General features: G+C 44.1%; 1 protein-coding gene across 1 annotated transcript; it reads left to right on the plus strand.

Annotated features, from left to right (window-relative positions):
- The first annotated feature begins 69735 nt into the window (after positions 1-69735).
- CRABP1 (cellular retinoic acid binding protein 1) lies at positions 69736-233508 on the plus strand. Its single transcript, XM_078684642.1, has 4 exons — positions 69736-69902; positions 70675-70853; positions 81649-81762; positions 233371-233508. The coding sequence occupies exons 1-4, from the start codon at positions 69830-69832 to the stop codon at positions 233419-233421; spliced, it is 417 nt and encodes a 138-aa protein (XP_078540768.1). The 5' UTR covers positions 69736-69829; the 3' UTR covers positions 233422-233508.
- Positions 233509-261204: the final 27696 nt, after the last annotated feature.

Here is a 261204-nt window from a genome sequence, read left to right on the forward strand (position 1 = left end):
AGCGCGGCACAGAGTGACGTCAGAGCAGCTTCGCGACTGACTCCCTCCTTTACAAGGTAACGGAAACTTTCTTTCTTTCTAAAGTGCTTAGTGCTTGGTTATTTCACAACGAATACACATTCGCCACTGTACTCAAGTGTCTAGACAGAAAGAATTTCACTGCAAGTAAACTACTTCCATTTACTTTTCACACACTACGGATAGATCTCTTCCGCCTATCCTTCACTCTAGCATTAGGGAACCTGTTACTTCCTCAGACTCATCCACTTTCTGGGATATTTGCTAAGTCTAAAGTTTCACCCGCGAACCCCTTTGCTATCACACAAGCTCCGACGAACCTGCTACTCTTCCGATGTGACCCTTACAAGGTTATGCCACAATAGGAATTTTGCCAATGAACTTCGTTGCTAACATTTATTCAAACATGCATTCAGAAAAACCCTAGTTAGTGCTTCCAGTTCTGCCTAACCTGCACCAACTTTCCTTGACAGCCAGTGACCTCAGAGCAAATGGATTCTAATCACCATTCGCTATTCCATTCCCTGGGGATTCCGACAACACAAATAACGTTTAACAAACGAATGGATTAATACATATAACAGTATAATAATAAGGATAACGATTTTAAAACATTTCATAATTTTACAAAACAAGCATTTCAAGTGAGTGATCAGATCACCTGAACTACCTATTCTCGTAGCAGCAAATAAGGTTTCCTATCTAGCAGTATCCAACTTAGTTAGTCTAACTAATCCTACCTAACCATTAACTATTCCCTAACCATCCTCGATGCTACCAGAAAATTACTGATAGAGATCGCAGGTCACCCGACCAATATTTTCACCACTTCGGTCTCGGGCCCATATACTTCAATTCACCATTTGCATTGATCTGAATGACCTTACAACCTACTACCAATAATCATGAGTCCCTTTCTACTATTTCCAGTGTACCCGACTTACCAACCACTGTTACGAGTACCTATGACCACGATGGGTCAGGGAGCTAGCTGTAAAAGGAAAGGAAGAAGAAATTGTTTGAAGAAGAAATACAAACCCAACATATACATTTTGATTTTCTATAAAATGACCACGGACAACTGGAAGTTTTAAAAGATTTATCTAGATTTCATTGTCATAAAGCAATAGACTTACAGCTAGGAGACAATCAATAATCAGGATAACGAAAAGCATATAACTATAAAAGAACAGTGTAAGGGCAATCATTTAAGGTTTTCTAAGTAATAGTGAAACAGGGAACACGCTAAGGGGAGTAAAAATGGTAATGCAAGAATAAACTTTTATAAATGGGCAAACTTATGCACAAATAGAATTAAGCTATTGGGTATACTTCATAAACCTAACTAAGAACTCTGGAAATCTTAAACAGCTTTATAGAATGAGCAAAAGTGAAATACGCTATAAATCAAAGTTCAGCTTTATGAAAGTCTGCAATGGAGAAAATGATTTCTAAAAGGTAGGGTAACATAGGAACACGCTATGAAATCAAATGCAAATGACTTTTGTGATATGAAATAGTTGCGGAAAAGCATGGAAAATTATCATATGCAAAGGTATGTCTTTATTGAAGCAAAGGCAGAAAAATAGGAAAGGTGCAGTTTTAAAGGTTTCGGTACGATATTTACCTAGACTGGTGTGAAAACCAACCCTGGCCACGGGTTAGTTAAGGACAGGAAAACCCTCAAGGACGGATAACCCTCAATGGGACACCAGGTGCAGAATGGACACCCCAGGACAGGACAGGAAAACCAGATTAGGATCAGGACAGGACCACCAGGATACAACCAATACCCACAGTTTGGAAGCAACGCCTGCGCTCCACCCTCTCTGCAGCTATCAGTTAGGACCCCGATTGGGTCAGCGAATTCCCCAGCAAAGTGCTCCGCCAGCACTTAAGGTTTAGTAAAACCTTCAGAGTCTATGGTCAAATTCGGACAGAGTGCTCCGCAGCACCACTGTATCAGGTCACCTATTGAGTGCGTTGGGTCAGTGACAGGTCAGCTATTCGGACAAGTCGGACAACTTCTCTAGCTGAACCCAGGCTAGATATACTGTTTTTGGGCCAGTGTACCACCCCCAAATGTTGCAAAGTGTCAGAATCCCAAATTTCGATTGGTCCTAAGGTAGGATGGGTTAACACACCAATCAGAACAGACTTTTCTAAGGCACAATTTGCATTTTATGGGTCCGCCTAGCAGATTTGGGGTTCCCATGACCTATTCTACAGAATACAATAGCAAGTTAAACAATGTATCTCATGTGGAACATTTTGATTTCTCTTGCTGGGTGAAGGTGCATCTTCCCAGGCGCATTTTGGCTGCTGCTTCTGGTTGGCAATCATTCAATGCCATCTTCCACACATCGGACATGCGCAACAGGGACCTTCAAGATTGTTCTCGCTTCACTCCGACCCCCCCAGTCATCGTGATACATGAAAAGTAAGCGAAAACAAATTAAAACATAGAAATAAATGCATGTATTACATTTTATGATTTCGTACTTCAGAGTTATCATTATAAAAATATGCTATGCTGTTAAGGGTAAGTGCAACAGACAATATCACAAGAGCAGCGGTGCAAGCTTCACCTCGTTATTACAAAGCGCAGCCATTTTGTGGCTATTACGCATGCGCACCCTTTCCCTCCACAATGCAACTACGTCAGGTCACGTGAGTGTGCCTAACGCATGGGCAGAAGCAAATGTCAAGCAGCGGCCATTTTATTCACAAGGATTACTCGTATTAGTAAACCACATAGGCAAGCATCACTATGATACACACGCATATTCAAAATACATAAAATTAGTAAAAAACGAAACAATTGGGATTATAAGATTATAACAGATTTCGAGGTTCTTGAGTCGAGCAAGTCGCGATGCGAAATCTTGCTCTATCAATCCCCTCTTTGATGATATTTACTATCATCACAAAATAACGGAACCAGATGCCAACTTTTCTTTCACACTTTGTACAACTCTATCTCTTCTAACAGGCGATTCAGTTTCTCTTTCTCGTTTTTAGTAGGGTGAGAATCTTTCACCTTTTTGTAAATCTTATTATTCATTTCTTCCAATTCAAGCTCATCCGCACCCCGTTTCACAACTCTCGCATTCACTTGGTACTTTTTTGTGTGTGTTCGACATTTGCAACTGACGAATATGAGAAATATGATAAAACCTATCACTCCAATTGGCATCAGTACCTTAAAAAATAAACTTTTACCTAAATTAGCAAACCAATGACCTACATTTGAGAGACCATCAACTAGTCTCTTCCAGGCACTATCAACCTCGAGTGGTTTGAGTTCCTTTTCCAAATTAGTAATGTTTTTCACATATCTTTTGAGCTGCACACTTTTGTCCGGAATGTAAGTGCAACAATGTTGCGCCTTCAACATCCGGCAGACTCCGCCCTCTTTTGCTAATAAGGTGTCAAGAGCAAGTCTGTTCTGCAAAACCATTGATCTGATCGCAACCATTTCGGTATTGACCAACAGAAATCCATGAGCTGTGTCAGTAGACAGCACATCCACTATTGTGGATAATTTGCAAATTCTGTGAGTGTTCAGAACCACTCCCACTCCAGGTATCAGTGCACTAAAAATACTACCCATTATTTCACCTACGCTTTCTCTTTTACTACGCACTAAGCCATTAGTATTTTCATTGCTTCCAGCAATTTCATTCACATGGTATATTTTCGGGAAGACAATGCCAAAGTAGCAGCTTCCATACCAGTGATCCGGCAATTTCAAATAAGCCTTGTCTCCACATATATAATAAATTCCAGGAAACACAGGCTCTGACCCATTTTTGAATCCCCAACCTCCAATTACCTTGTAATTGTGCTCATATTGACTGGAACCAATGAAAATGTTATTATAATAACTAGTTCTTTCGCGGTGAAGACAGAGTTTCCCTTTCCTTTCGAAATCCAGCAACAAGGCAGGACCCGCCCCACCACTTGAGGTGCTCTCCATGTTCTCAGCCCATTTAGGAGTTTTCTGTCTTTTGTCATTAGCCTTTCTTTGGAAACTCTCCCTTCTTTTTTCTGCCCTGATTAGAAATACTTTCTCTTGTTCATGTAATGAACAGGTCAAGTTGTCTCTGTGTGCTTCATTTAAGTCTATGGTACCTATAGTCAGGAAGTATTCTCCCATATAACGTGTAACGTCACTTTTAGTATGTACAGGATTTAGATTTCCACGTATAGGAAGTTCAGAAAATATTACATCTGCGTTAGAGTAATAGTACTGTAACTTTCCTCTTTTGTAAAATAAGCTTGCTAAAATGCTACAGGAAATGCCATAGGTCAAAGGTAGGTGATGATAAGTCACGCCTTCAGCTACAGAAGTAGGTAGCTTCATGCAGACATAGCAGTCTTCTATTTCCATAGTTTCAACGTAATGCACTAACAGATTTGCGAAAATGTTTAAATTAGTCTGGTTCTTAACTCCGTGGTAATGTAGTCCTTCCTCATCTGATGCTTCTAAGTCTCGTTTTGTCTGTCTGAGTGCTTTTTCACGTCTTTCTACACTTCGTGTTGTCAATTCTTCAGTGTCAGTAGTCTGAGTAGGGTCAATGTTAGTATTTTTGCTTACCATAAAAGGAATGAAAACTGTTAATCCTATCCAAACTATTATCACTATAGCTATACTACATATACACACTTTGCAGCATGTTTTGCAACAACTGCGACTAGGCCTTCCATTCACTCTTGAATCAGACATTTTGGCTCAGAAGAAGTTTTCCAACCCCTCTTTGTAACTTTACACAGGTAGCTTACTCTGTGCAATTTCAGGTGAGCTCGTCTTCTTCAGTAGACAAATCAGCAATCTGTTCTTCGTCACTTTCGTCAGTTATATCAAGATCCTCAAAGTTTTCCAAGATTAAGTAGGTCCACTCAGGATCCTGGTATTTTCCGTTCAGTCTTTTTATTCGATCACTCCTTCTTTTGGAGCTTTCTCCAATTTGCTCTGCAATCCGTGGACTTCTCCTTTTGTCTGCAAGTTTCTCTTCTACTGTTTTTATTCTCAGCCTTAGTCTCTTAATATATCTTGGTTCGATGTTTTTCTTTTTCTTGAGTCTCTTGGTTGGTACTGTAATTTGGCTTTCTTCTAACGTTCTTTTATTTTCATTTGTTTGTGGCACTTCTTCTGTTTCTTCCCTTCCTGTCTGACTAGTCCCAGGTCTTGTATCTACTTCTTCTGCCTGGTTACTAAGCTGGCCTGGTTCAGGTGAATTTTGATTTTGGCTTTCAAATGTCTCTGTTTCTGTGTCCTGAACACGTTCTTCTAATTCTATCTGATCCTGTTCGAGCACTTCGATCCCTTGATTTTCTTCTGCTCGAACCTTTACACTAGTACTATTCTGTCCCTTTTCGATTTCAGGAGTTAGTGGAGGTGTGTCAATCACTTGTTCTGTCCCTATCTGACCTTCCTCTTCGTCCTCAGATTTGATGTGAATCTCAATGATCTGAGGGTCTTCGCCTCTGCCTGACTCGACCTCTCTATTCCACTCTCTATCTTCATAAATTCTCTCTCTTGTTCTGATTGGGTCTCCAATGAGATCAATTAAGGGTATCCAATCGTCTTGGCTGGTGCTCGGTTGCTCGTCATCAGCTACTTCCGGACCAACGTCTACAGGACCTCAGCTGGACTGGTGCTCGGCTGTGCGTCATCAGCTACTTCAGGACCAACATCTGTAGACCCCTCAGCTGGACAACCTTCAGCTCCAGGCTCCTCGTCTGGTATCACCTTCTGGGTATGGCTGGCATGGATCCACTTGGGAACGCCTGCACATTTCACCGCTGTCGTGGTTACCAGGATTACTTGGCGTTTTTGCCCCCACCTTGGTTCAAGGCAACTCGAACGAGTGTGTTTCTTTATTTTAACCCAGTCACCAGGAACCAATTTGTGAACTGGAGTTGTCGGGTTGGCGACGGTGTCTGCCCCAATCTGGCGAGAGATAGAACGCACTTGGTCACCCAGTTGCTTGCAGTACTCAAGTACCAAATCATCAGAAATGCTTAACAGTTTGTATCCTGGTACCCATGCTTGTCTCATCACTCTTCCCATCAAGATCTCATGGGGACTCAGGCCTGTTTTTCGGTCTGGAATGCTTCTGAGTCCCATCAGAACAAGAGGTAAGGCATTTACCCAGTTCATGCCAGTAGAGTCACACATCTTTGCTAATCTGTTTTTTATGGTGCCATTGATTTGCTCTGCTACTCCAGAAGCCTCTGGACGATGTGCACAGTGCAGCTTTTGTGTGATCCCAAATGCTTTGCAGAGTTGAGCCAATATTTCATTCTGAAAATGTCCGCCTCTATCTGATTCAATAATGACTGGAACCCCGAACCTAGGTATCAATTCTTTCAATAACAATTTGGCAACTGTTATGGCATCATTCTGTGTGGCAGGGTAAGCTTCCACCCACTTTGAAAATAGGCAGACAATGACAAGGACATATCTTTTTCCCTCACAACGAGGCATGGTGATGAAGTCAATCTGTATTCTCACGAAGGGACCCCCTGATTTCCCAATCTTTCCAAGCTCCACTACTGTTCTTTTGCCAGCGTTGAATTGCTGACACGTCAAGCACCTCTGGCAAAGGGATTCTGCTACCTTCCTAAACTTTGTGTTATACCAGGTCTGTTGAAATACCAGAACCATGGCATCCCTACCAATGTGTGATCCTTCATGTATTAATCTGGCCATAGGGGCAAGCAGGTGTCTAGGTAACACAGGCATACCATCTGGGCCCACAATGACACCATCCTCACGCCTTGGTCGACAACCAAGTTCCTTCCACTTCTCTTTCTCTTCCCAGGGCACAGCATGCTGCCATTCTCTCACTTCATCCCAAGTAGGCACTTCTTCAAACACCATAAGTTGGCAGCTGTTTCCAGTCCCTCCCAGTCTGATATTTATTGACATGCGATCCATAGCACATTGTTTTGCCACTCGATCAGCAAAATCATTTCCCAAAGATACAGGGTCAAGGCCCTTTTTATGAGCAACACATTTGACCACTGCCAATTCTTTCGGTAATTGGATTGCCTCTAGAAGGTCTTGTACAACCTTCCCATTTCGAATGGGGGTACCTGATGAAGTCAGGAATTCTCTTTGTAGCCATAATTGGCCAAAGTCATGCACAACCCCATAACAGTACTGGCTATCAGTATACACTGTTATTTTTTTGTCTTTTCCCAATTTGCAAGCTCTTATCAGGGCAATCAATTCGGCTACTTGTGCAGACTTTACTCCAAATAAACAGGATGCTTCTTCAATTTTGTTTAACGTAACCACAGCGTAAGCAGCACTTAGGCCTACAAGTTCGTGCCTCATGCATGAACCATCCACAAACCATTCCTCATCATGTTTAGGCAAAGGTGTTTCTTTAATGTCTGGGCGGGGTTTCGTGCTGAATTCTGTCAGGTCAATGCAGTCATGTTCGTTTTCTCCCTTATCTTCCATTATCATTGAGTCAGGGAGTAGAGTGGCTGGGTTCAAAATATTACACCGGGTAATGACTATATTTGCAGCACCCATGAGAATTCTCTCATATTTAGTCAGCCGACTAGGGGTGAGATACTGAGTTTTTGTGCGGGTCAAAAGAATCACAACTGCATGTGGAACATACACAGTTACAGGATGTCCCATGACAATGGACTCACTCTGGTCTAAACTTGTGCAAGTTGCAGCTACTGCTTTCAGACACCCAGGTAATCCAGCAGCCACTGGATCCAAAGTGGCAGAAAAATATGCCACAGGCCTTCGGGTCAAGCCATGCTCCTGAGTCAGGACTGACAATGCACAATTATCACGAGTGTCACAGAATAGGCCAAACTCCTTGGAATAGTCAGGCATCCCTAGAGCAGGGGCTGTACACAGACAATCTCGCAACTGTGTGAAGGCTGTTAAGCTCTCATCATCCCATTCCACTGGGTCCTTTGCTCCTTTCTTTGTCATATTTATCAAAGGCTTTGCCAGGACTGCAAATCCCACAATCCATTGCCTGCAGTAACCTACAACTCCAAGGAACATTCTGACTTCTTTCTGAGTATGGGGTAACTGCATCTTTTGAATAATTCTGACTCTCTCGGAGGTGACCTTTCTGATGCCTTTTTCTATCTGGTGCCCCAGATATTTCACTGACTTCGTACAGAACTGTAGTTTTTCAGGGGCCACTTTATGTCCCTTTTCACTTAGGTGATTCAGTAGGGCAATGGTGTTAATCACGCAATCCCTATGACTTTTGGACGCCACCAATAGGTCGTCAATGTATTGCACCAAAACAGACTTTCCAGGTAAGACTAAAGATTCAAGAAATTTTTTCAAGATCTGATTAAAGATAGAGGGGCTTTCTGTATACCCTTGGGGAACCCTATTCCAGACATACACCTATCTGTTGAAAGCAAATGAGAAAATAAATTTGCTATCTGGATGCAATGGGATCGAAAAGAATGCGTGACATAGATCTATCACGGTGAACCATTCAGCATCCCAGGGGATCTGGTACAGGATCACTGCTGGGTTCGGGACAATAGGGCAACAAGGAACCACAATTTTATTTACCTTTCTCAGGTCCTGCACTACTCTGTATTTGCCGCTAGGCTTTTTGATGCCCATAATTGGTGAATTACACGGGCTACTCATTACTTCCTGTATGATATTTGCTTCTAACAATTTCTGTATTTCAATGGCAACACCTGCTCTCACTTCGGCACTCATTTTGTAAGGCTTAGTGTTGGGGTAAACTGCATTTTCTTTCATCGTTATTTGTACGGGGTCTACGTTTTTCATTAATCCTACATCCTTTCCAGTAAAGTCCCATACTTCTTGTTTCACTGTCTGTTGAAGTTCTGTAGGTATGTCCTGTATAGTCATTCGCTTTATTTCCGAGTCAGGTCTGACTAACATTAATTTGTAAATACCATCTTCATCTGGGGTCTGAATGTCGACGCCCTTTGGTGTGCAAAAGATAGTGCAGTTCATTTTGCACAGCAAATCACGTCCCAGTAAGTTCACTGGACTGGTATCGCAAACGACAAATCTGTGCATTTCTTTAAAGTTCCCTATTGAGATCTCCATTGGTTCTGTAACGGGGGTACTAATCAATTGATTAGATACTCCCACTACTTGGATTGCTTCTCCCGAGAGGGGTAGGTTTGGAACGTCCGCTGTTCTCACAGTAGAACGGGTAGCACCAGTGTCCAACAGAAAAGTGACATTGTTTCCGTCAACCTTTCCTTCAATGTATGGCCCTGACTGGTCTACCGGCAAGGAGGCGCCAAGTACGCACTCCTTGTCCTCCCCTCTCAGGCCCCGTCAGTACTGGTCGTCACAGAAAAAAGTATCACTTAAAAAATACTGCAAAGTTGCTGCATTTCTGTTTTCATTGCCTCCCCAGATCTCTACGTCATCACCCTGCGGTGATTTTCCCTTGAAACTAGGCTTTGGCGCTCGGGGTACTTGAATCGTTTTTACCTGTTGCTGGTTCTTTCTTGGCTTTTCATTCTGCGTCTGTGGAATTAAATCAGGGGTTTGGGCATTATCATGCTGTAAATAGGGACACTCGTCTCGCCAATGTCCAATTTCTCCGCACTGGTGGCAGGGAAATTTCTTTTTAGCTTCCTCTCTGCTCATTTTTGCTCGGGGCTTTCCTCCACCCCCACCCCCAGGGCTTAAGTTCTGAGTATTTTTATTTAATTTACTCAGTTGCTTTTCTTGCTGTTCTGCGAGCTTAACTTGTGCCCACATCACTTTCTCCTTCAAAGCCTTTTTCTTTTCTGCCATCTCATCCTCACAGTACTTTGCGTACCGTAGGACCTCATCCATTTTCTTGGACTGCCAACAAATTTTATTATCTTTTATCCACTGACAGATTTCGGGCCTTAAACCGTTTACAAACCTGTAAATGAAGTGGGTCATGTCCTTCATCTCGATGTTATCTATACCACTGTATGTTTTGAACACTTGTAGCAACCTTTCATAAAAGGAGTGCACAGTCTCATCCCTTTCCTGCGTTGTTCTATCTATCTTGGTCCAATCAGTTTCCTTTGCAGGCACCTTTTGTTTCAGGTGTTGAATTACTTGTTCATATTTTTTCATCACTTCTTTAGAGGGTTCTCCTGTTGTGGAGTCCCTCGGGTATTCCTCACTAGGCCAAGCTATGGCTATTTTACACTCGGTCCATAGATCTACCGGTACCACAATGTCAAAGAACCCATCCAAATCTTTCCACAGGCATTTTTGAACTTTTACAAATCTTTCCACTTGCCTGTACCAATCCACAGGCTTCTCTCGTAATTTTGGGAAATCATTAGTAAAGGACACAATATCCTGTCTGGACCAAGGAACATGCACATATTTTCCACCTGGCACTTCGCGCATGGGGAGTAACTGTTCTGGTTTGTCAGCTTCCCTTACAACAAATTCAGAAGTTACTTGTTTTGATCTGGCCTCATCTTTCTTTCTGGCCCATCTAGCTTTCCACTTTTCCACATCTCCCCATTTCTGTAACACGGATAATAATTCTTTGACCTGTGCCTTTTTCCCGGACACATTCAGGTTTTCCAAATCTTTGTCTGAGAAATCTGCTCTATACGGCTTCTGTAAAGGTTTCGATTTTGAGATATCTATTCCCATGCTAGCAGCGGTGTCTGTCAATTTTTCATGAAGTACTCGGGTATTTCGGGTGAGACTTTTGCAAATAAACAGCATCTCTTCTTCAGAGTAGGTATTTAATCTGTCTAATCCTACGTTTCCTGCCATTAATTCTTCTATTTCTACTCTCAATTTGTAGAGATCTAAAGGTTTCGTTGGTGGAGTTTGTTTATCTAATTCTTGACTCCATCTTTCGATTTCTTCAGGAGTCACCAACGTGACACTCCTGGTACCCGAAGTCGATTCCATCTGAATCTCCCTCGTGTTGAAAGGGTTATGCCTTTTCTGCATCCTCTTTCCTGTGTTTCTAATAGGTAGATCCAGTAGCGAGACCTCGGACTCGCATTCACTTGTCTGGTCATCTACAATTAAGGGTTCTGGTCTCGGTGGTGCTATAACTGGAGTAATGACTGGAGTTTTCGGACTCCCTTGACGGTCCCCATACAACGGAACCACTGGTCCGATAGTTACTGGGATCGTCAAGGCTTCAGGACTCGTATTTAACTGGGAGATTTTCTGAATTATTTCAGCTCTCTGTTTAGCTAGAGCATCTCGTTCCTTGTCCTCCAATATCCTTTCAACTGAATTGTCATGTAATATATGAGGAGTTAAAATTGGAGCATAATTCGGGGCAGTGGGATGTGTCTCTCTTGGTCCTTCACCATAATTGGGCTTGGGAAATAAACTTCCCGTGCTTAGGGATCTTGGTTCTTCCTCATAAAGAGGATTTAAAATTGGCATTCCTGAACTTAGTGATCTCTCCTCACCTTCATAGGGAAGTCTAGCGCAAGACCCCCTTTCTCGCGAGTATCTTGTCTCCCCACTATTGGGTCTCTTTGGGTAAATCTCTCTGGGTTCTATGGGTCGTAGACTTTCAGTATAGGGAGGTATTTGGTAACCCCCTCCTACACTTGCGGACCTAGCCTCTTCCTGGGGTGGAGGTCTTCGGGAAATTTCCCCCTCACTAGAAGGTCGGTGCCCTTCATTATAAGGTGGTGGACTTCTCATACACATGTCATCTAACAATTCATCATCCGACTCTCCAATAGGCACCCAATGTTTGCATTTTTCTGTCCTCTTCTTCCCCCCGGGAGGACCACCCGCTGGCATCATTGGAAACAGTCCCTCAACAATCATATTCTGTCTCCACTGTTTCATCTGTTTATCTCGGGTTTCTTGTTTCAGTTTGGGATAAAATTTTGTTAATCCTTTATCCATTCGTGGCTTATCCCTTTCAAAAGCTTCAATCTCCCATAATTCTAGTGCTTCATACTGCGTTAATCTTGTTGCAGGGTTTCTGTACTCACACAGAACTGTGCACAGAGGAGTGGAACCTCGGCAAATTAGGGTGTCCCAAAACTTACCTTAGCAACCAACTCACCCCTTACCGAGCTAGCTACAGTGTCTCATTGGACATATCAAACTCCCAATGTTTAGACAAACCAGAACATGAACTTACAGTACCTCAGGGTACGTGGGACTCATGAACACTCTTTCGTTATATTATCATTACAAACCAGAACATGGAGTAAAGAAGACACATGTGCATTTGAAATGTTTATTTACTAATGCCGTCTTCTCAGGCGCAGTATCTTAGATAATACAAGTATACTTATTATCAGTATCAAAATTATCAGCATAGTTACTAAGACATAAAAAGCGAATGGTGACAGCATGTTAACATGCTGTAATGAATAAGAGTTAACAACACTTATATCTCACCCTCCCTAACACATATATTATATTATTAGCTAAGAAGGTCTCTTTGGGTTGTTTTAGGGCGGGCCCATACCTTAGTGTCCTAGCATGAAGGAATCACATCAGCATACACCAGCTCTCTCTGCATGTGCACCGCATCAAGTGTGTTAACAATTCTCGTGCAAAGCAATATCAATCCCGCCTCAAGCCCAAGTTGGCAAAGGCTGCACTTGTGTTATGACTATGAAGGCGTGGAGATCAGACCTCATAACAATTCCATATCGTGTTGTTCCTGAAACTTCAGCACTCTCCGTGCAGACATGGTTTAACAAACAAAACTGATATCAGAGCAATAACATATTATTCTCACATACACCACGGCAAACCACTAGGTTGAAAGCTAAGTCAACAATTAAGGGCCGTGTGCAGAAGTTGCAAGAAAGGAAAAAATGGCGTTTAAATCTCAAATGTACCTATGCTAACTTAACACGATATAAGGATATATAGGAGCTATACAACACCCCCCCATGATCCGAGAACGGACTAAATAAGATAACAGAAGTGCCATCACATGAGAGCAGAATCCAATTATAAACGAGCATGAATAAAAATTCAATTATAAAAACTAATGCTAAAAAATAGCCCACAAGTATAATGTGGCTCAAGCCAATAGGCAAGAAAAAAAAAATGTCTTGACTAAAAGTCAATAAAATCAAGGAAATGCTATCAATCAGCATGTCAATTTGAGGCAGTGTCTATGATAAGACTGTATATGAAAAGTAAGCTGCAACAGCCTCCAGGAGGAAGTCACTGTCCTCATCCGAAAACAGTTCAGCCATCCAATTTAAAAGATGAAAGGAACATACGTGATCTTCCAGCACCGGATCCTCTATAACCATCAGAGGACAGCTCGGTGGGTTTTCAAGAAAACTTCGTTCCAAGAAATTTCGCGCTGCCGACAACACATCCCAGGGACCCATTAGTCCATGTGCCACCGCCAAGGCCATAATCCTTTCGTCAGAACAAACCAACTCGTGAGCAATGATAGGACTCATCAGTTGATCAAAATCGACGTCAGAAGATATTGGTCCGCAGAGACACAAATCAATGGCCCAAAGGAAATCACAGGTCAGGCAGCGAAAGACAGGCTGGACACAGGTGAAATAGGAGAACCGAAAAGATAATCCAAACGCCGTGCTTAGAGTCGCCAACGGCAGTGTGCCATAATAATCAAGCATGCGGTTGCGAAACCGCGTCAGTAGCAGCTGAGCGTGGTCTTGCACAGTAAGGGCATCCATATTTAAAAAGGCAGAAAACCACCAATGCGCCAGCCGCTAATGCAAGTAAAAACGGGAACCCTCCAAATAAGGATGAAAAAATAGAATGGAAGAAGGCAGGGATGACTCCAAAAATCTTCTCAAAGGAAGTCACGAGACCACCGCTAACAACTTTAAAAAAATGCGCTAGGCCCGTTGTGGAGGATGCGTTAAAGATAGAACGGACCATGGCTCCGAAATGCAAAGGCAAATCAGTGTTTAAAAGAGCCTGAACCTCCGTACGGGTGTTAGCAATGTGAAGCACGAAAGTTTCACGGGCCGAGCTCAAGGCCACCTCTTTCTGGGACAATAGAGCTCTTATTCTAGCCATGCCGCTGAATTCTGCTCCCAAGGTCGGTATCTGTGGCCAAATGGAAGACTCCCTATGTTCACGTGTGGGAGGATAAAGAACATTTCTGCAGCAAATAACTCGCTCACTAACTGTTACTATGAAAGCTATACCTTTAATTAAACCACAACAGTTTTCATTATTGAGCATTAAATAACTACCATTCTCTAACAATTTAAACGTGGGGATGATAGCAGGAACTGGCGTGCCCTGTAAAACGCAAGCCATATTCGGTCGGTCCTTGTTACATGAACCGTGTAACTGTATGTGTCTGCACATTAAAGAATGATCTGGCGTCTCAGTACACTCATCCCCCGTTAGATAAACTTCTTGTTCATCCTTGAAACATCTGTATGTGTATGGGAGTGACCAGACCTCATGAAGAAAACCGCTACCTAAGGGTTCAAAACGACCTATTGGCACATATTTCATACAATTTGAAAACTTATATAAAGCAAAAGGCAGTGTTATTAAACCGTGGATAAGCCACGTAGCAGTAGTGGCTTCTGCCACAGAAAAAGGTAAAGATTCCAACCTTTCAATATGGAGCATAGAAAAGGAAGCATCACGCATTGAAAGCAAGCGTTCTTTGTCTGTCAAATTAAACGGTGAAAATAAAGAGGAAACGTTCATGTATCCCCAGGGAACTTTACCCATTTTCAGAGTCTGAAGTGTCCATGCAAACTGCATGATTGACCGTAATTGATTTTGACCATGGTATAATACTGACACTTCATCATGCACAATATCAACAACGGACGACACAATATTATCTAATGTGTAAATTCTAGAGGAAAGCACGTTAATGCTATTGTCAACAACTGCAAGCACTTTCTCAAGATTCGCCTGATCAATAGCCCTAAGGCGTGAAGCAGCCTCAATCTGTGAGAGTTTCCAAATTTCATTGTAAACCCCATATAACCACCGTTTCGACCTGCCACTAGCTGGGCCTTTAATGAAATCATTCAAATCCACGTCTGCATTCAGTTTGGAAAGGTGATACTTAACCGCAGGTAAAGTTGAATGTTTCAGCCAAGCTTGACACAACTTGCCCACAGAGTAAGAGGTGACAGTATGACTCAAATCAAACCGGGGATCAGATCTAACAGTCTTAAAACCGTCAGTTATATTTAAAAATCTTTTTTGGCAAGAATCAGCACTACGGTGCCAAAGCAGCCAACCCTTGGGATTCATACTGGAAATGTTAAAGGAGGAATTAAGAAGCAGAGCCTGTATCTCTTTAATGGACAATCGAGTAAAATTACTCCAATCCTCATATTCCTCCAACTCCGGGAAAGACGGGGTGTTTAACCTTTTAGATGTAGCCAATCCAAAGCATGTGGTCTGGGAAATGGTTTCATTTAAAAACAACATATGATTCGGGATGAGACATGCACGGTGCAAAGCCTCAGTGCCTCGTACCTGCCAGGCCCTTGAACCCCAAACCGATTTAAGGTCTATTGTTTCCTTCCATAACTCATAGCCCCCAGTAACTAATTGATCTAGGAAGGCCTTCGAATACAACAATTTTGTATCGGTAAGTCTAACCTTGGACAGTGGCTGTTTGTGAAATTTAAAATAAAAGGACTCGGGATTGGACTGGTTAAAGTCAGTGAAATAAGTATACTTTTTAAGAAACGTTTCTGAACTCCCTTGTGTAGGTGCTGGGCAATGTTCCCACTGAGTAAAATTAACAGCATCCCTTCGGGAAGATGTTTTGTGTAAGAAGTGATTGCCATAATGTTGGTAACAGAACAATTCACCATAATTAGCAGATTCTAAATATAAATCCTCAGCATCAAAAGCAGCATAGTATTTCAAATCAGAAAACAAACTTTCCACAGCATTAACATCCCAATCATCAGAACAAATGTTTTGTTTCACCACATCCCCCATATTAACTCTTAGTACATTAGGAACATTAACGACTTCCGTTGGGCCATGAATCTGAAAACGAACTGCATCCCACGCGATTCCATCCAGAACAGGCCATGCTGTGATGTTAACCAAAGTCAAGTCTCTTTTTAATCTGTGTGTAGAATGTGAAGAGGAAAGTGGGGCCAATGTTCCATTTAAATGAGTAATGCAAGTTCTCTCCTCGACATAGTGTCCATTCATAATCCGAAAAAAATAAAACACAAAACCAATTGACATAAAAAGGTAAACCGAAAAAAGGACCAGCCAAATGTATATCCAAGGAGGAATCAAAAAATGTTTTTTAAACAGGCTAGCATATACCGCAATTTGAGAGGGTTTTTTCGAGGCAAGGGAAGCAGAGTCAAATGAAAATCTGGATTCCGTGGCTAAACGAGCTTGCAGGTCAGGCATGGACAAATCAGTGGGGTATGTATAGTCTGTCTCATCAATGTTAGTTCCGGGTAAATTATTTAATAATGGACTGGAAACAGCAGGTAATTCGATGGCCACCTCAGGTTCATTATTAGAAGCAGTGGGCATAATTGAATTTCTCACAATGGAAGGACAGGAAACAGCTGGTGTCATGCTAAGAAGAATCGGCCACTCTGTGTATCTTGACATTGTCAATAGAAATAAACCTGTTTTCCTTACGACCTGGAAGTGGTGGTAAAATGACTGTTCTTGTGCCCTTCACTCCAAGCACTGGGACTGGAGCTCGATAGGAGGGACCAAACTCTTTCTTGTTGTCGATCTTCTCTCGAACCAGTTCTCCAACTTGGGGTAGCCAGCCAACTACCGGGATCTGCAACGCATCATCCGATGTGGAGGGCAAATGTTCCTTTGCAAGACTGTCTCTGGTCTTTTGTAGATTCTGTAAAACATTGCAATGTTCATCTGCGTCAAAGGAAGTGGCGCGAACCACAGAGTCTAGACCGTCAAGGTCAGGGACGTACATCTTGATGCCAAAGAGCATTTCGTATGGGGTCCGCCCACCCAGAGACCTTCTAGGGAGATTATTAAGAGCACGCTGCACGCCATAGAGGTGAGCCAGCCAGTTTCTGCCAGTGCCTATAACTCGGGCTGTCAAAGATTGCTTTAAATCACGGTTCATTCGTTCAACTACACTATTACCCTCAGGTCTGTAGGGTGACGAAAACTTGACTTGGACCCCCATCGAAGTCATGGCATCCTTATACGCCTTAGAGGCGAAAGCCGGACCCTGATCCGAATGTAAGGTACCACAGGCAAAAATCCCTATAAAGATACGCAAATCTCTAATGACAGTCCGTGAATCAGCGCTGCGATGTGGCCATACCCACACAAAGCGTGTGCATGAGTCAACTGCTACTAAGATGTACTTATACGCAGTATCAGATGAAAAAGGACCGCAGTGATCTAAATAAACACAGCCTAGTGGTTTATTAGAAATGTACAACTGAGTCTGTGGCGGACGCGTAGCAGTTGAAGGTTTAATCTGCTGGCATATGTCACAAAGAAGGACATAATCACGCGTCTGTTTGTACAGTCCCTGCCACCAGAAACGTTGTTGTAGTTGCGTTACAGTGGCCGAGACGCCCGCATGCGCAGACGCCACACCTTCATGAGCCGCTGTAATCAAGTCTGTTCTGCGATCCGAGTTGGGAATCAGCCGTTCCCCAACAGCAGGAATTGTCACAAAAGGAACCTTTTCGGGACTTAAGTGGTATTTATACTTCGAAGGGAATCCCGCAGGATGTTTACTTCCCTTCTCAGAGGCAGCAATCGCTGCCAAGATGTCGCTATCAATCTTGGTTTTAGACCTAGTAACTGCTGCAACTAAGTATGTAGATACTGCTGATTTCGCTGCTTCATCAGCAAGCGAGTTGCCAACAGCGTGAACTCCTACGCGCTGATGACCGAGAGTATGAATCACATAAACGAGTGGCAACATAGCCTTAAGCTCTGCCACTCGAACCCAGATCATTTTATGTTTTATTGTGCTACCCTTGGAATCATGAAAATCATTTTGAATCCAAAAGAACAAGTTTTCATTGTAAGATTGGACACAGTAGTAAGAATCACTTACAATTAGAGTAGTAACACTTGGATCTGCGTACTCCAAAGCTAGTAAGAGAGCACGAAGCTCTGCCAATTGTGCGGTGCAATCGCCCAGGGGCAACGTGTGCACTTCCCTGGAAACGAACTCATCATTCAACATAGCACCGACCACAATGGCGCATGCGGAAACGTAGGCATGTTTAGAGCCATGCGCAACCTGCGCCGACCCATCAGTGTAAATGATGCAATGGAAGTCCTCCAAAGGTCGCATAGCCAGAGGAGCAGGATGAACGAATTCATACTGCAAGTACTCCTGCGACCGTAAGGAAGCGTAAAAAATAAACATGACATCCGTGGATGACAATGACGCTGCCCACTGAATCCACCGAGGGTGCAAAGCCTTTGAATTCGGTACACTGGCTTTCGTGACCGCCTCCAAGTGAGGACAGGGTGTTACCACTAGCATGCGTTTCCCCTGAGACAGTGCTCGTTCCTTTAGAATAGCCATCTGTACAGCAGTTAAAACCTTTTCCACTGTGGGAAACCGCATCTCAGCCGAAGTGTACAAGTGTGACTTGTAAGCAATAGGTACTGTGTCACCTTCATTAAAAGTGAGGTATGTGAAACCCACCGTCCCAGGAATTATTCTTATTACCAGGTTGGTGTGGTTATCACGAGTCAGTAAATATTTAGAAGCGAGCAGATCAGCCTGCAAGGATTGCAAAATGGCTGAATGCTCAGGCAGCCAGCATGATTTTGAGAAAGTTGGTTGTATCAAAGCATACAAAGGCTTGATACGCTGGGCATAATCCGGAATGTAAGTTCTGCCGAAATTCAAAAAGCCCAGTAAAGATTGTAATTTTTTCAGTGTTGTTGGAGCGCGCAATTGTGCGCACTTCTCTAAGAAGTGAGGAGCCAAACCTCTACCTTCATTGTTGAGCTCATAGCCCAAAAACAACACTGTGTGTTCTGCAATGTGCGATTTTGCAAAATTAAATTTGTAAACCATATCAGCAAAGGTACAAATTATGGAATTCACTCGACACAGATGCATCCAAATCTCGTCGTCTGTGAGATAAATATCATCCACATAAGAACATGCATCCGGATCGATTCCCTCCAATAGTGTGACTATTCTGGAGGTGAAGACCCCAGGACTATTTTTGTAGCCCATTGGGAGTCGCCGGAAGCATTTTTGCACACCAGCGGACGTAAAACTTGTCCATTGGGAGCTAAAGCCATCCAGTCTGTGGGCATAAAAACCATTGGAAATGTCAAGCGTTGTCTTGAAACGCTTACGCACTAGACTATCCACTAGGGCAGAGCCGTGAGTATTCTGTACTGCACAGTTACGGCAATGCAAGTTCAAATGCCGGTAATCCAATACCAAACGATATGAACCGTCAGGTTTGGTCACAGTAAAAAGGGGATTATTCATTGGTGAAACACACGTTTCAATAACTCCCTGATATTCCAATTGTTCAAGGATTTCTGCGACGGCCGCTTTAGCTTCACGCCGTATGGGATATTGAGGCTGAGGCTGCGGCTCAGACCGCAAAGGAATTTCGTGGCATGGGGACAATTTGTCCCAACCACATTGGTTGCGGTAGAGAGCCGGTGCAAGAGCACGAGCCCACTCTTCTGCAAAATGCTGCGCATGCTCAGTTGAGACAGTGTGCGCGAAACTGGGAAGGATTACCTCCTCCCCTCGCAGCGCTGCGAGCACAAAAGGTGGGGGCCAGTCAGCCTCGGAAAGCAAAATGTCGTACGTAGACGAAAGGTTCTCCCAAAATACCCCTCTGACAGTACGCTGTATGTCACCTTCAATTAACAGGACAATTTCAAAAAGTCTTTCAGGGGGAGCCAATCTCGTATCGGCTGTTTCTATAACAACAAAAACTTCAGTCGCTGTCACCCTCAGTAGTGGACGGAGCGCCTCTCTGACTATGGTAATCTCCGCCGCGCTGTCCAGCAAGGTCAGAGCCCACGTCAGATTCCGAAGCCGCGTTCTCACTATCTGTGGCATATCTATGCGCTGTTAAGGCCGCGACTTTCTTCTTCGCAAACTGCGGACGCTTAGGCGTAGAATCCTCCTGCTTCACTGCGCCGTCTGTCTGGCGGGACTGACCACGTCCTTGCTGGCCACCACGTCCACGTCCACCCCCTCCTCCACCACCGGTCTTCTGGGCCGATGTTTCCTGAAAGGAACGAGGAGAGCGTTGATCAGAACCCTGAAAACGATCAGGTGATTTAATCATCGCGCGATCGCGCAAATCATAAACTCTGTCTGCCGGCGCAGGAGCTTGTATTGCAGGAACAGAATCCTGAGTTTGCCTAGTCTGCTTCCCCTGTGTCTGTTTTTTAGGCCAATTCTGTTTTTTGGACTTGGGCTGGACATCTGTCACTGCAGATTGTCCCTGAGGTTGTTTTTTATCCTTCACTGGAAAATATTTCAGACCTCTACTTGTGCGGCCAATTGTCTTATAAGCGGCCACCACAATCTTTGCTAACTGGCGGGGTTTGTCGGCATCGGGCAGAGCAGCCAAAGCATTCGACACCTGAAAGTTAACTGCATCTCCTTTAACATTGGAGAGAATGAGATCACTTACAATCTCAAAAGAACCACACAGGCGCATACCCAATTCAACCGCTGCCTCTGGACCGTGATCATTCTGAACACGTCTAATGATTTCAGGCAGAGCATTCATAGACGGGGTGCCGAAGCACCTCGTATAAACTGCCGCAAAAGTTTTTCCCCAGCTTTCACAGTCAGCAAGTTCAGGAGTAATATCCTTCGGTAGAATAATCGTTAACATTCTATGTTTATCAGCAGGAGTAGAATTCGGAAAAACCGCCTCCAGTTGATCAAACTTCTCTGCTAGCCAGAATGGGAAGTCATCGTTGTCAACAGGACGCGCACCAAAAACCGAATTAACCATCACTGGATTGAGACGCATTCCGCCTCGTTCCATGGGAGCGGCCGCACCCCCCTGGGGACCACCAGGAAGATGTCGACCGATGTATTGCACTAAAGCACGAATCACGGAAATGGAAACAACATGTAGCCTGCGAATTTCTGCCAGGGTACAAGCCCCGTGATTCGGGTGCGGGGTAAAGCCACCCAACGCAGGCCAATTTGTACCTGGAATTGAGAGTGGACCTAACCTCGCAGCGGACAAAGAGTGGGGGAGGGCGCCATCAAACCAAACTCGATGCTGCCAATGATCAATAGGTATTTCCAATGCCCTGTACGGCGTATATTCAGCCGGGACATCCGAGGCGGTGTAGGAGTGGAACAAACCAGAATTAGCGTCCACAGCCGGAAACGTAACCCAAGAGTAAAACAACTCGTAAGGAAACGCCGGATCTGCACATACCACGAAAATCACAGCCATCCCATCTACTGGGACTTGGTACGTCTGAAGATGATTGCGTACCGCTACGCGACTATGCTGCGCAATAGCCACCGCCGCCATGACAACACTGGAAACAAGAACACACAAAGAATACTTTGTAGCACAACTGGGTAGTAATTCAAAGAAACCGTTTAAGAAAGAATCAAGCTTGAATAAAGACCTATTTCAAAAAATAGGTAGGTTTCACCGACACCCCGTTTTCCGGAAACGGATGTGAAGGGGTTAAGGCATGAACGATAAACTACTCGAGTGTCATGATATAAGACCACCGAAACCGTTGGGCGCCATGTTGCAGGGTTTCTGTACTCACACAGAACTGTGCACAGAGGAGTGGAACCTCGGCAAATTAGGGTGTCCCAAAACTTACCTTAGCAACCAACTCACCCCTTACCGAGCTAGCTACAGTGTCTCATTGGACATATCAAACTCCCAATGTTTAGACAAACCAGAACATGAACTTACAGTACCTCAGGGTACGTGGGACTCATGAACACTCTTTCGTTATATTATCATTACAAACCAGAACATGGAGTAAAGAAGACACATGTGCATTTGAAATGTTTATTTACTAATGCCGTCTTCTCAGGCGCAGTATCTTAGATAATACAAGTATACTTATTATCAGTATCAAAATTATGAGCATAGTTACTAAGACATAAAAAGCGAATGGTGACAGCATGTTAACATGCTGTAATGAATAAGAGTTAACAACACTTATATCTCACCCTCCCTAACACATATATTATATTATTAGCTAAGAAGGTCTCTTTGGGTTGTTTTAGGGCGGGCCCATACCTTAGTGTCCTAGCATGAAGGAATCACATCAGCATACACCAGCTCTCTCTGCATGTGCACCGCATCAAGTGTGTTAACAATTCTCGTGCAAAGCAATATCAATCCCGCCTCAAGCCCAAGTTGGCAAAGGCTGCACTTGTGTTATGACTATGAAGGCGTGGAGATCAGACCTCATAACAATTCCATATCGTGTTGTTCCTGAAACTTCAGCACTCTCCGTGCAGACATGGTTTAACAAACAAAACTGATATCAGAGCAATAACATATTATTCTCACATACACCACGGCAAACCACTAGGTTGAAAGCTAAGTCAACAATTAAGGGCCGTGTGCAGAAGTTGCAAGAAAGGAAAAAATGGCGTTTAAATCTCAAATGTACCTATGCTAACTTAACACGATATAAGGATATATAGGAGCTATACAACAATCTAGGTCTGGGATGTAAGTCATTCATTCTGGTTCTCAAATTAAATAAAATTCTGCCATTAAATGTACCGTCTAACGGAAAAGCCAATACTCCGTCATCCTTGGTGTACTCCACCCAATTTTCCAACCATACGCAGGTATGGTACCCTTTGTCAAACAACATGAAAGATGCGGGAGTATTTGGTGGTGGAATGACAATACCTTCTCGAGTCCTAATTGGTTTGTCCTTTTTGAAATAATTCTTTACTTTGTTCACAAGTGACAACTTCCTCTTATTTCCGTACATAATGTCGGTGTTATGTCCTTTCCACTGATCGTTCTCAAACCCTAAATGCCTAGGATCTGGTCTAGTATGCGGTCTGTACGTATGCCACATATAATTTCCTTCAAGCGACTCTCTATTTACAAAATCACTTCCAATCTAAATTTGTTTCTTATTTTCAACCAATGAAATGCACGAATTCAAATAATCTCGACCAATGGGTGCGCGGCCTTTTTCGCAAGACAGTTCTCACGCTTCGGCACTCACCCCTCCTTCACAATTTCAGCTCCGCTACCAGCCCGCTGCGTCTACCAATCCCAGCGCGGCACAGAGTGACGTCAGAGCAGCTTCGCGACTGACTCCCTCCTTTACAAGGTAACGGAAACTTTCTTTCTTTCTAAAGTGCTTAGTGCTTGGTTATTTCACAACGAATACACATTCGCCACTGTACTCAAGTGTCTAGACAGAAAGAATTTCACTGCAAGTAAACTACTTCCATTTACTTTTCACACACTACGGATAGATCTCTTCCGCCTATCCTTCACTCTAGCATTAGGGAACCTGTTACTTCCTCAGACTCATCCACTTTCTGGGATATTTGCTAAGTCTAAAGTTTCACCCGCGAACCCCTTTGCTATCACACAAGCTCCGACGAACCTGCTACTCTTCCGATGTGACCCTTACTAGGTTATGCCACAATAGGAATTTTGCCAATGAACTTCGTTGCTAACATTTATTCAAACATGCATTCAGAAAAACCCTAGTTAGTGCTTCCAGTTCTGCCTAACCTGCACCAACTTTCCTTGACAGCCAGTGACCTCAGAGCGAATGGATTCTAATCACCATTCGCTATTCCATTCCCCGGGGATTCCGACAACACAAATAACGTTTAACAAACGAATGGATTAATACATGTAACAGTATAATAATAAGGATAACGATTTTAAAACATTTCATAATTTTACAAAACAAGCATTTCAAGTGAGTGATCAGATCACCTGAACTACCTATTCTCGTAGCAGCAAATAAGGTTTCCTATCTAGCAGTATCCAACTTAGTTAGTCTAACTAATCCTACCTAACCTTTAACTATTCCCTAACCATCCTCGATGCTACCAGAAAATTACTGATAGAGATCGCAGGTCACCCGACCAATATTTTCACCACTTCGGTCTCGGGCCCATATACTTCAATTCACCATTTGCATTGATCTGAATGACCTTACAACCTACTACCAATAATCATGAGTCCCTTTCTACTATTTCCAGTGTACCCGACTTACCAACCACTGTTACGAGTACCTGTGACCACGATGGGTCAGGGAGCTAGCTGTAAAAGGAAAGGCAGAAGAAATTGTTTGAAGAAGAAATACAAACCCAACATATAAATTTTGATTTTCTATAAAATGACCACGGACAACTGGAAGTTTTAAAAGATTTATCTAGATTTCATTGTCATAAAGCAATAGACTTACAGCTAGGAGACATCAATAATCAGGATAACGAAAAGCATATAACTATAAAAGAACAGTGTAAGGGCAATCATTTAAGGTTTTCTAAGTAATAGTGAAACAGGGAACACGCTAAGGGGAGTAAAAATGGTAATGCAAGAATAAACTTTTATAAATGGGCAAACTTATGCACAAATAGAATTAAGCTATTGGGTATACTTCATAAACCTAACTAAGAACTCTGGAAATCTTAAACAGCTTTATAGAATGAGCAAAAGTGAAATACGCTATAAATCAAAGTTCAGCTTTATGAAAGTCTGCAATGGAGAAAATGATTTCTAAAAGGTAGGGTAACATAGGAACACGCTATGAAATCAAATGCAAATGACTTTTGTGATATGAAATAGTTGCGGAAAAGCATGGAAAATTCTCATATGCAAAGGTATGTCTTTATTGAAGCAAAGACAGAAAAATAGGAAAGCTGCAGTTTTAAAGGTTTCGGTACGATATTTACCTAGACTGGTGTGAAAACCAACCCTGGCCACGGGTTAGTTAAGGACAGGAAAACCCTCAAGGACGGATAACCCTCAATGGGACACCAGGTGCAGAATGGACACCCCAGGACAGGACAGGAAAACCAGATTAGGATCAGGACAGGACCACCAGGATACAACCAATACCCACAGTTTGGAAGCAACACGTGCGCTCCACCCTCTCTGCAGCTATCAGTTAGGACCCCGATTGGGTCAGCGAATTCCCCAGCAAAGTGCTCCGCCAGCACTTAAGGTTTAGTAAAACCTTCAGAGTCTATGGTCAAATTCGGACAGAGTGCTCCGCAGCACCACTGTATCAGGTCACCTATTGAGTGCGTTGGGTCAGTGACAGGTCAGCTATTCGGACAAGTCGGACAACTTCTCTAGCTGAACCCAGGCTAGATATACTGTTTTTGGGCCAGTGTACCACCCCCAAATGTTGCAAAGTGTCAGAATCCCAAATTTCGATTGGTCCTAAGGTAGGATGGGTTAACACACCAATCAGAACAGACTTTTCTAAGGCACAATTTGCATTTTATGGGTCCGCCTAGCAGATTTGGGGTTCCCATGACCTATTCTACAGAATACAATAGCAAGTTAAACAATGTATCTCATGTGGAACATTTTGATTTCTCTTGCTGGGTGAAGGTGCATCGTCCCAGGCGCATTTTGGCTGCTGCTTCTGGTTGGCAATCATTCAATGCCACCTTCCACACATCGGACATGCGCAACAGGGACCTTCAAGATGGTTCTCGCTTCATTCCGACCCCCCCCAATCATCGTGATACATGAAAAGTACGCGAAAACAAATTAAAACATAGAAATAAATGCATGTATTACATTTTATGATTTCGTACTTCAGATTTATCATTATAAAAATATGCTATGCTGTTAAGGGTAAGTGCAACAGACAATATCACAAGAGCAGCGGTGCAAGCTTCACCTCGTTATTACAAAGCGCAGCCATTTTGTGGCTATTACGCATGCGCACCCTTTCCCTCCACAATGCAACTACGTCAGGTCACGTGAGTGTGCCTAACGCATGCGCAGAAGCAAATGTCAAGCAGCGGCCATTTTATTCACAAGGATTACTCGTATTAGTAAACCACATAGGCAAGCATCACTATGATACACACGCCTATTCAAAATACATAAAATTAGTAAAAAACGAAACAATTGGGATTATAAGATTATAACAGATTTCGAGGTTCTTGAGTCGAGCAAGTCGCGATGCGAAATCTTGCTCTATCAGTTTCACAGGTATTGATTTCCTCCCCGACCTTCCTATTTTGTTCTGCAATTAGGCTAATTAATATACCTCTTAAGAACACCTTATACGTATCCCAAACGATATTCAGGAGGGCTGACTCAAGATTAGAAAGGAAGAACTCAATCGTGGCAGCTTTCAGCTTCTCCACCACTTGTGAATCTAAGAGCAATGTATGATTTAAAGTTCATCTCCGCAGAGTGGTTCTATTTCTAAAAGTGATCTTGAGAATGATCAGATAGGTATTCAGTAGCATGTGTGACTTTACAAATATTTTTGTGGTAGCTGTATCCACAATAAAAAAGTTGGTTTTAAATGTATTTTGTATGCGTGCTTGCAGGTAAGAATGTGTTTATATGAGAGTAGGTGTGAGTATGTGTGTCTGTATGTGTATGTGGAAGCATATGTGTATGAGTGAAAGTGAGTGACAGTGAGTGGTGACTGGTATCGTGAGATTGAGTGTCTGTTAGTAAGAGTGAGTAAGATTAAGAATGAATGCAAGTGTGTGAGAATAAATAAGAATGAGTGTAAGGGGTTTGAGTGTGTAAGTAATAGAATGAGTGTGAGGGAGAGAATGACTGTAAATGAAGGACAGAGAGTGAATGAGAATATGATGTGAAACTTGCAAGGTTGTTGTTGGCCCAGGCATATTGAAGGTAATTTTCGTCTTATAGAGACAAAAGTTAACTTCAGTACACTTGGGCCAATTACTTGTCCTGGCAAGTTACTGGTTCTGGCTACTTCAGGCAATTCTTAGCATGAGTGACAACTATGACACAATACTGGCACTGGCACACTTGGCATAAAAAGCACCAATGGTGAAATGCTTATACTGGCAAACTAGAGGCAAGTCATTGCTTATGGGGCACAGGTGGAAAAATACTACTAAATGTGATGAAATTATTGACATGTGGATACAAGTGGTGAAATGATGGCATTAGAACACTAGGGGCTAGATGAAGGTAAATCTTTTTTACCGATTCTAAAATACCGAATTTTACCGATTCGGTATTTTAGAATCGGTAAATTAGATGTAGGTAATAATTCGGTATTTTTTACCGAATTACTAAGATTCTGTAATTACCGAATCGGTATTTACCAATTCGGTATTTGCCATTGATTCCTATGGGCCTGGAGGTCCATAGGAATGAATGTCAATTACCAAATCGGTAATTACCGATTCGGTAAATACCGAAAAATTCAAGGGTGGCAGGGTGTCACTTTGACACCCTGTTGCACCCCTGATTAGTGCTTGTGTGCCATGTGGTACACATACATGCCCTTAGGGCACAGGTGTAAATGCACATATTTGCATTTACATAGGAATTCGTTATTTACCACCAAGTAATAGTTGATGGCAAATAACGAATCCTTAAAGCCCTGTAGCACTGTTTACAGTGCTACCTACATCTCAAAACACAGATTCAGTAATTTTACCGAATCGGTAAATTTACAGATTCTGTAAAATTACAGATTCGATAAAATTACCGATTCGGTAAATTTACCGAATCTGTGTTTTTAATGCCCTACATCTCAGTATCCAAATACCGGTCGGTAAAGGCCGAAAATCTGTATTTTTGGCCGTCACCGACCGGTATTTGGATACCTACATCTGGCCCTGGGTTCTTATCATAAAAGCGGACAACCAGGCATATGGGAGGGTGGCAACAATGCCAAAATTCTGGCCCTGACATACTAAGGTAGTTTTTGATGCAAGGGTCAACTATTTTCTATTAACTGTATGCATTGCAAAATCCATACATTGCAAAATTCTGGTACTGGTATATTTTATATCATTGTTGACATAAAGGGCACCCATGGCATAAGGGACCATCTATGAGAAAATGCTAGCTATGGCATTGTGGTGATAATTTCTGACTTATTGGCACACATTTTGAAAAAGAATGGGGCCACCTGCTAGTGAACTTCAGGTTACATTGGCATGACTTACTGTAATATTTACATTTGAATAATTAATGAGTGTACTTTGGGCACCTATGGCATTATAGCAAATTTATTTGAAAATTGTGCTTTAAAATGTACTATTTCACCTCATTCTTTTCAAAATATTCTCAGATTGAGGAATCCATTAGAAGAGGTTTGGCATACTCGCTCACTGAAAATTCAGAACTTCCAAAGAGCAAGTCAGCAGCATAACATAGCTGGTATCTAAAGTAGGCATTAGTCTGTGTTGTGTTTTTATAATAATCTTGCAGGTATTATAGAATGTCAGCAATGTCAATTATAATATTAGGGTCATGTGACATGCATTACAGGAAAAAAGCAGGATCATATGATGTCACTTTTTGTGTTTTCATTACGGTCAATGGGTATTTGATTACAATTTCGCTACCCCTGGAATTTTGGTGAACCAATGCCCATGCTGTAGGTTACAATGCAGGTAAGGATTAGACTAATAGTTTAGGGATGTATGATGAAATCTTATTGGAGCTCATGTAACCTTTGCCTTAAAGTGTATAATATTTGTTGAGGTCATTCATAATAATTGCAACTATTTTAATTCACATAAGGCGTAGATGAATAGTGTATAATAAATATTGATATGGTATTGTCGTGTAGTTTCTACCAATCCGTAGGACCTGCATATTGTTTGGACAACATAAACGAAGGGCTTCGTGTCATGACTTATTATTTCAGACACCCCTGCAGGGTATGTTGTCCTATAGACCAGTTAGCTCACATTGCCACCGTAAGACCCTCTAACCTAACAGGGAGTGAATGGTTTCTGGCAACTACTGAACATGACACCCCGTCCCCTCAGGGATCGTGGAAACAGTACAGAACCTTTCGCTCAGTCACTTGTGCTCACTTGTTCTCAGAGAAATATACATCTACCATGGTGCTAAAACAATGTATATATGCAGGCAAATATAACAAGGCAGTAAACTGGCATACTCCTATGGTGCAGACCCTACTCTAAGTGTATCTAGAGTGTGTGTAGGTGTAAAGCCAAGAATCCCCCCAAGGGACTATCCAACCCAATTACCTGATGGGAAAGAGTGAGGTACCCTGTCTTGGTCACAACCTGGACAACCCTCATGAGATGTCAGACCGCTGCACGGTATTTGAGTCACTGACAGTGCCCTCACTATGTACCAACGAGACAGAGCAGTGTTCCCTCTTTCAACATTATTTTCAACATTTGTTGAACAGATGACATTTTTTAACATAGACCTATGCCAAGTTGCCTTCCGAATTGACCTCATATTATGCAACTGTTATTTAGTGGACAGGAACAGAAAGGTGTTTTAATTCAGGAATGCACATTCTCGGTCCAAGAGGGCAGGCCCCATGTCAGATATTCGGAATATCCATACGGATAAATGTGCATACACTTACAGCTCGGGCATGAATACGAGTATAGGGGCTATTTATCGCACCTAATCAATAATGATACGGTCTGGTATGTTATTTAATGGGTGTGATAAATAGCGATTGTGGGGAATAGCAGCATGCAGATTTTGATATTTAATTACCAAAATTTGCATGATACAGTAAATACCTTATACTTTCCACCTGTTAAATTTAGCAGGTTTGACAGCAGCGGCTGCTACCAAAACTATGTGGTGGGCCAGCATGGCGGCAAATACAATAATGCATGCCGTTCTGTCTGCCAGACGCCTCGGTGCTCCTCTTCCGGATCTCCTGGGACAGCACAGGCTCAAACACTCCCCACCCAATCAAGATGGTGCTCTTATACTGTGAGAGCAGCACCTGGATTGGCTGAGCGGCCTGCTTAGGCACTCACAAAGGGATCAGAGCCTATGCCATTTCTCCCACCAGCTGTCCAATACAGTTGGGTGGATAAATTCTAAGTGCACATGTCCGTTTGGCTGGCCGAAGACATCCGGCCTAACAGACAACCACTCTTACAAGTGCCCCCCGCTCCTCCTCCCAGTCCCTCGCCAGTGTCGAGACGATTGCCGGGCCCCACCCTACACTCAACAGCATCGCTGCTAGTGAAAAATAAAACGACAATAAAATAGTTTTATTGTCGTTTTATTTTTAATTCTCAGTGGGGTGACGCTCCTCTGCCATTACGGAGGAGCTGCCGCTGAAGTTTGACCTGCTAAAATTTAATGAAGGTTGAGGTATTTAAAGCATCCAATTATAGTTGGATACGTTAAATACCTTCCAACTCATAATTCTGATCTGAAAGTAAACAGGTTTAGGCACAGGTCGGAATACACCAATGGTTAGAGCGGCAAACCCTGATGCAGAGGTCTAGCCCGGGACCAGGGTTCAATTCCCCGCCTCGGCGGGTCTTGGGCTCAAAATTCCACGGACCTGATAATTCTCGCCTCGGTGCCTATTCCAATCATGGAGTCCCACTCTGCAACTCTGAGCAATAGCTTGTTTAATCTCCACAACGGCCCCCACAACGCTAAGGATGCCTGGCCTCCACCTTGGGGGTGCCTAGGAGTGGACACCTCACAGGGAAAGCCAGGATGGGTTCCACAGCGGTATTCGTACAAGCGCCTTGAGACCCAAGCGGGTGAGTAGTGCGCTATACAAGTATCAATTAAAAAAATTCATCAGGCCCCTATTGTATTATATCACCTTTCCCTCGTTTTGTTAGCACAGTTGAGGATAGCCAACTGAAATACATTTTAGTATTTAAATACCGTTTGAATTGTGCATAACATGTTTTTTTAATGAACTTTTTTGACAAAAATAAAAAATGAGGATTTTTGGATGGTACTTTAACAAATTGAGAGTGTCTAAAATATAGATAAATGCATAAAGCTTCCAAACCTTTCTATGGGAAAAGCATTGGTTACACCATTTAGCTGATTTTAAGGTTGCAGAATAATAAAAAAAGAGACACGTGATGAAGTATCATTGTTAAATTGCCTTGATCTGCTTCCTGTTTCTCCTCCTGTGTCGTCCACCTTGCTTCCCAGTGTATACATTTTGTATTATCTCATTTTCTGATTGTGCTAGTAGCAAAAGAAAGCAAGTAGAATAAAATAAAGTGTTCCTACGAACACTAAGCGCTAAACATGAGTTTATTCGCCTTTACTCCACGCAGGAGAGGTTCTACATTGTATGTATATATGCATGTATGTAGTATATCTGGCAGTCTATAGAGTGCTGAACACAGGCCAATGCCTGCGGAGCAACACAAACATACACAGGCAGTAGGTACCAGGTAAAGTCACTGCGTCCGTGTAGAATGTTTTTTAAGAGCTGTTTCTTTAGCTTCTCCCTAAATTTGAGGATGGATGGAGCAGTTCTGATGTCAAAAGTGATGCTGATTCAGATCCTGCGAGCATACACGGAGAAGGGCTGCCTACTGTTTTTTTTCTTCTTCAGCATTTTGGGGGCACATCAACAAGGCGTCGTGATACAATTATCACCGCTTTAGCGCCGATTTCAGGTGTAAAGTGGCGATCATTTCATCGCACTATTAGGAAGGTCATGGTATTGGGTGAATCCATGCTTCATCGCCCTTTCCCTTAATGCCCAGTTTTGCTTCTCTAATGAGATGCAAAGTGGGCATTCCTCCCCGAAATACCATGGGAAATGTCGCTAACAGACATTTGTCCTATCAGCAAGCTGCTTGCTAACGTGCGTAGCGATAAGAAAAGTAGAGCTAACCGTGGTTATCGCTACTTTCCTTAAGCCTGCTATCAGTCTGACCTAGCCATTATATCCAATGGAAGTGGAGATAATGGCTAAGTCTGCCATGTCCTATCCACAAGCTATCGCCAAACGTTGTGCGATTATTTTTCCAGCGATAATCGCACATTTGGCAGCTTGAGCATAGAATTTTATCGCTTTTATCGCTTTGGAGATAACCGTTGCTGATAGCACGCTATATCAGCGATAAAATCCAGCGATAGCCAGCGATAATTATCCTCGGGCTAAGCGCGCTTAGCGATAATTATCGCCAGCCCTTGCTGATATGCCCCTTGGTTTCCAGTCTGGTGATGTTCTAGCTCCTTGTGCAACACTGCCTCTCATAAGTGGTTTGTTTCTAGGCCATGTATAATGTGGAGTAATTCTTGTTACCTTTGTTGTGATTGTGAACTTTGTTGCAATTCAGTTGGTCTTGAAGGTAATACAGGCCTGAAGGGGCGCCAGTGAAGCTCCTTCAAAAAAGGGGTTACATGGTTAGATATTGTCATCTGTGTGAGAGAGGACCAGTGTTTGCACTGTTGTTCTTGGAGAAAGGGCTTCACTTTCTTCAGGAGGGAATTAGTTGTGTGCTGGTTCGATCTTCCTGGCAATGTGTTCTTTGTATGTGAGGCATGTGCAAAGGCTGAATCTAAGAGATTTAGAACTGTCTGTTAGCTGCAAGGAAATGTTTTAGGTTGATATCAAAGATACATGCTTGGATTTATGGTTATTTGGAGCTGTTGGGTGAACAGGATGATTTCTGACCTTGCGTGGTTGAGCTAGATGTTGGTCGTCTATGTCTATGTTAATTCAAAGCAGGATTTAAGTCACGGTATGTTGTTGCTAGAGATTTTGATAGAGAGTTTGTTTCATTGTCGTATTTGTGATGTTGGTATTGGTAAATATGGTTGAGAAGTTTTATGTAGAGGATAAAGATGATGGAAGTGAGGATGGAACCTTGGGCACTCTGAACAAGAATCGATGAAGAATGTCCGAGATCTTGCGGTTACTATTGGTAGTGATTGGTGAAGTAGAAGCAGAACCATTGTAGAGCTGTGTCTGAGAAACCCAAACTTGTATCCAGTGTGTGGATCAAAGCTTTAAGGTCCACTGTGCCAATGGCTATGAACAGGGCAAGCACTATCTAGATACAGGTCTGGCTTTCGTTCTTATGCAGAGGACGTCACTGACTACTTAAAGGGTAGTTGTCTCGGTGCTACAGCATGGTCAGAAAGATTGGTGATCTTGTAGAACGGTACTCCTGGTGAAATGGGCCTGTATCTGGTAGGCAACTGTTTTTTTTCAATTATTTTTCTCGGTATTGGTAGGTCTGGTGATTGGGCAGAAGATGGCAACATTAATCGGAATAAAACAAGATCAAAACCACAAAAATACAACATACACAAGTAAACATAACACTTTTAAAAGATTCAAAATTGTTCAGTCTTTAGGAACTTGGTTGCATCTAATTCAAAGATGAAACCCGGTGCAGGGAAGGGTGAGGCACCGGAAAAGCAGAGCAATGCATTGGTTCCTTACTCCCAGGGAAGGTGATGCATTGATTCCTTACTCCCAGGGGAGGTGATGCATCGGTTCCTTACTGCGAGGGGAGGTGATACATCAGATAACATGGATGAAATGCTGCAACCATCTGTACTGGACTTGGCCTTGAAGCCCAACTCCTCCAAGCCCACTTCCTGAGCTAGCATAATTTTTCTCTCCTCTACTGCCAATTTATCCTTATGGAGCTCTCTTTCATGCTCCATCCTGAACCTTTTCAGCTCAAATTGATGCCTCTTGGTCTTCTGTCTGTCCTCCAGCTCCTTTGAGGACAGACCTCTGGAAGAAACTCTGCTGTTTGCCCTGGAAGGTGCCTTCCTCTCAGGCGGATCCTGATCTACAATATCCCCTGCCGGCTCTGCTCATCAACTTCCACATCATCAATCTTATCCTCTGTGCGACATCCACCCTCTTTTGCTTTCCATCAGGCCCTCAGCACCGTTTGAAGCTCTTCCTTTTTAGTGACAACCCTTATAGGACATTTGAGTTCCTTGCAGAACTTTTTGAGTTGAGGTACCGTGTAGTATTTTGTGTAAATAACATAGCATGAAATTCCCAAATTACGCAGGATTACTCCAACGTAACAGAAATTTTGCCCAAACCTGCTTCAGACCTTCATAGCATGTGTGTGTGGTATACCTCCTCTCCCTTACTTTAGATCCACTATTGTAGCTTGCGCTGTCACTTTGATCTGCAGTGCACTTCTTGCACTGGGCATTCTCTAGAGATGTAAAGATAGATTTACTAATCTGTGGCACAGTTCAGCAACCAAAGTTGTTGTGCTTTGTTGTCTCAAATGACAGAGAAAAAGAGTGTTATAACTACTACTAAGATAATGGTGCTGTTTTACTCTCTCTATTGGCACTTTTGGCAGCCTTTTGCCAAAAGAAACACACACCCTTGCAAAGTAGTGCAAGTGTTATTCTTCTGTCAAGCAAAGGATTTGTACTGGAAGGGTACTCTACCAGTCAAAAATCTATGCTTTAATACTTTTCCCACTTCGTATGTGTAGTGTACAATGCAGCACACGTGGTAGGAAAAATGTAGAGTTTTAAAACGTGGTCAACAGTTATGCCTTCCTCGAGGAGGCATGTATTTTTGGTGCTAATACATGTCTGTCAATGTTAGTAGAAAGCCATTTATGTCAAAATCGACTGGTGGCTGCATGGAACACCCTTGTACCACACATGGAACGCTCCCTTATTGCAAAGTAGCCCAACTTTGCAACGCAAAGTAAATCCCAACATGCCATTTGTGCTGGGTTTGTGTCATTTGTGTGGTGGAAGCCTAGAACAAAATGTTAGTAAATCCAGACTATAGTGTGCCTGCACACTCGAACGTTAAGAGACCGTGGAGGTAATGCAGAATGAGTCATCCTTTCGAATGCCTCACTCCCTGGTCGCTGTCTCCGCTGCACTGCTATGAAAATATGGATTAAAACAAGGAATAAAGAGTCAAGTTTTGATGAACTAAGTTCTACAATGAAATATTGAAAGGGAAAAGGTCCCATTCAAAGCAGTGCTCTAACATGGTGCGTTCGCAATGTGCCTTTCGAGTTTTTTAAGTTGATAGAGTGACCGGGGATGGGTCACTGTGTGATGTGCACGCAAGCCAAGCCATGTTGGAAGAAGTGGTTGACATTCAAGGGAAGGAGTGCACTCCAATTTAACTTTATTGTTGCTTAATCCCTGGTCGGCCATCTTGCCATAAATGGTCACAGCTTAGTATAAGTTAAAGCAGCATCATGCCCATCTCTCCCCTCATCAGCTTTATTTTGATGTGAAGAACTGCTTTTGTTTCCTACAGCGGATCTTGCTGGCATAGATTCACTTGCCTAAGGTTTCTTCAGGAATGTTCAACACACACAGGGTGGGACACACAACAGTATCTACAACATGGAGCTACAGGGGTTCTTGCAGTCAGGTCAAGCCCCCATTCATTAATTCAACACAACTAGATGGCCTGTTGCTATTAGTAGAACAGTTCTATATGGATTACAATGTCAGTTATGGCACCCTGTCTTTGGTGTGCTACTGGGGCAATATGTTTCCTGGGTCCCTCATCTTGAATCCTTGTTCAATTTAAAATATTATTTTCCCACTACATACATCCTTTTCTATGGTGTAGTGTATCCGTAGGAAGAAGAAAGAATCACCACAGATATGTGAAAAATGTGAGGAAAAGATGTGGGATGCCTCACGAGAGCAACACCATGGGAATCCACTGGTTGATTCTCACCAGTGGACTCTGGTTCTCATCATCAGCATCCCACATCAAGCGAAAAGAAAAAGTATAGAGTGATGGTGAAACAAAAATTTTAAATTGTGCACCTCTACTAGGTTTACTGGTGCTACAGGGGGGTGTCTCCTTAGTGCAATTGTATAATGACCCGAAATAAAGTGGACCGATGACTCAGGGCCACTTTATTTAAAATTAAAAATGAGCTAAGCCACCACTGGCTATACCTCTTTATTCCTTGCTGTGGTGCTGCTCCCTTTAAAAGACACTGTGTTGCCTTCTATCTCCTTAGAGGGCCAACATGTTTCATTGCCTTTAAATTTCGGCAATTTCGGCAGGGCGAGGGTCAATATTCATCATACTGCTCGTGTTTCATATGTATGTAACCATTAGGATGCCCGACTGTGGCATACCGGTGATCCTCTTTCTTTGTCACTCATACAGTCATACTCCCCTTGCTGCTTTCTGTCAGCCGGAACCATGAGCGCGTGTTACTTCCAATCGTCCTCTCCGATTGGAAGTTCGTGAAACACGAGCAGTATGGTGAATATTGACCAGCAAAAACCATAGAGTACACACTGTAGAAGGTAGCCTGAAGTTGTGGTTACTTACACTGTGTTACCATGTCCCTACAACCACTCTATAAGAGGAATGTTTGACACATCAAAATATGTGAAGGGCTGTTCTCACACACCATCAGGTGTCATGCGTCAACATAGGCAGTCCTTGCTCTCTAAAAACCCGGTTTGATAGAGAGCGGGCCTACACCTGAAGATAGGGAGGCACTTCTAATCATTGGAGTGGGGGCCCGTGAAAGTAGTGAATTAAAAACTAGTGTAGTACCCCAAATCACATTTAATTGTAGGGTGTATTATCTGGTATTAAAATGCTGGAATGTGAGGATTAGGGGAGCTATTACCTTATCACCACTGTTTCAGTTCTTTTATTTTTGCATAGTTACTAAAAACCATTGCAATACGTTAAAACACTCGATAAAACCATTGGTACACATCGTTAAAAATCATATACACACCGTGAATTGTAGTGCCGCACTTACTATTCGGATGTCGGGTTAGTAAAAATTGGTGCATCCTTAAGCGATCTTTTGTTTGCGCTTCAAATAATAATAAGAAGTAGCAGCATTGTCAGGTAATAAGACAGTTACTTCGCAGGCCGCTGATTCATATTTTGAAAGCATGACCTGGCAGGCATAGGGCGGCCAGGATATGGCTCACTCTAGCACATTTTATTATCCCACCAAAGTGGTTTTAAAAGGACGTTTACATGTAAACCTGGATCAGACTCTTCCGCCTGATGCCAGATCATTTGCCAGATGCTCATAGCTCAGGAGAGCAGAGAGTGGAAGCAGAGAAAGAAGAGCAAAGGGGGGGGGGGGGAGAAAGGTAGAAGGTCTCCCAGGTATGCATCCCTGACACGTTGTGCTGTAGAGGCTGCTAACGCGGGATTTCTGGTTACTAGTTACCTTACCAGATCCCAAACCAAGTCGACTGAATCGTTGGTACCTGTCATTGAGTAAAAGGTAATCTAACAATAAGTCAATCAATTTAAGAACTTACACCACTCTAAATGATCACTGACCAAATTTAAGTTTCAAAGATTTAATATAAAGTCAAAGATAACTGAAGATACAAACTTCTCAAAATGAGATTCAGAAGATAAATTGGTATCACTATGAACATGAACTTTTTGAATAGTCTGAGTCTGAAAAACAGAATAATGAGTACAATTTCAAAAAGCATGAGCGTTGCCAAAATGGATACAAGTTGCAACCTCAAAGTCATTACAGAAAAGAAAAATTCAGGTTAGTCTGTCCCTACACTACACTAAGTGACATCCCTACTTAACAAGATCTTTACCCTTCTAGGTGTCAGCCGTGGTGACTTCCTAAGAAGATCACGCACTTCTCTTTGTCTCTTCTCTGATAATGGGTCTCTCCTGATCAGCCTATCTGCCTACCCATCCGCTTCCTTAGGCTCCCAAAATCATCTGCTCTACTCTCCTCCCGGGTCGCTTTCCCTAATACCAAATCACATTTCCAATAGAAACGCCCCTTGGGACGCCCCTCACGTGGTACATCTTTGCGCGGTAAACTCCATGATGGTACTCTTCAAGACCCTCGTTATAGTTGACCTTGGTTCCCGGGCTTCTTCTCCAGTGCGCTGATACCCCCTGAAATTCCTGGAAACTCCTACAGGCCTGCACCAAGCGCCACTGAACAAAGCCCCTTTCATTCTAGCTGATTAGGACCCTCGTACCTGCATACAGTCCGTCCTGCAGTGGGCCTCAAATTCCAGACTCCACCATATCTATAGGTCATAAAGCACGCTCGAAGCTCTGTGCTGGACACCTCTCGACTTCTCCTCTAACGAGCACATGGCACATCAAAGGAGATGACATTATCAGCACAGGCCTCCTTGATTTACATGAAGCGAGTCCCTGCACTCTAAAACATTAACTTGATTTAAACAACATTCTTAACTAGCATACGTTTCTAAAACAACACATCTATAAAACATATATTTCAACTTAATTTGATAATACAATTTTTGGAAGAACCATGTTAACCCCATCTCACATTATTTTAGCAGCACGTTTAGATTTGCTGTGAATTGCCCTAAGGCCTACACAATATACTGGATTTTCAGAGTTCTATTCAACTCTAACATGATTCCTTTAACATGAGAACATGAGGTTTTCATTTTCATTCCAACATTTCTACATTAATCTCACACAGTTATGATTATTGTTACTCTACTTAAACATTCTATGCATTTCACTACTGAATATAAACCACTCTGTGTATTCCACTTCTAAATATAAAACACTCGTGTGCAGTGCATGTATAAACTAACTACGTGCTTGTAAATATGGTGCACTTATACATTTTTCAGACTTGTGCTCTCTCAATCCCCCCTTTGATGACCTTCAGGGGTCATCACCATCAGGACATCATCACAAAATGTAGAACCCTTCAAAGTGAAGTCGTGGCAGTGCCACCTCTTTTCATTGTCTCTAATGCCTTTAGACTCCTGTATTGAGTGTCCTGCATCGCTGTCAACTTTTCCTCCTGTTTCCTCATAGATCTCTGCAACCTATTTGCTCTATACCACTGATACAAACGCACCAATCCCCACAAAGTGATTACACAAATCACAATTATGATGATGGGTTTCAATATGTACCAAACGATACCCTTTCCTAAGTTGGCAAACCAACCTCCAACTTTACCCATTCCATGACCTACTTTTTCCCACACATTTATCTTTGTCAGATCCTCAATTTCGTAGTGTATGGCAGTGATGTTTCGTATATACTTCTCTAGAGGTTTTGAATTGTCTGGAATGTAAGTGCAACATTCCTGGACCTTCAAAGCCTTACAGACTCCTCCCTCTTTAGCTAACAGAACATCTAAAGCAAGTCGGTTCTGAAGAACCATTGCCCTAATCGATTGCATCTCACCTTCCACCAGCATCAATGATCTAGCAGTACTGGCAGATAGCCTATCTACGACTGTAGCTAACCTCCTAATCTTAATGTCATTCAGTATCACTCCTAGGATAGGGAATGCAGCACCGAATACATCCCCAATTACTTCTGCTGCACCCAGCCCTCTCTTCCCTCTAGTTGGTATTTCTTTCTTCGTCGTTTCTAAATTCTCAACATGATATATTTTAGGGAAGACAATAGCCAGATAGCATGATCCGTACCAATTATCTGGTAGCTTTACATAGGCATTTCTTCCACATACAAAATATACATTTGGAATTGCTTGCATCTCTTTCAGAAAATCCTTAGAGTAATACTCCAGTTGAAAGGCATGTTCACAATTGACTTGACCTACATACAAATTCTCATAATAGGAGTAACTCCTGTGAATGCACAGTTTCCCCCATTTCTCCTTGTCTAAAGCAATTGGACCAAAGCTACCCTTTCTCTGATGTATCCTTTCCTCTTTGGTCCAATCTGTTTCCCATTGTCCTGAGGCCTTTAGAATCTTCTGCCTCCTGTATCTAGTATCTACTTGCCCTATAAACTTTTTCTTAATTTCTGACACTTGACAAGTCAGATTGTTTCTTCGAGCATGTGAAGTATCTAACGTTTTCCATGGAATAAACCATTTATGTAATCTGTCTTCGCTTTTGTAATAATCCCACTTATTCAAATGCTTGTAATTTGGGACCTCTGGCAATGTCGAGTCGAAATTCGAGAAATAATACTCAAATCCTTCTCGTCCATAAAATATGCTCAACAACAAACTGCATGTGATTCCATATGTCAATGGAAGATGATGGTATCTGATACCCTCCTCTACCGAAGCTGGTAATTGCATACAAACGTAGCAATTCTTCGCCTCCATGACATCAATGTACTCATAAAGCAATTTAGCATAAGCATTTGACCTGAAATTTCCCTGTGACTCATCTGTGTGTAACCTTTTTATTTCAGCATCTAACAACGCTTTGTCTTTATCATTGATGTTTCCCTTATCATTAACAATAGTGGTTCTCGGTGTTGACACTCCCTTGACCTCCTTGACTGTAGCTGCATCTCTCTCATGTCCCACTATGTATGAAACAGTAACCACTAAAACTATCAGGGAAATCACCACTCCCAATAATGTGCCAACTATACATTTTGCCCTGCGGTTCAGGTTGCCAGCCTCCATGTTCTCAAACAGTGTAGTTCTTGACTTTCTTCCAGCATTCGCTTCTTCTTCTTTCTGAGCAAAAAGTCTTTCTTTCTCGCAATGTCTCTCTTTTGAACACTTGGAAGCTTGACAATTTATTTCCGCAAAACAGTTCAAAGTTCGGTAGAAACAGACAACCCTAGCCCTTCTCCGTCCGCTAAAAGGAAACCCCTACCACTTTTCTTCTTCCACTCGGCGCTAGGTTATCTTGCAGTAATTTTACAAAGTCTTTTCAAGAGTCTTATATCCGTCTGAAGTTATGTATGGCTCAAGGAGTGACACTACGTCTTCATAAATGTCCATCCGAAGAAACATTCCCTCAAGTTCTGGGCAATTCTTGCAACAACATGGAAAGTCAACTGTTTCTAGGATTATTCTCCGTATTTCGCTCTGGACAAGTGGACGGACGAAATTGAGAGTTAACGTTTTTTCAATTTCTACTCCTGGTACTATCAGTTCTACATCCACGGTTACAAAGGGGTCCGTTCTAATCAGGATCACTTTCTTCACCTTTCCAGTTCTGCGCCCCTTTGAAGACATTCGCAATGTGGTGTTAGTCCAACACAATGAGCATTCCAAGAGCTTCCACTACTCGCTCAAGCATTTCTAACCGAAGGAGAGTTCCCTCCAACACTGGATATCGGGAGCAGCAAACTGGAAATTCAACTGTTTCTAAAATCAATTTTCTTATTCCGCTTAGGAGAGGAGGATAGACGATGTTGAGTGTCAGCAACCTTTCAGTCTCCGCCCCCGGTAGCAGGAACAGAATTTGTACAGTGATGATTGGGTCAGTTCTGATCAGGTTCACTTCCCTGACCCTCCCGGTTCTGTGCCCCACTGACATCTGCAACGAGGTAGGTCCAATCAGGAGTAGAGTATCTTCTACTAGGCACTCGTACCCTCCTTGATCTTCTAGGGCCCTCCTCGGTTCCCTCCTGGGTATCTTCTTCCTGATCTGAGTCTTCAGATATAGGAACAAGTGTTTCTTCCTGGGCCGACCTCAAACTTAGCCTCCTGTCTCTTCCCGGCCAAGTGGCAGCCTCACACCTTGTTCTCCTATATCTCGTCCTCACACTCGGTTCTTGATCACTTTGGTACTGATCTGTGTCTGTTTCGTATTCACTGCTGCTCTCTCCTTCAGTTGCGTCTTCAGTCTCACTGCCGTCCTGCCTTTGCTCTTCTTCTGAATCCGATGCGTTCCCAACTACTTCCGACACCCCCTCAGCTGCTTCGATCCCTTCTTGCGACTCTTCTTTCACTTCCGGGTTTTCGTCTGGGATAGGAGCTGTTTCTTCTAGAGGTGCTGGAACTCTTCGAGTATGGGATGCATGGATCCAATTTGGTAGCCCCCCGCACTTCACCGCGGTGTTCGTGATCAGGATTACCTGAAAGGGCCCACGCCAGCAAACATCTAGGCAGTTCTTCCGGACGTGCTTTTTAACCAACACCCAGTCCCCTGGGTTCAGGTCATGACACAGGTTCCTCGATGCTGGAACTTCAGCCGCATGCACCTGAAGGGACACAGAATGCATGGCGTCAGACAATCCTTTACAATAATCCAAGATCAGATCATCTGTAATATTCAATAGGGCAGCAGTTGGAACTGTGGGAAGTCTCATGGCCCTCCCCATCAGAATCTCGTGTGGAGAGAGACCTGTCCTCCTGTCAGGGGTGCTGCGCATGCTCATAAGCACTAAAGGAAGAGCATCTGGCCAACTCAAAGATGTGGATGCCACTACTTTAGCCAATCTATTCTTCAAAGTGCCGTTCACTTGTTCCACAATTCCTGAAGCTTCTGGTCGATAGCTACAATGCAGTTTTTGATCGATATTCAGTGTGGAGCACAACATCTTCACTATTTCGCTGTTAAAATGTTTTCCTCTGTCCGATTCCAGAGAGGCAGGCACCCCGAAGCGCGGTATCAACTCCCTGAGCAACAATTTTGCCACTGTGAGTGTATCGCACCTACGTGTAGGGTACGCTTCAACCCATCTGGAAAATACGCATACTATCACCAACACATACCGAAGGCGATTAACTCTTGGCATTTCGATGAAATCTAGTTGCATTCTATTGAAAGGCCCCCCCGACCTCCCAATGTGACTCAGTGTGACTGGTGTTCGTTTGCCTACGTTCAGTTGTTGGCAGGTAACACATCGCTTACATACTGATTCTGCTGCTATTCTAAATTTAGGGCAATACCAAGTTTGCCTAAACACTCTCATCATAGCATCCCTTCCTAGATGTACTGGACCATGTATTTCTCTCGCCATGGGATTAGCTAATTCTTCAGGTAACACAGCCCTCCCATCTGCTGAAACCCAAAAATCCATTTCACTTCGCACGCAACCTGCTATTTCCCATGCCTTTTTCTCTGTTTCAGGTGCGTTCTCCTGCATCATTCTTAAATCCTCCCAAGTGTCTACAGTTTCCAACATCATGCTTAATTCAGTCTTTTCTTCAGCACCATCTATTTCCACTTTTGAGAAAGAATAATTTTGTTCTGCACAATAACGTGCGACTTCATCAGCGTATCTGTTGCCTTGTGACACAAAATCTGTATTTTTAGTATGTGCTACACACTTTACTATTGCGATGTCAACTGGACCTTGTAATGCTTCTAACAACAGTCTCACAAATTCTCCATTTCGAATGGGCGAACCAGAGGAGGTCATGTAACCTCTCTGAGACCACAACTGCCCGAAATCATGAACCACACCGAAACCATATTGGCTGTCAGTGTATATGGTGACTCTCTTTCCATTTCCTGCTATGCAGGCACGAGTTAGGGCAATAATTTCTGCTACCTGTGCGGAATGTACTCCTTCCAGGCAAGCGGCTTCCACAACTCCAGTAATGGTACAAACAGCATAAGCTGCTCTCAATCGACCAGTATCGTCTCTTAAACATGAGCCATCAACAAAATAAATTTCATCGGGGTCAGACAACGGCTCATCCACAATATCTGGTCTGGGTTTCGTGCATAGTTCAGTCACATCAAGGCAATCGTGGTCTTCACATCCTTCGCCTTCTATTACAGTAGGTAATGGCATTAAAGTAGCAGGATTCAAGACAGAGCATCTCCTGAGGGTCACGTTCTCCGCGGCAAGAATAACTTGCTCGTAGCGCGTGAGCCTACTATTGGTCAGATGCTGCGTCTTCGTCCTGGTCATTAGCAATTCAACTGAATGTGGTACATACACCACCACTGGATGTCCCATCACAATACTCTCGCTCCTTTCAATGCTGACACCCGTTGCAGCAACGGATTTGAGACATCCGGGCAACGCTGCGGCTACTGGATCTAATGTAGCCGAAAAATATGCAACTGGTCTACGGGCATTTCCGTGGGTCTGTGCCAAGACTGACAAAGCACATCCCTCTCTCTCACAGCAATAGAGTGAAAATGATTTCTCGTAATCGGGCATTCCCAGAGCCGGAGCACGACATAAATCGTCCCTCAGCTGCAAGAACGCCACCAAGCATTCTTCGTCCCATGGTACCGGATCACTCACCTCCTTGTGCGTCAGTTTCTGTAAGGGCTTTGCTTTCAGTGAAAAGTTAACTATCCACTGTCGGCAGTAACCCACCATTCCTAGGAACATTCTAACTTCCCTCTGTGTTGTAGGCACATTCATCTTCATTATCGCCTCAATCCTCTCTGGGGACACCTTACGTTTCCCTTTTTCTAACCGGTGCCCTAAATACTGTACTTCTGTCAGACAATACTGCAACTTGCTCGGAGATACCTTATGTCCATTTTCGGCTAAATGGTTCAGTAAGGCAATTGAGTCTATTTTACAGGCTTCCTCTGTCTCTGACGCAACAAGTAGGTCATCTATGTACTGGACCAGAACCGAATTCTGCGGCAGTACTAGATTTTCGAGATTCTTCTTCAACAACTGGTTGAAGATGGATGGACTGTCTGTGAATCCTTGTGGGATTCGACACCATGTTAAAACGCGATCTTCCATTTTAAAAGCAAAAAGATATCTGCTCTCTTCATCCAATGGGATGGAAAAGAAAGCCTGGCAAAGGTCTATCACTGTGAACCATTCTGCTTGACATGGTATTTGAAACAGTATCACTGAAGGATTCGGTACCACGGGACAACATGAAACGACTATGTTGTTAATTTTTCGTAAATCCTGCACTATCCTGAATTTCCCGCTAGGTTTCTGCAAACCCATAATCGGGGAGTTACAAGGACTGCCCACGATTTCTTTCAGTATTCCATGTTGTATCATTGACTCGATCACAGGTTTTATCCCCGCAATCGTTTCCTGGGACAATTTGTATTGAGGCGTTCTTGGAAACTCGGCATTTGGTTTTACCAGTATTTTTACCGGTTCTACCCCTTTAATCAATCCTATTTCTTCTCCTGTGAAATCCCATACCTCTGACGCCACTGCATCTCGTAAGTCTTGGGGAAGATCTTCTACTGTCAGAGTAGGATATAGTTCTACACAGGATTTTGAATTGGCCACCTTAAAGGTAGCATCATCGTCGGTAGTCTGTACCTCCACTCCTTGCGGGGTGCAGTATATGGTGCAGTTCAATTTGCACAACAAATCCCTTCCTAACAGACATACCGGACTCGAGTCACAAACCACAAACTGATGCTCGTTCATGTGGTTTCCTATCTTCACAGACACTGGTTCTGTCAAGGGACTAGTCAGCCTTTTGTTCGCGACTCCTACCACCTGAATTGTTTCCCCTGACATCGGCAAGTCTGGAACCACCGCCGATCTCAGTGTTGATCGGGTAGCCCCAGTATCCACCAAGAACGTAGTGGGACACCCTGCCACCTCTGCCTCAACAAATGGCCCTCTCTGATCCACCTCTAGGACTGCCCCGAGGGTACAGTCCTCTTCACTGCTCACACGTTGTCCTGTCAATGGATCAATGTAATAACACTTTTCTTCCTCGATGAATAGAGGCATTTGTTTAAAGACTTTTCCCCCTGTCGCTACCTTCGGTGGCTGTGGGAACTGGGCCCGTGGAGCCGAAGTCCCCCCTTTGGCCACCTTGCTGCCTGAAACTGTCACCTTTGGAGTTGGGACTTCTTGAACCTGCTCTTCTACTTCTAGCTCTCCATTTTCAGGGTTAAAGGGACACTCGCGTCGCCAATGCCCCACCTGGTGACACTGATGGCACTTTGTCGTTTTCTTTAAAGTGGCAAAGTCTATCCTAGGTCTCTGCCCTTCTTCATTATCTTTGTTCTGACCGTTTGGTTTTCGTCCCATCCCCTGCATCTGCTGGCCCCCCTTCCCAGCGGACTGCATTTGCACCACCATTAATTTCTCCTTTAAATTCTTAGCTTTAGAATCTATTTCGTCACTACAGTATCTCGCATAACGTAGAATCTCATCTAGTGGTTTGTTCTGCCAACAGATTAAATGTTGCTGTATCATCAAACAAATATCAGGTCTCAACCCCAAGACAAACTTTGACACAAACTGCCCTATATCTTTGGGATCCATTACATCTAGTCCACTGTATTGCTTGAATGTTTTCAATAATCTTTCATAAAACTCGTGAACTGTCTCCTTGGGTTCCTGCCTCGTTCGGTCTATTTTCACCCAATCTATATCCTGTGGTGGTACCTTATCTTTCAACCAAGCTATTACCCTTTCATACTTTCGCATGACAATCTCGGACGGTCCCTTAGTCCGAGCATCCCTCACTGGTTCAGTATTTGGCCATTCAACACTAGTCTTGCACGGGGTCCACAAATCAGATGGGACCACGATGTCAAACAACGTGTTCAAATCAATCCACAATACTTTCGAGATCTTGACAAACCTTTCTACCTGCTTATACCACTCAACTGGATTGTCCCTTAACTTCGGAAATGAGTTAGTAAATGCAGCTAAATCTCCTCTACTCCAGGGAACATGTACATAATTTCCGTTTGATATTTCCCGCAAAGGGAAGGCCTCCATGTGCATTACCCTTCCCTCGGGGGTCATCACATTTGCACTTCGTCTAACTGTGCCCTTTTTCGACCACCTTTCTTCCCATTTGTCCAATTCTCTCCACACTCTTATCCCTGATACCAGCTCTCTTATGTGTGTTTTTAGTCCAGTAGTTCTCTTCTCATCTAGATCTTGGTCTGCGTACTGTAATCTATGGTTACTCTGCAATGCCCTTGTCCTAGATAAATCCACGGCATACCTGTCTGCCAAATCAGTCAGTTTCTCATGAAACGCTCTAGCTTTCCTAGTAATATCCTTTGCCATGAACAATAACTCATCCTGTTCATACAATTCTATCCTTTCCAAAGGCAATGTTCCATCTATTATCTCGTCAACATCTGATTTTAAACTAGTAACATCGAGCCTCTTTGCCTTAATTTCAGCTTTCAAGACACTAAATTTAGTTCCTCCATCCGCATCTCTCCCATCCCAGCTCCGAGATCTACGTTTAGGTACTGGTGAGTTATAGGGAGTCCTCCCCTGTTCCCATCTCTCTAGGTCCCATGCCTTTCCATCTTCTCGAGGTGGGTGGTGAAACACTCCTTCACGCCTCATAGCCCCTCTCTCCCCATCCTGGCTAGTTTCACGGGATGCAGGGTAAGATGTTCCATTACTCCCTCTTTCTTCACTACTTCCCTGTGATTCCTGATTATTCGAGGCGCTGTTCTCCTTTCTCCAATGTTGAACATCTTCTCCGAGTACATGATGAAGGCACCTAAATCTATTCTGAAAAGCCTGTACCATTTGGTCTCCTCCTTTCTCCCAGAGACGGGACATCTCCTCACACTCTACACTCCTACTATTTTGCTCCTGCTGTTCCCTCTCCTCCGTAGGACGTGTAACTCCTCTATTCTCTTGACTTTGGCCTTCCCGCCCCTGACTACTTTCGCTGGCCCCACAATGAGATACAGTCCCGTTACCTCTACTTTCCCATTCTGGTTCTGTTCTTGACCTATTACTCGGGGTTACTGCGGACCCATCCCATTCCCTCAAATCAGCTCTTAATTCTGTATAGGACTTTGGCCGCGGTCCCCGTAGGTCCATCGGTCCTCTCAGACCTCCCTGTCCTGTGTTGGGACCCACAGATGTATCTAATGGGGTGTTCCACGTTACCGAACCTGGCAATTGCTTCCATGCATTTGTCACGTTATTCCTCCTTTCCATCTCGATCCTTTCTCTATCCAATTGCCTCTGTTCTTCCTCTCTATCTCTCTCTGGGTTATAGATCGATACTATAGGTCCTATGGTAACAGGCACTTGAAGAGCATCTGGCAATCCAAAGGACTCAACCCTTTCGGTGGCTGGCGTTTTCTGCACCACAAACCTTCCCACTACACTCTGTACTGTGTTGGGTTGAGGTGTCTCCCCACCTTTGGTAGGTGTCCATTCCGATATAGGGAGTGGTGTATACCCCTCTATGGCATTTCCATCTTCCCTTGCGAGCCCTCTATCTTCTATCACCCCCACTCTCGGAGGTGGTCTATCCATTAACAATCTGTTTATCAGATTGTCCTCCGACTCGCTTTCCTCGTCTTCTTCCATGAGGTTTCCTCCTCCTCCTGCCACCTCCCTCATCGGATACATTTTTTCCACCTCAATAGCCTGTACCCTCCACCGCTTTGCTTCCTCATCCCATTTAGAATCTCGCACTGCTCTTACCGATCGCGTCAGTCTTTGTTGACGCCTGTTCAAATTTCTGTCGTGTGCAGCCCTAATCCATGCATTAAGGGCCTCAAACTGTGTTGGTCTGGGCGAGGGTTTCAATGAGGACATGGTTGCTTTTAGCCGATGTAACACCTCTAACTTAAACGTCCCGTACCTCGGGAACTGCATTTCCTCATTCCCTTCCGTAAGCTTATTCCAAGCCCCAATCCATAATATCGTATGCAGCCCAACATTCGTTGCCATATAATGAGCTGGTGTACCCTCCGGCGGTGCCTCTTCCCCGTAATAATGTTCACTTCTTTTTCTTTTAAAAATCCCTTTCAAACACTTAAAACACTTCATGATTTCGCTCTTTCTCCGCGTTCGTATACTTCCTGATGATATTCCACCAATCTCAGCCCCGTTCTCACTAACTGGCCTATCCGTACGCGACTTTCCTCCGACGTCACTCTAGCCGCCCAACCAGAGCGCGGCTCTAGCTAACGTCACACCAACCGCTCAATCACAGCGCGGCTCTAGCCGACGTCACCCGTCCCCCTTCGCAGCAGTTCCCCTCCTTTCTCAGCTCGTCTCCTCGGTCATGCACGCGTCCCATTCATACTCTGAAAAAAATGATTACTTCCGTCCAAGCGATCACCTTTCTTGACTGTACGCCCACAGTCTTTCTGTAGTTGTCACCTTAACTTGGCGAAATGTCTTTCCGTTTACTTCCAGACAATCGCCTTCTCCGATAGGTTACTCACACGCAGTAACTTTTGACCAGCGTCCGTTACTCATACACTCACTCTTACACTCCCCCTATCATGGATCCACGGCGGTCAATGGTACCTCGTGACCTCCGTACTATGGTCGACAACTACCCTGGATGTTCGATACACCCAAAACCACTTAAGCTCTGGCCTGAACTTAAGATTTCACCAGTTCACCCGTTTACCAGGTAACCAGCTTACCAGGTTGCGCGCGCTCACAACCTTCTCTCATTCACACTACAGGCATTCAACTCCGCAAGACATTACAATACAAATACAACACAAAACACCGCAATCTGTTCACGCATGACCCTTTTTATACTCACTCTCCTCCGATACTGCTGCTTTTCTCGCACCGTCTGCACCTTTCGGCACACGATTCTTCCGCTGCTCGTCTCTCGACGTCTAGGGGCCTTGGGGTAAACTAACCTCTCTAGATTACCTTCCTCAAGAAGATAACCATCCTCACTCTGCTACCAGCTGCTAACGCGGGATTTCTGGTTACTAGTTACCTTACCAGATCCCAAACCAAGTCGACTGAATCGTTGGTACCTGTCATTGAGTAAAAGGTAATCTAACAATAAGTCAATCAATTTAAGAACTTACACCACTCTAAATGATCACTGACCAAATTTAAGTTTCAAAGATTTAATATAAAGTCAAAGATAACTGAAGATACAAACTTCTCAAAATGAGATTCAGAAGATAAATTGGTATCACTATGAACATGAACTTTTTGAATAGTCTGAGTCTGAAAAACAGAATAATGAGTACAATTTCAAAAAGCATGAGCGTTGCCAAAATGGATACAAGTTGCAACCTCAAAGTCATTACAGAAAAGAAAAATTCAGGTTAGTCTGTCCCTACACTACACTAAGTGACATCCCTACTTAACAAGATCTTTACCCTTCTAGGTGTCAGCCATGGTGACTTCCTAAGAAGATCACGCACTTCTCTTTGTCTCTTCTCTGATAATGGGTCTCTCCTGATCAGCCTATCTGCCTACCCATCCGCTTCCTTAGGCTCCCAAAATCATCTGCTCTACTCTCCTCCCGGGTCACTTTCCCTAATACCAAATCACATTTCCAATAGAAACGCCCCTTGGGACGCCCCTCACGTGGTACATCTTTGCGCGGTAAACTCCATGATGGTACTCTTCAAGACCCTCGTTATAGTTGACCTTGGTTCCCGGGCTTCTTCTCCAGTGCGCTGATACCCCCTGAAATTCCTGGAAACTCCTACAGGCCTGCGCCAAGCGCCACTGAACAAAGCCCCTTTCATTCTAGCTGATTAGGACCCTCGCACCTGCATACAGTCCGTCCTGCAGTGGGCCTCAAATTCCAGACTCCACCATATCTATAGGTCATAAAGCACGCTCGAAGCTCTGTGCTGGACACCTCTCGACTTCTCCTCTAACGAGCACATGGCACATCAAAGGAGATGACATTATCAGCACAGGCCTCCTTGATTTACATGAAGCGAGTCCCTGCACTCTAAAACATTAACTTGATTTAAACAACATTCTTAACTAGCATACGTTTCTAAAACAACACATCTATAAAACATATATTTCAACTTAATTCGATAATACAGTTTTTGGAAGAACCATGTTAACCCCATCTCACATTATTTTAGCAGCACGTTTAGATTTGCTGTGAATTGCCCTAAGGCCTACACAATATACTGGATTTTCAGAGTTCTATTCAACTCTAACATGATTCCTTTAACATGAGAACATGAGGTTTTCATTTTCATTCCAACATTTCTACATTAATCTCACACAGTTATGATTATTGTTACTCTACTTAAACATTCTATGCATTTCACTACTGAATATAAACCACTCTGTGTATTCCACTTCTAAATATAAAACACTCGTGTGCAGTGCATGTATAAACTAACTACGTGCTTGTAAATATGGTGCACTTATACATTTTTCAGACTTGTGCTCTCTCAAGACAATAAGGCCGGTTCTTGCTTTAATGCTATTGCAAACGTGACTGTATAATTGTAAAGTAAGGGTTTAGGCAGGAGGGCCTTGTGCCCAGTTCTTTGCCTGTGCGCACAATGTGGTGATCTTCCATGGGCGTCTTCAGCTGATAGCCCGACTGTTTATATAGTCGGGAGCTTGGGCATTTTTTGTTCGGTCAGCATGAGATATTTTGCCACTCTGCAGTTCAATATTGTGTCCCCCAGGTCGAAACATGCCAGTACCGCTTGACTGCTAGAATTAATTCCTCTCTGTTTGAAGGGCGCCTTTAACAGCTGTTTCCTTTCTTGCAGTAGCTCCTTGCAGGTACAGATTAAGTGCAGAATGTCTCCTGTTCCTGTGTCGTACAAATTGCTAGCAGTTTGGTTCAGTGCCCTCAGCCAAGGTGGGAGGTTCTGGGTACATGGGAGGAGGCCCAGACGATGCCTAAGGAATTTCATTTTTATTGTTTTGGGGAAGCCCTGGTTGAAGTATTTTTGAGGTTCATGCTTTTTGCAAGTGCTAAGGGTCATCTAGGCATGCGATCTGGCTGAAAAAGTAGCCTTGTCCTCTATCAGTGAGAGTCGTTTTACAGACTTCCAAAACAGTTTTTTGAAAGTTGGGTGAGGGAGCTGTGTATTCCAAAGGTCGGTGAGCCCAACAGTCTCCAGAGATTCCTACAGGTGGGTTCTTGCAGGGGAAGGTATCCCTCTGCTGGAGTTCTGGCCATAAAAGTTGGTTTAAAGTATTTGGAGTGGAGGATCTGATCTTGTGCCAGCAGATGATATAAGCGCCATGCCTGGACAGAGATTGATTTATTAATCTAAACTCCAGCCCAACTTGGGCTGGCGAGGTGTATTTTGGGAGAACAAACATAGTTCTATAAGCTTTGACTATGGTGCTGTCCAGTAGTTTGGCATCGCGGCCCCGCATTGCTTCGCTGCCGTAGGTTATCGTGGGCAATAGTTTGGCCAGTGCTACCTTTAGGAGGGGACTTAGTGTGTGCCTCATCAGTTTTGAAGCATGATTTTTTCATTGTTATTGTTATAACCACTCCTTTCCTTCTGATTTCTTCTTTCTGGGGTGTGAAAGACCCTTCCTTGTCGATGATGACGCCTAGCTACTTATAGTCTGCTGTTGGTTCAATTTCTGTTCCGCTTAGGTGCCATCTCCTCTGCCGACTCCTTTTGTTGTTGATTGTCATGGTCCTTGTTTTCCTAAAGTTAATGTTTAGGTTGCTCTCTATGGTGTAATTCTGCAGTTCATTGAAAAGGTGTTGCAGGCCGCCCTGTGTGTGGCTCAGCAGAACTACGTCATCGGCACACATGAGGTTGGTCAGAATTTTGCCTCCTAACCTTGGCGCATGCGAGTTGCAGATGTTAAGTGCTTGCGGGAGATCAGCCATGAATAAGATGAAAAGGGTGGGCCTGAGCATGCTACCCTGCTTCAGGCCTTTAGTTATGGGCACTCTTCTGGAAAGGTGAGTTTCACCTGGACCCAGGTGTCTGTGTGGAGAAGTGCCAGGATGTTTAGGACAGTTTGTGGAATTCCCCAGCATACCAGCTTGCCTCACACTCTTCCCCTCTCAACATTATCAAAAGCAGCACTGAAGTCGATGAAGCATAAATGTTATGGATGGCTGGCAGTTTTGGCTGTGTCGATTAGTAGTGAAATTGCAAGGATATTCGTTGTTGTACCTGATGTTTTACAGAAACCAGTCTGATTTTAAGGTATTATCTTGTTTGTGTCTGCCCAGGCAGTCAGGTCCTCTAGTACGGTGCCCGCAAAGTATTTTGCCTCATTATCGAGCAGTGCCACTGGGCGGTAATTGCCCAGCAAGTCCTTTTCACCACTCTTATGGATCGGTACAATCATTGAGCTCTTCCATGACTCTGGTATTCTGGTTAATAATCTGACTTCAGAGTAGAGGGGTTGCAAGATATTTGCTCAATCAGCCGCCTTCTGTTTGAACAGTGCCGGTGGAATGCCATTCAGCCCAGGTGTCCCTTCTCTTCACCATTTGGAAATCTGCTTCTTTATTGAGACTGTCATCAAGACACAGGCCTCGTGCTCGGAAGTGTGATCGGTAGCAGGTATGGGTAACTCGGCTGCCTCCTTTAGTTCTACACCTTGGTGATCCCGTGAAGAAAGACTGTTTAGATTGATTGTTTGGTCACTCCCAATTTGATGGTTGAAATGCTTGGTTAAAAATATTGCCCAGGTTTCTTCTAAAATGTGTGATGAGATGCCCTCATGATGAGGGTGAATTAAGGCATTCACCATTTTCCAAAAGTGGGCGCTGCCATTGTGGTTTATGTTGTGCAGGAGCCTTGCCCAAGATCCTTCTTTTTGCTCTTTCTTGATTGCCCATTTCAGTTGTTTTAGTGTGGTTTTTTTTGTCACAGGAGTCGAAGGCTAGAGGAGACCCCTGTCTGTCGTCTCAGAGATCTTAGAGTGCAGTTTACAGATTTTTTGAGGAGTTTTAGTTAGACCCTTTGAGTTTTCGGGATCCTGTTTCCCGACTGAGTGCCTGGTGGTGATGTTTTTCAGATGGCGAGGCATAGAGATTAAGAAGTGTAGCAGTAAAGTGTTCCCAGTTGGTTAAGTGGTCCTTTGTGTCTATTGTTTGTGACTGAGAGGTATATTGCTGCTGTTCATAGGGACTTTACATTTGACACCGCACATTTGATCCTCCTAAGGTTTGAGGTATAACTAGTGCGTAGTGCCACTTCTCTGTGGATGGAAAAGGGTGTTGTTGTTATTAACAGAGTTTCTTGCGGTCAGTGATCACTATTTCCTTTTTTTTTTAATTGAGAATTTAAAAGGTATCAAAAAAGAAGTACAAATAGTTATACAATGATTAATGCAGCACAGTTCATAAAAGAGATCATAGCAATACATAGATACATAAATACAATTCGATATTATTACAAAAAACGGGGTGGAGGACCAAGATAGACATAAATATATAAATATATAAATATATGTCATAAAATAAATTTTTTACCAACAATTGATAGTTTATGTCTAGACAGATTTATATATAGCAATCTATCCCGGCTGGTTAAAAAAAAAAAAATTTTTTTTTTACATACTATGCCCTCCCTCCATACCTTCAACGGGGCCCACATTTTATATTCGAAATCCCACGATTTTCTGCCTTTATGTAGATAAGTGTATAGTAGGGGGGGTTTACCCAAAAGAAGTCAGTGGGACCTGGGTTGCTAAGTAATACGAGGAAGGGGTCCCAATGAGATTGCGAAAACAAAGTAAAACTGGATAAAGACAATAATCACGGAAACAATAAATTCAACCTCATTGTTTTAATCACAATGGGTACAACATAATCAATAACATTAATCGTTAAATAATTAGTGAAGGTGGAGCAAAGCCCCGGAGGGAGGGAAGAAGGGAGGTGCGTGATGTAGTGAGGATACAGTGATAAGGAAGGGTTGATAGGTGACAGAATAATCAGTATTTCAACCAAGTGGTTTCGGTGGGTACATATTATGTACAAAACGAAAACTGGAAAAAATCCTCAATAAAATCAAATGACATCATACTCCAGACAGTACACTATATGAACAGTTGGGGCGTGGAGTCGATGATTAGGGCAGGTAGTTGTCGACGTTTCGACCCTCTTAAATGGGCAGGTATAGTTATATCCTTGCGGCGGGGTCTTCTTCAGGACAGGAGAAAGGGGGACAGACCACCTAATTAATGTATAGAAATACTAGTATTAATTGGAATATTTTAACTGGTGGAAATAAATTACCATCATTCGATAAAGAGAGCACAGGGGCCTATTAAGATGGACAGGGAAGGCATGCATGATTTGAAGACAATTTACTGGCTCGATCTAATCGAGAACCCCGTCGGGCGGGGGGTACCATTAATCAAAATAGGTTCCACCGTGGTTAATGGAGTCCAGTTCAAAAAGCGCGAAGAAAGTCAGTGATCCGCCACCAGGTGATGTATAATTGGCACAGAGTTTCTAACGAGGTATCAAATATTTAATGCTTTAGATATTGTGGGAGTCAGTTCAGGGACTTTGACAGTCGATATCATCAACTTACAATACACTCCCCCGTGATTAAAGGAATATGATTAGGGGGAAGCGTGCAGAAAAACAGTGATCGGCCACCAAGCGGTGTGTGGTTGGCATGGTGTGTCTATTAAGGGACACGGTTGAAGATCAAACATTACCTTATCGGAGTTAGTTCAGGTATATTACCAGTATAGAACACCAAATTAATATTCCTAAGAAGGAAAATGGACCAACATTTGGTTAGATGTCATAACTAATATATTATGAACTGATTACGATTGCGAAGCGGAGTGCAAACTTACCCCGTCAAATTATTCTTTCCACGAGGAAATGGGAACCGGAATAGATGCCGGGTAAATCCTCAAGTTAATCTGGGCGGGGATCAAGGAGAACGGAAAGGTTACGAGGGAAGTTGCCTGTAGCGATCAAACACTGTGACTAACGAGGATGCGTGAGCCCAGAGAGCCCGCATGTGAGGCTTACCGGAGGCCGAGTAAATCAGGTGATGAATCCGCTTGAGTTCGCATTAGCGAGACTCAGTTCCTGATTCGTTTTGTTGCCTGAGTGACGGAGTCACGTGGTACCCAGCTTCAAAGTGAAGCTAGACAACAGACTGTACAATTACTAGAGGGGTGTGTCTGTCTAACGCGGTATGATATTATACTCTCTACACTCGGCGGTCTAGATAAAAATAAAAATAAAAATAAAAAAATAAACAGGGACACATTAGTTTAAGACGCAAAAAACGGGGGTGGATTATGTGGTGATATATCTCTACATACAAAATAATTGCTGCGGATCAACAGATGCATAGAAAGTTGTGCACTTGCAAAAAATGGTTACAAATATTGCCCCAGGCATTCTGATGATCAGTATAAAAGATGGTACACGTACTTAATAGAGTATTACTGATACCTTGATCGCGTACCATTATATGCGGGTAATACACAATTAATATCATGATAAATACTGAGTATGACCCACACGTGCGTGATGAAATATTACATAGGGGCGTACCTCTCACATGAGGGTAAAGGCCAAAATAGCTACCTAGTTGCCCACACACACCGTACATAGTAAGACTGGTATCCATCGTGATTCAACCGCCTAATGGCGTACCTCTTACACAAGGGTAAAGGCCATGGCGTTACATGTTGGATGTAGTACATACTACAAGGTGGCCAGCTGGGAGAAAGGACTGTCTTGCTCATTAAGACCTTTGTCAATAGAGTTAAAGAAAAACATCCATTTCAGTTCACGTGTGTTTAGAATGCTTGCAATATTCCCGCCCCTGGGGCCCAAGACAGCCTTTTCTATCACCACCCATCTTAGACTATCAGGTGGATGCGTGGCTGTGGTGAAGTGTTCAACCAAGGGAGCTCCCTGTACAACACACCTAATTCTACTCATGTGTTGGAGGATGCGCACTTTGATTTTCTGTTGTGTTTGCCCTATGTATATCAGTTGGCAAGGGCACAGTATCGCATAGATCACGTTTGAGGAATTACAGTTGGTGTGCGCCTTTAACTGAATTTTCAGATGACAGTGTTGGAATTCCTTTCCTTGGATGGTGGTGTCACAGGCTTTGCAGTTGCCGCATTTGGAGTGGCCGGTCACCGGAGGTAAGTTCCATAGAGTGGTAATGGTCGAATCAGGTGGTGTGGGTAGGAGTGATCTCACCACGAAGTCTTTTACGCTTTTGGCCTTTTTGAAAGCGTGTAGAGGTTTAGCAGAATGGTTGATATCATCTGAGATCAATTTCCAATGGCGATTTATGATCCGTTTGATCTCGTTGCTTCTGGTATTGAATGTAGTGACACAGACAATCCTTGTTTCTTGTTGGCTCATGTTGGTCTTGGGCGACAGTAGTTCCTCGCGAGGATAGAACCATGCTCGTTTTCTTGATTTTTTGACTAACCGTCTAGGATACCCTCTCATCAGCAGGCGGTTAGTGAGCTCATCAGGTTCCGTGAGATAATGTTCTTTGTTTGAACAATTTCTGCGGATTCGAAGAAACTGCCCAAAGGGCAGATTGTCCCGGAGGGCTCTGGGATGATGGCTATCGTAGTATAACAGGGAATTCCTCTCTGCTGGTTTTCGATAGAGTGTTGTCAAAAGGATTCCTGCATTCTCGTAAATAGTGCGATCTAAAAAATTGATCGTGTAATTGTCCGATTGTATCGTAAACTTCAAAAAGTCGGATTGAAGGTTCAGCCAAGTAAAGAAGGAAAGAAGTTCAGCTGGGTTGCCGTTCCAGATGATGAGGACATCGTCAATATAACGCATCCAGAGACCTAGCTGGTCTCTGAATGGATTGACTGGATTAAGTATGGTATCCTCCTCAAAAGCGGCCATGTACAAAATGGCTACATCTGGAGCAAAGGGGGCCCCCATTGCTACACCAGACGTTTGAATGTAGAATTTGTTTTTAAAAATGAAAAAGTTCTTCGTCATAGCAATCCGGAGTAAGGACACGATGAACTCCGTTGGTACTTGCACCGGTGCCGGACGGCGTCGTAGGCAGCGTGTTATAACATTCAGGGCTTCTTGTTGCGGAATGCATGTGTAGAGCGACATCACGTCGCATGTCGCCAATCTTTGGAGCTCAGGATTGAAGGAGCAGCTCTCAACAATGTTGATCGTGTCCATGGTGTCACGTAAATAAGTGGCAGTGGACTCAGCCAGCGGTTTCAGAAAGAAATCGATATATTTGCCTAGGGGCTCGAGTATGGAGCCACACCCAGACACGATCGGTCTACCTGGTGGGTTGTCCATACTTTTGTGGATCTTGGGAATTGTATAGATAGTGGCCAGTCGAGGGTGTTTTTGGTTCAAGAAATTGAATTCGGATTCAGAGAGGAAACCCATGTCCAAGCCGGCTTGCGTTATTTCCAGGATTTCTTGAGCAATCGCTTTGGATGGGTCAGCTCGCAGCTGTTGGTAGCTAACTCCGTCGTTCAATTGCCGAAAGATTTCAGATTCATATGAAGAGATGTCCTGAACGACGATTGCTGCCCCTTTGTCCGCAGGTTTGATTACCACTTGATCCTTTTGGGCAAGTGATTGCAGGGCCGCCTTTTCTCCCTTGCTGGTGTTATAACGGACAAATGTTTTAGTCTGTAGGAGTTGTTGGACATCACGCCAAACTACCTCCTCAAAGGCCAGAATCTTATGTGACATAGTACTGTTGTAGGGAACAAAAGTGGACGGGGGTCTGAGGCCGGTTACTGATGGTTGTGTTCTTGGTTCAGAATTTCGAAAGAAGTACTTGAGCCTAATCTTGCGAAAAAACTGATAAAGTTCTGCCCGGACAGTGAAGTTATCAGGGTTATTGGTTGGAACATATGATAGCCCTTTTTCCAATACTTTGGTTTCATTCTTACTCAGAGTTTGTTTAGATATATTGACAACAGGGCTACTTGGCAACGAAGGTGCTCCCCCCAGTAGTTTCATTCCGAACTGATCCTGGTAAACATTTACCATCTGTATGTTTTGTTGCGAGTTACTCGCTCTCCGTGTTGTTCTGGCTGGAACTGAACCTGTTTTTGAGGTTGACCACGACCTCCATCCCAATTGCTTGTGTTTGGTTGAAACCCACGTTGGTTGCCTCTGGGCCAGTTGTTTCCCCTGCCACGCGGTGGTCACCATGACCATTGGCGCTGGCCTAAAAAAGGATTGTATTGGTATTGTTGTTGCTGCTGTCCGTAGTCGGGGCCGTAGAATTGGTTACTGGATCCGGGCTGTTCCTGTTCTCCTTCAGAACTATACGAGGAATCCGAGAATGTCTGGTAGTTACGTCTAGCCCTGTAGGACCCTCGCCCCCGGTTTGTAAAGCGACCCTGATTGTCCTGGCGGAAGTAATCTTCCTGCAAATACGGATACGTTTTTTTCTTATCGTATAGTCTTATGTCCCGGGCTAGTTTCTCTAATTTACGATTTTGGGTTGCAAGATCGAAATCCTTAAGAGTAGCTTCAAGGTTGTTGAGGGTCTCCTTTGCGTTTGCAAAGTTGGCATCAGCCGCTATCTCCGCTTTGAGGGTCTTGATCTCAGCGCTGATGACTTTGACTTGGTCGGCGGCCGTCTCCACTCCTAAGACCATCCAATGCCGAGAGCAGTTGTTGGCGACGTGGCTGAACCCTTCTTTAAACTTGGGGACCTCTATGAAGATGGCTGGTTCAATCTTGATCTGTAGCCCTACCGGAATTATATTCTCTTTCAGATACCTTGTCAAAAGATGACCATGCCATCTGGTGCGGACAAGCTTCTTTTCAAGGCGCTCTAGGCGAGAGATCTTCTCCTTGAGTGTAAAGTCAATGGTTGGAATATCGTTGGAAACAAAGAAATTGTTTGGATTTTCCAATAGTTTGTCAATGTAGTCCTCGGAATATGACAAAAGTTCCCTTTCGACCATGGTGTGCTAAGTCCAACTTAATTGGACATGAAAAAACCTCGCAGACCAGTGTCTGCTCGAAGTAGTGTATAGTAGGGGGGGTTTACCCAAAAGAAGTCAGTGGGACCTGGGTTGCTAAGTAATACGAGGAAGGGGTCCCAATGAGATTGAGAAAACAAAGTAAAACTGGATAAAGACAATAATCACGGAAACAATAAATTCAACCTCATTGTTTTAATCACAATGGGTACAACATAATCAATAACATTAATCGTTAAATAATTAGTGAAGGTGGAGCAAAGCCCCGGAGGGAGGGAAGAAGGGAGGTGCGTGATGTAGTGAGGATACAGTGATAAGGAAGGGTTGATAGGTGACAGAATAATCAGTATTTCAACCAAGTGGTTTCGGTGGTTACATATTATGTACAAAACGAAAACTGGAAAAAATCCTCAATAAAATCAAATTACATCATACTCCAGACAGTACAGTATATGAACAGTTGGGGCGTGGAGTCGATGATTAGGGCAGGTAGTTGTCGACGTTTCGACCCTCTTAAATGGGCAGGTATAGTTATATCCTTGCGGCGGGGTCTTCTTCAGGACAGGAGAAAGGGGGGCAGACCACCTAATTAATGTATAGAAATACTAGTATTAATTGGAATATTTTAACTGGTGGAAATAAATTACCATCATTCGATAAAGAGAGCACAGGGGCCTATTAAGATGGACAGGGAAGGCATGCATGATTTGAAGACAATTTACTGGCTCGATCTAATCGAGAACCCCGTCGGGCGGGGGGTACCATTAATCAAAATAGGTTCCACCGTGGTTAATGGAGTCCAGTTCAAAAAGCGCGAAGAAAGTCAGTGATCCGCCACCAATTTGACGGGGTAAGTTTGGAAGTGCACTCCGCTTCGCAATCGTAATCAGTTCATAATATATTAGTTATGACATCTAACCAAATTTTGGTCCATTTTCCTTCTTAGGAATATTAATTTGGTGTTCTATACTGGCAATATACCTGAACTAACTCCGATAAGGTAATGTTTGATCTTCAACCGTGTCCCTTAATAGACACACCATGCCAACCACACACCGCTTGGTGGCCGATCACTGTTTTTCTGCACGCTCTCCCCTAATCATATTCCTTTAATCACGGGGGAGTGTATTGTAAGTTGATGATATCGACTGTCAAAGTCCCTGAACTGACTCCCACAATATCTAAAGCATTAAATATTTGATACCTTGTTAGAAACTCCGTGCCAATTATACATCACCTGGTGGCGGATCACTGACTTTCTTCGCGCTTTTTGAACTGGACTCCATTAACCACGGTGGAACCTATTTTGATTAATGGTACCCCCCGCCCGACGGGGTTCTCGATTAGATCGAGCCAGTAAATTGTCTTCAAATCATGCATGCCTTCCCTGTCCATCTTAATAGGCCCCTGTGCTCTCTTTATCGAATGATGGTAATTTATTTCCACCAGTTAAAATATTCCAATTAATACTAGTATTTCTATACATTAATTAGGTGGTCTGCCCCCCTTTCTTCTGTCCTGAAGAAGACCCCGCCGCAAGGATATAACTATACCTGCCCATTTAAGAGGGTCGAAACGTCGACAACTACCTGCCCTAATCATCGACTCCACGCCCCAACTGTTCATATAGTGTACTGTCTGGAGTATGATGTCATTTGATTTTATTGAGGATTTTTTCCAGTTTTCGTTTTGTACATAATATGTAACCACCGAAACCACTTGGTTGAAATACTGATTATTCTGTCACCTATCAACCCTTCCTTATCACTGTATCCTCACTACATCACGCACCTCCCTTCTTCCCTCCCTCCGGGGCTTTGCTCCACCATCACTAATTATTTAACGATTAATGTTATTGATTATGTTGTACCCATTGTGATTAAAACAATGAGGTTGAATTTATTGTTTCCGTGATTATTGTCTTTATCCAGTTTTACTTTGTTTTCTCAATCTCATTGGGACCCCTTCCTCGTATTATTTATGTAGATAAAGCAAAGATTCTATATTATGGATAGCGAGGAGCCTGGCCAACCACATTGAGAAGGTCAGGGGAGAGGGGTCCTTCCATGCAGCTGAGAGCAGGATCCGTAAGACGGCCACAACCAAAAAGATAAATGCCTCGGTTTCTCTGCTACTACTAAGACCCAGCTTACAGTCAGTCCCGAGGATCATCACTGTTGGGGATAGACTGATCTTCGAGCCTAGCAGCCCCTCTAGGAATTTCTCAATCTCAGTTTTAATTGTAGTAAGTTTTTCACAAAAAAAGAACATATGTAACAGATCAGCCGAGCCTTGCTGACATCTCGGGCAATTACTATCTGTCCTCATACCCCAGTCGTATAATTTAGAAGGAGTATAATATAAATTGAAAAGGGTTTTAAAATGTTGAGCCTTCAAATTAGAGGACCTAAGCACCTGCTTATCCAAAGATAGGGCTTTATCAAGATCTACATCTGGATCTTGTAATTTTGCTGCCCATGCTACCTCGTGTTTCTCCAAATCATCTGGTAGCTTTTCAATTAACTCCTGATAAATAACCCTAATTCTATCTTCGCCCTTCAATAGATATTCAAGTATGAAACTACGAGCTGAAAAAGCAGTGGCCGATACATCAGCTTTGAGTGTTCGTGAGATCTGAAGGTACTTAAAACTATGGCCCGTAGGCAGATCATATTTCTGCTGAATGGCATCAAGTGACATAATCTTGCCATTACATATTACATCCCCCACTGTCTGGATGCCCTGTTGTTCCCATAATTTCCAGGCCCCGTCTACACTCAGGTTCGGGAAGAAAACCTGATTTCCACAAAGGTGTATATCTGTTGATTCTGGGAATCTGTTGTAAAAAAAAAATTTAAAAAACAATCACGGCTTTTTCATTTAGGACTTTATTATTGGTTGTAATAAGTTTCTGAATTATTTTTGTTATATTTCCAGATAAAACGTGGCTACTCTTGAAGAAGGCGCTGGTCGCCGATACGCGCGTCGAGATAATTATATTGTGCCACCTGTTTCCCCCCCTTTTTTAAAAACTTTTTTCTTTGATAGAACTGTATGAATTTGTGAATTTTATTGTTTATTGACCTGATTTTTTCAATAGGTTACTATTTTAATAATGTATAATCATTTTTAATGTTTAAATTTGTTTGGCAATTCCACGGAACGAATAAAATCGCAATTATTTTTTATGTCATTGGATTTATTACCTCTCACTTGAACTTACAAGCTTACTGTTAATGGCCTAGGTGGTTATTCTCAAATGTTATTTTCCTGACCTAGGAATTTTCTGAAATTGGTCAATCAGGGAGTCCTTGTTGTTCTCATGCATTTTCCAAAGATCCCAGGCTCAAAGAGGGACCTTAAGCCTGGTTTTCTTAAAAAATCTACGCCCAGTTTTTCTTAGTAGTGCACCTACAGCTTCCTTCCCCATTAAGAGCTCGTATATTGAAGGGAGGGTATATAAATCTAAGATCGGATCCAGAATGTGTCTCTCCCTACTTGCAGCTTCAAATAAGACAGACATCTTGGTCAATAAACAGGCCCAATGATAAAATCCTATATTTGGAGCTCCCAAACCTCCATGTTCCTGGGGGAGAGACATATATTTGGCTGCCCTCCTTATCTTGCCATATTGCCACAGGAAACTATTGAAGATAGACTCAGTCTTTTTTAACACCCCCTCCTCGATTAGATAGGGAATGGATCTATATAGATAAAGGAGTTTGGGCAGCATGGTCATTTTTAAAACATTTGTTCTGCCTATAAGGGACAAATGTAATGCATCCATACGCTTTAAATCTATCTCTATTTTTTTAAGGAGTGGATTAAAATTATCTTGTATGATTGAGCCTGTATCTGCATTAATAATAACTCCAAGATAGATAGCAGAGTTAACATATTGCTGATCCATTTTTGCTATATTCTTTGAACATATCACCTGCGTTTTTGCCTCGTTTAATCGGTACCCAGAATAATATCCAAATTGCTTGGTAACCTCAACTAAAATTTGCATGGTCTCTGCCGGATCTGGTGTAATAACTGCCAGATCGTCAGCTTATGCTAATATTTTGCTCTCAAACCCGTTGGTTATTACCGGTTTGATGCTGTTATTCACCAATATCTGCCTGATCAACAGGTCGATATATAGTGCGAATAGAATAGGTGAACAGGGACACCCCTGACGGGTGCCCCTGTTTATCATAATTCTATCCGAGCTCAGACCCATCATCTGAATGCGAGCCGCCAGATCACAATGCATGGCCCTAATAGCCGTCAGAATCTTAGGGCTGAAACCTCTCTCCAAAAGTACATCCCAGAGATATTGCCACCTAACGCGATCAAACGCTTTTTATGCGTCGAGGAGGATCATAGCAACTCCCCTCCCCCCCCCAGCATGGGCCTCAAATAACGATATAGCTCTTCTAAGATGGTCCGTCGTACCGCGACCCGGAATGAACCCATGCTGCCAGGGGAAGACGAGTCCACCAATGATCCTCCCCAAGCTCATGGCCAAGATCTTCGCATACAACTTATTATCAGAATTTATGAGAGAGATCGGTCTATATGATCCAATACTTTCTTTTGGCTTTCCCTTTTTATGAAAGATGACTATATTAGTATCCTTCCAAGTTACGGGGATTTTGCCCGTACAGATAATTCCGTTAAACAGATCTAATAATAATGGAGCGACTTCAACCGACAGGCATTTGTAGAGCTCCAGAGGTATGCTGTCAGGGCCAGCAGCTTTGCCTGCAGCCAGATTAGATAATGCTTCCCGTACCTCTTCAATTGTTATAGGTTTGCCGCCTCATGTGGCTCCAGCTTGGGACCTAAGTCCGGGTAGTGACCATCTAGAGCATCCAGACATGTAGCCCCTGCTTCTTCCCTATATAGATTTTGATAAAATTTAGCAAATACCGATATCATGTCTTGAGATTCGACATAGTCCTGCCCCTCATCATGTATGCTGGTTATAACATTTTTGACACTATCTTGCCTGATTCTTAGAGCCAGTGCCCTCCCAGCCTGATCCCCTGTCTCGTACATTTTCTTCCTGTACGTCCAATATTCTGTTGATACCTTTTCCGCCATCTGTTTCTGTAATTCAGCTTTAATCAAACAGATTTTGGTTTGACTCACGCTACTTTCCTTCCTTTGTGACAAGTCAAGACAGTGCTGCTCTTCTGCCTTAACCAAATCATCCAGGAGTTTATTCTTCCCATCCTGTTGTTTTTTCCTTGCCTGGGAGGTGTAACTAATAACTTCCCCTCTTAATGCTGCTTTGAAAGAGTCCCAGACCGAGTTTCTTGAGGCACTGTATTGGTTTGCATCAAAGAACTCGCGAGCCCATGTTCGTAGATGTTCCACAAATTAAACATCAGCCAGTAGTTTACGGTTGAATGTCCAAGGCCTTCTCTTTCTAGCCGAACCTAGGCCGTTGTATCTAATTGCCAGAGGGCTATGGTCCGAGAGGACTTTGGGGAGCTTCTTAATATTGACCTTCCCAATTTCTCCCGAAGAGATTAAAACATAATCTAATTTACAATATTTCTCGTGAGGGCATGAAAAATACGTGAAACTTGGGTCGTCCGGATGTTTTGTCCCCCATATATCAGCTAAGCCATGTGATAGCATCATAGATAAGAGTGCCCTGGAAACTCTTGGCTTCCTGCCAGTATACAGTACATTATTAGTCAGCTCTATTGAGATATTAAAATCACCACAAACCAGGATAGGTACAGGCCAAGTTGACAATTCCCCCTCCAGTATTTCAAACACTGCTGGGTCATCCTGGTTTGATCCATAGATCCCACAAATCGTTAAACCACACCCTAATTTTGCTATAGCCCATCTTCCCAATGAACCGATTTAACCCGTTTAGCCCCCCCCCCCCGGGTTGTTTTACCTAAAATTACCACCCCCCTTATTGTTGAAGTCTGAGAAGAACACGACAATATCTCAAAGCCACCAAACCTTAACAGCTTTCTTTTCGCCCAAGAAAGATGTGTTTCCTGCATACACAAGATGTCAATGGGTTCGGATTTAACAAATTCTGCCAGTCTGGCTCTTTTTCGCCAATCATTCAACCCCCCTATGTTGATCGAATATATACTAAGACTTAACATCTTCATTTTTTAATCGTCTCCTAGTTTTTGAAAACAGAGATTGATTGCAAGCAATAACCATTCTATGCAGATAATACCACACAAATCTGAATTTTATACCGTCAATTCTCAATTTTTTTTATGCTTTTCCCCCCCACCCCCCACCACCTGTGACCCCTTTACCCACCCTTAGAGCCCACCCCGACCTCCCTCCCCTTCCACCCCTCCTTCTCCCTCTAGAAGTGCTCAGACCGAGGTCTGTGCGTTGATGGATGGATGCAGCAGTGTGGTGCATGGGTGCAACTGTAATTTTCCAAAATCATACAGTTAACATAACATATCCTACCCCCAGAAACCCCCTACCCCCTTGCAAAGCTCAACACAAAAGAAGGAAAAGAAGAGGCTAATGTCATTTCTAACCGTACATCCCACCTCAATCTCTCAACTGCTTTTTCTCAATGTTAATAGTTCACAAAGAGTCCAAAAACTCCTTTGCCTTCACCTCAGATGAAAAATATTGAGTCTTGCCCTCCCTCACAACTTTGAGCTGTGCTGGATTTACTAAATAAACCTGCATATGTTTATCCTGGAGGGGCTTAATCAGCTGCCGAAGTCTCCAACGCCTCTCAACCGTTGCGTGGCAGAAGTCTGGTCGGACGAAAAAGGATATACCCTCACTCGTTCTTTTTACGTCGGGTCTAGCCTTATCAGATATAATTTGTCTGAGGACAAAACTTCCGAAAAAAATTTATACTGCCCTTGGTTTGTCACTAGCAGCCCCTGGACGGACTTTAAACGGAGCGCGGTGGGCTCTCTGGATTTCAGATGACCAGTTCCAGTCTGACAACTCCGGGAATACATTTTTGAATAAGGTGATCATATAAGCCCTGGTGTCTGACCCCCCGACCCCCTCCGGAACCCCCAGGACGCGTAGGTTATTACGTCTTAGTCTATTTTCCATATCTTCCGCCTTCCACTGGATATCGACAACCTGCGCTGCCTGGGAGTCAACTTTAAGTGAGGCAGAGGCAGCTTCTGACTCAGTCGCCACAATCCGTTCCTCTAGGTTAGTGACCCTATCCCCAACATTGGCATGAGCTTTCGACAGTTTTCTAACAACACCTTGTAGTTTACGCATTGCTGACTGTGATTTCCTCGTGTCCTGTCTAGATTCTTCTCTGTGCGTAAGAATGGTCTGGTATATAACGTCCAATAGAGGAGGATGAGAGGCAGGTGCCTCAACATCCTGGGTACCCTGAAGTGGCGTAGCTGAGGAATGATCCCAGGTCAAATCATTGTGCGATTGAGTGTGGATCTTATCCTTACCAGTAGGTCTTTTAGCCGTGTTAGGGGGGGTCTTATCCAGGTCGCTATCCGACTCTATATTGCTACCCTCTTGAGAAGAGCTCCTCTCATCATCAGACCACTCTGCCTCTTCAGTCAGGGAATAGAAACATTTGCTACTGTCCTTCTCCTTTTCCTGCTCACTCTCCATACCTTCCACCAGGGTCATTAGAGCGAGAGGGGGACATAAAAGTGTGATATCTTTTTCACTGCAATCAACCTCTTTCACCCACTTCTGACCCACAGTAGCATCTAAGAGCTCATCGTTCATCAGATCCACTATGCATATTGTTTTGGATAGAGTACAGACATTAGCATCTTCGCTAGTTGCAGACCCGCCAGCTTGTTCCTGTTCCTGTTCAACCGTCTCTGTACCAATAGGCTCGGGGGTCACCTGGGATACATCTTCACCCCTTACATCAGGCAGAACGACAACACTCTCAGCAGCCAATTCAAGTGATGCACTTCCGACACCCCCCAGCAGTGGAGCACACGCAGCGCTGGTACCTGAATCTTGTGCTGCTTCTTTAACTGGTGTGTGAGGTGCTGCAGTTACTGCACTTTTCTGACTTTTGCCATTGCGAGCAAGGAGTTCTGATATTGAGGGAGTCTGCTTTGACCGCACCGACGTTTGTTTGCCTTTCTTGATCTGTTCAGGGGTTTCCGACTGCTCCGTTAGTGTCTCAGCCTCCAAAACAGCTTCTTGTAACTGTGCTGTATTAACTATATTAACTGCTGTTTGGGAAGTGACCTGAGCAGCCTGTGCTTTCTTCTTTGCGGCGGCCGCCGCTTTAGCTGCCGCCCCGGAGTTTGATTTCGGGGCCATTGCTACCGCCGTCTGCTCCCGGTATCGTCCACACCAGCAGAATCCGTTCCCAAGCCCTGCCTTCGCTCGGGGCTGAAACGCTGCCGGGGACCACCCAACACGCCCAGCGCTTTGCCGACGCCGAACCCAGATCGACAGCGCCGCCGTCAGCAACCAAAGGATCCTGACTGCTCCAGCTGCTCCTGGTAATTGTTTCACCTGCAGGCTCCTGCAAGGCGCGTTGTTTCACCACGGCAGCAGTAATCCAACATGGGTGAGCGGGTTTTGTCCTGTATAAAGGCCGGTAGTGATTTAATGGCTGTTCCCGTGCGAGGGTGAGGAATCTGGGGGATAAGTTGCACCACAACGTGCTGCTGCTCCGCGGCTCCTCTCACTCAGCCGCCATCTTGCCCCCTCCAGTGATCACTATTTCCTTTGTCCCCCATTCTAGATCCATGGATGCATGGGAACAGTGATAGGCTCACAAACATATAGTCTAATATGGAGCAAGTTGAAAAGGAGTAGTGTGAAGACACAGGGGGAGTCTCATGGGAATCTTCAGTTAAGAGCCCTAAGGTTGAGATGCTCCAGGTCTTCCAGGAGGCAATTGTTCTTACGGCTCTTACTTCTGTGTAGCGGTGCGCATTGAGTCGGGATGTTACAGAGTGAGGTTTGGGTGCTGGCCTCTTTGCCTGCTGTCGAGCCAAAAAGGTACTGGTTTAAGTCCCCGGAAAGAATGAAATTTGGGGTTTCCATCTCAGTTATGAAACTCGTTACTTGGCCTATTAGCCTTTCTGAGTGCTTGACTTTATGTTTTGGATGGATATATGTGTTGACTAGCACCACCTTATCTAGCCCTCCCCAATGAGTTATGGTGATCTTGACTGCTATGGTGCCTGACGAAGAAGAGCCAACAACCATTGCTGATGTTATGTTGGTCGTGGAAACGTAGGTTGCCAGTCCACCTGATCGGTGGCCAAATTTGCCGCACTTTGTGGCCGGTGTGGAAAAGCACATAAAAGTTTTGTAAGTTGTGTGGGTCAGCAAGCCATGTTTCCTGCAAATGATTATGCCAAATGTATTTAGATACAGTACGATTTCTTGGTCCGAGATTTTTGTTGAGAGGCTGTTAATGTTCCAAGAGCATAGGCGTAGTGTGAGGTCCTTGACTCTCGTGACACCCTCGTTCTCTAGGCACCGTCATTGCGTTTCCGAAATGGTGGTTATGGTTCGAGTGATTAGCCCAAGGCCTGGCTGTCTATTTCGACGTGCTGGTAATGCCCAGGGTCTATCTTGTGGATCCCACTGTGAGCGTCAGCGACATGTTTCTGCCTATGGCTCTATTGAGTCCGCGGCATTCTTCGGGATGAAAGATTGGCTCCTGTATTTTTCAATATAACACCAGATATTGTCCCTTTATTAGGGCGACCTGTGTCTGCCTCTAATCTAACGTTGCAGTTCTGAGATACCCCAACGTAGGGTCTTTAGTGCCCCATGGGAGGAGGGCTCAGGGACCCCTGTAGTCACACTTGCCTCAAGGTGCATGTGTGTGTGTGTGGTGTTATGTATGAAGTCATGGGTACCTTGTGTGTTGACTCTGCCTGTCAGCATGTATGTTTCCGTGGCATGTTACAGTAGTAATGTGCTAACAGACGAGTAATGAGCCCAGCATTACCATAAAAAGAAGTAAAACCTCATTCGGGCACAAGGAAACAGCCCACACATGCCTGTGGCTAGCCCTTGTCATAACTAACCCTTATTTAGCGCTTCGAAGTTCAGGTTTTGCTCCACTCATGTAACTTTTTTTGTCTTTGCTGCTGTCAGGATCAAATGAGGAGACATTTGAAAGATTGAATCTACCTGTCTTTTCCTGAAGCCCGGACAGCAGCAGGGGTGCGTATGCAGGCACTGCAGATCTCCGTGCATTATATGAAGGGAATGGAGAGAGCAGAGTCTGTCTATTTAATCAGATCGCGTGCAGGGGCGTGGCTTCCACTGGTGCAGCAGGTGCAGTCACACCGGCACCCAGAGGCCTGAGTGCGCCATTGAACTCGGATAACTGGGGGACCTTTTCCTTCCTTGAACCAGGGCCCATGACACACTGATGACGCCGCTGCACACTTTCTGTTGAGGTATAATTTGAAGATCACAGTACGGTCCCTGTCATTCCTTTGGGGGAGGGGCTGTCCTTTTTTTGACGAAAGCCCTCCGTGTGGCGGGGACGAGTTGGAGCGAATCCAAGTGAGGCCGGTGGGACTGGGTGAGGGAGGGACAGGGGTGACCGACGCGCTCTCTGATGTGACTCACAGGGGAGGGCGAGCAGCGAACGGGAGATCAGTCTGGCTGTGTCACTCAGCCAAGAGGAGGCTCTGCCTGAAGCCCGCGAGCCCCGTGCCTGACAGAGCCCTCTGCAGCCTCCGCACCTCCGCAACCAAGATGATGCCCGACTTTGCTGGCACCTGGAGGATGAAATCCAGTGAACATTTCGACGACCTCTTGAAAGCTCTAGGTAAGAACCTTTCTTAAGATATCCATAGATATTTCATCTGGTCACATAAAATGCATTTTTTTTATCTGTGAGGTATGGTCTTCTTTATCGGAGAATTGGCAATTGTTGGTCTTGTTCTCATTGAATAACTCGAATGCAAGTATGACTCACAGGAAACTATATTTTAATACATTAAATATAATTACACTAAATAAAATACATTTTAAATATTTACTTTCTTTCTGACTTTTTAAAGTAAATTGGTGGTTTTTCGACATGCACCATAAACCCGAATGTTTTATCATATCACTGTAGCAGTATCACAGGTCAATTTCAGACAGGTAGGGACATTTTGGAATATAGGGTTACAATTTGCGTTCACAGTTCTAGAAACATACATTCTAATGTATAGATAATAACGAGAGAGAGTGGTAGTCATGTAAAGGCACAGCAAGTCTTTATTATACACTTAGTTCCATTCTAAACTGTGAGCTTTATGGGTGAATTTGCAAACTTGGAACAAAGAACAAGAAAATATAAATTTGAAGCAGACATCTCTGGCCTGTGACAGCCTTCAAGTCACCACAAGATAAATAGTACATATATATAACTAATGCATTTCCAAATGAATAGAAAACACGTACATATAAAATGTACTAAATACAAATCTGCAAGAGGTAAATAAATATAAAATGCATCCACATATACTAGATGCATAAAATAGGAGAAAAGAAAGCAGTCCCTTCTAGATCCACCTTCTGCAGGCGCCTCATTAATGTTTTTCCTTGTGTAGGCGTCAATGCCATGCTCCGGAAGGTAGCAGGGGCCGCTGCGTCCAAACCACACGTAGAAATCCGACAGGATGGGGACCGGTTCTACATCAAAACCTCCACCACCGTCCGGACCACAGAGATCAACTTCAAAATCGGGGAGGAATTCAGCGAGGAGACGGTGGATGGGAGAAAGTGCAAGGTAAGACGTCACGTGAAGCACAGTTGTGTCTTGAACATCTTTTTCGGATGATTATTTATTTGGTCTGGTTTTGATAATCTGCACCAGACTTTTTGCCTCACTCATTTCTGATATTCAAATGTGTTTTCTTTTTGCTACATTTTGGTTCAAACCCAGCTTTATTTTCAAGAGGCCCCTTTATTTCTAATCTCCCCTGGTGCATTCTTTTCAAATCCCCTTATGCACCCTCCTCTGAAATCAAGAAGCGCCTTGAAGCGGATCAGTTTCTAGAGCTGTGCTACGTAAAACCTTCATTTTCATCCTTCTATGTGAAACGAATCACAGGGTGAGCCCATGACCACACATTTCAGCTACGGCTCTCAGTACCACAGCGTGATAACCCCGTTTGAAATGATGGCACCTACAGCCAGGTACAAAGGTCTGTGGCCCCGGTATGACCCAGTCACAAACGCCAGACCCGATCATTCCAGGCATAAACTCCGGACCTGTCTGTGCTGCTACAAAGACTGCACAGCAGCACAGCTCATCCGTACTACCCCTAATGCAGCACAGGGGGTTAGATAATGCTCCCCATGGACAGGCTGAGGTCTGCCCTGAGCCCTATGCCCCCACCACACTCTCCCACGCCCACTGGCTGTCCCGCTGAAACTTTCTTCCAGCTCTTTCATTGGATTTGTACCGTGAATTGAGAAAACTGCACATAAAAGGACCCAGTATTTATACTTCTGTTAAGTTATTCCCCATTCTGGGGAAAAAACTTAGAATTGCCAATATATGGGGCGGGGATACTACCCAGAACTAGAGATATTGGACCCCACTCTCCTTGCACCAAAATCCGGCAATCTCTTGGCCTGGGCGTGAAATTCCGCTCAGCTTGCGGAGTTTGCACAGTTTTTCCCACTCCCCGTAGCGCATGGACTTTGCAGAGCCGAGATTTTCCTTGCTTGCTCTTGCCAAGGTCAATTTGGCGAGCATGGGAAATCTTACCCCAGACTACCTCCCTGTGAGATTTCTCAACGCGGACGGTCGTGGATGGTCACTACTGCTCGCATCGAGAAACCTTCAGTTCGCGTTGAGGAAGCTACCGCTTAACTAGAACATCTACTTGAGTAACAGAAAGAAGCAGCGCCCTCTTGCGCAGCGCATGGTGCCATTCACGCTGATTTTACATTGTGGTACAAACACATGGCGTTGAAAATCAAAATGGATGGTGCAACTTAATGCACTCTACCGCTTGCGGAACTCCACGTAGTGCAGCAGAGTTTTTTGGTCACAACGTGGAACTCTGCCCAGGCCTGGGAATCTTATAGCAAGGGCCTAAGTACAGGCGCGGGAAGGGCGGGGTTAGCCAAAAACATGAGTACATCCACATGCTGAGGTTTACAATCTCACATGGGTACAGAGTTATTCATTTTGTGAATTCACAAGGGTTTCAAAGGCTCTTCCTGGAAACCTGAAACAGTCACAGGTTCCATGTAGTCTCCCATTAACAATTTCTGAATATGCAATCGTAACAAAGCAGAGGCATTTCTACATATGCGATTGCACACAATGCACAAAGGTGCACAGACGACCGCCATTGCATTTGGCCAGTTGTATTTCGTTACTCTATGAGACAAATATTTTTCCTAGTGGCAAAGCCCTGTCCACTAAATCCACGCCAATTATGGGATTGTTCTGTTCCCTTCTTCGCCATGACAAGGGAATTACTTTTTCACTTGACAAGTGTATATCTCTGACCATTTCTAGGGCCGGAAACGGCCAGAGAAAAGTTTGAGAATGTCTACAAACTTTTGAGTCTTTAGGTGTTCCTCCAAACTCACCAAATGATCCTCTCTTTGGGAGGCCCACTACTTACCAAAATGGCATTAGCACTCTCTACACTGAACTGTATTAGGATATATATATATATATATATATATATATATATATTACCTACTGGCGGTCGCCAGTAGGTAGTTATAGTTAGGATAGTTTTCCATAGGAAATCCGCAACATTCTATTGAGAATAACTTTGGCGCCGAATGAGGGATCTGCCTGTAATTTTCCTTAACTTTTCCTCGCTGCGCTCCGCTCCTTCCCTGAAAGTTTCGGGGGGGCCGAGATAAAAGGGGGGTCCCAAAATGTGTTTTCCCCATGTTAATTTCCATAGGGCGGTTGGACTCACTTTTAGCCCGAACGGCTGAATGGATTTCCACCAAACTTGGCAAAATTGTAGGGACTGGTACCCCGATGTGCCTTTGCTATGTCTCAAGATATATGCTCCAGTGGTTTTTACGAAAATTAACTTTGAAAAAATATATATTGGGCTACATTGGGCTATATATAGCCCAATGTAGCCCAGTGTAGCCCAAAGATGGCCACTAGAGACAAAAAAAACAAATGTAGCCCAAATATCAGCCAGATGTAGCCCAACTATAGCCCAATGACATAATGTCCCAGAGTGTTCTAAAGAACAACTAGAGCGCTAACAGTCTTACTTATGACAAAAATATGGCACACCTGAAGTCATCTTGATTGGAATAAAGTGGTAACACTTAATACATTGAATTTGAAAAGGAACAAAATGCGGGGTTTCATTTTGCCATAGAAATTTTATATATATATATATATTCACTGAAAAAACCATAGGTTACACACCAGTTATAGTTAGGAATTAGCATTTAAAAAACCTTTGAAATTCACTGAAAAAACCATAGGTTTCACACCAGTTATACTTAGCTGGAAATTTCACACCAGTTATAGTTAGCTGGAAATTTCACTCGCATAAAACCATTGAAATTCCCACGTTATAGTTAGTTGGACTCACTATAACTTGCAAGTCTGCAATGCACTGCTGATGACGTCACATATTACATCACTCATGACAGTGTTTTTAAAAAAAAAATTGATTGGTTAACTGGCTTATTAAGTGTATCTTAGTGAATACATATATTAGCGAGTAATGTTTAAATATTTAAATATATGCATGAGTGATGTAATATGTGACGTCATCAGCAGTCCATTGCAGACGTGCAAGTTATAGTGAGTCCAACTAACTATAACGTGGGGATTTAAATGGTTTTATGCGAGTAAAATTTCCAGCTAACTATAACTGGTGTGAAACCTATGGTTTTTTCACTGAATATATATATATATATGTGTGTTTGATGTGGAGCGGCGAGCCCAGCCGCGATGAGAGCCCCGCTGCTGTGACGGACCCTGGTGGTGCCAAACCGGTCATCACCATTTTGGGACGAGTGCTGTGATTGAGACTACTGATGGCAGCTTCGCAATGTTTTCCAAGCGCAAGCCACCCACTTGGGACCTTATTTTATGATTTATTACAGTGCACACGCCAAACTCACTTGAGAAATACTTTCTGAGCCAAGACTACGAAGACCATGAGGCTGCGGGGCAGCCACGCCCACTGAGGCAGGTACTGTTTAAATGTAGAGCTCACTATTGGCGTGTTTGCATAACTGTTCAGAAGTCAGCCTAAGACAAAGGGCAGGAGCCCGAAACGCGTCGGCAATAGACTTTGATGAGACGGTGTTGTTTGCTTCGAACCTGTGTAGCTGCAGCCTCAATTAAATTGCAAACAGAAATTCACACTCGTGTTGGGCTCCATCATTCGAGGCAACTCTGTGTGTTTGGTATATATATATATATATATATATATATATATATATATATATATATATATATATGTATGTATGTATGTATGTATGTATGTATGTATATATATATATATATATATATATATATATATATATATATATATATATATATATATATATATATATATATATATATATCCAAGAAAGAAGTGACTCAAACAGATATATTCACCAAAGAACAAAAATATATTTCCACTACAATGTTTCAGCTTCCGCCTTCCTCAGGTAGTTTCAAGATGGTAAGCTCAGTGGCTGCACAGATGACACAGCTGAATTTTTAAAAAGCATCATGAGTGAAGATTCCATTTGGAATGTGGAATCAATGCAGTCCTGAGAGTTCTTGAGATATGCAGTAATCAGGATGTATTGTCAGTAATGTTCAGTCCATCTGGATGCAATGATTTTAAACGGTACATCCAGAAGTTTTCCCTGGAGTCCAGTAGTTCTTCCTTTGAGACATGTTCCACGGGGAAAATCTTCAAATCTGATAGTGAATGATCCACAAGGTTAAAATGATTGGCTACAGACTGGTCAATTTTCGTATTAATTATTGCTGATTTGTGGTTCCTGAATCGTGTGCGGAGGTCATTCATTGTTTGGCCTACATATTGTTTTTTACAGCTTTGCCGTTGGCACTGAATCACATAAATAATGCATGTTGAGCGGCATGTAAGATGCTGCCTTATTGCATAGGTCCTTCTGGTAACATAACTAGTAACCGATGATGTTTGTAAAAGGTATTCACACGTGATGCACCTTTTAGAGTCACAGTAATGAACCCCTTCATTTGTTACAGCTTGCTTGAGTTCAGCTCTCACAATAAGAGATCGTAAATTTGGAGCTCTGCGGTAAGCAATGACTGGCGGTTTTGGAAAAACCTTTTGTAATTTTTCACAAGTGACAGTAAGGGAAATGTTTTTTGCATTATATTTCTGTAGTTGGGAGCTGATGGATGATAGTCAACTACAAATAGAGTTCTGTCACTTTTGTTTCTGACATTGGTATTCCAAATAAGTGCTTCTCTGGGTAACTCCAAAGACTTTTCAATTTGTTGCTGTATGATATGCAGAGGATAGCCTCGCCTTCTAAATAATGTAGCAAGATCCTGTAGATGGTCTTTACAGGTTTCCTATTGCATCCAGATGGACTGAACATTACTGACAATACATCCTGATTACTGCATATCTCAAGAACTCTCAGGACTGCATTGATTCCACATTCCAAATGGAATCTTCACTCATGATGCTTTTTGAAAATTCAGCTGTGTCATCTGTGCAGCCACTGAGCTTACCATCTTGAAACTACCTGAGGAAGGCGGAAGCTGAAACATTGTAGTGGAAATATATTTTTGTTCTTTGGTGAATATATCTGTTTGAGTCACTTCTTTCTTGGATATTTTATTTCTTTGTGACTCATTGTATCCTTTGGGATCCAGATTTTTGCCCTGGCTTACTGTTGTTTTCTTGTGATCCTTCATCTTCAAGTCTTATATATATATATATGTATATATATATATATATACTTGCTACCCAATGAACAATATGGAGTTTTCATTGAAAAACTATGACAAGTGTGGGAAAGATAAAGCAGAGCAAAAATGATACAGACAAACATACAAGCTTCATGTTCAGATGAAGGCTGAAGAGAGGTAAATCCCCCTGAGTGGAATTTCCTCACATCCATTATTATATCACAGTGGCGTAGTAATATTGCACAATTAAAGGTATTTTTGAGTGCAAGACACATTTTGTAGATAATTTTTGCATGAAAGTTGCACTTGAACACAAGCATATCTTTGGGCATAGCGCTCAGTGACTTGTGCTCTGTTCTGAAGGTCCTACATACAACCTTAAATTTAACCACTAATCCACAATTCCAACAGCCAATAGTTTACACCCTCTGCCTTCCTTTCAGTCTCTTCCATAATATGTCTGCACCTTCCCCTCTGACGTTTATATTTTTGCTGTGACGTGACAAATGCTGGTAGTGCTTATGTTTGACACAGCTCTGACTCTTCTAATTTCATCCCTCTGCCTGCCCCGTCTGTTCCTCAGCAAGAGCTCCACAAGGACTTGTGCAAAAAAGCAAAGATGCAGCCTGCAGTCAAAAGAGTGACAGCTTGAATGGTCATCCCCTTACCCTCGTCCCCCCAAAAAGCTTCAATCCCCGGTCTCTTACCGATTCGTATGAATGAACATGGTTGCGATCGTGTAGAATACAAGTGGAACTTAAGTGCAACATTAAACTTGTCAATGACAGCCAAGCGCAATTCCCTTTCACAAATAGGCACCACTCATCTGTGGTAACAAGCACAGCAACTCCTGCCGTCCTATGAGGAGCTAGAACACTGCAAGAAAGATAACATACGGCCATAAATGACGGCTTCTGCTGACAACTATTGATTTCAATAAAGCAATTCCTAAGAGCGAGAAGAGAATTCTTGTGTTCATTCTTTCAACAGCAGCTGCCTACTGGCTTGAGCAGAGCAATTGTGATGTCACAAATCACCTGTGCTTATTTATTACACCTGCAAAAAACATAGTTGATGGACAGAATGTAGAGCAATGTCATACATTCACCCCAGTACAAAGATCTGGGCCTAAATCCATCGTTTTTTTGCACTCCACACCACCCTGGATTAGACACTGGCTATATGCAAATCAGCTCTGACCCTGTGCCTCATGGGAACAGTCCAGTCCGAACTACCAAGCCATGTCTTTCCCAGACCGGAATGTATGACATTGTTCTACATTCTGTCCATCAACTGTGTGTTTTGCAATTTTCACCCCAAGTGGGCTGGGTATGCTCAGACGTGAGTCCCAGGCTCTCCACACCACTGGAGTCAGGCTATTCAGGCTGATGAAGGCTGATAGCCAGAAACCGGTCCTTGGATGCTTGATTCCGGTCTGGGAAAGACATGGCTTGGTAGTTCGGACTGGACTGTTCCCATGAGGCACAGGGTCAGAGCTGATTTGCATATAGCCAGTGTCTAACCCAGGGTGGTGTGGAGTGCAACAAAACGATGGATTTAGGCCCAGATCCTTGTACTGGGGTGAATGTATGACATTGTTCTACATTCTGTCCATCAACTGTGTGTTTTGCTATTTATTACACCTGGGCAGCTATGTATTGTCTTATTATGGGACTAGTGATGTCACAACTAGATAGCATAAGAAAAAGTTTTTGGACAGGGATTTCAGGCTCCTATGTGTTATGACACAGTATTACGAGTGATTTTGACAAGGACAAGAATATGTGACCAACGGTAGGGAACAGAGGCTCAGGTTCTAATTCCAGAATGCCCAATTGACAAGAAAAACAGGATGGTTCTAGGCACTCCAAAAGTGTAAATAAATATGTGTAAGGCAACTATGTACAACACCATTCTATGCTGCACTGCTCCAATTCGATGCCCCCACCTCCAAGATGTGCTAGATTCTGTAATCTGACCTCACCTGAAGTCCACTGACCTCATTCGCTGTCTTCTGGCTAGGTAGGTTGTCAGTATACGAATCCCCCATATGTACTACATACATATTTGTGACTGTTGTATATGTAGCGCCTCATGTCAAAGTTACTCCTGCTACCATGGAAATTATCTATCTGTTGTTTCTTGGCGCGAGGTCCTAACTGTAATATGTCTAAAAAGTTAACGATGCAATGGAAAGCAACATGTACTCCAAGAAGGACTGCCTATTTGGAGTATTCTTTTTTATATCAGTTAATTAATTAGCACTCATCCCTTCAATGTATTTCATATGCTATAATAATATAGATGATGAGCTATTTATGACTTAGTAAGAGCTTCGAAGCTCTATAAGTAGAGTTTTGTGAGCCTTGTGCAATGATTCACATTGCATTGGCCTAGAGAGGATGGTGGTTGGAGTAGGCACAATTAAAGATAGTCACAATCAAAAGCACCATTTGCTGAATTTCTGTGTGCAGCCTTTCCTCCATACAAGGAGTGCCTTGAGGTGATTTAGACTCAAGAGCTGCAGCAACTTGTGTTACTTCTTCTGGTAATTCTGGGGTCAGACATTTTTGCAAAGATTATTATATATTATTTAAAGAGTGACTAGCTGACTCGATGTCACCGGAACAGAAAGGTTCCAGGTATGAGATTTAAGTTGAACAATCAGTGCATTCTGGGAGTTGTAGTGTTCATTTGCCTCAACTGGGCTGCCACAACTGGGGCTTTATTACAGATATGGCGCACAATCCCGTTCTTCCATGTGGCATACACTTACGTATGTGAACTAGGTGCAGAGTAGGACAGTAGTACACCCAGCTCCAGAGGGATTTCTGTGGGGGTCGCTGAAGCCCCCATATCCCCCACAAATAGGTGCTGGCTCTGATTGTACATCACCTCTATGTGGCCCGTAGACTGCGTGCATTCTGATGGCCTCTTTGCCTGCATCCTTAATATGTGCAGGACTAAAGAATTTTCGCATTTGCATTTGGCCACAGCGCAGCGCCAGCTGTATTGCACAAAGCATTTGTGTCCCCTTCTGTAATACCAAAGTGCCCCAGGTGGTGCAAAGGTGCACACACTCATTGCACCCCTGGCTCTCTCAGTAACACATCCCCTGATAGCAATAATGCAAAAAAAGCAATGGCCTGAGCAGGTAGTCTTAAATTCCCCTAATCAGCTACAGTACAAACCTGCAGACATGGCTGGTGGCCATCCCTCATGGTGCACGATCACGTCCATTTCCACGGTGCTTTTGGACAGACCGTCAATAAAAACAGATGCGGCCTGCAAGAGGGGACATAAGCGGATACTGCACTTCCTGCTCAGAGAGGCCTGGGCGGTAATAGCCAACTCCCAAGGCAAGAATTAAAGACCACGACAAATGAGCATATTGATTCTAGGCCGACAATGGGCTCTACAACATCCGACTCCCGGCCTCAGTTCATCTTTTGTTGCCGCAAACAAAGAGGGGCCCGCCTGAGAATAGGAGCCGTCTGCAGAGAACGCCTTCTGGGAAACCGCACTTTCATTAATTTCTGCTTAATGACGATTACACGTGCGCACACTGTCTGCATACTAACGCGTGGGGCACAAGTTTTCTTATGAATCGTCTGCCTTCTTTTCTCAGATTAATGGACCGTGCCAGGGCTGTAAAGAGAGGCGCTCAGATTCCTCACAGAGCATCCGTGCACCCAGCCGTACCCCCCCCCCCCCCCCCCCCGGGTTCACTCACGCACTCCCACAGCATCCTCGCAGCGCTACTCCTCAAAGGCTTCAGCTGTGTACATTCTTCACACACTCTCTCAGTCGCAATTACAATTAATACGTATGTGGCCATCGCTCTGCGCAATCTGCAAAGAGGCCAAATACTGGAAGTTTGTGTAGTCAGAACACTCTTAAACCTGACAGGCCATGTGTGAATCTTGCACTCCCCACAGTAGCAGTTCCAGAGCTCTAAATAGTGCCTGTCACACCCACAACGTCACACCCACCCGCAATCTGAACTAGCAATGCCCACCAGTGCCCAATAAAACGATCAGCATAACCCACAATAGAAGACCATATATGATCTATTTAACATTAACAGACAAAAAACAGGGATCGATTTCTCAACAATGACTGCAAAAACGCTCTATGTAAGCCATGTCAGCGGTACCGTTTTAATGTCACGTTTTACTTCACCTTGCATGAGTTAAGAATATTTAAATTTTCAGATATTGTTCCTGAAGTTTTTTTTTTGATGCAACACAGGACTCCTGTAGAGTGCGTACTGTGGACTGAGTTGTTGTTGAGAAATCGATCCCTGTTTTTGTTTTTTTCTCTGTTAATGTTAAATAGATCATATATGGTCTTCTATTGTGGGTTATGCTGATCGTTTTATTGGGCACTGGTGGGCATGTACGTGTTCTCCCTCAAGTTGGCTGATGTACGGATGTCGGATCTGTATTGTTATACAGTTATTTTTCTTTTTTGCAAAAAACTTAATACAATGACCCCCTCCCCCCCCCCCCCCCCCCCCCCACACACACAAAGAAAAAGTTAAGGAGATCAATATTGGTCCCTACAGGGACTCATTTCAGAGTCAATTTGTAATGAGCAGGCAGGACCCGTCCCGTTTCGAACCCCATGTTTGTCTATGAGGATATCTATGGGACAGAATGGGGGCAGGAGGGATTCAACATTGGACAGGAAGTCATGAACAACATCAAGTTGTACATTGGAAAGGATATTTTCCAACATGGCTTTCAAGTCATAAATGACTCAAGCCTTGCTCTCTATGTGTATGATTTAAGTTGTCACCCCAATGCTGCTGACCGGTCCCACTGTTGATATTAACCCAGGGACTTCAATCAATAAAACCATAACAGCAGATACACCTAAGGGTCTCAGTCCGAGTGCCCCTCCAAAATCATGCAGTAACTCTGCACGGGGAATTACCAGTTTTTGGGGTACGGTTTCCTCCGGGTGTGGTATTACCTCAACATTAAGATTCGAGGATGATGCACTAAAACAGCATGCTTCCTCGATTCCAAGTTGCAAAACTCTTAATATCGCAACGTTTTTAAACCATAAAAGCAATACATAACTGTGCCAACAAATTAATAAATAGATGCATGGACGAATTAGTAACAATTCGGCATTTGGCTAACAGTAGTAAAAATATTGTAAGGCAAGCTCAACCTTTCATCCTTCCTCTGTTAATGAAATGAGCGCAATTGCACTGCTTAAAATTGACAACGACTTCTGAGCACCTGGATGTCTCTAAATCATGCCTGGCATAAAATGAACTATAAGGGGTCAGCATTACTATTATGAATTACATTATTAGAATTTGAGCTGAGGTAAAAATCTAGTCATTTGTTTAACTCATTTAGCTCATTTCAACTGTGTTTATGGTGTAAGCAGTCTTTAGGGCTGATTTACAGAAGCACTTATGAACAAGGGAAATAGGACGACGGAGGACTCTCTTCCACACTCCCTGCGCCTTTGTGCTTCCCCGCGAGGATGTCTGGCTTGCATGGCACTCAGTGCATGTCTGTCTCGTGCTCCCTCTCCCCTGCGCTGGTGCTTTACTGCAGCCATCCTTCTCGGCCGCGTGCATTGTTGTCTGCCTCCAGCTGCCAGGCGGCTTCATTAATGTTACTAATGGTTTTCTTGCCTGCAGAGTTTAGCCACTTGGGAGACTGAAAACAAAATCTATTGCAAGCAAACCCTAGTCGAAGGAAGCGGGCCTAAGACCTTCTGGAGTCGAGAATTAGTCAACGACGAGCTGATTTTGGTAAGATGTTTTCAACTCCATTAGTAAAATGTCTCCTTGCAGACCCCATCTGTGTCCCCTCATGTTGAAAGAATGCTCTGATATATAGGGCTTGCAGTGCAGCAACATGGTCTTCAGGGCACCCCTCTCAAGGATGCTGGGCACTTGAGACATGGTACAAGTTCTGGGGAGGGAAAGTGGTCCATAAATAAGGGGTGTGTTTACTTAGCTAAAGGCTGTCTATAGGTCAGTGAACCTGGCCCTGGGCAGTGTCTGATTCACAATGCTGCAATGTGATGCTCACAGCACCAGGTTCGTTTACGTAAAATACAGAGTAATGATTTGGATACAGGAAGAAGGTACACCAGAGTCTTCAATAAAAAAACATACAGAAGCAGAAAGATGGGAAAGCGCACAAAGATGGTCCCTGCAATGTTAAATTAGGGTTTTGTGTCTCACAGCACCATTACTAACAGAAATGTATATCTTGCACACCCAGCAGCTGCACAATAAGACTACTGCTGCATACTGCTGGTTTCTTCATTTCGATTTGTGTATGGATAGTCACTTTTGAGGGTAAAAGTGCTCAGTCTGGAATTCCTGATATTTAATATTATGCAGCGTGTGCCTGTTTAATATAACTATGCAGATGTACTTTGATAGTGATTATAGCGCTTTACACTAATGAGTGGCTGAAGCTTAAAGAGCCCTTAATTAACAACTACAGGGATATAACAAGTATTGACAAAGCCAAAAGGTCTGACTTTAAAGCTGCTGATGCATGCCCATACAGGCACACACAAAACACTGTTATTATGCATTAAGTGAATTAAATGGCATATGTTCCATAAAGGAGATTTCAGCTTGATAGATTGAGAGCTAATCAATAATGTGTTCATACTTGATAGTAGGTCATAGCTGTTCGACCTGGCCCTCTGCAGTCACCCCCAAAAATGTTGCCGTGACCCTCCGTTTTTTGCTGATTTTTGTTTGATGGCCTTATGACTGTGCACTGCTAACTAGTGCAAAAGTGCTTGTGCTCTCTCCCTAAAACATGGTAGAACTGGCTTACTTCCAATTGGCATATTGAATTTAAGTATAAGTCCCTACTAAAGTGGTACTACTTCTTGCCTGCAGCACTGAATGTGCCATCCACTTTAATAGCCCTTTACACATGCCCCAGGCCTGCCATTGCTGCCTATATGTGTGCAGTTTTAAACTGTCATTTCAACCTGGCAAAATACTAACACTGTGAGACCCAAACCGTATGTTTTTAATACATATAAGTCACCCCCAGGGTAGTCACTGCACAGTCCAGTGGGCAGGGTGCAATGTATTTAGAACGTAGAGCGTGTACTTTAAAGTTTTACATGTCCTGGTAGTAAAAAACCCTTCAATTTGTTTTTCACTACTACAAGGCCTGGCTCTCCCATAGGATAACTTTGGAGTTAACTAATTACATTTTATAAGTGTCATTTCCAAATGGGAACAGGTAACCAGTTCATGTTTGGTGTGTCTGGTATTGGAATTTAAAATCCTTTCTTATGGTGAAGTCGGATTTTAAATTAAAATTTTGAAAATGCCACTTTTAGTAAACATGCATTTTCCTGCCTTAGCCATTTAGTGTCTGTAGCTTGTCTCTTGTCACATGACTGGGTGTAGCTGACAGTTGGGCTTTGTGTATTCCTCCTAGACAGCTACACACAATAGAGAGCTTAGGTGTCCCTAGATGGACCATTATTGGTAGTATGGGAGGGCGGAATCAAGCACAGCCCTACTTACACTTGAATAGACTGTGTCCTGCTTCCACAAAAAGGGTGGCATACTCCCTATAGTTAGTTTGGAGCCAGGACAGGAAAGGCAGGATGCCTGAGGACTTAAAATAGAAACTTCTAGAAACATCCCCCCACTTCAAAGGCACAACTGGGTATAAAGACTGGAGCTCGGACACCAACTCTTCCGTACACCTCTGGACTCATGGATACTCTGCCAGGAAGAAGGACTGTTGTGCTGCTGATCTGCACTCTGCTTAATTGCACTCTGCTGGACTACTGCCTTGCTGTGCTGCTGCTGTGCTCACCTGCTGCCCTCCTGCCCGGATGAGAAGGACTGGACCCACATCTCTTGAACACAGAACCCCAGAGTGACTTTAAGGGCTAGATGGCTTGCCTCTTGACTTCAGCCTCAGGGAAAGAAGGCTCCAGAAACCCTGCACCTCGACTCTGCCATCTGTGAGTCTACCCTGCCAAGTAGTGAAACCCCAGTCCTGAACCCTTGGCCGTAGGCTTAAGGTACTTTGCCAGCCTCTACTGATCCAGCTAAACGTCGGTTTAGCTTTATCAAAGAACGAATAACCAAAATAAATAAATAATAATAATAACTACTAAACCATTCACATTTAAAACTAACAGGTTACAAAAGGGAATCCACTACTAATAATAATTAGAAGAAACGGCAAACAATAAATTCTGCTGCACATCTACCGTTGTTGAATGTAGAGGATTAAAATGCCTGACAGAAGCACCAATAAACTAAGCAGAAATAAATGCACATTTGTTTATTGCCAGTAGGTAGTTATAGTTAGGACCACTTTTTCCCATAGACAGAGCATTTTTTTGTTTTGGCACAGTTTGATGAATCTTCACAACATTTTCTAAAGAAAGTACAACACTTTGCCTAGTTATGCATGGAAAGTTTCGGGGTGATTCGTAAAGTAGGGGCAAAGAAAAGGAGGTGTCGCAAAACGATTTTCCCCATGCATTTCTATGGGGATTTTGCAACTTTTAGACACAGCTACTGGCCAAGCCACTGAAATAGATAAAATGTGTTCAGTAGTTTTGGAGTTATTAAATAAATAAAAATTTGTATATCTAGGGCCACTGATCCTCCTTGTTATACTTATTTGAAGAACCTATAACTCATGCTATTAAGTAACTTTAAGTCATGAGTTTTAGTTTCTTAATATAAGTATTACTATAAGTATAACTATAACTGTTGACATTCTATGGTTTTCAGTGGACAGAACGTAAACCTAACTATAACGTCCTTTTAACCGTTGGGTCTTTTCAATGAATTTGCATGTTTTTTAAACGTATATATATATATATGTATATATATATATATATATATCAGCACGCTTCTTTTGTGAAAAAGAAAACAGAAGCCACCATGGGGAAATCCGAAGGAGCAGCTTTATTCTCAGTAACAACAGGCAAATGCATTTCGGCCGTGAGGCCTTTCTCAATGCCCTCAGTTGCAGAAATGAACACGCCTCCTCCCCTTGGATTAATTTGAATGTCCTGCCCAGTCTTGATTGGCTGTTCTCCCTATTCCTCCCACTCCAGCCGGAGTGGGCTGCCCAACGTGCAGTGGCCACCAGGTGACTGGACTGCATGTCCCAGAATGCCATGTTCCAGCGAAGGGGTCTGCAGGTTAGGGATGACATCCCATGCAAATGTGTGACTGGCAGGTAAGTCCAAAGAAAGAGCGTGCCTCCATTCCATTAAACTTATAGAGTTAAGCAGGCTCCCTCGAGTCCCCAAGCCGCAGCTACCTTAAACGCCCAGGTTGCGTTCTTTACGAGGCTCCATCCCCGCCTTCTGGGGTCACCAGGTGTCCACCGGAAAAACTGCTACCGCAAAAACACTCCCACACCAGCCGAAGCTGCCGATGCCAATGGTTCCGGTGGAACTTGCGCTGCGGGTTGCTTCTGGACCGTGTCACTGGCTCACACGGTAATGAATATCAGCACGCTTCTTTTGTGAAAAAGAAAACAGAAGCCACCATGGGGAAATCCGAAGGAGCAGCTTTATTCTCAGTAACAACAGGCAAATGCATTTCGGCCGTGAGGCCTTTCTCAATGCCCTCAGTTGCAGAAATGAACACGCCTCCTCCCCTTGGATTAATTTGAATGTCCTGCCCAGTCTTGATTGGCTGTTCTCCCTATTCCTCCCACTCCAGCCGGAGTGGGCTGCCCAACGTGCAGTGGCCACCAGGTGACCGGACTGCATGTCCCAGAATGCCATGTTCCAGCGAAGGGGTCTGCAGGTTAGGGATGACATCCCATGCAAATGTGTGACTGGCAGGTAAGTCCAAAGAAAGAGCGTGCCTCCATTCCATTAAACTTATAGAGTTAAGCAGGCTCCCTCGAGTCCCCAAGCCGCAGCTACCTTAAACGCCCAGGTTGCGTTCTTTACGAGGCTCCATCCCCGCCTTCTGGGGTCACCAGGTGTCCACCGGAAAAACTGCTACCGCAGAAACACTCCCACACCAGCCGAAGCTGCCGATGCCAATGGTTCTGGTGGAACTTGCGCTGCGGGTTGCTTCTGGACCGTGTCACTGGCTCACACGGTAATGAATATCAGCACGCTTCTTTTGTGAAAAAGAAAACAGAAGCCACCATGGGGAAATCCGAAGGAGCAGCTTTATTCTCAGTAACAACAGGCAAATGCATTTCGGCCGTGAGGCCTTTCTCAATGCCCTCAGTTGCAGAAATGAACACGCCTCCTCCCCTTGGATTAATTTGAATGTCCTGCCCAGTCTTGATTGGCTGTTCTCCCTATTCCTCCCACTCCAGCCGGAGTGGGCTGCCCAACGTGCAGTGGCCACCAGGTGACCGGACTGCATGTCCCAGAATGCCATGTTCCAGCGAAGGGGTCTGCAGGTTAGGGATGACATCCCATGCAAATGTGTGACTGGCAGGTAAGTCCAAAGAAAGAGCGTGCCTCCATTCCATTAAACTTATAGAGTTAAGCAGGCTCCCTCGAGTCCCCAAGCCGCAGCTACCTTAAACGCCCAGGTTGCGTTCTTTACGAGGCTCCATCCCCGCCTTCTGGGGTCACCAGGTGTCCATATATAGCCAGCAGCGCTAATTATAACTTGTGACCCCTCCATGCACTGCTTATGGCCTCACATATAATATCCCTCATGACATGTTCTATGACATTGTTTATGACATCTCAAATGACGTCATCCAGTGGAGGACGGCATGGCTCCCGCCTGCAGGGAGCAGCTAATAATGCTGCTTCCTGCTTGCAGGAGCAATATTTAGATCTGTTTCCCTGCCCGCATCACTGCAGGCAGGGAAACAGATTTAAAGTCCACCTCCACCTGGCAGGAGCATTTTTTAAGCTCACACCAGCTTGGGGAGGACTTGGTGTTTGCTACCTTGCTGCGTGATATTTAAAGATGCTCCCACCAAGCGAGAGCACACACAGGTTTCCCTACCCGCGCTGCCCTATGGGTGGGTACCATGAGAATTGCCCGTGAGCTTGTTCTGGGAATGGGGTCTCCAGGGCCATTAATGACCCTCTGCCCCTTCACCCCTTCATAAACACAGTCCCGTGGTTAGGCTCCCCAGGGCTTATAATCAGGGAATGCCCTGGCACTGGCCACTATTTTTTTTTTTGCAATCCAGCAAGAGTCTCGCAGGATAATGCAATTTTTTCCCTTTTTTTCTTTTTGGACCAGGAGGGCCCCTCTGGGTGCTCCCCATGAGCCGTGGGGGGGGGACCAGGATATCTTTTATTTTAAGAACTTCAGGACAGGGGACTAAGTCCCTGAGTCCTGTAATGGCTGCCAGCAACATTTTTCTCCTGCTGCTGGTAGCCAATCAGTGCGCTCGCTCTCACAGGAGTCTGACTCTCACATGAGTGAGATGGCCCAAGGGAATTAAAGCTCCCTGGGCCAATCAGAATGCAACATTTTTAAACTAATTTAAACCAAATCATAAAAAGAGCACTCTTTGGACCCAAATCTAGCTTCCTGCCAAATGTGGTGTAAATATGTTCAGCTGTTTTTGCTGTAATCTGTCTCAAAGAAGTCTATGAAAAATGCATAAGGATTTTGTGTTTTGGGACCCCACTTTTTCTTAGCCTCCACTTAACAGATCACCCCAAAATTTCCATAAAGGGGCTGAGGTGGATGTAGCTTGCTTTTGGAAAGTTTTGTGAAGGTTTGTCAAACAGGGCCAAAGTTATAAGCAAATCAAAAAACGCTCTGTCCACGATAAAGCAGACCTGACTATAACTACCTAGTGGTGACTATATATATATATATAAACCTTAGAAATTCACTGAAAACACCAAAGGTTACAAGGACGCTCTAGTTAGGAAATACAATTTAAAAAAACCTTAGAAATTCACTGAAAAAACCAAAGGTTACAGAGACATTATAGTTAGGCTTCACTAGTAAAAAAACAGCGAATTTCAGAAGTTATAGTTACCTTAGTTAACTATAACTTACATGCCGGCAATGCACTGGTTCTAACCTCTCATATCGCATCATTCATGACATGATTTGTGACATCACAGATGACATCTGAAATGACTTCATGATGATATCATCCAAAATACTACTCACACACCCACTCACACCCCCATACAACCACTCACACACCCACTTACTCATCCACAGAGCCACTCACACACTCGCTCATTTGCACACACAGCCACTCTCTTACCCATACACCAACTCACTCAGCCACTCACTCACCCATACAGTCACTCACACAGCCACTCAATCCTCCATACGGCCACTCACACACCCACTAACTCACCAATATAGATACTCAAACACCCAGTCACTCAACCATACAGCCTCTCAACAGAGTCACTCACGCCCCCACAGAACCACTTACTTATCTATTATCACATCACTACAAGTACTCACATGTCTATTCATCCACCCATACAGTCACTCATACAGGCACTCTCCAATAGGGAAACTCCCACTCCATCAATCAAACACCCACTCAAACAGCCATTCACTCACCCATAGAGGCACTCACATTACCACTCACTCACCCATATAGCCACTCACACAGCCACTAATTCACCCATATAACCACTCACGCAACCACTCACTCACCCTTACAGCCACTCACACTGCCACTTGCTCACTCATATAGCTACTCTCACACCCACTTATTCAACCAGATAGCTACTCACACACCCACTTATTCACCCATACAACCACTCAAACATCCACTCACACACTCATTCAGCCACTCAGACACCCACTCCCACAGCCACTCACTCACCAATACAGCTACTTAAACAGCCATCCACTCACCCATACAGCTACTCGCACACCCACTTATTCACCCATACAGCTACTTACACATCCACTTATTCACCTATACAGCCACTCATGCATTCACTCACACACTCCTACAGCCACTCAGACACTGACTCAGCCACTCACATAATATATGTTAAAAATGGAATAACTCATTAGTAGCACACAAAATATGCTAATTTCTTTTGTAGTACCTTAGTATATACGTTTAACACTCAGAAATATTTAGAAAACACTCACAATCACTGGATGGCATCATCAATGATTCCATCAGTCATGTCATTTGAGATGTCATCAGTCATGTCACTGACCATGCCATGATTGATGTAATATATGAGGTCCTTAGCAGTGCTTTGTGGGTGAGTACGTTCTAGTTAGCTCAGTAACTATAACTGCTAAATTTCACTCTCCTTGTATGAGTGAAGCCTAACTATAACATCCCTGTAACCTTTGTTTTTTTTCAGTGAATATACATATACATATAAACATATATATACTGCATGGGAGGAGCACGCTTTTAACACGACAGAAACACCTCTTCAAGAACTAAGGCATTTGAAAAAGGCTTGATGCCGAAACCGGTCATAACGATTTTTCTGAATAAATGTCCAAATGAACCCCGCTGTGTCCCTTCCTTTTTTTCAATGGAGAGGAGAATTCTTGGCCTACTTCAACTCCGTCGATCCAAGGTCGTGAACTATTCAAGTACATGGCGAAAAGTAATTTTACTGCCACCACCGGATTAGTCCTGGGTTTTAAACTGAGGCTTGGCGAGGGGACTTAATGCATGGCGCTATGGTGGTAAGTACATCGTAAACGCTTGGAATAACAGCAGGTCTGCCGCATTAGCAATAATTTTAACTTTCTGCAAAACAAAATCTACCATGTAATGAAGTCGATATGGCCATGGTTATTTGACATTGGGATATTGTTTTGCTAAGCGAGCAGCCCAGGGAGGTGCACTTCATTTGAGTCCTTCCTTTGTTACCACCATCTGAAAGTGCCAATCACGAGAGACTATGAGTGTTCAAAAAGACGCACCATGCATTTGGACATTGCTATATCTTTTAAGAAGCACTGAGGAAAGCTGTTGCTGAAACACGTCTGCTATATATTAAAAGGTTATGAGTTCCCATTAGTGCCTAAGCGTGCATTATCTTTGCAAGCGTCGGAGCTGATATATATATATACATATATATTACAAATATTGTCCTTACCTATATTTCCGCTGCAGTAACACTACCTGTCAAACCATATTTATAGGCTACTAGGCTTCAGCATGGGGATTGGTGTCATCTATCTCTGTTGTCCTGGGGTCCATCCTACTATGGCTCGGGAGGGAGGGCTGTGTCAACAATTACCCAGTAGGGTAATAACTGATTATCCAAATCCGGTGCTTGAATTTAAAAAAAACATACCATATCACACACTCTTATTAAAGAATATTGCACAGCAAATACTAAAAGGCATACCTAAAAAAAATGGATGCAGGGGCTACTGTGACTTGGGATACCACTTGCTGCTTCCCTTTACTCCCATGATAAGACTAGATTTCCCTAGAGTTACATTGCAGTTTATGCAGAATCAAAGATCAGGTGCAGATTACCCCAGTTCAGCATAAGCAGCTACCAGTTCAGTATAGACCGCCTTAGAGTCCCAGCAATTGTAGATCTCCCCGTTCCAGTCGTAGCTGGTAGGGAACTGGCAACACACATTTGTACCCACTCCCGCTTCTGAGATGAGATGCACGGTCAGCCACAGTCCTCTTCTTGGCACAAAGGCGGGGTCAATTTTAGTCACCCTTCTTGATACAGTGATAAGTCGGCTGCAAATCTGTGATTCCAGTCTGGAATGCATTACAGAAGAGATTAGATCCCACCAATCTTGGGGCTTGCAGATTTCTCTGCCCCATCTTCCTTTACATGGCAGACCCCAACAGCACCAGGGTCTCATTGCTGCTGGCACTCTCAAGACAATCACACCTCCTGCAGAGTTGGCAGGCTCCTTCTCTCACTGGCTGGCTTATAGATGTTCAGGTGCTTCAGAGAACATGAAACTGGAACAACAAATGGTTCCATGGCTCACACTACTATACAGTCAAAGCAAGCAGAAAATGTGGATTCTCTGCCTGCTGGAAACTGGTTTGGAGTGGCTCTTCTTTCAAGTGTTTTTCCAGGCTGCTCTCCAGAGACAGACTTTATGCAGAGTAATGTACCTCATTGCAGACTAGTAACCAGCCTGGAGTTCAACTGAGGCAAACAGAGGTTTTAGCTAGCAGTCTGCACCTGGCTATCTTCAGCTTCACTGAACAGTGATGAGAGGAAAGGCAAAACGCTGACCTCACCTATTTCTATTTATTGGATTTATAGAGCGCATGGCTGCCCAAGGCCTTCCCAGCGCTAAAAAGAGTTCCAACCATAAGCAAGCTAGGCCAATGACTAATTATTGTGGGAAAAGCCAGGTTTTCAAATTCTCCCTGAAAGCTAGTTTGTTTGGGGAAGCTCGAATTTCCAGTGGGAGGGCATTCCACAACTTAGGTATCAGATGGGTAAAAGATCTGCCTCCCCATCTGGCTCTTTTAACTCTGGTAGTTTTGAGGAGATGTTGCTGGGCGGATCTGAGATGTCTAGAAGGGATGTACCTGGATGTACCAGGATGTCAGGTTCCTCAGTTTTTCCAGACCTGAATTGTTATTAGCTTTACAAGCTATGGAAAGAGTTTAAAACTTAACTCTAGCCTCAATGGGTAGCCAGTGAAGCTGTATTAGTGCTTCCCTAGCAGAGATGCGGTTAGGGATCTTTAGCAAAAGTCTAGCGCCCGCATTCTGTCCCACTTGCAGCTTCCTAGTGACCCAGATACAGGGAGTTTCCATTGTCCAAACGTGAGATGAGGATGGATTGTATCACCATTTCCCTCAACTGCTCAGGGATTACATTAATGATTTTCCTTACTATTTTGAGCAGGGAAAACCATATCACTGAAAGTTTCCTTGATTGACAGTCCAGTATTAGGGAGTCTTCCACCCAAATACCAAGGTTTTTTATAGCGGATTTGGCGACAGGAGTATCTCCCATACATTTGGGCCACTGTATCAGAGGTGAGTGGATGCCCGGATCTCTGAGCAACATGAGCTCCATTTTCCCCCGTTCAGCTGTAGATAGCTGTTGGAAATACAACTCACCAATCTCTCCAGACAGATGGGTAGTTGATTATTAATAGATTCAGAGCCATTAGAAAAGGACACCAATAATTGGGTGTCATCGGCATATGACACCACTGATATTTCAAATTCCTGTACCACCTCAGCCAACTGGCGGACATAAACATAAAACAAAGTCGGACTGAGGGACGAGCCCTGCGGGACGCCACATTTGGTAGGGAGATGCACTGAAGCGCAGTTCCCTTCCATCACCTGGAAAGATCTCTTATCCAGGAATGAGGCAAGCCACTCCATGGCTTTTCCCTGAATTCCCACTTCCCCAATCTCACTTTTGAAATAGCATGATCCACAGTGTCAAAAGCGGCACTAAGATCTAGCAAGAGGATGGCGGCAGACCGACCCTCATCAAGTGTGGATTTTAACTCTTCAGTAACTGTCAGTAAGGCTGTTTCAGCACTGTATGTGGCTCGGAAGCCCATCTGGGTAGGGTGGAAGATATTATTAGACTCCAGGAAGTTATCCAAAGAATGGTTTACCCAGGTATGGTAAAAGAGAAGTTGGATGGAAATTATTCAAAATTGTTGGATCTAGATTGCCTTTCTTTTGGAGTGGCTTGATGATAGCATGTTTCCAGGCTTTTGTAACTAGCGCCGAATCTAGGGAGAGATTGAGAATTTCAGTCACCGAGGGTGAAACAATATCAAGTGCATCCAGTAGCAGACGAGGGGGCATTGAGTCCAATGGAGAACCCGATTTAATTGTCCTGATAAGCGGGAAAACAGGCCAGGAAAGATGTAGGGGTTGATTTAGCTGTTATAACAGTGATAGGTTCCCTGTTTTTAGGGAATTGGTCATATAGTTCTGTCACCTTATTAGAAAAATAGGCTGCAATGTCATTGCATCTTTTTAATGAACGTAAGAGGAGCATTTGTGTTTTCATGTGGGTTGGACATGGTTTTTACTACCTTAAACAATTCCTTAGGAGAATTTACTGCCTGGACTATTTTTTCTCCATAGAATTTGGATTGGGCTAACTTCATTTCATTATTCTATGATCTGATTAGCAACTTGTAGTCAGATTTGAGGGAGGGGTCATAATTTTTCCTCCAACCTCTCTCTAATGTTTTGCATTGTTTTTTAGTATGAGAAGCTGCTCATTAAACCATGGGGTGATTCCAGAGGAAGGTTTGCTGTTAGAGGTTTTTTTTCGGTGCACAGGTATTGGCGGATTGAGTAATCCAGTGTTCCCACTGCTGGCATTTTTTGTCTATGTTCCCCAAAAGAATACGGGAAGTTTCCTTGAGGGTGGTTTGCCATGTTTTAAAGTCCACTTTAGTACAACTCCTCTTAGTGATACTTTGAACTACAGATGAGTGCACTTGCAGTGGCCTAGGAAAGGTAAAGGTGATTAAGCAATGATCTGACCAAGGTACTGGCAAGGGTTTAGAGACTGTAATTTGCGGATCATTAGAGAAAATAAGATCCAGAGTATGGTCCTTCCCATGGGTAGGTAGAGTTACAAATTGGTTAAATTGCAATGCTTCCATGTCCCCTTGAAGCTGTCTAATATAATTGGAATCGTTCTTATCTATATGAAGATTAAAATCACAGAGAATTGTCAATCGAGTCTTTTCTATAGTTTATTTTAGGAGATTTGTACAGCGCTAGCTGGACCCAGGGGTATCAGAACGCTTCACAGCAGATACAATAATGTACAAACAGATAATACAGGAGAATGGTAGAACATGGGGGTTCGAGCAGGGAAGGGAACAAGCATATGGGTGAAGGGGGAGAGGAGAAGAGGGTGCAAGTTAAATCTGATGATCATCCGAGCGTATTAGACATTCAAGCCGTTTATACACAAAAAGTTTTCTTGATCCGAGTCAGTGTGGTCATTCTAGAAATTTAAGGAAAGATGGAGTGTTGGCTAGGGAGCTACCTGGGCTCTATCAGTTTGCTCGAGAGCGGCCGAGGAAGAGGGCTTTGAGTAGGCTCTTGAATTTTGGAAACAAGAGTGTTGTTCTGATGTGGGGTGGGATGGAGTTCCAGATTTTTGGGGCGTTTCAGGTAAAAAATGTGGCTGTGGTTTTATGCTTGCGAGTTTTTGGCGGGATGAGTAGTAGAGAGTTGGAGCTCCTGAGGTTTCTGGACTGGCCTGCCCTTTTGAGTTTGGCGGCCAGGTATTCCGGTTTGCCTGTATGCAGGACTTTGTGCGTGAGGCAGGCAGTTCTAAAGCTGGCTCGCAACTCAACTGGGAGCCATCTGAATTTTCTGAGAGCTGGAGAGATGTGTCTGTATTTCTTAATTTCGGTGACCATTCTGGCTGCTGCGCTGAGGGCTGTCTTCAGGGGGGCGAGGTGGGCTTTTGCTGTCCCAGTCAAGGTAGCGATCCCGTAGTCTATTCTGGAGAGGATCAGTGCTTGGGTGGCTTGTTGAAGGTCCTTGGGTGGGAGGAACGGTTTTATTTTGTATAGTAGTTTTAAATTGAGAAAGGCACTTTTTGCGGATCTTGTGATGTGTTTCTGCAGGTCCAGTTTTGGGTCTAGGGTGATCCCTAGAAATTTTACTGAATCCACCAAGGTGAGGTCACCATTGAGGTCATCAATGGCTTTGAGCCATTCTTCGATTTGTGGGTTATCGTCTTTGTTGTAAATGAGTAGTATTTCCATTTTTTTTCGGTTGAGTTTCAGGTGATTGGTTGTGAGCCAGTGTTGAACCTCCTTGAGCGTGTTGTTAAGTCTCTGGATGTCATCAATTGAGGTGGTTTCCAGATAAAGCTGTGTGTCATCTGCACATAAATGAAAGGGGATGTTGGATTTCCTAAGTAGAGAAGTAAGGGGTTCAATGTAGATGTTGAAGAGCTGAGGGGAGAGGACTGACCCTTCTGGAACACCTCTGATGACTGGGTGGAGGTCGGACTCGAAGTTTTTGATTTTTATTCTTTGTGATCGGTTGTGGAGAAAGGAAGAGAACCAGTGGAGGACCGTCTCTTGGAGACCAGCCCTTTCTTGTAGAACCTTTATGAGCAATTTGTGGTCAACTGTATCGAATGCGACCAATAAGTGTAGGAGGATGAGAAGGCAGCATTGATCCGAGTCGAGTGACTCGAGTAGGTCGTCTATGACATTGAGGATTGCTGATTTGGTGCTGCATCCCTTTCTAAAGCCCGATTCATGGGGATCTAGTAGATTGGTGTTATCCAGGTGTTGGGTCAACTGTGGGAGTACACATCTTTCCATGATTTTGGACAAAAAAGGTAGGTTTAAAACAGGTCTGAAATTATTCAGATCCTCCATGTCTAGACCTGGGTTTTTTTAGCAGTGGGGTGACTTGTCCTACTTTGATTGTTTTAGATGAGACAAATTCTTGCCCCAACCAAACGCACAGCTCTATGCCGCTGTTGCGACATTCCAATATATTTCAATTAAATTCAAGTTTTCATTTTTATACATTCAACTCTGTTCCACTTTTGACCTTTCTTCCTTGTTTATTATGCAAGTCCACATGCGGAATATATTGCCTTTTTTCAAATGTCTTCTATTTAAACTGTGCCCATCCGGACCTCTTGAATAAATACGATAGATGCAGAGGTTCTTCACAAGCAGTATTTATTCCATTAAAAACCCAATGAATTTCGGGCGACAAAGCGCCCTTCTTTGGGGGTCACTAGAAACAATAAAACATTTGCCAATTACTCATCTAATTCAAAGCACACTTTTATTTAAAGGAATTAGAAATCATCACACAAGTAATTAGAAATAATTGCACATGCAACTATTAATATTTTCACAGGGTTCCGTATTTTCAGTATGGCACTGACTAATCGAGAAGCATTAACATTAAGCACTGTTAACCTAATCAGCCAATCATTACACCTTCGTGCTAAAAAATGTGGATGCATTTCCCTACGTTTCCCATTATTATCCTCTACACCTTTCTCCTCAACCCACTTTATCCTGACCTTTAATTGCCGACCTTCTGCGAAAACTATCTGAACCCGACGGGCTGTTGTTATAATGACCATAGTGTTAGTGAAACATCTTATGTGTCCCGCATATTTTTATATAAAAAAAATCCCACATTTTTCGCTGAACACACATTCACCCCATTCTCATCGAGTCATCTTGCCCAGAAGATTCTAGGTTTACGCATACCTGCCGTGAAAGTTAATAGCCTCTCGTCCTCACCGACGCTCCCAACATTGTGTTCACCCACTTCACCTTCCCACTTTAAACCTAGAATCTTCTGGGCAAGATGACTGTGAAGGTCAGGATAAAGTGGGTTGAGGAGAAAGGTGTAGAGGATGATAATGGAAAACGTAGGGAATTGCATCCACATTGTTTAGCGCGAAGGTGTAATGATTGGCTGATTAAGTTAACAGTGCTTAATGTTAATGCTTCTCGATTAGTCAGTGCCATACTGAAAATACGGAACCCTGTGAAAATATTAATAGTTACTTGTGTGATGATTTCTAATTCCTTATAAAAAAAAGTGTGCTTTGAATTAGATGAGTAATTGGCAAATGTTTTATTGTTTCTAGTGACCCCCGAAGAAGGGCGCTTTGTCGCCCGAAATGCATTGGGTTTTTATGGAATAAATACTGCTTGTGAAGAACCTCTGCATCTATCGTATTTATTCAAGAGGTCCGGATGGGCACAGTTTAAATAGAAGAAATTTGAAAAAAAGGCAATATATTCCGCATGTGGACTTTCATAATAAACAAGGAAGAAAGGTCAAAAGTGGAACAGAGTTGAATGTATAAAAATGAAGACTTGGATTTAATTTAAATGTATTGGAATGTCGCAACAGCGGCATAGAGCTGTGCGTTTGGTTGGGGCAAGAATTTGTCCCATCTAAAACAATAATTTCTTAACTTGGTGGCTTTTGGGCGTGCCACTTCACCATTCAGCACGCATATAGTAAAACGATTAAAGGACGAAATTGGTAAAAGTTTTGCAAACATGGTGTGCATCCCACCCCTAACAATGTATTGTCCTACTTTGAGGCAGTCAGGTATGATTCCGGAGCTCAGTGAGCTGTTTATGATCTTGCACCATAGTGGGGCTAGGACTCGCTTCAGGTCTTTCGCCAGGTGAGGAGGTAGCTGATCCAGGGCGTGAGAAGAGGGCTTAGCATTGAAGATTAGATTGACCAGCTCTGCTTCCTGGATTGGAATGAAGGAAGACCACTGTTTTGGAGAGTTCACAGAGGCCCTGACAAGCGTTTTGGACGCTATGCTCTCGTTGGAGGAGATGGGATTTGTGCCAAGTGCGAGGTCAATCTTGGCGATTTTGTCATTGAAAAAGATTGCGAAGTTGTCAAATCGATCTTTGGATGCCTGTGTTGAGGAAGGTATGGGTTTGGAGGTTTGATTCCTTATGATATTGAAAAGCTCTTTGGGTCGTTTTTTTGCGTTATCTAGCGCCGAACAGAAGAAAGCTGACTTTTGTTCTTAATGTGATTTTTGTACACCCTGCGGGCTGCTTGGAGTTGATCGCGGAGGAGGGCTGAAGGATTATTCCTCCAGATTCTTATATTTATGGCATTGTCATATCCAAAAATAGGGATTCCAAAATCCATTTTGGGCAGACTGACTAGATTGGAGGGATAGATTGCAAAGCTAGGAAGACCAGATGCAACACAGCAGGACAAAACTGTATTGTGAGGAATACACTCCAAACTGACAGCATTTCAACAACAGGCAAGTCAAGTCAAGTCAAGTCAAGTCAAACATTTGTATAGCCCGCTACTCACCCAGAGGGTCTCAAGGCGCTTAAGGGGGATGAGTTCGCTACTGATCGAACAGCCAGGTTTTGAGTTGCTTCCTGAAGGAGAGGTGGTCCTGTGTGAGACGGAGGTGGGTGGGGAGGGAGTTCCCGGTCTTGGCCGCCAGGTAAGTGAAGGATTTTCCTCCCATGGTGGCTCTTCGGATGCGTGGAATCGTGGCGAGGGCATGGTTGGACGATCGAAGATGGCGGGTGGGGGTGTAGAAGGTCAGGCGAGTGTTGAGGTATCTGGGACCTAGGTCGTGGAGTGCCTTGTGTGCGTGGGTGAGGAGACGGAACGTGATTCTTTTGTTGACAGGGAGCCTGTGCAGGTCTCTTAGGTGACCGGATATATGGTTGTGACGGGGTATGTCTAGGATGAGTCTAGCGGAGGCGTTCTGGATACGTTGAAGTCTTTTCTGCAATTTGGCTGTGGTTCCGGCGTAAAGGGTGTTTCCGTAGTCCAGACGGCTGGTGACAAGTGCTTGGTTGACTGTCTTCCTTGTTTCGGTGGGGATCCATCGGAAGATTTTTCGGAGCATGCGTAGGATGTTAAAACATGATGAAGAGACGGCGTTGACTTGTCTGGTCATCGAGAGGGAGGAGTCTAGGATGAATCCCAAGTTGCGAGCATGGTCCGTTGGTTTGGGTGCGCTGCCTAGGGCCGGGGGCCACCATGAGTCGTCCCAGGCAGAGGGGGATGAGCCTAGGATGGAGACTTCCGTCTTGTCTGAGTTCAGTTTTAGGCGGCTATTCTTCATCCATTCGGCTACGTCTTTCATCCCTTCGTGTAGGTTGGTTTTGGCGGTGGTTGGGTCTTTGGTGAGGGAGAGGATCAGCTGGGTGTCGTCTGCGTAGGAGATGATGTTGAGGTTGTGTTGTCGTGCGATGGATGCGAGGGGGCTCATGTAGACGTTGAAGAGGGTGGGGCTGAGCGATGATCCTTGTGGAACGCCGCATGTGACTTCGGTGGCCTCTGATCTGAAAGGGGGAGGTGGACTCCCTGGGTTCTTCCGGCGAGGAACGAGATGATCCAAGCCAATGCCTTATCTTGTATCCCGACGTTCCTGAGGCGTTCTACAAGGGTGCGGTGGCAGACCGTGTCGAACGCTGCAGAGAGGACCAGGAGGATGAGGGCCGCTGTTTCACCGTTGTCGAGTAGAGTCCGTATGTGGTCTGTGGCTGCGATGAGGGCGGTTTCGGTGCTGTGGTTGGCTCGGAAGCCGGACGGAAGGCAAACACAGAGATCAATCACATGTATACAGTAGGTGGATATGCTTCCAGATATGCACATCTGTAAGTCTGTTATATTGTATTCTAACATTCAATATAGAACATATAATAGTACAAGGGTGCTCTCATGGTGCCATATCACCCACCCACCCTGGGTAAAAATCTCCTAGACCTAACCACAGTCCGGACCAAAATTCAAGATAAATGCACCGAAGCACACCAAATTCCTGTTGCTTTTATTCTCATACAGTCAAGAGACAAGAAGAACACAATCAGTTAAATAAACTTCTATTTTCAACTTCCCAAGAAGTGATTCACAGTCGTAGGCGTATCAGATCATTTTAGTTTAATCCATAGTAGACTAAACAAAGGCAGCTGACACATGTTACGTCCTCCTGGACTTTCTCAAGGCTTATTTCAAGATTGACAATAAGCAGTCCTTTCTGGTCTAATGTATTCAAGACTCAAAAAAATGAAAGAGTACAATCTTTTTCCTTCCAAACGAGTGGTGTAACTGCCAGCCTGAAGTTATTCTAACCACCCATAGATAACGTTCTTGGTGTCTTGGCAATGTAAACTTTTGCATATATTAAATCCCAGTTAGTCAGTCGCAAACGGTTCTTCAATTGCAAAAGACGCAACGTTGTAATGTGATAAGGGCGCTTAAACCATAGTAAGTGAGCAAATTTTACATTCTGGGGCAAAGCATCCACCATATTCCCGAACTGACAAAATACAAAACTGTATTGAGAGGAATACACTCCAAACTGACAGAATTTTAACAACAGGCAAACACAGAGATCAATCACATAGGCAAATAAGTAATTGCAGTTTGGTATGGTGAGGGAAAGAGACCAGCTCCAGTATTGGCGACTTTGCGATGCCTCAAATATTCAGATGATACAATAGCACCAATGTATACTAAACATAACGACATACTACACACTAGAACAAATCGCAGACAGATTCCGGAGTTAATATCAAGAACTCTATGACTCACAACATGCCCATACCCCACAAGACATACAAGGCTACCAAGAAAACATAACAGCTGGAAGGCTTGAAAACGAGCATAGAGAGAGGCTGATGACCCACTTGTGTCATCTGAAATTGTAAATGTCGATTAGGGGATGCCGAGAGGCAAGGCACCAGGCTCGGAAGGCCTGACAGTAGCTTTTTACAGTGAACACCTCACAAAATTAATTCAGCATATAACAACATTGTTTGAAAACTTGACACAGGCAGGCTGCCTTCTACCCACCCATGGAGAAGCACTGATAGTCACTGTACTAAAACCAGGCAAACCGGCGGATCACTGCTCATCACACAGACAGCTATCCCTCTGAACACGAACTCATGAGATTTCATAGTTTGATTTTTTTCTGGTCACATCTGGAAAGCCGGGTTGCAGAATAATAACCTAGGGATATCTTTGCAATAATGGAATACCACAAGAGTATGTTTTAGATGTTCAGCTTTCGTAGTATATCCTGCCCGGGGGGGGGGGGGGGGAGCGGGGGGGGGGTAGCATGTTCAGATATTTTCATGTATGTTGGATCAGTAATCAGTGAGGAGTGGGGATACTGTGAGTTGAGCTGGGGTAAAATAGTGGATTGCGGAATTTATTGAACTTTTAGACATTATGCTTAATAATGTTATCACCATTGTGATGTTTATTGTTATGAGTTTGTATTTGGGTGATAGCAGATAGGATAATTGATGGTATTACATTAAACTGGAGTGTTAGGACCTGGATTGTTTGCTGTCTCGTAATCGTGCGAAATTACCACAAAATGAGGTGGATGCGTAATTACGCAAAATGCACCTCACACTCAGAAAAATAACCAAGGGCTGTTTAAGGTAAAAATTCAACTCAAACTTATAATTTCGAGTTGACGTCTGTTCGCTCGCTTTCAAAACACTTCCACTCAGGGTCAGATTAGTCGTTTCTGCTCAAGAATTACCGAAACGGTCTGCTCAGGTGAAAAATCTACCTGAAATGTTTGATAACCACCGACACTAAAGGAATGACTGTCTGTGTACAAAACACTGCAGTTCACATTCGGATTTGTACTTTTAACGTTCAGAAATTACCCGAACAGTCCGCTCGGGTAGGAAATCTTCCTGATAGGCTGCTCCCGTTAAAAATTTATCTGAACAGTATATCTCACGTTAAAATTTCTCGCCGACATAACGCAATTTCTGGATAATGGCATAATCTCAGTAATTTCACATGAATTCTATTATGCAAAATTATCAAAATTACGCCACAAAATTACAATTTTACCCATACCTAACCAAGACAATGACTAGACGCCGCCAGATGCAACTATAGTGACAGAGAGCTTGGATTTTTGACATATCATTCTGTTATGATGTTTACAGCCTATACGCAGGCTCATATCTCAGCTTTGATGCATTTGTGCAGCCTTCTGACAGGCAATCCGGACTCCAGGACTGTTTACGTTCGATACTATTGACATTATGAATGTGGTCAAAGATAGGTTGATTGTTCATGTACATATAGGTGGTGGTCCTCCAGTTCAGCATCATTTGACTGATATTTCTAGGGGATGGATGGTACTTGAATATGATGGGAAATGCTTACTTTATTTGGGGCCCATGGTACTTCCTCTAGAATAAACTACCTAGTCATACTTTGTGGCATTAATTTCCTTATTTTAAAAATTTCAAATCTGTATTTAGGCACATTATTCGCTGTTACTCTAGTCCATTGAATTCCAATGTAAAACGGCGGCAATGTCTGGAAATTAAACCTTTCAGGTTTAGATGGTAGTGGACCATCTACACAAAAAGTCCACCTTTTGCTTTAAGAAGAGGTCGGTCTGGTAAAATCTTAGATGAATACAAACCCTTGTAGCAGGCAAAATCATTCCCTGCCCACAAAAACTGACACTACAATTTGAGATGGAAATGGACATGAGCATTCTACCCATGGAAGCAGCATTTTCTGTGGTTGTGACATTCCAAGATCAGTGGGCCTTAGAGACGTTTTGGTTGGAATTTAAGGAAGCAGAGAAAGTTCCTGCTATACTTCATTCTTTTGGAGACAGAGCTTACAAGACAGTGAGAAAGAATATGGGAATGACAGCATGGCTTAGCCACTAGGAGGAGAACTCTAACTGGATATGCACTATCAACGTCGTGGAGGGTGCAATAGTCAATGATGGCCCCGATACTATGGAATGCTATAGATCTCTACGCAACTTCCACCTGTCGCAAAACAACTCTGTTATTTGGCAATTACTTAGCCGCTTTTCCCCTCTCACAGCTCCTTGAGCAGGAGCAATTGAAGACATCTAACAATTGTAGAGATTAAGACAGCGATTGGACAGTTGAAATCTGGAAAGGTGCTAGTACCCAGGGGTGTCCTGGTAGGCTTGGTCAAGAATGTGTTCATCCAACTTAAGGCAGTTAAGTAGATAAGAATCTACGAGTGGTGAGCACTGTTCCTGGAGGAAACGTACCAGTTCCCAAAATAACTAAACCATAAACAATTTTTAGTGATCAATAAAGTTTTTAGTTTTCACTTTTAGAAAATTTACAAAATGTACAAGTTCAACACAAAAAACTGTGAATATTTCAATCCTATTCACCTATTTGACAACTAATTCATTGTCATGCCTGATACTGTTTGCGAAATATTCATACAAACATTGTCACAGTATTATCCGCAATAAACCACAACCTAGATATAAAACTTAGCTGTATATATCATGTTACAGACAATTGTAATTTTGACACGACATTGCCCAATGCATTTCGGGACCATCAGGTACCCTTCTTCAGGGGAGAATTCCTAAAAACAAAAAAACCTGTTCAAGATGATGTTAACAAAACATATAGCACTACATAATAAAACATACTGACAGTCAAAGGGGGAACCAATATACAGAACTGATCTCTTCCATAACCTTGGTTAAATTACAGATATAAAGTATTCAATGTCCATCAATCCATATCAATATTAATCATGCAAAACTGACATATAATGATAACAGATGTCTACAGGATTAAATCTCACCCAATGCGCTACAATATACCCATTAAACACCCTTTGGGTAGGTGCTTCAGTGTTAAAAAAGGGATTACTGATGTCATTCAATCTCAATTGACCGTTCTAGAACCATAAATGAGTGGTGGGTGTAAAGAGAACTAACTTACTTGCTGGTGGGCGGTATAATAGAAGTAGTGCGGATAAAATGTTAAGGGTTGTCAATCATTGCTAAAGAAATAGAAATGAATGGGAGTCAGCTTAATGGGAGATAAACATTGCTAGCACTAAGTTATAAACAGAAAAGTTTGCAAGGTACCTTGTCAGCAGATACTGCGAACAGACCAAACGAATAACTCAATGCTTCTGGGTAAACGGTGCCGCCATTATATCCTCCAATATGGAATTAAACACTGTGTAAATAGAGAGGGGGGGCTGTATTTACTAAGTATAAAGCATCATGTGTACGTGCCTCAAGACCATGCAAGTGAAATGTTTACCATACCTATTGTGCGATAAAAACGGCTGATTTTCCACTTATACTTCGTTCAAACACCACTGTGGACGAAGATCTTCTTACTGGTATGTATTAGAACTAAAAATAATAATACAAAATCATAAAGTTCTGTGGGTGATCCTCACTGTGAGAATGATCGTAAATACAATGTGGGACAGAACATGAACCCTCACCTGCCTTCCATAGCAAACTGATCACATCATGGTGCTTTACTTCAGCAATAAAAACGTTCACTCGATAAGGTTAAATCCAAAAGGAAAGGTGGCCGCTAGAAGAGGCTAAATTCACGAGCATCTGCAACTTGAGAGAACAAGCTGTCACTCCTATGATATCGCAACTATGCGAAAAAAGAGTTGTTAGAAATAAAAACGAGGGTTTGTTATTGTAAACATAGTACCTGTTGCCAGAATGGCTGGTATCTTCATCACTGTCTGACTGTTTGACTGGAAGTGTAGCGCGGAAGGATACCATACAGAAATAAAAGAGTTCTGGAGGACTCTGAGAGTAATAAGAATTGTGGGAGTTGTAGTGCACAAAAAATCGGTGTCCCAATAAATACAATGCTCTGAATTAAAAGCATGGTATGTAAAGTGTTGCCTGAGTCGGTGATATGTATACACTGAACGCTCAACAACTGCTGTGCAAAAAAAAAATATATATATTTATGTAAAAGACTGATGACGTTTACTGGCTGAACAGTAATATAGATCATGATTGACATCGTAATCATACCTCGAATGGACAATAGAGACAACTTTAGAATAGCCCCAAGTTTAAAGATAACATGTGCTGCCTGTAGGTGTGCAGAGTAAATCATCACATAGATAATAAACAAAAATTGAGCATGCTAAACATACACTGACAGAAATGTAATCGCAGGGCTATTTTTGAACACATGTGGCGATTATTACATGAATTGCAGTCATGGTACAGTGAAAAAATGTTGTTTTATATCTAAGAAGAGAACAGTTCAAAATAAGACTAATCTGCCCACTGATACTTATAAAACTTAAGACTGTAGAGTGACAGAAACTAGATAATTCATAAGAGCAGGACTACTGCATTCGATACGACAATTATACTGTTGATGCAGATTATAGTACTACTGTGCCGCTAAAGCTGCGGTGTCAACAAATGTGTCTACTGATCCCTTCATAATGATCCTATAGATACTCATAAGAAACAACTGAGATCTACACGGTCATTGAGACCATGCGGAATGCTAGAACTAAGATGGTCTATCCAATAAATTTCGCGTTGCAACAACCTAGAAGAGTTATCTTGTCCTTCTTTTTTTTGCACTACTTCTATAATTTGCGCTCTTAATTGTGCAATCGTGTGTCTAGCTTCTTGCCAGTGTTTAGCTATAGGGGTGGTTTTGTTGGCGGATCGAATGTTACTCTTATGCTCTGTGAGCCTAATTTTGAATTTGCGCTCTGTTTTCCCAACGTATAATTTACTGCATGGGCACTTCAAACAATATACTAGATTGGTGGTATTGCAATCTGCCGAATGGCGCAACCTGATTTTCCGCCCTGTCATGGGGTGAATCAAACTTTCGCCGGTTATTATATTGTTACAGTGTATGCAGTTCAAGCACTTCATTGTTCCTTTCTGTGGAACACAGGAATCTTTTATTGTAGGTGTTCGAATAATGTCCATCAAATTACGTCCCCTAGTATACGCGAAGATGGATTTCTCGACAAATATTCCTTTGAATTCACTTTCATTGGTTAATGCATCCCATCTCTTAAGAATGATCTTTTTAATTTGCGCTGATGCTGTCGAGAATTTGGAGACAAAGGTAAACGATTCACTAGATGTCTTAGTAGTCTGAACCAGAAGAGACTCTCTGCTCCGAATAGTGAGTCTGTCAATGCTTTGATCTAAAACACTTTGGGGATAACCTCTTTGTTCAAATTTACCGCGATGTTCCAGCAAACGCTGTTCAAAAATATCTGGAGTTGCACAGATTCTCTTAATTCTTAAAAAATGAGAGTACGGTAAATTGGTTATTAGACTCTTCGGGTGGAAACTGTTGTACATTAGTGTGTTATTCCTGTCTGTGGCTTTTGTTAAAATGTCCGTAATTAGTTGTTGGCTATTAGAATCTTTCTTGATAAGGACATCTAGATAATTGACTGAATAATCACTGATGGAATGCGTGAATTTTATCCTGGGGTTTCTATTGTTGAGCCCAACAATAAGTTCCTCAAGTTCTGTTGCTGTTCTTGACCATATTAGAAATATGTCATCAATGTAACGACCATATGTAACAAGCCCTTGGTTCCACTGGTGTTCAGTGAGAATATATTCATGCTCGAACTGGGCCATAAAAATATTCGCATAGGCCGGAGCCCCGGAAAAACCCATGCTGGTTCCTGTCATCTGACCATAATAGTTGCCTTGCCATTGGAAATAACTATTATGTAGGCAAAAATTTAACAATTTGAGAATAAAAATACTCTTGTCTTGGTCTAAATCCATTTGTAACAAAGCCCACTCTACTGCATCCAGACCTTCTTGATGGTTAATAGATGTGTACAAAGCAGTGACATCAATTGTACATAAAATCCACTGGTCTCGGTAATAATCTCGAATGCTTTCCAATTTATTCAAAAAATGCGTGGTGTCTTTGATGTATGTACACCAATTTTGGACACATTTTTGCAAAAAGTGGTCTAGGTATTTTCCAATGGGGTCAAACAAAGAATTGAATCCTGAAACAATTTGTCTGAACGGAGGATCCGTAGGATGCTTATGAATCTTGGGTGTCATGTATAATGATGGTCTTCTAGGATTCTGCGTCATGAGAAACATTTTTTGTGATTCTGAAATAATGCCGGATGTAACAGCTTCAAGAAGCATTGTGGTTAAAGTCTTTTGTAGAAAAGATGTAGGATCATTCTCTAGCAATAGATATGTATTCACATCTTGTACGTGATCATCCACCTTCCTGCAATAGTAGTCTGTATCCATGATGACAAGGGCGCCACCCTTGTCGGCAGGCTTCAGCGTTAATTTATTGTTCTGTGCAATGGATTTTAGAATGTTGTAGTCATGCACACTGAAGTTCTTCTTTTTCATGGACATATATCTAATTTTGGAAAGATCTCTTCTGACACTTTCTTCAAAAAAATCTAAGATCTTATGAGACACAGGTGGAATGAATTTACTTTTCGGTTTGAATTTGATGTCATCAGATGAATTGCCATTATCGAGATGAGTGTCCATGACATTGGAGAAATAGTGGCGTAATCTCAACTTTCGCATAAATTTAAAGAAAGCCACATTGGTGTCCAAAAGTGTGGTGTCGTTAGTTGGCACAAACGACATTCCTTTATTGAGAGTCGTAATCTGCTGTTTGGTGAGTTCTACTGAAGATATGTTTATGATGAGGGTAGATTCTTTCCACTTAGCAGCAGTCTTCCCATGTCCTCTCCTTGTGGGACGTGTGCCGACCCTGGTGTTGATTCTATTGTCTGTGGGGGAGGTTGCCCATCTGTCTGGGCCTGTAACAAAAAAGTACCCGTAGGGGTGATGGTGTTCGCTGATGTGGTCGGTTTGGTGGATGCATGTGATACTGTTGATGAGCCAACTTTCGCTAGGGGTACTCGAGAGGCTGCAATGTCTTGATCAGTCGCAATACTCTCTTCACTAGAAGTCATCGTTTTGTGTGGAGTGAATCGTCTCTTGGCGTATATTTCTGCCCAAGTATAAACCTCATTGAGTTTATAATCTATTGTGTCACGCCGGTATTTGCGTATCTTCCCTTCCTGCAGTTCTTTATTGTATCTATCTAATTTTTTATTCAAATCTTCCAGAGTGGTATTCCAAATTTCTGGGTCAATGACAATTTGTAGATCTTGTTTTAAGTCGAAGATTTCAGCGTCTAAATCCTTGATGGTGCGAGATAATTCTTCTATAATCAAAAGGATAAGATCTAGTGAGCATTTGTTAAGAATGGAAAACCACTTGTCCATAAATGTGGGGTTGAGATGGAATCTAAATAGCATGGGTCTTAATGCTATCCTTAGCCCTCTTGGTATTCTTTTTGCTCGATGGTACTGGACAAGGGTCGATGCATGAAGACGTTGATTGAGCTGTCGTCTTGTAAGGTATTCTAATTGTTTTAATCGCTGGGTCGTGGATCCCCTTTAGTGTCTATCAATTTAATTTCATTGATCAATGCGTATATGTCAGCTGCTTCATCATTAGTGTAGGCTAGAGTGCTAGCTCTATTCTCAGTTATATGGGTAATGCTATCAAACGATGCCATGTTCTACATAGTGGTTCTCTTAAGGTAAATCAATTACGACTAGGTGCAACCCCTAGGTAGCCAAAGTGAAATGTTAATTAAAGAGTTGAAAGGGGTGCACACTAAAATAATCCAAATTTTAAACTGCTACACTATATAGTAATAAAGGGTGCTCACTACTGGATTATGTTGGCTAACATAATATGTGAAAAGGCAGTTAAGTAGATAAGAATCTACGAGTGGTGAGCACTGTTCCTGGAGGAAACGTACCAGTTCCCAAAATAATTAAACCATAAACAATTTTTAGTGATCAATAAAGTTTTTAGTTTTCACTTTTAGAAAATTTACAAAATGTACAAGTTCAACACAAAAAACAGTGAATATTTCAATCCTATTCACCTATTTGACAACTAATTCATTGTCATGCCTGATACTGTTTGCGAAATATTCATACAAACATTGTCACAGTATTATCCGCAATAAACCACAAATGTGGTAACAACCTAGATATAAAACTTAGCTGTATATATCATGTTACAGACAATTGTAATTTTGACACGACATTGCCCAATGCATTTCGGGACCATCAGGTACCCTTCTTCAGGGGCGAATTCCTAAAAACAAAAAAACCTGTTCAAGATGATGTTAACAAAACATATAGCACTACATAATAAAACATACTGACAGTCAAAGGGGGAACCAATATACATAACTGATCTCTTCCATGACCTTGGTTAAATTACAGATATAAAGTATTCAATGTCCATCAATCCATATCAATATTAATCATGCAAAACTGACATATAATGATAACAGATGTCTACAGGATTAAATCTCACCCAATGCGCTACAATATACCCATTAAACACCCTTTGGGTAGGTGCTTCGGTGTTAAAAAAAGGGATTACTGATGTCATTCAATCTCAATTGACCGTTCTAGAACCATAAATGAGTGGTGGGTGCAAAGAGAACTAACTTACTTGCTGGTGGGCGGTATAATAGAAGTAGTGCGGATAAAATGTTAAGGGTTGCCAATCATTGCTAAAGAAATAGAAATGAATGGGAGTCAGCTAAATGGGAGATAAACATTGCTAGCACTAAGTTATAAACAGAAAAGTTTGCAAGGTACCTTGTCAGCAGATACTGCGAACAGACCAAACGAATAACTCAATGCTTCTGGGTAAACGGTGCCGCCATTATATCCTCCAATATGGAATTAAACACTGTGTAAATAGAGAGGGGGGGCTGTATTTACTAAGTATAAAGCATCATGTGTACGTGCCTCAAGACCATGCAAGTGAAATGTTTACCATACTTATTGTGCGATAAAAACGGCTGATTTTCCACTTATACTTCGTTCAAACACCACTGTGGACGAAGATCTTCTTACTGGTATGTATTAGAACTAAAAATAATAATACAAAATCATAAAGTTCTGTGGGTGATCCTCACTGTGAGAATGATCGTAAATACAATGTGGGACAGAACATGAACCCTCACCTGCCTTCCATAGCAAACTGATCACATCATGGTGCTTTACTTCAGCAATATAATGGCGGCACCGTTTACCCAGAAGCATTGAGTTATTCGTTTGGTCTGTTCGCAGTATCTGCTGACAAGGTACCTTGCAAACTTTTCTGTTTATAACTTAGTGCTAGTAATGTTTATCTCCCATTTAGCTGACTCCCATTCATTTCTATTTCTTTAGCAATGATTGACAACCCTTAACATTTTATCCGCACTACTTCTATTATACCGCCCACCAGCAAGTAAGTTAGTTCTCTTTACACCCACCACTCATTTATGGTTCTAGAACGGTCAATTGAGATTGAATTACATCAGTAATCCCTTTTTTTAATACCGAAGCACCTACCCAAAGGGTGTTTAATGGGTATATTGTAGCGCATTGGGTGAGATTTAATCCTGTATACATCTGTTATCATTATATGTCAGTTTTGCATGATTAATATTGATATGGATTGATGGACATTGAATACTTTATATCTGTAATTTAACCAAGGTCATGGAAGAGATCAGTTATGTATATTGGTTCCCCCTTTGACTGTCAGTATGTTTTATTATGTAGTGCTATATGTTTTGTTAACATCATCTTGAACAGGTTTTTTTGTTTTTAGGAATTCGCCCCTGAAGAAGGGTACCTGATGGTCCCGAAATGCATTGGGCAATGTCGTGTCAAAATTACAATTGTCTGTAACATGATATATACAGCTAAGTTTTATATCTAGGTTGTTACCACATTTGTGGTTTATTGCGGATAATACTGTGACAATGTTTGTATGAATATTTCGCAAACAGTATCAGGCATGACAATGAATTAGTTGTCAAATAGGTGAATAGGATTGAAATATTCACTGTTTTTGTGTTGAACTTGTACATTTTGTAAATTTTCTAAAAGTGAAAACTAAAAACTTTATTGATCACTAAAAATTGTTTATGGTTTAGTTATTTTGGGAACTGGTACGTTTCCTCCAGGAACAGTGCTCACCACTCGTAGATTCTTATCTACTTAATTGCCTTTTCACATATTATGTTAGCCAACATAATCCAGTAGTGAGCACCCTTTATTACTATATAGTGTAGCAGTTTAAAATTTGGATTATTTTAGTGTGCACCCCTTTCAACTCTTTAATTAACATCCAACTTAAGGCCAGATGTAGGTAAATACTATTTACCTATTCTTAAATACCGAATCATACCGATTCAGTATTTAACCACTTGGATGCTAAGGTACATCCACCTCTTCCCATTGAATTTCCATTGAAACCAATGGAAACTCCATGACGAGCTGGGCTCGTCATGAGCGTCGAAGGGGTTAAGAATAGGTAAATAGTATGTAGGTAATTTTTCGGTAAATTTTACCGAATCTGTAAAATTCGGTATTTACCGAATCAGTATTTACCGATTCGGGAATTGCCCTTCATTCCTATGGGCCTCCTGGCCCATAGGAATGAATGGCAATTACCGAATCGGTAAATACCGATTCGTTAAAATGGGGAAAACATTGAAGGGTGCAGGGTGTCACTTTGACACCCTGTTGCACCCCTCAGTTGTGTACGGGGAAACATGTTGCAGACATACATGCCCTAAGGGCATGTATGTCTGCAACATGGCACTGTTGGAAAAGCAAAAAAAATGCTTTTTCAAAGGTTTTCATTATTTACCACCAACTTGTAGTTGGTGGTAGATAACGAATCCTTAACTGAGGAATGCACTAACTTGAGTGCTCCCTACATCCTGGATTCGGTAATTTACCGAATCGGTATGTTAAGAATTCGGTATTTTAGCGAATCCTTAAATTACCAATTCGGTAAAATACCGAAGCCTACAAAAATGCCATCTACATCTAAAAAGCCCAATACCGGTCGGTAACGGCCGAAATTCGGTAATTTCGTCCGTTATCGACCGGTATTGGGCGACCTACATCTGGCCCTAAGTGTGGAGGCTTCTGTGTTTGTGTCAGTGGATAAGACAAGAATGCATTTTGACAGCTGACTTTATCATCTGGCCTTGCATTAAGTTATAGGCACGGTAAAACTACCAATTCCTGACAGCACCAACCATCCCCCTTTCTCCTCAATGTGAAGACTTAGGGTCTGATTCAGAGTTTGGTAAGTGAAGTTTCACCCGTCAGGATGGTGTAGGTCATTAACTCTGCCATCCCGAACGACCTCAGCCTAACAAATTTAGAGATGTCTTCTGGCCCACAGACATCTCTCTGCATTGACAGGAACCACTGTAATGGTGGGTGGGAGTTTGTTTTTGAAAAACCAAAAACTAATGACCCCCACAACCTGGGTTTCAAGTTTTACCTGGTGGTGATGGATATGAAAAAAGCCATTATACCGCTCTCCCTAAATAGGGTGGATGGTGTAATGCCCTTCCTCTGACTGATTGAGAAAGTAGCCAACAGGGGCTCCATTAATGGAGTACTTAAGGACCACCCATCTCTAAATGAGGCGGGCAGACTGAAGTTTTGGTGGCCAGGGTACTCTGTTGTGTTTGCGACGGACTACCCTGTCCACTAAACTCTATATTTGGCCCTAAGAACGCAACCAATGTTTTAGCTAAACATATTTTGTTTAATCAAACTATCTTTATTGCTATTTTTTTTTAACTCACATATATGTTACTGATCATCCAAGGATGAGTACAGAGAATCAACTACAGATTAAGGAGTGGTATGGCTTAACAGTATAACAACGTTTAAAAGCATAGGAGTTAATGCAAGGGACTACAAAGGAACAGTGGTAGTAAATTATTTATTGCTACACAAGTAGTTTATATAAACTTCAGAGTTTAACACATCAAGAAAAAAGGGATCCCAAAGTCTAGATGTTGTGGCCGCATACTTTAACTTCAAACCAGGAAACTTAACTGTGGTTGTAAAGCACTTGGGGATGGAAGCAATTAGGACTGCACCACATCCTCTGAATAGAGAGGATTACATATAGATAAGGGGCTGGCTTGGAGTGTCGATTGCCGGGTGAAGGGCACTGCCTTGGTGTTGGAGTATATAGAAGGATTTGTTATTTCACTGTGGTTGGTGTCAGGGAAGAAATTGACTGGGCAGTCAGGTATTACTAACTAATTTCATTACTAGTATCCGCGCAGTGATGTTGTTGTTGCAGGAGCCATGGGTCAAGTGAGCCACAAGGGCTAAAAAGAAGGCATTTATGGAGGTGGTACACAATCTTTGGATTACTCCCTAAAACTTATTAACATGGTGACCTAATCCCTAGCAATTAGGCATATACTCATAGCTCTAACTTCCTCCCTGTGCAGAGCCTTTTGTTTAGCTTCTGCTCATTTTATGACCACTTGGCACTAAGCCTTGCATGTTTAGAGAATCTTGGCTTTTCAGTTTATGGTGATTGCTCACTTAGCTAGGTCAGGCAGGGTGAGGTTAAAGAAACTGGCAGATACTTTTTGTTCCTTTGGATCTTCTATAAATACCTAAGGCACAGTTTTCCCACTCATTGAAAATGGGTAATCCAGTAGTGGAGACAAGATAACTCAGCATGGACCATAGCATGTGATGGAAATCTGCAGAATCTGCATTGCAGTGCTCCCAGAATGCATTTGCATTTATTATGTGGCTTATTTATAAAGCGCATTGCCACCTAACATGTATCCTGGCACTGTAGTACTCAATGGTGGAGAGACTAGGGATACCATACAATTTGACATCACTCAGTTGCATAGTACTGGGTTAATTAAACCTAAAACATGCTCTAGCACTTTGGAAAATGCCAAGTTTTAAGCCCTGTTCTAAAATGTAAAAGATCAGCAGAGAGCCTCAAACAGCTGAAAGATTATTCCATAGTTTAGCTGCTTCAATTGTAAATGCTCGTCCCCCTAGCCAAGTGTTTCTAAACCTGGCCGCCCTGCCATCTTGGCTGAGGAGGAGCGTAAGCACCTGTTGGGGCCATACCATTTTAGTCTCTTCTGCATGGGGATCGGTCCAGTGCCGTAGAGGTATTTAAAACAATGCAAAGAGACTTAAACATTATTCTTTGTGTTAATGGTAGCCAATATAAGTCTTTCAGAGACCGGGCTACAGAGAATCGTCTTGGCCTATTCAGGGCCAATTTAGCTGCCACTGCTTGAACTCTCTAGAGCTGCTTGATTAGATAGTTCGGGGCTCTTAGCAATAGGGCACTGCAATAGTCGAGTCTGCTTAGAATCACACTTCGTACCCAATGCTCTAGAAGAGGTAAAAAGCAATGGGACAATCTACCAAAGTACTCTGATAAAGGAAAAGCAGGTCCCTGTCCTCTTGTTGACATGATCTCCCAAGCTAAGCTACATGTCAAAAATAACTCTCAGGTTTTTGACCTCCTCTGAGGGTGCCAAGAACTTATTGCAAGATGCTGGCCAAAAATTAGGTGGGAGCGAGACCAGAACCTTAGACGCTGGGCAGCATATGATTTATTTCTTGCCTGCATTAAACTGTAGTGAATTGGATTCAAGCCAGAGTGTAATCTGATTCATGCAATCATGGTACGTGTCTAATGGCATTGATTGTTCTCCTTCCAGTGATAAAATTAATTGAGTGTCATCGGCGTAATTAACCACATTAACTTTATATTATTTGATAAGTGAGATCAGAGGGCTCATATAAATATTAAAAAGTGTGAGATTGATTGAAGACCTTTGCGGGACACCATGTTTAATGGCCATGAATGCTGAGCAAAAAGGAGGGAGGGACACAGCCTGCTGTCTGTCAGACATACAGATAGGAGTGCAACCACTTTGCCATCAAGCCCTTAACTCCAATTGATGTATATATATATATATATATGAACGCTCCCTGTTTACACCAAAAGAAACGAGTCACTCTCACAGCGGGTGCTTCAAACCGCGTTGGTGTCCGCGGTGAAATATGGCAGCTCCAAAATCCCAAAGAATACCCAGCCGGGTTAGTCGGGATAAAAAAGCACTCACAAGCTCGACAGTCGCTTTCAGCAGGGGGTAGGTTTAATTAAATAGACGCGTTTCTGGAGATAAACTCCCTTCGTCAGTATTTACATCTGTGCAACCAGATACTGTGTCCTTATCTATGTTTATCATACATCATGGAAATAAACGAGGGACCACATAAAGCGCCACATGCGCGCCATCTTTAAGTGTACAAATACATTGTTTAACCAAACATTGCTGGTGAGTATGCTACATCATAAATAAAGCCGTCAATCGGCATTGCCATCATCACAATAATTCCCGCATCAATTATCTACAGACAACTATTCATATCTGGATTGCGTGGCTAAGATGGCATAAGCTTCAACCCGTGTTTCTAGTCATAATCGGACACAGAAGCATCAGGAAAATCTTGCCGTGGATCGGCAATGGCAGCCCATATGGACTGCCCGGTTAAGGTGCAACCAAGCACACAGCAATGTATAATATCAATCTTAACAGAGAGTTAAAAAAGAGAAGGCATCTTTCACCCCAAGTTTTCACCTGATTAGAACAACAACAAAATACAACTTATTTAATACGGAATTAATAAATGTTACACATTCATAGTTATTCATACATCATCATCAACCCAAGTGCGAGGCCATTTCCTCTCCCATATTCAATCCCTTGGGTGCTCTGGTCTCTAGGTCTATAATATAACGAGACTCTAGTCTCCTTAGTGTGAGCAACCTGTTGCCCCCTCTTGGGTTTGCTTCTACTCTATCCAAACAAAAATATCTCAAAAGGTTCCTGTCACTGTTGTGTTTTATAGAGAAATGGCGTGCCACGGGATAACTAAAATCCCTGTTGGCTATGGCCCGCATATGCTCTAGTATCCTCAGTTTAACAGGATTGATCGTACTCCCCACGTATCTCAATGAACAAGGACATACAAGACAGTAAACCGCATGGTCAGAGTGGCAAGACATGAATTTCCTGATCTTCTTACCACCACTATGCCCAGGGACCTCGTAGCTCAAAGTTCTTTTACTCGCGGAGCAAGCCTTGCATCTTCCGCAAGGAAAGAAGCCTTTGGCCTCTTTTAATGTGCCCTCTTGTTTCACAATGGGTCGTAGGTAGCTATGGACTACTTGGTCACGAAGTGATCGTGCCTTTCTGTATGTAATTAGTGGCATTCTCGGTATGTCAGAGCCAATGATCGGATCTGCTTTCAAAATATGCCAATGTTTTGACAATACTTTTCGCAATTTGTGGGAATCCGCAGAATAGGAAGTAATCATGCGGAATTTACCTTCTGTAGTAGTGGCAGGTTTTTTAGTGAAAAGGCTAGAGCGGGAACGCTTCTAACTTTATTCAGGGTCTCTCTTAGAATATGGGGACTATATCCTCTTATCACGAATCTCTCCACACATTCCAACGCTGCTTTTTCGAAGCTCTCATCCTGGCTACAATTGCGTTTAATACGCAAAAGTTCCCCGTACGGAATGTTGTTAATTAATTTACGGGGATGGCTGCTGGACGCGTGTAAGACGCTATTCCCAGCCGTAGGTTTGCGGTATAAGTCAGTGCAAAAATGTCCATCCCTGATGCTCACCTCCAGGTCTAAGTACTTGACTTTTTCCCTGTTGATATCCCCAGTGAATCTCAAATGAAATTCATTGTCATTGAGCATATCAATGTACTGATTTGCTTCCTCAATAGAACCATTCCATACTAGGAACAGGTCGTCAATGTACCTGCTCCATAGTACCACCTTGGAGTTCCAGGAAGAGAGTCTGGGGGGCCAGGCTACCTGCTCCTCCCACCAGCCCACGAATAAATTCGCGTAACTGGGGGCGAAGCAGGAGCCCATGGCTGTGCCAGTCAGTTGGCGGTACATGGTGCTCTGAAAGAGAAAAATGTTGTTACACAAGCAAAATGCAATTAGTTCTAATAACATCTTATTATGCATTGCATATTTAAGCTCTCTCTTATTGAGGAAGTACTCTATGGCATGGAGACCCTGGTCATGGTCTATACAAGTATACAAACTCGTTATGTCCAGGGTGATCAGTACATAGGATGGTTGCCAGTGGAGAAGTTCCATCTTCTCTATGAAGTCCGTGGTGTCTCTGATATAAGATCTCAGAGACAGCACGGAGCTGAATAGGTGGTGGTCTAGGAATTTGGAGAGGTTCTCCGTTAATCCTCCCATGGAGGAGATTATGGGTCTCCCAGGGGGGTCATTGATGTCCTTATGGACCTTGGGAAGATGGTAAAAACAAGGTAACACTGAATCCTCTAATTGCCTAATTCCACAAACTGGAAAAACTGTACGAACGTGAACTTCGTAAGTGGTGGGAGGGAACTTCATTACAGGGATACATTGAGGTACAGAGAGTGCCTCGAGGATTGAGAATTTTTACAGTCCCTGCTTATGAGAACCCGGACCCCCTATTACTGGAAACTTGGGCTACGCACATAGCCAACTCATGTAAAGGCATGTTGGAAATCCTAGTCCAATTCGCATGGAGCGATCATGATAAAACCATCAAGGAAATTGAGGAATTGGAGGGTTTAATCTTACAGAATACTAACAAGGAGGAGCAAGATCTCCTCAGAACAAACATGAAGAAGAGACTCCAGAAATACGAAACTAAGATCAAACTAAGGAAACAAGAAAAGTTCGACCGCGACGAACGAGATTACGCTATGGGAAGAGTGTTGACATTTTCAAAAAAATATGATCAACCACGAAAAGAGGTTGCTAGGAAAGACCAGATGCCTGACGGAACCGGAGATGCAAGAGTGGAAACTTCGGATTCCGATGTCACTGCCAGCGAGTTATCTGGGGATGAAACAACAGGAACAACAATTGCCCCTGAACGCCCAGTGAAAAAGACCCCTTTTCAGCAGGAGTTCAAGGTCATCCGAGAATCCTGGCTGAGAGATGGCAAAAACAAACCCCCAGAAGCAGGAGACAAACCCGACGAGGGGGCTGGAAGGGGAAGAGGAAAAGGCAGAGGCAACACTCAGAACAAACCAACCGCGAGAGTAACCAGGAGCCAGAGGAGGGGCAGATGGTAGACTCCGCAGAACAGCTCACCATCTTGAATCTATCCGAAAGACATCTAACTCCAGCAGAAGAGTCTGTTCTCAAGTTAGGACTGACATTCTGTCCGAATAAAAACATGGAGTACACACAGACACGGATCGACCTGTTCAAGTTCGTCCGGAAGATTAAATTACACAAGTTTCACAAAACGAAACCAACAGCTCAAGAAGCGAAGCATCTGAGACAGAGTAAAAAGGATACGGATCTCCTAACAGTTAATGACCTCACAGCCTGTGAAGTATTAAACAATTTGAGACAAGAATGCAACATGGAAATGGAAACTAGTGGCAGTACCCTCACCCAAAGACTGGCCAATGTTGATATCGAACAGACTGCACCCAAAAGCAATTTTAAGCTGGCCTTTAAGTTTGTCCCGCAAACTGCGGTGGACTCGATTGACATTTTTTCCGAAATAGTCATCAGGGACCTGATGGCCATGAGAACCACACAAGATAATCGGATAAAACATTTCAATACCACCAAGGAACAACAGTTAGCCATTAAAACCATCATGGATGACGAATCTATTGTGTGCAAACCCTCCGACAAGGGAGGTAACATTGTTATCATGTCCAGGACTAAATATGTGGCAGAGGCTTTACGTCAACTACAGGATGCCTCCTGTTATGCCATAATAAAAAAACAAGATTACTTATCCAGCATTAACGATCTCCATGTTTTACTCAAGAAATGGCATGATAAACAGATGCTAGATCTGGATGAATATCTCTTTCTCAAAACCACCAACCCTGTGTTACCTTGTTTTTACCATCTTCCCAAGGTCCATAAGGACATCAATGACCCCCCTGGGAGACCCATAATCTCCTCCATGGGAGGATTAACGGAGAACCTCTCCAAATTCCTAGACCACCACCTATTCAGCTCCGTGCTGTCTCTGAGATCTTATATCAGAGACACCACGGACTTCATAGAGAAGGTGGAACTTCTCCACTGGCAACCATCCTATGTACTGATCACCCTGGACATAACAAGTTTGTATACTTGTATAGACCATGACCAGGGTCTCCATGCCATAGAGTACTTCCTCAATAAGAGAGAGCTTAAATATGCAATGCATAATAAGATGTTATTAGAACTAATTGCATTTTGCTTGTGTAACAACATTTTTCTCTTTCAGAGCACCATGTACCGCCAACTGACTGGCACAGCCATGGGCTCCTGCTTCGCCCCCAGTTACGCGAATTTATTCGTGGGCTGGTGGGAGCAGCAGGTAGCCTGGGCCCCCAGACTCTCTTCCTGGAACTCCAAGGTGGTACTATGGAGCAGGTACATTGACGACCTGTTCCTAGTATGGAATGGTTCTATTGAGGAAGCAAATCAGTACATTGATATGCTCAATGACAATGAATTTCATTTGAGATTCACTGGGGATATCAACAGGGAAAAAGTCAAGTACTTAGACCTGGAGGTGAGCATCAGGGATGGACATTTTTGCACTGACTTATACCGCAAACCTACGGCTGGGAATAGCGTCTTACACGCGTCCAGCAGCCATCCCCGTAAATTAATTAACAACATTCCGTACGGGGAACTTTTGCGTATTAAACGCAATTGTTGCCAGGATGAGAGCTTCGAAAAAGCAGCGTTGGAATGTGTTGAGAGATTCGTGATAAGAGGATATAGTCCCCATATTCTAAGAGAGACCCTGAATAAAGTTAGAAGCGTTCCCCGCTCTAGCCTTTTCACTAAAAAACCTGCCACTACTACAGAAGGTAAATTCCGCATGATTACTTCCTATTCTGCGGATTCCCACAAATTGTGAAAAGTATTGTCAAAACATTGGCATATTTTGAAAGCAGATCCGATCATTGGCTCTGACATACCGAGAATGCCACTAATTACATACAGAAAGGCACGATCACTTCGTGACTAAGTAGTCCATAGCTACCTACGACCCATTGTGAAACAAGAGGGCACATTAAAAGAAGATGCAAGGCTTGCTCCGCGAGTAAAAGAACTTTGAGCTACGAGGTCCCTGGGCATAGTGGTGGTAAGAAGATCAGGAAATTCATGTCTTGCCACTCTGACCATGCGGTTTACTGTCTTGTATGTCCTTGTTCATTGAGATACGTGGGGAGTACGATCAATCCTGTTAAACTGAGGATACTAGAGCATATGCGGGCCATAGCCAACAGGGATTTTAGTTATCCCGTGGCACGCCATTTCTCTATAAAACACAACAGTGACAGGAACCTTTTGAGATATTTTTGTTTGGATAGAGTAGAAGCAAACCCAAGAGGGGGCAACAGGTTGCTCACACTAAGGAGACTAGAGTCTCGTTATATTATAGACCTAGAGACCAGAGCACCCAAGGGATTGAATATGGGAGAGGAAATGGCCTCGCACTTGGGTTGATGATGATGTGGAGTGGTGTGGCTCACTGGTTAGAGGCGGCAGACCCGAGAGCAGAGAATGGGCTGGGACCAGGGTTCGATTCCCGAGGTGGCAGGGTCTTGGACCAAGGATCAGCGGACTCGATAATTCTCGCCTTGGTGCCTACTCAATCCAGGGACCACACTCGGTAACTCTGGGCATTAAGCTTGCCTCATCTCCACAATGGCCCCCCACAAACGTCAGGGATGCCTGGTTTCACCTTGGAGACTCCCAGGAGGAACTATCTCACAGGGAAAGCCAGGACGGGTTCCCCAGCGGTCTATAGCGCTACGAGGCCTGCGGTGCGGGTAGCAGTGCGCTTTACAAGACACACTTTCATTTCATTTCATTTCATGTATGAATAACTATGAATGTGTAACATTTATTAATTCTGTATTAAATAAGTTGTATTTTGTTGTTGTTCTAATCAGGTGAAAACTTGGGGTGAAAGATGCCTTCTCTTTTTTAACTCTCTGTTAAGATTGATATTATACATTGCTGTGTGCTTGGTTGCACCTTAACCGGGCAGTCCATATGGGCTGCCATTGCCGATCCACGGCAAGATTTTCCTGATGCTTCTGTGTCCGATTATGACTAGAAACACGGGTTGAAGCTTATGCCATCTTAGCCACGCAATCCAGATATGAATAGTTGTCTGTAGATAATTGATGCGGGAATTATTGTGATGATGGCAATGCTGATTGACGGCTTTATTTATGATGTAACATACTCACCAGCAATGTTTGGTTAAACAATGTATTTGTACACTTAAAGATGGCGCGCATGTGGCGCTTTATGTGGTCCCTCGTTTATTTCCATGATGTATGATAAACATAGATAAGGACACAGTATCTGGTTGCACAGATGTAAATACTGACGAAGGGAGTTTATCTCCAGAAACGCGTCTATCTAATTAAACCTACCCCCTGCTGAAAGCGACTGTCGAGCTTGTGAGTGCTTTTTTATCCCGACTAACCCGGCTGGGTATTCTTTGGGATTTTGGAGCTGCCATATATATATATATATATATATATATATATATATATATATATATATATTCACAGAAAAAACCATAGGTTATAGACCATATATAGTTAGGAATTAGCATTTACAAAACCTTGAAAATTCACTGAAAAAACCATAGGTTATAGACCATATATAGTTAGGAATTAGCATTTAGAAAACCTTATTTTACTCACACAAAACCATTGAAATTCCATATATAGTTAGTTGCACTAACTATATATCGCGCACCCGCAATCCACTGCTGATGATGTCACATATTACATCATTCATGACATGGTCAGTGACATCACTGATGACATCACTGATGACATCTCAAATGACATCACTGATGACATCACTGATGACATCTCATTTGACATCATTCTTGTGCTAATACGATAAACCTCTTCAGACTCTAATATAACCTTAGATACACTCAGTGTATACAGACACTCACACACTGTCACTCATCCATGGAGTTACTCACACACCTAGTCAGTCATGCAAAGAAACAATCTCACCTCCATTTCCTCAACTATACAGTTATACACACCTTACTTATTCAAACATATACTAACACATATTTAGTCTCTTATACAATCCCTTATACAAGTTCACAATGATCCATACAGCCACTCACACATTCAGTGGCTCTCATGCACAGTTATTTATATATGCCAACTCTCACATGTACTGTGTTTTACATATGTACTTACTATGACATGTAGCATTGAGATATCCATTCACTCATCAATACACTCATGCACATAGTCAACCGCCCATGTAGCTTTTTCCACATGCACTCTTGAACTCATACACCTAGTGAATCAACTGCTCACACATCTATGCACAGAGTCACACACCTCCCAGCCACCCCCACACAAACTCAATCTCCCATAGAAATACTTGGGCAACCAATTAATAACACATATAGCCTCTCGTATAGCTAATGATCAACACATGCAGCAGTTTACATCACAACAGACATAATGATGCACAAATTAAGACAGTTTAGTCACTAACCCATGCATTCAGTGAGACACATTTAATCACTCACTCATACAGTCAGTCACGCACCTACTAAATCCTTCATCCAGACACTTATACATCCACTCATTCTTCAATATCTAAGACATATTTTAACTTTACAGAAACATACAGTCACTGGATGTTGTCATCAGTGATGTCATTTGAGATGTCATCAGTGATGTCAACAAGTGATGTCACTGACCATGTCATGAATGATGTAATATGTGACATCATCAGCAGTGGATTGCGGGTGCGCGATATATAGTTAGTGCAACTAACTATATATGGAATTTCAATGGTTTTGTGTGAGTAAAATAAGGTTTTCTAAATGCTAATTCCTAACTATATATGGTCTATAACCTATGGTTTTTTCAGTGAATTTTCAAGGTTTTGTAAATGCTAATTCCTAACTATATATGGTCTATAACCTATGGTTTTTTCTGTGAATTTCATTGGTTTTTTAACAGCTAATATCTGTAGCTGTAAAATGTATTCTTCTTTAAATCCAAAAATATATTTTATATGTTTATGAATAATTTTTTTTTTAAATATTTTTTTTTCTTCGTTCCCGCTTCGCGAATCGGGAAGCTTCCCGTTAGCTGACCTTGATGCCGCGAAATAGACCGCGAGCCGGTAAACGTTTCTTTACCGCAAGTGCCGCGTTAGAAAACAACATCGTGACGCCTCCCGTCCGCATGACGTTTCACGTTGTCGCGTGATACGTCATATGACGTGCTACGTTAGCGAACTGGTACGCGAAGCGAGTCGCAAAGCGCAGTTTTTCTGGAAGCAAACCGGGAGGCCCTGCAAAGCGCTTAACGTAAACACAGCAAGTCATGTGACTTGGTAATAACACTTTTCATTGGTTCATTTCACTTTTGGTTTCCTAATGATGTAAGACTAGGTCATATAATCTAAAATGAACACTTTTGATTGGTTGAGAACTCTTGTTTTTCCCAAATGATGAAAATCCCTCCTTCTTTCCTCACTCTGACTTTCATCATTGTGAGAGAAAGACCCTTTGTGATCACTGAGCAATGGCTTCTTTAGTAGCTTCAGCTGGTGCTTCCCCACCACCTCCACCACATCCAAGGAAGAGTGGACCACCTGCTCAAGTTGTAATTCAACAAGAAGAAGAAGAAGAGGAACAGGAGGATGAGCACGAAGAGAGGCAGTTTTTGCCTGAGCAGCCCAGGACGTCTCACCGGAAAGAAAACTTCATTTGGCAATTTTTTAAAATTCCCAAAGGTCAGAAAAAAGTAAATGCAAGATACGTAACTTGCCTTATATGTCAAGATAGACTGTCCAGAGGGACCGACAAAAAATACAGTTTCGGAAACTACACAATGCATCGCCATATGACTAGGTGGCATCCTAACAACTACAGTGCTGCACAGTTTCGGAACGACCTAGATAATCTCCCTATTATGGCCAGAAGATCTGTTGTACCGGAAGTAACGGGACCAGAGGGCAGGGAGATGGTGCCAAATATACAAATGAGATTTGGTGATGTAAAACACACCTGCGCATTTTGCGATGGATTCATTTCCTACGGAGAAAAAAGCATCACTCTGATCAACAGAGCTATTGACTATCATATGCAAGTTTGTCCGAAACGCCCAAAATAATAAATACTTCTTTTTTTTGTTTTGTTGCTCCTGTTGAGCCCTTTACAATGAATCGTTTTCATTGCCCCCTCCAAGAAAATCCCCAAAAAATATAAAACTGTTCCGAAAAATTCAAAAACAGTAAAAAAATGTTCAGAAAAATAAAAAAAAAAGTTCTTTTCAGAACTACCTCCCCGTTATTAAAAAATTGGTACAATATTTGGAACTGTGCCAACCTCTATTTCTCTTAGTTCGCTTCCTAGTTCGCTCACTGGTACGCGAACTGGAAGCGAACCAAAAACAGTAAGTATAAGGAAAGGAAACACACACTTATGTTAAAAGAAAGACAGCTATAGGGGAGTAAACTAGAGATACCATTACCCGTAATCCACTGCTGATGATGTCACATATTACATCATTCATGACATGCTCAGTGACATCATCAGCAGAGGATTGCGGGTTTTTTGGCAACATGCCTTATCCACGGTTTAATAACGCTGCCTTTTGCTTTATATAAGTTTTCAAATTGTATGAAATATATACCAATAGGTCGTTATGAACCTTTAGGTAGTGCTTTTCTTCATGAGGTCTGGTCGCTTCCATACACATACAGATGTTTCAAAGATGATCAAGAAGTTTATCTGAATGGAGAGGAATGCACTGAGACGCCAGATCATTCACTAATGTGTAGGCACATACAGTTACACGATTCATGCAACAAACACCGACCAAATATGGCTTGCGTGTTGCAAGGCACGCCAGTTCCTGCTATCATCCCCACGTTCAAGTTGTTGGAAAATGGTAGTTATTTGATGCTCAATAATGAAGATTGTTCTGAGTTAATTAAAAGTATTCCTTTTATCGTAACAGTAAGTGAACGGGTTATTTGCTGCAGAAATGTTCTATTTCCTCCCACACATGAACATAGGGAGTTTTCAATCTGGCCACAAATACCAACCTTGGGACACGTTTCAACGGCATGGCAAGAATAAGAGCTCTTTTGTCTCAGAGAGAGGTGGCCTTGAGTTCGGCCCGTGAAACTTTCGTACTTCACATAGCGAACACCCGTACACAGGTTTGCCTTTCAATTTCAGCAACATGTTTCTGACTATCTTTAACGCATCCTCCACAAAATCCCTGGCACACTTTTTTAAAGTTGTTACCAGTGGTCTCGTGACTTCATTTGAGAAAATCTTTGGAGTCATCCCTGCTTCCTTTCATTGTATTTTCTGCACTCTGGTTCGTGGATTGGCATTTTTACTTGCATTACCAGCGGACGCTCTTGTGCTTTTTTACATTTTTAAATATGGATGTCCCTCCTATGCAACCTCCGACCCTGCAGCTGCTGACACTGTTCCGCAATCGCATGCTAGAATATTATGGCACAATGCCGTTGGCGATATTAAGCACGGCATATGGATTATCTTTTCGGTTCTCCTACTTCACCTGTGTCCAGCCTGTATTTCACTGCCTGACCTGTGATTTCGATTGGGCCATTGATTTGTGTCTCTGCGGACCGGTTTCTCCTGACGTCGACTTTAATCAGCTGATGACTCCTATCATTACTCACGAGTTGGTTTGTCCTGGCGAAAGGATTATGGCTGTGGCATTGATGCATGGACTACTTGGTCCCTGGAATTTACTGGCGGCAGCACAGTCTTTCTTGGAACAGAGCTTTCTTGAAAACCCACCGAGCTGTCCTCTGATGGTGATAGAGGATCCGGTGCTGGGAGAGCACGTATGTTCTTTTCCGCTTTTAAATTGGATGGCTGAACTGTTTTCGGATGAAGACGGTGACTTCCTATTGGAGGCTGTTGCAGCTTATTTTGCATACACAGTTATGTCATAGACCTTTTTCATGTTTGATATGCTGAGTACTAGCATTTCATTGACAATTCATTGACTTATTTGTCAAGTTTTTATTATTTACCTTGCCTATTGGCTTAAGACTCGATAAAGTACTTGGCTGTTTTATTTTTCTTTAGCATTAAATTTTCCTAGTTTTTAATGCTTTACCTTGCGGACCGTCCACATATAAACTTGCAATCTGCTCTCATGAGATGGAACTTCTATTATCTTATTCAGTTCGTTTCCGGATCATGAGGAGGTGTCATCTAGGTCCTGGATATCTTTACACCGTGTTAAGTTAGCATGGGCTCATTACCGGTTTAAACGCCATTTTTCCTTTTTTGCAACTTCTGCACACGACACTTAGTTGTTGCTTTAGCTTTCCACCTAGTAGTTCATCGTGGTTTACATGAGAATAATATGTTATTGGTCTACTATCTGCTTTACTTGTTAAACTATATCTGTACAGCGAGTGCTAAAGTTTCAAGAACAACACGATACAGAATTGTTATGAGGTCTGATCTCCACGACTTCATACTCATAACATAAGTGCAACTTCTGCCAATTCTGGGCATGAGGCGGGTTTTATATTGCTTTGCCGAACACACATACACAACAGTTGATGCGGTTCACATGAAGAGAGAGCTGGTGTATGCTGATGTGATTCCTTCAAATCTAAGACACTAAAGTATGGGCACGCCCTAAACCAACACAAAGAGACCTTCTTAGCAAATAATATAATATGTGTATTAGGGAGGGTGAGATATAAGCAGCCGCGGGCCGTGGAGGGAGTTACGATGGGGCAGGTAGGCGGGGAGGGGGAGAAGCAGGGTGGAGCCCTCTCTACCTTGCCCCTCCCCCTCCCCGCCTCCCTGCCCCACCGTAACTCCCTCCACGGCCCGCGGCTGCTTATAAGTGTTGCTAACTCTTATTCATTTACAGCATGTTAACATACTGTCACCATTCGCTTTTTATGTACTAGTAACTATGCTGGTAATTTTGCTACTGATAATATGTGTACTTGTATTCTCCACCCTGCTTCTCCCCCTCCCCGCCTCCCTGCCTCACCGTAACTCCCTCCACGGCCCGCGGCTGCTTATAAGTGTTGCTAACTCTTATTCATTTACAGCATGTTAACATACTATCACCATTCACTTTTTATGTACTAGTAACTATGCTGGTAATTTTGCTACTGATAATATGTGTACTTTTATTATCTAAGGTACTACGCCTGAGAAGACGGCATTAGTAAATAAACATTTCAAATACACATCTGTTCTTCTTAACTCCATGTTCTGGTTTCTAAGAAATCTATAACGACCGACTGTTCATGAGTTCCACGTATCCTGAGGTACTATAAGTTCATATTCTGGATTGTCTAAACATTGAGAGTTTGTTATATCCAATGTGACACTGTACCTAGCTTGCTAAATAGTTTTTGATTACTAACGTGAGTTTTGGGACACCCTAATTCGCCGAGGTTCCAATCCTCTGTCCACAGTTCTGTGTGAGAACAGAAACCCTGCGACAGGGGCACCCCCGACCCTTGCTGGAGCTTCATCACACTTGCGATACAACTCCAGCAATGCATTCGCCGAGGTTCCAATCCTCTGTCCACAGTTCTGTGTGAGAACAGAAACCCTGCGACAGGGGCACCCCCGACCCTTGCTGGAGCTTCATCACACTTGCGATACAACTCCAGCAATGCGCCACCTTTACGGCACAGATACATCACGCATCTGTGCTGTTTTTGCCCCATGATGCGCCGCATTGTAAATGCAGCACACCATAGGTGACGGAACAGCGGCACAGAATGACTAACACATCCCTGGTGATGCGCCAGTCATCATAAATGTATCCCTATGCTTCTTATCTTGTTAGAGATGAACCGCCATATGTATCATCAAAGTTATTTGCATTTCCTAAATAGCGAACTTTAAGGAATAAATAGCGATTCTTTACCATTCCTAGTTTGCGATGAGCTATTTGCTAATTAGCCGAATGTAGCCCAATGAAGCCCAATGTAGCCCAATGTAGCCCAAAGATGGCCGCCAGACACACAAAAAAACAAATGTAGCCCAAATATCAGCCAGATGTAGCCCAACTATAGCCCAGTGACAGAATGACCAATCAGCTTCGCAAACCTCCGTTACGCGAAGCGGAGCGCTGTTACAGATATATATCTTTTTTTGAACGTTAATTTCTCAAAATCCACTGGAGCACATATATTGAGACCTAGCAAAGGCACATCGGGCTACCAGTCCCTAATATTTAGCCAAGTTTCGTGCAAATCCATTCAGCCGTTCAATTATTATTATTATTATTTTTTTTTGCCCCGCGGGGCCCTTTTAAAACCTCCACATCAAACCTAGGGGGTCAGCGAGGATCTACTATGCCCCCTTATAGTTATTTCCCCCTTTGTTTTGACCTCCTCTTGTCTCTCGATCCTACCGAGAGACAAGATGGCGGCCGCTACGGACTGTTTGGAATGTTGACAGACGCCGGAGAACCAATCAGCTTCGCTTCACAAAGCTCCGTTGCGCGAAAAGTCCGCGAACCAGTGCGCTGCCCGGTCCGCTGTTACAGATATATATCTTTTTTTAAACGTTAATTTCTCAAAATCCACTGGAGCACATATATTGAGACCTACAAAAGGCACATCGGGCTACCAGTCCCTACAATTTTGCCAAGTTTCGTGCAAATCCATTCAGCCGTTCGGGCTAAAAGTGAGGCCAACCGCCCTATGGAAAACTCAATGTTAAAAACACGTTTTGGGACCCCCCTTTTTTCTCGGCCCCCACTGGACGAACCCCCCCCAAATTTTCAAGGGCTGCTCAGAAACAAAATGTGCCATTTTCCTGAAAATTTCAGCCAATTCCGTCCAAAAACGCCAAAGTTATTAGACATAGAATTTTCAAAAAACCCATAGAGAAAAAATCCTAACTATATATACCTACTGGCGACCGCCAGTAGGTAATATATATATATATATGTATATATATATATATATATATATATATTCACTGAAAAACACATAGGTTTGAGACCATATATAGTTAGGAATTTGCATTTACAAAACCTTGAAAATTCACTGAAAAAACCATAGGTTTGAAACCATATATAGTTAGCTGGATAATTTAATCATACAAAACCATTGAAATTCCCATATATAGTTAGTTGCACTAACTATATATTTCGCGCACCCGCAATCCACTGCTGATGATGTCACATATTACATCATTCATGACATGGTCAGTGACATCACTGATGATATCACTGATGACATCTCAAATGACATGACTGATGACATCACTGATGACATCTCAAATGACATCACTGATGACATCACTGATGACATCTCAGTTGACATTACTGATCACATCACTGATGACATCATTCATGTGATAATACGATGAACCTCTACAGACTCTAATATAACCTTAAAAACACTCAGTGTAAACAGACACTCACACACTGTCACTCATCCATGGAGTTACTCACACACCTAGTCAGTCATGCAAAGAATCAATCACACCTCTATTTCCTCAACTATACAGTTATACACACCTTACTTATTCAAACATATACTAACACATACTTACTCTCTTATACAATCCCTGATACAAGTTCACAATGATCCATACAGCCACTCACACATTCACTGGCTCTCATGCACAGTTATTTATATATGCCAACTCTCACAAGTACTGTGTTTTACTTATGTACTTACTTTGACATGTAGCATTGAGATATCCATTCACTCATCAATACACTCATGCACACAGTCATTCGCCAATACAGCTGTTTCTACATGCACTCTTGAACCCATACATCTAGTGAATCAACTGCTCACACATCTATGCACAGAGTCACACACCTCCCAGCCACCCACACACACACTCAGTCTCCCATACAATTACTTGGGCAACCAATCAATAACCCATATAGTCACTCATATAGCTACTGTTCAACACATGCAGCAGTTTACACAACAACAGACATACTGATGCACAAATTGAGACAGTTTATTCACTAACCCATGCATTCAGTGAGACACATTAAATCACTCACTCATACAGTCAGTCATGCACCTACTAAATCCTTCATCCAGACAGTTATACATTCACTCATTCTTAAATCTATAAAACATATTTAAACTTTACAGAAACATACAATGACTCGATGATGTCATCAGTGATGTCATCAGTGATGTCATTTGAGATGTCATTTGAATATATATAGATATTTTTAATAGCAAATATCTATAGCTGTAAAATATATTCTTCTTTATAATGAAGACTATATTTTCTATGCATATTTCAATGGTTTTGTGTGAGTAAAATATCAACTTTAAAGGTTTTCTAAATGCTAATTCCTAACTATATATGGTCTAAAACTTATGGTTTTTTCATTGAATACATATATATATATATATAGCAATCCGCATTGAAGAATAAGTGGATGTATAAGTGTCTGGAAGGAGGATTTAGTAGCACTGTGATTGACTGTTTACTTGACTAATTTGTAGTGTGTCACTAAATATATTGGATAGTGACTAAACTGTGTGAATACTATTTTTTCTATGTATTTAATATTTTTTTTTGGATGTATGAAAGTATTTAATTTTTTTTATTTTTTTTGCTTCGGTACGCTTCCGGTGCGCTCCCCGGGGAGCGCCCCGTTAGCGTAACTTTGCATCGCGCCCCGGGAAACGTTTCGTTAGCGCAACTGACGCAATCGAAAACAACATTGTGACGCGTCGCGTAAGTGTGACCTATCGCGTAGCCGCGTGATGCGTCTTATGACGCGCTGCGTTAGCGCACCCGGAAGCGCTCCGGAGCACTACAGAGCGCGACACGCAGCACCCGGGAAGCGCTCCGGGGCGCGGCGCGGGGCGCGTAACGTAAGCGTAACAGGTCATGTGACCTGAAAATAACACTTTTCATTGGTTCAGACATTTTTTTTTTCAAAATGATGAAAGCCCCCACCTTTTTACCTCATTCTTACTTTCTACTTCCAGAGAGCAAGACCTGTTTTTTTACAATGGCTTCTGTAATAGCTGCAGCTGCTGCTTCTCAGCAACCACCACCACCACCAAAAGGACCACCTCCAACACTGGACTTTGGTGCAGAGGAAGATAATGAGGACGAAGAGGAGGAGGAGGAGGAAGAACAAGTAAGGCAGTTCCTGCCAGAAACACCAAGGCAGAGCCATATTAAAGAGCACTACATATGGCAATTTTTTTAATTTCCACCTGGACAAAAGAAGGTCAATGCACCCCAGGTGTCTTGTTTGATATGTAAAAATGTACTTTCTCGTGGCAACCCCAGCAAGAAATACAGCTTTGGGAATCATACAATGATTCGCCACATGGAGCGGTGGCATCCTAATAATCTTTCCCAAGCACAAGTAAGGGATCTTGCTGCCAACCCCCCAAATGTCATCCTCAGCACCTCCAGTGGACAAAGCTCATTCGCCGGACCAGAAGGCCGAGAAATGATCCACAATATTCAAACTCCTTTTGAAAACTACAAAATAGTTTGTATATATTGTGGAGGAACTATTTGTTATGGAGAGAAGAGTATTACTTTGATTAACCGAGCTGGAGAAAATCATGAATGCAACAAGAAGAGAAAACAAGGAATCCTTTTTATTTATTTTTGCTCCTGTTGAGACATGTTCAAACCCTGCTTTTTTGTTATTTCCCCTAAAAAAACACAAAATAGTTTTAAAAAATCCTAAAAAATCTAAAAATTGTTCAGAAAATTAATTAAAAAAATTTAAAAAAAGAAAAAGAATAAAAAAACAGTTCTTTTCAGAACTACCTTCCATTTATAACAAAATTGCTAAAAATGTTATACCCTGTCTTTCTTTGTGTTCTCTTTGTTGCGCTTCCCGGAGCGCTGCCCGGTTCGCGTACTGGACGCTTAACCCGCGAAAATAATTTTTTATTTTTTTTTTGCTTTATATGGGCCCTTTCAACCACCCTCAGTAAACCCAGGGGGTCAGAGGGTGTCTACCATGCCCCCTTTTACCCATTCCCAACATTCTTTGCCCTCCATCTTGTGTATAAATTCTATCGAAACACAAGATGGTGGACTCCCGTAGCTATGCCGGTCACGCTCCCCGGTTCGCTATCCGGTGCGCGAACCGGGCGCTTAACCCGCGAAAATAATTTTTTTTTTCTTTTTTTGCTGTATATGGGCCTTTTCAGCCACCCACTTCAAATCTAGGGGGTCAGGGGGTGTCTACCCTGCCCCCTTTTATTCATTTCCCCTTTCGTTATTGCCACCTCTTGTCTCTCGATCTTACCGAGAGACAAGATGGCGGCCACTCCGGACTGTTTGGAATGTTGACAGGCACCGGAGAGCCAATCCGCTTCTCCTCGCGAAGTTCCGTTACGCGTCAGGTACGCGAACCGGGGCGCTGCCCGGAGCGCGCTTACAGATATATATATATTTTTTTGAACGTTAATTTCTCAAAATCCACTGGAGCACATATATTGAGACCTAGCAAAGGCACATCGGGCTACCAGTCCCTACAATTTTGCCAAGTTTCGTGGAAATCCATTCAGCCGTTCGAGCTAAAAGTGAGGCCAACCGCCCTATGGAAAATTGCATGGGAAAAACGCGTTTTGGGACCCCCCTTTTTTCTCGGCCCCCCCTTGACGAAACCCCCCCAAATTTTCAGGGGCTGCTCAGAAACAAAATGTTCCATTCTCCTTAAAATGTCAGCCAATTCCGTCCTCTAACGCCAAAGTTATTCGACATAGAATTTTCAAAAATCCCATAGAGAAAAAATCCTAACTATATATACCTACTGGCGACCGCCAGTAGGTAATATATATATATCCATATCCATATCCATATATATATATATATATATATATATATGGATATATACATATGTGAACAAGGCAGGTGTGCCGAACGCGTCAGAGCGAAGTTTGAATAAACTAAAAGACTTTATGGCAAAGCAACCCCTGTGTCGGTGTCCGATCTTGATCAAGAAATCGGAAGTGGTTTGTATATATATATATATATATACATATATATATATGTATATATATACACATCCATACATACACACAGACCCTGGACTTGCGCAGACCGGCAGACGCAGAGACAACTGCGCATGGCGCACCCACCCACCCCCATTTAATTAATGAAGAGCTCTGCCTCAGACCAGCCAGGAATGAATAAAAACAACCCCTGATATGTGCTACACTCTAATTAGACCTCACCAGAGAGGTATACCTTTAGTCAGGCACATGGGAGCACCCAGTATAAGTCAAGACAATATCCATTTATGATCAGAGTGTCGTATGAACTATGCAAAAAAGGAAGCAAGAACTCTGGGTAGTTTCACGTTTGGGTGGCAAACAGCAGAGATATAGGGTGTGTTATATATTTATAACAGAAAACCACTTGCCATGGAAGTAATGACAGTCACAGCACTCCTTCGTGACATTTTCCAAAAAAAGGTTCACTCAGGTCAGCTCCTGTCTTGAAAGTTTCGGGGTGATTCGTCAAGCGGAGGTTGAGAAAAAAGGCCGGCCCCAAAAAGCAGTTTCCCCATGTTAATTTTCATACCAAATTTTATTACAGGCTACAGCCCGAACTGTTGAACGGAATTACACCATATTTGGCAAAAAGGTAATTAATAGTTCAGAAAGCGACCTTTTTTAAAAAACAAATGCTGTAAATTCGTTCAGTAGTTGCTGAGAAATAAAAAAAAGAAAAATATTGATATCTGACCACCGAGGAGGGTTTGCGAACCCTCCCGAGCACAAGCTCAATTCTGATTGGCTGCGAACACTCCAAAATAAAATGTGTTGGCAGCCATCTTGTGACTCGGTAACCGAGTCACAAGAAAACAGTAACAAAATTGGGGAAAAACAATAAAAGGGGGCAGGGTAGAAATACCCTGACCCTCTAGACCTGCTCAAGGGGTCCCACAAGGACCCCCAGGCCAAAACAAGCTTATTGAAAAAAAAAACAGCCAAATTCGCCTTGGATTCCTGAATCCGGACCACATTTTTTTTTTTAAATCAAGCGCGGGTCCCGCGCTTTGTTTTCTATAAGCCCCCAAGTGGGCCAGATCCTGGGGGCAATCAGTGAATAATTTGTGGGGGCCCATGGGGGCCCCTGCCCCAGTGACTGCCACATCCCCAGGGCTTAGTTAATTGAATGCGTGGGCATGCGGCCACCCGCAGCCCCGGGGACCGCCACCTCCCCGGGGCTTCATTAGTAAATGCGTGGGGGTTCCCCACCCCCCCACGCTTCCCCAGGGACTGACACATCCCGGGGCATTTTTAATTATGAGGTGGGGGGCCTCACTGGCCCCCCAAGCCCCAGGGACAACCACCTCCCCGGGGCTTCAACGTAAATTAGGGACGGGCCTCACGGGCCTCCCCACCAAGCCCCGGGGACGACCACCTCCCCAGGGCTATGCAAATTGAGGGTGGGGGACCATGTGGCCCCCCTCCAGGAGCCCTTGATGGCCCTGGGGACTGCCACCCACCCTAGGGCCGGCTACTGCAATGTCCCGGGTGCCCACCCCTGGGATATTACCGTTTGTTATGACAGGGCGGGAGCACAGCTCCTGCCATGTCATGGCCAGCTCTGCCTCGGTTTTTGGAAGTGAGAGCAGGAAACCTTGTGCAAAACCAATGATGGCTCCCGCAGGAGGCGGGGAGCCGGCTGGGACTGTGGGGGTATTAGGGCTCTCCCACGGTCCCCAACAGTGAGGCCAGGCCCCGGGGGATGGGTTCCTGGGAGCCAAAAGTGGCCCATGGGAGGGCGGCCACGCGGCCCCCTTCTTGGAAAATATATTATTTTAATAAACGAGGTCATACCCCCGGGGATGGGGTCCCCAGGGCCAGAAATGGCCCAGGGGGCAAATTATAATTAAAAAATGGTTCTAAATGAGGCCAGGCCCCGGGGGATGGGAACCCCGGGGCCAATAGGGGCCCAGGGAAGGGGGGCCACGCTGCCACCTTCTCGTTTAAAAAAAAAAAGTAAATAAATTGTGCAGGCCCTGGGGGATGGGGTTCCCAGGGCCCAAAAATAATTAAAAGAAGAGGGTGCCACACAGCCTCCCCTTCCAAAAAAAAAAAAAAGGCATCTCGCTGAGACCCCACCCCGCTCCCTCCCTGCAGCACTCTGCAAATGCGCGCCGTGTGTGTTCTAATTTGGGGAATAAATACTGAGGATCTCTAGGGGCCAACTAGCCCACCAGATACCTCCAGTATGCACCACAGGGCTTCGTTGCAGAGAGGTGGTCCAAGGCCTTGCCCCTTTTTACACCATGCTGCAAACGCAGCTTCTGGTGTACGGCTGGTTGGGCGATGAGGTCCTCTTGTGTCCTGAGGACCTCAGGACACTAGTGGACTTCATCCTCTCATTGCGTTGATTTCCCCACATGCCAAAATAAAGATGAATTGTTGCCTTTAACTGCCGGGAGTGCTGAGTTCTTGTGATGTATTGGAGATGAGAAATTTGGCATGATAAGCGCGTAGGTGGATGCGGTGGACCAACGGCACCCCCCGATGTTTGGGCTGCACACCTTCATTCGCCACAAGAGGAAGACATATATATATATGTATAGATATATATGCTTGAAGGTCCGCGCCACACCACAATAAAAGTGCCCACACTCCAGGTAAGTCCAAGAAAGTTTATTGGGGTAGCTGTCGCGTTTCAACCAGGAGGTCTTTGTCAAATATATATATAGTCACTGAAACCAAAGTTACAGAGACATTATAGTTAGGAAATAGAATGAAAAAATCTTAGAAATTCACTGAAAAAAATAAAGGTTACAGGGACGTTATAATTAGGCTCAGATTTCACTTGTACAATGATATTCAGAAGTTATTGTTACCTGAGCTAACTATAACCTAAGCCCCCACAATGCACTGCTTAGGTGATGTCATCGGTGAAGTCATTGGAGATGCCACCAATAATGTCATCAGTGATGTCACTGACCACGTCATGAGTGTTGTAATATGTGAGGTCATAAGCAGTGCATTGCAGAGGCATAAGTTATAGTTAGCTCAGATAACTATAACTGATAAATTGTAATGGTTTTGTATGAGTGAAATCTGAGCCTAGCTATAACGTCCCTGTAACCTTTGTTTTTTTAGTGTATTGTTACATTTTTTAAAAATCTGTTTCCTGACTAGAACATCCCTGTAACCTTTGGTTTACCAGTGAATTTCAACAGTTTTTTAAATTGTATTTCCAAACCGTAACCTGTAAACTTTGAGAGTGGGTGCATGAATGGCTCTATAGGTAGGCGAGTGGGTGTGTGAGTGGTTATATGGTAGGTGAGTGGGTGGGTGAGTTAGTTTTGGGTGTGTGAGAGGCTGTATAGGTCTGTGAGTGTGTGTATGAGGGAATGTATGGGTGTGTGGATGGCTGTGTAAGTGGGTGCTGAAGTACCTGTGTGAATCTGTGAGTGGGTGCACAAGCGTTTGAGTATGTCTGTGAGTGGGCACATGAGTGTCTGAGTGCATCTGTGACTGGATGTATGAGTATCTGAGTGGGTCTGTGTGTGGGTGCATGAGTGTTTGAGTGGGTCTGTGAGTCAGTCCTTTAGTCTCTGACTGGGTCTGTGAGTGGTTGCATGAGTGTCTTTGAAGGTCTGTGAATGGATTGATTAGTCTCTGAGTGGGCGTGTGGATCTGTGAGTGGGTGCATGAGTCTCTGAGTGGGTCTGCGAATGGGAACATGAGTGTCTGAGTGGGTCTGTGAGAGCATGTGAGAGTCTTTGAGTGGGTCCGTGACTGGGGGCATGAGTGTCTGAGTCGATCTGTGAGAGGGTGCATGAATGTCTGAGTGGGTCTGGGAGTGGGTGAGTGAGTCTCTGAGTGGGTCTGTGAGGGGTGCATGAGTGTGTGAGTCTTTGAGTGGGTCTGTGAGTATGTGTGTGTCTCTCAGTGGTTCTGTGTGTGGGTGAATGAGTGCTTCAATTCAATTCAATAATCACTTTATTTCTGGCAGTTTGAGCTTAAAAGCACATATAACAGAGCATACAGTGAATGAGTGATTCAATGAATCTGTGACTGGGGGTGCATTCGTGTCTCTGTGTGTCTCTCTGTAGGTGAGTGTGTGAGTGTGTGAGTGGGTGGGTGCATGAGTATATGAGTGGGTCTCTTAGTGGGTGCGTGGTAAAAAATAAGTAGGGGGCAAACGGGAGAAGGTCCTCATGCCATTTCCCCCTGAAAAGGTCCTCCTGTCAAGCTTGCCTGCAGTCTGCTATCCTCAGGGCCGGACTGACCGTAGCGGGCACCAGGCAATCCCCCGGTGCACCGCACGGGTGGGGCCGGTTTTGAGCCCCTGGGGGCCATTTTGGTTACATGGCTGATAGCTGCAAAATCGGCCCTGTAACAAAATTGTCCAAAAACCGGCCCCGGCAAAGAGCAGGGGGGGTGGCGACCGGGCACTTTTCCAGGGCTGGTTTTGGTTCCCAGTCCGGCCCTGGCTATCCTCTGCTGCCTTCTGTTTTGTACCTCCTCTGCTAATTTTCTGCTTGTTTTTCTGCCTCTTCTCTGCTCACTCCTGCCCTCTATGTTACCACTTTTTGTTAGTTCTGCCCATTATTTTGCCTCTTTTCTCTCATTCCTGACCTCTATTTTGCCTCTTGCTGCTCGATTCTCACCTCTATTTTGCCTCTTTCTGCTCATTCTGCCCATCATTTTGCCTCTTTCAGCTTGTTTCTGACCTTTATTCTGCCTCTCTCTGCGCATTCCTCACCTTTATTATTGCCTCTTTATGCTCATTACTGACCTTAATTTTGCCTCTTTCTGCTCGCTCCTGAACTTTATTCTGCCTCTTGCTGCTCGGTCTGCCTGTTATTTTGCCTCTTTCCGCTAATTCCTGACCTTTATTCTGCCTCTTGTTGCTCGTTTCTGATCTCAATTTTGCCTCTTACTGCTTGTTTCTCACCTCTATTTTGCCTCTTTCTGGTCATACTGCCCATCATTTTGCCTCTTTTTGCTCATTTCTGACCTTTATTCTGCCTCTTCCTGCTCATTTCTCACCTTTATTTTTCCTCTTTCTGCTCGTTGTTGACCTTTATTTTACCTTTTCTGATTGCTCCTGATCTTTATTCTGCCTCTTATTGCTTGTTTCGCACCTCTATTTTGCCTCTTTCTGCTCATTCTGCCCATTATTTAGCCTCTTTCTCCTCGCTCCTGACCTTTATTTAGTCTTTGCTGCTCGTTTCAGAACTTTATTCTGCTCATGCTGCTGGTTACTGACCTCTATTCTGCCTCTTACTAATTGTCTCTGATGTTCATTCTGCCTCTTTCTGCTCTCTTCTGACCTTTATCCTGCCTTTTTCTGCTCACTTCTGACCTTTATTTTACCGCTTTCTGCTCATGGCGTACCCTTATTTTCCCTCTTTCTACTATTTTCTGGCGTTTATTCTACCTCTCTTTGCTCCCTTCGAGTCTTTGTTCTGCCTCTTTCTGCTCTCTTCTGCCCTTTATTCTGCTTCTTTCTGCTTGTTTCTCACCTTTATTTTGCCTGTATTTGCAGGTTGCTGACCTTGATTTTGTCTATTTCTGCATGTTTCTCACCTTTCTTTTGCCTCTTTCTGCTAGTTGCTGCCCTTTATTTTGCCTATTTCTGCTATTTCTCACTTTAATTGTGCCTCTTTCTGCTTGTTGCTGACCTTTCTTTTGCCTCTTTCTGCTCACTCCTGACCTTTATTGTCCCTCTTGCTGCTCATTTCTGACCTCTATTTTGCCTCTTTCTCCTCACTCCTGACCTTTATATTGCCTCTTTCTGCTCAATCCCCACCTTCATTTCAGCTCTTCTGCTCATTTTTAACAATTATTTAGCTTCTTGCTGCTCATTTCTGACCTTTATTCTGCCTCTTTCTGCTCATTTCTCACCTATATTTAGCCTCTTTCTGCTCATTGCTGACCATTATTTTTCCTCTTTTTGTTCGCGCCTGACCTTTATTTTGCCTCTTACTGCTCATTTATGAACTATATTTTGCATCTTTCTGCTCACTCCTGATGTCTAGTTTGCCTCTTGTTGCTGGTTCTTGACCATTATTTTTTCTCTTTCTGCTCATTACTGACCTTTCCTCTGCCTCTTTCTGTTTGTTTCCCACCTTTATTTTGCCTCTTACTGTTCGCTCCTGACCTTTATTCTGCCTCTTGCTCCTCATTTCTGACCTCTATTTTGCCTCTTCCTGCTTCTTTTTGACCTTCATTCTGCGTCTTTCTGCTTCCTGCCGACTTTTATTCTGCCTCTTTTTGCTCATTTCTGACCTTTATTTTGCCTCTTTCTGCTTGTTTCGGACCTTTATTCTTCCTCTTTCTGCTTATTTCGGACCATTATTTTGCCTCTTTTTCCAAATTGCTTACCTTTATTCTGCCTCTTTTTGCTCATTTCTGACCTTTATTTTGCCTCTTTCTGCTTGTTTCGGACCTTTATTCTTCCTCTTTCTGCTTATTTCGGACCATTATTTTGCCTCTTTTTCCAAATTGCTTACCTTTATTCTGCCTCTTTATGCTAGTTTCTCACTTTTATTTTGCCTTTTCTGCTCGTTTCTCACCTTTATTCTGCCTCTTTCTGCTCATTCTGCCCATCATTTTGCCTCTTTCAGCTTGTTTCTGACCTTTATTCTGCCTCTCTCTGCGCATTCCTCACCTTTATTATTGCCTCTTTATGCTCATTACTGACCTTAATTTTGCCTCTTTCTGCTCGCTCCTGAACTTTATTCTGCCTCTTGCTGCTCGGTCTGCCTGTTATTTTGCCTCTTTCCGCTAATTCCTGACCTTTATTCTGCCTCTTGTTGCTCGTTTCTGATCTCAATTTTGCCTCTTACTGCTTGTTTCTCACCTCTATTTTGCCTCTTTCTGGTCATACTGCCCATCATTTTGCCTCTTTTTGCTCATTTCTGACCTTTATTCTGCTTCTTTCTGCTCATTTCTCACCTTTATTTTGCCTCTTTCTGCTCGTTGTTGACCTTTATTTTACCCTTTCTGATTGCTCCTGATCTTTATTCTGCCTCTTATTGCTTGTTTCACACCTCTATTTTGCCTCTTTCTGCTCATTCTGCCCATTATTTAGCCTCTTTCTCCTCGCTCCTGACCTTTATTTAGTCTTTGCTGCTCGTTTCAGAACTTTATTCTGCTCATGCTGCTGGTTACTGACCTCTATTCTGCCTCTTACTAATTGTCTCTGATGTTCATTCTGCCTCTTTCTGCTCTCTTCTGACCTTTATCCTGCCTTTTTCTGCTCACTTCTGACCTTTATTTTACCGCTTTCTGCTCATGGCGTACCCTTATTTTCCCTCTTTCTACTATTTTCTGGCGTTTATTCTACCTCTCTTTGCTCCCTTCGAGTCTTTGTTCTGCCTCTTTCTGCTCTCTTCTGCCCTTTATTCTGCTTCTTTCTGCTTGTTTCTCACCTTTATTTTGCCTGTATTTGCAGGTTGCTGACCTTGATTTTGTCTATTTCTGCATGTTTCTCACCTTTCTTTTGCCTCTTTCTGCTAGTTGCTGCCCTTTATTTTGCCTATTTCTGCTATTTCTCACTTTAATTGTGCCTCTTTCTGCTTGTTGCTGACCTTTCTTTTGCCTCTTTCTGCTCACTCCTGACCTTTATTGTCCCTCTTGCTGCTCATTTCTGACCTCTATTTTGCCTCTTTCTCCTCACTCCTGACCTTTATATTGCCTCTTTCTGCTCAATCCCCACCTTCATTTCAGCTCTTCTGCTCATTTTTAACAATTATTTAGCTTCTTGCTGCTCATTTCTGACCTTTATTCTGCCTCTTTCTGCTCATTTCTCACCTATATTTAGCCTCTTTCTGCTCATTGCTGACCATTATTTTTCCTCTTTTTGTTCGCGCCTGACCTTTATTTTGCCTCTTACTGCTCATTTATGAACTATATTTTGCATCTTTCTGCTCACTCCTGATGTCTAGTTTGCCTCTTGTTGCTGGTTCTTGACCATTATTTTTTCTCTTTCTGCTCATTACTGACCTTTCCTCTGCCTCTTTCTGTTTGTTTCCCACCTTTATTTTGCCTCTTACTGTTCGCTCCTGACCTTTATTCTGCCTCTTGCTCCTCATTTCTGACCTCTATTTTGCCTCTTCCTGCTTCTTTTTGACCTTCATTCTGCGTCTTTCTGCTTCCTGCCGACTTTTATTCTGCCTCTTTTTGCTCATTTCTGACCTTTATTTTGCCTCTTTCTGCTTGTTTCGGACCTTTATTCTTCCTCTTTCTGCTTATTTCGGACCATTATTTTGCCTCTTTTTCCAAATTGCTTACCTTTATTCTGCCTCTTTTTGCTCATTTCTGACCTTTATTTTGCCTCTTTCTGCTTGTTTCGGACCTTTATTCTTCCTCTTTCTGCTTATTTCGGACCATTATTTTGCCTCTTTTTCCAAATTGCTTACCTTTATTCTGCCTCTTTATGCTAGTTTCTCACTTTTATTTTGCCTTTTCTGCTCGTTTCTCACCTTTATTCTGCCTCTTTCTGCTCATTCTGCCCATCATTTTGCCTCTTTCAGCTTGTTTCTGACCTTTATTCTGCCTCTCTCTGCGCATTCCTCACCTTTATTATTGCCTCTTTATGCTCATTACTGACCTTAATTTTGCCTCTTTCTGCTCGCTCCTGAACTTTATTCTGCCTCTTGCTGCTCGGTCTGCCTGTTATTTTGCCTCTTTCCGCTAATTCCTGACCTTTATTCTGCCTCTTGTTGCTCGTTTCTGATCTCAATTTTGCCTCTTACTGCTTGTTTCTCACCTCTATTTTGCCTCTTTCTGGTCATACTGCCCATCATTTTGCCTCTTTTTGCTCATTTCTGACCTTTATTCTGCTTCTTTCTGCTCATTTCTCACCTTTATTTTGCCTCTTTCTGCTCGTTGTTGACCTTTATTTTACCCTTTCTGATTGCTCCTGATCTTTATTCTGCCTCTTATTGCTTGTTTCACACCTCTATTTTGCCTCTTTCTGCTCATTCTGCCCATTATTTAGCCTCTTTCTCCTCGCTCCTGACCTTTATTTAGTCTTTTCTGCTCGTTTCAGAACTTTATTCTGCTCGTGCTGCTGGTTACTGACCTCTATTCTGCCTCTTACTAATTGTCTCTGATGTTCATTCTGCCTCTTTCTGCTCTCTTCCGACCTTTATCCTGCCTTTTTCTGCTCACTTCTGACCTTTATTTTACCGCTTTCTGCTCATGGCGTACCCTTATTTTCCCTCTTTCTACTATTTTCTGGCGTTTATTCTACCTCTCTCTGCTCCCTTCGAGTCTTTGTTCTGCCTCTTTCTGCTCTCTTCTGCCCTTTATTCTGCTTCTTTCTGCTTGTTTCTCACCTTTATTTTGCCTGTATTTGCAGGTTGCTGACCTTGATTTTGTCTATTTCTGCATGTTTCTCACCTTTCTTTTGCCTCTTTCTGCTAGTTGCTGCCCTTTATTTTGCCTATTTCTGCTATTTCTCACCTTAATTGTGCCTCTTTCTGCTTGTTGCTGACCTTTCTTTTGCCTCTTTCTGCTCACTCCTGACCTTTATTGTCCCTCTTGCTGCTCATTTCTGACCTCTATTTTGCCTCTTTCTCCTCACTCCTGACCTTTATATTGCCTCTTTCTGCTCAATCCCCACCTTCATTTCAGCTCTTCTGCTCATTTTTAACAATTATTTAGCTTCTTGCTGCTCATTTCTGACCTTTCCTCTGCCTCTTTCTGTTTGTTTCCCACCTTTATTTTGCCTCTTACTGTTCGCTCCTGACCTTTATTCTGCCTCTTGCTCCTCATTTCTGACCTCTATTTTGCCTCTTCCTGCTTGTTTTTGACCTTCATTCTGCGTCTTTCTGCTTCCTGCCGACCTTTATTCTGCCTCTTTTTGCTCATTTCTGACCTTTATTTTGCCTCTTTCTGCTTGTTTCGGACCTTTATTCTTCCTCTTTCTGCTTATTTCGGACCATTATTTTGCCTCTTTTTCCAAATTGCTTACCTTTATTCTGCCTCTTTATGCTAGTTTCTCACTTTTATTTTGGCTTTTTTCTGCTCGTTTCTCACCTTTATTCTGCCTCTTTCTGCTCATTCTGCCCATCATTTTGCCCCTTTCAGCTTGTTTCTGACCTTTATTCTGCCTCTCTCTGCGCATTCCTCACCTTTATTATTGCCTCTTTATGCTCATTACTGACCTTAATTTTGCCTCTTTCTGCTCACTCCTGAACTTTATTCTGCCTCTTGCTGCTCGGTCTGCCTGTTATTTTGCCTCTTTCCGCTAATTCCTGACCTTTATTCTGCCTCTTGTTGCTCGTTTCTGATCTCAATTTTGCCTCTTACTGCTTGTTTCTCACCTCTATTTTGCCTCTTTCTGGTCATACTGCCCATCATTTTGCCTCTTTTTGCTCATTTCTGACCTTTATTCTGCCTCTTTCTGCTCATTTCTCACCTTTATTTTGCCTCTTTCTGCTCGTTGTTGACCTTTATTTTACCCTTTCTGATTGCTCCTGATCTTTATTCTGCCTCTTATTGCTTGTTTCACACCTCTATTTTGCCTCGTGCTGCTCATTCTGCCCACTATTTAGCCTCTTTCTCCTCGCTCCTGACCTTTATTTAGTCTTTTCTGCTCGTTTCAGAACTTTATTCTGCTCGTGCTGCTGGTTACTGACCTCTATTCTGCCTCTTACTAATTGTCTCTGATGTTCATTCTGCCTCTTTCTGCTCTCTTCTGACCTTTATCCTGCCTTTTTCTGCTCACTTCTGACCTTTATTTTACCGCTTTCTGCTCATGGCGTACCCTTATTTTCCCTCTTTCTACTATTTTCTGGCGTTTATTCTACCTCTCTCTGCTCCCTTCGAGTCTTTGTTCTGCCTCTTTCTGCTCTCTTCTGCCCTTTATTCTGCTTCTTTCTGCTTGTTTCTCACCTTTTTTTTGCCTGTATTTGCAGGTTGCTGACCTTGATATTGTCTATTTTTGCATGTTTCTCACCTTTCTTTTGCCTCTTTCTGCTAGTTGCTGCCCTTTATTTTTCCTATTTCTGCTATTTCTCACCTTAATTCTGCCTCTTTCCGCTCTCTTCTGACCTTTATCCTGCCTTTTTCTGCTCACTTCTGACCTTTATTTTACCGCTTTCTGCTCATGGCGTACCCTTATTTTCCCTCTTTCTACTATTTTCTGGCGTTTATTCTACCTCTCTCTGCTCCCTTCGAGTCTTTGTTCTGCCTCTTTCTGCTCTCTTCTGCCCTTTATTCTGCTTCTTTCTCACCTTTATTTTGCCTGTATTTGCAGGTTGCTGACCTTGATTTTGTCTATTTCTGCATGTTTCACACCTTTCTTTTGCCTCTTTCTGCTAGTTGCTGCCCTTTATTTTGCCTATTTCTGCTATTTCTCACCTTAATTGTGCCTCTTTCTGCTTGTTGCTGACCTTTCTTTTGCCTCTTTCTGCTCACTCCTGACCTTTATTGTCCCTCTTGCTGCTCATTTCTGACCTCTATTTTGCCTCTTTCTCCTCACTCCTGACCTTTATATTGCCTCTTTCTGCTCAATCCCCACCTACATTTCAGCTCTTCTGCTCATTTTTAACAATTATTTAGCTTCTTGCTGCTCATTTCTGACCTTTATTCTGCCGCTTTCTGCTCATTTCTCACCTATATTTTGCCTCTTTCTGCTCATTGCTGACCATTATTTTTCCTCTTTTTGTTCGCGCCCGACCTTTATTTTGCCTCTTACTGCTCATTTATGAACTATATTTTGCATCTTTCTGCTCACTCCTGATGTCTAGTTTGCCTCTTGTTGCTGGTTCTTGACCATTATTTTTTTCTCTTTCTGCTCATTACTGACCTTTCTTCTGCCTCTTTCTGTTTGTTTCCCACCTTTATTTTGCCTCTTACTGTTCGCTCCTGACCTTTATTCTGCCTCTTGCTCCTCATTTCTGACCTCTATTTTGCCTCTTCCTGCTTGTTTTTGACCTTCATTCTGCGTCTTTCTGCTTCCTGCCAACCTTTATTCTGCCTCTTTTTGCTTATTTCTGACCTTTATTTTGCCTCTTTCTGCTTGTTTCGGACCTTTATTCTTCCTCTTTCTGCTTATTTCGGACCATTATTTTGCCTCTTTTTCCTCATTGCTTACCTTTATTCTGCCTCTTCATGCTAGTTTCTCACTTTTATTTTGCCTTTTTCTGCTCGTTTCTCACCTTTATTCTGCCTCTTTCTGCTAATTTCTGGCCTTTATTTTGCCTCTTTCTGCTCATTCTGCCCATCATTTTGCCTCTTTCAGCTTGTTTCTGACCTTTATTCTGCCTCTCTCTGCGCATTCCTCACCTTTATTATTGCCTCTTTATGCTCATTACTGACCTTAATTTTGCCTCTTTCTGCTCGCTCCTGAACTTTATTCTGCCTCTTGCTGCTCGGTCTGCCTGTTATTTTGCCTCTTTCCGCTAATTCCTGACCTTTATTCTGCCTCTTGTTGCTCGTTTCTGATCTCAATTTTGCCTCTTACTGCTTGTTTCTCACCTCTATTTTGCCTCTTTCTGGTCATACTGCCCATCATTTTGCCTCTTTTTGCTCATTTCTGACCTTTATTCTGCCTCTTTCTGCTCATTTCTCACCTTTATTTTGCCTCTTTCTGCTCGTTGTTGACCTTTATTTTACCCTTTCTGATTGCTCCTGATCTTTATTCTGCCTCTTATTGCTTGTTTCACACCTCTATTTTGCCTCGTGCTGCTCATTCTGCCCATTATTTAGCCTCTTTCTCCTCGCTCCTGACCTTTATTTAGTCTTTTCTGCTCGTTTCAGAACTTTATTCTGCTCGTGCTGCTGGTTACTGACCTCTATTCTGCCTCTTACTAATTGTCTCTGATGTTCATTCTGCCTCTTTCTGCTCTCTTCTGAACTTTATCCTGCCTTTTTCTGCTCACTTCTGACCTTTATTTTACCGCTTTCTGCTCATGGCGTACCCTTATTTTCCCTCTTTCTACTATTTTCTGGCGTTTATTCTACCTCTCTCTGCTCCCTTCGAGTCTTTGTTCTGCCTCTTTCTGCTCTCTTCTGCCCTTTATTCTGCTTCTTTCTGCTTCTTTCTCACCTTTATTTTGCCTGTATTTGCAGGTTGCTGACCTTGATTTTGTCTATTTCTGCATGTTTCTCACCTTTCATTTGCCTCTTTCTGCTAGTTGCTGCCCTTTATTTTTCCTATTTCTGCTATTTCTCACCTTAATTGTGCCTCTTTCTGCTTGTTGCTGACCTTTCTTTTGCCTCTTTCTGCTCACTCCTTACCTTTATTGTCCCTCTTGCTGCTCATTTCTGACCTCTATTTTGCCTCTTTCTCCTCACTCCTGACCTTTATATTGCCTCTTTCTGCTCAATCCCCACCTTCATTTCAGCTCTTCTGCTTATTTTTAACAATTATTTAGCTTCTTGCTGCTCATTTCTGACCTTTATTCTGCCTCTTTCTGCTCATTTCTCACCTATATTTTGCCTCTTTCTGCTCATTGCTGACCATTATTTTTCCTCTTTTTGTTCGCGCCTGACCTTTATTTTGCCTCTTACTGCTCATTTATGAACTATATTTTGCATCTTTCTGCTCACTCCTGATGTCTAGTTTGCCTCTTGTTGCTGGTTCTTGACCATTATTTTTTCTCCTTCTGCTCATTACTGACCTTTCTTCTGCCTCTTTCTGTTTGTTTCCCACCTTTATTTTGCCTCTTACTGTTCGCTCCTGACCTTTATATTGCCTCTTTCTGCTCAATCCCCACCTTCATTTCAGCTCTTCTGCTTATTTTTAACAATTATTTAGCTTCTTGCTGCTCATTTCTGACCTTTATTCTGCCTCTTTCTGCTCATTTCTCACCTATATTTTGCCTCTTTCTGCTCATTGCTGACCATTATTTTTCCTCTTTTTGTTCGCGCCTGACCTTTATTTTGCCTCTTACTGCTCATTTATGAACTATATTTTGCATCTTTCTGCTCACTCCTGATGTCTAGTTTGCCTCTTGTTGCTGGTTCTTGACCATTATTTTTTCTCCTTCTGCTCATTACTGACCTTTCTTCTGCCTCTTTCTGTTTGTTTCCCACCTTTATTTTGCCTCTTACTGTTCGCTCCTGACCTTTATTCTGCCTCTTGCTCCTCATTTCTGACCTCTATTTTGCCTCTTCCTGCTTGTTTTTGACCTTCATTCTGCGTCTTTCTGCTTCCTGACGACCTTTATTCTGCCTCTTTTTGCTCATTTCTGACCTTTATTTTGCCTCTTTCTGCTTGTTTCGGACCTTTATTCTTCCTCTTTCTGCTTATTTCGGACCATTATTTTGCCTCTTTTTCCTCATTGCTTACCTTTATTCTGCCTCTTTATGCTAGTTTCTCACTTTTATTTTGCCTTTTCTGCTCCTTTCTCACCTTTATTCTGCCTCTTTCTGCTCATTCTGCCCATCATTTTGCCTCTTTCAGCTTGTTTCTGACCTTTATTCTGCCTCTCTCTGCGCATTCCTCACCTTTATTATTGCCTCTTTATGCTCATTACTGTCCTTAATTTTGCCTCTTTCTGCTCGCTCCTGAACTTTATTCTGCCTCTTGCTGCTCGGTCTGCCTGTTATTTTGCCTCTTTCCGCTAATTCCTGACCTTTATTCTGCCTCTTGTTGCTCGTTTCTGATCTCAATTTTGCCTCTTACTGCTTGTTTCTCACCTCTATTTTGCCTCTTTCTGGTCATACTGCCCATCATTTTGCCTCTTTTTGCTCATTTCTGACCTTTATTCTGCCTCTTTCTGCTCATTTCTCACCTTTATTTTGCCTCTTTCTGCACGTTGTTGACCTTTATTTTACCCTTTCTGATTGCTCCTGATCTTTATTTTGCCTCTTATTGCTTGTTTCGCACCTCTATTTTGCCTCTTTCTGCTCATTCTGCCCATTATTTAGCCTCTTTCTCCTCTCTCCTGACCTTTATTTAGTCTTTTCTGCTCGTTTCAGAACTTTATTCTGCTCGTGCTGCTGGTTACTGACCTCTATTCTGCCTCTTACTAATTGTCTCTGATGTTCATTCTGCCTCTTTCTGCTCTCTTCTGACCTTTATCCTGCCTTTTTCTGCTCACTTCTGACCTTTATTTTACCGCTTTCTGCTCATGGCGTACCCTTATTTTCCCTCTTTCTACTATTTTCTGGCGTTTATTCTACCTCTCTCTGCTCCCTTCGAGTCTTTGTTCTGCCTCTTTCTGCTCTCTTCTGCCCTTTATTCTGCTTCTTTCTCACCTTTATTTTGCCTGTATTTGCAGGTTGCTGACCTTGATTTTGTCTATTTCTGCAAGTTTCACACCTTTCTTTTGCCTCTTTCTGCTAGTTGCTGCCCTTTATTTTGCCTATTTCTGCTATTTCTCACCTTAATTGTGCCTCTTTCTGCTTGTTGCTGACCTTTCTTTTGCCTCTTTCTGCTCACTCCTGACCTTTATTGTCCCTCTTGCTGCTCATTTCTGACCTCTATTTTGCCTCCTTCTCCTCACTCCTGACCTTTATATTGCCTCTTTCTGCTCAATCCCCACCTTCATTTCAGCTCTTCTGCTCATTTTTAACAATTATTTAGCTTCTTGCTGCTCATTTCTGACCTTTATTCTGCCGCTTTCTGCTCATTTCTCACCTATATTTTGCCTCTTTCTGCTCAATGCTGACCATTATTTTTCCTCTTTTTGTTCGCGCCCGACCTTTATTTTGCCTCTTACTGCTCATTTATGAACTATATTTTGCATCTTTCTGCTCACTCTTGATGTCTAGTTTGCCTCTTGTTGCTGGTTCTTGACCATTATTTTTTTCTCTTTCTGCTCATTACTGACCTTTCTTCTGCCTCTTTCTGTTTGTTTCCCACCTTTATTTTGCCTCTTTCTGCTCGCTCCTGAACTTTATTCTGCCTCTTGCTGCTCGGTCTGCCTGTTATTTTGCCTCTTTCCGCTAATTCCTGACCTTTATTCTGCCTCTTGTTGCTCGTTTCTGATCTCAATTTTGCCTCTTACTGCTTGTTTCTCACCTCTATTTTGCCTCTTTCTGGTCATACTGCCCATCATTTTGCCTCTTTTTGCTCATTTCTGACCTTTATTCTGCCTCTTTCTGCTCATTTCTCACCTTTATTTTGCCTCTTTCTGCACATTGTTGACCTTTATTTCATCCTTTCTGATTGCTCCTGATCTTTATTTTGCCTCTTATTGCTTGTTTCGCACCTCTATTTTGCCTCTTTCTGCTCATTCTGGCCATTATTTAGCCTCTTTCTCCTCGCTCCTGACCTTTATTTAGTCTTTTCTGCTTGTTTCAGAACTTTATTCTGCTCGTGCTGCTGGTTACTGACCTCTATTCTGCCTCTTACTAATTGTCTCTGATGTTCATTCTGCCTCTTTCTGCTCTCTTCTGACCTTTATCCTGCCTTTTTCTGCTCACTTCTGACCTTTATTTTACCGCTTTCTGCTCATGGCGTACCCTTATTTTCCCTCTTTCTACTATTTTCTGGCGTTTATTCTACCTCTCTCTGCTCCCTTCGAGTCTTTGTTCTGCCTCTTTCTGCTCTCTTCTGCCCTTTATTCTGCTTCTTTCTGCTTGTTTCTCACCTTTATTTTGCCTGTATTTGCAGGTTGCTGACCTTGATTTTGTCTATTTCTGCATGTTTCACACCTTTCTTTTGCCTCTTTCTGCTAGTTGCTGCCCTTTATTTTGCCTATTTCTGCTATTTCTCACCTTAATTGTGCCTCTTTCTGCTTGTTGCTGACCTTTCTTTTGCCTCTTTCTGCTCACTCCTGACCTTTATTGTCCCTCTTGCTGCTCATTTCTGACCTCTATTTTGCCTCTTTCTCCTCACTCCTGACCTTTATATTGCCTCTTTCTGCTCAATCCCCACCTTCATTTCAGCTCTTGTGCTCATTTTTAACAATTATTTAGCTTCTTGCTGCTCATTTCTTACCTTTATTCTGCCGCTTTCTGCTCATTTCTCACCTATATTTTGCCTCTTTCTGCTCATTGCTGACCATTATTTTTCCTCTTTTTGTTCGCGCCTGACCTTTATTTTGCCTCTTACTGCTCATTTATGAACTATATTTTGCATCTTTCTGCTCACTCCTGATGTCTAGTTTGCCTCTTGTTGCTGGTTCTTGACCATTATTTTTTTCTCTTTCTGCTCATTACTGACCTTTCTTCTGCCTCTTTCTGTTTGTTTCCCACCTTTATTTTGCCTCTTACTGTTCACTCCTGACCTTTATTCTGCCTCTTGCTCCTCATTTCTGACCTCTATTTTGCCTCTTCCTGCTTGTTTTTGACCTTCATTCTGCGTCTTTCTGCTTCCTGCTGACCTTTATTCTGCCTCTTTTTGCTCATTTCTGACCTTTATTTTGCCTCTTTCTGCTTGTTTCGGACCTTTATTCTTCCTCTTTCTGCTTATTTCGGACCATTATTTTGCCTCTTTTTCCTCATTGCTTACCTTTATTCTGCCTCTTCATGCTAGTTTCTCACTTTTATTTTGCCTTTTTCTCCTCGTTTCTCACCTTTATTCTGCCTCTTTCTGCTAATTTCTGGCCTTTATTTTGCCTCTTTCTGCTGCATTCTGACCTTTATTTAGCCAATTTCTGCTCGTTTTCCACCTTTATTTTGCCCCTATATACTCATTGCTGACTCTTATTTTCCCTATTTCTGCTCGTTTCTCATCTTTATTTTGCCTCTTGCTACTCTTTGCTGACCTTTATTTTTCCTCTTCTACTCACTTCTCACCGTTAGTTTTCCTCTTTCTGTTCATTGGTGACCTTTATTTTGCCTCTTTCTGCTTGTATCTCATCTATATTCTACCTCTTGCTGCTGGTTTCTGACCGATATTTTCGCCTCTTTCTGCGTGTTCCCCGCATTTATTTTGCCTCTTTCTGCTAGTTTCTCGCCTTTATTTTGTCTCTTTCTGCTAGTTTCTCACCTTTATTTTGCCTCTTTCTCCTCTTTCTGCTCCCTTATGACTTTTATTTAGCCTATTTATGCTTGTTTCTCACCTATATTTTGCCTATTTCTGCTTGTTTCTCACCTTTATTTTGCCTCTTTCTGCTTGTTGCTGACCTTTATTTTGCCTCTTTCTGCTCATTTCTCACCTTTATTTTCACTTTCTGCTCTTTGCTGACCCTTGTTTTCCCTATTTCTGCTAGTTTCTCACCATTAGTTTAGCTCTTTTTGTTTGTTGCTGACCTTTATTTTGCCTCTTTCTGTTTGTTTCCCACCTTTATTTTGCCTCTTGCTGCTGGTTTCTGATCTTTGTTTTGCCTCTTGCTGCTTGTTCGACATATTTATTTTGCCTCTCTCTGTTCGTTTCTCACCTTTATTTTGCCTCTAAATGCTCATTGTTTACCTTTATCCTGCCCCTTTCTGTTCTTTCTGACCATGTTTGTGCCTCTTTCTGCTCGTTCCTCACATTTCTGTTTCTTTTTGCTCATGGCTGACTGTTAATTTGCCTCTTTCTGCTCGTTTCTCACCTTTATCTTGCTTCTTTCAGCTCATTGCTGACGCTTATTCTGCCTCTTTCTGCTTGCTTCCGACCTTTATTCTGCCTCTTTCTGCTCGTTTCTCACCTTTATCTTGCCTCTTTCTGTTATTTGCTGATGTTTATTCAGCCTCTTTCTGCTCGTCTCTCACCTTTATTCTGCCTCTTTCTTCACGCTCATCACTTTTATTTTGCCTCTCTCTACACTTACACAAACCTTTATTCTGCCTATTTCTACACATTTCTCACCTTTATTTTGCCACTTGCTGCTCTTTTCACCTGGCAGGAGCTGTCACATCTCCTGCCATGTGAAACTGAACAGCTATATCTCTGGGGTGGGCAGCCCGGGAAATAGCAGCAGCTGGTCCTGGCGGTCCTCGGGGCCATATATGATCCCAGGAGGGGGCTGTGAGGCCTACCTCCTTTCTTGTTCACTGGCCTCCCTGGGGAGGTGGCGTCCCCGGGACCCTATGCTGCCTGGGAGAGGGGCCATGCAGCTCCTCCGCCATTAAAAAAATATACATTTGCCCCAGGGAGGGGTTAGTCCCTGAGGCTCCAGAGGTTTGCGTGCCCCATCAGTGTTGTTTTGAAGTATTTTATTTGCTTTTTACAGTGCATAAACACAACAGGCATGTCACAAAAGACCACCAGCCACCACCCTTCATCCCCCGCCCTCCTCCCCCCTCCTGCAAAAACCTACTCCTGTCTTCCTCTCTGTCGGGCTTTACATTGCTTCTCCAAGGGCCCCAAAATACTAAAACACAGTCCCAGTTAAACCTGCCTCCCAACCAAAGCAGCCAAGCACCCCTCCCTCCCTGGTTCACAATCCTCCATCCAATCCATGGTATCAGCGCCATACTCTATTGAACTTCTTAGGACACCCCCTTGCTTTGTACGTGACCCTCTCAGCAGCCATGTATAGGTCCATGCCCCTCCTCCACTCATCCAGCCTTGGCGGGGTAGAGGCCCCCCACGCCCTCACCACATCCCTCTTAGCTACCACCATAGCCAGAACTATAAAGATCAGGAGTGGGCGGCTCAGGTCAATATCATTCGTTATGCCTAGCAGCACCAATTTGGGATCTAGGGGTAAGGTGACCTCTAAAACCTCCCCCAATTCCCTCAGGACCTCCGCCCAATACGTCTGTAAGACTGGGCACATCCATCCAATGTGGTAAAAGTCCCCCCTCTCCTGACCACATCTGAGGCACTGTGTGTCGCTAGCCCTCCCCATGCGGTGTAGGCGTACCCTGTCGTTATATAACCTGTGCCAGATTTTATACTGGATAAGCCGTAGGCAAGACTTGATGGCAACTTCCCTCGGATGCATCAGGGCTGTGTCCCAATCCACCGTATCCATCTCCCCCACATCTTGCTCCCATGCTTCTCTGAGTTTTACCAGCCCATCCGGTATATTATTGATCAATGTTTTATATGTCAGGGAAACTGCCTTGCACGGGATATGCTCCTGCAACAGTCGCCCCTCCAGTGGTGCATACTCTGGTAAGGGCCCCACCAGAGCCTCCTCTACCTGCCACGCGTGTAGCAGCTGCGCATATCTAAAATACTGTGTGTTGTGCCGCCCAAATTCCGCCCTCAAAACTTGGAAGGACTTTAGTTCCCCTCTATTCATCAGGTCCCCCAGTACGGAGATACCAATGTCGTCCCATCTCTTGAACCCACGCATCTTGTGCAGCTCCTTCAGCCAAGTGCACTGCCATATTGGGGTCTGTTTCGTCAGTGCACGCATCCAGCCTATTGCCCTAATCGCCCTCTCCCATATCCCCTGCTTAACCCTGGTAGCTGAATGCAATTGTTCCTTCACCTTGCCTCCATATATATAGTGTAGGCAGGTGCGCTGCGCCATAGTTCTCCTCTCTAGGCAGTACGTGGGATGCATTGCCGGGGCATGCAACCATTCATTTATGGGGGTGAGGTGTTCCGCCCAGTAATAGGCTTCGATGTTAGGCAGGGAAATTCCACCGTTATACTGGTTCCGTTGCAGAGTTCTCAATGCTACCCTGGACTGTTTCCCCGGCGACAACAGGGATCTCAACTCTGCGTTTATATCGGTGAAAACCTGACGAGGAAGCGGGAAGTATTCATATTGCAAGGCGTACAAAAACCTCGGTAGCGTAATCATTTTAAACATGGCAGCACGGCCCAATATTGTGAGGGGGAGCACCTTCCACCTAGCAGCATCCTCGGCGAAATTATCCAACACCCGCTTGACGTTCCTCTGATATAAGAGGCTTATATCCAATGTTATATACACCCCCAGATACACGAATCCCTCGTCCGTAGTTCTCAGCACCCCAGGCAGATTTATCTGATAGCCCGCATGGGTGCCATAATGGCCCAGTGCATTGAACAATGCCGGAATTGTGGTGACAGGATGAGTGATATACAAGAGGACGTCGCCCGCATATATCAATATTTTTTCTTCATGCGGGTCAGACCGCTCTATTCTAAAGCCCCTAATATCCTCGTTCTGTCTGAGTTTGCATGCCACTATTTCTATGGTTAGGGCAAAGAGCAGCGGGGACGAGGGACACCTCTGTCGGGTCCCCCTTCTTATGGGGAAATCTTCAGATAGCACCCTGTTGACTTTAACTCTGGCTCTTGGATCCGTATACAATAGCCGTACCCACTGCCTAAACTTAGGTCCGAAGCCGAACCTGGACAACACTCCTTCAAGGAAGGTCCAATGTACCGCGTCAAACACCTTTTCGGCATCCAAGGATAAAAACAAATGAGGGTCCCGCCGACTATGTACCTCCATCAACCAGTTATGGGTCCTTCTGAGATTCAGTCTGGTTGCCCTATCCGGCAGAAAACCTGTCTGGTCCAAATGGACCAGGTCAGGGATCACCCACTGTAATCAAAGAGCTAAGATTGTTAACAGAAGTTTAACCTCCACGTTCAGAGGCGATATGGGGCGGTACGACGCACAATCCTCTGGGGGTTTACCCGCCTTATATTTCTGGACTATTGTGGCCATGCGTAAGTCGGGCGGCGGCATACCCTCCTGTGCCGCTCCCTCAAACAGGGCTAAGAAGTGGCAAGCAAGGAGATCTGCAGTTTTTTTAAAGAATTCAGCGGGGAAACCCGTTGGGGCCAAGGGACTTCCCCGGACGAAGTTTGGTCAAGGCCTCCTTAATCTCTTCTATAGTTATATCCCGCTCTAAGTCCCGCTGGTCATCATCAGAAAGAACGGGGATGTCAATTTGGGCCATGCATCCCAGCGCATCATGTAGTGTACCCAGGCTCCTAGCCTCATAAAAGGCCCCATAATAGGCGGCAAAGGTTTGACCTATCTGCGTGTCGGTCCACCGCAATTGCCCCTGCTCGTCCCTCACCTGCTCCATCTCCCATCAGTGTTTGTTAAGCCATGGGGAGATGGTAATCCCCGGGGCGCGGGGGTCCATGTAGCCCCCATTAATATTTGTTTAGCCCCGGGGCGGTGGTGGTCCCCGGTGCTTATAAAGCCTCAGGATGGGGGCCTGTGTGCCCCCTCTTTTTTACAAATAAAGCCCAATGGAGGTGGCGGTCCCTGGGGCTCCAAGAGCCTAAGGAGGGGGGCTCTGTGACCCCCCATTTTAAAAAAAATGGCCTTGGGACCTGCCCCCCATGAGCTAAATTCAAAACAGCTCACGCGGTTTCATTTTTCGATTTTCACCACAAATCCCCCGCAATAACAAAAAAATGCTTTTTTGCCCTGCTGGGGTCTCTCTGTGACCCCAAGACCAAGGCATGGGGTCAGGGTATTCTTACCCGCCATTTTCTTTTTTTTCTGTTTTTTGTGGGACTTGGCTGAAGCCGAGCCACAAAATGGTTGCAAACACTTCCGGGTTGAATGTTGGCAGCTAATCAGAGCTCTGCAATTCCCTGTACGAGCTCATTATTTTTTGCAAGTTAGCCACAGAAACACAAATTAGAATTTCCTTAAATTTCTCAACAACTACTGGACAGATTTACACCGCATAACGGAAAGCATGATCTTCAAACCAAAATCTACCTTCCTTCCGAATTTAGTGTAATTCCGTCCAGCGGTTTGGGCTGCAGTCAATATCTAAAGCTCCTGCTTGACAGATCACCCTGAAACTTTCCATGCACTACAATACTCACTATGACACTTTTTTTGGTAAAAAAAGTCTATAAATATTCGTCAAACAACTCCAAAGATATAGGCAAGTCAAAAACGCTTTTTCTATGGAACATTAGTCCTAACTATAACTACATACTTGCAACTGCCTGAAGGTTATCTATCTATCCATCCATCCATCCATCCATCCATCCATCTACACACACACAGTGAAACAGTGGCAGTTTCCACTGTGTATTTATAGTTGGGTCAGAGTTTCCATTGGAAAGGCCATTATTGTTTCTTTAATAACTTAGCATGTCTGCAAGATTTGTTTCAAAACAAAAGTTCATTCATTTTGGCTCCACAGTGAAAGTTTTGCATTGGTCTGGAAAGTGATGGCCAAGAAAAAGGTACCATAACTGTGAATTTCCACAGGAAAATTTGCTCTTACAGAAACAAGCATTGGCATAGCCAATAGGTCTTGCCTTTGAGACCTTATAAGTGTTTAGCCATGCAACACTTGATGTTGTTGCACCCAGGATATTGTGCTAGATAATTAAACAGTTATATGGTCCCAAAGGCGAGATCTATTGGCTATGCCAATGCTTGTTTAAATACAAATGAAAAAGCTTCGTAAAAATGCATTCCATGTACCGACATGAAGTACATTTTTACAAATCATTTTAATTTGTATATAACAAGCGGCCCAGTGCAATCTTTCACTCCTCGCCAGCTGAATTCATGTCATTAAACCCGCCAAACAAGTAGCCCTACCAGACTCTGAGACAGAGAGGTCTCGTATTTTTTTCACCATCAAGCGCACACCACTGGTTCACTTTCTTATTGTTAGGTTCTTCTTTCTCTCTTATTTTATCCTGTTTATGCCTGGAGGTGAATCATGGTTTACAACAGTAATATTTGTGGTGTTTGGTTTTAATATTTAGACTACACTTGCTGCCTTTGGTCACAATGACCCAACTAAGGACTTTTACATGGCACCGTTCTAGAAATTGAAAGACTTGAAGTTTGTAACTAAAAGCTTGTTTTGGATTTGTATTTGTTGTTGCTGTCTGTGTCTAGTTTGAAACTATAGTTCCAGCAATGGATCCTGACCTAAGAATGGTACGCACAAAGTGCACATATGTTTATCAACCTATTTAGTCTGACAGCACTTTTGGATTTTTAATAAAAACATGCTGAAACTAGCCCTCGGGAAACCCTCTAAGTGGCAGATGCAAATGCAACAACGTTTTATCGTCCAACACGTGACACAGACACACATGTTACAGATTAGTAAGGGGACTGAAAATAATGATTCGCGTAGTACTAACCTACTGAGAATGCATCCAGTAATTCCAGGTGTGAAATCACATCGCTCTGGCTCCAGACGTATAGAGTGAGGCAATTTTTGCAAAGTAAACATCCTCAAAGTGAAAGCAGTTCATAACAGTGCCTGGGGCAGGCCCTGTGGAGACGCTGGCCGCGGTGTATCTGTCATGGCTGGGTTAAGCGGCCAGGTGGAATCATCCATAGGGCATCACACAAAAAGCTCAAATGAGTTCTCTAATTCAGACATAGGTAAATGTTGACATTTACAAAGGCCAGAAAAATATGGCTGGGTCGTGAAAAAGTGGAAGTCACCCTAACCTCTCTGGACAACTGACAGTGCCACAACCCTACAACGAGAGGCTTTGCATTTCAGAGCCAAATACGTGACCTTAAAGCATCACTGCAGCTTCTTTCCACGGCGCTGCTGATCACTCAGACTTCGCCTGCCTGTGTTAAAAGCTCAGTGTGTGAACCTCGTGCTGCCTGCCCTACACATTTTTCATGGGGGTCCGTCAGGAGAAGCACCTTGTGGGTGTTGTGGGGAGCATATTTGTCTCTGCATGCACTGGCACATGATGTGACCTGCATAGTAAAGTTCTAACTAAAAGGCCAAGCTTCGTGCGCTCCTGGTGTGGAGATGCTTGCAGCCTTACCCTAGCCCCTTCTCATTTTTGGAATCTTTCCCACTTAATTTCTGACAGTTTTAATTTATTAATATTTTTTTGTTGAAGGAGTGGCCCAGTGATGTAGCGCTATAGGAAAAAAACTCAGAAATTAAACATGTTTGCACGTTTGTTTAAACGATACTCTTTTAATATTCAGCGAAGGATCGTTTTTTCCTATAATGTCTTCCAAGCATTTAGATAAACAATAAAAAAAACGATGTCTTCAACAAAGAAACAACCGATCGTGGTAAAAAACAATGTCTGATGACTGGCAGGCGCGCAAACTGGGGTGTTCCTGCACTTAGCCTGTTTGAAGAAATGACTAGATTCATGGTGGTTGGAAAAGCTACACTTCAGATCATTTATTTTACATTGTTTGTAAGTAACTGTTAAATCATAACGTTACGGCGACAAATATTTCATTTCTCATTCATGATCAACCGGTAGAACTTGGTATTAACTTCTAAACTGGAGAACTACCACACAAAAAATAAATCGCTATTTGCAAGTGCATATATGCTGCTCTTTTTAAAAGTGAACTGCAGCTCTCCGGTCACTGTTCAGGACCCATTAAGCACGTTGCTTGCACGTTATAGTCCTGCAGTGGCACTCCAAATTATTAGCAATTTAATTGCATTTCAATTCATATTTTACGGAGCAGCGGAATTTTAATCTCAGAAAACTGACATGAAACTTTGAAAGGCAGAGAGTTCCGGTGCTGCACCCTCAGCCACAACACCAGAAGACTTCCTGATATTTAAGCCCACATGTTAAATTGTTTTAACGCCTTCCGAGTTTGAAGGGCAATGTATAAAATTGTCTCACTTTTGCATTGACTTGTGAAACGTGTGTCGAGCCCGGGTCGTGCGCACTGGACGTTTTTCCTCGCACACAACTCTTCAGATGGCAAATGAATTGCTCTGGCAAATAAAGTGGATATTGTGACCCTGTTTGTCATATTTTTTAGATAACTGGTCAGCACATGGTAAGCTGGAGGGAAAACGTGCAGTATAGGCCTCTGGATCTGAGATTTAATGAAAGGTTGGTGCATTTCAAAGGCCTGGTGTTTGATGTCTGTGCCAGTCACATGCACGGGAAAGGCGGAAAGACATAGCCCTACTTGGCTTTCTCATCCTTGTTCTACAAAGAAATCTCTCGAATCGCCCCTACTGGAGGGTCAGTATTCTGTTGGTTAGAGATGCCTGACTTCATAATCTTTCTCCACACAAGCTAGGGAAATAAGCGCGCATGCCTCGCGCTGAAAGGAGGCAGCAGGGGGAGGGGAGAGAGGAGGGGGGCCTGCGCCGGTTTCCTCCCTTGCGGGAGCGAGCAGGGGCACCAAATGTTTGCACGTTAATTACAAACATATGGTATCAAGCTCGCTCTCGCAAGAGAATCGTCAAACGTGCACGCGTTGCCATTGAAGGCAATGGAATGCGTTCACGTTTTTAGGGCGAAAAGCCAATCAATTACAAAAGGTCTTTTTCCTATGCAGCGCAAGCGCTGCTAGGCGAGACCTAAAAATGGCTTAACAGAATTGCACCAAACTTGGAAAAAACTACTCAAAAAGTGTAATTTTAAATATTTTTCAAATCTGTTTCACAATTTTTGAGAGATAAATTTTTAAAAACACGTGATCTGGTTGGTAAAAATAGGTTAACACTGGCAAAAAGTTGGAGATATCTGGACCGTTGATGATCAGATATGCTCTGATATGCCCATTCAAAGTGGATTATTGAATCCTATTTGCTGGCCACAACATGGGGAATAGGTTGTGGCAGCCATTAAAACACTCAGTCTGCAAATCCTCAAAATAAAAAAAGCCACATAAGAGGCAGGGTAGGCACACCCTGACACCTAGGGCCACATGGGAGTGTCCAAATTGGACCCTCTCCTACGTGAAAAGGTTGCGGGCGCAGCACTACTAAGCGAGGTGCCCTCTTGTGGTACCACAGTACTGCAGTGCCACTGTGCAAGCGTACAACAGTAATGAAACGAACATTGAAAAAAGAGAAGCATTTGGCCATAGACCTTCATTGTGCGTGCCATAGGCTATATACAGTAGGGACTGTCCGCCTGGAGTGGGTTAGGTGCACGGCGGAAGGCCATGCATATCGGGTAGAGGGGTGAGTCGTCCTGAAGAGTTGGACGTAGGGCCTGGCTAGAGGCAGCGGGTCGCAGAGGGTTGGGCACCCCCTGGTTGTTGGGCGTCCATAAGGAGCTTAGTGCAGAGCCTAGACATTCTATAAAAAAATAAGAAGGGTCTATTCATATAAAAGAGTCCTGTGGCCAACCACCATTGTGCAAGCTATAAGATGTGTGCACGGGCATTGGCTGAGCCTAAGCAACACTGCGCATGGCTCAAGGACATGCACAGTGTGGGGGTTGGGTGCCGGTTCCCAGAGGTTGCTGGGAGTAGGGTCAACTTTGAATATGACAAGAATAACACAGAAATTCACTGAAAATTACAGAGGTTAAAGTGACCTTATAGTTATGTATAGTGATAAGATCTTAGCATAGACTAAGTAACAATAATTCACTGGAAAAAACAAGTGTCAAAGTGATGTTACAGTTAGGTGTTGAAAAGAGATAATAACTACCATTTAAAAACAAAAAAGCTCTGAGATTCACCAGTTATAGTTTAGTCAACTAAGTCTTACCGTCCCCCTTCATGCAGTGCTTATGACCTTACATATAACATCACCAATGACATGTTAAATGTAATTAGATCTTTGTCAGCAAAATTATAAGTTAGCATACACCTAATTATGTTACAACAGTCTCCCATGTATTGGGGCTAACAAAAGTAAATTGAAACAAACACTTTAGGGCCTCATTTTGTGATAGTGACAGCACATACAATAACAAAAAGCGGATGTCTCTACTGTTGCACAGTCACTGCAGTTCCTGCCTGTTGAAAAGTCATCCAGGGCCACACTGGAAACCAAAACCGGCCCTGGCAAAGTGCTCGGCCTCCCCCCGGGAGGTTGGGGGTGTGGCTGAACAGTTTGCCAGGGCCGGTTTCAGACAGACAATATCGTTACAGAGGCCGATTTGCAGCTATGCTTCAAAAACAACCCTGTAACAAAATCGCCCTCCCCCCAGGGGTCCAAAACCAGCCCCAGCCCTTGCGGCCCACCGGGGAAACGCACAGTGCCCGTTGGGGCCAGTCCGGCCCTGAAGTCATCCTGTGCCCTGGGCACACCCTAACTTTTTGCTGAATGTCACTGCTGGTAACTGACTCTGACTGACCCTGGGCTCTGCCTTACCAGGGCAAATGCAATGCTGAAAGACACACATTTAGAATATAGTGAAACGCCTAAATACACTAGGGTACACTATGGTATGGGGTACCCCCGTAATTCGCATGACCTACCTCCTAGGGCCCTAGTGCATATTAGGGTAGGAGATTGAATCTACCTATCAGCCCCTAGTATAAACTGGGCATGGCAGTTTAGAGGCCAGCAGATCTTGTGCACTTGCATGTGTGCACTGTTGAAGCCTGCGGTCCGTTTTAAAAGTAGCCCTGGGTGGCAGGACTGCTTTTAAAAAGTAAATTGTGCTCACACTCGACTTAGGGGGGCTGGGGGTTGGGGCACTTAAAAATGGATAACCTCCAATGTATTGGCATATTAGGAACCCCCAGGGTCTCCCCTAGGTATCCCAGGGGTTGGGGGTCAGGTATTTATAAGGTAGACCCTTATAAAATGAATTTAATATGCCCTGGGTTAAGTGAAATTTCACATTTCACTCCCCACATTGTGCTAACGTGCTGCCCAAATTCGACTTTGATGCTGGGAGCACTGTGGAGGGAGGATCTGCAATATGTCTACAGATTCAGAACCCCCAAAGCCTCCCCTAGTTGTTCCAGGTGTGGGGGTCCTGTAGATATAAGCAAAGTACTTATAAAATGTGTTTTTGTAAGTGCTGGTGCTGGAAAAATGACCTGAGTCATGTTCCCATTACAAATCCCCTGCCACATAGGTTAACATAGCAGGAAGTTATTAATTAATAACTCTTGATAGGAGAGGGTTAGTAGTCCCATTCAAAGACTTCCCAGAATGGTATTAGTAAACTCAAGAATCTGGTATTGTGGAGTTTCTCCTTAAGTGTACATACAAGAAGTTATAAGACTTTCTTGTTTGTAGGTCCGAATTCAGCATTCCAGTGGTCTACCCTGATTGGTCAGAGTTAAGTTGATTAGCCAGGCTGCCTTGAAGAGGTGATAAAGAGCCCCTGGGTTTAACCAGCTCTGCTGGGAGGGCAGTGTGCTGCTACACCGTGTTAGACCTGACACCTTTTGGCGTGGTTCTTCCCCCATCTTTTTGCCTCTGACTCATGTGTTTTGATGCTGTGCTGGATTTCGTTTTTGCTGGTTTAGATGTTTTGGACACTCTGCCACTGCTGATCAGTGTCAGAGTGTAAGTGCTCCTTCTGTAAATTGTGCTATTGATTGAGTATACCTAATTGGCATATTTGTATCACCACGAAGTCCCTAGTAGAGGGCACTGTGTGTGCCAGGGCTGGTGATGTCAAATGCTACTAGTGGGCCTGCAGCGCAGATTGCGCCACCCACACGAGTAGCTTTTAAAAGGTGACTCAGGCCTGCCAGCGCAGGGCCTGTGTGCAGTCAGTGACTGCCATGTCAGCCTGGCCAGTGTCCCCACTGGCTAGGTCCAATCCTTCCCTGTCTGTGCACATCAGTCACCCCTATGGAAGGCTCAAGGTACCCCCCTGGGCAGGGTGCAGTGTAGGGATAAGGTAGAGCATGTGCTAGTGCAGGTACTATGCTCTGGTAGTGGGCTACAGCCATTTTTGTGTGCTCACTGCTGTAAGGCTATCTTGCTCCATAGAGTAACATGGAGGGGGGCTGGGCCCATGTGATACCAGCCTATCTCCCCATAGGAACAAGATGGGACATAAGTGAAAGATATCCCTGGACTCAGAATTTAATGACACATCTTTTAGTGAAGGGTGTTTTTAAATCCTGTGTTGGAGAATAGCACTTTTAGAAAGTGGCTGTTCTCTTGTCTAAACCTTTTTCTGTGTGCCTGGGTATGTGGAATGTCTGCCTGGTCTGGATGTGACAGGAAGGGGCTGCAGAGCCCCAGAGGAGAGGGTCGGAGCCATCCCGGGGATGAAAGGGCACATCTGCCTGCTTGGGAGGAGGGAGGAAGGAATGCCAGATAAGTGCTGGGCTGTGCCTGCCTACCTCCCCCACTTTAGCTCTCTCCTGGTGGTCAACTGACCCCACGGGCCCTGAAGCTGACAGGAAGAAGAAAGCCAGAGACACCTCAGTGCTCCGCAACCCCCAGAACTGGTTTAGACTGGACCCAGGGCCTCCATGCACGAAGAACTTCAAAGACATTGGGGGGTATAAGGAAAGGACCCCTGTCTGCAGAAGATTAGATTCTGAAACTCTACAATCAAGACGGACCCTCTGCTGGAAGGAGGACGGCGAGAGAACAAAAGGAAGATTGCCTTGCTGTGTGCTCTAAGGGCTGACCTGTTCTGCTGTATCACTGGAAGCTGAGGAGGGGAAAGGGACTTTGCTGTGGGCTGTGTCCCTGCCTGCTTGAAACTGCTGAGACTTTGCTGTGTGCTGTGCCTACAGCTTGAATCTCCAAGGGCCTGAGAAGAGCTGGCTCCCTGTCTGCAACCCAGGAACATAAAGGTTGCCCAAGGACAGCAAGACTCTGCTGTGCCCCCCCCTGAAGCTGTGGGCCGGGGAGATCGTGAAACTGCTGTGTGCAGTGAACATCGGGGACTGCTCGACTAAGCCTGGCTGTGTGTCCCGGATAGCGCGCTGGCTGCTCTCTGCTCTGATTGAGAGCGCCGCGCTGATTGCTGCCTGCTTTGCCCCGAGATCGGCGTGTTCATCGACACGTGCTCGTGGGGGCCAAGGGGTTCTGAAGCTCCCCCAGCGCAGCGCGGGTTAATTCCGCTTGCCTGCATCATCACCGCCGCGGGCCCGGGCCCTGAAATCGACCTCGAGGGTCTGCTTGCATTCACGAAGGGGCCGTGCGGTGATTGGCCGTGGCCGGAGGCTGGTAGAGAAGTGCCGCGACCGGATTGGCCGATTCCCCCAAAGCTGCGGTGACGTCGCGGAGGGCTCGGCAGAAGTGCCGCGACCGGATTGGCTGATTCCCCCCAGAGCTGCGGACGTCACTGAGGGCTCGGCAGAAACGCCGCGACGGGATTGGCTGGCTTCGCTGAAGCTGCTGCGAGAGCCGAGGAAGTGCTGTGATCACCGCCGGGACCGGGGAAGACTGACCCGACCTCGCCGAGGGATCTGGAGAAGTGCTCGAGCCCCCGGCCTGCCGTCTCTGCTCCCCGCCGCTCCCCGAAGGATTGAGAGCAGGCGGAGAGCCTGCTGAGACCGGCCGGGCCCGAGCGTGAATGAGCGCTCCCCAGCGAGGTCCACCTGAGGCAGGAGAAGTGCCGGGGGAGGGAAAAGGAGTCCCCCCCGGCCCTCGGGTGAGACGCGCTTGTAGCGCTTAGGCTTCTCAGCGGCAGGGGATGATTCCTCTGGCACAGGTTGGCATCCACCTGGTTTTCCTTGCTCGTTTTTAGGGCTAATATAAAGTCAATCAGTATTACTCGTTGTTTTTGATACCGAGGGACTAGAGACTATTTTTGTTTTGATTCTGAGGACTGCCTATTTACAAGAACCATTAAGAATTAAGTGCAACCTTGTTCTAAATGAAGTGTTTAACGTGCAACCTTTAAGTTAGAAATGCTATGTGTTCTAAAGAAGTGATTATCATGCAACTGCTTCATTTACATGCTGAAACTAGATAAAGTTATATTTTATATATACTTACCTGTGTGGTCTCAGTTTGTGGTGGATTGGGAATTGCTGTTGTGTTAAGTGCAAATGTTATCCACATTGTCTCCGAGTTTAGCCTAGACTGCTCGCGCCATGCTACCTAGAGGGTGAGCAGGGGTTATCTCAGAGGGTTATTCCGTTGCCCTGACCGGAGCTAGGGGTCCCTACTTGGGCCAAGGTACTTACCTTTGCCAACCAGAGACTCCCGGTTCTAACATTGGTGGCTCGCGGTGCGGATTTTGAACTAATAATTGCACTTGACCGGCAGTAATTTCTTGTACATCACTAGTCTAGTTTAGCGGAACAGGTTGCGCAGGATTTTTTCTTTTTGGTGAAACCTTTTTAGTTGAAAAAGGGGTAGGAAGCATCATGTCTCGGAAAGCGCCAAGCGTGAATGGAGACGTGGAGGTGGAATTTGAAATCCAGAAGTTGTTAACCTATAACAAGGAGCAACTGAGAAAGGTCTGCAAACAGCTTGAATGCCCAGTGAGGGGCGGCGCAAATAAGGAAGAGCTACAGACAGCTCTGAGGGCCTGGTGGGAGGCCAAACATGGTGTCCCAGAAGCTCCTATGGAAGAGGGTGGCGCACAGGAGATTGGGTTTTGGCCCAGTGAATTGCCAGTGGCGAAGCCAGCGTCTAGGGCCGGCAGCACCCACTCCAGTAGGAATATTTCTCCAGAGGAAGTGGAGGAGAATCAGAGAACTAGGGCCCATGAGATTGAGCTTTTGAAACTCAGAGCGGACGCCGATGAGAAGAGACTGCGCCTGGAAATTGAGAGAGAGGCGCAGGAGAGAGCGGCGCAGGAGAGAAGGGATGCTCTCGCTTTGGAGGAGAAGAAGCTCGAATTGGCTCATGAGAGGGGCATGAAGGAATTGGCCATCAAATATAAAGAGAGGGTGCCCAGTTCTAATGGTGGCAGCGCACAACCAGTACAGGCGGGTAAGGTATACATACCTAAGGATCTGGTACAGAATTATCAGGGGGGTGATGATATTTATGCGTGGTTTAGAGCGTATGAACTAGCCCTAAGGATGAATGAAGTGCCTGAGAAGAATTGGGGAGCAGGATTGTGGAAGCATTTTGAGGCCTCTGGGAGGGATGTTTTGGCACCCTTAGAAGCAGAGGATGCTTTGTCCTACTCCGCCATGAAGGAGGCTTTGTGCCTCAGGTATGGGCTCACTGCTGAACAGTACCGCCAGAAGTTTAGGAACTTCAAGAAGCTTGATTCAAGTACTTGGGTGGAGTGTGTGAGTATGTACACGCGTGCACTGGAAGGTTGGATGAAGGGCAGCAAAGTTACTGATTATGTGGGGTTGTGTCACTTGATTAGTAGGGAGCACTTAAGTAGTTTGTGTGTCCCAGAGCTGCGCCAGCATCTTTTGGATAGTAAGTTAACTGATCCCAGTGAGCTTGCTAAAGAGGCGGACCGGTGGACTAGCACCAGGGTCCACAAGGGGGTGGTAAGTACCCCAGCCAAGGGTGGACAGGGTCCTCCGCAGAAGAGTGGGGGGGACACGGGTAATCAAAAGGAGTCTTCTAAAGGGCCCCAAACTGGTTCCCAGGAGAAGGTGTCTCAACCCCCCAAGGCTAAGAAGTCCTGGCCCCGTAAGGGCAAGCAGGACAACAGGCCCCCGCCTACCTGCTTTACATGTGGGGCGGTGGGGCACATTGCCCCCAAATGTCCAAAGAAACCTCCAGCACCCTCTGGTGCTCCAGCACCGGCATTGGCCAGTGTAGCTTTGGGAGGGGATTTGATCTCTAGTGGGGAGGAAGGGTTAGCAGTGATGACCCTTGTCTCTTTAGGAGACCGAGAGATGGCCCAGGAAACCTTGCTGCCCCAAAACACTAAGAAATACGGGCAGAAGGTGACCATCAATGGACAGGTGGTGGAGGCTCTGAGAGACACAGGGGCCAGCGTGACATCTGTTAGGTGTCAGTGGGTGTCTGAAGAGCAAATTGTTCCCCAGGTACTCCGGCCTGTGGTGGCAGCTGACAGTTCAGTGCGCTACTGCAGGCTGGCGAAAGTTCCATTTGAATGGGGAGGAGTCTCCGGTATTTTGGAGATTGTAGTAAGTGATGCCTTGCCTGTAGATTGTCTATTAGGTAATGACCTGGAGAGCTCCCCATGGAAAGAGGTGGAGCACCGGACTCACTTGGAGATGTTGGGTTTGCCTGCGTGGATCTGTGTGTCCACCCGTGCAATGACAGTAAGAGAGGGCGGTCTAACAGAGCTGGAGCCTGGAACAATGGCCCAGGGACCTGCCAAGAGAGGAAGGGGTAGAGGGCGCGGGAAACCGGCCCCCACTGTTCCCACGGTCCAGGAGGAGGCAGACCCAGAGGGGGATGCCCTGGAACCTACAGGGGAGCAGGTGGCCGAACTAGGGGAATTGCCTGAGCTGTCCCAGTGGCAGCAGGAAGGTGGTCCCTCCAGGGAGGAATTCTGCCAGGCTCAGAAGGAGTGCCCTTCTCTCATTGGTGTGCGGCAGCAGGCTGCTGACCAGGCCGCAGGCCTGGGGTCCAAGGAGCATTTGATCTATTGGGAGGATGACTTACTTTATAGTGAGCCTAAGTTCGCTGAGCCCGGCGCAGCCCGTGTGCTGGTAGTACCGGAGCGCTTCAGGAGCTTCCTACTGGGTCTGGCTCATGACGTGCCTCTCGCAGGACATCTGGGGCAAGACAAGACCTATCACAGGCTTGTCACCCATTTCTACTGGCCCCAGATGAAGACGCACGTCTCTGCCTTTTTTAAGTCTTGTCAGACTTGTCAGGCCAGTGGCAAGAGTGGAGGGAAGCGCGTGGCACCCCTCCAACCCTTTCCCGTGGTGAGCACCCCTTTTGAGCGGGTGGGCATTGACATCGTGGGGCCCCTGGATCCCAAGACAGCCCTAGGCAACAGGTTTATCCTGGTCTTGGTGGACCATGCCACTCGGTACCCGGAAGCCCTTCCGCTCAGGACAGTCACCGCCCCAGTGGTGGGCCGTGCCCTGATGGGGATCTTTTCCCGGGTGGGATTTCCGAAGGAGGTCGTTTCGGACCGCGGGACAAACTTCATTTCTAAATATATGAAGTCCCTGTGGAGTGAGTGTGGGGTGACATACAAATTCACCACTCCTTACCACCCTCAAGGAAATGGGTTGGTTGAGAGATTCAACCGCACATTGAAGGGCATGATCGTGGGCCTGGAAGAGCCCATGAGGCGGAAATGGGATGTCTTGTTGCCATGCCTGTTGTTTGCCTACAGGGAGGTGCCTCAGAAATCCTTAGGGTTCAGTCCCTTTGAGTTGCTGTATGGCCACCCTGTCAGAGGGCCTCTGGCTCTGGTGAAGGAGGGGTGGGAGAAATCCCGTGGGAAAACCCCTCAGGATGTGTTCAGCTATGTGCTGGCCATTCGCAACCAGACCAAGCGCTTCAGGAAGCTCGCTCAAGAGAACCTGGAGGCTAGCCAGGAGGAAATGAAGAGGTGGTATGACCAGAACACTTCTCTGGTTGAGTTCCAACCTGGACAGAAAGTGTGGGTGATGGCGCCGGTGGAGCCTTGTGCGCTCCGTGACAAGTGGTCTGGGCCATATGAGGTGGTGGAGCGCAAGAGCGAGGTTACCTATTTGGTTAACCTGAAGACTCCCAGGCAGCCCCTGAGAGTGCTACATGTGAACCGCCTCAAACCCCACTTTGAAAGAACTGAAGTGACTATGCTCATGGCTACAGATGTTGGAGGGGAGGAGGATAGTGATCCTCTCCCTGACCTCCTGGCAGTCAAGGAGCAAGATGGGTCAGTGGATGGTGTGGTCCTCTCCCCCACCCTGACCCCAAAACAGCGGGAGGACTGTCGCCAAGTCTTGGGTCAGTTCGCCCCACTGTTCTCCCTGACCCCAGGTGTCACCAAGTGGTGCGTCCACGACGTGGACACTGGAGACAGCATGCCTGTGAAACAGAAGTTTTACAGGGTGGCTGACAAGGTCAGAGCTAGCATCAAGGAAGAAGTTTCCAAGATGTTGGCGCTTGGGGTTATTGAGCCCTCCAGCAGCCCCTGGGCTAGCCCAGTGGTCTTAGTGCCTAAGAAAGCTGCTACCCCCGGTGGCCCCCCAGAACTTCGGTTCTGCGTGGACTACCGTGGGCTCAATGCGGTCACGAAGACTGACGCGCACCCCATCCCCAGAGCTGATGAGCTGGTGGATCGGTTGGGAGCTGCCCAGTACCTGAGTACGTTTGATTTGACTTCAGGGTACTGGCAGATTGCCTTAACTGACGGGGCAAAGGAGAGGTCAGCATTTTCAACGCCAGAAGGACACTTCCAGTTTCGGGTCATGCCCTTTGGGTTGAAAAATGCCCCCGCCACATTTCAGAGGTTGGTCAACCAGGTACTGGCAGGGCTGGAGCAATTCAGCGCCGCCTACCTGGATGACATTGCGGTGTTCAGCTCCACTTGGGAGGAACACCTGCAACACCTCACTGAAGTGTTGAAGGCTCTGCAGAAGGCAGGCCTCACTATCAAGGCCAGTAAATGCCAGATAGGGCAGGGATCTGTGGTGTACTTGGGACACCAGGTGGGGGGCGGCAAGGTGGCGCCCCTACAGGCGAAGATTGATACCATTCTGGCTTGGGAACCCCCCAAGACCCAGACTGAGGTGAGAGCCTTTCTAGGTCTCACCGGGTATTACAGACGGTTTGTCAAAGGCTATGGCACCATTGTGGCCCCTTTGACAGAGCTGACATCTAGGAATCAGCCCAGGAAAGTGAATTGGACTGAGGCCTGTCAAACTGCTTTTGACACCCTCAAAACTGCCATGTGCACAGCACCGGTGCTTAAGGCACCTGACTTTTCAAGTGAGTTCATCGTGCAAACTGACGCTTCAGAGCAAGGCGTGGGAGCAGTGCTCTCACAGATCAATGATGAGGGAGGAGACCAACCTGTGGCTTTCATTAGCCGGAGGCTAATCCCCAGGGAACAAAAATGGAGTGCCATTGAAAGAGAAGCTTTCGCTGTGGTCTGGGCTCTGAAGAAGCTGAGGCCCTACCTGTTTGGGACTCACTTCCGCGTTCAGACCGACCACAGGCCCCTCAGATGGTTAATGCAGATGAGGGGTGAGAATCCAAAATTGTTGAGGTGGTCCATTTCCCTACAGGGGATGGACTTTACGGTGGAGCACCGCCCTGGTACAGAACACGCCAACGCTGACGGTCTGTCCAGATTCTTCCGCCTTAGTGATGAGGACTCCCAAGAGGTTGGGTAGTTCTCCCCACTTTCAGCTGGAGGGGACACGTGTTAGACCTGACACCTTTTGGCGTGGTTCTTCCCCCATCTTTTTGCCTCTGACTCATGTGTTTTGATGCTGTGCTGGATTTCGTTTTTGCTGGTTTAGATGTTTTGGACACTCTGCCACTGCTGATCAGTGTCAGAGTGTAAGTGCTCCTTCTGTAAATTGTGCTATTGATTGAGTATACCTAATTGGCATATTTGTATCACCACGAAGTCCCTAGTAGAGGGCACTGTGTGTGCCAGGGCTGGTGATGTCAAATGCTACTAGTGGGCCTGCAGCGCAGATTGCGCCACCCACACGAGTAGCTTTTAAAAGGTGACTCAGGCCTGCCAGCGCAGGGCCTGTGTGCAGTCAGTGACTGCCATGTCAGCCTGGCCAGTGTCCCCACTGGCTAGGTCCAATCCTTCCCTGTCTGTGCACATCAGTCACCCCTATGGAAGGCTCAAGGTACCCCCCTGGGCAGGGTGCAGTGTAGGGATAAGGTAGAGCATGTGCTAGTGCAGGTACTATGCTCTGGTAGTGGGCTACAGCCATTTTTGTGTGCTCACTGCTGTAAGGCTATCTTGCTCCATAGAGTAACATGGAGGGGGGCTGGGCCCATGTGATACCAGCCTATCTCCCCATAGGAACAAGATGGGACATGAGTGAAAGATATCCCTGGACTCAGAATTTAATGACACATCTTTTAGTGAAGGGTGTTTTTAAATCCTGTGTTGGAGAATAGCACTTTTAGAAAGTGGCTGTTCTCTTGTCTAAACCTTTTTCTGTGTGCCTGGGTATGTGGAATGTCTGCCTGGTCTGGATGTGACAGGAAGGGGCTGCAGAGCCCCAGAGGAGAGGGTCGGAGCCATCCCGGGGATGAAAGGGCACATCTGCCTGCTTGGGAGGAGGGAGGAAGGAATGCCAGATAAGTGCTGGGCTGTGCCTGCCTACCTCCCCCACTTTAGCTCTCTCCTGGTGGTCAACTGACCCCACGGGCCCTGAAGCTGACAGGAAGAAGAAAGCCAGAGACACCTCAGTGCTCCGCAACCCCCAGAACTGGTTTAGACTGGACCCAGGGCCTCCATGCACGAAGAACTTCAAAGACATTGGGGGGTATAAGGAAAGGACCCCTGTCTGCAGAAGATTAGATTCTGAAACTCTACAATCAAGACGGACCCTCTGCTGGAAGGAGGACGGCGAGAGAACAAAAGGAAGATTGCCTTGCTGTGTGCTCTAAGGGCTGACCTGTTCTGCTGTATCACTGGAAGCTGAGGAGGGGAAAGGGACTTTGCTGTGGGCTGTGTCCCTGCCTGCTTGAAACTGCTGAGACTTTGCTGTGTGCTGTGCCTACAGCTTGAATCTCCAAGGGCCTGAGAAGAGCTGGCTCCCTGTCTGCAACCCAGGAACATAAAGGTTGCCCAAGGACAGCAAGACTCTGCTGTGCCCCCCCCTGAAGCTGTGGGCCGGGGAGATCGTGAAACTGCTGTGTGCAGTGAACATCGGGGACTGCTCGACTAAGCCTGGCTGTGTGTCCCGGATAGCGCGCTGGCTGCTCTCTGCTCTGATTGAGAGCGCCGCGCTGATTGCTGCCTGCTTTGCCCCGAGATCGGCGTGTTCATCGACACGTGCTCGTGGGGGCCGAGGGGTTCTGAAGCTCCCCCAGCGCAGCGCGGGTTAATTCCGCTTGCCTGCATCATCACCGCCGCGGGCCCGGGCCCTGAAATCGACCTCGAGGGTCTGCTTGCATTCACGAAGGGGCCGTGCGGTGATTGGCCGTGGCCGGAGGCTGGTAGAGAAGTGCCGCGACCGGATTGGCCGATTCCCCCAAAGCTGCGGTGACGTCGCGGAGGGCTCGGCAGAAGTGCCGCGACCGGATTGGCTGATTCCCCCCAGAGCTGCGGACGTCACTGAGGGCTCGGCAGAAACGCCGCGACGGGATTGGCTGGCTTCGCTGAAGCTGCTGCGAGAGCCGAGGAAGTGCTGTGATCACCGCCGGGACCGGGGAAGACTGACCCGACCTCGCCGAGGGATCTGGAGAAGTGCTCGAGCCCCCGGCCTGCCGTCTCTGCTCCCCGCCGCTCCCCGAAGGATTGAGAGCAGGCGGAGAGCCTGCTGAGACCGGCCGGGCCCGAGCGTGAATGAGCGCTCCCCAGCGAGGTCCACCTGAGGCAGGAGAAGTGCCGGGGGAGGGAAAAGGAGTCCCCCCCGGCCCTCGGGTGAGACGCGCTTGTAGCGCTTAGGCTTCTCAGCGGCAGGGGATGATTCCTCTGGCACAGGTTGGCATCCACCTGGTTTTCCTTGCTCGTTTTTAGGGCTAATATAAAGTCAATCAGTATTACTCGTTGTTTTTGATACCGAGGGACTAGAGACTATTTTTGTTTTGATTCTGAGGACTGCCTATTTACAAGAACCATTAAGAATTAAGTGCAACCTTGTTCTAAATGAAGTGTTTAACGTGCAACCTTTAAGTTAGAAATGCTATGTGTTCTAAAGAAGTGATTATCATGCAACTGCTTCATTTACATGCTGAAACTAGATAAAGTTATATTTTATATATACTTACCTGTGTGGTCTCAGTTTGTGGTGGATTGGGAATTGCTGTTGTGTTAAGTGCAAATGTTATCCACATTGTCTCCGAGTTTAGCCTAGACTGCTCGCGCCATGCTACCTAGAGGGTGAGCAGGGGTTATCTCAGAGGGTTATTCCGTTGCCCTGACCGGAGCTAGGGGTCCCTACTTGGGCCAAGGTACTTACCTTTGCCAACCAGAGACTCCCGGTTCTAACACACAGGAATACCAGAGCAGGAGGAGGAGTCATAAACCATGGTCTTCAAAGGAAAGTTGAGGCCTTAGTGTCATTTACAACTCTAAACTCTTCACCTCAGCCAGAGCCAGGCTGATGGAAGGCATGCACAGATGCAAGGAGGAGTGTTTATGGAAAGTAAGCCATCCTAGGGGTGTGTTTAGCCAGCTCTGACCTCCCTGCTGGAAAAATAGCCATTATCAATTTTGAGGATTTCGTGCACTCTGGGACAAAATAATGCCACACTCTACAGGATGTTGTCATATTTTTGGGGAGTTGGCCTTCTCCCATTGGTCAGCAGTGACCTCCTGCTTGTCCCAGACAACTGGGAATATGTATCTGAGAGGGGCAGAGCCTCTCAGATCTGTTGCTTGAAACTTAAGGAAGCAAGACATTGCCATGCTGAGAAGTTGGGGTGCGAAGTTCTAAGGTCTGTCCTCTGAAAACTGCCCCAGCTGAAACTACAGCCCTGTGGATTACCTTTCTGCAAAAGAACTAAAGAGTGGACTCCCTGCAAACTACATGTTAACAGAGTTCACCTGGACCATCACCACCAAGGATCCTCAACTTGGAGTGCACCAGTGGATTTGTAAGAGTTTTGTCCAAGTGGATTGTGGGAACTGAAGTCCTCAACTTTGAAAGACCATCTTGGAGCTTCCAGACCCTTGGAGTGAGTTTGAGACATGTTGGGACCCCTTGAGGAACTTCAGGAAGACGTTCAAGAAGTTTGGAGAACTTTGGAGCAACTTTGGAAAAAAGCTCCATGGAGAGACTGACTCAACCTGGCCAGCCAAGCCGCCTTCCTTCAACCGTGAGCCAGCCAAGCCATCCAATTTCGTCCCGCTAAAAGCTCTGTAGGTCCGACTACCAGAGTTTGACCGGGAGTAGAAGAAATCCAAGGCCGGCAAACCCTCACCGAATCCGGCCTGGTGAAGAGCATCAAGGGACTCAGCGAGAAAAAGCTACGTAAAAATGTCTACGTCCGATTGAAGAAAATGTGACCAGGAGCAAACGCGAAAGCCAAGCCGCCTGCCTTCAACCGCGTGTCAGCCTGTATCTTGGGTTTGCCCTGCTGAAACGCTCCAGAGATTGGACTTCTATAAGTTTGACCGGGAGCTCATCGCAGGGCTATTCGGGCAAACCCTCATTGAATCCGGACTGGCTGAGAGCTTTGGGGGACCCCAGGAAGAAATGCTCCAGAAAAGTTTCTAAGTCCGAAGGTATAAGCTGTGACCGAGACCTACCGCAAGTGTTAGCCGATCAGTGCTCCATCACGGCCGGCCTGAAACTTTGGCTCTAAGCCGGTCTATCGCGACCAGATATCCCAATAACGTAATATATGTTTCTAAGTTCTATGTAATGGTAAATCTTTGAAAACTCATATCTCTGGTTCCCTACATTGGATTTTTGTGGCTTTGGTGTCATTTTAAAAGATATAAATATTTCCTAATTTTATAAATTGTCATTGGATTTGTATTATGTGTTGTGTCTTAATTATTTACTCAATTGGTGTTTGTAAATGCTTTACATACCTGTCTTTGAAGTTAAACCTGCCTGCAAGCAGCCAAGCTACCAAAGGTTGAGCATAGGAATAACTTTCTAAGACCTATGATGAGTCCTATCATGTGTTAGTGGCCTTATTGCCAGTGGCAGACTTACATTTGCCCCTACCAATAATCCACTTTCCAACACTGCCATTGATAACAGCAGGATGACTGACCCAGCTAAAGACAGCCCCTAAAAAATACATTTCCACTTACCTTTTCTGTGAACCGTGGCTGCCCGTGACATAAAATGTCTTGGAATGACTAGTAAAAACATCATGTGCATGGAAAGTCATTAGTTATGTTATTCCAGAAAATTACTAACTCTTTGGGGGCTCAATTCCCTGGCATGGACTGGTGGACCTGACCCCACACATTATTTTTCACCATAGAGGCTCCTGCTAATTACGTGGGAGTCATTTTAGGGGGAAAGTTCTGCACCTATGTTGTGCAGGTTTCAATTCACTAAGACTGATGAGGGGGGCCACAGCACCCTTATGGAAGTCGAGCCGCTGAAGATTACATGATGCCCTTTTGCTGTCAATCTTAAAGGTAAACATATTGGTGAAGATGTTGTCTGGCTTTGGAGAACTCTCCCAACAACAGCAATGTTCTGTATTTATATTGTGTAGATATTAACCCGTTAAGTGCTGCCGTAGGCCGTTTAACATTCGGAGCCCTACCGGGCTGGTGCTGCGCACATTCAACGGCCGACGCAGCCCCGCCCGTTTTCTAAAACGGCCGCACTGACGCGAAATCACGGCAGCGGCCAACGGGTTAAGTAATCTTAATTAACTATAGTACTCGTTTGTGGATATTCAGGGAGATATGTACAAGGAAGTGGAGGAGATAAGTATTAGCCTTACTGGCTTAGTGCCTCTCTCCTCCACTTCTGAAACGTAAGGCTGCACCATGTTTACAAGAATGTTGTACAGCCTTGCGTTTCCCCCTGCGATGGTGGTAAGTTTAGAAACTTAGCGCCAACGCTGGCACCCTTGCAACAGAGTGCAAGTGTGTCTGCGTGCAGGAGAGGATTGTTTATGTGTAGGAAGGTGTCCCTTCCTGCACATAAAAACTCCTAGAAATGCCATTCTGTCACTTTTATGTGTGCTGATTCATGCAGCACACATGAAAGTCCCAAAATTGTATTTAAAAAAAAAAGTTTGTTTATGTGCAGGAAGGGACACCTTCCTGGACATGAACAAGCAATGGCATTTAGCTTTTTCCATGTGTGCTGCACAAGGCCTCACACATGGAAAAAGCAAAAACGAGGAGAAATAATGCATATCTCCTCGTTTTGCTATCTTAAGACCAGTTTTTATTTGGTCTTAATGTTGGTGCTGTCTCCTTTGTACGTCATCCTTGTACATAGGGGGCAGCGTCAAAATGAATGGGTGTTGCGGTGAAACACCCACCACAACACCCACTGCCCACCCCTTTCACAGTAACCATAGCTTGAAAGGGGACCTTATGTACAAAGCAGCGTTAAGCCACGTTAAGTGTCTATACGCTGCCTTGTACCTAAGGCGCAGCCCCTATCGCCATCACAACGTCACTATAGGTGACGATGCGATGGTGATAGGGGCTTGTACATATTCCCGTCAGTTTCTTTTCAGGTGAGACCACCAAACATCCCCACTCCTCAGCTTATACTTCTCTAATCCCCCATACCGACAGAATTTCTCTATTTGCTAATGTCGTTTGTACAAATGTCATTCTACGTCTCCGAGTTATGAATCTGGAATTTGTCCTTATGCATGTATTTGTTTTAATCTAACTGCATTGTGAATAATTCACCAGCCCAAAAATATATAAACAAAACACTGAATTATTCTAAAAAAGGATTCTTAATCCCTGTGGAGAATGGAAGCACAGCATTTGAATGCGCTCCTCTCGTTGTGAGAGTTATTTGAGAGTTTCTAGAGTGCACGCTCTTTATTTCCTCACCGCGCCTTCATCTTGAAGGTTGCACTTTGATGGCCGCCATTACTCTTGCTGGTCACCGTGATTCATGGCCTGTCAGAGGCGGTTGTATCTTTCTCTAATCCTTCACTCCTGGCGACTCCTCCTAATGTCTCGGGGAATCAATCACTGCCCCTGGTGGCTGGTTGTGTCTTGCGACAGAGGGAGCCATTATTGACAACGAACGGCGCTCCATCTTCGAGATGAGTGAGAGGGCCGTAAAGTGGAGCTCAGCCAGGCATTAACGATGCACTTGGGTAGACTTGTCATCAGCGAACAGAGAGCCACACTTCTGGCAGAGGAAAACACATGGGGCCTCGTTATCACGTGCCTGTTGTTATCTACAGTAATACCACACCAAGGTCCTCGTTGCATGTTGCACCAGAGATACTGGGAGGGGCTGTTGTTTAGCCCCAACCAAGGGCTACATTAAATGTACTGCCCGGTACTGCCAAGTACCTCCTTCTCCTATCTCGCCGCATCCGCACCGCACCCTCCATGACCCACTTCAGGAAAGGCCTCAAGGCCGGGCTCTGTGACTGAAACCGGCAGCAAGCACCTGGTGACACGCCGCGCTCTACAAGGGCTAATCGATTCAATTGAATGATTGATTGCAAAGTCCGAAATGAAAAATAACTACTCACACCGCACTTTTCGGTGTTTTAGCAAGCAGTATTTCACCATTTCAGTGAATATAATGCACGCAGACTTTTTTCCGCTCTATGCGAGACTGATGGTGTGGATTAGGAGTGGGGGACACACTACTTAAAGACATGCCTGTGCCCTTCTGAGGGACTTCATATTCTCCTCTCAGGGTACTGCAGGAAGCAAGCAGGTGCTGCCGCAGTGCTTAATTTGTGCTGGTGCTTTCCGGTGCTCAGCAGGGCACTTATTTCAGAGTGCCGGGACTATAAATTCCTTCTCTCACAGTCAGTAAAAATAAACATACCTGCCAAGTATACCTGCCTGGGTGAATGCCTGAATTGTCTTCACACAGACTGGCCCACCTTGGTGCAGGCATTATGATGATTGTGTATTGTTATTACCGAAGCGAAGTCATCAGCCTTCTTGTCTCGGCCTCGCCAATCACTGAATAAACTGTTCAGTGCTCCCGGACCCTCTGCCAATCATCCATTTCCTTGCATGATGCAATCTGTCTGCGCCCTCCTATGTGACGATTTCAGCTGAGGGCTGGGTCATCGCTAAACTGAGGCAAGTTATCCGCTAAATGCTATTAAAACTCATTGCAGACCACCGCTTCATGATCGGGATATAAACACTATCGATACGACAAATAGTGCTTGCCGAGAAATGGGTCGAAAAGCAAATAAGTTGCCATTGTACGCCCCTCAACTGCCACTACACTTACACCCAGAACTGTCGGTTACCCAGGAAGAAGTGGGCATGGGGCTATTACGACAAGTGGGCATTGATACTATGGGGGACTTGTATTCTAATGGTGTTTTTAGATCACTTGACGAGCTTTCCTATGTCAGCAATCAAACATTAATGTTTAGATTTACATATCATAGAATACAGGGGGCGGTAAAGAAATTATATCCATCCTACCCCGAGGAACCACCGCATTTGTCCTCATTACAACTACTGCTAACCACGCCTGCTGCCAAACACATGGTGTCTAGACTATATGTTAAGTTGCAGGACGATATAGGGGACAATACACAGAAAGCGCTAAAGAAATGAAACAACGGCCTAGATGTTCCGTTGTCAGAGGAGGAATGGGTTATAGCGTGCTCACTAACTGGTTTGTTAACACCCAATGGGAATTTACGCATGTTACATTATAAATACCTGCACGAGACCTAATATACTCCTGCAAGGCTATGTTGGTATGGCTTACGCACAGATTCTAAATGTCAGAGTTGCATGGTCCTGTGCAAAAGTGGGGGAATACTGGACAAAAGAAGCCCAAATGTTAGGTACTATGGTGGGCAGTACTATTGACTGCAATGTGCGAGTATGTCTATTGGGCCTGATACCCGAGGTGCGTGCAACTAAGCGCAAGTTTTTTGTCATTGCATTACTCCTGGCTAAACTCAGAATATCAATGTGCTGGGGTAGCAGAAAAGTCCCAAAGATTAAACAATGGCTGCAAGATCTGGTATATTGTAAGGACACTCTCCACACATATGAAGAGGAATTACCAACAGGTTCAAAGCCTAGAGATTACTGGAAATACCTGATTGGATATTTACAAATGCACTAAGTTGACTAATTGCAATTGACAGTCACACCTTAGAGAATGTGAGTTTAGGAAATGATGTTAAATTTGCAAAGACTAGATGATGGATGTTGTTGAGCAACGGTCTGTATGTTAATTAAAGTTTGGACATTGTATGTCTATGCAAATGCCAATACATTTTTTTTTTAAACTGAGCAAGTTAGACATGCTGTGAAAGCACAGGCAAACTTAACAGGAAGGGCACATGAGCAAAAAATAAAAGCGCAAACTTTGCTTTCACTTTGCTGCTTAGCCCAGTAATCATTACTGGACGCAAAACTACCAGCGAAATGTCGTGCTCATGGCCCACTGCACCCCAAATCCTCCTGTTAGCCGTGTGCTTAGAACTGTGCCTGTCTGTACCCGCACATCTTCTAGGGTGCCTCCATTGAACAATAGGTCGTCTGGAAAATCTGTAAGATATGGGAGACCTGGTGGCTCTCGTCGCAGATTCTGCAGTCGGGTGGCGGGCCCATCAATTAATCGGGCCCTATCAATTAAGCGTTAAGCAGCTTCCATACTCCGATTGCTGAGCTGCATGATACTGGTAGCATTACTGGGACAGCTACTGTGCAGCACGCAAGGTATTTGGGCAAGGGGAACGAACATTGGCCATCCGGAGGCCAGGCCCGACAGATTACTTACATCACCAGTGCCTGGATGACCTGCTGTGACCCGCCATAGGCCCATTATTGGCCACACACCCACCCACACCACAACAGAGTATGCATGCATAAATAAATACACAAGCCAACTTTTGTTTGGGAAAAATATTGCTGCAGATTTATTCCATACAAAAGTATGCAATATGGTGGTTTATCTTACGGACCATCGAAGGGCAGGCAGCTGTACCAATCTATGCTGCCCTGCCCGCCTGATGAGCCAAGCACCGTGGAAAACCCAATCGGCGCTGCCTTATGGGGGTGATCCTCTACTGGATCACGTGACACATTGGTCTCTTATTACTCACACCCCGTCCAGGGCGGAGCGTAGCAAGGCAAGCCCCTGGTTGTTCAGGCCCACAACCGCCCAAAGGACTAACGAGGCACCAACGTAATTGTTCCAGGACCCTCCCATGAGCCTCCTGGAATTCGGCTCTGGCACCCCTATTGTGCCCACGCAGAGGTACCCTTCTGTACCCCTCAGCTTCCAGATAGGCCTGTAACTCCGCCTGCAACGACAAAAGAAAACATTACAACGTTCTCTGTACTTCGCCTGCCAACCCCATGCCGGGTAAGCGGTAGGGTGGGAGACGGCGTGTCCGGCGCAAAGAGGGCGCCAAGATGGCGGAGGGTGGCATAAATACCTCCCTACCTCCTCGGCGCGCCAGAAGTGACGCGCCTGGTAAGGGACTCCTCCTATAGTCCCGCATTAGTAGTGGGGGTGGCAAAGTGCCCTAATGGCACTAAAGGGGATGCCCGTTTAGGGTGGCCCCCTGTGGGGGCCGCGGGCAGCTGCATTTCCTCGAGGTTGTGCATGGAGAGAAAGCAGAGGAGACAATGGTGGGCCCTAAGTCGCCAGTGTGCCTCACAAATCTGAACCTCTCACAGTCAACTGATTCCAGCACTGTTTAAGAGGCAGCGTAGAGTGTGAAAACACTGTCCTTTTGAAATAGAGACATTACAACCAATCCAGAGAGCTAAAGCCAAGAGGTTGGTAGATTATTTTCCAGTGGTAATCAAAAAGTCAGACCGTCAGATGACTTGGGGGTTGGCCACTTGGCTACAAGTGATACGGAGCTCTTAAGAATCCCATATTGATATGTGCCTGACGCATTCAGTTCAGATTTTACGGCTGAATTTGGGGATTTTCATTCTTGTTGATTCCTATTATGAAAACATCATTACAAGTTTGTAAACGTTGTGTAGTGTAATACACACTCCAAGATGCTGTTGTTTGCTTTACATGTTGGCATTTGTGAGATGTCCCTGGTGACTCTTGGGTACAAGTAGTTGTTGACATACTACAATGAGCTCTGCAGATGTGCCACGAAGAGTGGCAGTGTATATTCACATAACTAATAGGAATATGAGCATCAGGTAAGGAGATGTCCTGAAAAATGCAATTTTAATACTGAGATAATAATCACCAGGAAAGTTAAGCTCTACAGTGAAGTCACCCAAAAAAAGAAGAGGAGGTCGAACAAAGCATTTAATGCAGTACCCACTCATCACAGATGAAGTAGTTAAAGGTTAGTCCAACCCCAATTGACAACAGCAGTCCCCCTAAAGCTGTGCTCTTGTACTCCGACTAGCATTCTGCAGGTATGTACCACAGAGGCAAGAGTCTCATCTCACCATCTCTAGTCAAAGATGTGTCAATCACAAGTAACATTAAAGTCAGAACCAGGATAATCACTCAGTTAGGCCCATTATTAATGTGTTCCCATGCCACAGATTAAGCTTTGCACAATGAAGGCGCAGGGTTACATGGCCTCAGTGTACAAAGTTTTACTTCCCATCTGATTTGGTGTGCTCTGCTGATGGAGCCTTTCAGAATGTGTAAAGGGCTTTGCCAGTTTTGCCTGTGTTCGTTTTAAACATCTTCATTAGTTTTGATGTGCAAGGCATGTTTCTTCATGGCAACTGGGTCTCTGGCATTAATGCAACAAGCGCTCTATAGTGAAGGTAATAGAGCACTACACCTCAATTCAAAGCACAGGCATTGGTTTTCTGTAATTTTTGGTAAATATTATACTTTTCCCTTGTTCACAGACCCTTTGTTTTGAAGTATATTGCTGTTGTCAAATAAGCAGACTGTTAAGTCTGCCTATGCTTTCACAACCTGTCATGATTCTAAAGCAGTGTATTCTTTTGGTTTCGGTTGCTTTCGCTTTGCCCATGTGTGATACGGACATGACAAATGGTGCAATTTGATGGTGCCAGGAAAGTAGCTGGGCAGACAACTGGAAGAAGTGGCAGCAGCCTCCTAAGAAAAAATGTAGAGCACCAGGACTTATGTTTTTTACAAATTAAGCACTGCTGGGCAAATGTTACTACCTGCAGCCCCAGGCATTGCCCCTGCGGCGTCTGCAAGAGAGTCAAGGTCTCTGGGGCCAACTCCAAAGTTTTCAGGCCCAATAATTCCTGGCCCGGAAAACACTTATAATTTCAATGTGCATGTTTTCTCCCAGAGTAACTACCGTAGGTGAAATAACATAACTCATCGCGAGGGTCCAAGTGAGGTATTTACTGGAAACAGTATTAGTGGCATCACGAAACTGAAAGGGGCAGCCCTTTAAAGAAGATAGAGGGGTCCTCGACTCAGTCAGGAGCTCTCCGGCCAGGGGCCGCCACCCGCGCAGTGTCGGAGGGGGCCCTCTGGAGCTTGGGGGCCCGCTTCGTGCAGTCATTGGAGACTAATGTTATGCCATTGATTACAACACTGTTCGCATGTCGCACCCATGGGGATTCTGCATGTTTTACCCCATTCCTGGTTGTGAAGACTGTGAATGTTATAGGTTTTCCCCTCTCTGGTTTCCCCGGGGTTTGTGAGGGAAAAGCCAGCGATTGTAGTGATCACAGCAAAACCCAGAATCACGATTCAGTATCTCCAATTTACACCCAGATTAGATTGTTTTGTGGCTGGAGTGAGGCTCATGGAGTTCTATTTACAAAATTCAATAGGATCAGGCACAAATAATACAGACCTATGGTCTAGTGGCTAGTTTCTTATCTTATTATCCTTTCATTCCAGCCACCTTGGTTCTGCTCCCTGTTTTTTCATTCTTTTGTTTACTCCTCTCTGGTGTTTGTCATTCAGTCTTGCTCTCTAACTCACGCTTCCTCTGGAATCCTTTGATATCTCCTTTCCCAGCACAGACATCTCTGTCGCCTTTTGGAATGAACCTTCCCTGCTTTATAAATTTACTTTAGTTTTGAATTTTTCTTTACAAATAATCGATAATCTTTCTGTCCTACTGAGACCTGTAATAGCCTTTTAGTGCTAGCACCTTCATAATATGTTTGAAACATTGTTTACCTCTCGTTGAGTTTCTCATATCCCTCAGTCTTTGAAAATTGTGTACGTACTTCGATGAAAGATGTGGTTTTCCAGTATGGCCTCTTTGGGGCATGTTTTAGGACTGTATTTAATGACCTGAGTTTTGCTCTTATCTTAGTATGTGTCCCCATCTCATGGACATGTACTGGAGTCAACAGGAGTGCGCGATAAGGATGCTTAAACTTTTAAGGCATAGGTGTGACTGGTTGGAAGACTATGAGACAAAATGTGTGTTTTTTGTGGGGAGTGTTTTGGAGGTGCCTTTGTTTGGCAGTGCTTATTCTTATTGAATCACTGCATGTGCAGCTGTGCATATGTGTGGAGTGGATCAAAGGTGAGGGAAACATAATTGCACATGTGGTTACACCTGAGGTCCAGTAGGAGGTTTGGTTCTGGTTGTAGGTTGGTGTCCACTGTCATTCCTACCGCTTGGTAAATGGATTCTGTTTTCATCTCAAGGGTAAGAGATACATTTGGATGTCTCTCGTTTTTAACAGGCGTTCCATAAATTTGATGCCTGTATGGATAGGGAGGTTCCACCAATTATTACTTTTTAGTATGAAGGGATGGACACTTTAGAGCAAAAAGGTATATTCTGAGAAAATCTTTGCAGGTTTACTTGAATAAATACAAAGTGCCTTGAAGGAAGAGTGTCTGCCCTTGGGTTGTGCAGGCCTGCCAACCAAAACATAAAATTCTCCTTTTGAAGAGGGGGCTGAGCCTTCGATGGGGTGGGGCCGTGTGGTGAGAAGTACCTACAAGACACTTTTGCCCCAGCTCCCCTCAATAAAAGAAAAACGGAAATAAAACTTGCAGAGGCTGCTGCCAATGTCTTGGGGTGTTTTCACACTCCTTAATGGCGGCAGTTCAAAGCCTATGAAAACGAGCTGGAAATCCTTTGTTCACTGATGTTCGGCTCATTTTCCCTGCAGCCGTGTGATATCGGCTCTTCACCGGGTGACCGTTTGAAGGGAGCCGATATCACGTGGCACACAGTGGCAAAGAGTGAGTTGGCAGGCCAGTGTAGTGCTTTGCAGGCTGGTCAGTAGTGGTCAAGTAGGAGAAGATGTAGCATCTGTCTTGCTGCAGAATTTTCAATTCTATGCAGTCTTCAAACATCAAGAGACGGGTGCCCAGAATCCATTTGCATTCCCTAGGAAAGACATGTGTAGGGCGATGGTGGACTGTAGCCTCTGTGGGAACATAGTTCATGGAATTCTTTGTCGATTTTGCATGGTATACAAAGATGTCTTGTTACTTGGTGCATTTGTAGAACCAGAGATAGAAAGGAGTCCTTGAGAGCTCCAAGATTTGTGATTCAGTTGATGTTGTCGATCCTAGGTTGACTTGCTGTGGTTGGATGGCTGTAGTTTGGCAGTTCTTCCACAAAGGTTCGGATTCCCCTTTGGTAATAGTTTAAATTTGAGATGATTTCTCTGTATCCATTGTTTGATGGCTCAGTGGCAGTGGAATATTGCTAATGTGTCTGTGTGCATCGGATTTTGCAGTTTTTTTGTGTAAAACATTTTTGATTGGAGCAGTAAAGAACATAAAATACAGCTGCCACCACTCAAATAAACACCCTAAGTGGGCGAACCTGATTAACATGCTATTATCAAGAGCATGTTGTGCAGCTGAATTGTCTGGACAACTAAATGAGCGTGTAAAAGACAAGTAAAATCCCTGAAAAACTTGAGCTCCTTCTTTTCACAGAACTACCGCAGCTCTTTGATTTATGTGTCAGTCCCTAGTAAAGTGCACTGCGAGTGCCAGGGCCTATAGATCAAATGCTGTAGGTGGGCTGCAGCACTGGATTGTGCCACCCACGCAAACAGCCCATAAAGTGTAACTCTAGCCTGCCATTGCAGAGCCTGCATGCAGCCCGGGGCTGCCATGTCGCCTTGGCTAGGGCCCACACTTGCAATTCCCTAAACCTTCCCTTTTCTACATGTGAGTCGCCCATCTTGTAGGCCCAAGGTACTCCCATGGGCTGTGATGTATTCCTATAGGTTCTGAATCGATCCCCCTATTCCTGACCCTATTCTGGTTAGCAAACTAACAAGTTAACTAGTAATCAGCCCATGAGGCAGAAAATCCCCATGATGCAGATACCGTTATCTGACGCAGTCACACTACGGCACAGGAACGTGCTATCTGATTAGGTCATAACGCTTGCGATCTAATTAGACAAGCGATATTCCTCCAGCCCCTGATAAGGCATACGGAGTTCTCATAACAAATCAAACCTATGACAACCTGGGCAAAACCCTGCGGCCAGTGTTTTGATTTCACCGAGAACTTCAGTAAAAGAATGTGCTAACGAGCAAGTCGTATGACATCCTTATTGACGTATCTATGTCCATCCTTACGTCAATCTCGGCACCTTAAAGGTATAAATATTACCGATCTTGCCCTATGCAAACACACGCGTGGTGACGAGACGGAGCAGCCATACTTGCCGAAGAGCAGAGCAGACCCCGCTGGCGCAGCCCCGCCTTCCTGACGCGCTGAGAGACGCGCTGCTTTCTCCTGCCGAGAAATCCAGCACCGGCGTTTCTGGGCAGCCCTCGCAGGCAGCCTGGAATATCGAGACCAGAGAGAGAGATACCATCCCTCATTCATCCTAACTTCCAGGTACAGAACTGAATAACCCCTCACAGAGAATTCTTTAGTTATTCACTTGGCAAAACCAAACTTAACTTAAACTGTAACTTTCTATTCCCACCCACGTATTAGGCTTAGGTCAGGTACACGGGGTAGGCGTATTTAGAAACACCAGTTGAGTACGTTTAGTCAAATGTATATGTGTATGTAATATATTTTATTCATTTTAAAACATCATATGGCTTAGAAACCATATCAATGTTTTTACAGTATTATTTTATACTTCTGCTTTTAATGTATGCACTTTACTTAACTATAAGTATTGCAATAATATCGATCCATTTCTCGTGTATGAGAAAAGAGACTGATCAATAAATACCACCTTTTTATTGAACACGCCCGTCTCTTCCTTTTCTCTACATTCTGATGAGACTAAGAATGCACGTACTGACTGAGTAAAATAAATTGCCTTTTGTTCACACGACTCTCGAGATATACTCTTGATTAGGGGAGAGCAAAGTTGTCATGTTCTATGGTTGTCAGAAACTAAATCCCTTCTTGTCTAATCAGGGAAGTTAAGTCCTCCTTGAACATTCGAGAAAGTTTCTAGTGAACTCTGAGCTAAGCTGGCAAACCCAAAACTTTAAGTCTAGTATCGACAGTAGTAGACCTAGTTAACGTCTGGTCTAGGCCTTTACTGCTGTAGGTATTATTCCAATGCGCAGAGCCTATTGGGATGATAGAAACTACACTACATGGCGCCCAACGCGTTTGGAAAGGGCGATAAAACTAACGTAAGACATTTAGAGTAACTCAGTCGTGCTTTCTCACTCAGACCCCTTTTCCCAAATACTCCAAAGACGTCTGGAGTGGGTGAAAGGTTATATCCGCCAGACCTCGCAGGAGGGAACTCCTATGTATGGTTCTTGGTACAAGTCAACGTTGAAGGATAAAAACAGTTCCAAAATATTGTGCATCTAATCTTTGTTTCCATAAGAAACCTGATCTGCAAACATACAAAATAACCTTCTGGACAGTAAAATGTCAGACAATGAGGATGAAAGAGAGGCAGTTAGATTAGCAACTGAACTCGCAGCAGCTGATGCTACCATGCAAGCAGCAGACGAGGAAATAATACTCATCCCGGTCATCAAAAGGAGATCTATAACTCTAAAACTTATAGAAAATGGACTGACACCTAGAGGTGGCACAGTCATATTTGTAATTGAGGCACACGAATATCGGCAGACAGAGGTATACTATTCATGGATACATTTTCCAGCAGCAAATGCTGTAACAAAGTACTTCCACTATTACAAAATAGAGGAACCTCCTGAAACGTATACTCCCTTCGAGGAGGTGGAAGTACCACTCAAATTTCAAGAGCATTTGCTCTTATTTGATGGCGCCCTAAAACATAATAATCACATCACCAGGCTCGGTCCTTTAGGTAGACCAGGAGCAACGTGGCCGGTCCTAGCCGGATACACACCACATCCAGACATCGACGGGATGTCTGCAGCTAACCTGTTAACACAGCTAAAACAACTAATAAAAATACACAGACAATTAGTCCAATATGTGATGCGGACTTCAACAATTCAGCCAGCGATTAAACTTCCACAGCTGACCCCTCACCAGGGGAACACAAATAAAATTACACCACAGAACATCCAATCCTGTCTAGATAAAGTACCGGCTAAACGGGAACAAATACCATTCTGGCTAGCGCAGAAAATCACCCAAATAGAGGCGGTGTTTCCAGACACCACCCCGCTAGAAAAGCACAGGATTCTGACTATCTGTCTTCCAATGGGAATCGCACCACACATTGAGGACTGTGACACTTGGGGTACAGTCTTTGCTTCCATCTACACAAAAACGCACGGTGTTCCATCGATTTCGGTAATACCAGATGTGCTAAAACAAATTCAAGATGAATATGGTCCTGAACCCGCTTTAACTCTTGGTATGAAATTACTGAAAGACTTCAAGCAGGTCTCGGCTATATTATTAGCCAACATAAAGGGTGAAGCAGCAAACGTGGCGATCCGCCAGAGGTTAAAAGAGACAGATATAGCAGACCAACCAGCTGAAATTGCCAGAATCATAGAAAAATCCTATGAGGAACTAGGCAGAGATAGTTTAGGTGGGATACCAGTAAAACCGCAACTAATTGAAAGTCCTGAAAAAATATTTTTTAATAATAAATCTACATCACCAAAAAAGAACTGGGATGGAAACAAAGAATCCAATCCTAAAGAAAAGAAATTCCAGTCCAGAGGAAGGTCTCCTAGGCGAAGAGAAAAATCTCCGAACCTAAGACACAGGTCACCCCAGAGTGACCCCTCTGGGAATAGATATAACCTTAGAAATAGGGATAATATAAAAAAGCCTGATAGATATCAAGACATTGATACACGTCCCTCTCAATCTTTTCAGACTTCCTCGCAGAAATCAGAAAGAAGAGGACGATCAGAACAAAGAGAAGAGCACGCCAAGTCCAAAGACAAGGAACCTGCTCAGCTAAAAAAGAAATTACAATTTCCAAAAAAAGAAGGTAGCCAGTATCAAGGTAGTTAACAATGCCGAGAATACTGAGGTCACAACTGAAAAACGGAGAGTGGGCTCAGACAATGCTAGACAGCGCAGCAGAAGTGAGCATAGCTCGCAAAGTCCTTATGAATCATCTAGAGACAGTGGACACGAATGAATATCTTCAAGTGGAAACTGCGGACACCAGAGTTAGCAAACCTCACAAAATATACGAAATAACATTACGTATAGAGCGGGATAAGACTAGAAAAATAAGGGGGCTATTTTGGGATAATCTCTCCAAGGGCTATGATATCCTTCTAGCTGAAAAAGACTGGCCACCAGAGTTTGTCAGGGAGTGCCCTCATGGCGAAGAAATCATTATGCCTGCCTTCTCAAATCAAATTCCAATTCATAAAAAATACACACTTGCCAGAAAATGGGCAGTGGCTCTAGCTCCTGCTTTATATAAAAATCACGTGGGATGGGATGAGGACTCTGCTCCTCACAAAATCCAGTTAAAATCACAACCTACTGCACAAAGGCAGTACCCAATTAAGCAAGAAGCTAAGAAACAGGTAAATGAAATACTAGATCAGCTAGAATACCAGGGGGTGATTGAAACTTGCACCTCACAAATGAACAACCCTTTGTTTCCGGTCTCCAAACCAGACAATTCATATCGTCTAGTTTTGGATTACCGACACCTTAACACATGTTGCAAAACTTTTGCAGTGCAAAACTCACATAGTGCTGCACTAATGAATAACATAGTGCGCAAAAAATACAAAACAACCTTAGACATCTCTAATGGATTCTTTTGTCAAAACATAGCACCAGAGAGCAGATATTTAACTGCATTCTCAATAAATGGCACGCAAAAACAATTCTGTCGGTTAGCCCAGGGGTACAAGAACAGCCCGGGAGTATTCTCAGCGAGAGTAACAGAATTACTACAACTATATGATGATGAAGCATTATCTTATGTCGATGACATTTACTTAACAGATGATGACTTGGAGACTCACTTGAAAAGAGTGAACACCATAATACTTGGGTTCGCAGCAGAGGGTTACAAATTCAACTTTAAAAAATCCAGAATTGCCCATCTGACAGTCCTGTTCTTAGGATATGAATTATCAAGTGAAGGCAAAAGCCTGGCTGACAATTTCCTAGAGAAATGTGCCGTAATCCAAGCACCTAGAACACTAAAAAACCTACAGTCGATTCTAGGCTTCCTAAATTTCGGAAGAACATACATTGCAAATTACGCAGAAAGGGTCAAACCCCTTTATGATCTGATAAAACCAGATTTAAAAAAATCCAATTGGACTCAAATACACACAGAAATTTTGAGATCCTTACAAACAGACATGCTAATTAAAACAAAATTAGAAACACGTGATAACACAGGCAATCTTGTGATTCGAGTCATCCCAGGGAGATGGGGATTCACGTACCTGACCTCTAATGAGGGAGATAAGGTACCAATTGCATTTAAATCACACTTGTACACTAAGGCTGAAATGAAATTTAGCCCAACGGAGAAAATTCTTACGGCAACACAGACAGCTATAGCAAAAGAACGAGCCCTGGCACAAGGTAAACGAATAATAATTGTGACACCAATACCAGCCCTAGAGGCGGTGACAAAGGCAAGCATTCCAAATGCTAAAGCACTCCATCCGAGATGGATACAATGGGCTAATTCTCTTGCTGCAACAGACGTGGCGTACGAATTTGATCCTTACTTAAAAACACAAGAATTTCTCCAATATGAATTTGAATGTCCTCCGCCAACCGAAATTTTGCCTCTAGACCACTACGGCTGTATAATATATACAGACGGATCAGCACAACCCGCAGTGGGGGGTAAGCAAGCTTACAGTGCTGCGTGCGCGATCGTTAAAGGTCGCTGGCACGAAGGAAAATTTAAACCAGCAATCACTAAAACACAATCTTTAGGAGATTGTACAGCTCAGCGAGCTGAACTACTGGCGTTCAAGATGGCGCTTGAAAATACCGATCGAGAATTCCCCACACTCATAGTGTGCGATTCGTATTATTGCGTTCAATCTTACAATGAATACTTGCAGATCTGGCTTCAGAATGGTTTCAAGGATGCGAAAGGTGGCACAATCAAGCATAAAATGCTCTGGGAACAAGTAGTTCTTTTACAAAAAGAACTACCAAAGACTCATGTGATCCATACGCTGAGTCATCAACGTGATGGCGTTCACGTTGCAGGGAATTCATTGGCTGATGAGGCCGCGAAGGCAGCTGTGCAAACGGCTTCCGTAGCTGCCATCACCCGGTCAAAAACAAAAATAGACAGCGAAATATTACAAGCTGTCAGCGCTTCAGAAAAGGATTCGATAGAAACACTCCCGAAAGGCTTTCCAGTAAAATACTCTTACATAACTGATACAAACAATGTTCCTTTTGCTCGAATCCCTGGAGTGGGGGATAGGGCAATTCCAAACATGGAACATAGGTTAGGACTGATAATAGCGGCACACGAAGGGCTTGCTTCTATACATGCTGGCGTCTCAGCCACAGTATCATTATTAAAACTGAGATACTGGTGGCCACAAATGAGAAGACAAACAAGGAACTATGTTCTAGAATGTGAGATATGTCAAAAAATGAAAGTATCGACGGTGAGACGTCCAGCTCAGACGCCCCTTCTAATCTCGGATAAACCATTAGCATGTGTTTATCTAGATCACTGCGGTCCCTTACAAAGGGACGGTAACTATAAATATATCTTGGTCGCAGTGGATTCATGCCCGAGATTCATATGGATGTGGCCCCAGCGAACGGCTGACGCCAGAACTGTTATAAAAGATTTGCGAGTCTTTATCGGCACATACGCAATTGGCATGCTGCATTCGGACCACGGTCCTGCTTTTAGCTCTAGAGCTTATAAGGAGGCCATGGTCAGCATGGGCGTGGCATTGCGGTACTCTTGTCCATTTCACCCTGAGGGGAACGGAATTGTTGAAAGAAAAAACCGTGACATAAAGCAATCTATAACGGCAAAGGTATTAGGTTCGGGAGCTGGGTGGGTCAAACATCTAATAAGTGTCCAACGTAGTCTAAATAACTTGCCAAGAAATTCTCTGAAGGGATTCAGTGCGTACAAATTATTATTTGGAACTAGGATGATGATCTCTGACATTGATAGTCAGACTTCAGTGGTGAAAGAAAAAAGCTTTGATATCAAAGACCGTTTGGCTATTTTGCAGGACTTAAACAAAACAAGAAAAGACCTGAGCAACATAAAGTTGAAACAACAGCCAACAACCACTGAAGAACCACCACCTGTCCCAGCAAGACCTGTAAGGATTCCAAAAGTTGGGGATCTAGTCAGGGAGAAGATCGCGGTAAAGAAGGAATTTGGGCCTTCTTACAGAAAAGCAGTTCCTGTCTTGTCTGTCAACGGGACAAGATCAGTTGTACTACCGCCACTTGCTGGTAAAAAGGAGAACCGAGTTGTATCCATCGACCTGGTAAAACCACAATCATGTGGCCGATAACAAACAGTAGGCCAAGTGGACTCCCAATAAGTAGCAGAACACCAAGGTTTGCTACCAGTACAGAGGTCCTAACAAAGAGGCTCATCACATTCGAAACGCCTACAGAAGAACAACAAGGACTATGCAACAATGCAATAGAACTCAGACCTCTGAAAACCCAAATAAAAACACTTAGCAGAGACACACCAATCTATAATGAAGTACCAAGTGAAATTACAAGAAACAGTAATCCTGAACCAATTGGAACAATTGACAGAACTGCATCCGGCTACTTCATAAACTTCGATGATTCCTCTGAAGGCTTCAGTGAATCAAAGACACAGCCATCATCAAAAACCTTTAAAGATAAAGCTAAAGAACTTTTGAAACAACTGAAAGAAACATATCTGATTTCCCCATGGATTGAATTTTGGGTGGGTTTTGGTGTATTTATCCTCATACTTTGGCTCATCATGGTACTAACTTTGGGACGCTTCATTGAGGGAAAATATGCTAAAATGGACACAGCAAGTCAGAAAATCAACTTGATCCTCAAACCACACACATCTTCACACGTCGAGAAAAGAGAACTTTCTTCAGTCAACTTCACAGCCAATCCAATACCTGGTGGGGTAGCCTGGGACAACACTGACTATGAAATTTATGGTCCGGTCGAGATCCTGAAATATCCACACCAAATTAAGATCTCATTGAGTGACTTTGCAAAACCAAACTCATTTGCTGATGATTGGGACTTCGAAAGCATTAATAATATGATGTCTGACTTAGTAATGTCTGCTAAATTTACCAAACATGATTATTTGCAGGGTTCTACAAATTATGATAGTATGTACTGTTATAACCACTATGGTAACCATTTTCTACATAAATCTGCACAACCAAGAAATGTTTTAAATTATAATCAATGGGAACATTGTGCAACTCCTCCAAAAGGAAGCTCAAGAACCTTCTATGACAAATATTCATACTTTTCAGGTTTTAACACAAGTAATGCTGAAACATTCTATTTTAAATTGTCAAACAAGACAGGGACAAAAACCATGATAACCAACACAAAATTGATATATTCGGACTCATTTTTTGAAAAAATGAATACCTTTGGTTTTGATTATTGGGACAAAAATGTTGAATTGAAAAGTGTTTGGGGTACAAAAGATTGGCAAGTACAGGGTATAGAAGCTTTGTTTAGAGCCTGCATGATCCCAGAACAAATGATATTTTTAAATGACACTGTTCAACAAACCACCTGTCTTGGCCTAGCCAAAATCAAAGATTTAAATAAACCGTCTATTCCAAAGCCAACAATGTTTAGCAACACTTCTACAGATGAAGAGATAGACGTAAACCATATATTAAACCAAAACAGAACACATCCTGATTGGAAACAGTGGTTGATCTGGCCCACAGATACTAATAACGGTCAAGACAGATTCCTGAATAAAACACAGGGGTTCAAAATGACCAGGCCAGACCCTAGATATCCCCAAAGACATCACCCAGGGATAATAACAACCTACAGTGTGGGCAAATTATGCCTTCAGTGGCTACAAACTTCCACACTGGCAGAAATTAAGCAACACCTAACTTTACTTACTGATGGTGCTGACTTGCGTGATTTCATAATGGGACCACGCAAACAGCGTCAAAAACGTTTCATAGCAGCCTCTGTATACGCGGCATACAATGAGGCCTGGAAGGTTACTCAAATTGAAACAGCAGAGAGAATACGGGAAATTGACCGTATTAATTTGGAAAAATCACTTTCTGTAGTGGACAATGGGTTAATGACTCTGTCCTCCAGAATTTTTTCTCTGGACAGCATTGTGTCTTCAGCAATCGACATATTATCGCAGGACTTACTGTTATTACAACACGGTCAGTCACAATTGCGTTCTATTGTACAGCTTGGCTGGACGTTACAAAACCTGCGTTCAGGCTATGTGCCTTGGCGTTTAATCAACACAATGTCACTATTCGAAATCTTTAACCTTACTGATAGACAAATCAGTATGGCGCAAAAGGGTGCTGATTATACAATCTTGAGCATTGAAAAACTCGAAAGATTACCAGTGACAATGTCAGAACGACCTGTCAGTGAATGGATAATACATGGGATAATAAATATTCCAATCTCAACCTTCAGGTTTCAATACTGCCAAAAATATATACAGGCTGGCATGTACGAGAAATTGGGAAAGGGGTACCTTAAAACAACATGGAACCTGCCCTATTCACATGCATGTGTCAGTAATAAAGGACAGAAAGTGTTTCTTAGTGGCAATGATTGTGCGATGTCACTAAGCGGCACGCTTCTGTGTAACGGAATTAGTTTGCATGGAGCCTGTGAAGGGAATTCATACAACCTTTCATGTCACCAGCAAGGCGCACCTGCAACTGAGATAGAACCATTCTTTCAAAGACTCTATAATGGGAGTTACATTCTAATTGTAGACCGCAGATGTTGTAGTCTTATGCCCGGGACTCCTTATCTAGTAACTACGACTGCGAAGGTCAAGTGCTGTGGACGCTCATTGTTCCCCAGCTCCTTTCCAGACAGGGAGGCAAGGGCATGGCCCAACTTGAAAATTACTTCTATTCGAATAGATACTTTAAGCAGAATGAAAACAGTGCTTCTTCAGACGCCTACAAGGCTCTCGTCATCAAAAGAAACATATGATCTACAAGTCGCAAGGACGACTGCAGAGATACATTCATTGTTATCAACTAATTCCCCCATACATTTCGCGGAAATTCTAAATGAAATCTTAAATATTTCTGATACCAATGGGGTCTCAAAGGTATTTAAGACAGTATTTTCAATGGCATTAACACCATTCAAACCCATACTGGGTATTTTTCCAGATTTCGTCCATTCGATTTTTGGCGGACTTCCCCTGATCTTGGGACTAATTGCAGGAATCTTATTCTTAGTCCTTATTTTTCGTTATGGCAACCCATGTCACAGACAAAACTCTTGCGACAAGGGAAGAAACAATCCTAGCCATTGGATACCGGGACCGGATATCAAAAATCCTGGGACTCTCCCGGCTTAGAGACCTGAACATGACTTGGTTTCGACCAATGTGGCAAAGATGTGTTTTACCTGTATTAAGGTGTCTGCTATGCGGAGAAGAATGCGTGTTAGACACCTGTCTGACGCTACAATCGGATGCGCCAATGGATGCAGAAACATTGTTGAGCCCGATCAAGGTTCATGCTTTGTGCTGCCCTCAAAGGCTACCAATCCTGATGACGGCATTCGTGGAAGCTTCACCACTACGATTGATGGGTAGTGAAGTTCAAGATGAAAGCAGCATCGATCAGGTACGACCTTCTGTCAGCAATGCGAATCAGAATGACAATGGAGACAATCATGCGCACGAATGCATGATTACACCTATTTCCGAGTTAGTGGAACTCTCCCAGGAAGCTGTTGACAGTTTTTTCGAAAGCCTAAATGATATGATGTTCTCACCAGAGCAGAAATAGAAACTTTTGAGCAAGCTCGCACACGGCGTTCCCTGAATTCGGCCTTCAACTAAAAAAATAAAGTCACATGAACAATTTTCCCTCCAGTTCACGGACAGCAAGTTTTTCAGCAGCCCCAAAATATTTTTGCATATTTTTCGGGACACTATCTTCTGCTTAAAGTAAGAACTATTCTTAGAGAACTAAGGTTTCTAAAATTTAAATAGCTTATAGTCGTTAGCTGCCCGCTGGTATGTTCATAAATATTTTATTCTGTGATGGAATGGTCTCGAACCTTTTTTCTGTATTAAGAGCCATTTCATGTGCAATTCTCATACACCAAATAAGCAATAATGTATACCAATGCGATTACTTTGGCGTTATTCTACAGCTTGAGTGCATACAATACATATGTCTGCAATTTTTCAGTATATTTGAAAATTTCGAGATGCATTTATCTATTTTGGGGTGGTAAGGTATACACTATACTCTATAGTATGTTGTACTATGTTATACTATGCATAGATTAGTAAATATGACCATAGTTAGCGTGGAGTGGGTGTGATGTATTCCTATAGGTTCTGAATCGATCCCCCTATTCCTGACCCTATTCTGGTTAGCAAACTAACAAGTTAACTAGTAATCAGCCCATGAGGCAGAAAATCCCCATGATGCAGATACCGTTATCTGACGCAGTCACACTACGGCACAGGAACGTGTTATCTGATTAGGTCATAACGCTTGCGATCTAATTAGACAAGCGATATTCCTCCAGCCCCTGATAAGGCATACGGAGTTCTCATAACAAATCAAACCTATGACAACCTGGGCAAAACCCTGCGGCCATTGTTTTGATTTCACCGAGAACTTCAGTAAAAGAATGTGCTAACGAGCAAGTCGTATGACATCCTTATTGACGTATCTATGTCCATCCTTACGTCAATCTCGGCACCTTAAAGGTATAAATATTACCGATCTTGCCCTATGCAAACACACGCGTGGTGACGAGACGGAGCAGCCATACTTGCCGAAGAGCAGAGCAGACCCCGCTGGCGCAGCCCGCCTTCCTGACGCGCTGAGAGACGCGCTGCTTTCTCCTGCCGAGAAATCCAGCACCGGCATTTCTGGGCAGCCCTCGCAGGCAGCCTGGAATATCGAGACCAGAGAGAGAGATACCATCCCTCATTCATCTAACTTCCAGGTACAGAACTGAATAACCCCTCACAGAGAATTCTTTAGTTATTCACTTGGCAAAACCAAACTTAACTTAAACTGTAACTTTCTATTCCCACCCACGTATTAGGCTTAGGTCAGGTACACGGGGTAGGCGTATTTAGAAACACCAGTTGAGTACGTTTAGTCAAATGTATATGTGTATGTAATATATTTTATTCATTTTAAAACATCATATGGCTTAGAAACCATATCAATGTTTTTACAGTATTATGTTATACTTCTGCTTTTAATGTATGCACTTTACTTAACTATAAGTATTGCAATAATATCGATCCATTTCTCTTGTATGAGAAAAGAGACTGATCAATAAATACCACCTTTTTATTGAACACGCCCGTCTCTTCCTTTTCTCTACATTCTGATGAGACTAAGAATGCACGTACTGACTGAGTAAAATAAATTGCCTTTTGTTCACACGACTCTCGAGATATACTCTTGGTTAGGGGAGAGCAAAGTTGTCATGTTCTATGGTTGTCAGAAACTAAATCCCTTCTTGTCTAATCAGGGAAGTTAAGTCCTCCTTGAACATTCGAGAAAGTTTCTAGTGAACTCTGAGCTAAGCTGGCAAACCCAAAACTTTAAGTCTAGTATCGACAGTAGTAGACCTAGTTAACGTCTGGTCTAGGCCTTTACTGCTGTAGGTATTATTCCAATGCGCAGAGCCTATTGGGATGATAGGAACTACACTACAGGGCAGGGTGCATTGTATGTGAAAGGTAGGACATGCCCTGGTGTGTGTGTGGCATTTCCTGATAGTGAATTACAGCCTAATTCGTTTTTCACTATTGCAAGGCTACCTGTTCCCCATAGGCCAGAATGGGCAGTTTGATTATTACATCTTATAATCCTAACTGACCCAGGGAACATGGTGAAATCTGAGATGAGTATGCCTGAAATCAGAATGGTAAATACATCTTTTAGTTAAGTTGGTTTTAACATTCTGGGTTTGAAAATACCACTTTTAGAAAGTAGGTATTTTCTAGTCTAGCCATCCAAGCCTGCCTCTGCTAGGTTGTGTATTCCTTGACTGGAGTTTGAGTGACAAGGGCTGGGGGGATTCCAGGAGACAGGGTGAGTCAGCACATGGCTGGATAGCAACATCTACATGTAGATGGGTGGGAGGGGTTGAACCTGGGACATGAATAGGACTGTGCCTTCCCTCCACAATGCTGGCTCCACATCCTGTGGTGCGTTTGATGTCCCTGGCCTACTCCGTGAAAGGAAGGAAGGAAGGAGACTTGTCAACAAAGTGCTGCAGGACTGACCAGAACTTGTTTGGACTAGGCAAATGCCTCTCTGCCTTCAGAGAACAAAGAGAAATTGAGGATAAAAAGGGGGTCCAGACCCCAGATTTTTAGAACTCTTTTGGGACCAAGAAGACTGCCGAGAAGGAGAGCAAGAGAAGCTGTGAGGAGGAACTACCACTTTGCTGTGTGCTTTGCTGTGTTGGACTGCAGTGGCTGCTTCTGTCTTTGGCAGTGAAAGGATTGAACTTTCTGCAATCTACTTTTGTGAGTGTCTCCAAGGGCTTGAGGTAGAGTTTTCCCCCTGTTCAAGAAGTCTCAGAAACAGCAAAGACTTCAGACCCGATGCCGTCTACGACGCCGCTGCTGACTCTGTGTCCTGAAGGCACCGCCGCAATGCAGCACTGCGACCCTGGTCTCACCGATATGCCTGCTGATGCCGCCACCGAGCCACTGCTCGCACTGCGACCTGTGGGCACCTCACTCCTTACCGCCTCGCTTCACGACGATGCCTTGGTATCCCTAATGACGACGCTCCACGCCGGATTAGACGCAGCTGCTTGCACCGTGGTTCAAGGGCACCGCTAGTAAAGTTACACGATGCACCGCCCTCATCCCGCACCGCAGCCTTGGCTTACCGATGCCGGTGCCATCGACTCCAGTTCATCAGCCGACGACAGCGCTTAAGCAACGAAGACGCCGCTGGTACACCGTGACCTGCCAGCATTGTGATGAGCACCGCCTTCATCTCACATCGCGACCCTGGTCTCACTGTCGAAGCAGTCCGACGCCGCCACCGAGCCGCTGCTCGCACCACGACCTGAGGGCACTGCACACCGCACTGCTGCACTGTGCACCGCAGCACCCGACGCCTGCCGACACCAGCGCTCCTGACTTCATCAGACAGGAGTTCGATCTGCGACATGAGTGACTTTGAGGGCCCGACTACCCCTGCACCAACCTTTGGAATCAACGCCTGCGGACGCCGTGCTTTCGGTAGCTCAACAAGAGGTCATCGAAGCCCTGCATTTCTGAAAGGTACTGTTTGCGGGTCTACCCTACACCGTAGCTAACCCGCGACGCCACGGTCAGCCAGAACTGTTTGGATTTGTTTGTTCACGACGCCAGGATAGCCCCGGATGGAGCTATCGACATCAAGGAACTGTGTTTTCACTGTATCTTTGCAATTTAAAGACATCTTGCAACGCATCTATTTTGAAAGTAGTGTACTGTGGATTTTTCTCGTATTTGGTCTTGGTTAAGTATATAAAAGTATTGGCTATTATTCTAAACTGGTGCGGTGTCCTTTTGTAGTGCTACATTGTGTTACTGTTGGTTATGTGCAAATGCTTTACACGCTGCCTCTAAGATAAGCCTGACTGCTCGTGCTAAGCTACCAGGGGAGTGAGCAGGGGTTATTTTAGTAGTGTAACTCCCTTATCCTGACTAGAGTGGTGGTTTCTGCCTGGCTCTGGTGCAAACTTTAGCCAACCAGAAATCCCATTTCTAACACTCATTAACTCTGTGAGGAATCTTTAGCTCTCCTTTATCAAACCTGGATGGGAGTTTGTGCAATCAAACCATAGCTGTCAACCAGCCATTTGTAAATGAGGGTGACTTTTATACAGTCCTGTTTTTTGGATAAAGTATTAAGGGGCTTATTTACAAGCCCCTTGCGCCGTGGGTATGTCACTTTTTCCCACATTAAAAATGATGCACCGTCGCATAAGGGGTTGTAAATAAGCCCTTAAATCTGTTGGAATTAGTAATTCTACTTGTTTCTGCAGAGTTGCCTAAACCTATTAGCAGACTGATCATGAGAGTGATAATGACAATCAGCACTATACACATCAATACTCTACATTGAATCTACACAGTCAGACCCTAGAAAAAGTTTAGCTGAAAGTAAAAGAATGATTACTCCTTGCTGTTTCTACTTGTGCAAAACTGCAAAAGTCTGTCATGTTATATTATTATTTTATATACAGTTGTGTTTGTGTGTCATTCCGACCCCTCCTTAGATTGGCCCTAGGGGATTTCAGACATCAATAAAGTTCAGCTCATAAGTACAGTTCACTGGTGGTGGGAGAAATGCAAAATCAAGCAATCTTCACTGTGGTAGCCCTATTCACAGGCATTCTGTAGGCACTGTCTCTTGATTTTCCAAGTCATAAAGCATCAGATTTAGTTAACTTTCAGTAAAGTATGTCAAATTAGCAACTGAGTACCTTTGAGTAGGCACCCATGTTCTATTTGATCTTCTGACAACTGGCTGTTCTTCTTCACTGTCACTTTGTTCACTTGGATCATTCTCCTCAGTGACAGTCTGCAGGATGTATTCCGCCGATACACTTACTCCCAGTCTCTCACGACTCCTTGGCCACCTTTCCCTTCTGCAGTCACCACTGGTCACATTACTCGGTCCTTTTCATGGATAAGTACTGCCATTTACTGCCTTACAGGGTTTTCGTTCACAGCAGTTACTCTAGACTAATTCACCACAGGCTCAGCACTTGTCTCAACTTGTCTTTGAGATACCTGCTGGCTGGTAGGCTCTTGTTGACTTTGAGAAACCTTGGTGTATTGTTCTCCCCCTCTGTTCCTTTAAGGCGGCCAGGAGCATGATTCCACAAAATAGTGGTTTTTGTCACCATTTCTTCACCACTATGGGATGTGTGCACCCAGTTTGGCAAGCGGTCACATTTGACCACTGTGTTGTTGACCATGATTACCTGGAAGGAGCCACGCCAATTGGGTTCCAGGCACGATTTTCTGTAATACTTCTTCACCAAGACCCAGTCTATGGAACCAAGTTCATGCCACTGCTTCTGGTTCGAAAGAGCAGTTGTTGATTTGACCTGGTGAGAGACAGAATGCACCACATCATTTAATCCTTTGCAGTAGTTGAGAATCATATCACCTGAATTATTCACAAGTTAATTCGCAGGCACAGCAGGCAGCCTCATGGCTCTTGAAATGATGATCTCATGGGGCAACAAGCCTGTTGACCAATCAGGGGTGCTTCACACACTCAACAACAGCAGGGTTAAAGCATCCAGACACTTAAGAGATATAGACACCGGCACTTTGGCAAAATTGGATTTTAATGTCCCTTTGATCTGTTTGACAATACTTAATGTTTCAGACTGGTACCTACAATGCAGTCTCTACTCCACTTGTAAGCATTTTCGGGACATCAGTGTTGAAATGAGTCCCACGCTCTGAGTCAAGGCAAAGTGGAAATCCAAAAGGAGGGATTAATTCATATGGCAACAATTTAGCTACAGTAAAAATGTCATTTCCCCTAGTCAGGTGTGCCCCATCCCAGTGCTAGAAGATGCACACCACAACTAAAACATATAGCAACTCATTGCAAACAGGCATCTTCAATTAAATCTAACAGCATATAATTGAATGGATCACCTGCTCTCTCCTGTCCTCCTTCCGACATTGAACTGTTGACAAGTCATGCACCGGTGACACAGATTCTTAGCCATTACCCTGAAATGTAGGTTAAACCAGTTCTGCTTAAACAAATGTGTCATAGCACCCTTCCCTAGATGTGAGGTACCATGGGAATGGCTTACCACAGGTGACAACAAGCTGTTTAGCAGAACAGACCTTCCATATCCAGAAACAAAAATATCAAACTCAATCTTTGCACATCCTGCTCTGACCCATTCCTGCTGCTCACTCTCTCGGGTCTCTTCCTACAGCCTGTTAAACTCCTCCCACACATCGGCAACGGACAAAAACATGTTCATGGCAAACTCACTTTCAGATTAATTTTAATGTTCCCCATTAAAAACACACAGGACCCATGAGAGCAATATTGGGGAATTTCATCAGCATACCACACGGACAAAATAAGTCCAGCTCCTGTGTGCTATGCACTTCACAACAGTCATATCAATATGCATTTGAAAGCCTTGAACAGCCTCATAACATCTTGTATTGTAGTTCCTATATTCCCAATAGGCTCTGCACATTGGAATAATATATCCTATAGATGTGACGTAGGACTTATGTCTACTAGGTCTCTAGCGAAATATATTAGACTTAATTGTGTGTGCCAGCTAGCTCAGAGGTCACTAGAAACTTTCTTGAGTTCACAAGCAGGGATTTAGTTTCTTACAACCGCATAAACATGACGACTTTGTTTCCCCAAGATAAAACTGATCTTCTGAGTCGTGGAAACAATAGATAGATATTTTACTCAGTCATTCGTGCATGGTTCGTTTCAACAGAGTTGCAGAGAAGTAGAGAGACGGGCGTTTTCAATAAAAGGTATTTATTGAACAGTCTTCTTTCTCAAGCATAAGAAATGAACTGCTACAATCGTAATACTGGTTGCAAAATATAGTGCAGACAGTAAAAAGAGTAGAATAAAATAATACTGTAAGAGCATTGTATGGTTCCTAGACCACAGATAAATACATACATCAATAACAGAGGCTAAAAAGTACTCAACTGGTACGTCTAAAATATGCCTACCCCGGTGTACCTAACCTAAGCCTAGTACGAGGGAAGGAGTAAGTGAGGTGTAGCATAAATGTAGTATTTTTTGCCAAGAATCTAACCAAGATTTGTCCAAGGGTCTAATCAGCTCCGTACCTTGGTGTAGAATGAAGGAGGTCAGTCCCAGGACTCGATTTCCCAGCAACCCGCAAGGGTAGCGTGGAAACATTTGAGCTGGATTACTCACCAGGAGAAAAGGCAGCATCTCTCTCAGTGCATCTGCTGGAGGGTCGGCTTCCTTCGGCACTTGCTGTAGCAGGGTGCGTCGGGCAAGTAGATAGTCGAACTGCTCCAAACCACTGTGTGTTTGCTATGGCAAGTGTGAGCATATTTATACTTTGAAGGTACAGAGTTTGACGTAAAGGTGGACATAATAACGTCATTAAAGAGTCTCAGTTCTTTGAAAACTCCATGAGTTCTTGGACGCCAGTATTCGAGTAAGGGGAAGTCCCAAGCTGCTGAAGCCGAGTTTTCTAAGATATCGTTGTAGATTTTCGGAACTAGTGGATGTAGCCTGCCGTATTTGGACGGCATGAGCTATGTCTAAATATGGTTATGATTTCTATGCCTATATAAGGATATGGTGAGTTATACCTATATAAGGGCATGAATCGGGAAAAATACAATAGGGTCCTAAAATGTTATACAACAATCTTACCCATTCCTAACCAGAGATCCAGAAGATGTCATACACCCTCTTTGTGACCACAACTGTCCAAAGTCGTGGACCACACCAAAGCCATATTGACTATCAGCATAAATGGTAACTCCCACCTGGTCTGACACACAGCAAGCTCTGATAAAAGCAACCAATTCAGCCACTTGGGCAGAGGTTACAAGTAGCATTAGCAGCTCTTGAATTCCCCCAATAATCTCCTAAACGAGCTGTCCACAAACAATACATAATCCAGCTCCTCAAAGGGGCCAACTCTGATATCAGGCCTTGGTTTGATAGACAACTCAGTGACATCCAAACATTTTCAGGCAATGGTAACAAGTGGAGTGGTGTGGCTCACTGGTTAGAGGCGGCAGACCCGTAAGCAGAGGACGGCCCGGGACCAGGGTTCGATTCCGGACGCGGCAGGGTCGTGGACCAGGGTCAGCGGGCTCGATAATTCTCGCCTCGGTGCCTACTCTAGTCAGGGACCACACTCGGCAACTCTGGGCATTAGCTTGCCTCATCTTCACAACGGCCCCCCAGACCGCCGGGGATGCTTGGTCGCACCTTAGAGATACCCATTAGGGACCATCTCTCAGGGTGAGCCAGGACGGGTTCCCCAGCGGTCGAAGCGCGGAGATACTCCTCCGGGAGTTGATTCTAGCGCTATATAAACCCACAATTAAATTAAATCAATTAAATTAAACAATGTAGGAAGGTTAAGGTGAGACCACAGCTTCAATATACTATTGTCTGCCACCAGTATGACTCACCCATAACTAGTGAGGTGACTACTCACTGTACCACTGGATTTAAGTTAGCCTGGCTGATGAGGGATAATAGACCAAAATCAGTTCCAGGATGCTTGTTTCTAGCCCAAGGAGGACCTGGCCTGGCAGTTCAGGCTGGACTATTCCCATGAAGAACAGGGTCAAGATTGATTTGCATATGTCTGGGTCCAAACAAGAGTGGCATAGTGAGCAAAAATACAATGGATTAAACCCAGATCTGTGGCTGGGGCAGAGTGGTTGAAAAGCTTCAGCACTCCATCCATCACCTTGTTGTGTTTGTTATGTTCACCCTAAGATGCCAGGGGTATACCCATACCTAGTGAGGTGACTAATCACTGTACCACTGGATTTAACCTAGCCTGGCTAATGAGGGATAATACCCCGAAACCGGTCCCAGGATGCTTGTTTCCAGTCCAGGAAGGACCTAGCCTGGCAGGTTGGGCTGTACTGTTCCCATGAGGAACAGGGTCAAGACTGATATGCATATGGCTGGGCCCAAACTGGGCTGGCATAGTGAGCAAAAGAACAATGGATTAAATGCAGATCTGTGACTGGTGGTGAGTGGTTGAAATGTTTCAGCACTCCGTCCATCATCTTGTTGCGTTTGCAAGTTCAGCAGAGCCACACAAGGTAGAATGAGGCACTACACCGGGTTCATCCCCACCTCCGAGAGTCGCATCCTGTGAATCGGACACTGCACGCAATGAGCATGCAGTTGGAGTCTTGCACGAGAGAAATGAGAGACATGTAGGGTCCCGCAACCGGTGAATTCATTCATCTCCACTAGACGGTTATGAATGTTGAGGTCCCCGTAGTATGGGAACCACACACCTTAGATGCAGGGGGCTCCACACTAGGCAATCCGGCCTCCAGACATATGTTTTGGGTCCACACTCGCCCCACGCTACCAGTTGAGATGCAGTAGTCGTGGTGAGTACTTGAGAGGGCACCGCTCTCCAGAGGCGGCGTAGGCCCCTCGTGGAAGATCTTTGATGTCTCTGAGAGAACAGTAGGCCCACGGTTGGACACTTGGAGAGTAAAAATTAAGGGCGCCACACTTCAGCAAGTCCCCGGCCCAGGTCAGGTTGTTATCCTCCATGTGCACAACAAAGTCCTGTGACAACATGCACCACGCAGTCTAGTTTCACTGATTCCACATCCCCACAAGTGTATCTCACCCCTTGCTGAAGGATGGCACACATAGTAATCGTGTCATGTTTCTTTGAAGTTGGGGTGGTTTAGGGGTTTTTCCCTTTGAACCACCGATGTCTCCCCTAAATTGTAGGCCTGTCGGCCATGGGGCCTTGGGATGTAGATCTTAATCTTTAGTAGGGCCATCATCCGGCCCCTAGAGGTGAAGTGTCACAACCTCTATCTTCAATCTATCTCATTCGGCCCTCAAATGGCGGAGGTCTGCCATTCCCGTGGGATGCCCATGGTTAATGGCTCTGAATTGGGGAATGCACAGATGTTCTCCTCCTGACCCCTGTTGTCCACTGGAGCCAGACACCACGGTCCTTGAGACTCTTGGAGCAAAGAAATGTCAATATTCTAAAAGGGGTATTTCTAAGCGAGTTATGCCAAAAAAACCTTTACCAATGGAAAGGGTTAGGCATTGCGATTTCATTAATATGAAACATCATGAGACTTCTCCACTGCAATCCACTCTTGCAGTCTGAAGAACACCACAAGATCTACCTTGCATAACAACATTCCCATTATGCATCATCTATTCTCAACCTTACAATCTGACTCCCTACATTCCCCCACCAACACCATGATTGTAACCTGCGTGAACCATGTACGGAGCATTTTGGAATCTCACTGTGCCAACTTTGACTGTGTTTAGCGGTGGTTTCTTCATGAGGGTGTGTGAGTGTCGCCCCCTGCCGATTGCAAGTAGCAAAGGAAAACATAAAGTGGCAATAAAAAGATTAAATTGCCATTTTATTTATCAGATGTGCACCTGCAGCAGCCAGCCGGCCCGAGCCCGGAGATATGTGGGGCGTGTCCTCTTGAGGACAGGAGCAGTGGCTAGCTAGATACTCCAAAGTGCGCATGTCACTTTGGGCAACTGTGTTGCCCCGGCCAAAGAGACATGTGCACTTTGAAATTCTCCACCCAGCTGTCTTTGACAGCTGGGTGGACACCAAGCACAGGCCTCCAGGGCCTGAAGGAACACTATCCAGTGCGCTCCATCTAATCCTGGCACTGCTCTGATTAACAGCGTTAGTGCAGCAGCTGGATTGGCTAGGAGAGCTTGACTTCCATAGCAGATTCAGAAGTGGAGCACTGAGGTGGACGTGCAGCCATGAGTAAGTACCTTTTATTTAATTTATTTATGTAAAATGTTATTCTAGTTGTGTTTTTTTACTTTTGGTGTGGGGGGTGTTTTATTTTGAGCTTTTGGAGGGTGAGGGTATTTTACATTGGGGATTTGGAGGCAGGGGGTGTTTTACCTAGTTTTTTGGGAAAGTGGTGGGGCACCTCACTCACCCCAATACTTTCAAAGTGTACCAGCCACCCCAGTCAACATGAACTTATCTTTAATTCTTTTCTGTTTCATCTCCAGTTTATCACTGCAATACTTAGCATAGGGAGGAATTCTAGCCAAAGGTTTAGTCTGCCAACAGATAACATGTTCTTGAATACTAATCTCCAGCCGCTCCACAACTGGGACACAAAGTTGCTCAAATTTCCTCTTGCACGACTTTTGATACCACTAATGCCAACACATTACATGTTCATTGTAGGCATGCACTGATTCCTTAGTTTCCTGAGTGGTTCAATGTATCTTTAACCAGTCAATCTCTTCCTGTGGGACCTTTGTTTTTCAAAAGTTAATCACTTGATAATATATTTCTGCATACGTTCAGGAGCTGGAGCGTTTATCTGAGCCACCCACAAGGGTTCTTCAGTCAGCTACTGTATCAACACTCTACATTCCGCCCACAAATCACTAGAAACCACAATGTCAAAGAAGGTATTCAAATCTTCTCACAACACTTTCGTAATCTTCACAAACTGCTCAACTTTTGTGTGCTGCAAATCAGATTTCTCTCTCAATTTGGGGAATTGATTTGTAAACGTAGTAAGATCACTTCAGGGCACATGCACGTACCCCCTCCCATGCACCTCTGTAAGGGGGTAGGCACTGATTTCAGAGTCACCCCAGGCACTCGTTTTCCCTGTCTCTTCTGAATCCTCTTTGTCTTTCTGTTATTTTCTCTGGTTCCACTTTCCCCTAATTTTCTCAACATATCCCATTTTCCATATACGGATCGCTAGTTCCCTTAGATGTGCTTTTCACACAGTATTTCTCATGCTATTTAGTGTTTCTTCTTTTATGTGGACTCTTAAACTTATTTTGGAAGGTCTGGCTCTTGGATCAATCAACATTGTATTCAGCAGCTGCCCTTCTAACATTGCTTAGGATTCAGTAGCTTACCGGGTAATATCTGCTGAACTTGGCCCTCTCTGCAGCATCACCCCCAAAAGTTTTGCCTTCACCACTCCTAATTTTTTTAATTTGTTTCTGTTGGCCATAGGACTCTATGCACTTCACCACAGCTAACCAGTACTGAAGGGCTTGTGCTCACTTTCTGAAACATGATAGGATTGGCTTACACCTACTTCTCATATTTAATTTGCTTATAAGTCCCTAGTAGAGTAGTAGACCATATACCAAGGACGTGTAAATGAAATACTACAAGTGGGCCTGAAGCACTTATTTGTGCCACCCTCTAAAGTATCCCCTTAAAACATCTCCCCTGTCTGCCATTGCAGTTTTAAACTGCTAATTGAACTTGGCTACATAATCCCTTGCCAAGCCTTAAACTCCTGTTTTATTGCATATAAGTCACCCCATAGGCAGTCCCTAGGTTGCCCATAGGGCAGGGTGCATTTCAATTAAAAGTTTGAGCATGTACTTTTAAGTTTTTCATGTCCTGGTAGATAAAAACTCCTAGATTCGTTTTTCACAACTATGAGGCCTACCTCTAACAAAGGACAACATTGGGTTTCCTAATTACATTTAATAAGTGCTAATGTTTGAAATTGTAATTTAAAATCCTAATTAATGGTAACGTTGGATTTTAAATAAGCATGGGCGCAAAATGCGTTCCGCTCGCGGATTTTGCGGATTTTCGGCAAATTCGCGAATTCCCGCGAATTTGCCGAAAATCCGCGAATCCGCGAGCGGAACGGATCCGGGGGGCAAAAGTTCAAGCTTCAAGCTTGTAACTATTTTAGAACGGCGCCGGCAAGCTGCCAGCACCATTCTAAAATAGTTACTAAGTTAGCTTCAACAGGAAGCACTAATAGATAAAATGCAGGTGCTCGAGCACCTGCTTTATTTTATCTATTAGTGCTTCCTGATGAAGCTAACTTAGTAACTATTTTAGAATGGCGCTGGCAGCTTGCCGGCGCCATTCTAAAATAAACAAGAGTGGGGCAGAGGGAAGAAGGTCACAGAGTGGGGCAGAGGGCAGAAGGGCACAGCATCGAGTGGGGCAGAGGGCAGAAGGGCACAAAAACGAGTGGGGCAAGGGTCACAAGGGCACAACAACGAGTGGGGCAGAGGGCAGAATGTCACAAAAACGAGTGGGGCAAGGGGCACAAGGGCACAACACCGAGTGGGGCAGAGGGCAGAATGGCACAAAAACGAGTGGGGCACGGGGCACAAGGGCACAACACCGAGTGGGGCAGAGGGCAGAATGGCACAAAAACAAGTGGGGCAAGGGGCACAAGGGCACAACAAGGAGTGGGGCAGAGGGCAGAATGGCACAAAAACAAGTGGGGCAAGCGGCACAAGGGCACAACAAGGAGTGGGGCAGAGGGCAGAATGGCACAAAAACGAGTGGGGCAAGGGGCACAAGGGCACAACAACGAGTGGGGCAGAGGGCAGAATGGCACAAAAACGGGAGGGGCAAGGGGCACAAGGGCACAAGAACGAGTGGGGCAGAGGGCAGAATGGCACAAAAACAAGTGGGGCAAGGGGCACAAGGGCACAACAACAAGTGGGGCAGAGGGCAGAATGGCACAAAAACGAGTGGGGCAAGGGGCACAAGGGCACAACAACGAGTGGGGCAGAGGGCAGAATGGCACAAAAACGAGTGGTGCAAGGGGCACAAGGCACAACAACGAGTGGGGCAGAGGGCAGAATGGCACAAAAACGAGTGGGGCAGAGGGCAGAAGGGCACAAAAACGAGTGGGGCAAGGGGCACAAGGGCACAACAACGAGTGGGGCAGAGGGCACAAGGGCACAACAACGAGTGGGGCAGAGGGCAGAATGGCACAAAAACGAGTGGGGCAGAGGGCAGAAGGGCACAAAAACGAGTGGGGCAGAGGGCAGAAGGGCACAAAAAACAAGAGGGTGGCAGTGAGGAACCAGAGGGCGCATCGCGGTCTCGCACAAAAAAAAACCCCGCGAACACGCAAAGTGCCCCGCGAACACGCAAAGTGCCCCGCGAACACGCCAAGCGCCCCGCAAACACGCAAAAATAAAAAAATCCGCAAATTCGTGAATTTTGCGAATCGCGCATTTGCAAATCCGCAAAGTCACGGATCGCGAATTTGCAAAATTCGCCCATGCTTAATTTTAAATCACAAATTTGAAAACACCATTTTTAGACACTTGGCATATTCCTGCCCTAGCTATTGTCTCTCTGCAGCCTTTTCCTAGGTCACATGACTGAGTGTAGTTGGCAGTTGGACTTTGTATATTCCTCCCAGAGAGCCATACAAGAGTTGGATTAGGTGAACCTGGAACAGTCAACACACATGTCAGTCAGGCTAAACTTAAAGGGAATGTGTAAAGTATGTATGTACCTCTTCAAACAGTAATAAAGTAAAAACCCAGCACAAGAATGACAAAAATCGAATTAGTAGAAGCAGAGATATGTAGTAATAATAGAACAAAAAAGCACACAAAGAGTCACTCACGGCTATCTGGTTGTGCAAGAACGGGGGAAAAGTCACAAGTTTAGGCTGACCATAATGGAGCAAAGGCCGTATACAAGGACCAGGTTAGTCCCACTGAAAGAGTTAACTGCAGAGTCCAGCGCAAGACTTCCGTTTGTAGTGTAAGGGGCCGTGAGGAGCAGGGAGAGCTTCATGGATGGTTGTTGATGTAGTGGGAAGGGGAGGCTGAGCAACACGGATTGTCGTCATTGTAGCGTGTAGTTCCTATTGGTGTTACGGAAGGTTGATGCTGGAGCTTCACGCTGGCGGTCCCTGCAAGCTGTCGATGCGACAGCATGAAGTATAGGTCTCACACTGCTGGGCGTCGGCAGTCGCTGCAGAGAATAGAGTCAGGTTTGCAGAAACTTTGAGTTGGCAGGCGGCATGTGCAGCAAGATCTTGGTGTGTACTGGCCCACTCACGAAGAGCCCAAAATCTTCATGGGAGCTCAACTGAGGACACACCAAGGGTCAAGGACCTAAGAGACACTACTTGGGGGACAGGAACTCACTCCAACATACCCAGTAGGGATCAAGCAGGTCCCACTGCAGGTCCAGTTACAGGTCCCAGCAGCAGGTCAGCTAGGCAGTGGCAGTGGGCCTCTGGAGCTTGTTAAGTACTTGTAGCTCAGAACCTAAGGTCAGCTAGTTGACCCTTGGAGTCACTTCAGTCTGGGATCAAGGGTGCAGGTCCGGTCTTCCTTCTCAGCAAGCAGGGCAGCAGAGCAGCAGAATAGCAGGCAGCATAGGGGCAGTCCTTCTGGCAACAAAGCAGCACAGCAGTCCTTCTTCAGTAGTATCCACAGGTCCAGAAGTTTACTGAAGAGTTGGGGTCTGACGTCCAAATTTATTCCATGGTGCCCACTTTGAAGTGAAGGAAGCTGCTAGAGATTTCGACCTCCCCTATCAGGCATCCCTTTCCCCCCTATCATAGCCACAACTTGACTGGGGTCATAAAAGACCATTGTCAAACACTTTGTGAGAATCCTCAGGCAGAGCTTTTGTGATGTGTTGTAGGTGGCAGCTCCTGCCCCTCATTACCGCAGAGTGATCCATCCTGCCAATACCTAACTTCCCTTTGTATCACTGTATGGTGGCAATACACAAAGACCAACTGCCAGTTACACCTAGTCATATGACAGGATCAGGCTTCAGGCACCTAATGATTATGACAAGAAAATGCCAACTTTCTAAAAGTGCAATTTTTGGGACCCTGACAAATGATCTGACTTTACCATTAAAGAGGACTTTTACTTACAATTATTTAGACACCAAATTCAGCTTGTTGACCTGCTTTTAATTGGCAGTTACAGCTTATTAATTGTACTAAGGTAGCTCTAATGTTATCCAGGGGAGTGGTGGGGCTTGTAGTAGTGAAAAACGAATTTAGGAGTAATTCCTACCAGGACAAGTAAAACTTTAAAGAACATGGCCTACTTTCTAAATACACTGGACCCTACCCACTGGGCTGTTCAGAACCTACCATGGGATGAAATGAAATCCAGTATTTGTAAAGCGCACAATTACCTGCGGGTGTCAAGACACTGGGAACCGCTGGGAAGATTAATCAAGCTATTGCCCAGAGTCACATGCTTCTGGGCTAACCTGCCACCGGGCATCAAACCGAGAACCCTGTGGTTCGGAGTCGGGCACCCTGCCCGCTGCGCCACACCTCATCCACCTTATATGTTTTAAAAATGGAAGATTTGGGCCTGGCAAAAGGTTTATTTTGCCAAGTTGAAATGGCATTTTAAAACAAACGCACAGGCTTGCAAGACTATCTAAGTGCGTGGCACATCAAGTGCTGCAGGCCCACTAGTGACATTTAATTTACAGGCTCTGGGTACATGTAGTACCACTTTACTAGGGACTTATAAGTAAATTAAATGTGCCAATTGAGGTCAAGCCAATGCTCCCATGTTTGAAGGAGTGAGCACATGCACTTTAGCACTGGTTAGCAGCAGTAAAGTGCACAGAGTCCTAAAGCCATCAAAATTAGATCAGAAAAAAGGAGCCTAAAGGCAAACATTTCAGGAATAACCCTGCAGAAATGGACAAGTCCAAAACACATGCATGCATGCAATTAACATTTTTTTTAAACTTCTTGGATCCGAGGTTCCTTGGGGTTAGGACTGCCGGAGGCAGAAGTACATTACTTGTCACATAATGGAATGGGGTCAGTGAGAGTTGCTAACCTCACCCCACTCTGTGATAAGGTGTCACCAATTGACACTTGTCCCTGGGCCTTTCAGGGCTATTACTGATGCTCCCTCTCATCATGAGGGGGAGAACCTTGAGGTGCTTTGTAGGGCTGAGGAGGTCATGTCCACAAGGCTGTGAAATCCCCAGCCTGGCAAAGTTCAGCTCAGACAGGCAGGTGCCTGCATTTTTATTGCATGCACTGCCCCTGGCTGCCTAGACATAACATAAACAGTGTCTGTCAGACTTTATGTCTCCAAAGAGGTGGGGGCGGGGCCCCACTGCCCTTAAGTATAGGACACTCTTGATTAACTCGTAGTTTGTGACTACCAAAAAGATTGCAAACGTACATTAAAGTGTACGTTTACCTTTGTTAGTCAAGACCACTATGCCAAGGTCCCCTGTGGGTTGACATTGATGTATCTGCCACGCTTGTAGAAATGGTCATTGTGCTTCAGGCATTGTGATTACTGTAGTGTTCAACAATCAATTAATCAATATTTATAGAGGGCGCTAATCACGCAGAGGGGTATCCAGGCGCTGCGTGTGGGTGGGGCTTCTCGAAGCTGTCAGAATGACATTCATTACTTCTTGCCAGTAGCATGAGATAATAGAAAAATAACAGACAGAGCAGTCGTGGTACTTTCCAGAGCTCAGCGGTGGTGACATCATTCATGCATTCTGGAAAGTGCACAGTAAATTTGCACATTGTAAATGTCACAAGCATGCAATCAATCGAGCTTTCATTAGCAGAATACAGCTAGTGAATAAGGCTTATGCACGTTATTTCCCAGCATCCATTTATCACGTATCACGTGATCTCATTTGTCATCAGTGAGATAATAAACCATAAGTGCTTGCTGATGTAGCCCAACAATTTTATGTGCTCCGAGTACTTCTTGCAAAACTGACAGAACATACGAGCACTTACAAGGTGTTTCTGGTAGAGTTGTGCCTCCCATATAAACAATAGGCAAAGTGTTGATAGGCATCAAGGGATCACTTGGGGCCCTGAGCGAGGCGATTGGCCAGTGTTGCACTTGACGTAAATGACTTGGCAACTGTTAACATAAGCATCAATGTATAAGTATCCAGATCACAATGGAAAATTGCACTGCAGTGCATCTGGTATTGGAATTTATAATACATCCATTCACCCCCATTAGGTTTCAGGACAGGAGGCTTTCAGCAGTCTCTGTTTGAATCATTGTCCACCACATGGGGCAGAACAGTGATAACAGGGAACTAGTAAAAAAGTCATGATGTGAGCAGGAATTTATGCTACATGGTTGTCGAGTCTGAAACACAGTGAAATCCTGGTCAGCTGTTGCCACTTAAAATATATGTTGTTGAATTATTATGTTATGTATGGCACTTATAGATAACGCGCAGCATGAATACTGGATTCAGAATCCAGTTACATCCTGCGACAACATCACAGCAGTGGGAAACAAAATAAATGTGGTTTCCTCTGCTGTGAAATAATAAGAGGAAGCCTCTCTTCCCATATAAGTATCAGCGTTTGTAAAGCACATAGCTGCCTCCGGAGAGGTGTCCTGGTGCCGGGAGCCGTCGGGAAGATTACGCGAGCTATTGCCCAGAGTCACAAAGTGAGGGGCTAACCTGCCGCCGGGGATCGAACCATGAGCCCCCATGTTCCGGAGTCAACCACCCTGGCCGATGCACCACACCTCTTCCCAAAACCTAACTGACATATTTCTGTCTAAGCAGGTCTCTGCAGAGCCAGGCTGACAAAGCAAATTCACAGCTTTGAGGCTCACCGTCAGCAAGAGCATCACGTTCAGGCTGCTCACCCATGCACACAAAGCACTTCACAATATGGGCCCCGAATACCTCAACAACCGCCTCTCGTTCCACACCCCCATCCACCAGCTCCGCTCCACCAGCCTCGCCCTCGCCACCGTCCCACGGATTCCCAGAGCTACCACCGGAGGAAGATCGTTCTCCTACCTGGCAGCCAAGACATGGAACTCCCTCCCCGCACACCTACGACTGACCCAGGACCATCTCACCTTCAGGAGACACCTCAAGACCTGGCTATTTGAGCAGTAGCGGCACCCCCTCCCCCTTCAGCGCCTTGATACCCTCATGGGTGAGTAGCGCTCTCTACAAATGTAGTGATTGGTTGATTGATTGATTGATTGATTGATCGGCTCTCATAAAGATAGTCAGCACTGCACCCGTATTTTTCTCTGCCTCATGAAGAGCAGAGAGCCTGGCATTAGTAGAGAATAGGGGTGGGTGTAACTTGCATAATTCCTCATTACATATATTCTGTGATTGCAGACGAGTGTCCCAGGTGCAGAACAGATTCTGCAGATGTGCTACACATGTTCTGGAGCTGCGGACCCTTATGTCCTTACTAGGGCGCCATCCCTTTCCGATGTATCGAGTGCCACGGGCTAGGATTAACCACCTCCCTACAAAGCCTGCTAGGTCTGCACTCAAATCCCACGACTGGCAAACGCACCACTAGCTTCACTGACCGCGCGCTGCTCTTGACCAAGAGGGTGATAGCAATGCAGTGGAAATCAGCTGCTCCCCCTTGGCCTTGTGTTGACGCACCAAGGTACTCAAATGGCCACAATTGGTGGCCACTGCCTTCCACCATGAGGAGCATCGTGGACTGAGAAAACCACTGGATCCTGATTCTTCGTGAGTTTGTACCTCAGGCTACTGCGGGATCCTAACCCCCGTAGTCGCTCTCATCATGAACTTACTATTAGTATAGAACCCCAGTCCCTAGGACTTTAGATTATCCTGGACAAAACTCTGCAACAAATTTCCTGGACCGTCGACATTCCATATCGACTGGAAGACAGAAGAAATCTCCCTTGTGGTCAAGGAGTGACCACCCTGTCCAAACAGGCACCTACAGCATCTTTGCAGGTCTTCATTTTCGAGGCTCCTCCCGGAACCCGAAAAATCTGCGAGACAGAACACAGACTTGCAGACATCTCTGACCCCGACCTTCGCTCACAACAAAGCTGAGACCCTTGGCAGACACGAGAGACGTGGGTCCGGAACGCCTGGACATCCTGCATTTTGCTACCTGCATTGACTTCACGAGGTATACCAAAGTTGTGCATTGGGGTGCTTGAAACCTTAGATCCGAGCACTTTTTGCACCGAAGCTTGAAGTCCCACACTCTATGAGTGGCCCGTGGGCCCGCTTTGTGCATTTCCACTCAACGCGTCTTTGCGGTTCCTAGTCTGTTGTCTAGTGAACCCACAAGAAGAGAATCCTTTGTTTTAACTTACTTTCCTGGTTGCTCCAGGCTTGCTCCAACTTCCCTGCACATGAAAAGTGCCACAGACCTTGCTTGTCTGCACTAAAGCCAATCTCGACATCCTGCATGAGGTGCGTTTGCCAAGGCTTGTTGGGTCCAATCCGGATACCGACACCGCAGTCAACTTGATAATTTGTGGGAAAGCTCGAATCCAGCTTCTGGTTGTCATCGACACCTCCTGGTCCTCGTGGCTGAAGACAAACTTCACCTTTTCACCTGAAATCACCCTACATCTGGTGGCATCTTTCTATCGCCGCCCTGGTCACTGGCAAGTGGCCCAGACTCAGCCTCCTCTGCTTTCAGGTTCTTCAGATCGTTGATCCACCCTTGGATCCACCCAGACACTTTTCCTCTGGTCGCCTGCAGCACTTCTTTGCAGATCTCCATTGAAATTGACGACGAAACCCGACACCAAAAGAGACCTATGCACCCGGCTTCCATGGGTAAGGTAACACGAGTACTCTGGTAGTCTTGAGGGTATTGGCCCTCCTAGTGTCTAAGTCTAAAAGGGTTCCATCATAGTTAATTTAGAAGTGACCTTAAATTGTAAAATTGTAACTTGTTTGTTTCCAATAGAAAGTCAATAGTAACCCGCAGCTGTGTTTAGACACTGCACGCGTCTCCCGTTGACCTCCTACATCCTAATCTTTGGTTGTCCTGGGTAGCCCCAGCGATCCCACAGGCCCCAGGCCTGCTCTCTATTTCTCACATGGTTCTTATACCACTATTTTAATATATGGTTTGTGAGGCCCCTAGGGCAAAACGTATACTGTGCAACTTATCGTAGGTTAATTTAGTTTCTTGTATTGTACTTTACCTCTGACCTCATAATGAGTGCAGAGGGGTTGTGTTTAGATTAAATACATATGTATTTGATATATACCTTGTGTGGTGTGCTTTCATTTTGTACTCAAGGGATTATAATCGGTAAAACAACTAGCTTAATTCGCTGTCTAAAGTCTTAGCATGAAGACTGCTCACCATTCTAACCCTAGGATAGCTTTCTATAAGGTTGACTTTATTACCACAATCAATAAGGGTCGATTAGACTGGTTAAAAGTGCCCACTAGAACTAGTGGACATCATATGCCAGGCTAACTTCTCACAGTAAGGGACAAATACATTGCTCTGCATAGATCACTTAGAAATGCCTCTATATACATGATTCAAAGAAGAGCTAACATCCCAGGAAAAGACTCTTCTTCACTTTGGATTGAGAGACTCGGATAACATTCAATGGAAAGATCCCTTTCCTGGAATTCTTGCCATTCAGCCACAAGATGAAGATAAAGTCCAAATGTGATCCCCTCCACCCAGTGCTGAATTCTATACTTCAGTACAAAAGGGGGTGGATATGGACGGAGCATCTGAATCAATCAAACACTCACACCCAGTCAAAAGATCTGGGTTTAATCCATCACCGTTCTTTAGCCCACTCTGCCACCCCAGTTCAGACATGGCTATATGCAAATCAGTCTGACCCTGTGCCTCATGGGAACAGTCCAGCCTGAACTGCCAAGCCATGTCTTCCCTGGACCGGAAACAAGCTTCCGAGGACGGGTTTCTGGCATTCCAGCCGTCTTCAGCCCGGCTTGCTTGAATCCAGTGGCAAAGTGAGCAAGGGACTCATGTCTGAGCATACCCTGACACACTTATGGCGGCCAAAAGCAGTACAAAAGGGGGTGGTGATGGACGGAGCATCTGAATCAATCAAACACTCACACCCAGTCAAAAGATCTGGGTTTAATCTATCACCGTTCTTTAGCCCACTCTGCCACCCCAGTTCAGACATGGCTATATGCAAATCAGTCTGACCCTGTGCCTCATGGGAACAGTCCAGCCCGAACTGCCAAGCCATGTCTTCCCTGGACCGGAAACAAGCTTCCGAGGACCGGTTTCTGGCATTCCAGCCGTCTTCAGCCCGGCTTGCTTGAATCCAGTGGCAAAGTGAGCAAGGGACTCACGTCTGAGCATACCCTGCCACACTTATGGCGGCCAAAAGCAGTACAAAAGGGGGTGGTGATGGACGGAGAATCTGAATCAATCAAACACTCACACCCAGTCAAAAGATCTGGGTTTAATCCATCACCGTTCTTTAGCCCACTCTGCCACCCCAGTTCAGACATGGCTATATGCAAATCAGTCTGACCCTGTGCCTCATGGGAACAGTCCAACCCGAACTGCCAAGCCATGTCTTCCCTGGACCGGAAACAAACTTCCGAGGACCGGTTTCTGGCATTCCAGCCGTCTTCAGCCCGGCTTGCTTGAATCCAGTGGCAAAGTGAGCAAGGGACTCACGTCTGAGCGTACCCTGCCACACTTATGGCGGCCAAAAGCAGTACAAAAGGGGGTGGTGATGGACGGAGCATCTGAATCAATCAAACACTCACACCCAGTCAAAAGATCTGGGTTTAATCCATCACCGTTCTTTAGCCCACTCTGACACCCCAGTTCAGACATGGCTATATGCAAATCAGTCTAACCCTGTGCCTCATGGGAACAGTCCAGCCCGAACTGCCAAGCCATGTCTTCCCTGGACCGGAAACAAACTTCCGAGGGTGGTGTGGAGTGCAAAAAAACGATGGATTTAGGCCCAGATCCTTGTACTGGGGTGAATGTATGACATTGTTCTACATTCTGTCCATCAACTGTGTTTTTTGCAATTTTCACCCCGAGTGGGCTGGGTATGCTCAGACGTGAGTCCCAGGCTCTCCACACCACTGGAGTCAAGCTATCCAGGCTGATGAAGGCTGATAGCCAGAAACCGGTCCTTGGATGCTTGATTCCGGTCTGGGAAAGACATGGCTTGGTAGTTCGGACTGGACTGTTCCCATGAGGCACAGGGTCAGAGCTGATTTGCATATAGCCAGTGTCTAACCCAGGGTGGTGTGGAGTGCAAAAAACAATGGATTTAGGCCCAGATCCTTGTACTGGGGTGAATGTATGACATTGTTCTACATTCTGTCCATCAACTGTGTTTTTTGCAATTTTCACCCCGAGTGGGCTGGGTATGCTCAGACGTGAGTCCCAGGCTCTCCACACCACTGGAGTCAAGCTATCCAGGCTGATGAAGGCTGATAGCCAGAAACCGGTCCTTGGATGCTTGATTCCGGTCTGGGAAAGACATGGCTTGGTAGTTCGGACTGTACTGTTTCCATGAGGCACAGGGTCAGAGCTGATTTGCATATAGCCAGTGTCTAACCCAGGGTGGTGTGGAGTGCAACAAAACGATGGATTTAGGCCCAGATCCTTGTACTGGGGTGAATGTATGACATTGTTCTACATTCTGTCCATCAACTGTGTTTTTGGTAATTCTATACTTCAGTCGCTGCCATGTATATCTGTCAATCCAGCCAATTTGCAGAACATCCCTCCAGATGACAGCAAGTGCAGATACACTGGAACAATCCTGACACGAGGATGCCCACCATGCACTGACCGCAGCATCAAACAATGTTTTATCGGCAGCACCTAGAGCTCTCCTCTGAATACATGACCTGATCTCAGCATTGCTAACAACTGTACTCACTCCACAAATGTCACACCAGGGGCTGTATTACACTAAGTGCCTCAGGGGCGCAACAGGCATTTGCACCCTATTTGTGCACGCGCTGGCGGCACTGTGATATTACAGAAGGGGCCGCAGATTCCTGTGCAGCCTCTTCTGTAGTATTGAAAGCGCTGGTACACATACAGCACCAGCACTCTCACCAGAGAGTGTTCCCTCATTTGCATGGGGGTGTCGCCCCATGCAAATGAGGGAATCCCTTTGCCTCTGCGCCCACTCCGTATTATAGACGTTTGGATACAAGTTGTCAGAGGGTGCACTGACAGTGCGCCACCTAAAAGGCGGCAGAATGTCAGCGCGCCCCTTGATAGCAGCCCTTTGGAGGGGAAAAAGGGGGTACTATGGAGCCCCCAGTCATCCCTTCGCCGGCGAGTGCAGTTGCTCACTACACACGCCTGCAGAGTATTTTTGGTATAGGTGGCAGAAGGTCAGATATATTTTTTTAATATCTGGCTAGAGGTGGAGTCATTGGAGAGAGGGTAGGAGAAATATAGGTTTTTTTTCAGTTTTTGTGAAAGGAGGGTAAAAACACAGGGTGGTGACAATGGATGGCAGGAGGCAGGGTATTATTATTTTTAATATTTGGGAGAGGAGGAAAGGGTAATGCTAAGGGTAGCAAGATGACAGGTATTGTTTCCAATATATGAGTGGTTGAAGGCGAGGGATGGTCGGTGGTTGTCAGGACAACAGGTTTAATAAGGGAAACTGTTCAGCTGTAGGTGATAATATGTTGTCTCTGACTCCCCCCTTGTCTCCCCTATTTTTGCCCAGCTATCAGCAGGGGAAATGAAATGTGGGGGCATACATAACATACAATTAAAGATATGTAATTATAAATAAAGGGGATGTTTTTCACATTGTATTTCCAGACATCATAGACAACTCAAGCTTTGCTCTCATTGTCTATTTGATGTCACTCCTCTGTAAACAATGTCACTGTTATTCACACTTACTCATCTCTAATTCTGTACTTGGGTTGTAGTGTTTTTCTTAGGTGAATAAGCCCTCATTTACATGTCTGGATAGATCTCAGTCATGTTGGCAGAAAGAAGGAGCTACATTGTTTGCATAACATATTGCGTATCTACTCTAAGAGTGCTTCTGTTTCCTGTTCCTGTAAATCAGCAGGTGGTAGAAATGGTCTTAGGTGCCCCAAGGATGCCTATGAAGAGTGGCAAATTAGCTCTTGTTGTATGATGAAGCAGTGGCGCCTGGCATCTAGGCAGAGTAGGGGGGCTGGCATATGTGGTGTCGGTGAGAGCAAGCATGCAAGATGAGTGGTGTGTGTAAATAAAAAGAAAAAATATTTACCTTGCTGGCTGTATGACTTCTGGCGCCTGATATCCCTCTCGTGCTAGTCTCCTCCAGTGAATTCCTTCAAGCAATCCTTTTGCTGCTTTTTGAGAGAAGTGGCAGGATTGGAGGGAGCGACCTCTCTCAACGTTCTCAAGAGTGATGGAGGCCTATGCTTTCTCTAACCCAGCTGTCTTAGGACAGCTAGAAAAAAGAAGTTAAAAATGTGCATGTCTGGCTGACCGTCGCAAAACAGCCAGCCAAAAAGACATGCGTACATTAAACTGAAGTGCACAACTCCCTGCTGCCACTCAGAAGCAATGGCCCGCCACGTCCTAACACTCGGTTCAGGATGGGAGGATGTAAAATAATCGTAATTAATTAACTTTATTACCATTTTATTTTTCATCCCTGGGGGGCAGTTTGGGAAGTGGGGTGTCTCTCCTCCGTCCTAATGGAGGAGCCGCTCCTGATGAAGCCTGGTTTAGGGGACCTGAGTGCTCTAGAGTGGTGGTCAAAAAAGACTTCAAAACACGTGGAAGAATTCTAGATAACGAATTTTACGAGACCACCAGTTAAAACTGCACCTGTTCTGAAAGTACAGAAGATGCAGTACAGCTGGTATTTTGAAATGTGCTGGCATCTCACGTATCACATAGAGAAAGGAAGAAAGGCCTGATGTACAAAACCTTCTTTGCATATATAAAACCTATGATTTGTAAAATCACAGCAGTTGTGACCAGAAAAAGTCAATTCATAATGTGGAAAAAACACAATGCAAGTCAGAAATAAAAAAAAATTCGTAAACTTTATTTATTGGTATTTTGATAAAACACATTCAGCTCACGTTATCAAATCCGAGAATCGAAAATGCAGCATTATTCTAAGAGTGTGAGCAATCAAACAAAAAGCAAAACAACAACAAAAAGAAAATACACTACTGAAAAACGGACAGGAGGCTTGATACATATCACACATCATCATATCAGGTGCAAAAGACAACGGGTCGTACTTCACAGAGGGCATGGCACAGCAAGGTTCCCAACTAAGGCATCTTCAGAACCTATCATGTATAGCCTGCATAATTCAAGGTTTATCAGCCAACTAAGAGAATTGAGTTAATCTGAATGTGCAACTGTATGTGCTTCTAGTGGCTGTGTGGGGTCAGCTGCAGCTTGAACAGGAGGGGTAGACACATCATCCTGCAGTGTTTTTAGCCAGTCCAGGAATGGCCCCCAAATAACTTTTAGCCTGGCTGTTGCAGGCATCAGCTCCAAAACAATCGACAGCTGAGTGTGACTGAATCTGACGTCTTGAATCCAAACCTTTACCCCAGGCACCCTTTTTTCCCCCCAATGTATGGACACCCTGCGTTTAGCCATCAAGAGTAGTAAAGCATGCAATTTACGGTGCCCGGCCTTAGTGTCTTTGACATAGCCTGGAAGCCCTATGACTGGATGCGGCTCAGAGGGCATCCCTAGTATATTATGAATCTTACTAAAGATGGCAGTCCAAAAGGCGGTAATGAGTGGGCAGTGTCAGGACATATGTAAAAAGGTGGCAGGGTTATACCCAAATCTCCAGCATCTAGAATCTGGTCTCAACCCCATGCATTAAAGCTGACTAGGGGTTCTGTAGAACCTATGTGAATATTTGAAATGTATTAATCTCAATTTATAATTCGGTGAGAGTAATTAGAGTTGGCGGCAGCAGAAAATCCATTTGTCATCCGTCACCTGACCATTGAGCTTTCAGTAAGACTAAGGGTGCTGTGGTTTGCATAGAGCAGTACATCCGTATTATAAGTCTACGGGAGCTTGTTGTGTTTATCAACTGCTCAAGCACTGGTAGCTGTTCAGGGTTTTTTGGAACGGAGGAGTGCATTTGCCTACAAGTGGCTCTAATCTTAAAATAGAGAAAAAGTGCTGAACATTTCTTCGGGCCCTCTGCACAAACGTTCGGAGGAGTACAGAACTCGTCTTATGGGTATAGGTCTGCGAATGTTTCGAGCCCCATTGATTTTGCCAATGGCACGTTTCCATCATCAGCCATGGCTGGGAGTTGTGGATTGTAAGGTTCAGGGGCGGATGGGGCATATACTATCTTCAGGCCAGCCCTGATGCATAGCATTTCCCAGGCCCATAGTAGAGCCTCTACAGTGTCTATTCCATCCCTGCATCTGCTGTATTTTTTTTATAGATGGCAACCTGAAGAGGAACAGGGGCTGCGATGTCCGCCTCAACAGCCACATGAGGTTGAAATGGGACGGGGTGTAACCAGAAATGCAAACACTGTGCTTTTGCACAATACGTGTATAGCGGCATGTCCAGAGCCCCTAGCCCGCACTGCGCAAGGGGAAGAGTGAATATCTCCCAGATTACGCGTGCTTGCTTTTCCGCCCAGACCAAGGAAATCTTGAGAGACTGAAGGGTGTTTAAAAAATGCCTGGGTCAGTGGAAGTGGTATATTGATAAAAAGATATAATAATTTGGGCAACATGACCATCTTTGCTATGGCTATTCTGCCAGCGAGAGAAATCAGTAGCTTGGCCCACATCCCAACTTTCTCTTCTAGCCAGGCGATAGCACGGCCATAATTCAGACTCCATAGCTCTTGCTCATTACAGTTCAACCAGTTGCCTAAATATTTGTCTAGACCATTCGCCCATTTCAGCGGGAATTCCTGATCAAAAGGTTTAGTTGCCATTGTGAGAGGAAACAAGGTTGATGTGGACCAGTTTATAAATATGCCACATTTTGTGAGCTCTCTAAGTAACGGCTTGAAGTTGACTTCTGGGTCATTTATATATAGCGTCATGTCATCTGAATATAATGAAATGAGTAGCCCCCTAGTGCTGAACCCCAACCCACTAGCTGCATGATCCTGGCCGCTTTCGGTTCCATTGCTGTGGCAAACAGGAGCGGGATAGGGGGCAACCCTGCCGCGTCCCACGAGATACAGCAAAGGGCTTTGAGATCATACCATTCATGTGCAGTCTCGCCAACGGTTTTATATTGATTAAAGATGGCGGCCTATAAGAGTCCAATTCTTGGCCGGGTTTTCCTGGTTGCAGTAGCGTTAGGATTATCGCCTCACACATTGAAGGTGGGAGCTTGCCAGAATCCTTAGATTCCTGGAATACCACCAGTAGATGAGGCGCTAGTAAATCCACGTAGGCCTTATAGAAATCAGTGGTTAAGGCAAGTCAAGTCAGAGACTCTTATATCGCGCACAATCACCTCTAAGTCTCATGGGGCTTGAAGAGGCTCCAGCGGCCCGGGGGCCGATCCTGATTTACATAATTATTGATCAAACAGCCATGTTTTCAGTTCTTTACCGAAACGCTGGTGGTCTGCCATAGAAAGAAGATGGGATGGTAACTTGTTCCAGAGATGGGAAGCAAGAAAGGAAAACGATCAACCTCCACTACGTGATGTAGGGACGAGAATAGGCGTGAGCAGAGATTTTGAACTAGATCTAAATGTTCTGTTAGGCTGATATTTTTAAAGTTTTTTTCTAAATAGCCGGGACCAGTACCATATATACTTTTATGAGTGAGGTATACGATTTTAAAATGACCTCTTTTCCTAACTGGAAGCCAATGGCGGGACCGCAGGCTTGGGGCAGAGGGAGATCCAAGTGGAAGGCTTAAGATCAATCTAGCCGCGGTATTTTGCAAGACTTGCAATTTGGAGAAAAGAACTTCATTTAGGGAGGCCAATAAGGCATTCCCATAGTCCATGCGGCTTACAATTAGGCCTTGGATCAGTGACTTCCTGGCTTCAATGGGTAGCCATTTAAACATTTTACGCAGTTTCCTCAGAAGCCCTTAACAAGTGCGTAGCACAATATTGACATGATTTTTCATGGTTAACTTATTATCAATCGCTATTCCTAAGTTGCAGACTACTTGTTAAGGGGATGGGCAGGGGCCTAGTGCCTGAGGCCACCAGCCACTAGACCAATACTCCTCGGCCCTTCCAAATAGAATGATCTCGCTTTTACTGCCATTCAGCTGCAGTTTGTTTTTGCCCATCCAGTTGTTGATATGGGTCAGGCAGTTTTTAAACTGAACCATTGTGTCAGCAGGGTCAGGACCAAAAGTGATCAGCAGCTGGGTGTCATCGGCATATGACACAGCCTCAAACCCATATGACCTGATTATCCTGGCCAGAGGAGTTAAATAAAGATTAAAAAGCATTGGGCTCAGGATTGAACCCTGAAGAACTCCGATGCTTACTGGTCTACTGCAAGCTACCATGGTATCTATGTGCACAGTAGTAGAGCGATCCTTTAACTAGTTTTTAAACCAGTCCAAGGCTTTCACTCGGACCCCCATCTCCCAGAGCCGTTGTTCTAAAATGTCATGGGAGATGGTGTCAAAAGCTGCGGACAAGTCCAAAAGAACCAGCATAGCTGATTCTTTTTTTTCCAGAGCTAACCCAATGTTATCCACCATCTCTACTACTGCTGTTTCGGTGCTATGTGTTGCTCGAAATCCTGATTGTGATAGGTCAAGTCATCCATGGCTTTCCAAATGGGCGGTAAGCTGTTTGTTTACCAAGGATTTGAGCACCTTCCCGAAATATGGCAGTAGCGAGATAGGACGGCAATTGCCTGGTTCACTAGGATCTAAAGATGGCTTTTTCAAGATAGGCCTAACTTGGGCTGCTTTCCAACTTTTGGGCACCGTCGCTTGATCTATAGACATGTTAAAGACCTCTGTTAACTTTGTTGTCAACAGGGGTGCAAGTTGTATGCAAAAACGGGGAGGTATGGGATCTGCAGGGGAGCCAGATTTGATCTTAATGATGGTTTCTAATACCTGTTCGCAGGTAACAGTTGCAAAGGCACCCAGCAGAGGCACTTGCAATTGACTATTGGCCACTGAGTGAGAGTCAACGTTGCTTATATTGTCTTGAGGAAAGGATCTATAGATAGCTTTGACCTTTTCAGCGAATGAAGAGGAGACTCTATTGACCCATTCTTGAGTGGGGGCAAGAGTACGATGATTGACCTGAGGAGTAGTTAACTCCTTCAGAATTTTATATTGCTCTTTGCTGGAGTTGGAGACATTATTAATCCTCCCTGTTAAGTAGGTCATTTTAGCTTGGTTAATATTATTTAGATAAGAATGATGGATTAGTTTATACCTAATTTGATCTTCGATGGTTTTAGATTTCCTCCAATGCCGTTCGGCAATTCTGCAAGCAAGTTTCTCAATTTTTAATGCAGGTGTAAACCAAGGGGATGCTTTGGCCTTGACTTTAACTCATGACTCGTTAATCCATCTGAGCCAGGGGCCTTGTCTGCAGGTAGACTGCCTATCACCTGCAATATATCATGAGTAGTGTAGGGCTCATACAGATATTCCCTATGGGCCCTACTCAGCCATAGCAGCTCTATAGCCTAAAAAAATGGCAGAAGCCCCTCTGGCTCCCCACGGTGTTTGGCTGTGTATAATTTGGTGTAGTATTTTGTAAATTCCTCAAGAACCTGATAGGGGTCTCTTATAACAGTGGATTCACCACCATTGATTTTGGATATATATGCAGTTGTGAGCGGTGTTCGCAGCAAATTGGCTTGAGTTTTCCACGGTCTGTAACCCTCCCCGTAGCGCCTAGCTTGTGTGTACTTTCCCAGGGATTTTATCTCTCGTTGTGCCTCTTCTTCAAATTCAGAAACTAGCTCCCTAATCCAAGGCGATATTGTAGGGTCTTCTTCATTATAATAGTCGGACTCCAGCTCCCTGATACGAGTTTCTAGAGAGGCCAGAGTGCTCCTGATAGCCTTAAGCACCCCTGCATGGCGTGATATGCACTTGGCCAGTACCAGCACCTTAAACGCCTCCCATAATGTCGCGCACTTGGACACAGAACCAGTATTCATATCAAAAAATTATTCGATGTCCTTATGTATCTCCTCTCTGAAAGCCATGTCAAGTACGGTATTCGGGGCCTATCTCCAACTATACATCTGATGTGGGGTGTTCAGGATCATCACAGCATGCAAGGGGTGCGATCAGATAATGTCCGGGGTAATGTGTGCTATCAGAGGTCCAGGCAGCGAAGTCGCGCGACACTAGCCAGAAGTCTAGCCGCGACCATGCCCTCTGAAACACCGACACACACGTACCATCCACTAGCTCTGGGTGTCTAGTCCTCCAGATGTCTGTCAATCCTTCATCATGTATCAGTGTTTTTTAGGACCTCGCTTGTGCCGGGGTGCAAACTCCGAGATGTGCCTTTCCTATCTAGTGTATTGTTAGAACTGAGAGTCTCTAGTTGGCAGAGGTAGGTACCACTGTCCAAATAGGGACCCTTGCATCTAGTCAGGGTAAGAAGGATACGCTCTTCAGATAACCCCTGCTCACACCCTTGGTAGCTTGGCACAAGCAGTCAGGCTTATCGAAGGCAATGTGCAAAGTATTTGTACCAACACTCACAGGAACACAGTGAAAACTTCACAAACTGACGCCAAAACAGTTTAGAAAAATAAAGGTATTTAATCTAAACTACACAAGACCAAAATGACAAAAATCCATCATACACAGTTCAAGAAAATGGTTTCAAATGAGTTCTCAAAGTTGCGTTAAAATAATCCACAGTTGCGTCACGTTTTAGCCAACAGTACCTTTAGATGCGACAAAAGTTCCAAGTGAAAGCTGTAGCATTGAAAATCACTGAGACCCTGAGTCGGCGATGCGACAGCCCCGCTGGACGCAGCGGGCGTGTTGCGGTGACTCTGGTCCGTATGGGGAGGGATGCGATACCTTGTGTGCATTCCGGTGCACAGGTTTCGGTGGAAGCGTCTCACAAAAGGTACGATGCGATGATCTTCAGGGTGGCGGCGATCTCCAGTGCGGCGACGATGTGCGGCTCAGCATCGATCTTCTCGTCTCGCAGCCCCTCGATGCGATGGCTCTGCGACGACTCTCGCAGCAACGTGATGCGGTCCGCAAGCAAGCGGTACCACAATCTCACCCAGTGATGACAGGCTCTCGACGATACTCTCAGCGATGGTAATCTTCCAGCACCGGACTGGTGCGTCCCGCAAATGAAGGATGCGACGAATCTGGCAGCGGCAACAGGCGCTGCGACGATCTCGGCCTTTGCGGCGGCAGGAATTTCCTCGCACTGACGGGGATGCGCTCCGCAAGCGAGCGATGCGATAAACTTTGAAGAAAGTTCTTAAAATCTTGGTTTCCAGCCTCCCAACACAGGTACAACTTCCAGAGGCACCACAACTGGCCCAAGCACTGTAGGAAGGACAGAACTCTCTCAGCAGAGTTCAGGGAAGCTGGGGGTGAAGTCATTTTGTTCCTGGGACTTCTTAACAGGGAGCCAGCTCTTCTTCAGGCCCTTGGAGATTCCTTCAAACAAGGGGACACAGCACAAAGCAAAGTCCTTCCCCTCTCCTTGGCAGCAAAGCAACTGCAGGTCAGTCCAGCAAAGCAACAGCAGCACAGTCTTCCTTCTTCAGTCTTCCAGCTTTCTCCTTGGCAGAGGTTCCTTCTTGATTCTAGGATAATCTAATTTTCTGTAGTCTGGGGTCCTGTACTTGTACCTCTAAAAGTCTCTGTTCCCTTTGGGCAGGAGGGCTCTGAGCCTGGTCTGAACCAGCTCTGGGTGTTCCTTGAGCACTTTGTTTTCCTGGCCTCTCCTTTCCTTTCAGAGAGAGGGGCAGGGTCGTCAGCCACCCAGCAGGAGGTGGAGCCAGCATTGTGGAAGGCAGGCACAGCCCTATTCAGGCCCAGGTGCTACCCCCTCCCACCACTCTAGATGCAGATGGAGCTATTCAGCCCCGGGATGGCCCACTCAGCCTCTGGGACCACCCAGCCCCTGCCACTCACAAACCAGACAGTCAATTCAAAACAGGCCAAGGGGCACAGAAAGATCAGACAAGAGAACAGCCACTTTCTAAAAGGGCTGTTCTCAAACACAGGATTTAAAAAACACCTTTCCTAAAAGACGTGTTATTAAATTCTGAGTTCAGGGATACCAGACTTTTATGTCCTATCTTGCTCGTATGGGAAGATATGCACGTAGCCACTGTAGCCAGCATTCCCCATGATAGACTATGGGCAAGATAGCCTTACGATAGTGAAAAACAAAAATGGCTGTAATTCACTACCAGAGCATGTCACCTGCACTAGTAATTGCTCTACCTTTCACATACACTGCACCCTGTCCAAGGGGGTACCTTGGTTAAGGAACGTCTATAGCCAAGTGACAAATTCAAAATATATTTAAATGGAGATCATGGTTGATATAGCTTTCATATAAAATTGAAAAGTCCAACTATATATAGATAGTCTCAAACAATGAAATATTCTCGTTTGATTTTATTGGTATATATTATATATATTTATCAATTCTTTTAAGATTTATATATTTTGTACTCCTTTTGTGTTTTTCCCTTCTGTTTTCTTTTCTTTTCTTATAGTTGTTTTTCAATATAACAAAAGTCAGTTAAAAGCATACTAGAAAAAATACATAACCAATAGACATGAGACTGAACAAAATGTTGAAGGCAAAGCGGTAGATGTCACAACGCGCGTTTCGGCTCTTGAGCCTTTTTCAGGTTACCGTCTATTGCTAAAAATTTGTGCAAACTCAAACCTCATTCTTGGCTAGGGTGTGACAGGTCAGTCGATATTTAGGGTTTCTTGATATCTTCAAACGCAGGTAGATGAGAGCGAAGAACATATATGTTGTAGATGTCGACGGATGAGGGTGATATCTAGGAATCACTAGATTAGGTCCTGTTCATTGTTTACAGTTTATTTGCACTGGGAGTAGTATAGGAATGAACTCGCTGGACAGGAAAGTAAAAGTTGTCTATGAAGATTCTTCCCAATTAAGTTATGAGGCAAGTAGATGACGAGGATAAACGATACTAGCATCAAAAGACTTGTTCATTATCTGGGGATGGCCAGAAAATTGCTTCCCGGGAGTTGGGATCTGTGTAATAAGTAACGTTCAAATTGCCATATCTGATGGGAATAGCTGAAGGTTTCCAACTCCCGGTATTTAGAAAGAACGACCGCCTGTGACTGAGGACGCTGGATACAAACACTAGGGGTACCTTGGGCCTTCGATAGGGGTGACCAATGTGTACAGAAATGGAAGGGTTAGGCCTGGTCAGTGGGGACACTGGCCAGGAGGATATGGCAGTTCACAGACTGCACACAGGCACTGCGGTGGCAGGCCTGAGACACCATTTTAGGGCTACTCATGTGAGTGGCACATTCAGTGCTGCAGGCCCACTAGTAGCATTTGTATCACCAGCCCTAGCCCACTCAGTGCACTTTACTAGGGACTTCCTGGTGATACAAATATGCCAATCAAGGATAACCAATTACAATAACAATTTACACAGGGAGCACTTGCACTTTGACACTGATCAGCAGTGGCAAAGTGCCCAAAGCATCTAAACCAGCAAAAACGAAATCCAGCACAGCGTCAAAAATAGAGGAGGCAGAGGCAAAAAGACAGGGGAAACCACACCTCAAAGATGCCAGGTCTAACATGTATAATTTAGAACAGCATTAAAATCCCGACCCAATATTATAATGTCACATCCCAAAAGCTGAATTTTTGCCCACACATTTTGAAAGAACTGAGGACAGTCTACAGTTGGACCATAGATGGCTACTAGCATCATTTAAACTCCCCTCAATGGCCCACAGAGTATCATCAATCTACCATCAGGATCTAATTGTGATTCTATGGTTTTCCAATGTAGTCCTTACCAGATCAGTATTCCTCCGCCTCTTGCATAATTAGAATATATAGAGGAGAAGGTGTGTCCCCAGTGCTTGTGATGTAGTTTTTCATGCAACATACAGTTTAGGTGGGTTTCCTGTATCATGCCTATCTAACAGGCTCATTGCAGAACTGCTGCCCAGTGCCAGAAGTTCAACCACTCTACACGGGGTGAAAGCACTTCATAAAAGCAGGTTTTCAATATTACTGCTCCGTGGATGCCGGGAAATGATCTTTGCTGTCTGGCAGCTGGTCTATGAGGCTTTCAATCGTCTTTGTTAGGTTATCCAAACCCATGTATCATGTCTATTTAGATAGGCATGGACTAGTCTAATCTTCCTACAATCATTCAGCCTGAGAACATTCCAAGTTAGAAATTTAACATTAGTCATGTTTTCTCAGTGTCCATATGTCTGTCACATAGTCCTGACTGCCAATGCTGTATTTGCGCATGTTACGTTCCTTGTGCTCCCATTTGGAGATCCGGCCCACCCAACTGTTCTCTGGTATGGTCATTTTGCGTGTGAGTTATAGTAGCATTGTGTATAGAAGTGTAAATCGCTCTGCTGTCTAACCTACCAACTGTAACAACCCCTGCGCACCCCCCACCCACACCAACCCCCCAATTAGGTTGTGCATTAATCCCACCTTCAAAAAACATAAACACCAGTGTGTCCCAGGTCGAGACCTGGTGGTAGAACGTAGGAGCTCTCCCCTGGGGCATGGTGTCACCGGCTTACAGCCCTGCCCGAAGGCGGGGTGGCCGAGACATATACAATGCACTTGTGGTATGTGTTTAACATCTATGTTCCGTGGCCCTGACATACTTTGTCTAAAGATTGTTGCTCCAGCTAATAACTGGGTGAACCGTGTCGCAGCGCCTATGTGCACGCAATATCATAAAAGTTGGTAACGGGAAACCGAACATCAACAATAAGCAACATTTAGTCATTGTCACTGAGATTCTTCTCTGGGCTCATCTGTCCTTTGGCTGCAGTGTTGCGCCTCTTCCCTCCCACATGCTTTGCAAACTTCATCGCTGACTTAGCGTTGGTGAAAAAATGGGGGTGCCGTCATATGTGATCTTTAGTTGTGCGGGGTACAATAGCGCATAGGGGATCTCCACCTGTTGTAGCAGACACTTAACTGGGACGAATTCACGCCTTGCCGCCTGGACCATTAGGGTGAAGTCTGGAAAGAATGAGATTGTGTTGTGCTTGTATTGAATGGATCCCCGCTCCGTGGCCAGACGGAGCACTACATCTCGATCCTGGTAGTTGAGCACAGGATTGACCTTGGAGTGGCGCCCACAGGTGGTCTAGGGCCCAGGGTACGGTGTGCACGTTCCACAATAAAAACTGATGATAGGTCGGCCTCAAACAGGTCACGCAGTAACTCCTCCACATATATATCTCCATTTTAGCAATGGCAGTCGTCTCGGGAATTCCCAGTATGCGAACATTGTTACACTGGGACCTGGCTTCTAAATCATCATTTTTGGCTCTGATCAGGGTCCAAACCTTGTCCATTTGCAACAACTGTTCTTTGGCCTCTACTAGAAAATCCTGTGCATCTGAGGAGCAGTTCTCCTATTGGTCCAGCCTAGTTTTGTGCGTGTCAACGCATTTCTTAACCTGATCCAATTGTGAGGTAAGTACGTCAAGTTTGGTGTCAATTGTCTTAAGGCTGGACCTCATTTAAAGATCGAATCAAGGTGCAAAGTGTTTCCATATTGAAATTGTGTGTAATGTGTATATATTCATGTTTTGAGTAATGAGCTAATGAATGTTTAGGACAGGTGTGGTGAAATTTAAACACTTTGCACCTTGATTCGATCTTTTTTTGAAATAATTCAACTCATCAAACTTTGAATTTAGTAATTTGTTGTGTACTGTCTGGGACCCTTTCTTTATATACCGAGCAATTACCCAGGTCCCACTGACTATATGGGTTCAACCCCAAAATTTATAATATGGACCTCATTTAAAGCAGAAGAGCACGTAGGTCTTCATCACGATCGTCAGTATGCCCGAGGGAGGGTTGTATCCGTCCCCTTCAGTCCCAGAATCTGTTTGTTGTGTTTGTCGTTTGTTATCGAACGATAACTTGGTCTCTTTGGTATCTGTCTTCCCCATCACTGTGCTGTTCCGCAGCTCTGAAACAGTATTGCCAATAGACTTCTATACCTGCTCAACTCACTGCAAGACGCATAGCCCAGGACGGTCGGGGACCTCACCCGAAGGTAATTCCCTCAACTGTAGTCAAGAGCCCCTACTTATAATGCTGCTTCTTTCCAAGAGCTGCAAATCCGTTGGTATTTGAACATAGGAAGGGCTCCTGTTATATCCTCAGGCTCTATTTTGGTGCAATAGCCCAGGACACGCACTGTTGCCCACCTCCTGGCCCGTGAGCGCCTAATTTCTCAGCCGGGGGGGAGCGCCTACCCTATAGTAATGCTCTGGGTTGCTTTAATGTTGTTAGGCGTCACACGTGGGCCTCACCTTTGGCCACTGCCAGCTCTTCCTACATCGGCCTTAGTAGTCTGTGGAGTGATAGCGCGTGAGCCTGGCAGGCCCCACACGCTTGTCCGATGCTCAGTCCGCTGATCTTCAATCGGGGCCAGCCCCTCATCCGCTGTCCGCACTATGCCCGTCGCCGGGGCTCACCGACAAGGGAGGACTGTGCAAGCTCCGGGGCACAGAGTGAGACAGGGCCGTCCCCTCTCCCCCTCGGCTCACACAGGACCTTGTCTCGGCCGGCATAGCTCACTCAAGGAGTGGCCATTGTGCTGCCCGCCGAGACCACACCCCCTGAAAATAACTTTCCTATTGGCAGAATGTCCTTTGCAACTGATTGAAATTTGGTAACAGGAGGAGATATGAAAAAGGTGTCTCTTTTCTGTTGAATCACAACTTCTGTTGAAGTACAACTGAAAATATTGATCTGATATCAACTACCTGCAAAATGAAAGCTGTACCCGTGCAACAGCTCCCACCATCTCAATGTGAGTATTTGGCTATCGGTCCCAGACCAATGCATACTTCGCGATCACATTCACTGAATGACATTCTTTATGTTTGAAATAAGCTTCTGTCCTTTTAATGGACAGGAGCTGCTTAAAAAAACTGACATTGGACAAGCAAATGGGTCTGGGTAACCCACCAGCCTTTTGGTTTTCCCTGTGCTTGATTTGTCATTTTTATGGTTATAGGTTTGTTAGGTGAGCTGCTGGGCCCTCGACAATATTTTTTTTTTAAACTAGCTAAATACAAAAAAAAAAAAATCTGAAAAATTACACATTACCATAGCAATCACTGGCACTGAAGGGACTTACTTTGGATGTGGTTGTGCTCCTTATGAAAGAGCAGGATATGGTCATAAAGAAGGCAGTTAGAGCAGTGCCCTAGTGAGTATATTTTATATATTTTTCGTGTGCTTGCATGTGTGTATATATATACGTATATATATATATATATATATACACACATAGGCTTTTTCAGTGAATATATATATTTATTTACACAAATAGATAGATAGATAGATAGATAGATAGATAGATAGATAGATAGATAGATAGATAGATAGATAGATAGATAGATAGATAGATAGATAGATAGATAGATAGATAGATAGATAGATAGATAGATAGATAGATAGATAGATAGATAGATAGATAGATAGATAGATAGATAGATAGATAGATAGATAGATAGATAGATAGACAGACAGCAGCTTGGGAAGAACCTTGTGCAGCACCCAAAGCTAACAGATACATGACACACTAGAGCTGCAAGCCTGAGTGTTGAAATACAGACCTGGATCACATTAAAAGCTCAGGTGCCACACTTAGGTAACTGGAGGCTGGTGAAGGCTCATAGAGGGGAACTAGTAATTAGATGTTGAGACAGACTGAGCAGACTCCACAGACACTGCTTTCATCTGGAAGTTCAGATTTAGACTTCAATTACTCATTCAGCAAGAGAGGGCTGACATGCAGTGGGAGAAATGCTGAGCTCCCTGGACAAGGCAGTGACAGAACTAAAGATGGATCTCTGCGTCAGCAGATTATGTGAAAAAGTCAAAGTGAAAAGACCTAATGCATGTTGCAAGAGAAGCAACATTATCATTAACTTCAACTGGGGTAAGAGCAGAGTCCTGTAAGAGGAGGCATGCGATTGGAAGGAGGCCAGAGGTTGCAAAAGGAGACAGATTAGAAGTAGACTCAGTCCTTTAAGAATGAGAAGAATGTAGCGGCCGATAAAACTAACAGAAAGAGGTCATGACACTGTGACACCATCCACGACCACAAAAAGGATGGGCTCTGTTCTTCTTCCAGATCAGAAGCCAAGCTGGAGAGGGTACATGCATTTACTTTTAAGCAAAGAGACATTTTAGGAGTGACTGTTCTTGCAATAATATTGGCGATAAGTAGACAGTGCAGTAGTAAGCACGTGCAGAAGACCCAACTGAATATCTATTGATCAGTACAAAAATGATGGTGTTTTTGAAGAGCCGGGAAAAGTCAGAACAATATGGAAACTGGAAAAGCAGCTATAAGACATTTTATAGAATCGAGATTTATATGGGAGCTTGATTTAATGCTAGAGATCAATGCAAAAAAATGAATAGTTAATCGGAGAAAAGAGGGACACGCGAAAGGCTTCTTGCTTCTTCTTGTGAAATTCACGATACACAATTAGCAAGATTTCACAGGTCCAATATTGCCCCGAATGTTGTCACACACGTCACTGTTTAAAACAGGAAATGTCTAGATGGAATAGTAAAATCGGGTCTGACAGTCATTTTCTCCTTGAATTTCTATTTTATGCAAATAGTCAAATACTAAACAGAATGAAAACACGGAAAACACACATTTTGTATAATTTTCACAAAATTACGCAGATCTTGCAAAATAAATTTAAATTTCTTGCAGCACCTTTTATGCACCGACAGTGGAAAGAAGAGTTTTTTTTTAAATTAGATGTTATCTCCAATCCTCTGCAGTTAGGCATTATTAGATCCAGTGCTAAGCACCTTTGAATTCCCAGGTGGAAACTTTAGTTGACAAAATGGAAATTAATTATATATGACCAAATTAATAGTGTCTTGTAGTTTTGTTCTGAAACCTTATCTGTCATGTGTGCATATTATGCATTTGTTGTTGTTTGATTCAATATTATTAGGTTGCAATTGGATTACTGCATGGTTGTTGTGTCTTTGTCTGTACCTACAGTGCTGACTTGTTGGCCTGTTATTCTTCCTCTTGCTGCATGAAGTAAATCCAGTGAAGTATATTTGAAGAATGAGTATAACATCTTTTATATTGCCCTTCCTTACAGACCTTTGGAGCTGATGATGTTTTGTGCACACGGATTTATGTCAGAGCATGAAAAACTATTCTGAAACCCTCCAAGGTTGGACAAAAGGTTTCCAAGCAGGCGCCATTGAAATGGCGACACCGGAAGTAGCTGTCTCCAGTATTTCATATGCCCATGAACAATCCTCTTTGACAGTGTGTTTCATATCAACAATGTTTTTGCATTTGATTGCTTTATTTTTCTGTGTACATTGCATTTTGTAGATACAAAACCTGAATTCTGTGATGTTATTAAATTTGTTCAGCAAAAAGACTGATTTTCTACATGCTCTTTATATACACTTGGCAAAATGTTTTCATACTAAGTAAAAGTCATGTCTCAGCAGTGTACAAGATTCCTGGTGAAATGCATTCTAATATGCCATATGATCTGCCTCTGAAGGATCTGAGCTAGCTCGCGCATACATAGTAATGCTCACTCTACTAAAAGGTATCCTTAGAGAGATGTTAACTGGAAGCCTATGTGAGTTTTTAGCCAACCAGAACATTTCCAGATTACTTACTAGTAATCTTCGTTACTCAGTTCCTTCTCTGTCTTGTGCCAACTCTGGATACCTTCCCCCCTCGGACGCTTCGGAGTTAGGACGTGGTTCTTTCAGCTTTTACATGGTGTCGTTCTGGTTAAGGAAGGGGATCATAAAATGCAAGAGGTGGGGCAAAATGTTAGTATAGAAAGAGAAGAGAGGCTAATGTGAGTCTGCAGATTAACCCTTCTCCACTCCCAATTGGAGCAAAACCTACAACATGGGGTTCAGCCCAACCAGGTACCATTCAGACCAAGCCTGTATTTTAAAAGGAAAAGTAAAGACATATTTAGATTTAAATTATAATTTACCAGTTTATACGTCAGTTTAAAAAGGTGCATCCAAAAGGTAAACATTGCTTATTTGTGTCTAAATCTGTAAAGTGAAATGGTTATGCTACTTACAGTCTGAAAGCTAACAAAGGTTAAGAGACGTTTATGCAAGTAGCTGAAGCCTTTCAAAACTGGTGGGCATGCTGGATTTTATTTCCTAGGTTGTTAAAATATATTTTAAATCATTGTTGCATGAACTGCCTAAAACGTTGGTGAGTCTGCACACGTGGCTTCCTCTTTTTCCTCTAGTTGAGGTTCCTGTGAGTCAGATATCATTGCTGGTTTTCACGTATCCTTGTCTTTGGGGAGAGGTTGCCAACTTACCAACTTCAAAGCCATCTACGGCCTAAGGGCTTTTTGTCTTAGCAACTTCTTTGTAGATCAAATATGCCTTTCAGTAGATTCCCTTCTCTTCTTTGAGAGGAAGGGACACAGACCTTCTCACCACGGGGGGTGGGTGCAAATGAGACGTGAAGAGGTGGAAGAGTTATTTGGAAATCTGGGGTCTGGACAGGGCTGTCATTAGGAGTTGGGAGAGAGAGAGTGAATTCTAAGGAAGCCCTAGAGGTGACGTTTTAGAAAACTGTAGCCAGGAGCACTGTGGTGTTGTTTCTGTATTAAGACAAACTGACAGGATGGATCATAGCGAAATAAATGTTAGGAGGAGAATATGGAGAAACGTCTGCTGGATTGGTGTAGAAGCCTACACCAACCATAGCTGACCTCAAACTTCGAAAACAGGTGAAACCTCCCTTTTGGAAATGAGCTCAACATGGCGGAAGAATAGAAAGAAGACCTGTTATCTTAGGGGATAATTCCTAACTACCTGGCAAAGAACTGAGCATATGAGGCTCCAGTTCTACTCCAAATCTCCAGACCTGATGGCTGCTCTGAGGGCTGGTCAATCTGCCTGTTGCTGACCCAGAAGGGCAAAGAGGTTTCAAGTCCTGACCATGGATGCCTGCCCGATATGGAACCTCTCTTGAGTATTGGAAAGTAGGGCATGCAGGGCTGCCTTTCAATCTGGTCTCTGCACAACATGATTTTGCTAAGTTTGTGCAATCCTTGAGCCACATGGCTAATAATGCAACAGCCGAAAACAAAACAAGGCAAGCTTGCCTCACTGGGGCAGGATATTTTACATACATTTTGTGATGGTCGACCTTGAAACTTTGAGGGAGTAAATGAGATCCGGCTATGATTGTTCACCTTCAATATCCGGATTTCATTCTCAAAGAGGCAGAGAGGGTAAGCGTCACGGGGAATGGGAAATGGTTCCCAAGACATTCAAGTGTCCAGGGCAGCGCAGCAAGTATGACTCATTCAGGAGTTGCATTCTCTGTAGACATCAGCATTTGCCCCCTTCTTAATCTAGATCAGAAAATGACACTGCAGTGAACCAAATGCTAAGATTTGCTATGTATCCAAGGAGCGGATGCGAGAGGTCGTGGGAGTCAGGTAAAAGGGGGATTTACCAATTTGCAGATGCTGAGTCAGCAATAATAACTGTCCTCTTTAGCCAAAAGAACCATTCAGCTGCTTTTCAGACACCAGATGTGAGGAGACTTATCTGTGGAAGTTGTACTGGACACAAAGTTGGATGTAGCCTTCGAAAAGTGTATGGTGACTTGTCTTTGGAGGCTGTGCTGGACACAAAGTTGGACGTAGCCTTGGAAAAGAGTGTGGTCGCTCAAACCTGTCACAACATGCAAGTGCCTATTTTAAGTTCTCCTGAATAGAACCACATGCCTGTGACAGAGCTGCATATAGAGCGGATTGAGAGATGTCACAGAGTCAATAGAAACAACCTTGACAGGTGTTGGTTCAATGGAGGTACAGCATTACAACTAGATGAGGGGCTGGAAGAGAGAGAGATGGCAGTCAGAAAAAAAGCCCACTGCTGCCAAGGAGGTCTTCGATGCAAAGTTAGATGACCTGATTAAAAAGGTGTTTGAAGTTCAGAAGCACGACTATCCTTTCTGAGGGTGATCCAAGACTTGTGTTTCAAAATTCGAAGTTTCTGCAGGTCTAGAGCAATTCTGTGCCACTTATTTGGGCCAAGTCTTTATAATACTACTGATACGAAAGAGAATTGTGTTACGTTCTTCTGGATTTGTGGGTGGCGATGTTCTCTTTACCTGAAGATGGTTTGAAGGCTGGCGTTAAACATCAGTTCAAGAATTTTTATGGATATAAACAGTGGTATTTGTCCATCCCAAAACACTATACAGAGACTAGTGCAATGTTTCTAGAGTAGGAAATGTCACTAGAATTGTAGGAGAATTGGCCAGTTTCTATACAGAATGCATACACAATAGCTGCGAGTTCATGGATATATGGTAGCAGTAGTGTTTCTCCTTCCATCAGTTCAGCTACATTTTAAAGTCTCTGGGAGGTATCTTTTATCACAACGATATTTCTAGTGACAGAACTTCAAGTATATGGTACCAGTTAGTGCATACATCCGCAAGAAACATACTGCTAGTGTAAGGTTCAAAGCTGGATGTAGATTTGCTGAAATATTCACTTTAAATTCCAGTGCACTGAACTCATGGATGACAAACAGAAATTGGCCAGTCTCTATAATTAAGAATCCTTTGAATTGAAGGAGTTGGAAGAGCTTCAAAAGGATATTTTGGCTTTGTTCATCAGATCTCAGGTCATGCTTTTTTTTTAGTTTAAAAAGCTTTATTGAAGGAAGTTAAACAACGTAAAACATCAGTACAAATGCAAGAACTACTAAAAGAAGCATTGAACATCCTATAATGAAGTGCAAAAGAGAAAATAATTCCCCAGAAAAAGGGGAAAACAATATACCAATAAACAGTGCTTTTGTAGATTTTTCATAGAGGAAAAGAAGAGGGGAGGGGGAGGAGAGAAAAGAGGCAACAAAGATATAATATCATCATAATGAAATATTAACAAATAATCTTTAAAAGAGAAAAAAGAAAAGAAAAAAGATAGAGAATTGAAAACAATCAAAAAAACAGGGAATCAGGGAGCATGTCTAGAGAGGTAATCAGTTAAGGGAGACCATAGCAAATCTCTTTTGATTAACAGAGGCACAGATGTAGCGTGAGCACGATCAAGTCTGTAATGGTGGCATAACAAATTCCACCATGCAGAATAGGCAATTTTTGCAGTATCTTTCCAGTTTGTGATAATAATTTGAAAATAAATTGCTATAAATTGATCTATAAACTTACAAACATGACAAGGAACATTCCATACGGGGGCCAACCCACCCAGAAAAATGTGAACAATATCAAAGGGAACATCGGTAGATAGAATATTATTAAGTGTAGACCAAATACGAGACCAAAGTGTTTTGACCTTAAAGCAGTGAAAAAACATATGTAACAAATCCCTATTATCACATGAGCAAGACCAGCACTTTTTAGAGTCCAACAGTCCAAATTTACTCAAATCAGAAAATCAGAGGAGGTATAATAAGGCCTATTGTAGAAAAAATAAAAAGTCTGTGTGGTGCTAGCTAATCGTGAGACAGTGTGTATTTTAGACCAAAGAGCTTCCCAGATTTGTGCAGAAAAATCCTGGCCCAAGTCCGATTCCCACAAGAGTTCCAATTTAGATTTGAGCCTATCAATTGGGGAAGGTGATAATAGTTTACAAATAGCTGAGGCTCTAAAGGGGATGGAAAAATCTGGAGGGGAGGAAAGGGGAGAGACAACAGAAGAAGAGGGAATGTCCTGCATTATAACAGTAGAGAAGGTATGAGTGAGCAAGTGAAAATGTGAAGAGTGTTTGGAAGTTATGCCAAAGGAATCACATAGATCCTGGAAAGTACGTAAGGAATCGCCGATGATCAATTGGTCAAAGGTTATAATGCCTATATCAATCCATTCCTTCCAAAAGAGTGCTTTGTTATTAATTTTGAGAAATTTGTTGTACCAAATCGGAGAGCACAAATGGAGGTGGGATGAAGAGTAGAAAGAACGGAAAAGCAAAAGTGTAAGAGCTTTGGAATGCTTGAAGGTAGGAGACATAAATCGTGAGGGAGGTTGAGATAAGCGGGTTGCTGTGAGGAAAGAGAAGGGAGAGAGTTGAGCTAATTCCAGTAAACTCCAGGCCGTTAAAGGGAAGGAGGAGGAATCTGCGAGAAAAGGCCAGATTTGTTTAAGAGTAAATGCAGAGTGAAAACGTGAAATATTGGGAAAATTGACACCATCAAGTTTTTTAGGTTGTTGAAGACGGAGAAGTGATACCCTAGCTTTGCGATTGCTCCATAAGAATTTCACAAGAAGACTATTGATAGATTTGAAAAAGTAGTGAGGAAGTGAAATGGGGAGCATAGAGAGATAGAAATTAACAATAGAAAGCAACATAATTTTGATAGTCGATAAACGACCCCACCATGAGAGAGAAAAAGGGGAGACCAACGTTCTATGAGTGATGAGGTCTTCTTGAGAATATCAGAATGATTGATTTTGATTGTTTCTTTAATAGTATTAGCATATAGGATACCCAGACACTTAACACATCTGGGATTCCATTCAAATCCTGAACCCTCAAACATGTGAGAAAAACAAAACTTGTTAAGGGGAAGGACCTCCGACTTATCGATATTTCGTTTGTAGCCCGAAACCAGAGAATAGTCCTGAAGTAATGAGAAAAGGGAGGGAGGGAGGCAATGGAATTTGAAATATAAAGTGAAATGTCATCGGCATAGGCAGCAAATTTAATATCCACCTCTTTATATACAAAACCAGAATATGAGGAAGATTGTGTGATTTTTTCCAAAAAGGGTTCCAAAGCAAGAATGAAAAGGAGAGATGAGAGGGGACAACCTTGTCTGGTACCTCTATGAAGGGAGAAATAATCAGATTGGGTACCATTAACCCAAATGGAAGTTTTAGGATCAGAATAAAGAAGCTTAATATACCTGAGGATGGTGGGGCTAAAACCATGCCAACGGAGCGCACCAAACATAAAATCCCAATTGACACGATTAAAAGCCTTCTCAGCGTCTAGAGTGATCGCCGCAATAGGAGAGTCCAACTTTGCAGTAAGATGTTAAGAAGTGTTCTTGAATTATCAGTTATCGATCTACCTTTAACAAAACCTAATTGGTAAATATTGACCAAATCAGGAATGACAGTGTTGAGACGAAGAGCCAATATTTTCGCATACATTTTGCAGTCGGTATTTACAAGGGAAATTGGCCTATAATTCTTACAAAGGGAGGGGTCTTTGTCTTTTTTAGGTAGAAGACAGAGCATGGCCTAAGTAAAAGAACCCCTAAATTCTCCTGTGGCAAGGAAATGATTGATCAAGTGAAGCAAATGTGGTACTAAAACTGTTTTAAAGTGGAGAAAAAATCGCACAGTAAATCCTTCCGGACCGGGAGTTTTATCTTTGAGGAGGAGGAAAAGTGCAGCAATAATATCCTTTTCTGTGATGGGAGCATCGAGGGAAATGAGGTCCACCAGAGTTTCAGCGGGTTTAGAAATAGAACGAAAAAAGGAGTCTATCTGCTCAGAAGAAGGAATGGAGTCTGGTGTGTAAAGGGAAGAATAGTAATTTACAAAACACTCAAGAATCTTAGCATCCGAGGTTTGAGGGGAACCCTGAGAATCTTTAATAGCCACATTCCTAGATTTCTGCTTCTTAATTTTGAGATAATTTGCAAGTGATTTACCGGCCTTATTGCATCCTCCGTACATTTTAGCTTTAAATTTGAGAAGCTGATTAGATGCAGAGTCCCAGGAATGCTTATTATACTGTATCTTAGGTTTGACAAGGAAAGATAATGTATTGGGTGTATTAGTAGTAAAATAGAAGTGTTCAAGATCTTTAATTTGTTTGAGAAAGTGAGAAGCTTGAGAAAGGTCTTTCTTCTTTTTGCGGGAAACAAAATTAATAACACATCCGCGAGCAGCGGCCTTTAAAGCATCCCAGAGAAAATGAAAATTTGAAACAGTGTCTGAATTATTATGAAAAAACTCATCCATGAAATGTATGAAATGGTCAGTAAAGTGAGGATCCAACAGTAATGAATTGTTGAAGCGCCAACGACGAGAAGCAGGAATAGGGGAGGGATAATCCATGTCTAAAATAACAGGGGCATGGTCCGAAATGAGAATAGAGCCTATTTCAGAGTTAGTCATAAATTGAAAATCATGGTGGGAGAGAAAAATATAATCAATTCGGGAGTGTTAAGCATGCACTGGGAAAAAAAAAAGAAAATTCTAAGGAGTCGGGATGGATATTCTCCAGGAATCTATTAGGCCTCTAGAGGAGATGGACTTATGAAATGATTTTTTCATTTTGTTAGGAACATAACGTGCTTGAGATTTGCGATCCAAAAACGGGTCCATCAATTGGTTACAATCACCCCCCACAATCAAATTATTGCACACATTGGAAGAAAGAAGGGAAGAGAATTCATTCCAAAATGACAGGTCAACCCCATTTGGGCCATAAACATTGCAAAAGGAAAGATGAACATTATTGACAACACTCTCCAAATACAACCATCTACCATTAGAATCATGAATTTCATTTTGAATTTGAACGATTAACGATTTATGAAATAAAACAATAACACCATTTTTGTTATTAACACCCGAAGAGCAAAAAGCTTCTCCGACCCATTGCTTACGCATCGAGGATTGATCTTGTGAAGAAAGATGTGTTTCTTGCAATAAAGCAACTTGGCCTTTCAGACGTGCAACATGAGACAAAGCACGTTGTTTTTTGATAGGGTTTCGAAGACCCTTAACATTCCAAGAAATAATACGGAGACTGTTCATAGTAGAAAGGAAGGGGATAGTAAGAAAAAGAGCATAAGAAGGGAGGTTAAGAAGAAGAAATTAAAGTAGGTAATGACGATGAAAGTAAAGTGTACCATCTGAATAAAATGAATGGAAAAGGAAAAGAGCCACCACAAACATGAAAAGAAATAATCAAAGAAGGAACAAAAAGTTATGGCGTTACAGAGTGCCAAAGAAAGACAAAAAGAGAAGCAGAGGGAAGAAAAAAGATTATTGCCAGGGAGAAAAGGATTGAAGGAGTTAGACAAAAAGGACAGGCGAATGATAGAATAATAGGGAAGGAAAAAGGAGCAGAGGAAAGAGAGGAACCAAAGATAAGGGGAAGAGAAAGAGGGGGTGGAGAGGGAGGAGATAACTCCTGAAACAGCGATTGAGAGAGAGAGAGGATGACCAAAAGTCAAGAGACTTTAGCCATGAAGAATAGGTGAAAGAAGGACAATAAAATGGGAGGCGGAGCGGCAGGAACAAAACAACCGCACGAGCAGAAGAGAAGAACGAATATATGATTACTAACACATAAAAAAAACACAACAATGTGTGATTAAAAACAGAATGGTTAAAAGACCAGGAGTAACCAATTAAGACAAATGAAGGGAACTTTCCAAACATATAGGAAGGAGGGGAGGCATAACGATGGGCATAATACAGACATCGGGGCAGCACAAGAACGAGTTGACCAACAAAAGACGACATGAAGAGAACCTGTAAAACAAGAGAAAAAAATAAATAAATAAATAAGTAAATAAATAAAATAAAAAAAGATGATAAAGGCTCAGCACAACATAGGGTGAAATATCACAATAAGAAATCGACAAACGTAAAGACATAAAAATTGGGGTTTGCTAAATTCCATGGATTCCTCTTTATGAGTATGGATGAATTTTCGAAGGTCCGCCGGATCCTCGAAGCTGAAAGTCCTCTCCTTGTAAGTCACTTTGAAGAAACAAGGATGGATAAGGCCATACCGAGCGTTCATAGATAGAAGAGTAGGTCGCAGATCCAGAAACTCCTTTCGTCGTGCAGCCGTAGGTTTAGAGACATCTTGAGTGATGAATGTCTTATGACCAGACCAAAGCAACTGCTTATGCTGTTTAGCAGAGTGGAGGATAATCATGAGGTCAGAATAAAGAAGAAAATAAGCAATAATACCTCTAGGTTTTGAAGCAGAAGAAGAGTTTCTTAGTCCAAGACGATGAGCCCGTTGGATATTTATATCCAGATGTTTAGGGAAACCTGTGATGGAAAGGAGTTGGGTCTTCAAAAATTGGATAGGATCGGACCCCTCTGAACCTTCCGGAATACTGTAAATGCGCAGATTGTTGCGTCGATTTCGATTTTCCAAATCCTCAGAGGTTTTTCTTAAGCTGGGCAACTTCCTTGGTGAGGCTATCCACTTTAGATACAACACCCTGAACATAACAAATCTTTTGCTCTACATCAGATACTCTCAAGTCCAGACTAGACCATTTGTCGTCTAATCTCTGAAGGGTAGAAGCAGTATCAGTCATGAAAGGACGTATGAGACGCAGTTCCTCCATAATGTCCTTCAGTGTGACAGGAAGTGGGGACTTAGATGGCGATGGTGGGTCTTTTTTAAGTTGTTTAGCGTTAGCTGCAGTTTCCTTGCGCGTGGCAAAGGCGGAACCATGAGCCTTGGAAGTGTGCACAGGTTCTATCTTATACAGTCACAATACTTCCAAAGGACAAGCAGTAAAAACAATAGGGGTTCGCAAAAAAACATCAGACTGCAGACCAATAGCAAGAAGGCAAAAACAGCTTAAATATTGAATGAGGCAGTACTGAGAAGTCGAGAAATTGGGCTAAAGGGGCGCAGATAATCAATAAAGCAGAAAGAGGTGCAAAGCCCTACATAAAAAAACGAGCAAAAGCCTCAATTAAGACCAACATTAGTATCTCTTCACAGAAAAAGAGAGTCTGAGGGTTGAAGGCGCCACTACACTGGCTCGAGCCTGCGGCATGCTGAGAGGCTGTCAGGAGGGAAGACACGGCGATATATAGCCACAACAGCTCTCCTGTACATATGAGGGAAAAAGTCCAACCCTTTCGCAATAGGGAAGTAGCCAGGATACAAATTAGCAGCAGAAAGTAAATTAGGAGGAAAAAAAAAACGCTGCGGTGAAAAACGGAAGAAAAACAAAATGGCGGCCGTTATTCGGCGAGAGACATTTCAGCCGATATTGAGCCCAAAAGCAGCATTTTGGAACCTACAAGCATACCCTTATGGATAGGGGTGCTTCCGATGGCATATTCCGGCGGCAGAAGAGCCAGGCGCTGCCAAATAAGAAGTCCTTCAGCAACGAGCGCTGCTCATCAGCGCGGAGCTCCTCAGGGTGCGGCCATTTTGAATCGCCGCGTCGCGCGCCTCCTCAGGTCACGCTTTTTGATTCAAAGTGACAACACAGTGGCAAGCCTTCTCTGAATGAGCAGGGCCATAAGTGCCCATCTGCACCTGGACTGCTCCCAGCGCCATGAACCCTGCTCGAACTATTCCCCAACGATACTCTGCATGGCTTCTCTGGACTCTCAACCCCAGATGCCAAAGTCCATACCGCTGTTGCGGTGTGCTGTATAATGCAGAAGGTCCCATTTCTTGCACCCATTGGCACTTCACATGCAGCAACTCACCCTCCACACCACATGGGCAACACCAAGGGCAAACTAGCAAACACACATCCCAAGTTACACTAATATGCATTCTCAACACCAGCTTGCCCTGCAAACACACCACATAAATCTGGGACCTGCTGGACAGCAATGTCCCTGACCTCCTCTACCTTATGTAGATATAGCTGACTTCAGCTTCGGCTCCAAACATTGCCATGACTGGCCCGGTTGGATACCAGATCGCAAGACAAGACCGCCAACACAAACACCGGAGGAGGAATTACTATAATTTTCAAGGAAATCATCGCCTGCACAACCTCCACAGAGACCAAGACCAACTACATGGAGCACCTGTACTTCAAAGTGCAATCCTCGGACAATTTAATTCTGATCGGAACCCCAGTCTATTGCCCACCGAGACCACAAGCAAAATTCACCAACATTGCAGATTTCACCATCCCTCTTATAATAGATTCCAAAGCCTACATCCTTCAGCGAGACCTCAACTTCCACCTGAAAGATTGGACCAAACCCAAATCAGCCGCACTCCTCGAAAGCCTAGGGAGCTTCAGACTTACACAAAACGTCTCAGGACTGATGCACACTGCTGGACAGTCAGTTTACCCTGCTTTCGTCTCTCTGATCGGCTCAGCCACTCCACTCACCTGGATCGACACACCACCGTCCACCTCCAGATCAACACTCCATGCAACAAAAGAACTGCCACCACAGACCAAGTCATCTAAAGCTGGAGCAACATCATGGAATGAAGACTGGTCACACACCCTACGGGAAGCCTAGCCTGAACACACCACAGACCTGACCGGAGACATCAACCACTTTAAAAAATTGAACTCAGACTGTGCCGACAGCAGTGCTAAATTGAGCCAGTGGTTTTCGGTGCTCAGCACCAGCACTTACTAGACAGCACCAGTACCTTTGGCAGTTTACCAAATGGTGGTGCTGTTTGTCTAATTTAGAGATGAGTGAACCAACCGTTGTTTATTAATTCAAAATACATTAATATTTACTAATAGGCGGAGTTAAAGCCATTTTTATGGCTTTGAGGGCCTGGAATAGTCTGAATTGTTACACTTGTAGGAGTGTGATGGTTAGTATCTGTGTAATGCGTGGTGATAGATAAAGTGGCCTCCTGACAAGGGCCCTGGCACTTATTGTTTTACAAATTAATCACTATCCGATGCTCTGGCCCCCAGCAAGCAAAACCACCAGGCTAGAACTCAAAAGGAGGCTAACGGGTACACAGAGGAACTCTGATGAACCAAAAGATACTGCAAAAAACTAGCAAGAAAATGGAGAGTCAATCAGAAGGAATCTTATAAGATCACCTACAAATCCGCACTAAGACGCTACCTCCAACAAACAACAAACCTAGAAGAAGGCCATAGCCGAGCACATAGAACTCAGCTTCTACAGCACCAAGGAGATCTTTGCAATCATCAAGGACTTCACCATCCCAAGAGCTACCGCCATCATCACCCCTACTCAAGACTCATGTGGCAACCTATCAGACTAATTCAGCAACATAATCTCAACTATCTACAACAATTCCAACCCTCAACTGAACCCCAGCTACCTCGTCACCAGCCTACAGACAGAAGACACAGGAAACACCATGACCACATGGAAACAAATCACCACAGAAGAGACAACTTTGATCATGAGAACTATACACTCTGTGGTCCGGATGGACCCGAGCCCAACCACATCTACAACATGGGTGCCTCCCCAATCAGCGAAACATGTACCTGAATCCTCAACAGCTCCAAAACAATTTCCACCTTCCCAGATTTCTGGTAAAATGCAGCAGTCAACACAGTCCTAAAGAAATCCTCTGCAAACCCCATCCAATTAACAAACTACCGCTTGATCTCCCTCTTACCGTACCCAGCACAGAGACAGCCCTCATGGTAGCAACAGATGACAATAGGATGTTTTTTGACTGAGGGGAAAAAGCTGCTCTTATCCTGTTTGAACTCTCAAAAGCTTTTGACTTGGTCTCCCATTCCACCCTGAAGGCATCCGCATTGTAACCTATGCAGACAATAAGACAATACATAACTAAAACTGTGCCTCACGGACAACAATCAACTTGAATGACCGCAGCAACTGCATGACCACAGTGACTGACTACCTCAAGTTCAACGTGTACAAGACTGAAGTAGGGATTTTTGGAAAGAAGATCTTGCTGTGGGACACCACCTGGTGGCTGACAGTCCAAGGACCCACACCCATCCTCACCATCCAACCAAAAAGCCTAGGAAAGACAACAAGGTTGATATGACGACCTAGGTTAACTCGGTGGCCACAACCTGCCTCCATATCCTTATGATGCTGCAAAAAACCTTCAAGTATCTATAAGATAAAATCAGGAAAACAGCCACACAGGCCCTCATGACCAGCAGACTTGACCACGGCAACACACTATATTCTGGATGCACCAAAGAGCTATCACACACAGAGAAGGTCCCAGGGGTAAGTTTATAGACCCTACTGTTAAGCCCCCTGTATATAAGTGACACCAACCTAAAATTAACAGAGAGTCAAAAAACAAACAAACAATGTACCCAAATAAAGTTACACAGGAAATAGTTATTAAACTATGCGAGTTCTCATCAGTCCACCATCGAGACCGCCCTTCATCATCTGGGATCTCTGGTGCATAATTTCTGTCACATTAAAGGGTAAAAAACCTGTGCTGGCAGATAACTACACCAGGCACAGGAAAAACCACAATGATATTTACAGATGTGAAACAGAAAGGCGTATCTAGATGGGAACAAAGTAGCAGTGCGTGAAAAAAGATGTGTGTTGTGAAAAGAAAGAGAAAAAGCTCTAAAATTAGGTAGTGGTCGGGAAAAACAATTTAATAAACACCCTCACACTCCTAAATCAATAAAAACTGTGCAATAGTGGTTTAACAAATAGCCACTAAAGATGAAAGGTCGACATGTTTCTGCAGACACATGGAGTCTAGTGATCTCCTGCTGCTTCTTCGGGACCATTAATGCTACTGCTAGAAAAAATAATAAATAACAAGAACCATATCACCTGAAAGTGTATGTATAAACATCTTCTCATCCTAAAGATAGGGGAGAAAATTATGATATAAGGGTACAAAGTCATGTATACATATGAATTTTAACGTGCACATTTAGTGCCATCATTGTTATATGCTAGACATAAGCTAATATTGCCCAGCACTTAGACTATCAAACTCAGTCACAAATCACCAGTTCAGCAAATTTGTAGATTAGGGTTCACTCACCCACTTGATGAGAAGGAACCACTCCACCTCACCTGGCACGAGCTCAGGTTAATGGATGCACCGCACTAGAAAAAACAACAAATCAAAAGATGTATCCACATCTAAATGTGTTAATAAACTGACCGGTCTTAGCATGCTCCACACCAAGCATCACATTCCTGCCAGTGCCGTGGAACATCACCAGGTCGATTAGCTATATGTTATAAATGGATAGTTACAGGTCGGTACCGACGCTACAAAGAGTCACCACTGTTTCCAACACATGTAAACATGCGTATGCGCTTAGCTTAAATGACGGAGTACAAAACGAGCGACTTTGGATGTTCGAAAGGAGCTCAACCCCTCTCATTCACACACGCATGCATGCCGCCTTACCTCTCCGTCGGTGCACCGGTCGTCCCTCTAAGCTCTATCGTAGGGAGGAACCGACCCGGTGCACCGGCGAGGTAAATAAACCTCTCTCGCTTCCGCATTCGATGCGCAACGATGTCCGACGCCCCCTGTGCGTGGTGACGTCATGCGCATCCTCGCCACTGAATGCGCTCTTCGTGATGGGAAATGTAGTTCCCGACCTCTGTCTGTTCCGTGATACTGGCTCACTGGTGCCCCTTGCCCAGTGTTTCCTCAAAGCACAGTAGCACAGACAAGGTGTAATAAAAGACCCCGCATTAGTAATGGGAGGTATATTCAGTTATTATCTTGATGCTTAATGAGGGGTGACATCAACGGACGCGGTCTGATATTAAATTCACTGCGTTCGAAACAAATAAACACCCTTGTCGATTTATAATCATTTTATGACAATGCTGAAACTTTGCCCTACTATGGAAAAGAGTATCCAAAGTTTCCTTCTCTTAAGTTCATTAGACAAGAAACTCGATATGACAAAGGCGGGTGATTAATATGGAAGAATCCATGCAGGCTAATCATCCCGCTGAATAGACAACCAGACATATGAAGACCAAAAACGAAGACCAGACTCGTCCTCTGCACCAAAGCATAGTACACCACCATAGTGCGTTCGCTCGGTATGTAAACCTCTCATGTGTGCTAGGACGGGTTACATTGTCACCCCAACATAGAGCTAATTCTTCTGTAGTGACAAACGTGCCCGTTTACCAATCACAAAAGCTGTATTTTGTCAATGAGATACGGGTCTATTAATGCGACTCCCCTTACAACTAAAGGGACATCCACGGGATTGCGTCATTCAACCCACATTCATCACTACGAAGGCGATAGACCCATTTTTGTTCACATTTGAACAGAAATTTGGCCGTATCAGTAACCGACGGTGGAATCCACGGTTGGTCTAATACTGTCCACATGATGTCCGTGGGTAGATGACCCACCTGCAAGAAATGGTTAGTCAGTTTGGTGGCTTGTTTGCAGCACCGGATTGAACTTTTATGTACAGAAATTCTGAACTTTATCTTTCTGGTGGTCATCCCCACGTAGTTCAGTTTGACATGCCCGCAGTCACCGGACACCATCCTTGTGGTGGCTGTGCGGCGTGTCCACAAACGACAAAAACACTCACTACAGACATAGGCACAGACAGACCTTGGCAACTAAAACGGTTCACCAACTGTAACAGTTCAAACTTGGTTTACTTAATAACATGTCCTTGTAAACATGTGGACAGTATTAGACCAACCGTGGATTCCACCGTCGGTTACTGATACGGCCAAATTTCTGTTCAAATGTGAACAAAAATGGGTCTATCGCCTTCGTAGTGATGAATGTGGGTTGAATGACGCAATCCCGTGGATGTCCCTTTAGTTGTAAGGGGAGTCGCATTAATAGACCCGTATCTCATTGACAAAATACAGCTTTTGTGATTGGTAAACGGGCACGTTTGTCACTACAGAAGAATTAGATCTATGTTGGGGTGACAATGTAACCCGTCCTAGCACACATGAGAGGTTTACATACCGAGCGAACGCACTATGGTGGTGTACTATGCTTTGGTGCAGAGGACGAGTCTGGTCTTCGTTTTTGGTCTTCATATGTCTGGTTGTCTTTTCAGCGGGATGATTAGCCTGCATGGATTCTTCCATATTAATCAGCCGCCTTTGTCATATCGAGTTTCTTGTCTAATGAACTTAAGAGAAGGAAACTTTGGATACTCTTTTCCATAGTAGGGCAAAGTTTCAGCATTGTCATAAAATGATTATAAATCGACAAGGGTGTTTATTTGTTTCGAACGCAGTGAATTTAATATCAGACCGCGTCCGTTGATGTCACCCCTCATTAAGCATCAAGATAATAACTGAATATACCTCCCATTACTAATGCGGGGTCTTTTATTACACCTTGTCTGTGCTACTGTGCTTTGAGGAAACACTGGGCAAGGGGCACCAGTGAGCCAGTATCACGGAACAGACAGAGGTCGGGAACTACATTTCCCATCACGAAGAGCGCATTCAGTGGCGAGGATGCGCATGACGTCACCACGCACAGGGGGCGTCGGACATCGTTGCGCATCGAATGCGGAAGCGAGAGAGGTTTATTTACCTCGCCGGTGCACCGGGTCGGTTCCTCCCTACGATAGAGCTTAGAGGGACGACCGGTGCACCGACGGAGAGGTAAGGCGGCATGCATGCGTGTGTGAGTGAGAGGGGTTGAGCTCCTTTCGAACATCCAAAGTCGCTCGTTTTGTACTCCGTCATTTAAGCTAAGCGCATACGCATGTTTACATGTGTTGGAAACAGTGGTGACTCTTTGTAGCGTCGGTACCGACCTGTAACTATCCATTTATAACATATAGCTAATCGACCTGGTGATGTTCCACTGCACTGGCAGGAATGTGATGCTTGGTGTGGAGCATGCTAAGACCGGTCAGTTTAGGAACACATTTAGATGTGGATACATCTTTTGATTTGTTGTTTTTTCTAGTGCGGTGCATCCATTAACCTGAGCTCGTGCCAGTTGAGGTGGAGTGGTTCCTTCTCATCAAGTGGGTGAGTGAACCCTAATCTACAAATTTGCTGAACTGGTGATTTGTGACTGAGTTTGATAGTCTAAGTGCTGGGCAATATTAGCTTATGTCTAGCATATAACAATGATGGCACTAAATGTGCATGTTAAAATTCATATGTATACATGACTTTGTACCCTTATATCATAATTGTCTCCCCTATCTTTAGGATGAGAAGATGTTTATACATACACTTTCAGGTGATATGGTTCTTGTTATTTATTATTTTTTCTAGCAGTAGCATTAATGGTCCCGAAGAAGCAGCAGGAGATCACTAGACTCCATGTGTCTGCAGAAACATGTCGACCTTTCATCTTTAGTGGCTATTTGTTAAACCACTATTGCACTGTTTTTATTGATTTAGGAGTGTGAGGGTGTTTATTAAATTGTTTTTCCCGACCACTACCTAATTTTAGAGCTTTTTCTCTTTCTTTTCACAACACACATCTTTTTTCACGCACTGCTACTTTGTTCCCATCTAGATACGCCTTTCTGTTTCACATCTGTAAATATCATTGTGGTTTTTCCTGTGCCTGGTGTAGCTATCTGCCAGCACAGGTTTTTTACCCTTTAATGTGATAGAAATTATGCACCAGAGATCCCAGATGATGAAGGGCGGTCTCGATGGTGGACTGATGGGAACTCGCATAGTTTAATAACTATTTCCTGTGTAACTTTATTTGGGTACATTGTTTGTTTGTTTTTTGACTCTCTGTTAATTTTAGGTTGGTGCACCAAAGAGCACCTGAACAAACTCCAAACCATCGAGTATGCTGTGGCCGCACTCATCCTCAACCTACCATGCTGTACCCATGTTTCACCTCAGGAAACTCTACTGGCTCCCCATACATAAAGGCACTCAATGCAACAACACACACACAACCTTCCCCCCAAAGGCCCGCATACACTTTCGCCAACCCTTCAGACACCCAGACTCTCATTTTCACATGAACCTTGCAAAAATGCAAGCAGAGAAGGAGGTTGCACCTTCTCATACATCTCCCCCAAAGCATGGAATAACTTACCGCAGCACATCAGAGCCTCCTCATCATTGCTTGAGTTCTGCGAAAAGCTGAAGACCTGGCTTTTCGAATAATCTTCAGGGAGACCACCGCCTACCCACCTGTGGGGGGTCTGGATACCCTCACTAGTAATTAGCTCGCTATAGAAATCTGCATAACATGACATAACATAGCATGGAAACACAAAATAGACAGCATTTCTGATTCTAGTTGTACAAACACCTCAATAAACTAGGTCCAGTTTGGAATACCTATTAGCAGACCACATATTGAGGGTCCTAGCTACATATTCCATTTATTATGGGGATTTTGGATTTTAAAGTAGGTTTCCAGGGGATATGGCACTTGTTCATTTCCCACTCTTGAATTCCTTTTATCCAGAGACCCCCACACCTCCAACCAGCATGGGTGGTAACAATTAACGTTAACGTTCCAATTCGTTCATCCAAGAACTTTGGGGAATATCAGGAGGATGGCGAGAGACCACGTCCAGGTTTGGTGATCAATGCAACTATAATGTCCCTAATCCACTGTTCATAACAAAACACAAAAAAGGATCTACAATGTTATAAAAAGTCCAGGGGCCTCGCTCCATTGGTGCAGTAGGTGTAGTGAACAGGGGCCCATAATTGCTGTGTTCATGTATTTTACTACCCCAAGAGCAGTTAGAGGGGTAATGTTCCTTGCTTGCACCAGGGCCCATGCAATCTTTGCTATGATAGTGTAGAAGTGATATCACATATCACATCATCATTGATACCACTGAAAGCGGTGAATGCCACGCCACCCCAGAACTGATTGGGCTCAACCTTTGCTGCACCCAACCAGGCTGGGGAGCAAGATTTGGCGCACAAACCTGAATGTGAAAGGTTGCTAAGCTCAGAGTGTCCTACACTGATAACTAACAGGCTATGGGCACAGAGCCTTCGCCAAGATCCTGGGTTATCACTGCACGTGGCCTAGGGATAACTGGATGCAGGACTCAAGATCACTACTGCAAACACCCAATGGACATGGCATTCAGCCATGTCTGGTGATCTCCATGTGCCGACAGGATATATTTCCGCCTGTGAACTGCCTTTGAACCTGGCCAGCGAGCTCTGGGTGCATGAAGTATGCTTTAAGTGCAACACTACACTTTACAGCCACTACTCTGCATCCCTTTACCCACAGCTCACTTTAGTCTCCTTTTTATGTCTCGCCTAGCGTCACAGCACATGTGCTCCTCGATTGCAAGACTACTATCGTCGGTTTTGCTTCGGAAGCGGGGTGGAAGCTTCACCCATGATTTGTTTGGCGCGCATCAAAAATGTGCGCCTTTAATTGGAAGGAGGCCTGTTTGTACCCTCCCTGTCTCCAGTATGCCGTGCCTGCCCGGACAGGAGATGTACATGCGTACGGTGTGCGCACATGGAGCGCTTCCACTTTCTTCTCGTAGGCGTCTTTTGATCACGGCGTTTCAGCACAGCGTTTCCTTTTACTCCATATTGAAGAGCGAAGTCCTCTTAAGTGGATTCCATACAGCGGGCGTCCTTTTGATCATGGAGTTTCAGCACAGTGCACGCATGGCTCGCTTTCACTTTCTTCTTATTTTATAACACTCCTACTTTAGTTTAAGAAAATATTCTTACACTCCACATATGTACAGACTGAAAATAAAGTTATAAGAAGGAAACGGCAACGTGCAATACTTAATCGTTTTGAAGGGTCGAAGAGCTGACCTCTGAACTCCCCTTATGTGTATCTCTGAACTGACCTTAGTTGTATGTGGAAGGTGCAAGAGTCACCCTAAAATATGAATTTATGGAGGTTTTTTTAATTCTACAAGTTTTCAAGTTAAACATATGTGCGGCCAACTTTCTATGCTTTATACGCTACTTTTATCTTAGGAGAAGTCAGAAACATGGGCTACTTTAAGTCATCTAGTCTACTGTCCAGTCTACTGTCCTCTATAGCTGACATGGGCAGTGCCTGCAATTCGTGAGAGAGCTCAGTAGATGAATGCGCCTGCTGCACAGATGTATGCATTGAAAACTCGCAGGTCTCCGGTTCAAGTCCCAGAGGGGCCCAGTTTGCCTTTCATCCTTCCAAAACACCAACTCTTATGCATAACAGTAGTCTGTTCAATCTTTGTCAAGAGGCAATGACAAGAAGAGGCAATATAAGCAAGCTGCAGATTCACCAAACGCCATGATTAACGGCTGGCAATGATATCTTGTTCCCAGCCTCCAATGGCATACGTTGTCTCAAGTAGTGTTAAACTTTGTACACAAAAACAAGCCTCGCGTCATCACAGCGAGATTTGAGAACAGCCTTGTTAACGTTTCTTGGAGACCTGAAAAGCACTGTGAAGTCACAGAGCATTGTTGTGCTGCACTTCCTGTGCCATTCCTGTGTGCTTGTGGGAGCGCCACGCAAATTCGAACAGGTGGCGCCGGAGCGTGTATGAGACATGAGCCTCCAAGGTGGGGGGTCAGACAGCGACCAAAAAAGAGTCCTTAGGGCAACTCTGATAGCCACTCTCGGTATGAGATATAACACTGACTGTACCTTTTAGGTCTCGCGACCTATCGATGCGCGCAAGCGCATCGAGCAGAGCGAGAATTCATGTCCTGAAAATCCTCGTGAAACCAAGGGCTTCTTGCGCTGCGGTTTTCTTTAAGTTCACGTGAATCACGTGACAGCAAGCTCCTTCGTGCACGAGCTTGCCTGAGCCTTCTGCCTATCAGCCTGCCAGTTCTCCTCCCCTAATTATTCACTTCACTTGTGACTCCCCACATCAAAGCCTCAGCCTCCCTCCCTTGCCATTTGCTTCCTAACCAGCCTGCCTCGCATAATTGCATCAGACCCGACACTTCAAAGGAATGCGCCCCCCCCCCAGAGCCACTTTCACGGCCGTGCATTTCTCTTCCCCCCCTCCCCACAGCAAAGCCAGGAGCTTCTTTTTAAATGCTTCAATGAGATAGAACAGAGATGGCAATGCGTTGCATGCAATGATACAGTTTAAAAACTCAATTCGGTTTTACTTTACGAGCCGTTTTCCAAGGTGCAACTGAGATGGCAATGCGTTGCATGCAATGATACAGTTTAAAAACTGAATTCTGTTTTACTTCACGAGCCGTTTTCCAAGGTGCAACAGAGATGGCAATGCGTTGCATGCAATGATACAGTTTAACAAGCATTGGCATAGCCAATAGGTCTCGCTTGTGGGACCTTATAAGTATTTAGTTTTGCAGCACAATATCCTTGGTGCAACAAGGATATTGTGCTGCAAAACTAAATACTTATAAGGTCCCACAAGCGAGACCTATTGGCAATGCCAATGCTTGTTTGTTTTGGGACTTTTTTGGCAGGAGGGGATGAGCCATACCAGAAGAGCCTAAGTTCTAACTTTTGCAGAGGCGGGCCACCGAAGGGGGCTTAGGAGCAGCGTCATAACCCTTCGGCGAGCCCCCAGTTAGGCGGGGGCAGGGGACCACAGTTTGGCGCAAAAACGGGGTTGCCAAACAAAGAGATGGGGAAGCCCCCAAAGGTCCCCCCCGCATCGTGGCCAATGAGAGTGCAGGTGATTCATAAACACCCCAATGCCGGGGGGGCGCAAAGCACGATAGCGAACTGGGGGGCATAAAAGCACCGCTCCCCCAGGTATGCTCCTATCTGCAAGGAGCGGGGGGAGCAGCACGGTGTAAAGAAAATCTTGGCCCACCCACCCACACCTAAGGAACAGCAATGTCGCAGGGCTGAGAAAGGGAGGATGCGTGGCGAAGGTCTACGCTGAGAACGGTTGGTACGGAGGCACAACGGAGGGCGGTGCGCCAGAATAGGTCCACTCACCTTCAGATGCCGCACGGCTAAGTGAGGTGGCCTAAGGACAGCGACTCTGGGATGCCTCACGGCTGGGTGAAATGGCTACTAAGGGAGGGGGTAGCAAACAGAGACGGCGCTCACAGCCCATACCCCGCTGGATGGCAGGGCACGGCAAAGTCGAACAAGGTAGCGAGGCAGCCTAACTCTGGGACAACGGATATCCCCTTCCCGCGCAAATGAGGCGCAAGAAAGTCCAATCTACAAAAAGAACCACCCCAGAAGGGCCAAGAGACAATGTCAGGGAAATGTATAATGACATAACATGCAAATGCGAAAGATATACCTGTTTCCTTGTAACCCTAATAAACTGCGGCAAATAAATGACCACCACGAGACAAAAAGTGTAGTGGCTTTCTTGGCGGGAGGGGGAGTACGGAAAGGAAAAGGTGATGGTATTGACATGGAGGAGTGGGGCAGAGTGCGGGGGTTATTGCGCATGCGTCCTTGGCCTCTGGCTATGCAGTGCTGGCATTAATGTCAAAGTGCATCGAAGCAGTGTAGCGCATGAGTAGCACTAACACTCCACGTGATTAGTGGGCTTCCATGCTTCCTGCATAGTTTGATGTTGCACTGAAGAGGTGTTGACTTTGATGGGCACCTGAACTGGGAGATAAGGGAAAGTGTTTCCCATTGGTGTTTACTGATAACCAATAGTTGTGTGCTTCTGTACAGTTTATGGAATGTCTTACTATTCCCCCAGTTTGTCTGGTGTCCCTCATCCAGAAATCTTTAGCATGCAGACTCAGTAATGAATAAATTAACAAGACATTTTCCAACAACTGTATTGATGGGCGTCTTGTACCTGTAGGGGTTTATTTGTAGCTTGTGAAACATTTACCAGGAGCAGAGTCACTGGAAAGCTTAGAAGAAAGGGGGTGCTTGTGCTATGATCCAAGGCTAAATAGACTTTTACTCCTATACGCCTTAGGACTGCCTCATCACTCTGGGAATTCAGGAAAGGGCTCAAGACCTGGCTGTTTGAATAAACTGTAAACCTTGAAGCAGCTAGCAACTCAGTGCCTTGAGACCCTCACAGGTGATTTGCCACACTTTACAAATCCTGATTGATCGATTAACTCCAGATGTGTAAGGATAGACTCATGCGGGCAGCTATTGCTTTCAACTTTATTTTGACTGTTAATCGATACATGCAGTCACTATCTTTGAAAACGTTGCATAATGACAAATAAAATGTCTATCGACGCACTTACGAAAAAATAACACAAATGCTCCTAGTTTTTGTCACGCTTAAAATCTTGTGAATCAATTAAAATATTAAGTAATAAATCACAAGCAGTGCCGTTCAGTGAAAATAGCTACATTGCACAATCATAATTTGACATAAAAAATAAAAATACATCGTTTCACTTTAGACATTAGAACTTTTCACTATGAAACAGTCGGGGCTATTGACTTTGCCCCATCTGAAAATATGATCTGAGCGCTCTGCTTCCCAGTTAACACAAACCAGGGCCTGCTTCTAAGCCCTATCAGTATGGGAGATCCTTTTTTGTCACTGTGAGATCAAGTCTGAGCATCTTGCAGGAAAAAAAGCAGAACAGAAAACTTGAAAAAAGCATAAGATATGAATCTGCAGAGAGGTTTTTACAAGTTGGCTGAAGTGATACTTGCATACTTGTAAGATAATGGGGTCACCCCTGAGTTAGAACTCAACTGAATAGTTTGGCCCTTGTTTTCACCCTACTTTTATGTTCCTAGTATATCAAACAGGGGCAGGGAGCTTCTTGCTGGTGCATGCCGGGAATCATGGCCCTGACCCCTGGAAGCTGTTATCGGTTTGTAGCTATCTTCATCTGTTCGAGATCAGCAACAGCTCGGTTATCAGCATCTCTTAATAACAAGCATTTGCAATGCAATAGGTCTCGCATTTGCGAGAATTGGAGCTAATGGCATTGTAAATGACAATATATTTGTTTTGAACACCTGCAAGCGGTACTTTGTTCATATAGTCCTTGCTTGCGAGAAGCAAGGCTGGCAGTAAAAGAGACTGCCAGCCTTGCTTCTCATAAGCAAGGACTATAAGTACAAAGGGCTTGTTTACGCACAGCTTGCAGGTTTTCACGCTTACATAAATGCAATAACTCAAACTCTTGCAAATGCGAGACCTATTGCATTGCAAATGCTTGTTCTTTGTCTTAGGGAGTGACCAGAGAGCATTACCCACTGACAAAAGCTTTGTTAAACAAGTAGGTTTGTGTGTGTGTGTGTTTGTTTTTAAAGGAAGCTATAGTTCCTCAACCTCTATTGTGAAAGTTGTAGAGACGTCCCCTTCAGTTGTAGAACCTTGTGATAAGGATCCAGAAGCGAAACCCCACTGCAGACCGCATTCGTGTGGGAAAGGTATATTATTAAAGCACTGAAACATGTTCTTTCTGTGCTTTTGTACATCTACAGTGATGTGGAAATGAGCTTGACATTGGTGCATCTTTTGGTCCACCCGGATGGAAGTGGCGCTTCTTCTGACTTTGACCCCATTATTTGATGAAATAACAAGCTGCTCTTTTCTTAGTTTGTACAATGGCATGAGCTAAACGCTGCTATGAAGGGCAGTGGCCTGGTTAATGAGGCAGGAATCCTTTCAAGGGATGGTAATTCATTCAACGCTCGCGAAGAAGTAATTAGGATCTTGTTGGCTACAGTTCACAGTTCAGCGGCTGTTGTAATTAGGGAAGCACCTCAACTGTACGGCCTTTGTCTTCCCTCGCACCTGGAATTACAAAATTCTCATATGACCAGAACACATTCATAAAAGTAGCTGCAAATAAAGATCAGAGGGAGAAAATAATCATTTCGAGTTGTCAGTAGTGTGAAAGGATGTACAGGAAAGAAGATAAAATTGTGGCAGGTGGGTAAGGAATTGTGAGCCTGATCCCCCAACCATTTGTAAGTTTTCTTTTATGATTCACAAAATGTGGATCTTCACTCTTGAAAAGATTGACTTATGCACGCATTTTGTTGGGAGTAGAACGGCTCCTTACTGCAGAGTTCACATTCCAGGACAAGAAGGCCATGGAAAACTTTGTGAAAACCCACATGTAAACACATTTGTGGGGGTTTCCAAACTATCGAAGAATAAATGTATTTGTTTGTGAGGTTTCATAATATTCCGCAAACTATTTGATTTTCGTAGTAAGAATTCAGACAAGTTTTTCAGGAGTATTGCTGAAACCACACTACTGTAGCCTGTCATACGTAATTTTAGAAATCTTTTGCACTATCCAAAAAGTTTGCTTATTAATCAATTCAATCAGTTTTTATTTGATAATAAACAATCATAAAAGACACATATACAGAGGAACAATAAAAACCAGAAATGACTTACTAAAACATAAAATATCACAAGCTATTATCTAATTGTAGGATGAAACCTATAGGATTACATTTTTGATGTGGCCCCACGTGAGCAATTAAGCAAGGTACGAACATTATGCTTCAAAGTCTATAAACAATGTTATTGGTATTGTGCTCAAAATTTGGCCTGGGTGGAGTCAACGGAACTCCGCAAAGTGACAAAGAAAATCTGCTGTGCCATGCAGAGTTCCGCTAGTGGGGGAGTGCATTCTGCTGTCCCCTTTGCACTGATTTTTAGCGCTGGGTGTTTGTCCTGCGCAATTAAATCAGCACGAGACGCCACCTCGTCCAGTACAAGAGAGCGCTGCATCTTTGTGCCGCTCGATTATAAGTTCTACCAGTAGCGGCTCCTTGAGGGAGTGCTGCAGGCGGTGGGGCAGGGCAGGCGAGGGTCAGGGTAGGGGGTAGTAAACTCTAGCATACGGCCAAACGGAGGTAAGTAAATAAATAAAACAAATTATATTGCGCACGCTGCATCACCATTTTTATGGTTATCACTTTGGCACATGAAGGTATAATGAAGTGGCCATTCAATGAAATCTCTGATCACTATAGTTACATTCTCTTTAGCAGAAAAGAGATGGTTATCCTAAGACCCATCTGTACACGGCTTTCCTCATCTTGTCCAAAGGTTTTTCTTACCCTCAAGTCACAGAATCCTTTTGAATTACACTAGACCGGAAACGTCGGACTCAAAGTCACCAGCCAAAGATTCTAATCCCTCAGTCCTGGAATCAACTCCCTTTACAGCCTACAATCCTGAATTCAAGCTTTCCACCTTGACTCCAATGCTATTATCACTTTTTCCATTTTTCTTTGTTGATAGTATTGAAGCCATGATCTTTCTTTGGCCTCTCATCACCTCTTCTATAGTTGGATCTCTAGAGCTTTCCTCTGTCACTCACCTTTGATGGTTGATAAATTCCCATGTATCTCTTCAAATGTGTTTCCATTGCATGTTTCTCAACCAATGTTCATGTCATCCTCAGCCTGCTGGTATCCTTGCGACTGGTCTCAACAGTGGTAGCTTTACAACCTACATCAGCCCCTACTACTGCCAGAGGAGGGTCACAGACTGTCGAACGCTCTGACTTAGCCCATTTCTACCTGGATCACCGGAAATCGCCTTCCTGCTGCACAAGGATGGCACGCAATATCAACAGCTCCACAGCATAAGTACTCCATTCTTATTGGTTATGTACAGGATAGAACTGGGTAGCTCATCTGGCACCACCATTTAAGATTTTTCTCCGATGGAAGTGAGGAGATATCCCAACACTCCTCTGTTGACTGCCACAGGGCACACTGCGCTCTAAGTGGCCAGTGTCCTGTCTGCTGATGTCAACAGCAGCAGATTGACAATCTCTGTTAGCACCTATTACTGCTGCATGAAGGTCGATGACCACCACAGAGTGTGAGGTCTCCAGTTAAGCATATAGTTAGTCGCTAGCAACCCCCCCTGCTCCTCACAAACTGAGCAAAATGTTGGCAGCGCCACAGACCTCCACAGAGCGAGCGGGCTCTAGTTAAGCCCACCTTTGCTCACTAGAAGGCCCCTCATGCGCCTCAAATACCGAGCACCACATTGGCAGCTCCACAGCTCAAGTGTGCTGCTGTGACTTGTTGCACACGAGATTGGAGTCAGTCACTCATCACGCCTACCTGATCGGCAAAAGACCACGGTTAGGAAAGAAACATCCCAGCTGTCACACCAGCAGCTGGGCTCCCCCTTGGCTCAGCCCTGTGGTTTCTAGCAGCACATCAGAAGTGTTAGTGGGAGCACAAAGGAGAGCGACCATCACAGTTTCTTCCAGGCTTCTCCCAGTATTGCAGCCTATTCTTGCCTCCTTTTTGGGTCACCACTAAATTATATGAAACACAACCAAAACAATATCAAAAGATGATCTTGAATCTGGTAAACGAGTATCCTTGCTCAGTCGGGGGCACCCAGTTTCCAAAAATGCTACAAGATCATACAAATTGCAGTAAGCGAGTTAACAAATGCACATATAGGCAATATTTCATCATTTTTTGTAATGGTCTACTAAAACCTCGATGTTGATTAAACACTATTAGATGCTGCTCCATTTATAAGGCGATGGGTTACATGTTCATCGTTGACCTGCTATAACAGGTGGGAAGCCATTTCCTAGGGCAGCAATGAATGGACAGCTACGGGTCACTGAAGATCACCTATAGAGCACATTAAAAGAACACTGAGACCAATGGTTAGAATGCTTGTGTGCAAAACCGACATAAGGAAGTGTGTCAGTCATTGCTAAGTATCTAACTTAATTATCTGCTTTGTGGCATTTAAAACAGTCATCAATTAATTGATCACTTTTCATTTTAGCTTGCTCACTGGCTTCAGGAACTTTCAAGACAGCTTCATTTTCTCTCACATATATTTGCATTGGTTTGAGACATACATATTGATTGAAAGATAGATTGATATGAAGTGCCAGATGCACTAAGGGTTTTTGCAGTCACAAAACTCTGCGTTCCACAAAAATTGAAGGTTTGCAACCACGAGAACCGTTTTCCTGATGTGCTAAACTCCGTTTTGTCATTCAGAAAAGTTATACTGATTCACAAAACGGGGTTTCCTACCCGTACTGCTGCATCGCAATTTGTAACAGACATTGAGGGCCTGGTCTAGGGCGGTGCAATCGGAGCCATCGCACTGGGTGCTGACTTGGGGTCGGGGTGTCTTTTTTGCCAGTTAATTCTTATTTTAGAAGCACCTGTTGCCGCCTTCCTGGCCTTCAGCAATTTTCAGGCATCAATTAAAATGCAAGATTACTCACGTTATTAATCGTCTTCCTGGAAAGAGAAGGAGGTTTGCCTAGTGGAAGTTTTGATTCATCCTAAGGTAGTGCAGAGGGTTAAACTGCCTACTGCTAAGAACGTGTACCATGCAGATAACAAAGTACATATCAGGGAAATAGGTCACTGGTTTACTACTTCTGTAAGAGAGCTCCTTTTGTTACT

This window comes from Lissotriton helveticus, chromosome 3_2 (assembly GCF_964261635.1).
Source record: "Lissotriton helveticus chromosome 3_2, aLisHel1.1, whole genome shotgun sequence".
Taxonomy (NCBI): domain Eukaryota; kingdom Metazoa; phylum Chordata; class Amphibia; order Caudata; family Salamandridae; genus Lissotriton; species Lissotriton helveticus.

Coding starts and splice junctions, on each gene's coding strand:
- CRABP1 (XM_078684642.1), top strand. CDS start 69,830: ATGATGCCCGACTTTGCTGGCACCTGGAGGATGAAATCCAGTGAACAT. Junction 69,903..70,674: donor CGACCTCTTGAAAGCTCTAG/GTAAGAACCTTT, acceptor TTCCTTGTGTAG/GCGTCAATGCCATGCTCCGG. Junction 70,854..81,648: donor TGGATGGGAGAAAGTGCAAG/GTAAGACGTCAC, acceptor TCTTGCCTGCAG/AGTTTAGCCACTTGGGAGAC.